This window comes from Choloepus didactylus, chromosome 1 (assembly GCF_015220235.1).
Source record: "Choloepus didactylus isolate mChoDid1 chromosome 1, mChoDid1.pri, whole genome shotgun sequence".
In the NCBI taxonomy this organism is placed as follows: Eukaryota; Metazoa; Chordata; class Mammalia; order Pilosa; family Megalonychidae; genus Choloepus; species Choloepus didactylus.
In genome coordinates this window covers 25,031,812-25,320,169 of record NC_051307.1, presented here as the reverse complement: position 1 = coordinate 25,320,169, position 288,358 = coordinate 25,031,812, and positions in this window count along the sequence as shown.

Here is a 288,358-nt window from a genome sequence, read left to right as displayed (position 1 = left end):
CCCTCTTTTGTTGCTCTCTTTTGAATAAACTGAGTATTTCCTATGATTCCATTACATGTCCACTCTTGGTTTAATAGCTCTAACATTCATTTGATGGCTCTAGGATTTAGAATTTATATCTTTAACTTAGCACAGTTTGCCTTCAAATGATATATTATAGATATTGCTGGATCCTTAAAACAGTATGCTCCCATTTTCTCCCAACCATTTTTCTACTGTTACCACACATTTTATTTCATTAAATCTTATAAACCCTGAAATATATTACAATTAATATTGATTTAGGCAGTCATTTATCTTTTAAAGATATTTCAAATTAGGGAAAGTGCTTTTGCATTTACCTATATATTTATAATTCTTGGCACTTTTCATATCTTTGTGAAGATCCAAATTATCTTCCAAGTCATTTTCCCTCTGCCTTAAAAATTTTATTCAGAATTTCTTTTAGTAGAGGTCTACTGAAAATGAATTACCTCAGCAACATTTTTGTCTGGAAAAGTTTTTAGATTGCCTTTCATTTACAGATTATACTTTTATATTGATAGTTGCTCCCCCAACTCCCAGTTTTTTAAAGATATCACTTTATTGTCTAATGTCTTGTATAATTTCTAATGAGAAGAACTCAGTTATTAATATCTTTGTTCCAATGTTTCTTTTCACCCTCTGGCTTTAAAGTTTAAAGATATAATATTTATCAGTAGGTAGAAAGCTAGGAATTGCATGGACCAGACACTGGAGAGCAATTTGACTTTGGGCATGATTCATACAACACTCATGAATGCATGGAAAAGCTGAGATCAGCAAAACCCATATGTTCTCATGGCCAGGGGACCCATGACTCTCCCTGCCAGGCTCAGTCCCATGGGAGGAGGGGCCATTGGTGCTGGGAACAAGGAGGGAGAACTGCAGTTGCAGCTCTTATTGAAAACTCAGGCAGTTGATCCAAACTCCACATAGATAGACTGAGACCAGACACTGGAGAATCCAGGAGCAGTCAGCCCAGCAGAGAGGAGATAGGGCTAGCAAAAACAGCAAAAAAAAAAAAAAAAAAAAAACCAAAAATAAAAACAGAGACTTTTTAGAGTTCTGGTGAACCTAGAATGGAGAAGGGCAGAGCTAAAACAGAGTCAGGCTCATATGCAAATCAGGAGGGCGAGTTTCCTTGTCTGAAGAGCTAGTTTCTCTGCTTTCTTGATTGTTCCTTAATGGCCCTAATCTCCTTGTCTCTTAGCATTTCAATAGTCCATTAGATCTGCAAGGAGGGCCCTTCTTTTTTTTTTTTATCTTTTTCTCTTTTCCTAAAACAAATACTCTAAGAAGCCCATTACAGAAAGCCTCAAAGACTTGTAATTTGGTCCCAGACAAGAGCAGAGCTAAGAGAGCTCTGAGACACAGAGCAATAAGTCCAGTGGCTGAGAAAATTTGCTAAACACCACAACTTCCCAAGAAAAGGGGGGTGTCCCCTTAGAGCCATCTTCCTGGTGGGCTGGGAACACTCCTGCCCAGCACCAGTGCCACAGCTCAGAGCTGCCCCAAACAACCCAGTGTGATGGGAAGTGTTTCCATCAACACATGCACACACCACAATATCAGGCATGGACAATAGCCTTTCCTGCACCCTCAGCTAACTGCCCCAGAGCTGGGAAGGTGGAGCTGTGTGAAAAGGGCGAAATTAACATTACCCATTCAGCCATCTTTTCAGCAGACTGGGAATGCCTCTACACAGCCCTGTAGCCCAGTACTTCCCTTGAGGGACAGCCCTCACCTGTGATATAGCACAGTCATCCCTCAGCAGAAGACCTGGGAGTGCACAGCTTGGAAGATGGACCCATTTGCAAGTACCAGGGACAATACGCCAATACCAAGGACTTGTAGGTCAGCATCATAGACAAACTGTGGCAAGACTGAACTGAAGGATTAGACTATTGCAACAGCTTTAAATCTCCAGGAACACCTGGGAGATTTCATTATTAAAGCCATCCACCCTCCCTAATTGCTCAGACACACACCCCATATGCATGGCAGGCAACACCAACTACACACACAAGCTTAGTGCATCAATTGAACCCCACAAGACTCACACCCCCACTCACCCCAAAGACAAAGTGGGGCAGAACTGGCTTGAGGTGAATAGGTGGCTCGTGGATGCCACCTGCTGGTTAGTTAAAGTGTACTCCACAAAGCTGTAGATCTGAAAAATTAGAGATAAGGGTTTGAACCAGTCCACATACATTAAAAGAACCCTATCAAGTTAAGCAAATGCCAAGAGGCCAACAACAACAGAAAATTTTAAAGCATATGAAAAAACCAGATGATATGGATGACCCAAGCCCAAACACCCAAATCAAATGATCAGAGGCGACACAGTACTTATAGCAATTAATCAAAGAACTAAAGATGAATAATCAGAGCATGGCAGAGGATATAAAAGACATGAAGAAGAGCATGGCACAGGTTATAAAGAAGATCCTAAAAGAGCATAAAGAATAAATTGCAAGAGTAAATAAAAAAATAGATGAACTTATGGAAATAAAAGAAAGTGTTGACCAAATTAAAAAGATTCTGGATACTCATAGTGTAAGACTAGAGGAAGCTGAACAGCAAATCAGTGACCTAGAGGACAACAGAACAGAAAATGAAAGAACAAAAGAAAAAATGGGGAAAAAATGAAAAAAAATTGAAATGGACATTAGGGATATGAAAGATAATATAAAATGTCAAAATATAAGACTCATTAGTGTTCCAGAAGGGGAAGAGAAGGGTAAAGGTCTAGGTAGAGTATTCAAAGAAATTGTTGGGGAAAATGTCCCAATTCATCTGAACACTATAAACACACAAATCATAAATGCTCAGTGAACTCCAAATAGAATAAATCCAAATAAGCCCACTCAGAGACATATTCTGATGAGACTGTCAAATACTGAATAGAAGGAGCAAGTTCTGAAAGCAGCAAGAGAAAAGCAATTCACCACATACAAAGGAAACAGCATAAGACTAAATAGTGAATACTCAGTGGCCACCATGGAGGTGAGAAGGCAGTGGCACGACATATTTTAAATTCTGAGATATAAAAATTGCCAGCCAAGAATTTTTTATCTAGCAAAGCTCTCCTTCAAATTTGAGGTAGAGCTTAAATTTTTCACAAACAAATGCTGAAAGAATTTGCTAACAAGAGACCTGCCCTATTTGAGATACTAAAGGGAGTCCTACCAACAGAGAAACAAAGAAAGGAGAGAGAGAGATGGAGAAAGGTTCAGTACTAAAGAGATTTAGTATGGGTACATTAAAGGATATTAAGAGAGAGAGGGAAAAAATATATCTGACAAACATAAACCAAAGGATAAGATGGCTGACTCAAGAAATGCTTTCACAGTAATAACATTGAATGTGAATGGATTAAACTCTCCAATCAAAAGATACAAATTGGCAGAATGGATCAAAAAAAAAATGAACCATCCATATGTTGCATAAAAGAAACTCTTCTTAGACACAAGGACACAAAGAAATTGACAGTGAAAGGATGGAAAAAAATATTTCATACAAGCTACAGCCAAAAGAAAGTGGGAGTAGCAATATTAATCTCAATTAAAGTAGACTTTAAATGCAAGGATGTTATGAGAGACAAAGAAGGCCACTATATACTAATAAAAGTGGCAATTCAACAAAAAGAAATAACAATTGTAAATGTTTATGCACCCAATCAAGGTGCCACAAAGTACATGAGACTAACACTGGCAAAATTAAAGGAAGCAATTCATGTTTCCACAATAATTGTGGGAGACTTCAACACATCACTCTCTCCTATACATAGATCAACCAGACAGAAGAACAATAAGGAAATTGAAAACCTAAACAATCTAATAAATGAATTGGATTTAACACACATATATAGAACATTACATCCCAAATCACCAGGATACACATTCTCTAGTGCTCATGGAACTTTCTCCAGAACAGATCATATGCTGGAACATAAAACAAGCCTCAATAAATTTAAAACAATTTAAATTATACAAAGCCCATTCTGTGACCACAATGGAACACAAATAGAAGTCAATAACCATCAGAGACAGAAAGTTCACAAATACCTGGAGATTAAACAACATGCTCCTAAACAATCAATGGATTAAAGAAGAAATAGCAAGAGAAATTGCTAAATATATATAGACGAATGAAAATGAGTACACAACATACCAAAGCCTATGGGATGCAGCAAAAGTGGTACTGAGGGGGAAATTTATAGCACTAAACACATACATTAAAAGGAAGAAAGAGCTGAAACAAAGAACAAATGGATCAACTGAAGAAGCTAGAAAATGAACAGCAAACCAATCCTAAACCAAGTAGAAGAAAAGGAATAACAAGGATTGAAGCAGAAATAAATGACATGGAGAACAGAAAAACAATAGAGAGAATAAATAACACCAAAAGTTGGTTCTCTGAGAAGATCAACGAGATTGACAAGCCCCTAGCTAGACTGACAAAATCAAACTGAGAAAAGTGACATGACTGTGGATCCTGAGGAAATTAAAAAAATTATAAGAGGATACCATGAACAACTGTATGCCAACAAACTGGATGATAATGTAGAGGAAATGGGCAATTTCCTGGAAACATATGAACAACCTAGACTGACCAGAGAAGAAACAGAAGACCTCAACCAACCAAAGAGTCACAAGCAAAGAGATCCAATCAGTCATCAAAAAGCTTCCCACAAATAAATGCCCAGGGCCCAGAAGGCTTCACAGTGGAATTCTACCAAACTTTCCAAAAAGAACTGACAACAATCTTACTTAAACTCTTTCAAAGCATTGAAGAAAATGGAACACTACCTAACTCATTGTATGAAGCTAACATCAATCTAATACCAAAACCAGGCAAAGATGCTACAAAACAGGAAAACTACAGGCCTATCTCCCTAATGAATATAGATGCAAAAATTCTCAACAAAATACTTGCAAATCAAATCCAAAGACACATTAAAAAAGTCATACACCATTACCAAGTGGGGTTCATTCCAGGCATGCAAGGATGGTTCAACATAAGAAAATCAATCAATGTATTACAACACATTAACAAATCAAATGATCATCTCAGTAGATGCTTAAAAACAATTTGACAAAATACAGCATCCCTTTTCAATAAAGTCACTTCAAAAGGTAGGAATTGAAGGAAACTTCCTCAATATGATAAAGAGCATATATGAAAAACTCACAACCAGCATAATATTCAATGGTGAGAGATTGAAAGCCTTCCCTCTAAGATCAGGAACAAGACAAGGATAACAGCTGTCACCATTATTCAACATTGTGCTGGAAGTGCTAGACAGGGCAATCTGGCAAGACAAAGAAATAAAAGGCATGCAAATTGGAAAGGAAGAAGTAAAACTGTCATTGTTTGCAGATGATATGATCTTATATCTGGAAAACCCTGAGAAATTGATGATATTGTTACTAGAGCTAATGAACAAATTTAGCAAAGTAGCAGGATACAAGATTCATGCACGGAAGTCAGTAATGTTTCTATATGCTAGAAATGAACAAAGTGAAGAGACACTCAAGAAAAAGATACCATTTTCAATAGCAACTGAAAAATCAAGTACCTAGGAATAAATTTAATGAAAGATGTAAAAGACCGACACAAAGAAAACTACATAACTCTACTAAAAGAAATAGAAGGGAACCTTAAAAGATGGAAAAATATTCCACGTTCATGGATAGGAAGGCTAAAAGTCATTAAGATGTCAATTCTACCCAAACTCATCTACAGACTCAATGCAATCCCAATCAAGATTCCAACAACCTACTTTGCAGACTTGGAAAAACTAGTAATCAAATTTATTTGGAAAGGGAAGATGCCTCCAACTGCTAAAAACACTCTAAAAAAGAAAAATGAAGTGGGAGGACTTACACTCCCTGACTTTGAAGTTTATTTTAAAGCCACAGTTGTCAAAACAGCATGGTACTGGCACAAAGATAGACATATTGATCAATGGAATAGAATTGAGAATTTGGAGATAGACCCCCAGATCTATGGCTGACTGATCTTTGATAAGGCCCCCAAAGCCACTGAACTGGGACATAACAGTCTTTTCAAAAAATGGGGGAGAGTTGGATATCCATATCCAAAAGAATGAACGAGAACCCCTATCTCACACCCTACACAAAAGTTAACTCAAAGTGGATCAAGGATCTCAATATAAAAGACAGTACCATAAAACTCCTAGAAGATAAAGTAGGGAAACACTTTAAGGCCTTGTATTAGGTGGCCGCCTCCTAGACTTTACACCCAAAGCACAAGCTACAAAAGAAAAAATTAGATAAATGGGAACTCCTCAAGCTTAGAAGTTTCTGTACCTCAAAGGAGTTTGTCAGAAAGGTGAAGAGGCAGCCAACTCAATGGGAAAAAAGTTTTGGAAACCATGTATCTGACAAAAAACTGATATCTTGCATATATAAAGAAATCCTACAATTCAATGGCAAGAGTACAGACAGCCCAATTATAAAATGGGCAAAAGATAGGAAAAGACAATTCTCCAAAGAAGAAATACAAATGGCCAAGAAACACATGAAAAAATGTTCAGCTTCACTGGCTATTAGAGAGATGCAAATTAAGACCACAATGAACCTTGAAGACATAATGCTAAGCAAAATAAGTCAGGCACAAAAAGAGAAATAATATATGCTATCACCAAGGTGAACATTGAAAAATACAAAACAAATGGTTTATAACGTAGAATGTAGGGGGAATTAGCGATAGAGTGCAATTAAGGAAGGGGGAGTGATAACCCAATAAGAACAGATAAGCTATCATGGGTAAATTTAACATTCTGGGAATGCCCAGGAATGACTATGGTCTGTTGATTTCTGATGAGTATGGTATGAACAAGTTCACAGAATTGTTGCTATATTAGGTTGTTTTCTTGGGGTAGAGTAGGAACATGTTGTAAGTAAAGTAGTTATCTTAGATCAGTTGACTTTTTCTTACTCTCTTGTTATGGTTTGTTTGAAATTTTTCTTTTATTGTATGTCCTTTTTTCATTTTTTTACTGATACAGTTGATTTAAAAAAAAGAGATAATTAAAAAAATCAATGAAAAAAATATTCAGAGCCCCCTTGAGGAGCTGGTGGAGAGTGCAGGGGTGTTGGGCTTCCCCTCTTCAAGAGTTGTTGGTGTGCTCACAGACATAGGGGACTGGTGGTTTGATAGGCTGAGCCCTCTATCACAGGATTTGCCCTTGAGAAGACTGTCGCTGCAAAAGAGAGGCTACGCCTCCCTATAATTGTGCCTAAGAGCCTCCTCCCGAATCCCTCTTTGTTGCTCAGATGTGGCCCTCTCTCTCTAGCTAAGCAAACTTGGTAGGTGAAATCACTGCCCTCCCCACTACGTGAGATCTGACACCCAGGGGAGTGAATCTCTCTGGCAACGTGGAATGTGTCTCTCAGGCAGGAATCTAGACCTGGCATCATGGGATGGAGAATATCTTCTTGATGAAAAGGGGGATGTGAAAGGAAATCAAATAAGCTTCAGTGGCAGAGAGATCCCAAAAGGAGCCAAGAGGTCACTGTGGGCACTCTTACGCACAATATAGACAACCCTTTTTAGCTTCTAATGGATTGGAATAGCTAGCAGTAAATACCTGAAGCTATCAAACTACAACCCAGAACCCATGAATCTTGAAGATGATTGTATAAAACTATAGCTTATGAGGGGTGACAATGGGATTGGGAAAGCCATATGGACCACATTCCCCTTTGTCTAGTTTATGGATTAAAAAAAAAATAAAAGGTGCCCAATGTTCTTTTTTACTTTAATTGTTCTTTTACACTTTAATTTTTATTCTTATATTCTTATTATTTTTGTGTGTGTGGTAATGAAAATGTCAAAAATTAATTTTGGTGATGAATGCACAACTATATAATGGTACTGTAAACAATTGAATGTATGCTTTGTTTTGTATGACTGCATGATATATGAATATATCTCAATAAAAATGAATTAAAAAAAGATATAATATTTGTTAGTGTTCCAGCAATTTTATTATATCATAATATGTAGTTATCTTCATGTTTCTTCCTTTTGGTTCTTTGATCTTTTGCATTTTTACATTGAAATTTTTCATTAAATTTGGAAAATTTTCTGCCATTATTTCTTCAAATGTTCTTCTGCCCACCTCTCTTTCTTTGACTCCAATTACAGCTTGATGCTGTCTCAAAGGTTACTATCAATGATCTGCACACATGTAGTGGCTCTGTTTAAATTTTTGTTTTGGTATTTTTTTGCTTTCTGCATTTCATTTAGTTTCTATTTGTATATACTCATATATACTCATCTTTTATTCTTTTTATTATCAGCCTAATCTGCTGATAATATCCCCCATTTTATTTTTCATTTCAGATAGTGTATTTTCATCTCTAAAAATTGAATTTTTTTATTTTCTCATATTCCATTTTACTACTCATTATGCTCTTTTTTTATCTACCAATGGAACATATAGATTATCTTTTTATAATAGCTGTTTTTATGTTCTTCATTGCTGACTCTATAGTATCTTTTATTTCTAGGTCCATTTCTATTCTTTGATATGTCTGCTGGCTATGGATCATAGTTTCCGGTTTTCTTTCATGCCTGTTAATTTTTGTTTGGAGGCTGCACATTATAAGTTTTATGTGTGTGTTTCCTGGACATTTTTTTAATCCTTTAAATATTCTTTGGCTTGATTCTTTGGTACAGTTAAGATACCTGGAATAAGTTTGACCTTTTTAAGGTTTGTTTGTAAGCTTTGTCAGGGTTGTCAAGAGAAACATTTAGTATAGGTAATTTGTCTTCATCATTAATGAAATACTTTTCTGTGGACTGTACACTATGCTCTTTGTATTAGACGCTCTCTCCACTTTGACAGGTGGAAAACAGACTTTTAATCATTTAAGAACTAAACTTAACTGCACTAAAAATATTAATAATCCATTCATTCATTTCAGTTATTCCTGAACAGTTACAATGGAATATTTAGTATTATTGCATGCAAATGTGAAAAAAAAGATTGTGAACACAGAGCAGAAAATGTTCCCAGGAGAGATGTCACTGTGCCATTGCAGGATGGCAGGATGTGCAACTTACTACATATGTAAATACAGGAAGCAATTATGGTTTTTCAACTGAAAAAAAATACTGAGTGATGTGATTTAAATCATTTAATTGCTAATGATTTAATTAGTGACTGTTAAATATTTGAGGGACTGGCAGGAATCAAATGAAATTAAATTGCCCTCTTTGGGCTTTTTTCCTTGCTGTTCCTTCTGTCTGGAAATCTTTCTCCAACATATGTCCATGACTTTCCTTATCTGGGTCACTCAATGTCACTTTCTCAGTGAAAACTTCCATGGCCACTCTATCTAAATCCCTAACTCCTGTGCACACACACACACACACACACACACACACATCTTAATCCCCTCTGCCTGTATTTTCCTACTCAGCACTTCTTTACACTTAAACTAGCATATATTCTACTCATATTTCTTATTATCTTAAATCTACTAAAAAGCAAGATTCTGAAATCAGGCATTTAATTCTACTTTGTTCACCGTTAATCACCAATGCCTAGATCAATACGTGGTAATGCTCAGTAAATATATGAAGCATGAGTGATGAATGCATGAATTCATAAATGAATGAATTAATGATGAATGATGAATTTATTCTGCTTTGTTCTACAGGGTTGAACTGTACCATGGGCATAAATTGGAGGCTGCCAGATTAAGCACATCACATAAAAGTTTAGCACCAAAATCAGTCTTTTTAGAGCAAGCAGGAGCCCAGCCATGACTGTAACATTCCTGAAATGACTGTATGATCAATTCATAGGGGGTTTTAAGGAGACTCACAGATTGGATGAGAGGTTGAGTTTTGTTTTCTTTAATACAAAGAATCTTTGATGATTCAATAATGGAAAAAATAATTCAAAGCACTGCACAGAAGCATAAATTGAAGAGTATCTTCCCATCCAATCCAGGGGGCTTGCTACTTCGTTTTTGTCATTGTATATAACTGTGAAACTTCCTTCTATGAAATTTGAAAGACAAAGATTAAGGGGGGATGGTGAGGGAGATCGGGCTCTAGGTAGCTGAAAACAATGCAGGAGGAACAGCCCATGCCATCTTTTCTGCACTATTTAGTAAGATGCATGCATTTTAGAATACAGACATCTCTGTCTTGAGAGAGAGAGAGAGAGAAAAGCCTTTTTATATGAGTCTTAATTTTCCTAACACTCTGAAATGTACTAACTCTTCTTTAATTATTCATATTGATTGAAATCTTACTGAATCAGTGAAAGAATTCAAGATAATGAAATAATTTGAGCTATACAAGGCAACTTGAATCAGCAAAGACCTGTGTGTGTCAATCTGCCGAATCCTATTGCTGCAACCGCTCTGCCAATTTACTTGAAAAATGTGTAACCCTGGACTTCCATCCTCTCTTAACAGAGAACAATTTGGATACAGTATGTAACAAATCTTCCAGACCATTAGCTGGTATAAAAATAGCACAGCAGTTATCAATTTGAAAATCTAGTTTTCATAAAAAAATAAAATATGAGTTATATGCATAACACATTCAATATTCAGGAAATAAAATGCTAATTTCATCTTTTTCTTCAAAGTGTGATATGTTAGGCTCATTTCTTCTCTGTTTATTATTTCATGGTACTACTGTGGTTTTTCAGTGATGGAAAACTAAGGTAAATATTTGCTGACTCATTATAATGGGGCAGTCCTAACACTACAGATTTTCAGGAAAGTAAACCACTTTTGGCAGTAAGACAATGTTCAGCATTACCATGAGGTCATAAACTGAGTGTGGTTTAAGTTGTGCTGAATTAAACAAAAAAGAAGAGTGTGCATAAGCCCTGAAAGCCCATTAAAACCAAAATATATACATATATATACATTCAATTTTAAGGTGACGCATTCTTTTTAATGTTTTATTTCTGACAATTAATACTCTTGGAGGACAATTTTTGATGACACACTAATGAAACATATGTAATCAGTAATGCGCTGTTACTAGACTTCTATTTTTCCCAGCAACATCCCATGCATTTTCCTAGTGACTTTGCATTTATCATTTCTAACTCTCAAAACAACCCATACAAACAGATATCATTAGCTTTCTCCTATTGGTGAGAAACTTAATTTCAAAGAGGCTAATTTATGAAGGTCACATAGCTAAAAAAGAGAAAGGGTCTACATTATGGGTTGGACTGTTTCCCTCAAAATGGTATGTTCAAGTCTGAACCCCTGGTCCCTTGAGTATCTTATCTGGATATAGGGTTTTTGAAGATGCCATTGTTTAAGATGAGTCCAAACTGGATTAGGGTGAGCCCTAAATCAGTATTATTGGTGCCCTTGCAAGAAGACGAAATTAAGATACAGAGAGAGACATCGGGGAAGAGAACCTTGTGAAGACAGAATCAGAGACTGAGGTAATAAAATGGCAAGACAAGGAACACCAAGGATTGCTGGCAAACACCAGAAGCTAGAAGAGGCAAAGCAGGATTCTCCCCTACAGATTTTGGAGGAAAAACGGCCCTGCCAACACTTTGATTTGGGACTTCTAGCCGCCAAAATTGTGAGAGAAAACATTTCTGTTATTTCAAGTCCCCTAGCTTGTGGCATTTTGTTATAGCAACCCTAAGAAACTGACAGCAAGGATTTAAAGCTGTCTTCTTGACTTTGTAAAGGAGAGTTATGAATTAACAAATGCTTACGGTTACTGAATCATTACAGAGATGTTTTTTCTTACTCTCTCATATATTGTAAAATGACCAAAGGGAAATGCCTGGGCTTGCTGAACTGTTTCCCAGCTGCCTTGATTTTTGATAGTCAAAATAACCTTTATCTTATGATTGTAAAAACCCTGTGACTGGCCCCCATTTGTATGTACCCCCAATCCTGTTTTTCAATTTTAGAGTCTTATGATCACAAAAGACAGCCCCTAATGTTTATTAATGAAGGAACTTGAGTCAGCCCAGAACTAATCAATCCCAATTCCTAAACTGTCTTGCTAGACAAAGCTAGATCTAACCAAAATTTGCCTTTCTGATGTGAGCAGTAGTTTAAATTTTAACCAATAAGAAACCTATACTCCATTATAATACTAAATATCACACCCATCATCCCAACATTTTCTTGCATATATTTGGTGACTAAGCATGTAATCAATCTGCACATGCTCAATAATTAGGTCACTTCTAATTGCTAGATCCATTATGCTTACTATCCTAAAACCTGTTCATCTTCTAACACTATAAAACTATCAGAGTTACTGCAGGTTGGGAAGACAGATTTTTAGGCAAATAGGCCATCTGATCTCCTGCTTCACGCTAAGCAACAAAGTCTTTCTCTGTTCAAAATCCTGGTGTCTCACAAATTGGTCATTTGAGAGCATTGGGCAGAAAGCCCACTACCTCTGTTTGGTGTCAACTTCAATAGCTAAAATATTTTATTAGGTATAGTTTCTGACCTTATGGCTTTATTACATTTTGAATGAAAATGACAGAAAGTAAAGAAAAAAATTATTTAAGTTCCAAAGAAATGTAAACAGATATAAATACATTTAATTAGCAATTGTGATGTAAATTAGGAAAAATATATTTGTAAATAGTCTTGAAATTAAAAAGTGTGAAGGATTTAAAAAGAAAACATGCTTCTTTTCCTTGATTATAGTCATTTACAGAGACCTAATATTTCACAACTCAAATATTTGATTTTGAATCCAATTTGGTGATGCTAACTAGATTTTTTCTTAAAGTCTAAATTAGAAATAAAGAAGCATTTAGGTTGGAGATATATTGAAATAATTTGCTAATTCAATTACTTATTTTTAAAAATGCCTACTGATAAGCAGAAATCAAAAACAATTATTAGAACTTCCATGAGAATGTTGGAACCAGTAACTCTATTACAGTTGATTTGAAAGTGAAGGAGAGTATTAGAAATAACATCTTTGAGTTATAGTTGTTATGATTAGGCTGAAACATATGGTAGGACTTCAGAAATGTAATGTTGAGAAGAGACTCATCCATGAACAATCGTTAGAGAAATGAACTCAAACATAGGGTATGCCCTTCAGGAAGCAGTATTCAAAAATTATAATGTTGAATATGGTGAGAAAAACTATCGAATCTTCCCTAGTGTGTGGGGTTGGGAGTAAGTTGGGGAGTGGATAGCAGCAGGAATCCCCAGTGGGAATGGTACTCATAATCTGACAGCTGATCTATTACTATGAAGAGAGGGAAATCTTTTAGATTCTTCAGGCAGCAGCTACAAGAGAGAGAAAATAAGGAACCACTTTTGGAAAGATTATACTGACAAGAACAAGAAGGTTCTCACAGACCTAATCAAAGACTCTGGCCTCAGGACAAATGCAATCCTAGTAGGGAATTGAACTGCAAATCAAGAGTAACGTGATGATTCACATAGAAGAACAAACATGAAGTAGGTTTCCACAGCCACCTTAGACAAAGTGAATACTGGGTTCAGAATACTTAGAAAAATTGCAGATTCACTAACTCATGTGAACTAGCTGGATTTACTAATGTTCTTTCCAAATTAATGAGGATTCCTTAAAGTAATAAGTCTGCAAAGACTGCCTGCTTATTGAAAGTCTTCAGTCCTTAAATTGAATGGACCTAGTGGCAGACTGGTCAAACATTTCCACCCATCATACTGAATGTATAAAGGTCAATGAATATCCAAAGGACTCAATAAATTCAGATATATGCTTAAAGTTATGGGGAAAGAAAATGTTATGTTATATTGCATGGTTGGTCTCAAAGCTATATTAAAGTCATATCAGTCTTCTATAATTCTCAGAGCTAGTGGAGCAATCCTTACAAGAAGCAATGTGGGATAAACATTCACTTTTGCATAATCAACATGAAGTTATGCTCATAAATGACAGAACATATGGAGACTATACTTTTCACACATCAGTTCACTCATTCAGCAAATTTTTATTGAGCATCAATTATGTACAAAGTACTGTACTAAAATCTGCAGATTAAAAAAATGAGAAAGAATACAATATAACACAGTTCACAACCTGAGACATAGTCCCAGTTAAGAAAGCCAAAAATAAATATATCTTTGTGTGTGTGTGTGTGTGTGTGTGTGTGTGTTTCTGTTTAAATCCCTTGGACAAAGCGGTTATGATTTGACTCTCAATATTTTTCTAAAACATGATTTGGTGAATATTACTCTGTTGTTTAACTTGGTTCACAAACTGCAGTTTGATTGAGCAGGAAAAGCTTTAGTTAAGGACAGTGACCCTGAAACCAGATGGCCTGGTTTCAATCCAAATTCTTCCATTTCCTAGCTGTGTGACATTGGCTGAGTTACTTAGCCTCTCTGTCCTTCATTTCCCTCATCTGTACTGTGAGTATAATAATTATATCTACATTGTTGGGTTGCTGTGAAGATTTAAGTAAGTTAAAATTTGTAAAGTACCTAAAATAGGGCTGTGCACATAGGGCAAAATATGTGTTTACTGCTGCTACTCCTGCTGTTATTATTATCACTATTGTCATTGATATTGTTGTAATCATGGTAAGTGACATATGTTGAGCCCTGTCCTTATAATCATTGGGAACATTTCTCACCATCCCATGGCATGTTAACCACTCCAAAGGTTGATTATTTAGTAGCAACTTTTATACTGAGGGCCCATCAGGGGTTTACATCTATTACCTCATAAAATCTTGCTCTGGGGACACAGGCCCGCACTGCTTTGGGATAGTCACTAACTTCTAACTAGGCACAGGATGTGAAGTTAATGTTTCAGATAGAGAGCTATTCAAATATTATGTATATGACTGCTCAATTAAATCTAACTCTGTTGGACTGCAAAATGACTGACACTGCACAGCAACTCTCCGTATTTTTCCATGCAGCATAGCATAGCTGTACTGTCAACTTTATGACAAGGATATGGCAAGAGCTATGCATCTGCATCCTCTGGAAGGTTTGCTATAACTACTTAAATTCCTTCTGCATAAAATCCTCAGGATTCCTCCAGAAGGTAAAAGCGAAATCTTTAACTATTATGCTTTCTACTCTCTGCTATATCTTCACATCTCTGTGATTCTTGATTTAGGGTAAGTGCATCATTAATCTTTAACATATCAACCCAGGAACCCAATTAAAGTCAAATAGAATAATGAGTGGCATTAAGGGAATACAGCGCAGCATGCCCAAGAATGCAAATATTCCATATGCTGCATAATTACACACACCCACCGATATGCACAGATTCAGAAATTGTAAAGATTTAACTCTTTGATATAAAGCAAGGGAAGGAAATCTTTCTGTAAAGGACCAGACAGTAAATATGTTTAGCTGTGTGGACCACATAGTCTCTGTCACAAATATTCAACTCCACCACTATGTCATGCAAGTAGTCATATGCAATGCAAAAATGAATGATTGTGGCTGTGTGCCAATAAGCCTTTATTTATAGACACAAATTTGAATTTCATATAATATTCATGTGCCATGCATAGAATTCTTACGATTTTTCTTCAACTATTTACAAATGCAAAAACAATCGTCAGCGTTCAGACCATTAAAAAAAAAATATGGCAGGCTACAGTTGACCCAGAAACTATAGTTTGCTGTCCCCTGAAGTAAGGATTCAGGCTTTGAACTTGACAAGTTAACCTATGCACCACAAGCATGACCTAAAAGGTTAGCTAGTTATATAAAATGTCTTAAGGCATGAATTCTATCATCAGTTTTATTTTTGTGATTTATTTCTTCAGGATTCTTACTCTGATATCCAAAACCATGGGTTATAATTTCACATCTACCATTTACTACTTTGATAGTCTTAAGCAAAAACATAACCTCTGGGAATCTCAGTTTCCAAAAATGTAGTACATGAGAGACAGATTATATCAGCCCTCATTGCGTACTGGAATCATCTGTGATGACATTCGTGCCCAACACTCAGTGATGTGACTTCAACAGGTGATCCCAAACTGCAGCCAGGATTGGAAGTTACTTTACTGATCTCCAGGTCTCTTCCTGCTCTGCAAGGCTAAGGGTTTACATTCTGCATACTCACATTGACACCATTATCAACAATAATATAGCATTACCTCAGAAAACATTAAATTTAAGTAATAAGAAAAACTCTTCTGCAAAAAATCAAGAACTATTTTATTTCTCCTTTTAAATAATGGCAAAAAAAAACCCAAAAATATTTCACTTCCCTTCACTTACTATTAAGAGATGAACAGAATTCAAATAAAGAAAAAATAAACAAAAGAAAACAAAGATGCAAACTATACATATATCCCAATGCATTAGCCAGACCACAGAAAATTCTAGAGGAGAAAAAAAGCAACAGCAATCTGAAAATCTATGCTTTTCTCATGTTTCTCTCAAACACTTTTCCTCCACTTTTATTAGTTAACAATTGTAGCATCATTTCTCTGCTTCCAGTGGCACTTTTCTAAAGACAGTTCACACAAATATGCAAAGGAAGTAGTCTGCAATTTGAAAATTTCATTCATTTGTTCCTTACTTTCAACACTCTTCACAGTTAATATTTTGTTTATAAACATCCATTTGATCCCATTGTCAGCTGTCATCTTCCGAAAAGCTGTCACCAGGAAAACATGATGATCAATAAAACTTAGTGTTTTAGACTTACTGTAGTAAAGGAGAAACACACTCACAAACACACCTCCATCACTTGAGCCATCATAATGTCTCAATCTGTGGAAATTTTGGAAGGGAATATTTAGGATTTTATTGCCTGGGTGGAATAATTTAAAGGTGGGTCTTTCAAAGCAGAAAACTGATTAAAATTGTCCAGAGTTACTGTATTAATAGTTTGAATTTGTGAGTACAGTGAGTAGAGAGTCCTGAAGTGAGTTTTGATAAGCAAACTGTCAGTCTTGATTAGCTATTATTACTGGCTCATGGTCTTTCTTCAATAAATAAGTATTCTTGGGAGCAAGTAGCTAAGTTATTCTTTCTTGGTTTCCTTATTGTTTGACACAGAAGTATGTAAATAGGCCTAGTGCCAAAAGTGATTAATATAATGGCAGGAAAAGTATGTCTGTACCCAGCATGGTTTAACACAGGGAGAGAATATTACATTCATATTAATTCTCAGCCATCCTTTTTTTTGTCATACTTTAGCCTAAAATGGAGGACAGGCAATTATTTTATGAGGACACAGTCTCTTTGATATACTGGGGTCACTGTAGTAAGCATAATGATAGCCTGTAAAGATATCTATTTCCTGATCTCCAGAAATTGTTACTTTGTCAGGTTATACGGCAAAGGGGAACCAAGGTTGCACATCAATTTAAAGTGGCTAATCAACAGACCTTAAGATAGGAAAATTATCCTGGATTATGCATTTGGGCCCCATGTAATCACAAGGTCCTTAAAAGTAGAAGAGGGAGGCAGAAGAGTCAGAGTCAGTAAAGGAGATGAGATGACAGAAGCAAGGGCAGAGTGATATGATGCAAAGATAACCCACCATTGATGACTTTGAAGACTGAGGAAGGGGTCCATAAGCCAAATGTAAATTTTGAGGATTTCAGAGCTGACCCCCAAAAATATGTGGCAACCGGATGATAGAAACACACAAATTATTTATTGGTGGCACCACTTTGACAGGTTTGCAAGAAAAGGGAAATCCCTCAGGAGAACTTCCAGAGACTGAAGCAAAAAGGGGCCAAAAGAAGAGGAAGAACAGCAAGTTGAAACTCCTGCAGGAGAAGGGAAGTGGAGGAAAGGGCTCATGTGTCTAGGTGATGTCACAGATTGGGTGGTCAGCACATTGGGTGGTCTAGGGACCAGGAATTTTAAGGACATGAAGCATCTTGGGGTCTTATGACCATAGAATTTTATCTATGACAAGCAGATGTTGGTTGTGGTTTCAGAGGTTATGCAAAGCAAATCAACTCTAAATGACTAAAAATTGCTTTTGTTAGACTATGTTCAAAACAACTGGATGTATAATGTGAATTTGGTGCCTGTGGGCCTCTGGGCTGCCTAAAGGACCCAGGCTGCTGTGAAATAGATAACTACGAGGTCTCTACAGGGAGGCCATCTCTGGATCATATAAACAATATCGAGGAATATTGGTGGCCTCCAGAAGCTGGAAAAGGCAAGGAAAAAGATTCACCTCTGGAGACTCCAGAATTTAAAACAGCCCTGCTGAAAAGTTATTTTAGCCCAGTGAGAGCTGTGTTGGACTTCTGACCTTCAGAATTCGTAAGATAAATTTCAGTTGTTTTAAGCAACTAAGATTGTGATAATTGATTATGGCAGCCATAGAAACCCAGTACAGATTTACTGTGATGTTCATTTTGATACAACTTTGGATAGCCTTTAATTTCCACTTATTCAATAAAACAATAAACTAGGTGTTGCTGGGAAGATATGTTGTAGATGTAATTAAAATCCATAATCAGTTGGGTTTAAGTAAGGGGGATTATCCTAGATAATCTGATTCAATCAGTTGAAAGGCCTTAAAGGCAGACCTGAGGCTTCCCTAAAGAAGAATTTGGCCAGTGGACTTCAGCTGCAGTCCATGCCCGGGAGTTCCAGCCTGCATCTAGTGGCAGCCTGCCCTACAGATTTTAGACTTGCCCAGTCAGCCCCCACCACTCCCACCCCCCAACTGGGTAAGCCAATTGCTTGCAATAAATCTCTAAACAATATCCCCCACTGGTTCTGGTTTTGTCATTAAGCCTTGATTGATACAGTCACAAATAGAGTTTTTGATGATGGCTGTGCCAACATCTCTTTGTGTCAAATATCGTTGGATGATCATTTGTTAGAGCATTTTATGGGACAGCAGTTGAACAGCATTTATGATGATGACTGTACAATAGCATTTAAGTCTCCAGTGACCACACACTTGAGTACTGAAACCCAGAAAAATACTAAGAAAGACTATGGGCAAAGTTTAAAGTCTATTTCTCAGACAGGAGCCATGAGAGCCCAAATTACAAGCAAGAAAACACACTCACCCACTTAATCTGAAGAGTCCCAGAACCAGATTTACAGGTGTTCAACAAATAACTTAGTTTCATTTCTTTGTTTCGTGAATTTTTGTTATATTGAAGCAACCAGCTAGATCTATAAGGATATATACACAACATTGTCCCTCTAAAACAAGGTATGCTCTACTCGTAAAGGCCAGTGTATGTGTGAACCCTCTCCCGTCCCAACTGCCATGAAGTTCTGTAACTGGATTTGTTCCCCCTAATGAGGGTGTGTTCTGGGGCCAATTTCGTAAAACTCTCGAGATTCAGAGGTCTAAGGCAATAGAGAAATTATCTACTTTTTCTATGCCATATACTGTGATGTTCATAATTCTCCTCACTTTTGGAGACTCTTTTAAAGCTTGAAACAAAGAAAATAAGACCAAATTCCCTTTAAATCAATATAATTTTAAAAATAAGATCAAGTTCCAAATTTTTTTCTTCTTGAATTAAATTATCTAAATATTGGTTATTTGGAAGAAGGGAGACTGAGGGACCAAAATGGACCCTGGGCGAAATCATGGACCCTGAGTGAACCCAGACAAGCATCAATGTACTCAAATGACATATCTCATGAAGATAGCACCCAACAGACCTTGTGTCTCAAATCCAGTACCATTCATTAGTGACTATCCAATGATTTTTCAGGCAAAAATACCATATATAGGGGTGTAAGATATTATTTTAATGTGTCAATGTTTTTCTGCCATTCATCAAGTGTGGTCCAACATCAAGAAATAGTGTTTGTAGTATAAAAAACTTCAAGTAGATCTAAAGCAAAATGTTGGAGTGAGGATTGTAATGTAGCTCTCTTGCAATATTTGTGATAGTAGGCCATCTTTTAAATCTGTGCCATGTGTTCCCTATTTCTTTTCCCAGCTCTATTTCTGTGAAAGTTCAGTTATAAAAGCTAGCTATATAGGTCCTCTTTCTAGGTATGATGGGATGGGGTGCTTTGGACTTTGGGTTGTCTAGTTTGTATGATGTTTGCCACCTAAAAAGTCTTTTTTGTGGTTGAGTCCACTGGGTCAAGAAACTAACTTATGTATAAAAGAATTGCTAGCAAAGTAAGTTGGTTTCCACCCAAAAGAAGCTGAGAATAAATGTGGTGGTTTGTTTGTATGATTTAATGAAATAGGCAGATTGTAACAGAACTTGTAAAAAGCAGTACCTAAGGATGCACAAAGCAATGTTAAGTGTAATTTATCTTTATCAGTTATCTTTACTAAGAGGCAACAAGTGCTATCAACAATCTAGTACCTTAAACCTTCAAAGAGGAATAAACTACCTAGGAACATAAAGAATAAGAGCATACAGTTTTAAGTTGACAATCTGTCTCCAATTATTTGGATCTTGTTCTGTGTACCTTGGATGGACAACTTCATACAGTCATCATCTTGATTCAAAGATCTTGTGCTGAAGCTGTCTCCTTCTGAAGGTTCTTTGCTTCGGGAATATTCCTAAGAATACTCAGCTTGAGGTCTCTAGAAGGAACAGTTTTTCTAATGATTAGAGGATGGCTTTTCTTTCCTTAACTATGAGAAGTATATCCAAGAAACAAGTGTAACCCTGAGGTTTTTACAGCACTTAATATTTAGGGTTCAATAACTGTCTTTGATGTCTCTTCCAGAAAGTAAGATCTCCATATTTGAGGCCATGTATGTGCTGTTTAGGAGGATTTTGAAGATAGACTGTGAATACCTGTTGATGATTAGAGGAGGTGTATTTCAGGAGTCTCTTGCAGTATTTGGTGACGTCTGCTTACATTAGGTAAAAGTTTAGAACCAGACCTGAAATTCCTAAATGTAAGGGGTAACCTGCTACAAATTCAGAAAGGAAGAGTCAGGAAATCCCTGAAAATAGCTTATTTCATTATCATTAAAAACAACAGCAACACCACTTGTATAATATCTGAAAACTCTGCTGATGTTTGTTTTACTTTTATAATCATTCTTTCTATTTACCACTCCTAAAGATTGATGGTGATATGGGCAGTGAAATTTCTGAATAAGTAGCAAATTGCTGAATGTCTTTTTAATGACTTTCAGCAAAATGGGTTTCTCTGTCTCTCGACAGATAGGTTGAAATTCTCCAGGTTGGGGAAGTGGAATTAAGTGATATTTTTGCTAAATCAGATCCAGCACTCTGGCAAAAAAAAAGTTTAAATCCAGCCCTAGAATAAAAGAAAATATGACCAAACGCATTAAAAATCTATTGAGGGGATAGTGATATGAAATTCATTTTGAAATGTGCAAAGGGGCTCTGAGGTTTAGGCTCTTATCCATGTCTCTTCTTCACAGTATTACTGAGATTATACTGGTAACTAGTGAAATACTGATTAAAGACAACATCTGAAATTTTAGTCAAACTTTTCAGTAATCTTAGTACAAAGACCAATTTGTCCTCATTATAGTGAATGATTTCATGAAACAATTTTGGAATTTTCTATTTAAGATTCTCTGATACCAAAAGTTGGCCATCCTGAAAGTAACAGATTATTCTCATGAAATCTGTAAAGATTTTTTTCTAGTATTTCTTTTCTAACTCTGTAATAAATCATGACGTCTTATAATAGCCACTTTGGATCTTTGAAAAGATTTTGTCTCTTGAGTTATCATGAGGGCTAGTATCTTAGCAAGGGCTCCCTATCTAGGAAAAATGACTAGCCATGAAGTTTCCTTTAACACCCATACTATACCTTTTTTGTGTGTTATTACCTTTATATAACAGCCACCTCAATAGAAAAGTTTAGAGGACTTTAAAGTACTTTCACCTGTTGGAGACTCTTAATTGTGTTTCTGTGTAAGATTAAGCATACTTTTTTCCAAGTGTTCCAAAGTTATGGACTACCTGATAGGCATATTTGCTTTGGCATACATATTAATTTCTTTATGTAGGTTAGTGAAAAACGAAGCCTAACACCTGGGCAGATAAGGCATCAGATACTAGGTGTGAGTTGAGATCTGAGCCATATTTTGCCTGCTGGTCTCCTGTATCAATCTTAAACTACAAAGCCATCATCAAGTAAGATTAAATCTGGAATTTTTTATAAGGGTTTCTAACAAATTTATTCAGAGCGAGGCAATTTTTAGACAGAACCTAGGCAGTTATGAGTTTTTCATTGTTCAGTTAATGGAAGAAGACTAGCAGGATTTAAAGAATTATGAATGGGAATTTATAAAGGAAAAATAATAGAATGCTATAGGATATAAGTTTATTTTCTGAGAAATAGTGTGTATTTTCAGTGAGCAAAAAAGAATGCACAACATTAAGGACTATTTAGTTTCAGAGAGACTTTAAAGTGAGCCAGCATAGGTTTTTACTAGTTTAGATGTAGCTACTATTGCACCAAGTCAAACTGAGTAAATTTTGTGACTGGGTCATAAGCAGTTGGTCACTGATGATTTCCATGAAGCAGAGTCATAACATAAAGGGCTTCTCCAGATTGTTCATGATCAAATAGAACAAACCAAGATACCAAAGTAGACTCAGAATTTGGAATTGTTGAAGTGATCATTTAAAATCACATAACCCCTAGTATTTTTTAAGTTCCCAGGGAAAAATTTTGGTTACCAAGGATGTGGCTAAGTCAAATATATGCATGGCAATTTCAGGAAAATTTAGAACTCATTCCCTACAGAGTAAGTAGGATTCAGAAATCTTTTTATTTAAGATTAGGTAACCAAAAAAGTTTGAATGGCTTGCAATCTATCAGAAGTGAAGTGAATATCTCCTTTAGCTAAATCATGTTCTAGGTAATCCTCTTTATCGTGAAAAAATTTAACTTTCCTTCGGAAACTTTAGATCCTTTATGAGCTCAAACAGTAAGTAGATAAATATAATTCGTGGGACCCAGCTCACCTAATGATTCGTGGAGCACATCTCACCTTAAGTCTTTAAGTATTTAAGGTTCTTATGGTTCTGGAAAGGAGTTGTGAAAAGAAGGACAGTGTCTCATTAATCCAGGTATTTTGTTGATGTCCCCAGGGAAAGGCAAGAAGTACTGAATATTTACCTAAAGAACATTAGAGAAGGCAAAAGAACAACTATAACATATATAGCCTACTATGGCAAAGAGGATACAATATTATTTGCGTTAAATACCAGATGGAAGTGAGGACTGACTCTCATTATAGCCCTGAAGTGCTGAATACATCAACATTCTCTCCAGATGGATTTCTGAAGGAGAACAGGATTATTACGTGGACAGGTACAAGGTATGATGAGCTCCTGCTCTATTTGGATTTCACCTATTAGTTTCAGTCCTTCTTTAGCTTCTAGTTTTAGAGATGATTGTGCAAGCTTGTGTAAAGATATGGATGCATCAATCCTTTATGGCATTAACCCAAATGATTATTCCAACATCAGTAGACATTGGGCTCCAAAACAATTCACCACTTTGTGGAGAACTTCAATGTGACCTTGACTTAGACACATGGATGTTGTTAAGTCAATGACCAAAACAGCAATAGGCTGATTCAGAATAGGTAAGTCATTAGAGTTAAAAAAAAAAAAAAAAAAAGTACATGAGTAGATCATTTATCTGACAATTCTATTTGTACAGATGTGATATTGAAATGGAGTAAAGAATATTCCTCAATTAAAAGATCCATACTTGATGGTTATAAAGGTGGGGGAAATCTGGGCCTTATGCCTACCACTTGATTACGTTTTTGACTCTGAGGAAGAACTTGTATTTGGTAAAAGGTATAAGGTATATATTTTACCCCAAATTGTGCTTGATTGAATGGTGTTCCCCCAAATCCCATGTCCACTCAGAACCTGTGAATCTGATCTTATTTGTAAAGAGGGTTTTGCAGATAAAATTAGTTAAAATGAGTTTATACTGGATTAGGGTGGGTCCTAAGTCAATATGATGGTATCCTTATAAGATGAGAGAAATTTGGGCAGAGTCACATAAAGAGACTATGACATGCACGTAGTCACAGAGAGTGAATGCCATGTGATGATAGAGGCAGCAATTGGAGTGATACATCCACAAACCAAGGAATATCAAGGATTGCTGTTAACCACCACAAGCAAGAAAGAGTCAAGAGCCCTCTGCAGAGCCTTCAAAGAGTGCATTATCCAGCCAACATCTTGAATTTGGACTTCTACTCTCCAGAAATATAAAAGAATAAATTTATGTTGCTTTAAGCCACCCAATTTGTGGTATTTTGTTATAGAGATCCTAGGAAAGTAACACACAAATCAATCATAAAGTTTTAAGTTTTTTCCTTAGCATTTAGAAAAAAAATTTCTCCTTGAGGGTATAAATATAAAATAATGTAGGCAGTTGGTTCCCCCTCAGATCATCTTCATTTATCATTCACCTGTTTTTTGTTTTGTTTTGTTTTGTTTTTTTGTTCTGTTTTGTTTTTACCTTCAGTGTCTTAGTTAGTATAAGAGAATTATTTGTCCAATGTCCTTCTTCTTATCATATCTACACTGGTCTTTATTAAATGTCTCCCTCACCCTCATGCTTAACAACTAGAAAGGGCACATACTGTAAGGCTGGTAAAATATATTCTTGATCTTTTTATGCTTCTGTTCTAGAACTATTTCAAAATATCCACAAAGGTGTTGGAGATCTGGTAATGGGGATATTTCTCATTGCAGTATTGCTTGGATACTGAATCATCTATTTCTGGCTTCAGGCTATTCACAAAAAAAAAAAAAAAAAAAAAAAAAAAAAAAAGAAGAGAGCTAAGTTCATATATGCTTCAGGACCAATTTTTGAATGCTATCTAAAGGTGTTTAAAAGCCTATTTCTGAAATCCCCAATGGACTCATTCTTTCATTGCCTCTAGTACTAAAATAGAGTCCAATCTTTTTACATAGTAAAAATATTGGAGGAGGCGGGGCAAGATGGCAGACTGGTGAGCTGTAAGTTTTAGTTACTCCTCCAGGAAAGTAGGTAAAAAGCCAGGAACTGCGTGGACTGGACACCACAGAGCAATCTGACTTTGGGCATACTTCATACAACACTCATGAAAATGTCGAACTGCTGAGATCAGCGAAATCTGTAAGTTTTTGTGGCCAGGGGACCCGCGCCCCTCCCTGCTAGGCTCAGTCCCATGGGAGGAGGGGCTGTCAGCTCCGGGAAGGAGAAGGGAGAACTGCAGTGGTAGCCCTTCTCAGAAACTCATTCTACTGATTCATACTCCAACCATAGATAGACTGAGACCAGACAACAGAGAATCTGAGAGCTGCCAGCCCAGCAGAGAGGAGACAGGCATAGAAAAAAAAAAAATAACGCGAAAAACTCCAATAAAAGCAGAGGATTTTTGGAGTTCTGGTGAACACAGAAAGGGGAAGGGAGGAGCTCAGGCCTTGAGGCACATACGCAAATCCCGAAGAAAAGCTGATCTCTCTGCCTTGTGGACCTTTCCTTAATGGCCCTGGTTGCTTTGTCTATTAGCATTTCAATAACCCATTAGATCTCTGAGGAAGGCCCTTTTTTTTTTTTTTTTAATCCTTTTTTCTTTTTCTAAAACAATTACTCTAAGAAGCCCAATACAGAAAGCTTCAAAGAACTGCAATTTGGGCACGTCAAGTCAAGAGCAGAACTAAGAGAGCTCTGAGACAAAAGGCAATAATCCAGTGGCTGAGAAAATTCACTAAACACCACAACTTCCCAAGAAAAGGGGGGTGTCTGCTCACAGCCACCATCCTGGTGGACAGGAAACACTCCTGCCCATCGCCAGCCCCATAGCCCAGAGCTGCCCCAGACAACCCAGTGTGACGGAAGTGCTTCAAATAACAGGCACACACCACAAAACTGGGCGTGGACATTAGCCTTCCCTGCAACCTCAGCTGATTGTCCCAGAGCTGGGAAGGTGGAGCAGTGTGAATTAACAAAGCCCCATTCAGCCATCATTTGAGCAGACTGGGAGCCTCCCTACACAGCCCAGAAGCCCAGAACTGCCCTGGGGGAACGGCACTCACCTGTGACATAGCACAGTCATCCCTCAACAGAGGAACCAGGGTGCACAGCCTGGAAGAGGGGCCCACTTGCAAGTCTCAAGAGCCATACGCCAATACCAAAGACTTGTGGGTCAGTGGCAGAGACAAACTGTGGCAGGACTGAACTGAAGGATTAGACTATTGCAGCAGCTTTAAAACTCTAGGATCATCAGGGAGATTTGATTGTGAGGGCCACCACCCCTCCCCGACTGCCCAGAAACACGCCCCCACATACAGGGCAGGCAACACCAACTACACACGCAAGCTTGGTACACCAATTGAGCCCCACAAGACTCACTCCCCCACTCACCAAAAAGGCTAAGCAGGGGAGAACTGGCTTGTGGAGAACAGGTGGCTCGTGGACGCCACCTGCTGGTTAGTTAGAGAAACTACTCCACGAAGCTGTAGATCTGATAAATTAGAGATAAGGACTTCAATTGGTCTACAAACCCTAAAAGAACCCTATCAAGTTCAGCAAATGCCACGAGGCCAAAAACAACAGAAAATTATAAAGCATATGAAAAAAACAAATGATATGGATAACCCAAGTCCAAGCATCCAAATCAAAAGACCACAAGAGACACAGCACCTAGAGCAGGTACTCAAAGAACTAAAGATGAACAATGAGACCATAGTACGGGATATGAAGGAAATCAAGAAGACTCTAGAAGAGCATAAAGAAGACATTGCAAGACTAAATAAAAAAATGGATGATCTTATGGAAATTAAAGAAACTGTTGACCAAATTAAAAAGATTCTGGACACTCATAGTACAAGACTAGAGGAAGTTGAACAACGAATCAGTGACCTGGAAGATGACAGAATGGAAAATGAAAGCATAAAAGAAAGAATGGGGAAAAAAATTGAAAAAATTGAAATGGACCTCAGGGATATGATAGATAATATGAAACGTCCAAATATAAGACTCATTGGTGTCTCACAAGGGGAAGAAAAGGGTAAAGGTCTAGGAAGAGTATTCAAAGAAATTGTTGGGGAAAACTTCCCAAATCTTCAAAACAACATAAATACACAAATCATAAATGCTCAGCGAACCCCAAATAGAATAAATCCAAATAAACATACTCCAAGACATATACTGATCACACTGTCAAACACAGAAGAGAAGGAGCAAGTTCTGAAAGCAGCAAGAGAAAAGCAATTCACCACATACAAAGGAAACAGCATAAGACTAAGTAGTGACTACTCAGCAGCCACCATGGAGGCGAGAAGGCAGTGGCATGATATATTTAAAATTCTGAGTGAGAAAAATTTCCAGCCAAGAATACTTTATCCAGCAAAGCTCTCCTTCAAATTTGAGGGAGAGCTTAAATTTTTCACAGACAAACAAATGCTGAGAGAATTTGCTAACAAGAGACCTGCCCTACTGGAGATACTAAAGGGAGCCCTACAGACAGAGGAACAAAGACAGGACAGAGAGACTTGGAGAAAGGTTCAGTACTAAAGAGATTCAGTATGGGTACAATAAAGGATATTAATAGAGAGAGGGGAAAAATATGGCAAACATAAACCAAAGGATAAGATGGCCGATTCAAGAAATGCCTTCACGGTTTTAACGTTGAATGTAAATGGATTAAACTCCCCAATTAAAAGATACAGATTCACTGAATGGATCAAAAAAAAAATCAACCATCAATATGTTGCATACAAGAGACTCATCTTAGACACAGGGACACAAAGAAACTGAAAGTGAAAGGATGGAAAAAAATATTTCATGCAAGCTACAGCCAAAAGAAAGCAGGTGTAGCAATATTAATCTCAGATAAAATAGACTTCAAATGCAGGGATGTTTTGAGAGACAAAGAAGGCCACTACATACTAATAAAAGGGGCAATTCAGCAAGAAAAAATAACAATCGTAAATGTCTATGCACCCAATCAAGGTTCCACAAAATACATGAGAGAAACACTGGCAAAACTAAAGGAAGCAATTGATGTTTCCACAATAATTGTGGGAGACTTCAACACATCACTCTCTCCTATAGATAGATCAACCAGACAGAAGACCAATAAGGAAATTGAAAACCTAAACAACCTGATAAATGAATTAGATTTAACAGACATATACAGGACATTACATCCCAAATCACCAGGATACACATACTTTTCTAGTGCTCATGGAACTTTCTCCAGAATAGATCATATGCTGGGACATAAAACAAGCCTCAATAAATTTAAAAAGATTGAAATTATTCAAAGCACATTCTCTGACCACAATGGAATACAATTAGAAGTCAATAACCATCAGAGACTTAGAAAATTCACAAATACCTGGAGGTTAAACAACACACTCCTAAACAATCAGTGGGTTAAAGAAGAAATAGCAAGAGAAATTGCTAAATATATAGAGACAAATGAAAATGAGAACACAACATACCAAAACCTATGGGATGCAGCAAAAGCAGTGCTAAGGGGGAAGTTTATAGCACTAAACACATATATTAAAAAGGAAGAAAGAGCCAAAATCAAAGAACTAATGGATCAACTGAAGAAGCTAGAAAACGAACAGCAAACCAATCCTAAACCAAGTAGAAGAAAAGAAATAACAAGGATTAAAGCAGAAATAAATGACATCGAGAACAAAAAAACAATAGAGAGGATAAATATCACCAAAAGTTGGTTCTTTGAGAAGATCAACAAGATTGACAAGCCCCTAGCTAGACTGACAAAATCAAAAAGAGAGAAGACCCATATAAACAAAATAATGAATGAAAAAGGTGACATAACTGCAGATCCTGAAGAAATTAAAAAAATTATAAGAGGATATTATGAACAACTGTATGCCAACAAACTGGACAATGTAGAGGAAATGGACAATTTCCTGGAAACATATGAACAACCTAGACTGACCAGAGAAGAAATAGAAGACCTCAACCAACCCATCACAAGCAAAGAGATCCAATCAGTCATCAAAAATCTTCCCACAAATAAATGCCCAGGGCCAGATGGCTTCACAGGGGAATTCTACCAAACTTTCCAGAAAGAACTGACACCAATCTTACTCAAACTCTTTCAAAACATTGAAAAAAATGGAACACTACCTAACTCATTTTATGAAGCTAACATCAATCTAATACCAAAACCAGGCAAAGATGCTACAAAAAAGGAAAACTACCGGCCAATCTCCCTAATGAATATAGATGCAAAAATCCTCAACAAAATACTTGCAAATCGAATCCAAAGACACATTAAAAAAATCATACACCATGACCAAGTGGGGTTCATTCCAGGCATGCAAGGATGGTTCAACATAAGAAAATCAATCAATGTATTACAACACATTAAAAACTCGAAAGGGAAAAATCAATTGATCATCTCAATAGATGCTGAAAAAGCATTTGACAAAATCCAACATCCGTTTCTGATAAAAACACTTGAAAAGGTAGGAATTGAAGGAAACTTCCTCAACATGATAAAGAGCATATATGAAAAACCCACAGCCAGCATAGTACTCAATGGTGAGAGACTGAAAGCCTTCCCTCTAAGATCAGGAACAAGACAAGGATGCCCGCTGTCACCACTGTTATTCAACATTGTGCTGGAAGTGCTAGCCAGGGCAATCCGGCAAGACAAAGAAATAAAAGGCATCCAAATTGGAAAAGAAGAAGTAAAACTGTCATTGTTTGCAGATGATATGATCTTATATCTAGAAAACCCTGAGAAATCAACGATACACCTACTAGAGCTAATAAACAAATTTAGCAAAGTAGCGGGATACAAGATTAATGCACATAAGTCAGTAATGTTTCTATATGCTAGAAATGAACAAACTGAAGAGACACTCAAGAAAAAGATAACATTTTCAATAGCAACTAAAAAAATTAAGTACCTAGGAATAAACTTAACCAAAGATGTAAAAGACCTATACAAAGAAAACTACATAACTCTACTAAAAGAAATAGAAGGGGACCTTAAAAGATGGAAAAATATTCCATGTTCATGGATAGGAAGACTAAATGTCATTAAGATGTCAATTCTACCCAAACTCATCTACAGATTCAATGCAATCCCAATCAAAATTCCAACAACCTACTTTGCAGACTTGGAAAAGCTAGTTATCAAATTTATTTGGAAAGGGAAGATGCCTCGAATTGCTAAAGACACTCTAAAAAAGAAAAACGAAGTGGGAGGACTTACACTCCCTGACTTTGAAGCTTATTATAAAGCCACAGTTGCCAAAACAGCATGGTACTGGCACAAAGATAGACATATAGATCAATGGAATCGAATTGAGAATTCAGAGATAGACCCTCAGATCTATGGCCGACTGATCTTTGATAAGGCCCCCAAAGTCACTGAACTGAGCCATAAAGGTCTTTTCAACAAATGGGGCTGGGAGAGTTGGATATCCATATCCAAAAGAATGAAAGAGGACCCCTACCTCACCCCCTACACAAAAATTAACTCAAAATGGACCAAAGATCTCAATATAAAAGAAAGTACCATAAAACTCCTAGAAGATAATGTAGGAAAACGTCTTCAAGGCCTTGTATTAGGCGGCCACTTCCTAGACTTTACACCCAAAGCACAAGCAACAAAAGAGAAAATAGATAAATGGGAACTCCTCAAGCTTAGAAGTTTCTGCACCTCAAAGGAATTTCTCAAAAAGGTAAAGAGGCAGCCAACTCAATGGGAAAAAATTTTTGGAAACCATGTATCTGACAAAAGACTGATATCTTGCATATACAAAGAAATCCTACAACTCAATGACAATAGTACAGACAGCCCAATTATAAAATGGGCAAAAGATATGAAAAGACAGTTCTCTGAAGAGGAAATACAAATGGCCAAGAAACACATGAAAAAATGTTCAGCTTCACTAGCTATTAGAGAGATGCAAATTAAGACCACAATGAGATACCATCTAACACCGGTTAGAATGGCTGCCATTAAACAAACAGGAAACTACAAATGCTGGAGGGGATGTGGAGAAATTGGAACTCTTATTCATTGTTGGTGGGACTGTATAATGGTTCAGCCACTCTGGAAGTCAGTCTGGCAGTTCCTTAGAAAACTAGATATAGAGCTACCATTCGATCCAGCGATTGCACTTCTCGGTATATACCCGGAAGATCGGAAAGCAGTGACACGAACAGATATCTGCACGCCAATGTTCATAGCAGCATTATTCACAATTGCCAAGAGATGGAAACAACCCAAATGTCCTTCAACAGATGAGTGGATAAATAAAATGTGGTATATACACACGATGGAATACTACGCGGCAGTAAGAAGGAACGATCTCGTGAAACATATGACAACATGGATGAACCTTGAAGACATAATGCTGAGCGAAATAAGCCAGGCACAAAAAGAGAAATATTCTATGCCACCACTAATGTGAACTTTGAAAAATGTAAAACAAATGGTTTATAATGTAGAATGTAGGGGAACTAGCAGTAGAGAGCAATTAAGGAAGGGGGAACAATAATCCAAGAAGAACAGATAAGCTATTTAACGTTCTGGGGATGCCCAGAAATGACTATGGTCTGTTAATTTCTGATGGATATAGTAGGAACAAGTTCACAGATATGTTGCTATATTATGTAACTTTCTTGGGGTAAAGTAGGAACATGTTGGAAGTTAAGCAGTTATCTTAGGTTAGTTGTCTTTTTCTTACTCCCTTGTTATGGTCTCTTTGAAATGTTCTTTTATTGTATGTTTGTTTTCTTTTTAACTTTTTTTTTTCATACAGTTGATTTAAAAAAGAAGGGAAAGTTAAAAAAAAAAAAAGAAAAGAAAAACAAGGAAAAAAAAAAAAAAGATGTAGTGCCCCCTTGAGGAGCCTGTGGAGAATGCAGGGGTATTCGCCTACTCCACCTCCATGGTTGCTAACATCACCACAGACATAGGGGACTGGTGTTTTGATGGGTTGAGCCCTCTACCATAAGTTTTACCCTTGGGAAGACGGTTGCTGCAAAGGAGAGGCTAGGCCTCCCTATATTTGTGCCTAAGAGTCTCCTCCTGAATGCCTCTTTGTTGCTCAGATGTGGCCCTCTCTCTCTGGCTAAGCCAACTTGAAAGGTGAAATCACTGCCTTCCCCCCTACGTGGGATCAGACACCCAGGGGAGTGAATCTCCCTGGCAACGTGGAATATGACTCCCGGGGAGGAATGTAGACCCGGCATCGTGGGACGGAGAACATCTTCTTGACCAAAAGGGGGATGTGAAAGAAAATGAAATAAGCTTCAGTGGCAGAGAGATTCCAAAACGAGCCAAGAGATCACTCTGGTGGGCACTCTTACGCACACTTTAGACAACCCTTTTTAGGTTCTAAAGAATTGGGGTAGCTGGTGGTGGATACCTGGAACTATCAAACTACAACCCAGAACCCATGAATCTCGAAGACAGTTGTATAAAAATGTAGCTTATGAGGGGTGACAATGGGATTGGGAAAGCCATAAGGACCAAACTCCACTTTGTCTAGTTTATGGATGGATGTGTAGAAAAGTAGGGGAAGGAAACAAACAGACAAAGGTACCCAGTGTTCTTTTTTACTTCAATTGCTCTTTTTCACTCTAATTATTATTCTTGTTATTTTTGTGTGTGTGCTAATGAAGGTATCAGGGATTGATTTAGGTGATGAATGTACAACTATGTAATGGTACTGTAAACAATCGAAAGTACGATTTGTTTTGTATGTCTGCGTGGTATGTGAATATATCTCAATAAAATGATGATTAAAAAAAATGTAAAAGTTAAAAAAAAAAACAAAAAAAAAAAAACATTTAAAATAAATTCCTTTAACATTAATAAAAAAAAAAAAAAAAAAAACATTGGAGAGAGATCCTCCAAAAGATATTATCCAACATTTATAGCTTTTCTAAACTCCTCCAACTTTTGATGTAAAATGATGAGAAGGGGCTGTCTCTCATAACATCCTCATCCTCATGGACTTCCCATGTTTTCATCCAGCTCCTTGTACCTGAGGTTTCTGCTACTTTAACAAATTGATATAGAGAAGGTGCTTTATATCCTCCTACAACTACTGAATTCTCTTGTGAATTTCTTTCTTTCATATCTGGGTTTTGGAAAAATCTTTACAAGAATGTGAGCAGGTCTTAAAATCAGTCATATGGAGCTTGCCATAATCTGAAGAAGGCAATTGAGATATGAGAGTTTCTTGTTGAGCATGGGGAAAGGAAATAGGTTAGCAGGGAGGGTTGGAACAGAGGGTAATGTAGGAGCATGACAGAAGGAAAAGGAAAAGTGGGATAAAAGCTGGTTAGTTTGAGCTGTGGTTTAAGGAGATAAAAGAGAAAGAAATATTTATGTTTTTCACATTTTTCATTTGACTTGGCTACAGAATCATTTACAGAAACAATTCTGGAATCTGAATTTCTTTCAGAAGCCCTCTTGAACTAATCAAAATGCTGAACTTCGGAAGTATGGAATTTTTGCCCTTTTTGTTTTAAAGCCCATTTCAAATGAATATTTTTTTTTTCATATCAGAAGTTACCAAAGTATGCATTGTAATTCTGAATTATCCTTGGAGACATTATGCTATTTAGAATGACAATTATGTACATTGGAATTATAATGTGATCTCATGAAAGAAGCGGAAATCTGTGAAATCAGAGAGGGCACAAACATTGACTGAGACAAACCCAGAGTCTGAGGCAACCTTGATGACTGGCAACAGTTCAAGTAAGTATCATTTTTGTGTACATGTCATGTCTTGAGCTCTTATCCCAAAGGTTAACTGTCTTTAATTGAAGACCTGACAAATGCATAGTTCTTCTGGTGTTCAGGAGGTTTCAACAGTTTGTCCCTAAACTAAACTCTCACAGACAAATTAAAACAAGGCAGTGGCAAGCTCTATAAGGTTTTGACAGATGGTCCAATGCAAATTTTCCCCGTAATAATACCTGCCTAAAAGGGCTTTCTGAATTCATCTGCTCTTGAGGCAGACATAACAGGCAGATTTATCAGGCCCTTGCCCCACCTCTTCTCTAATAACTTCCTCTTATAGCTTAGAACAGAATATGACAAGGACACACAAACACAAAAGAAAGGCACAGCAGTGTGTTGTGAGCATAAGATAGGTTTTCTTCAAGGGTAAGAATTTTAAACTTGGTCATAAAATCAAAGAATTAGAAAAAAAAAAGCTTTCCTCATGTCTAGAAGAAAAAGCTTAAAGAAAAAGTAATTGGAGCTCAGACTCAATGCAGAACTTTCCTTAATGTCGCAGTTGGTGAGATCCCTGAGAGGGAGGCTCAAGGGGCCTTCCGGGTTAAAGATTTTGACTTGTGGTAGAGAGGGGATTTCAGCCAAGTCTGTGAAATCTCTAGGATTGTCACCTGCAGAATTGCCCAAAAGACAAAAAGAAAAAAAAAAAAAAAAAAAAAAAAAGACCAGAGAAAACATATTCTAATCAAGTAAAGCTAACCTTGGAAGACGTAATGGAAATACTGCAATGTCTCAAAGAGTACAAAGAAGGGTGTACAGAGAATCTTAGGGTCTTGTATGGGTGATTTTAAGGTGGGGCTTTCAAATCAGGAAGCTGGTTGGGATTAACAGAATTTATTACTTAATAGTTTTGGATTAATGGGCACAGTGAACTGAAGATCTTGAAATGAGTTTTGATGACTAAACTGCTGGTATTGATAAGTAAATTATTTCAGTTGGTTCAGTCTTATCTTCCAAAGTATTTTTTGTAAAAAGTAGATAAGGTATTTTTGCTTGGTCTCAGTATTGTTTAACACATAATAAGAAAATGTGCAGGATTATGCATATATGTGTGTGTGTGTGTGTGTATTTTTATTGAGATTGTTCACAAACTGTACAATTATCCAAAAATCCAAAGTGTACAATCAATTGCCCATGGTACCATCTTATAGCTGTGTATCCATCAATGCAATTAATTTTTTTTCAATGTTTAGAATATTTTCATTACACCAGAAAAGAAATAAAGACAAAAAAGGAAACTCAAATACTCCCATACCCCTAACCAACCATGCTCCATTATTGATTCATAGTTTTGATATAGTGTATTTGTTACTGTTGATGAAAGAATGTTAAAATACTACTAACTGTAGTATATAGTTTGCAATAGGTATATTTTTTTTCCTGTATGTCCCTCTATTATTACCTTCTAGTTATACTGTCCTACATTTGCTCTAGTTCATGAGAGAGATTTCTAATATTTGTACAGTTAATCACAGACATTCTCCACCACAAGATTCACTGTTTTATACACTCCCATCTTTTAACCTCCAACTTTCCTTCTGGTGACATACATGACTTTGAACTTACCCTTTCCACCACATTCACAGACCATTCAGCACTATTAGTCATTCTTACAAAGTGCTACTATCACGTCTGTCCACTTCCAAACATTTAAGTTCACCCTAGTTGAACATTCTGCTCATAATAAGCAACCGCTCCCCATTTTTTGGTCCCATTCTGTATCCTGGTAACTTATATTTCATGTCTATGAGTTTATATATTATAACTAGTCCATATCAGTGAGACCCTACAATATTTGTCTTTGTGTGTCTATCTTATTTTACTCAATATAGTGCCCTCAAGATTTCTTGATCAACCCATTTTTTAAGATGGTTTTGTTCACACACTATACATGCCATCCTAAGTAAACAATCAATGGTTCCCTGTATAGTCATGTATTTATATATTTCACCATCATCACCACTATCTATATAAGGACATCTCCATTTCTTCCACAAAGAAGGAAGAAGAGTCAAAGATGGTAGAGAGACAAAAGAAAAAAAAAGAGGAAAAAAATGACAGCTAGGAAGCAACAAAAGGAAAGATAGCATTAAACCAAAGCAGAGTAAAGAGTCAGACAAATCACCAATGCCAAGAGTCCCATACCCCTCCCCTATGCCCCCATATACATTTAGCTTTGGTATATTGCCTTTGTTACATTAGAGAAAGCATATTACAATGTTTCTGTTAATTATAGTCTCTAGTTTGCATTGACTGTATTTTCCCCCAAATCCCACTCTATTTTTAACACCTTGCAATGTGGACATTCATTTGTTCTCCCTCATGTAAAAACATATTTGTACCTTTTATCACAATCGTTGAGCACCCTAGGTTTCACTGAGTTATACAATCCCAGTCTTTATCATTCCTCTTTCATTCTGGTGTCCTATATAGTCCTAACCTTCCTCTTTCAACCATACTCACAGTCATCTTTGTTCAGTGTACTTACATTGCTGTGCTACTATCTTCCAAAATTGTATTCCAAACCTCTCATTCCTGTCTTTTCCTTTCTGTCTGTGGTGCTCCCTTCAGTGTTTCCTGTAAAGCAGGTATCTTGTTCAAAAACTCTGTCACTGTCTGTTTGTCAGAGAATATTTTAAGGTCTCCCTCATATTTGAAGGACAGTTTTGCTGGATATAGGATTCCTGGCTGCTGGTTTTTCTCTTTCAGTATCTTAAGTATATCGCCCCACTTCCTTCTTGCCTCTATGGTTTCTATTGAGAAATCTGCACATAGTCTTATGAAGCTTCCTTTGTATGTGATAGATAGCTTTTCTCTTGCTGCTTTCAGGATTCTCTCTTTAGCTTTGACATTTGATAATCTGATTATTAAGCATCTTGGCGTAGGCCTACACAGACCTATTCTTTTTGGGTTATGCTGCACTTCTTGGATCTGTAATTTTTTTGTCTATAATAAGAAATGGGGAATTTTCAGTGATTATTGCTTCTGTTATTGCTTCTGTCCCTTTTCCCTTCTCTACCCCTCAGGGACACAAATGACACGTACATTCCTGCATTTCATGTTGTCATTCAATTCCCAGAGACATTGCTCATATTTTTCCTTTCTTTTCTCTATCTGTTCTTTTGTGTGTAGGCTTTCAGGTGCCTTGTTCTCCAGTATCTGAGTGTTTACTTTTGCCTCTTGAGATCTCCTGTTGTATGTCTCCATTGTGTCTTTCATCTCTTGTGTTGCGCTTTTCATTGCCATAGATTCTGCCAGTTGTTTTTTCGAACTTTCGGTTTCTACCTTTTATACGCCTAATGTTTTCATTATGCACTTCATCTCTTTTGCCATATCCATTTAGCATTAGTTACTTCAATTCCTGTATCTCAGTTGAAGTGTAAGTTTGTTCCTTTGGGCCATAACTTCATTTTTCTTAGTGTGGGTTGTAGTTTTCTGTTGTCTAGGCATCTGGCTTCCTTGGATACCCCTGTCAGGTTTTCCCAGACCAGAAGGGGCTCAGGTCACAGAAGGAGGCAATAGTATCAGGTCTTCCTGAGGGTGTGTCTTTGAAGATTGATACACACTTTGAGGCCTCAAGCCACTGTGTCTTTCTACCCAGCAGGTGATGCCTGTCAGCCTGTCACTCCAGACTGATGTAAGGATGTGTTGCCCATGGTTGTTTTCCCCCAGGCCTGTGGGTGTGGTTCTGAATAGAAGGTGTGTAGTAGAGCTTGGCACCACCTCTTTCCTCTTAGGAAAGATACACCACCTGGGGAGATATCATTTGCATTTGAATAGTCTCTCTGACTCTGCCATCTCCACCCTTGTCTGGGTCAGAGCACTGGGAACTGAAAATGGCTGAAGCCTTCTCCACTGAGCCAAAATAGGGACATAAAGCCCCCCCTTCAGGGCCAGTCCATGGCCACCCTCCATTTCACCCATCAGCCAGAGATAGCACTGGGTCCTCTGGGTTTTCTCTTCCTCCCAGAGAGGTCCTCTGGCTCTCCAAGGTCAGTTGTCACTAAAGCCTCTGTCTGCTTGTTGGGGATTCATAGCTTGTATTGAGCAGTCAACATTTGTTAATTAAAACCTCAGTTGGAGCTGGGCTGAGGTATATTCACCTGTTCAGAGAGTGCTGCTCTCTAACACAGTGAGGCTTTTCAGTTTGTGCTGCTGTGGGGGAGGGGCTCTCAGCTTGGGTCTGCAATTTTTACTTACAGATTTTATGCTGTGATCTCGGGTATTCCTCCTAATCCAGGTTGGTGTATGATGTGTGGACAGTCACATTTGTCCCCCAGCAGTTATTCCAGATTATTTATTAGTTGTTCCTGGTTGTTTATTAGTTGTTCCAGGGGGGACTAACTAGCTTCCACTCCTCTCTATGCCTCCCCAACCAATATATATATATTTATATACATATGTTTTAAACACAAGAACAGAGATTAATATCGGTTGTGTTTCTGCACATAAATCTCTATTGTTGTCAGGTTATGAAATTTATTTCTCCTTCTATTAATTTATTTTCCTCAGTTATCAATTAGCAATAGATTGTCTTTCAGTGGTTACCCATTATTACCTTCCTTCAGTCATTTACAATCATCCATCATCTCTGACTTTATGAAAACCTTATTAACAATAGAATTTAGGATTTGGTAATCAAGGTCTGTAATAAATGTAATTGATTGCTGCTTTTGGGAAATGAAGTGAATAGAAGAATAAGTGAATAGTTCTTTTTTGCTTAGCTCTCCCCTTTCAGGCCTTATTTTCTACTGTATCAGTGGAAAATACTGACTGCCATTCTCCCCTCTATTCCTATGATATCCAAAATATTTTGACTTAAAAAAATCCTATCTAAATTAAAAAATGGTCCACCCTAAGTTATGTGCATCAGTGTATTCTCTTCCCCACTCTCCACTACATCTCCAAAACCAGAAATATGTGAGATAACAGGACTGTCCATCAAATCTCCTTGAACTTTGATTGTGATTGGGTGATGACTTATAAATGTGTTCCAGAGAATCTGGGATGGAGCTCAGCATAAATCATGGGGAGTGTGAGATTGTGGAAGACGCTCTTTTGTGCAGAATGAGCAGATAGAATTTTTACAGAACTGGACCCGCATAGTCAGTGCTAACCAAATGTGTTACTAGACAAATGCTTGACTCTCTGCTCTGTGCTCACTTCAACTGTCCTCAGTGCTGTTGCAAATACAGAAGGAGACATGATTCTTCCTTTGAAAAAGCTTAAAACCTTTCCAGATTAAAAAAAAGAAAGAAAGAAAAGGGAGGGAGAAAAAAAAAAGAGACTAGCTCTTGCGAAGTTTTCTAGTGATCAATCTTATTTTCTGTTACAAAAGGAAGGGCCTTAAGGAAATAGCTACATAAAAGCAATTAAATTAGAAACAAAACCTCATTTTACATATTTGGAGACTTTATCATGTACCAAAATAATTCTCATCTTCAAAACTATCATGGTTTGTCCATTTTTGGCTCTGCCACTTTTTTTTAATTGATATATTTTCCTTCTACTGAAAACTGATAAAATTTGTTTTCATGAACACATTTGTTATGATAGAGTTCTGAAAAGAAATTAAATGACAAGTGCCAGATATTTCTTATTCAAAACTTGAGTTTAGGTGTTCCAAAAAAAATTAAGAATAGAATTTTATAGTAATGTAGAAACCTTTCGACTAATATGTAAGACAAGGCAGGATTTTAGAAAGATTATTTCTTTTGTGACCTTAGAGTTTGTATTAGTTTACATCTCCTTTAAGGGTAGCATAATCAAGTACTTTAAATATCCCCTCCTTGATTAAAAATTCCTGTGCAAAATGGTATGTGGTAAAATCTGCATTCAAAACTTTTTAAGAATATAAAATAATTGATTTTGCACATGATTTCTAAGAATTAAGCAGAAGGAGATGAATAAAACTTCCTCCTCATTGGACATTTGGCACTGATTTCATAAGCATTAATGATACAATAAAAATACATTTTCTCTATGAACTTATTAAGATAGTTATTAAACCAGATTCTTTCAGTACTAAAGTCTCTTTTCAATTTTCAACTTTCAGTTACTGTATGGCATTTTTCAATGTTGCTTTCTTTATATACCCTCATTATGTCAGAGAAAGATTATTATTTTTGCTATATGTAAATTATACCTCCAAAAAAACTGGACAAAAAAAATCTACAAAAACAAATTTAAATATACTTGTAAATGTATATATTCCACCTACTCAAAGTAGAAAACTAAAAATATTTTATGCTCCCTTCTCCTCCAGCTCCTTAAGCCAGTCTGTGGTCAGAAACAGTCATCTTCTCCTAGGGAATGACTCTTAGATATGTCCTCTTTCCTCTTCATTCCTTATAGATCCCTTCTAACTCATAACTCTGTGTCTACTTCATGTTGATTGCGCTTCATTCTCTGTCCCATCTTTACCCATTTTTAAGTCCATTTCAAGACAAATTTGTTTGAAGCACTATTTTTATCATAGATATTCATTGTTCAGAGACTTATAATTACTGCCCCTTTCCAGCAACATTATCTGAAAATCCTTTTAATCTGTGGATGGACCTTAAGCCCTGCTTCAGTAAGTAAGGTTCCCTGTACATACTTTCTTTACAACTACTTTTGTACCTTTTTGGAGCTGTACCCAGAACCTGAAATGCCCTCCTCCTATAAAATCACTAAATGTGTATATGTAACAATATGTACATATAAAGCTTATACGCTATATCTGCAATTCACATGCAGAGGTTGAGAAACAGAATCTTCAGTGAGCCTCCTTCTGTTGTCAGTGATAGGGAAGAGATGCAGCCTTTTTCTCCTGTGAAGTGCCCCTGTGTCCTCCACCAGATAGGTATCTGAAACTTAGGGGAGGCCTCATTGTTTTAATCCTATTTAAATCACTAGCTCCTTCCCTGGTCTCTATCGTTCCCAGTGAGAACTCCCGACTCTTGATTCAACTTAATTTGTAGTAGGCTGTAAAGATATTAATTTAAAATTTGCTTAGCACATTCCTAACTGCTACTTAATTGCATCTTGGCAAGTAAGGTCTAAGAATGGTAGGTTTGATTATCATTATCCTTGTGTTTACATCAGGAAGCAGATACTCAAGAGATTGTGGCTTCCTCTAGATTACAGAGTGGATAAGTACTAAAACTAGATCCCGTAAAGTCAGGTTCACAGTTTTTCCCTTAAACAAACCTGACTTCTTGCTGTGTCTCAAAGCAACAAACCTGATATCTGTTAATTGTACCTACGTTTTATTAGTCTCCTTTAGAAGGTTAAGTCAGCATCTTTGCTAGACTCTAAATAAGCCAAAAATAATTTGGTTTAAATGATTTATATGCCTATGTACGAACTCAGATTTGAGCTACTACAATTACTGTTTCATACACACAAACACACACAAAGCAAAATGATGAGCACGCTAAAACTGAATACAATTCCATTTCCTAATGGGCTGAACTAAGCATAAATATGACAAAGGGTCCATTGGAGGACAATTATCAGCCTTTCCTTTCACACAATATCAGGTTCTGCAAAGCGAATTGGAATATAAATGCAAAAGATGTTGACAAGAGCACATTTAGAGAAAAGCAGTAATAGCTATTAAAACATGCCATTATCTTTTAATAACTTTATAATAGCAAACCTAATACTGTTGAAAAATCCCAAGAACTCTAATAAAATCACGTATGTCTGATTTAGCAAAAATAAATACAACTTAAGTCAGAATAAATGTTATAGGAGTGCTAAAATGTGAATTTGTTCTATTAAAATATCTTCTAGGAATAAGTGAGCCATGTTAAAAATCAGTTCTTTCAAATTATTCAAATTGTCAAATATGAGTAATATATAATAAATAGGAAAATATTCATAACACTTATGTGTGGGTGATAAGGTCAATATTAGTTAAATTACTTTATGTTCCTTACACTGTACTGATGTTTGATTTAGATTGTTAATGTGATGTAAATTTTAAAAATATGGTTTAGATTATATTTATGTGTGTGTGAGTGTGTGTGTGTGTATTACTACCTAGGACTTTACCGTTTATATTATTTGGTATTGACTAGCGATATGCTTTATGTGCCATCAGCTAATATTTGGAATTGATGTCCTAAATGAAATGATCCAAAAAAAAAAGTATTCCAAAAAACAAAAAAAAAGGAAATGTGCTCATCTTAGGTTAGCTTTGTGCTTAGTATGTATGAGTATATTACGAGCATATAGGATCCTGTGCATATATATGATTGCTCACTTTGGAACATATTGTTCTAGAAAAGTGACTGTTGCAGATTGCAAGAATGGCCTCAATTTGCCATTCCTTCCTGTGTCCTATTTGTCATGGATTTTGCAGCATCCTGCGTGGAGTAATGAGGGGTTTGATTAACCACAGTTTTGGTCAAGTGATGTGTTTTGACCAATGGAATGTTAGCAGATTTGACACATGAGGAAGCTGTAAAGGAGCTTGCAAGATTAGGCTCGTTCATTTTTGTGCTTCTGCTGTTGACATGAGATGTGCATGCTGGTCCCAAAAAGAAAAGGACACATTGAATAGAGCCAAGTTGTCCCAGTTGACCCAGACAAGGCCAGCCAAAATGACCTAACAGTCCTAAATCCTGTGGATAGATGAGTAAGCCCAGCGGAGACCAGCCAAACCCCAAAAAAACCCTTAGCTAGAGAGTAATAATTATAAAAGATTGTGATTTCAAGCACTGAGTTTTGGAGGTAGCTTACACAGCAACAGCCAACTGACACAGCAACTATATGACCATCCAGATCAAAATTTCAACATGTAGAAATGGAGAGAACACAGAACAGCTGTCTCTAAAAGAGCTGCAATTTGAATTTCTGCCCCTCAAACGATTGCACTACAAATGACCACACAACAAATACTAAAGCTAGGTTTGTCCAGAGCTTTATAAGTTATATTGCACTTGCATATTAATTTTTTCATTTGACTATCACAAAATACATGGTAGAGGGGATAGATATCTCCATACCCTTCTTTTCTGAAATACATGCCCTCCGGTTGAGTCAAAATGAAACCCAGGGCTTCTTAGCCCTAGTCCATGCCTACTCCTTTGACTTGCATTTGTATTTTTTTCACTACTGAATTAAACTAAGGAGCAGAACAGACAGGCTAAGTGACAAAGACAAACATGAACAATGCTGTCGCATAGCTATAGGAAAAAGACAGTTATATTTCAGCAAATCAGACAAAGTGGACTCTCAAGGCCTCAGCACAGTACAGGGCAGATTTTAAGAGCCACTTGGAACTCATTTTCCAAGAAAAACACTGAGCACCATCCTGAACTCTATCCTAAACCACACTTTCCAGTCACGTGCATGTTTTATGCCCTTCTGAGTGTAAGATATATTGCAAACATCTGAAGTCCAAGTACTTGTTAGAGTCTCTGAGTTTTAATATAAAATTCCTTGTTATAGCCTTTCTGTTGTTGAGGGCAATCTCATGAATACTTTTTCAAATACTGTGGATTAAATCCAAAAACCGGTAAGTCCAGTTTACCTTCAGTGGGACATCAACACAAATGACCTTGTGAGGTTCCACCTTTTCTTTAAATTAATGAGTCTATCACGTCTGCCTGGAGACAGCAACAAGTCAGAACAATTAAAGTTAAAATAAAAGGAAACAAAATATTCACAGAAATATGTAGAAAGAATAAAACCATTAGAAATTTTTAATTCCTTGAATCGCAAATAAATATGTAAATAATTTAATCAAGAGAACAACAGTTAATCTTTAAAGTCAAGAAAAGGGAAAGAAAAAGAAAGAAAAAAAAGTAGGAAAAGAAAAGAAAAAATAATGTTTTCTCTTTTGTCAGACAATAAATTTACCAAATGTATAAATTCTGAGTTAGATGACTTGACGTAATCTCCTCAGTAAGCGTTTTCTTTGTTTGAAAACAGAATTAACTGTGTGATGGATATTTTTATTTAATATACATTTTACCTTTGAGTCTGAGCCATTTGATTATTAAAGTTAGTTATGCTTTCATATTGTACTTCTTATCATGTCATTGTCCAAATTTTTTGAAAATACAAGCTTATAATTAAAATAAATTGAATCGAAAGTCCCATCTCCTCCAATGATTTCAATTCACAAGTTACACGAATCAAAATCTATGAAATGGTTTAAGAATTTAAGCTATTTCCAAATATTCTTAAGAAAACACTGTTCATATGACATTGCAAAAATAAACTGTGAAATAAAGATAGGCAAAATTCTCTATAGGAAAATAAAATTAAATCTGTTTTTTATAATAAATTTGGTTTATTTAAGAGAAACGAAGGAAAAAAGTAGGAATAGGAACAAGTTTAATCTTAAAAGATGTTCTTTCGGGTCAATTCCATATACGCAGCTAAGGACCACTCGACACTTTTGAGTGACATGACACCCAACAGATAAGAGAAGTTTGATAATATACAATATATCCGAAATCACATTTTCTCCAATAAAGGGGAACAAATTAGAATTCACATGAGAGCAAAGTCATCTATTCCAAATACTTTTAAACATGTATGTAAAAGAATTTTAAAACTGTTTTGCACCATGAATACCTGAAGCTAGAGTTATATTTTTCTCCTCCGCCTACCCACCAATGGTGATAACATTCACGTTCATTGTATTTGAGTATGGTTATCTAGCATCCAACTATTACATAACTGCACTGTGTAATGCATGTAGCATATTTTGCTATTATGTTTAATCATGAAGATCTAAATATGAGAAGATTCTGGAAGATTCTGGATCCTACCTTAAGGATGTTGAGTCCTCACACGAAAGTCTGTTATTTTTATAGATATCATCTCATTCCATAGCCACTTCTAATGAAATCACTAAATACGTTCTGTAGATTTAAATTTACTCACCTGGCTCTTGAGATCAGCACTATCTACATATCATTCAGGTAGGGATTTTCCATTCCCAGGCATCCAGAAAAGCTTTAACAGCCCAGCCAATTAACTATTTATTCACAATGTGTGTTGCAAGATATCCCTTTATTAAAATCTGGGATGACAGCCAGGCTCTGATTTCCATACACAAAAAAAAATCACGATATAGAGAAATTTTAGCTTAATCATTTTGCAATCAGGCTCTGAGAATCGCCTCTCTACTCCTGCCCAGATCAGCTTGGGGTGGAGGGAAATAAAAACTTCTTTGTACCCTCTTCTACTACAAACCACACTGTCTGGTCCTATGGTTTGTTTTAACCAGAGCAGCACTGCTTTATACTCAAACAAAATTTCATTTGAAAAAATAATATGTGGTTGAACTAATAAAAAAGTATTGACTTAGTATGTCTTAATATTAATGTTTCAAAATTAAGCCTAAAAATCTACATTGTCTTTATAGTCTGCTAGACTTTCAACACCATAAATTATACTAGAATGTCACTGCTAATTTTTAATTTCTATATAGAAATAGCACATTATTTTACATGTTTGAAATTTTACATTTCTGATTACCAGAGTTCATTCTGATAGCATGTATTTTGTGAATTAACTTTGTCTATAATTGACAGATGTTTATATTAAATATTGCATTAAAATTTGAAAATAGGTATTTTGGATAGATATGTGTCTGCAGTGTATCATCTAATGTGATTGTAGTTACGATTAACCTTTTTGTTTACAGTAAGATTATATAACTGTCTTTCAATTGTAAATATGCATTTTTCTTAATATTCCAAGGTCTGAACTTTGCAAAGTCAAAAACTTTCTTGTGAGCTATAGTTATTCTTATTTCTGTAGAAAATGAAAGGTTTAGAAATTGTATTGTTTGCTATGACTCCTTGAAAAAAAAGCCACAATATTTGATTTGCTTCATCAAGTTTGTGTGGATTGTTAACCCATGTTATTATTCTTGCTTCTGTAACAGCTAAAGATTGGCATTTTCTTTCATGTACCAACCATGTTTGTATTTCTGATATGTTTAATCATGATGTTGAAGAAATTCACATTTTCATATAGTTTGGATGGGAAGAATGCTATTTCAGAAGCAGACTATTTCAGAAGCTTATTGTTTAATCTGTATTTACCTGATATTTTGTAACTTTAGTGAAGCAGAATAATGTCCTCCATAATTGGTTTAAAGTCATCTTCTTGTAGCAGGACAGATAGACAATTATTTGAGCTTTACAAACTATATCATTGGTGAGGGAAATGGTTTTGTGACATATATACAATTGCTATTAAAATGTAACTCTATATTCTATGACTGTAAATATTTTATGCAACAATACAAATAAAATATTTTTCAACTATTAAAAAAATTAGACCTAGAGTGGTTATAAATATATAAATATATTTTTGTCATTGAGGATTCAAGTTTAAAGAAATGACATAATTGTCCAGATGATTAAATTTGTAAAAGTCTTTGTGATGGTTGGGTTTATGTTTCAACTTGGCCAGGTGATGGTGTCCAGGTGGCTGGTCAAGCAAGCACTGGCCTAACCCTTACTGCAAGGACAGTTGCAGCTGGTTAATAAACCAGAAGGCTGGTTTATTAAATCGTTAGTCAGTTGACTGCAGCTGTGACTGATTACATCAATGACGGGCGTGTCTTCTACAATGAGAGAATTCAGTCAGCTGAATTTAAACCAATCAGTTGAAGACTTTTAAGGCAGAGAGGGAGAAGACCTTCACTTCTTCAGCTAGCCAGCAAAGTGTTTCCTGAGGAGTTCATCGAACACCTTCATTGGAGTTGCAAGTTCGCTGCCTGCCCTACAGAATTTGGAGTCGGGCATCCCCGCAGTTGCGTGAGACACTTTTATAAAATCTTATATTTACAGATATCTCTTGTAGATTCTGTTTCCATAGAGAAGCCTAACTAATACAGTCTTCTAGTTTAAATTTCCTTAATCCTCCATTTCCTTTTTTAAGCATAAATTTAATATGGATACCTGTAGAATTCAACCAATTAAAATGAAAATGAAAAAATATAGGATATTTTGTGGGCTTTTCATTTTGGTTATGCAATTATTTCAGTCAATAGTTACCATCAGAGCTCTTATCTAGAGATGATATCAGTATTATGAAATATTGAACATACTGTCCAGATGTAACATGTTTGCTAACTTTGTTATAATTAGGGCAAGACAAACAAAAATGGAAATATATAAATCCTGAAGATCAGACAAACACACTAGAGATCAACAGATAATCAGGATATTCAAGAAATAGGCATAATGGTTAAATTTTGAAAATTAAATCAAATTAAATATGTTTTTAAAGTAATGGATTTCCACATTTTTGATGAAGATCTATTCACTATGGCAGTATGGTGGTGATCTAAATGAATGCCTGGTGTGATCTTTCTAAAGTGTAATCCAGTATTGTCATTTTTCTGACTTCAGCCTTGAAGGGACTTCATGTGAATCTTAAAATCAAGACCCCTTAACCTAGTCCTGTACAGTCCATCTTTCTGACTTTATTATGTTCTTTATTTGGTTGCATATATAAATAGTGTGTTCTCTCATCAGAAATAAGCTCCCTGTAAGAAGGGTTCTTACAGTCATGGATTGTTCACCCCCAGGTTTGCAGCCTAGCTGCTAAGTGATATTTAAAATTTTGGTTCACTGTCAGGATGACTGACTGATAGAATCTTACAGCAGTGAAAAATTAATTTATAAGATGATTGATTCGTTAGGTATTTTAGTCAGAGAAAAGTAAGTTGAGAAATCCTAGGTATATTTTTGAATTCACTATTTTTTTTTGCCAAATAATTTTGAGCACATGCTTTAATCCATTCATTCTTTTTTTTTTTTTTTCCACATATACACCAAACATATACTCCCCTTCTCCTATGCCATGGTAACTGCTGAACTAATTTCTGTCTCTGTGGATTTGCTATTTCTAAATATCTCATAAATGGCATCATGCAATATTGCCCTTATGTGTCTTGCTTCTTTCCCTGAGCATGATGTTTGAAAGGTTCTTCCATGTTGCAGCATTTCTGGTAACTTCATTCTTTTTTATGGCCCAACAATATCCCATTGCATTTATGTACCACATTTTGTTTATTCGTTTATTTGTTGATGGACACTTGGGTTGCTGCTATCTTTGGCTATTGTGAATAATGCTGCTTTAAACATTGGTATACAAGTATATGTTTGAAACCCCATTTTCACTTTCTTTGGGTATTTACCTAGAATAGAATCTCTGAGTCATATAGTAAACTATCTGTTTCACTGTTTGAGAAACTGCCATACAGCTGAACCATTTAACATTCTTAGCAACCATGCACTAGAGTTCCAGTTTCTCTGCATTCTCTCCAACACATACTATTTTGTTTTTTAAACAAAAGCCACATTTGTAGGTGTGAAGTGGCATCTCCTGGTTCTCATTTGCAATCCACCAATTGTTAATGACTTTGAGCATATTTTCATATGCATATTGGCCATTTGTATACATTCTTCGGAAATATAGCTATTCAAGTCCTTTGCTCAATTTATACAGGGTTGTTTGGGTGTGTGTGTGTATGCGTGTGTGTTGTAAAAGTTCTTCACATATTTGGATATCAAGCCCTTATTTTTATGGATTGCAGCTATTTTCTCCCATTCTGTAGGTTGTCTTTTCACTTTCTTGACAATGCCCTTTAATATCCTTTAAATTATTGATTCACAAAATATGGAATGAGAATATACTATATGCCAGGAACTGTTCTCGGTGCTGATATTACAGACTTTAATCATAACACATTCTTCTCATAAAGTTCACATTTTGGGGGAACAGGGAGAGATAGTCATAAAACACATAGAGAGATAATCTAGTTTTGGATAGTGGAGTTTGCCATCAGGAAGATAAAACAGATTAATATGATAGAGATTGGATTAACTCCACCCCCACCTACCTTTGGTATAGTGGTTCCTCAAGGAAATGATATTTGAACCAAAGTGTCATAACAAGAAGGAATAGTCTATTAAAATATTTGTAAGGAAAACATTCCAAGTGGTAAAACATCTGGTGGCAAGGCTCTTCGGCAGGAACAAATATAAAATAAAGAAGAGAGAAAGGAACACTAACTGGGATTTTTGCTCTGTCACTGGAAAGAAGTTGTGAGATGAGTTTGAGAAAGAAATGAGGAATTATATGCCATGATAATAAATACCAAATTTATTCTACATGAAATAAAACACAACATAATATGAACTTCATCTTTTTTCTTTTTTTTTTAATTTTTATTGATATTGTTCACATACCATACAATTATCCAAAGATTCAAAGTATACAGTCAGTTGCCCCTGATACCCTCATACAGCTGTGCACCCATCATCACACTTAATTTTTTTCAATTTTTAGAACCTTTTCATTACTCCAGACAAGAAATAAAGTGAAAGATGAAAAAAGTAAAAAAAGAAAAAATAAATAAAAGGAAACTCGAATCCTCCCATATCTCTAACCAACCCCTCTCAATTGTTGACTTGTAGTATTGTTATAGTACCTTTGTAACTCTTTATGAAAGAACATTGAAATACTACTAACTGTAGTATATAGTTTGCAATAGGTGTATTTTTTTTTCGTATATGCCCTTCTATTATTAACTTCTAATTGTATTGTCATACATTTGTTCTGGTTCATGGAAGAGATTTCTAATATTTGTACAGCTAATCATGGACATTGCCCAGCATAGGATTCAGTTTTATGCATTCCCATCTTTTGATCTCCAGCTTTCCTTCTGGTGACATATATGACTCTGAGCTTCCCATTTCCACTTCATTCACGCACCATTCAGCACTGTTAGTTATTCTCACATCCTGCTACCAACACCTCTGTTCATTTCCAAGCATTTAAGTTCATCCTAGTTGAACATTCTGCTCATACTAAGCAAACACTCCCCATTCTTTAGCCTCGTCCTATATCTTGGTACTTTATATTTCATGTCTATGAGTTTACATATTATAATTAGTTCTTATCAGAGAGACTCTGCAATATTTGTCCTTATGTGTCTGGCTTATTTCACTCAGTATATTGCCCTCGAGATTTCTTCATCAACCTATTTTTTTTTTAGATGGTTTTGTTCACATGTCATACATTCCATCCTGAGTAAACAATTGATGGTTCTCTGTATGGTCACATATTTATGTGTTCACCACCTTCACCACTATCTATATAAGGGCATCTGCATTTCTTCCACAAGGCAGGAGGGAGAGTCAAAGAAGGTAGAGAGGCAGAAGAAAAAGAAAAAAATAAAGAGGAAAAAAAATGACAGCTGGGAAGCAGCAAAAGGAAAGATAACCTTAAATCAAACTAGAGTAAAGAGTCAGACAACACCACCAATGTTAAGTGTCTAACACGCCTCCCCTATCCCCCCCCTCTTATCTGCATTTACCTTGGTATATCGCCTTTGTTACATTAAAGGAAGCATAATATAATGATTCTGTTAGTTACAGTCTCTAGTTTTCTCTGATTGCATTCCTCCCCCAATGCCTCCCCATTTTTAACACCTTGCAAGGTTGACATTTGCTTGTTCTCCCTCATAAAAGAACATATTTGTACATTTCATCACAATTGTTGAACAGTCTAGATTTCACTGCATTACACATGCAGTCTTTATCTTTACACAGTCCCAGTCTTTATCTTTCCTCCATTCTTCTGGTGTCTCACATGCTCCCAACCTTCCTCTCTGAACCGTATTCATAGTTATCTTTGTTCAGTGTACTTGCATTGCTGTGTTCCATCTCTCAAAATTGTGTTCCAAACCACGCACTCCTGTCTTCTCCTATCACTCTGTAGTGCTCCCTTTAGTATTTCCTGTAGGGCGGGTATCTTGTTCACAAAGTGTCTCATTGTTTGTCAGAAAATATTTGAGCTCTCCCTCATATTTGAAGCACAGCTTTGCTGGATATAGGATTTGTGGTTGGCGGTTTTTCCCTTTCAATTTCTTAAATACATCACACCACTTCCTTTTGCCTCCATAGTTTTTGCTGAGACATCCATACATAGTCTTATTAAGCTTCCTTTGTATGTGAAAGATTGCTTTTCTCTTGCTGCTTTCAGGATTCTCTCTTTGTCTTTGATGTTAGATAATCTGATTATTAAGTGTCTTGGCGTAGGCCTATTCAGATCTAGTCTGTTTGGAGTACACTGTGTTTCTTGGATCTGTAATTTTATGTCTTTCATAAGAGATGGGAAATTTTCATTGATTATTTCCTCTATTATTGCTTCTGCCCCTTTTCCTTTCTCTTCTCCTTCTGGGACACCAGTGATATGTACATTCTTGTACTTTGTTTCATCCTTAATTTGCTGGAGACATTGCTCATATTTTTTCATTCTTTTCTCCATCTGCTCCTTTGTGTGTAGGCTTTCAGGTGTTTTGTTCTCCAGTTCCTGAGTGTTTTCTTCTGCCTCTTGAGATCTGCTGTTGTGTGTTTCCATTGTGTCTTTCATCTCTTCTGTTGTGCCTTTCATTTCCATAGATTCTGCTAGTTGTTTTTTTGAACTTTTGATTTCTGCCTTATGTATGCCCCGTGTTTTCTTTACAGCCTCTATCTCTTTTACCAAATCTCTAAACTTTTTGAATTGATTTAGCATTAGTTGTTTACATTCCTGTATCTCAGTTGAAGTGTATGTTTGTTCCTTTGACTGGGCCATAATTTCATTTTTCTTAGTGTAGGTTGTAGTTTTCTGTTGTCTAGGCATCTGACCTCCTAGGCCACCCCAATCAGGTTTTCCCAGACAAGAACAGGCTCAGGTCACAGAAGGAGGAAATATTCAGTATCTGGTTTCCCTGATGGTTTTTCTTAGAGGATTGATACACCTGTGCTTTTCTGCCCTGCAGATGCACTGTCAGCCTGTCACAGCTGGTGTAAGGGGTTGTGGCCCATGGCTCTCCTCCCCCAGGCTTTGGGGTCTGGTTCCAGGAGTAAGGCAGGCAGTAGAGCTGGGCCCCTCCCTTTCCTCTTGGGAAGCTATGGCCCCTCCAGAGAGGTTCTTTGTTTCTCTGACTTTGCTGGTCAAAGTGCTGCAATTTTAAAATGTGTGAGGCCTTCTCTACTGCAAAGCACTGTGGGCTGAAAATGGCTGAGGCTTTCTCCACAGAAAGAGAAAGGGACAGAAAGCTCCTAAGACAAATATGTCCCCTCACTCTCTCAGGGTCAATTGTCACCAAAAGCCTCTGTCTGCTTGTTGGGAATTCTCTGTCTGTATTGAGCAGTTAACACTAAAACCCCAGTTGGAGCTGGGCTGAGGTACACTAGCTTGTTTGGAGAGTTCTGCTCTCTGGCACCACGAGGCTTCCATGAGGGAGAGGCTCCTGGCTCTCGGCTCTCAGTGTGGGTCCACAGTTTTTACTTACAGATTTTATGCTGCGATCTTGGGCATTCCTCCCAATTCAGGTTGGTGTATGATGAGTGGACAGTCAAGTTTGTCTCCCTGTAGTCATCCCAGGTTATTTACTAGTGTTTTGGTCATTAATGAATTGTTTCAGGGAGGACTAACAGTCTTCTACTCTTCTCTATGCAGCCATCTTAGCTCCTCACACGGAACTTCATTTTTAAAGGTTGTTTTCTTGCTGTATATGCACACTAGACTGAAGGTGCAAAGTCAAAGCAGGAAGAAAAATTTAAGGTACTGTGTCATTTGCTAAACCTAAAGTGAAAATATTGGGTAATTTGCCCACAAAGAGCATGTAATCCATCTGAAATAAAAATACATCCTGTTCATTATAAAAATTCAACATTTTAAGAACTAAAATTGCCCTCTATATTTTCAGAAAACTTATCTGTGGTCATCCTTAAGCCAACCTTAGTAGATTTTTAACATTTACCTCTCTGTTTTATGAACATGCTAATAAATTCTTCAGATTTTAATACAACAAGGGTGAGAAATCTCTGCTTTAAATTTATGAAAATTTTCACATACTTATATCAACATTTACATTTTGCTGCAATACAGTTTTCCAAATTTCTCAATTCCTATATATATTATTGGTGTTTATTTCTTTTTCTTCTGGTTGATTTTTGCACTTGAATGAAACTGATTCTAAATCAATATCAGCTTCTAAATTTTTCCTGGTTCACTTTTGCATCATTTAACAGACAAATTTTTTCTGTAAGGCGCTTTGCAGTCTTCTTGCACTTAGAAGCCCTGGAGAGCACTCCAGCACTATGACTGAAGGCCATTTTAAACAGCGAAATGATGAACAAAAGTCACAGAAATGTGAAAAGCATGGCCCTAAATTTAGCACACAGAAAAAGAAGACACTTGGTTACAGTATGAGAGAGCAAACAAGGCAGAGAGTTGTCTTGTTCTACCTCAGCTGGTGTAACCGGAGCCCTGTGGATACCAGAGTTGAGCTCTGCTCCAGGTTACAGGTCTCCCTGTGAGAAAGAATTCAAGGTCAAGAAAGGCCAGTAGCAGCAAGTAGTGAAGTTTACTGAAAGGATAGTCCATGCTAGAGAAATTAGTGTGTGCGTCTAATGGTGAGGGTTTAATTTGTTTTATAGGGAGGTCCTTGCTGGCAGTAGTTACCTTTGAGCACCATGTGCTTCATCGTTGCATTGTTTCTGGATGAGGTAAACTTCAGTGTTTGTAGCTCTTTTTATTTATTTATTTTTTCATATTGTATCATCTTTCAGTTTTGTTGTTTTTGTTGTTCAATTTTATTGAGATACATTCACATGCCATACAAGCTGTAGTTTTTTTTTAAGTTTGAAGAGTTCCTTCCAGGCCTTCGGTTTTGCAAGTTTTATGGTTTTGGGCTTTAAGGGAAATTTTTGCTCTAGGGAGTTAGTAGCTGTGTATTAGGAGTCCTATTCTATCCTTCCTCACTGGGAACTTGCATGTTGGGCAACTGAAAATTTCCACAGTTCTGTGCATGTCTGTGAATAACTTGAAAATATCTACAAATATTGCTTTTCTGGTTACAAATACATTTAGCCAATAGGGGGATTTGCAAATACAGAATCCATGAATAAGGAGAATTGCCTATTTATATACATATATGTGTATGTACATATGTGTGTATATGCCTATTTATATATATGTATCTGTATATGTGTTTATTAAAACTATTGCTATTTAAGAAAAGAAAAGAAAAACAAGTGATGAACCAGATGAACAAGGCTTTTCCAACGGAGAAAAAAATTCTCTGATTTTTTTAAAGGAAATGTCTGAAGCAGTTAGTATGCTTCACACTAATACATTTCAGAGAGGCTGATGAAAACTTTAGAGAACATTTTTAATTTTATGACATCAACATGAGAAAATTATGACAATAAATAGTTCAGGAGAAATATTATCTCTTCTCTGTTAGAAGAGCTGTACAGGGACACATAAGTGGTTCAAATAATAACCTACAAAACATTTTTTTTCAATCTAGGAAATACTTTCTGGTTATTATCCTCTCATAATCAAAAGTTTTGTGTATAGAGAACTATGCAATCAAATACATAATCCACATCTAAAAGAATGGCTATATTCCCAGAAGAGCAAGAGTCAGGATAAAGTATAATATGAAAATCTAAGCCATTTCAAACAATGAAGTGAATATAGGCAAGTGTAACCAAAGCAAATCTGGAAGTCAATGGGGGGGAAGCTTATCTTTTGTCTTCAGATTAAATGCTCTATATATTTACTCTATCTGAGAAAAAAATTTAAGAACATTGTTGGAGATTGAATTATGTCCCCCACAACAAACCTGTTGAAGTCTTAATCTGCAGTCCTGTGGGTGTTGATCCATTTGCAAATAAGACTTTTGAAGATTCTATTACTAGTTAAGATGTGAAATCATTTGTGAATAGGGTCTTGGAAGACCCACTTTGATGAAACCAATTAAATCATGATGTACCTTAATCTATATGACTGGAGACATTTTAAGCAAAGAAAATTCAGACATGGTGGATCAGTAAAAGTCAGAAGTCAGGGGAAACCAGAACAGACACATCACCAATGTGATGAAGGATTATCATCACTAGAACATTACAGACTCCAGGAAATAGACTCTCCCCATCAAAACCTTGATTTTGGGCTTCTAAGTCTTTGAAAATGTGATATAATATATTCCAACCCATTATGTGCTATGGGTGCTGCTGTTAGAACAGCACTGGCAAACTAATATAAACATACACTGTCACATGAAAGCAAAAATGAAACAGAATGGTATGCGTTTGCAAAGAGGATTACATCAGTGTATGGGTTATAGAAACAGTGTTGTTCTCTTCAAGGCTGTCAAATATGTGTATTTATATTTTTATCCATGCCCTCACATACACAATCAAAATTATTTAGATAACTCATTTCACCACAGTACCTTCTTTTGATGATATTCTATACATTGAATTGAGAAAAAAGTTAACCTTAATAATTCTAAGGTTCTTTCTCTTACGAAGTTATTTTCTGCATAAGTAACAAAATGTCCTATCTTAAACACTTTATGAAGGTAAATTCATTTTTGACATCTGACAGCCCCTATCAAATATAAGTAGACAAATGAAAGAATTATTGTTAAGAAATGTGTAGATCATTTACACGCTAAGAAATAGCTCTGAAATATTTCTACTATTTTATTTTGCTCCCATGTTTGGTGAGAAATAGGTTCAAATGTTTCTAGTTAAGGCAAAAGACAATAAAGGACAAAAGTAGAAGGAAAACCTAGGAGACCTCTGAGCACTGGATGATAATATCCAGAAGCTGCAAATGGTTGAGGAAGGAAACTTTAAAGGTTTGAGCTTCTGAGACTCTGAATGCTACAACCTATTAAAATTGCCAAGATTGCTTCTTGAAACTGTTTATTCCTGAAAGTGAGCTTGGAAATCTTATGGCCAAAGGGTCACGGAACAGAACGAGTTTCCAGTGTGTCTTGAGATTTGGTGTTTGCTTTTCACATTATTTTCTCACAGTAGAAGATGAAAATACGGAGAGAAAATACAAGACTTTGTCTGAGTTCCAAAAGGGAGGAAGAGGTGACAAGTTTAGTTTGAAAGGTCAAGGTCCCACCAGAAAAGTTTTGTTTTTATGTTCACTGGAGTTGAGTTGGTTGTTTTGAAGTGTGAAAACTCTTCAACCTACAAATTGTGAGACTCTGGAGGAAAAAAAATTAGTAAAAACTGCTCCCTGTGCACAGCTCCTTGTCAAGTTAGAGTATGCCTAAGGCACATTAAGTGTCATGCTGTTTCCACACAGAAATAAAAATATAAAAAGGTGTGACTCATCTTAGCTTATTTTTAGAGGTATTTTTATTTACTATAATTTTTATTATTACTGTTGCTATTATTATTTTGGTGAGGAGAAGTTGGAGAATCAAACAAATTGTCATGCCATAGAAGTGTTTTCTTTTATTCCTTCTGTTCACCTCTTTTCAAACAATACTTCTCCAGAGCATCCTTTCTAGGGGCATCTTCTGCCAGACTCTCTCTTGTATGTAAACTTGTTATATAAGAGAGCAGTCCCATATGTGTCTGCATTCAAAACCACTGAATGGAGCATAATCCAATAGAAGAGATCATCCATGGAATTTGGAATCTGAGGTCCAGCTATTTCTCTTCGTATTCTGCAAATTATATCCTGTGGTCAATTGCCACTACAGAATGAGACAGATGAGATTGAACTTCAGAGGTAGCAGCAATGGAGCAATCACTATCTGGCAAAGATAGTGATAGGGAGGACAATTCAAAGTCACATGTTCTGTTATATAATCATAGTCACAGTGCACCATCACTTAAACTATTCATAAAACTGTAAATTATCTTCTCTCAGTTGAGTTAAAGGCAACAAGAAATTACAGAAATCTGCCATCCTTCCAGTCTTTGCCCAAAGTACAAAAAGGTGAAAAAGCATGAAATAATTTCTCCCAATTAATGTTTACCATCTTCTCTGCACCGAAAATCTATTTCTGGTATATTTGTATAATACATCTGCAATACCACATTCCCTTGAAATCCATACATGTATTTTGTTCTGCATGTGATCCTCCCTCAAGACTGAGTATTAGGTATTGTGTTCTTATTTTTCTCCTTTCCTTGATGAGGAGACCATTTCTGCCCTAATGACTCTGAAATTTATATCTCTACCTCTAAATTCTTTCTTTCTTCATCGAGATTTTTTTAGATTCTGAGTACCACTTTATCTTGCTCTCCGTTTTACAGCAGCACTAAACAGAAATAAATAAAATTGCTATTTTGTGCTCTAAACTATGACATTTCTCTGCCTTCTCCTGAAGGGGACCCTGTGGGTTTTGGGGGTGCTTGCCCAGCACAGCAGAATTGACATGTCACACTGGTTTGGTTGCAAAGGAAAGTGATTGAATAGCTGTCATGGGCAGGGATCTCACATTTTAAGATCTGCCTCCCCAAAGGACTGCAAGAACCAGGTTTATATGCATTATCTGGATCAAAGAGAATTGGGGAGGAACAAAAAAGAATATCAGGGAGATGACACTAATGGATTCCTCAGGAAATGAGAAAAGTTAGAGAGTCTAACCAAAAGTTTAAAAGGGGGCAATCTAGTTTCCTATTATGGTTTGCTAAAATGTAACTAAGATGTGTACGGGTAAACATTTGGACAGGAAACCATTGATCAAGGGCTGGAAGTCTGTTTACTGTTCATGTTAATTGATCCTCCCTTTGTCAGAAAGGTCTATGCAGCTGGGAGTGGTTTAAGATAATGGCATATTGTTATTACCTCCATAAGGAGTGGAGAACTTTTTCCGGGAGCTTTTATGAAGATTAACAGAGTGTTCCTATCATCAAAGTTCAGAACCAAGAGACCTAGTTGTAGGGGTTTTTTCACTCCCAAACTATAATGATAGCACTGTACACCTTCACCACTTTCCAAAGCTTATGGTAGAAAAGCAGGTTAGTTCTTCACTTCCAAATTTCCGGGTGGTAATATTGATATTTCAAATGTTATATCAACCTCAATCCAGGTCTACAATTTTAATACATCATAAAATCAGTGGCCCTTTCTTTCCTACTTTAAACCCTCTAACCATCATACACTGAGCACACTTATTACTACTCCCCTTTTTGAAAGGCTCTAGTTAACCTAACTCAAATCAAATGTGAACTGTGAGCTGTAAGACTCTCCAATTCACACCTAACCTATTGACTTTCATTGTCTGCTACTCCCTGACTTTCTATTTGCTTTCATTTGGAAAGTGATACTCACAATTTGCATTTTACTCCTATGTAAACTGCCTTCACTTCCCACCCACCCCCACCCCCCCACCCCAATTCTTTCAATATGCTATTTAAGACTCACATTCTTCAGGAAATCTTCCAGGAAAAAAAAAATTATTTGCTTCTGGTCACTTTAGCACCTTAGCATCTCACATCTCTTTAAAGAGAGGAAGCTGGCTAAGTATATGGCTTTGTGTTTTCTGCATAACTTATTTAGCTTTATTCTTGAAGGATAGTCTTATTGAAAGATATTCTTAAACTTTCCTAAATGTCTTGTAAGATTATTTTATGGGTACTGTTTTCAAACTAATGTTTATATCTATTTTTACTTTTAGCTCTGAATATTCAAAGATTAGAGGAAGAAAGTTTCCTATATCACCCTATTGAATCTCCATACAAAATGTAATTATTTTATTCTAATGGAGAATTTCCATCTAAACACTGGAAGTCAACATTTATTCACTATGAAACAATTCGTTTAAGTATTCAACACATATTTGTTACCCACCAAAGATAGCCAACAAGGACCATTAATCATTTTAAATGTTAAAGGCAGAGCAATGAAGAAGTCAGGCTGATAGTACAAGGGGGCAGCCAAAGGTAGATAGTAAAGAGAGAAAATAAATGACACAAGAGTGATACATACTACAACAAAAAGGAAACAAGAGTATGGGTGCCATCTGAGTTTACACATCATAGGAAAGTCTTTGAGGAGCTGACATTTAAGCTAAGATGTGAATTAAAAAATGATTTGAGAAAGTTGACATTTGAGCTGCAAACTAGGTTGCAAAATGATTTGGGGGGTAATGAACTATAAAGTGCAAAGTCCCTAAGGCAAGAAAAGCTTGGCATAGTTTGGGAATAAAAAGGCAAGGGTGAATGAAGCCAGGAACACAGGGGAAACTGGTATAAGATAAGGAAAAGACAAAGAAGGACAGTATAAGGAGTTTGGTTGGTTTTCATCATTACTCTGAGAGGAGACAATAATGGATTTTAGGTAATCCACTTAACTCAGGTTTAAACTTAAGTTAAAAAAAAAAAAAAGGTGCATGGAGAAGGTTTCCTTTCCTGAATATTTCTCAGGCATAATTTTAGTATCATCTTGTTCAAATAGTAGTAGTTATCCTTTTCAAAATACAATTTGAATTTTTATTACTTAGTGTACTATAATTCATTAAAGGAAGTCAATTTTTAAACTTCTTTTCAGAATAAGCAACATCCCCTGAAGATAGAGTTGTACTATAATTCCCATTTTGGGTTCTATTTAAATCATATTGGTTTCATATTCTAGAGTCATTATAAATCTCACAACTATTTAGATATTTGGACTATAGAATAAACATAATGGATGTTTGCAACAGAAAATTTGTTAAGTATTTGATTACAGATGCTTCTGTGTTGGTATGGTATCATAATATGGAAAACAAATTGGGAAAAGGATCTATAACAGACTGTTAATAATTTACAAATTGATTATTGTTAGTAAATTATAATAAATCTAGTCTACTAAATTTGGGAGGAAAATAGTAGCCTACAAATATAGCATCCCTAGCATGAGAACTGATCTTCTGATGAGGCTGTACTTTGACATCTGCAAGAAAGGGCTTGGCTTTGTGTTCTACATTTAACTTATCAATTATGTATATTACATGGGGTGCTTAATTTAACAACCTACTTCTCTGCTACACTACACAATATGATCAACACAAATTTAGGAAGCTAAATTTAGTTTAGGTCATATATTCCCAAAAAAAGTATTATATTTATTTAATTGTTCATTTAGATTATAGATAGTGGTCTTCACAAATACAATAATCAAGGAAGAGAATGAGGAAGATAATATAGGGAGCAGCTGAATAAATCGGTTGGTGAAATGCTATGAAAAATATAAAAAGACAGGTGTGGTGGTTTGGAGCTATGTACCCCAGAAAAAAATTTTCTTAAACTTAATCCACTCCTGTGAGTGTGAACAGTTATAAATTGGATCTTCTGATGAGGGTACTTCAGATAATGTATGGCCCAGGATGGGTCTTTATCCTTTTACTAAAGACCTTACAGGGAGAACCTAAGATGGAGGCTAGGAGAGACAGGGCAAAAACTTACCTCCATGAAACTAGATAAAAGCCAGAAAGTGACCCAGAACACCAGTTCCAGCAATGCACCAGCTGGACAAGGTCTGCTAAATTGACAGAGATCATGCACTTGGTGAAACCAGGAGTCTGCATTCTGAAATGAGTGAGTAAACCACTGAATATCTGGCAGCCACACTGCAGTGTAGGGAAATTATGGGTTGGTGTTTGGAGGCAGACTAGTTCTTTTTTAAAAAAACCCAAAAGTGGCTGCAGATATGGCAGTGAGAACAGCACAGTGAAGCATGGCAAGAATGGGCTGTGCGAACGCCTCAATATCTGGCATGGAAGATAGCCTTTCGTGCACCCGCTGCTAATTGTCTCAGAGCTAGGAAGGCAGAGGTTAGCCAAAAGAGGAAAAAAAAAACACACCCCTTGCAGCCATCTTCCCAGCGGGCTGGGAAAATTCCTGCCTGGCACCGGGGCCACAGCCCAGAGCCATGCCAAGAAACCCAATGTGATGGGAGGTGTCTCCAGCAGCACACTCCCAGGCCACAGTGTCAGGCATGGACAATAGCCTTTCGCGCACCCACAGCTAATTGTCCTGGAGCTGGGCAGGTGGAGCTGTGTGAAAAAGGGGAAATTAGCACGCTCCATACAGCCATCCTTACAGCAGGCTGGGAACACACCTACATGGCCTTGTGGCCCAGAACTTCCTTTGAGGGATAGTGCACACTTGTGACATAGCACAACTTTCCCTCAGCAGGGGCCCTAGAAGGGCATGGTTTAGAAGAGGGATCCACTCAGAAGTCCCAGTGACCATATGCCAATACCAAAAATTTGTGGGTCAGCGACAGAGACAATCTGTGGTGAGACTGAAATGAAGGTCTAGACTCTTGCAACAGCCTTAAATCTCCAAGAAAACCTGGGAGGTTTGATTATTAAAGCTGCCTTCACTCCCTAACCACTCAGACACATGCCCCACATTCAGGGTGGACAGCACCAACAACAAACCCAAACTTGGTGCACAAATTGGACCCCACAAGAATCAGACCCCCCACACACCACAAAGACAAAGTTGGGGAGAACTGACTTGAGGGGAATAGGTGAGTCACGGACACCATCTTCTGGTTAGTTAGAGAAAGTGTAAGCCACCAAGCTGTAGATCTGACAAATTAAAGATTTGTATTCAAATAATCCTACATATCCTAAAAGAACCCTATCAAGTAAAGCAAATGCCAAGAGGCCAAAAACAAAAGAAAATCTTAAAGCATATGATAAAACCAGATGATATGGATAACCCAAACCCAAACACCCAAATCAAAAGATCAGAAGAGACACAGTACTTGGAGCAATTTATCAAAGAACTAAAGACAAACAATGAAAGCATGGCACAGGTTGTAAAGGACATGAAGAAGAGCATGGCACAGGATATAAAGGACATGAGGAAGACCTTAGAAGAGCATAAAGAAGAAATTGCAATAGTAAATAAAAAAATAGACGATCTTATGGAAATAAAAGAAACTGTTGACCAAATTAAAAAGATTCTGGATACTCATGGTACAAGACTAGTGGAAGCTGAACAGTGAATCAGTGACCTCAAGGACCACAGAATGGAAAATGAAAGAACAAAAGAAATAATGGGTAAAAAATAGAAAAAAATGAAATGGTCCTCAGGGATATGATAGATAAAATAAAATGTCCAAATATAAGACTCATTAGTGTCTCAGAAGGGGAAGAGAAGGGTAAAGGTCTAGAAAGTGTATTCAAAGAAATTGGGGACTACTTCCCAAACCTTCTACACAATATAAATACACAAAGCATAAATGCCCAGTGAACTCCAAATAGAACAAATCCAAATAAACCCACTCCAAGACATATTCTGATCAGATTGTCAAATACTGAAGAGAAGAAGCAAGTTCTGAAAGCAGTAAGAGAAAAGCAATTCACCACATACAAAGGAAACAGCATAAGACTAAGTAATGACTACTCAGCAGCCACCATGGAGGTGAGAAGGCAGTGGCATGATATATTTAAAATTCTGAGAAAGAAAAATTTCCAACCAAGAATTCTTTATCCAGCAAAGCTCTCCTTCAAATTTGAAGGAGAGCTTAAATTTTTCACAAACAAATGCTGAGAGATTTTGCTAATAAAAGTCCTGCCCTACTCCAGAAACTAAAGGGAGTCCTACAGAAAAAGAAACAAAGAAAGGAGAGAGAGATATGGAGAAAGGTTCAGCACTAAAGAGTTTCAATATTGGTTCAATAAAGGACATTAAGAGAGAGAGGAGAAAAATATATCTGACAAACATAAACCAAAGGATAGGGTGGCTGATTCAAGAAATGCCTTCACGCTAATAACATTGAATGGAAATGGATTAAACTTCCCAGTTAAAAGGTATAGATTGGCAGAATGGATCAAAAAATATGAACCATCAATATGTTGCATACAAGAGGCTCATTTTAGAGACAGGGACACAAAGAAATTGAAAGCGAAAGGATGGAAAAAATATTTCAGGCAAGCTATAGCCAAAAGAAAGCAGGAGCAGCAATATTAATCTCATATAAAATAGACTTTAAATGCAAAGATGTTATGAAAGACAAAGAAGGCCACTACACACTAATAAAAGGGGAAATTCAACAAGAAGAAATAACAATCATAAATGTTTATGCACCCAATCATGGTGCCACAGAATACATGAGACAAACACTGGCAAAACTAAAGGAAGCAATGGATGTTTCCACAATAGTTGTGGGACACTGCAAAACATCACTCTCCCCTATAAATAGATCAACCAGACAGAAGACCAATAAGGAAATTGAAAACCTAAACAATCTGATAAATGAACTCGATTTAATAGACATATATAGAACATCACATTCCAAATCACCAGGATATACATTCTTCTCTAGTGATCACATAACTTCTCCAGAATAGACCATATGCTGAGACATAAAACAAGCCTCAATAAATTTTAAAAAAATTGAAATTATTCAAAGCATGTTCTCTGACCACAATGGAATACGATTAGAAGTCAACAACCATCAGAGACTTAGAAAATTCACTAACACCTGGAGGTTAAACAACACACTCCTAAAATAAATGGTTTATAATGTAGAATGTAGGGGAACTAATGATAGAGAGCAATTAATGAAGGGGGGAATGATAATCCAGTAAGAACAGGTAAGCTATTGTGTGTAAATTTAACATTCTGGGAATGCTCAGGAATGACTATGGTTTGTTAATTTCTGATGGGTATGGTAGGAACAAGTTCACAGAAATGTTACTGTATTAGGTTATTTTCTTGGGGTAGAGTAGGAAAGTGTTGGAAGTAAAGTAGTTATTTTAGGTTAGTTGTCTTTTTCTTACTCCCTTGTGGTTTGTTTGAAATGTTTTCTTAATGCATATCTTTTTAAAAAAAAAATTTGATATAGTTAATTTAAGAAGAGTTAATTAAGAGTTAATGACAATGCAGTATATGTTACTGGAGTGGATCTAAGAATGGAGGAGAAAAGCTCAAAGGGGGCATAAGGAAAAATTGGAACATAGAATTTAAGCTTTATATCCACATTAATTTTCTTGAATTAACTGCAGTTAAGTTAATGACATAAGTGAATATCCTTGTTCATAGGAAATGTACATGGAAGTATTATGAGTTCAAGGATATATGATATATTCCATCTGCTCTCAAATGTTCAGAAGATGATAAATGGGTAGATAGATAATTGATAGAAAGATAATAGATATAGTTGAAAGAAAGAGAGCAGGGAAGGAGGGAGTGAGAGAGGAAGGAAGGAAGGAAGGAAAGAAGGAAGGAAGGGAGGGAGGGAGGAAGGAAAGAGAAAGGTACTGCAAAGGTAGCAACATGTAGAATTGGTAGATATGGATATCTGGAGGTGGGGGGTGTTGGAGTTCTCTGTATGGGGTTTGTATTGTATTTGAAACTGTCCTATATGTTTGAAATTACTTCAAAATAAAAATTAAAAAAAATAATAATACAGGGGAATAGGGGGAAAATAGTATCTATTGCAGACTAGGACTATAGAAAACAGCAATCAATATTTAATATTCTTTCATCAAGAGTAACAAATGTACCATACCAATATTATGGGAAAATAATAGGGGGGATAGGGTGAAGTTAGGGGTACTGGAGGATTTTGGATTTCTTTATTTTCATTTCTTTTCTGGAGTAATTAAAATGTTTTAAAATTGATCATGTGGATGTATACACAACCATGTGTTGATACTGGGAGCCAATGATAGTATACCTCAGATGGATGGTATGATATGTGAATATATCACAATAAAACTGCATTTAAAAAATTAAAAAAAAAACATTATAGTGAAGGTCACAGAGAGAGAAAAAAGGCCACAGAGGGAGCAGGAGAAGCAGAAGCTGAAAGTCAGCAGAACCCAGAAGAAAAGAGAGGGGCCAGGAGAAGCCACTAGGTGCATTGCCATGTGACAGACAAGCCCAGGACCAAGGATGACGAGCAGTCAGTCCAAGAATGCCAGTATTTGGGAAGAAAGCATCACCATGCTGATGCCTTGATTTGGAATACTAGCCTTAAAAGTGAGAATCAATAAATACCATTATTTAAGCCAACCTATTGCATAGTATTTGCTTTAGCAACAAGGAAACTAAAACAACAGTTAAGTATAAGACCAGGCATTTTGTTTGATAATTAAGCAAGGTTAGTGACTACAAATCCCTTTAAAGTTTAAATATGTGGTAGTTTAAATGAAAATATATTCAAATACTTAGTATGTATAGTCCATAAAAACTCAGATATTAGATTTCTAAGTAATCTCTCATGCATGCCTTAAGAAGAAATATGTAGCAGAGAAAATTGGCCAAATGCTAACAAATGTCAGATTTAAAGTGACGTTATGTATTTAAAAGACTCAAGAAAGGAATCTCTCTGAAAGTGAATTACTATTGCTTTGTGTATGGACTGAATTAGATATAATAAAGTTCTACAAGCTTTTAAAATATTGAAACATCAAGATATTTTTAACATCTTTACAATATTCATAGCAAAATTTGATGAATCAGGGAACAAATGTTGACTCTGATAAATTCTTACAACAGATGCTTATAATCTAAATGTGAATCTAATCCTATTTCCATTATTAAGATAAACAAATTTAAATGCCTCACATGGCTGTGAATTGATGAATGGATATTTGCTAACACCACTGAAGGAGCATTTAAATAGTGATAAGCTGTAACTCCTTACTATAGTAAATACATTCTTCATAGAAATGCAGTCTATGTTCAGAATTCAGTAGTGTTTGTATGCATTATATATTAATTCTTATCATAATTTGGACAGCCCAAGACCTCAAGTCAGCTGTGAATATTCACAGCAATATGTTTGCTGGACTTTTCCATCCAATAATAGGTTGTTATTTATAAAAATGTATTAATATTTGCATTCATAATCATATTTATTGTGCTTAAAATTTTTCTCTGACATAGGTCTTTTATATTGAGTGGTAATTTCTCTAATTTAATTGCTTTTCAAAATGAGCAATTATAAAACTAATCAAAGCTGTCAGGTACTGAAATTCTTGGACCCAGACTCATTTTTCTCCCCAAACTAACAAGGTTCTTTGCATAATGAGAACTGCAATTTTACTGCTCATTTTGATATATGGAGGAGAAACAGGAAAGGGAGAAATTGACAGGGCCTGCCCTGCTTGTGCCAGGCACTGTGCCATTAGCTCTATATCTTCATAGAATCTTCACAGCACATTCTCAAGTAGGTTATTAGTAAACTTGGCATAACTCACAATACCAGTAAAAATTGCTGACACAAAGTCAGTAGAATGAAAACATTATTCCTAACTATACTTCTGTTTCATCCACTTAATGCTAACCTTGGTAACTCCAATGATTTCCTAACTGTTCACCCCAAATCCACCCTCTCCACATAAATAATAAAAAATCTTTACATTTAAAGAACTTAGTGTGGACCTGGGGAGTAATATTAAATGAATAATCATGCAAATAAATATCAAATTGCAATATTTCAGGATGTTTTTTCATATTCCTTTGTTTTATTTTGTCTGCAAATGTTTTTTTTTTATTATTTTTGATAAATAAAGTTAATAAAAACAAAAAAATGCAATTCTGGTGTTATGAAGGCAAAATACTTTGAACAGTTCTAACAGAGATTCAAGTAGTCATGTAAGTAAATAGAAAGTATCCTGTGATAATTGAATTCAGATCTGAAGGATAACTGGATGAGAATAGAAGTTGAAGGGGATGGGTAGTCTTTCATATAAAGGCTACATGAATGTAGAGAATCTGGTACATGTGGTGACCTGAGTGAAGAATAAAGAGTCAGACAACAACCCCAATGCCAGGAGTCCCATACCCTTCCCCTGTGCCCCCACCCCCACATGCATTTAGCTTTGATATATTGCCTATGTTATATTAAAGGAAGCATAACACAATATTTCTGTTAATTATAGTCTCTATTTTGCATTGATTGTATTTTCCACCCCATTTTTAACACCTTGCAATATTGACATTCATTTGTTCTCCCTCATGTAAAAACATATTTATACCTTTTATTACAAACATTGAGCACCCTAGGTTTCACTGAGTTATACAGTCCCAGTCTTTATCTTTCCTCTTTTATTCTGGTGTCCCACATGGTCCTAACCTTCCTCTTTCAACCATACTCACAATCATCTTTGTTCAGTGTACTTACATTGCTGTGCTACTATCTCCCAAAATTGTTTTCCAAAACTCTCACTTCTGTTTTTTCCTTTCTGTCTTCAGTGCTTTCTTTAGTGTTTCCTGTAGAGCAGATATCTTGTTCACAAACTCTGTTATTGTCTGTTTGTAAGAGAATATTTTAAGGTCTCCCTCATATTTGAAGGACAGTTTTGCTGGATATAGAATCCTCAGTTGGTGGTTTTTCTCTTTCAGTATCTAAAATATATCACCCCACTTCCTTCTTGCCTCCATGGTTTCTGTTGAGAAATCCATATAGTCTTATCAAGCTTCCTTTGTGTGTAATGAATCGCTTTTCTCTTTTTGCTTTCAGGATTCTCTCTTTATCTTTGATGTTTGATAATTTGACTATTAAGTGTATCAGTGTAGGCCTATTCAGATCTATTCTGTTTGGGGTATCCTGCACTTCTTGGATCTGTAATTTTATGTCTTTCATGAGAAATGGGAAATTTTCATTGATTATTTCCTCTATTATTGCTTCTACCCCTTTTTCCTTCTCCTCTCCTTCTGGAACCACAATGGCATATACATTCCTGTGTTTCATTTTGTCCTTAAGTACCCAGAGACATTGCTCATATTTTTCCATTCTTTTCTCTATCTGTTCTTTTGTGTGTAGGCTTTCATGTGCCTTGTTCTCCAATTCCTGAGCATTTTCTTCTGCCCCTTGAGATCTGCTGTTGTATATTTCATTATGTCTTTCATCTCTTGTGTTGTGCTTTTCATTTCCATAGATTCTGCCAGGTGTTTTTTTCAAACTTTTGATTTCTACCTTATGTACACCCAGTGCTTTCATTATACATGTCATCTCTTTTGCCATATCTTCCCTAAACTTTTTGAATTGATTTAGTATTAGTTGTTTAAATTCCTGTCTCTTAATTGAAGTGTAAGTTTGTTCCTTTGACTGGGCCATACCTTTGTTTTTCTTAGTGTAGGTTGTAGTTTTCTGTTGTCTAGACATCTAGGTTTTCCCAGAATGGGCTCAGGTCTCAGAAGGAAGCAATAGTATCACATCTCCCTGAGGGTGTGTCTTAGAAGATTTGTACACCCTATAAGGCCTCAAGTCACTGTGCTTTTCTGCCCAGAAGGTAGCACCTGTTAGCCTGTAGCTCCAGACTGGGGTAGGGAGGTGTGTCCCATGGCTCTTTTCCCCCAGGCTCTGGGGTCTGGCTCTAGATGGAATGCAGAAGATACACCACTTAGGGAGAGGTCATTTACATTTGAAAAGTCTCTCTGCCTGTGCTATCTCCACCCTTGTTTGGATCAGAGTGCTGGGAACTGAAAATGGCTGAGGCCCTCCCCACTGAGACAAAAAAGGGACAGAAAGCCCCCTTCAGGGCCAGTCCAGTCCATGGCCACCCTCTGTCTCTCCAAGGTCAGTCATCACCAAAAGTCTCTGTCTGCTTGTTGGGGAATCATATCTTGTATTGAGCAGTCCACTTTGGCAATTAAAACCTCAGTTGGAGATCAGCTGAGCTATATTTGCTTGCTGGGAGAGTGCCGCTCTATAGCACTGTAAGGCTTTGCAGATTGGGCCATGGGTGGAGAGGCCTCCTGGCTTGGACCCACAGTTTTTACTTACTGATTTTATGCTGCAATGTCAGGCCTTCCTCCCAATTCAGGTTGGTGTATGATGAGTGGACAGTCATGTTTGTCCCCCTGCAGTTAATCCAGATTATTTACTAGTTGTTCTGTTTGTTTATTAGTTGTTCCAGGGGGACAGACTAGCTTCCACTCCTCTCTATACCACCATCTTCTGGGACTCCTCTACAAATTGCTTTAATGCCATTTTGTTGAAGGTTCCTATTTCCCATTTTTCATACATTTTATGATTTATTAATGTATGTATACCAGGCTTTTATTAAAGCTTGAGCTCCCCATTATATCTAAACCATAAATAAGAAGAACAAGTAAAAGAATATTTATTGCTTATTTCAAATTTGAGAACTGAATTTTTAAGAATTCCAAAAACTAATGACTATTTAACCCATAATCTTTGTTATAACTGGAGTATACAAAATGTTTGGTTTAGGTGATTTGAAGAATAATGTCTTGAAAGAACACTTGAGTTGAAGAATAACATCTTGTTTTGAGCATCTTTTATGCATAGTGGTCAAATCAATGCTCAGTACATGATAAGAAGACCAATGATATTCTTGGAATGCCTTAAGTTAGAAACGGAAGTGCCTGGAACCTCTAACTGGCAGAGGCATCTGTTGAAAATTATTTCTTTAAATGCTTATTTCTTTAATTGCCATTAAGTGGTGAAAATATTTCTTTATTAAATTCATGTCTACTTATGAATATCTTTTCCTAACTTTCCATTTTGTGGAAGAAAAGTGTCATGCTTCTAGAATACCAGGTGACCTTAAAAACATTAATCTCATGTATTTATTTGGACTCTTTCTGAATAGGAGCTTTTACTGCCATGGTATATATGTAATGTTCTTACACAGTTTGAAAAGTATAAACAAGCAAGGACTTAGGATAGCTATAATGGTGTTTTCTTTCTTTTTTTTTTTTTTCTTTTATTGGAGAAGTTGTGAGTTTAAAGAAAAATCATGAAAAAAAATACACAGCTACCATATACCACTCTATTATTAAAATCTTGCACCATTTGTATGGTACATTTGTTGTGACTGATGAAAACATGTATTTTTCTAATTATATTATTAATCATACTCCATAGTTTACATTTGGGGCTCACTTTTGTGTTGTACAGGTCCATGGATTTTTAAAAACTTATTCTCTCTCTCTCTCTCTCTGTATATATATATGAACTAAAAATTTTAACCATGTTCAAATGTATAATTCTCTGCTGTTAATTACATTCACAATGCTGTGCTACTATCACCACCATTCTTTCCAAAAAGTTTCAATCATTCCCAAAGAGAAACTCTAAAATTTAAGCAATAGCTACCTATTCCCTACCACATTAGTTAGAATTCTCTAGGGAAACAGAACCAACAGGAGATAACTGTAAATATTATGATATTTGATAAAAGTGTCTCATGCAACTGTGGGTATGTTGAATCCAAATTCTTTAGGGCAGGAACTCTCATGAAGGTTTTCAATGAATTCCCTAGGAGAAGCTGGCTGGATGAAGTGGAGATGAAAATTCTCTCTTAACGCTGAAATCATCACTTCTCCTTTTAAAGCCTTCAACTGATTGGATGAGACATCACTCATTGCTGAAGACAATATCCTCAGTTGATTGTAGATGTGGTCAGCCACAGATGCAATCAACTTAATGATTTAAGCCCATAAAATGTCCTCACAGTAACAATTAGGTCAGTGCTTCCTTGACCAAACAACTGGGCACCATTACCTGGCCAAGTTGACACATGAACATAACTATCATATCTACCCTACCCCATTTAAAGATAACTTATAATCTAATTTCATATCAGTGAGATTTAGTATTTGTTCTTTTGTGCCTGGTTTATTTCACTCAACATGGCATCTTCAAAGTTCATCCATGCTATTACATGTATCAGAACTTCATTATTTTATACCTGAAAAATATCCCATTGTAAGTATATACCAGATTTTGTTAATCCACTCATCAGTTTATAGATAATTGGATTGCTTCCATCTTTTGGAACTTATGAATAAAATTGTTATGAATGTTGGTGTGCAAATATCTGCTTAAGTCCCTGCTTTCAATGCCAGGGACTTGACATTGAAAACATTAATCTCATGTATTTATTTGGACTCTTTCTGAATAGGAGCTTTTACTGCCATGGTATATATATAATGTTCTTACACAATTTGAAAAGTATAAAGAAGCAAGGACTTAGGATAGCTATAATGTTGTTTTCTATTTTTTTATTGGAGAAGTTATGGGTTAACAGAAAAATCATGAAAAAAAAATACAGAGCTACCATATACCATTCTGTTATTAAAATCTTGTACCATTAGTATGGATTTCCAGGTCATATGATAATTCTATACTTAACTTTGTGAGGAAATGCCAAATTGTCTTCCACAGCATCTGGACCATTTTACATTCCTACCAGAAATGAATAAATGTTCCTATTTCTCCACATCCTCTCCAACAATTGTAATTTTCTGTTTTATTTTAATAAAAGCCTGTCTAGTAGGTGCAAAATGGCATCTCATCATGGTTTTGATTTGCATTTCCATCTTGGCTAAGGGTGTTGAATATCTGTATGTGTGCTTTTGGGACATTTGTATATATTCTTTGGAGAAATATTTATTCAAGTCTTTGGCTTAGTTTTTAATTGGGTTGTTTGTCTTTTGTTTGTTGAGCTTTAGAATTTCTTTGTATATTCTGGACACTAAACCCTGATAGAATATGTGATTTCAAAATATTTTCTTCCATCATGTAGGTTGTCAATTTGCTTACATGATAAAGTCCTTTGATGTGCAATAGTTTCTAATTTTGGTGAGGTTCCATTTATTTATCTTTTTCTTTTGTTGTTTGTCCTTTTTGTATAACTTCTAAGAAACTGTTGCCTAACACAAAGTCCTGAAGATGCCTCTCTATATATTCTTCAGGGTTTTTATAGTTCTGTCTCTTATATTCTGCATTATATTCTGTCAATGATATATTCTGAGTAGACGTTTATATAGGTATGAGGTGGGGGTCCACCTCCATTATTTTGCAAGTGGAGATCCAGCTTTCCCAACATGATTTGTTGAAGAGACTATTATCTCCCAATTGAGTGGTCCCTGCCCCATTTTCAAAAATCAGTTTGCCATAATTGTGAGGGTTGATTTCTGAGATCTCAATTTGATGCCATTTGTCTATATGTCTGTCCTTGTGCCAGTACCATGCCATTTTAATTATAATGGCTTTGCAATAGTTTAAAATCAGGAAGTGTGAGTCCTCCAAATTTGTTCTACTTTTTCAAGATGACTGGCTATCTGAGGCCCCTTACCCTTCCATATAAGTTTGATGATTGGTTTTTTTCATTTCTAAAAATAATGTTGGAATTTGGATTTGGATTGCATTGAATTGTAAATTTCTTTGGGTAAAATTGACATTTGAACAATATTTAGTCTTCCTATCCATGAACATGGAATGTCCTTCCATTTATATAGGTCTTATGTGATTTCTTTTAGCAATATTTTGCAATTTTCTGTGAACAAGCAATTTACAACCTTGGATTGACATATTCCTCGATATTTAATTCTTGTAGTGATAATTGTAAATGGTAATTTTTCTCTTGATATTTATTCTGATTATTCATTACTAAGCATTGATCTTAGTAATCCTGTCACTTTGATGAATTAACTTACTAGCCCTAGGATCTTTGTTGTGTCCTTTTCAGGATTTTCTGTATATAAAATCATGTCATCATCAAAGAGGAAAAGTTTTATTTATTACTTTTCATTTTGGATGCCTTTTGTTTATTTTTCTTGCCTAATTGTTCTACCTAGAATTTCCAGCACAATTTTGAACAGCAATGGTGATAGTGTGTATCTTTGCCTCATATCTGACCTAGAAGGAAAACTGTTGGTCTTTCACCACTGAGTATGATGTTTGCTGTTGGGTTTTGATAAATGTCCTTTATCATGTTGAGGAAGTTTCCTTTTATTCCTAGTTTTCTGTTTTTATCAAGAAGCATTTCTGGATTTTGTCAAATGATTTTTCTTTGTCAGTTGAGATGATCATGTGTTGTTTTATTTTCCTTTCATTCTGTTAATATGGTGTATTACATTAACTGATTTTCTTATGTTGAACCATCCTTGCATACCAAGGATAAATCCAACTTGGTCATGATGTATAATTCTTTCCATGTGTTGTTTTGGATTCAGGTTGCTAATATTTTGTGAAGTATTTTTGCATGTGTATTCATAACGGATATTTGCCTTTAGTTTTTTTTTTTTTTTTTCTTATGGTAACTTTATCTTGCTTTGGTTTGAAGATGATGTTTTCCTTATATAATTAGAGACATTTCTGTCCTCTTCAATTTTGGGGGACAGTGTGAACAGAATTTTCATTAATACTTCTTGGACTGTTCTGTAAGAATCCCCTGTGAAGTTACCTGGTCCTGAGCTTTCCTTTGTTGGGAGGTTTTTGATTACTGATTCAAACTCTTTACAAGTTATTGGTTTGTTGAAATCTTCCATTTTTCTTGGGTCAGTGTACATAGTCTGTGTGTTTCTAGGAATATGTCCATTTCAACTTGGTTATCTAATGTGTTGACATGCAGTTGTCCACAGTGTCCTCTTATAGTTCTTTTTATTTCTGTGGGTTCTGTAATAATGTCTCACTTTTCATTTCTGATTTAATCATTTGAAAACACTTTTTTTCTTTATCAGTATAGCTACACTTTTTTTTTTTTAGTTAATCTATGCCCTACCCTTTTTTTTTTAATCTTCATTTTATTGAGATATATTCACATACCACGCAGTCACTAGCTACACTTTTGTCAATTTTATTGATCTGTCCAAAGAATCAACTTTTGGTTTTGTTGATTGGCACTATTTTTTGTTCTCTATTTAATTTATCTCTACTCTAATCTTCATTATTGCCTTCCTTCTGCTCTCTTTGGATTTAGTTTGCTCTTCTTTTTATACTTCCTCTGTTTTGAGGTAAGGTCTTTGATTTGAAATTCTTCTTCTCTTTTAATTTATTTACTTATCACTGCCTTTGCTATATCCCATAATTTTTGGCATGTTGTGTTTTAATTTTCTTCCACCTCAAGATATTTCCCTTGTGATTCCCACAATAACCTATTGTTTATTTAAGAGTAAGTAGATTAATTTCATTTATTTGTGAATTTTCCATTTCTCCCTCTGTTTTTGATTTCAAGCTTCATTCCAGTGTGCTTCGAGAAGTTATATTGTATGATATCCATATTTTTGAGTTTATAGAGACTTTTTTTGTGACCTAAGATATGATGTATCCTGATGAATGATCCGTGTGCACTAGAGAAGAATGCATATTGTGTTGCAGTTGGAGAAAGTGTTTTATATGTGTGTGTTAGGTCTAATTGGTTTAAAGTATAATTCAAGTTTTCTATTTCCTTATTGATCTTCAGTCTAGATATCTTATTCCTTATTAAAAGTGGTGAATTAAAGTCTCCTAATCTTTATGTATAACCAGCTATTTCTCCCTTCATAGCTGTCAACATTTGCTTCATATAATTTGGGGCTCTGCTGTTAGGTACATATATATTTATAATTGCTCTGTGTTCTTGTTTAATTTATTCCTTTATCATTATATAATGACCATCTTTGTCCCTTGTAACAGTTTTTTTACTTAAAGTCTATTTATCTGATATTAGGATAGCTAGCCCAGCTCTCTTTCAGTTGCTACTTGCATGATATATTTTTTCACTCTTTTCACTTTCAATGTTATTATGTCTGTAATTTCAGCAAATAGTTGGGTCATACCTTTTTATCCATTTTGCTGATCTTTGCCTTTTGACTAGAGAGTTTAGTCCATTGACACTTAAAGTCACTACTAATAATGCAGGATTATCTCCTGTCATTTTGCTATTTAGTCTTTGTAAATCTTATAGCTTTGGTCCCCTAAATACTTCTGTCACTGTCCACTTTAATATTTATTTGATTTTTTGGTATTGTACAATATTGAGTCCCTTCTCACTTCTGATATATTTTTTCCATATTTTCTGCATGGTTAACATGAGGTGAAAATTTAACATTCTAAATATATAACAATAATATTTGATTTGATAACTTTACTTCAATAACATACGTATTCACTGTTCCTACATCCCTCCACCCCCAAATTTTTTTAGTACATTCTACATGCTATACCCTTGAAAACTGTATGTCCAGAGCCATAGAGTTATCATTACATTTTGTGCATTTGCATTTTACTACCTGCAGGAAGTAATAAGTGGAGATACATACCAAAAAATACAATAAAATAGTACTGGCATTTATAATTACCCATAATGTTACCTTTATCAGAAGTTCTTTTACCTCTTTTATTCATTGTCTATGCTTCTTTCAGTTCAAAGAACTCCCTTTTTCATTGCCTGTGGGACAAATCTAGTGATAATGAACTCCCTTAGCCTTTGTTTATCTGGGAATGTCTTAATATTTCCCTCACTTGTGAAAGAAAGTCTTGTCGGGAATAAAATTATTGATTGACAGTGGTTTCATTCAGCACTTTAAGTACTCAACCCACTGCCTTCTTGCCTCCATGTTTTCTGACTAGATATCAGAACCTAGTCTAATTGGTACTTTTAAATACATCACACATTGCTTTTCTCCTGCAGCTTTCAGAACTTTCAGAAATCTCTCTTTGTCTCTTGTGTTCAACACTTTGGCCAGTATTTGAGTATATTTCTCTTCATGTTTATCTTGTTTTGTGTTCTCTGAGCTTCTTGAATGTGCATATACAGGTATTTTGCTAGGTTTTCTGTCATTGTTTCTTTGAATATTCCTTCTTCTCCTTTCATTCTTTCTTCTCTTCTGCATATATTGGTATAATTGATGGTATATCACTGATATCTTAGGCTATTTTCAATTTCTGCTCCTCATTCTGATTCATTTACTTTGTTTCTGTGTTCATGGTTTTTTTCTTATGCCAGCTCCAATCTGCTGTTAAAACTCTCCTGGCAATTTTCATCTCACTTATTGTGGTTTTCAATTCTAGTAGTTCTGTTTGATTCCTTTTTAAAATTTCTATTTCTCTATCAAAATTCTCATATTTTTCATTCATTGTTTTCCTGATATCCTTTAGTTCTTTCTCTTTTTTTCCTTCATCTCACTGAGCATGTTGAAAATCATTTTTTAAAGTCTTTTTATGGTATATCCATGGTCTGGCCTTCTTCATTGATGTTTTCTGGATTTTTATCTGCTTCCTTTGGATGGGTCAGCACCTCTGGTTTCTTGGTTTGCCTTGTAATATTTTGTTGCACAGTGCACATTTTATTGCTTTAAAATGTTAACTCTGGGATTTATTCTCTGAGATGTCTGTTTCTTGAATCTGAATCTAGCTCATGATATGACAGATTTCCTTGAGTGTCAGGGGCTGATAAAGCCAAGGAAACCTAAGTGATAGCCCCTTTCACACTCTTTGCAAATTGGCTTTGTGTTAGCTGGTGCTCTCCTATAAAGAAGGTCAGCCCAAGGCAAATGCCAAATGCAGGGATTCCTTGTTTTTTCTGAGCCTGTGTCTGTCCTGGGCTTATGACTGTTAGTGGCTTCAGGAGTTCCCCTTTTTACAGGAATTTTCCCTCTCTATCCTCAGGAAATAGACCTTCTCCTTCTCACAGGTGATCCACTGCAGGACTTAAAGCAATGGTTTTAACTCAATAGTTTCTTATTCTGCTTTCAGTATTCAAACTGCTGCTGCCTAGAGGACAAAGTCTGGGAGAGGAACACACTGAAGAGAAGTTTCCCATTTCAGCATGCTCAGCTTGAGGAAGGCCAAGGTCCTACAAAGAGAGTGCTGGCAGGCTTCAGGTTTCCAGGGAAGGGAATGAGGGTGGGACTAGGATGGCTGCCAGGACCTTCTCCCACAACTCCCAAAAGGCTGTGCTCTCTTAACTTGGCACCTGCCCAGCATATGCAACCTTTTATCTTGCTCAGAGCTCTGAGGTGCATACTGTCCTTAAGTCTCCACCACCACCTTTGTCTGAGGCTGGATGGAACAATGGCCATCCTCAGAGATGGGCCCCCAGTGATTTGAAGTATCTAATCAAAAGTGATGATCAGTGATTGTACTGTACACCTCCAGATCTTGGGAAACTGGATATTCACACCTCACTCTGGCACCTGCAAGCTATATCAGTACCTCACTACTGCCTGCCACCAGTCAGGGATTGGGCAATGGTAGCCACAGACCAAGGAGTGCAATTCACTGGTATTTAGCACAATTTACCAGCCTCTTACTTATGCTCTTCCTAGGATGCTGCACAGTGTTATACCAGAGTCCAGAGTTTCAGGATAGTTTATTCAGGCAGTTATTGCCTGTTCAATAGTTGTTCTTGTGAAGGGACTGATTCCTAGAGCTTCCGACTCCACTATCTTCCCACAGTTGTCTCTGGTGCTTTCTTTTAGCAAGCAGCAAAATGGTTGCATGCAAAGTCTAGTCCCTTGATGCAGTATGTTCTTCACATATCCTTTCTTACAACTCCCAATTAGAGAAATCCATAAGTAGAGGATTTGCTTCTTTGGTACTTTGCTGGGGTAATATGGGAGAACACAATTCTGTTACCTTACCCAACTAATACAACTATGCATTACATACATTAAGAAAAGCAAACCAAAACCTTCGGGAGAATAGGGGTAGAAAATGTGGGAAAGAAAAAAGGATCTGATTTAATTTCTTGCATATTTTCCTCTGCATTTTATTTTCTACAAGAAATGAATTCATTTTTCCTTTTACTATGAACACTTGAATTACTAGATTTCCTCTAATCCAGTTTTGGAGATGATACAATCTACAGAACTTCCCTCCCTTTCTGGAATCATCAGCATTCTATTCCTATGTAAAAGCAAGCAAGTTATTAATTTCCATCAACAGTGGGTTACACTGAGATTCAACAAGCTTCCAATATGCAATCAAAGCCAACCATCTACATCGAATACAACCTATAATCAGAAGAGAGTCACTGTGCAGAGCAGGTCAGAGATAAGTATAGCAAAAAAGTTTCAGGCTACAAAAATCTAATATTGTGAAGCATAAACTATTTTCTTTACTAAAGCCAACCCAGTTTTGGCAACAAAGACAAAACTGCTTTACCGTATAATTTAAGTTATAGCCAAGTTGTAGATCAGGGTGTACATAAAGCACTCAACCTTTTCCACAAATATCAGTGAGTCTTGAGGCTCTGCCCCGGGGTGAGGGGTGTGTCACAGCAGTAGGAATGCTATTTAAGAAATAGTTCATCCCCTTATTTTGAAGTTCTCAGCAATATAAAGTGCCTCTTGAAACTGTTACATTCTCCTCTAAAGCTTATTGCCTTTTATCTTTTCTTTCCTAAGTTTGATTTTACCTACATGGTAGATTTGATTTATACTGAAAGAGAACTACAAAATTATAGAGGAAGAAAAATGTTTGGTTTATGAACTGACTTGTAGAACTCCCTCTTGCTTATTTTGAATAATAATGGTACTTCAAGAGTCAGATGACTATTCCAACTCAGTGCCTTATTTATGTTTTGTACTTTATATACTACACCATACTATGTACTATAACACAATAAGAAATATGAAATGTATACCTCTGAAGGAGAGACCCTTTCCAAAAAAAGTTTGACAAAACAGCACTTTAACTGAATGCGGCTAACTTTGTTCTCTGTTTTTATGTTCGTATGCTGGAGCGCAAGAAGTGCCTAACAGTGAGTTTTCTCTCTGATTAAATTACTTAAGGAGATAATATTTGCCTGAATTACTCCTGTAGCATTGCTGATAATATTGGAAACTGAAATAAAACATAGTTGGAAACCCTTAAAAAAATGGCATTAGTAGTTGATGAGCTCTCCAGTATGTGCTCTCAAGCTGTTTGTGAATTCCAAATCATGGTCAAGAGCAGAAAAGAGATCAGGCAACAGATTACTCAGTTTGTCTTAATCAGGTATGCTTTAACTTCTTGGCACAAAATTTCCTCTTATCCTCAATGAACAGATTGCTTTTAAAAAAATTTCACTGCAATATTATTTCATGAAAATCCACTCTAGTTTAGTTCTTCTACCATAAAACAGTCTGTTTTCAGCAGTTCTCTCCTTCTTCTCATCTATTCCGCCCATGAAAAGCATATAAATATGGACTGGGTGTATTTTGCTAGTTAGATACATTATCTTACTTGCTTTATTCCTATTCTGATTTTGCAGATCTTAAAATATTGCTATTCTTATTCTCTTGAATGTTATACAAATTTAACCTCACATGTACCTTTTATTTCCTTTTTGAAATGTTCAGTTCCAAATTATGATTATTGTTCCACACATGAATATATATATATATTCCACACAGGAATATATGATTCCAGTAGGGTTTTGAAAGATAGCATTCAACAACGATTACTAAAATATTCTGAAGAACTCAGCAGGTGATAGGAGAAGCAGGATCCAAATCTATAATTTTCTGGTATTTTCAGTGGAAAAAGTGGATTTTATGAAGTAGAAAATTTCAATTTTAATTTTCCTAGGATACTCCCTCTATTACTAACCCCTGATTTCATTAAACCCCACTGCAATACTTATCCTGCAATAAAGCCTTTGAGAAGTACAATTCTATTTCTATCTAAAATAAAACACAATTCTTCACAATTTTTGTTAAGACTAGCCCATGAACTGCCTTCTGACTTATTCCTATGTTATGAGTATGAATCTCATCTTCCCTCCTCATGACATGCACCCTCCATTATGTGTGAGGCAAGAAATCAGACTTGCAATTTGCTGGACATTGAGAAGGGAATTTCTTTTTATCAAGAGCCAAAAAACTTAAGTATTATTTACATAAGTTTGAAATATGCTAGGTCACCTGTAGATAAGGTTATAAAGATTTTTTTATTGTGACTGCAGTTATTTATAAATAAATTTGTACAAAAAAGTGGGATAAGAACAATGATGGCTAGAACATTCCAAAGCAAAATTGAGAAATAAGGAATATATTCCTGTTAAGTACTTTCAGAATAAGAATTGGGTTGGTAAAACATTCATACTATTAGTTAGTTCAGCAAGTAAAAAGAGACCTAATTTCCAAAATAAATCTATCAAGGGCTCATTTAATGTTTTATTTTAGATAGAAAGTATTCTTAGACTTTTAAAATATTGTGATTCCATTTTTGTGAACCACTTGTCCACAGTTTATCTAAAATGATTCAAAGACAAAGTCTCCCTAAGTCGAGGTCAAGGCAAGGTCATATGTCCTGGTGACCCCATTAAAAGGGCCATTTTCTTCCATGTACCCTATTGGGTTTGGTTTGTTTTCAGAGGCAACTTTTGTGGCTACTCTAACATCCACCTTCTCTGGCTACTCTCCATCTTGGTTGGCACTCCACTCAGCTCACAGAACCCTGGGCTTCTTGACTCTGGATACTGCAGACTGTGAGAGCCCCTGCCCTTTGACATGTGTCCTCTCCACAGGGTCCCCACCTGGGATGCTCTGCAAGCTCTGGCTCTACTCAGTCCCGAATTCCTCCAGCCTCTTGATGTGGTTGCATTTGCTACCTGCAGAACCACTTTCCTATCCATGTACCTTTCACTTCCAAACACTGAATAGATTACTCTTCCCACCATTATTTTCCCCCTCTGACCATTAAAAGTCCGTTGTTGCTTCCTCTTGTCAAATATTCTCCTATAATGGCTGAATTTAAATTCTTTAGGTTGCTCTGCCTGAACTCACTGAAGTTGGAAATCAGGTCTCTAAAACCAACCTCTACCTAATTTTCCAGCCTCATGTCTCACTACTTCCCACCATCACTCTATTCTCCAGCCCATCTGAGGCCCCTTCCAGTTCCTCCCATTTTATGGGCTTTCTCTCCCTTCTGATCGTCCACAAAGGATGTTTTTCTGCCCCTGCCTGCACAGGATAACTCCTGCTCTTTCTTCAGCACTAGCTTCTTCCAAAAGAGCCTTCAGGAACCCTGAGAACTGGCTGGACACCCATACCATGTAATTCAAAGAACTTTATCCTTCCAATATTATAAAATTCCTTTCACTAAAATGTTTAATTACCTGTGTATTTATGTCATACTATAAATTCTGTGAGGACTGAGACAATTCTTTTCTTTATTGTACCTTGATACTTTAGTGCAGGTATGCAATATGCCCGCAATGTACATTTGTCTAATGAACTGAAAATGACAAGATTTTATTTATGTACCATACTGCAAGAATTCAGCTATGGTGCAAAGTCAGACACCTAGTGTGTGCCTTTGTTATTGTAGTATTAGTTGCCACGATTCTCATTAACATCCCATGATCATTCTTGGCAGATTTCTGCTGAGATATTTTATAATGAATTTACCAACACTTATTTCTCCTCTGCCAAAACACCATGCAATGAGCTATCAAAATTACAAGTATTTAAAAAAATGAAGTGTGGCTGACATGGAGCCAAAAACTCCATAACCCCAGTGTCAGTCAGGATTCAACGTGGGAAGCAGAAACAATAACTGGGACAAGTCTGCGAAGTGAAGGTTCAAAAGGGGGAGCTGGGAAATCTGAGGAATCAACAACAAGTCAAACTGAGAAGTCAAGCACAACCGCTGCTGAAATGGAACATGAGGGTGAGTAAATCAGAAATCTAAGAAGTCTGTGGCCTGCAGCCAAGCTGCTGAGATGGGCCTGGAGTCACTGCTAGTCAGCAGGATCAGTCACCACCCCAACCTTTAGAGAGAACCTTGCTTCATTATTGGCTCCCAGATCTCACACAAGTACTTCTTTGGGTCAACCCAGTCAATACCACAAGAGAAGTTTATTCTGAGAAACATAGTTCTACTTAATCAAGTTGGAAGTACAAGTATCCAATATATCCTCTTTTATTATAGGTGAATCTCCAAGTACAATTATTTAAAAAAAAAAGGAGTGGGTTGATAATCCTAAATGAATCAAACTTATAAACATTGGGAAAACGTGCTTATTTTAAGGTAAAAGCTAACATATAAGCTTCAATTTAAAAAAAAATTGCAAAAGTAGACAAAATATTTCAAAGAGTTTATTAAACAGCTTCTGTTACCCATTGCTGCATCACCACCTCAAACTCAGTTACTTAAAACAATGACAGTCATTTATTTGCTCACAATTTTGCAATACAGGTAAGGCTTGGTAGGGATGTTCCAAGTTGTATCACCTGGGGAAGCTCAAGTGGAGCTGAAGAATCCATTTCCAGGATGGCTCATTTACCATGCTCTCAGGTGGAGCTCAGCTGTGACTGTTAGCAGGTGCCTCAATTTCCTTACTTCTTGGGCTTTCTCCTAGCATGGTTGCTGGATTTCAAAAGGGAGAATAAGAACAATTAAAAGTTTAGGCCCAGAACTGGGCAGTCACAGGCCCAGCTCAAATTCAATGAAATGGAGAAATAAACTTCATCTCTGGTCAGGAGAGGACAAAGATTTGCAGCCATCGTTAATCTGCCATAATCTATAAATAATTCTGTTTCATTGTGTTTTGAAAATCATAAAATATAGTTAATTTTACGGGAAGGATTGGACACATATACTTTTTGGTAGATAGTAGTTAGTATTTTGCTCTCAATAATTGCTAGAAAAATGCATTTATACACTGGCTTTATATGCAGTTTTTAATTACTTCTTTCTTATTTTTGTCATATTGAGAGGTGGAATGGTAAAAAGGTTAAGAGACGGACTCTGGAACAAAGCATCCAAGATATGAAATCCAGCTGTGTCACCTTGAACAAGTTATATAACCTCTCTGTGCCTCAGTTTCTTCTTTGTAAAATGTGCCAATAATAGTGCCTAACTTGTAGTCCTGTTATCGCGATTAAATAAGTTATTACATGTTAATCATTAATAAGAATATTTAACACAGTCATCAGTATTTAAGTGTTTGCTCTTATTTCTGCTTCTTTTTAGAAATCTTACTTGAATTTGTGATGTATATGCCTATGACCTGGATTATTAGTGAAATACAAAGAGAAATGAGAATTCTTGTAAAAATTCAAATTAAATATCTATTGCTACTTAGAGAAATAAAAACCCACAAGGATGAGTTTTCTTTTCGGAGTAGAAGCTCAAATGATATGAATATAAATGTACAGATGTCTACATATGCATATATAGAAAAAGATAAATCTAGTCTATATATGCATTTATAGTTAGAGATAAATCGAGATCTATATATTTAGAAATAGAGCAGTCACATTTTCTCAACAGAGAAAAGTCAAAGTAGTGGCAAAGCAATATGAAGATGTTTTCACTATTTTTAGAAATTCTTGTTAAGTTTTCATGGGTAGGCAGTGTGTCACTTTAAATGCACTGAGTCTAGTAACAGACTGCCCTGGTTGGATCACAGCTGTAACATAACCCCACTTCTTGACTTTGACCATAGGCCTGTGCTTCAATTTCCTCACCTGTATAGTAGGGAAAATAGTATTATCTATTTTACAAGTTGTTAAGAAAATGAAACGATTTAATAAATAGCAAACACTAGAACAGAGTCTATCAAATAGTAACCATCCCAAAACTGCTGTTTCATTATCATTCCTACCACTACCGTTATCTTTAGCAGTATTTGTTTCGTGAGAACCTGATACAGTTGTCAGTATTAAGATTTTTACAACAATCATGTAAAATGTGCTTTCATATAAAATTTCTATTCTACTTTATATTCTTTCTTTCCCCCACCACCCACTCACCTTATGATGAGAAATATTTCAGTACTATCTCTTACTTTGAAAGGTTGAGAGCTTTGGATGAAAAAGGAATAATTTTGAAAATTTCAAAATATACGAGCAGTGTCAATATTCTGCTATTTCTTGCCACATTTTCACAATGCTATTTTGAAATAACATAGTCACCTTAAAAATAAACATTTCAAGAGGTATGTGGCTCACCGATTCACTAAGGAAGTGAGGAATGTTCCTGGTTGGCGGAGCTTTCTGGTTGGCAGTACAGTGATTTAGCAAATCAGGTACAGTTTCCAACTTGTTGTTCCTGCAAAAGCTTGAAAAACACCACTTTCTATATAGATAGAGTTGAAATACAAAGTGCTTCTGAATTGTAAACCTTAGGAAATCTGAACCCTAGAGGAAAAAATAATAGTGGAATTGCTAATTAAGTTGGGAAATATTTTCTGCAATTACTAGAAGTGACTTTAATAAAATCAACATCAGTCAGAGTGATACAAAAAATTTCAACAACAGCTTGTAAAATCACAATTTATTCAAAATATGCAAAAGGAGGAGGAAATATTCTACATGACTGGTGAGAATATGGGAGGACATTATACTTGCATAATAAATAAGCCATTTAACTGCCCTCAATTTCATTTTTCTATTTTTTTGTTCTTGTTCCTAAAATTAAATGTGTGCTTTAAATGTCTCCCTTGACTTGACTCTAAATTTCTCTCTCCAAATCTGAGAAGCATTTGTTCCTTCTCCTTTCCTTAATGTCACCCACAGAAGCACTATATAAATAAATTGCCATGGATTCCCAAGCTAACAAAAAAAAAAAAAAAATCCCTTTTATTTTTAATGAGGCATTAACTTAGCCTTAGTATATTGTTTTGCTTTCTTCTTGACTGAAAATAATCAGTAGTATGTCAAATTTCTTACAATGACCACAATATTCCAGAAATAGACAAGCAGTTATTATGCTGTCCATTTGCTAACAACTTCAAAAATACTTTTAATATACATTTTTCACGTATAATCTCATTTAGGGCAAGGAAGGAATAGGTAATACACACTGCCTATCACAAATTTTTGCTTTCCATCACCAATAGGGATTTAATTTGAAAATATCCAGAGTATTTGCCAATTGATATAAACTGATAAAGGACAAGCAGAACTTCAATAAATAGACCTTTACTTGGGGAGGCTTAAATAATAAAAATAACAGGGATTCAAAAGAAATAAAACATTACAAGGAAATAAGTAGTAAAGAAGGAAAAAAGGAAGGGAAGGAGGGAAGGAGGAAGAAAAAGAAAGAAAGGAAGAAAAGAGCAGTAATTTTGATCTACAGTGTCCCCAGCACATTTGACAGAACACAATATAACTAATATAAGAATAAAAAAAATTGCTGGATATAAGACTTCTGAAGTTGAAAAATGTAACCTAAACTCTTTAAAGCCTTTTTTTTTTAAATTAATTAGTTGTGTTACTCTTTAATTTTGTGATTTTCATAATTTTTATCACACCAATAACCAAAAAACAATTTTACTTTTAATTCACTTACTCTAAAATTCAATTATTGTTTAATGCAGTTGACTAAACTCCCTTATAAAAAAGATAACAAAAACCTGATAATGAGCAAAGCTGAATCTGTTAAAACTTGCAAGAGCAAAAGAACCCCATCTTACAAAATGTCAATAGTGTCACAAAATGGGGAAATTTAGAAAAAGATATTTATAGTGGGGGGAAGGCTGGCGTTTGGTAATTTAAGGCATGTTTTTCAAGGTTAGGAACTGGATGGTTTAGGAAAGTTCACAACATGCTAATTTAGGATTAGAGAACATTGTGAGTCTAGGGCTTGAGTGAGTTTTGATGAGCTACCTGTTATCCTAAAATGAGACTTCTGTTTCCAGATGAGCAAATTGTTTACTTGACTAATTTGATTTATAAGAACTGCCTGAATCAGTGACACTATTCATTGGTTTGCAGTCTGATGTTCCAGAAAGGAATTTTCTGGAGCAAATTGTTGTTATGTTGACATAGGTGGTCCTAGTTCTAGATCACCAACTAGATTCAATATTTGAGAAGACTCATTTGAAAATGATTCTCTTTCTGCTTCCCTACAAACCTCAGCTATCCTTTCATTCATGATAATTTGTCCAATTCTCAGAGTTTTCTAATTACCCAAGTCAGCTTTCCCATGGGCCTTTACATATTTCTTTTTGATAAACACTTCAGAAGAACACATTTTGTGCTCTGGGAAAGTGACACAAATTCCTTTCTTACAAATAATGCTTTGAGATTTTTTTAAATGGTTTCACAATTCATTTCTTTATGATATTGTCATGAAAAGCCCACAGTGAACATTATTTCACATAAAAAGAGGCTTCTGGTACTCACAGACACCCAACATGCACACACCTATTTTGTTTTTATTGAAATGTTATGTTTTCTAACTTATTTCCCAGAGATAATTGTATAGCCCCATAAGATGAAATTCTGTAATTGACTATTTGATTTGTTTGACTGAATTTATATAGTCAAAAATGTACCAGTGGATAACTCATGAGAAAGTCCACATGCTTTGTAATTTCCAACAGAGGAGAAATAAATCAAATACAATTATCTGTCTTATCATATGTTGTTTCAGAAAGAATACCAAATATATCTTCTTCAATTAAACCTTAAAAAAGGTGAGTAAAAACAAGAACATATCTGATGATGGCATTATATGCTGCAAGCTACCAATTTGGAGAGAACTGAGTGAAATCTAATTTTAAAATATAAAATTAGAGCCAAGAAAAGCAAAATTATTTCATCTCTACATACTCAGAAAGTTCTTGATTATAACTTCACAATATACTTAATGCATCAACCTGACTATTTACCATAGAATATTTTGAGAGCAGAGACATCATCTCAAATTATAAGGCCTCAAGTAAGTTATGTGAAAGAAACTTTTGAGTTCCTTATGAGCATGAAGCAAAGATGCACCATGGATAGTCCATGAATGCATGATGCATCTTTGCGTCATTCAAGAATAGCCTTGTATAAGCTATTCTCAAACTCTAAGCATATAATGTCTAATTATAATGCTTTAAGACTTATTCATAACACATAAGTTACTCAGTGATTAAAATATAAAATATTTTGCATTGTAAAACTTTGTGAAGTCTTCTGATTAAATTCACTGCCATGCAACCAGTCTTTTACTTTAGATTATTTTAACACTGATACATTTGGGCCAACCCTCCTATCATATACATACTACTGAATTGTCTAAAACTTAATTTCCCATATTTTCATATTTGTCTGTTGTCTTTGTCTAATTAGGGTGAACACTACTTCTCAAGAGCTGGAATCACGTATTCTGCTGCTCATTTTTCCTCCACACTGAATGCTATATACCCATTTTATAAGTCATTCTGAAGGAACTAACCTATCCCCTAAACAGCCTGAAAGAGTGGGTTCATAAATTGGAATTGCATACTTTTCAAGAATATGTTAAATTTACCACAGCATTGTTATAGGATAATTCTAGAGGTTCCTGCCACAGAAAATTATCCAAAGCCAACATTGCAAATGCAGGTGTCTACCAAAATTATTATGTATTTTGGCGAATGGAGAAAAATAAGGAAAAAGTACTAAGTTTTCATAGAACTAAGGCATGAAATGTAAAAGACCATGCTTTATTCTATGACTATGCTCATCAAGGGCTGATCTTATTTGGCACTCACCAGTATAGCTTAGTGTCTAATACCTGTTCTGATGTTCAATTAGTGCAGACATCATATTGGGAATAAATTATATTTTTGTACCTTAAAAGTCTTTTCTTTTAGGAAATGGTGAAAACATTAGAGTTCAGTTATTTTCTCTTTAAATACAACCCCACATCAGTCCTCTCTCAGAAATACAAACATAATTTTATAGGCCCATGAAGTCCAAATATCTGGGAACCATATGAAGCTTCTTATTTTACCTTTATAAGACACCCCTTTTGAAAAAAAAAGAAGTAATTTTCTATTACCCCCAAAATGTTATCACATGGTTTAATTTTCATGCTTGCATTTGTATCTCAGAATGGGAAAAACATTTTCTAGGTCAGCTTCTCTGCATGTCCTAAAATATGAGATCAGAATAATGTCATAGACCAAGATGAAAAAAAAGCACAGCAACTAAATATATACTCTATCCACAACTTCAAACTTCATGCATATTATATGGACACTTTTAAATCTGATATCAAAATTTCAAAATAGTGATATATGTTTAGTTTAAGTGCATGTTAAATTCTGCCTTTAGGTATTTATAAGAATGACTACACTGGAGTATGTTAAGACAATATATTTTGGTACAAGAAAATATAAATTTTAGAATCATAAAATGTGAAAGTGATATAAGACCTTACAGCCCTCTAGCCTAGACCTATCAAGCTTAGCCATGGCTCCTGTCTTTACTTCCCTGCCAATATTATTTCTGCTTAAACACACATAATACTAAAAACCTTACCACCTCACAGGACTGCTTATTGCTGCTATGAAGAGCACCTAAGTATTCTAAAAGTATACCTAAATTTCAACCTGTCTTCCTCCATCAATGATATCATGATCTCCAGTTTAAATATTTTTATGACTAAACAGACCATACAATTCTTTCCCATTCTAGTTCAAATACATAGAATTTTATCAGGTCTCTCATAAAAGTTAAGGTCTTCCAGGAAACCCTTCTCCAAGAATCATAATCCCTATGCCAATGTTTGTTTTATTTGTTTCCTAAGTCCCAAACTGTGCTCTCTTGGCGTTGTTCAAACTGTCTGATTTCTTTGTTAAACTTAGAATCACAGACTTGCTTATACTTAGGCCATATGCTTCTGAGAACTGATATTGGAAGAGTTGCCTTACCTCACACGTCACATTGTTGTTTTCTTGTTCTTTTTAACTCATGACCAACTCAAGGGCCTGTAACACATAAAACCTCTGCTAACTGCCAGAAGATATAACAGGCTCACTGACAAGATGCTTCAGTACTCCTTAGGTGTTCAATTCAAAGTTAGAGATCTATCCTCTCCTCTACTCTCCCTAATGGAATTTCTCTCACTTTTGATACTGTGATAATGAGAGGCAAATAGTTATATCGTCCCAACTACATAATTTCTATCTAAGTACATCTCTTTTTAACAGAAGTTCTTCTTTGCTGACAGCACTTACCCACTTCTCTAATAGAGTATTATTAGGTTTCTTAGGTATGGCACCTGTGCCAGTTTGAATGTATTATGTCCCCCAAACGCCATTATCTTTGATGTAATCTTGTGTGGCAGACATTATCAGTATTGATTAGATTTCTTTGAGTGTTTCTTTGGAGATGTGCCCCACCCAACTGTGGGTGATGACTGTGATTAGATATTTCCATGGAGGCATGGCCCCACCCATTCAGGATGGGCCTTGATCAGTGGATCTATATAAATGAGCTGATGGGCAGATGGAACTCAGTGCAGCTATGAGTGATGTTTTGAAGAGGAGCTACAGCCAAGAGGGACATTTTGAAAAAAGCACAGGAACTGCAGATGAGAGACAGTTTGAAGACGGCTGTTGAAAGCAGACTCTTGCTCCAGAGAAGCTGAGAGAAGACAAATATCCCAAGTGCAATTAAGAGTGACATTTTTGAGGAACCACAGCCTAGAGAGGAACATCCTGGGAGAAAGCCATTTTGAAACCAGAACTTTGGAGCAGACGCCAGCCACGTGACTTCCCAGCTAACAGAGGTTTTCCGGATGCCATTGGCCATCCTCCAATGAAGGTACCCGATTGCTGATGTCTTACCTCAGACACCTTATGGCCTTAAGACTGTAACTGTGTAACCAAATAAACCCCTTTTATAAAAGCTAATCCATCTCTGGTATTTTGCATTCTGGCAGCATTAGCAAACTAGAACAGCATCTAACCCACACATAACCAAAGGGAAAAAAAATAGATAAATTGAATACTAAAAAATTTAAAAACTTTTGTGCTTCAAAGAACACTATCAAGAAAGTGAAAAGAGAACCCACACAATGGAAGAAAATATTTGCAAATTATATTTCAGTTACAGGACTTTGACTATGTAAACAATTCTTGCAACTCAATAATCACAAGACAAATAGCCAAATTAAAACATAGAAAAAGGATTTGAGTAGACATCTTTCCAGAGAAGACGTACAAATCTCCGATAAGCACATGAAAATATACGCAACATCATTAGTCATTAGACAAAAGCTGATGCCACTTCTTGTTCAGTACGAGCTGTCGGTAACAGCCAATAACAAGTATGGTGAGAATATGAAGAAACTGAAAACTTTATATTGATGCTGGTGGGAATGTAAAATTGTGCAGCTACTTTGGAAAATAGATTGGCAGTTCCACAAAATGTTACAAATAGAGTTAACATATGACGCACGCATCACACTGCTAGTTATATGCCTAAGAGAACCGAAAAAACATTATATACATACTTACACACAAATGTTCATTGAAATATTATTTACAGTAGCCAAAAAATGGAAACAACTCAGGTATCCATCAGCTGATAAGTGAATAAACAAAATGTGCTATATCCATACAATGGAATATTAATCAGCCAAAAAAGGAATGAAGTATTGAAACATGCTACAACATGGATGAATCCTGAAAACATCATGCTAAGAGAAAAAAAAGACAAAAGACAGAAACAGAGACAGATACATATCATATGGCTGTATTTATATGAATTATTCAGACTTAGAAAATCCATAGAAACAGAAGTAGATTAGTTGTTGATAGGATCTGAATAAGGAAGAACAGGGAGTGAACGCTAATGGATTCAGGGTTCTTTTTATGGTGGTGAAAATATTCTAGAATTAGTACTGATGGCTGAACAAACTTGTGAATATACTAAAACTACCAAATTGTATAGCTAAAAGGGTTAATTATACAGTATGTGATTATGTCTCAATTACATTAAAAATAAATTTTAAAAAATAAACACTATACCTCAGCTTCATATCGCTTGTCAGAATTGGATTTTTACATTTGAGTTATAACTATTTGAAAAATATCTTCTCCCTCACTATAGTATAAGCTCTGGAAGGCAGAGACTATGCTGTTTTTGATTATTCATTTATACCTAATGTCTAGTACAGTGCTTAACTCATAGTGAGTTCTATGAGTAGTATTTATAAATACTAGTTTTATAAATGGATATATCCGTTCATAGTCAATAGAGTCGACATTGCCCTGAGTGGTTCCTGGAAGATTGAGCAAAGGCAAGAGGAATATAGATTCAAGCTCTGGTTCATAAAACTACCAATAAGTAAAATATTTTCCCATAGCTTCACCCTTTGGTAAGTTGAATGACTAAATGTCAACAATCCACTTACAACTACAATGTTCAAGACGCTTTCTCTAACCTCTTTTGTTGCTCAGATGTGGCCTCTCCCTCTAAGCCAACTCTGCAGGTAAACTTACTGCCCTCCCCCTACATGGGGCATGACTCCCAGGGGTGTAAATCTCCCTGGCAACATGGTACATGACTTCTGGGGATGAGCCTGGATATAGCATTGTAGGATTGAGAAAGCCTTTTTGATCAAAAGGAGGAAGAAAAATGAAACAAAATAAAGTTTCCATGGCTGAGAGATCTCAAATGGAGTCAAGATGTCATTTTGGAAGTTATTCTTATGCATTATATACATATTCCTTTTTAGTTTTTAGTATATTGCAATAGCTAGAAGGAAATACCTGAAACTGCTGAACTGCAATGCAGTATCCTTGATTTTTGAAGACAGCTGCATAACTATGTATCTTACATGGTGTGGCTGTGCAATTATGAAAACCTTGTGGCTCACACTCCCTTTACCCAGTGTATGGACAGATGAGAAAAATAGGAACAAAAATTAAATGAATAATAGGAGGGGTGGTGGGATGGGATGTTTTGGATATTCTTCTTTACTTGTATTTTTATTCTTGTTTTTATTTTATTTTTGGGGGGGAGTAATGAAAATGTTCAAAAATTTATTTTGGTTATAAATGCACAATTATATAATGGCACTGTGAACAATTGTTTGTACACAGTAGTTGACTGTAGGGTTTGTGAATATATCTCAATAAAACTGAATTTTTTTTAAAAAAGATACTTTCTCTAAACCATATAGAATTATGACTATACTTCTAGACTTTTGAAATGGATAATTGATTCAAGAAGAAAATAATAAACTATAGAGTCTAAGAGATTTTAATAAACAATGTAAAAGTATATAGAATGAGTATAATAAGTTCAAAAGAAGCAAATTATATCATCTCTTATAGTGGAAGTAAGAGAATTTCTGCAAATGAAAAGATATTACAAAAAATGTAAATGGAAATACAGGCATAGGTAGATGTCCCATTTAATAAATATTTAATGAGAATTTGTAAGGTGGACTTGTATACTACTAGCATTTTTAGAATAAACAAATATAATATGTATATTGTCATATTTTGTTAAATGGGAGGCTTATCCATTCTATTTATTTAAAAGATCTTTATAAGGTCAGAAAAATCATGCCACAATTTGAATTTTCTGAAGATTAACTGGGAAGAGAGTCATCCAAGAATGTAGGAGTGTGATTCTACCCACACCAAGCTATGAACTAAGGGAAGCTGTCTGGGCTACAATCAAGAGAAGAGAGAGATATCAAGAAAGCAACCAAGCTTTCCCTCTTCCCCTTCTACATTTTTTCCTTTCTCTGAAGTCTCTAAGAACATTCTGCATGTACAGAACTTCAGGAAATGGAGACCAGCACAGAGATAAATACAGACTGAGAACAAAAAATATGATGGTTGTTCAAGAAGGAACAGACATACTGTGGCTCCAAGAGATTTCTATTAAAGGATTCTGAGCATTGGAAGATGCACCAAAACTCAGCTGATTATAAATAAGATATTTCCTCATATCCTCAGACATTCAATTAGGCAAGGATACTCAAAATTCAAGGCACCCTCCCTCACACATGGACATAAAGGCAACCGTGGGACAAGGGCTTGTTCCACCCCTTTTTTCAGGGTTGATGTGGACTCTTTCCTGAGGATATGATGAGAAAAGGTTCTGGGTTCTAGGAATTGAGAGGAGTAGGGCTGAGTAGCTGGGTTGTCAGACATTTGGGTCACATGCTTTTGTGATTTTTAAAAAATTTAAAATAACAAAAAAAGTTTAGAGAGCACTACAGCAACAACTGCAACAAGAAAAGACGTTTGGTGTCATGAAAAACATGCTTTGTCAGTTTCATATAATATGAACAAACTTCTGTTGTGATATAAAACTTTTGATTTTTAGTCAGCTTTTCATAACTCTGTCAAAAAAGGAAAATAATGCACCCTGGTTCTGTTTCATTGATATATTACATGCCAAAAATGTTGGGATATTCATACCCTAAAAATATGAATCAAGAAATCTCTAGCAGTGATAGAATGTGGTTATTATGCCCAGTGAAGAATAAGACAGTTTCTGTCCTCAGAGAGTTTATAATGTAGTTGTGGACATAGAACACATACATCTAAAAAAATGGTACTGACATCATCATTGATAAGTCATGTTGACAGTATGTACCCTTGATATGAAGTAATGAAAACAGCATTCTGTCTTTATGGAGTTCCCCCCCAAAATGCCATAACCTCAGTCAAGTCATTAAAAAAAAAAGCAAAAAACAAGTCAAATCCCAATTGAGGGACATTCTACAAAATGCTTTATCAGTACTCTTCAGAACTATCAAGGTCAACAAAAACAACAAATGAGAAATTGTCACAGCAAGAATAGTTTAAGGACACTTGACAACTAAATGTAGTGCAGTATCCTGGGTGAGATCCTAGAACAACAACAAAAAAAATAGGGAAAAATGGAGGAAATCTGAATAAAGCATGAGCTTTAGTTAATATAATAATGTATCAATATCAATGTCAATTCATTAGTTATAGCAAAGGCATCAACTAATAAGAAATTAACAATCAAGGAAGTTGGATATGAAGTATTTGGTAACTCTGTACTATCTTCAAACTTTTCTGTAAATCTAAAAGTAATTTAGAATTTATTAAAAGTATATTTTAAAAAAATAAGGCATGAAGAGGATTGTAGGAAGATGGCAGAGTAGGAGGCTCCAGAAATCAACTACTGATCTGGCAGGAACTGTCTAATCAACTATTTTGAAACACCATAGTCTGGTGGAAATGCCATACAGAATCCAAGGAATATCTGAAGGAAAAGGCTGGTAAGTGGTGATAATTACTGGTGAATTTAACCCTCCCTGTCATTGCTACCCTCCCCCACCCCCAGTCTTTTAGCAAATAGGAGTAGGGACTGCAGCCAAGGCTCCTGGTGCAGTTTTATGTTGCCAGTGTGGGATATAAAGTCCTCCAAACTCCAGGTGTGTTTGGTCTGATCAGTGATCACTGCTTTGATCAGTCACTTCATATCACTGGGTACTGGTTCTGAGGGCAGCATTGTTCCAGTCCCCCTCAGGCAAAAGTGGTGGAGGAATCTTAGACAGTGATCTTCCTCAAAACTACAAAAACCAGTTAGATGGATGCAGGAACAGTAAGAGTGCCAAATTTTTTTAAATGCAACTTCAAAAGCCATAGAAGCTCCTGGTGTTCTTATTGACACTTCTCTCATCCTTCCCCAGTGTGGGGTGGAGCCAGCCTGCACTCCCATTATAGGTCCCTGACCCTGTTCCCGAGGGAGCAGAGTAACCTCTATGCACAAACGGAGGAGACTGTATGATAGTGCCAATCTATCAGGTGGAAGTTTGAAAGACTGACTCAGGATATTTTTCCAGAATCTGTCCTGAAGGTTGAGAAGCAGCTTACAGACAGTGAAAACAGTGTAAGAAACTATTAAATTAAATCAGTCTGGGACAAAGGACTAACTGCATTAAGTCATACAATAGAGCACCCAGGAGAGAGTGGAAGTCTCTTTCAAAGGGAGTAAAGGGGACATTCTACTCCTGTAATCTGTAAATTGGAGAATTTTCTTATCAAGCACAAACCCAAGAAAAAGAATAAAACAGGTCCTTTGGCTCCATGCAGGTTCAGATAAGACAGAGAGGATCCTACACTTTGCATTCATCTTGGGCTGACCTTCTTGATAAGAGAGCTAAGCTCTGAAAAAAAACTACAAGCCAAAGTAGAGCCAATTTGCAGACTGTGAAAAAGTGCTTTACACTTTGGTTTGTTTTGGTTACTTCCCAGCACTTAGGGAAAGCTCTGCCATGTCATTAGTTGGATATAAACTTAAGTAACAGATGACTCAGGGACAAAATCCAAGAGCAACACTAAAATATCAAAATGTGCAGTGTGCCACAAAGATTAAAGGGAAAATAGAGATGGAAATGATTGCCCAAAAAAAGGGGCAAGATAAAAATCCAGAAACTATCAACAAGGAGAAACAGACTTTGGACATACCAGACAAAGATTTTAAAATATGATTCTCAATATACTCAAGTATACAAAGGAAAACATGGAGAAAGAACTAAAAGATATGAGAAAAACAATGAGTGAACAATCTGGGAATCTCTTTAAAACTCAAAATAGGGACTAAGCAGACAATACTGGAGTTGAAGACCACAATATTTGAAAGGAAAAACACCCTTAAGGGTTTCAACAGCAGATGGGACTTGGCAGATGAAACAATAAATGTTCTGAAATACAAGACAATTGAAAAGATGAAAGGTGAGGAGAAAAGAGAAAAAAGATTTAAAAGAGTGAACAAAGACTAACAGACCCATCAGATACCACCAAGCATTCCAATATACACATTATGGGGGCTCCAAAAGAAGAGAGAGAAGGCAGCAGAAGGAATATTCAAAGAAATGATGGCAGAAAACTTCCCAAAATTAACAAAATACACAATTATGCACATTCAAGAAGCTCATGAACCCCAAACAGGATAAACCCAAAGAGAAGCATGCCCAGACACATAGTAATCAACCTGTCTAATGCCAAGGACAAGAAGAAATTTCTGGAAGCTGCAAGAGAAAAGCAATGAGTTATATACAAAGGAATCTGATTTCTCATCAGAAGCCATGGAGGAAAGAAGGCAGTGGTAAAAAATATTTAAAGTGCTGATAGAAAACAATTGACAACCAAGAACTTTATTTCAAAACTTTCTTTCAAAAATTTCAAGACTTTATTTCTAATATAAGGGAGAGACTAAGACACTCCCAGATAAACAAAAGCTGAAGGAATTCATCAGCTCTTGACTGTTCTACAAGCAATGCTAAAAGGAGTCTTTCAGACTGAATGGAAAAGACATTAGACAGTGAATTGAAGCAGAATAAAGAAATAAAGACTCCAGTTAAGGAACCATATGAGTAGTTACAAATGACAGTGAAATTGTATTAGATATTTTTATATATGACTCATCTTCCTACTTCTTACAGGTTCTAAAATGCAAACACATAAAAAGTAATGAAAAATCTATGGTTTTAGACATACTATATACAAAATTATAATTTGTGACAGATACAAAAAATGTAGGGAGACAGAAAGGTATACTGCAGAAGTTAAGTATACTAACTATACTATAGTTATAAGTATACTAGCCATAGTATAATATGGAAGTAAGTATTTCTAATCAAACCAAATATGATTGGAATAGATTAAGGATATTAAATTTTTACCCTATGGTAACCACAGAGAAAACATACAAAAAAAATTCAGAAAGAACTGAGAGGGAACTCAAAATGGGTACAATAAAAAAAAATCAAACAATAGGAAATCAGGCATTAATGGAAGAATTGAGGAACAAAAAATATTACTTACATAGAAAAAAATGGGAAAATGACAGAAGAAACTGCTATGTTATAAAGAGTTACTTTAAATGACAATGGACTAAAATTTCCAGTAAAAGACAGGGATTGGCAAAAAAGGATAAAAACACTGGCCCAATTATATGCTGTTTATAAGAGACTAACCCTATATTAAAACATATAGTAGGTTGAAGATGAAAGGATGGGAAAAAAAAAAACCACACAAATAGTAACCAAAGAGAGCTAGGGTGTTTCTAATACAATATCAGAAAAAAATAGAATTCTATTCAAAAATTGTGATGAGACAAAAATGATCATTATATATTCATAAAGGAGTCAATTCCACAAAAAGACATCACAACTAGAAATATATATGTGCCTAATGGCAAAGCCCCAAAATATATGAAACAAAAATTGACATACGTCAAGGGAGAAATCACAGTTCTACATTAATAGTAGGAGAATTCAATACACCACTATCAATAATGGATAATACATCTAGACAAAATTTGAATAAGTAAATACAAGACTTGAACCATCTCATAAACCAGCTAGACCTATTAGATATAAAGAGAATGTTTCACAAAACAGTAGCAAATGTCCATTATTCTCTAGTGGACATGGATTATTTTCTAGAATAGACTACATGTTAGATCACACAACTAGTATCAATAAATTAAAAAATACTGAAATCATAAAATGTACCTCTTCTGGCCACAATAGAATAAAAATAGAAATCAATAAGAGAGGGAGAAAAAGAAAATTCAAAAATATGTGAATATTGATCAAAGTATTCTTAAGCAATGGGTCAAAGAAAAAATTACAAGGGAATTTAGGAAATAACTTAAAGTGAATGAAAATGAAAACATACCAAAACTTATGGGATGCTGCAAAGGCAGTGAGGAAAGGCAAATATATTGCTCTAAATGCTTACATTAATGTAATGGCCAAAGAGGGCTTCTGTAGCCAAAGGACTAATCAAAGCACTGGACACATTCTGAGATATGAGCTTGTATTATAGGGCATGCGTACAGGGTGGGGAAGTTGAGCCATGTTGCCCTGAAATCAGGAGCTTCTCTGGATGGATTCGGGAGCTGCTCTGAATGGTGGCCAGTTCAGAGCACAATTTGGGGGGTTGAATAAGCTGGTTATAAGGGCTCAAAATTCCAATGGGTATGAGAGCATAAGACATGGAGCGGGGTCCTGCAATGTAGGGAGGGGTTGATTGTAATCAACAGGGAGGAGGAAAGGATTATAGAGATAACAGCATCTCAGTAAGTCTCAGGGAGGAGGTAGTTTTGAGTATAGATTACAGTTAGCATCTAATATTACAGGAGAATAGGTCCTATGTCAAGCAAACTGCTGTGTGCAGTTTTCAAGACACTTGGGGGCCAGGGGCTCCCACAATTAAGAAAGGTAGAGATCTCAAATCAGAGACCTAACCTCACAATGGAAGATCTAAATTAAACCCAAAGGGGGTGGAGTAAGATGGCAGCATAGAGAGGTGTGGAATTTAGTTAGTCCTGTAGAACAACAGTAAATAACCAGGAACTAGTAAATAATCTGGAACAAATGTTGGGAGACATCTGTGAATTGACACACATTGTACATCTGCCTGGAATGGGTGGAGTGGCTGAGATTGTAGCACAGAATCATAAGTAGAGCTCTACAAACCAGAGATGAAGCTCCTCCCCCATTGGACAGGGCAGGCAGAGCTGAAACACTGCCATGTGAAGAAAAGAAACAGGTTACAGGGAAAGTAACTCAACCAAGCTCCAATTGCAGTTTTTAAAGAACACATTTGGACTACTGAATACAAGCTACAAGCACAGAGCAGGAAGAGAAGCAGATTCCTTCCAGCAGGGAGAAGGCAGGGCTGACAGGAAAAAAAAATACATAAATAAATAAAAACAGAGACTTCTGGAGATGGCTGAACTCAGAATACTGGAAGATGGCTCTGTTCCCAGAAAACTAAGGGGCTGGAGACTGGCTTTGAAAAGGGTTTTTGCTCTTTTTCTGTTTTTCTTTTTCCCTCTCATTCTAAGCAGCCCATTAGAAAAAGCCTCAGGCGTCTTCAATTCTGTGCTGATCCAGGCAAGGGTGGAGGTAACAGAGCAGGAAAGACAAAGGAGGAATTCAAATGGATAAGATAACCCCCTTGGGGGTGTATCTTCCCTAAGAATAGGGGGGTGGGTCAAGTTCAAGTGGCTGCCCTCCCTCAGAGAATGCAGACCCCAGGGCCTAGGGGAAAACAAACAAACAAACCTGTAACAACCTAAGCTTGTCTTCTGACACACTCTGACCCTCCCCAGGTCAGGGTCCACTGTGAATTAAAGAGACCACAACTATTCATGCTGATTGGAAGCTGCAGGCTGACAAGCTCCACCAGCTAGGCTGGACAGGGAAAGCACAGAGTCTAGAGACCTCACAGAAAAGTCTGTCAATCTTCTAGGACCCACCCTCAGGGAAACCTGATACTGAATTCATGGCCTCCTCCTGAGACCTGAGTCCCTCTAGTCTAGGAAAATCTGATTGAGGTATTCAAGGAAACCAGATGCGTAGACAACAGAAAATGAAAAATCACACTAGGAAAAATGAAGATATGGCCCAGTCAAAGGAACAAATTTATACTTCAACTGAGATACAGGAATTGAAACAACTAATTAATAATCAAATAAGTCTCCTAAATCAATTAAAAATCAATCCAAAAATCAATTCAATGAGTTGAGGGCAGATATGGCAAAAGAGATAAAGGATATAAAGAAGACATTGGGCAATCACAAGGAAGAAATTGAAAGTTTGAAAAATCAATTGGCAGAACTTATGGGAATGGAAAGCACAACACAAGAGATGAAGGACACAATAGTGACATACAGCAGCATATTTCAAGAGGCAGAAGAAAAGACTCATGAACTGGAGAAGAGGATATCTGAAACCCTCACACAAAAGAATAGATACGGAAAAGAATGGAGAGATATGAGCAATGTTGCAGGGAACTGAGTGACAACATGAAGCACAAGAATATATATGTCATGGGTGTCCCAGAAGGGGAAGAGATGGGAAAAGGGGCAGAGGCAATAATGGAGGAAATAGTCACTGAAAATTTACCATCTTTTTGAAAGACACAAAGTTACAAATACAAGAAGCACAGCATACTGCAAACAGAATAGATCAAACAGACTTACCCCAAGACACTTAATAATCAGATTATCAAATGTCAAAAACAAAGAGAGAATTCTGGAAACAGCAAGAGAAAAGTGATCCATCATATATAAGGGAAGATCAATAAGACAACATGCAGATTTCTCAGTAGAAACCATGGAGGTCAGAAAGAAGTGGTATGATATACTTAAGATACTGAAAGAGAAAAACCACCCACAAAGAATCTTGTATATGGGAAAACTGTCCTTCAAATATGAGGGAGAGATTAAAATATTCTCAAACAGACAATGAAAGAGTTTGTGAGCAAGATACCTGCTCCACAGGAAATACTAAAGGGAGCACTACAGACAGATAGGAAAAGACAGGAGAGAGAAGTTTGGAGCACAATGTTGGGAGATGGTAGCACAATGATGTAAATACACTGAACAAAGATGACTGTAAATATGGTTGAAAGAAAAAGGTTAGGGGCCTGTAGGACACCAGAAGGAAAGACAGAAGATAAAGACTGGGACTGTGTGGCTTAGTGAAACCTAGAGCAGTCAATGATTGTGATAAAATTGCAAATATGTTTTTGTATGAGGGAGAACAAATGAATGTCAACTTTGCAAGGTGTTAAAAAGGGGGTGGTATTGGGGAAAAACACAATCAATGAAAAGTAGAGCCTATAGTTAACAGTAACATTGCATTCCTTTTGGAAAAAAGAAGCAGGCTTATAGGAGCAAGGGAAAGTAACTCAACAAACTCTAATAGCAGTTTTAATTAACAAATTTGGATTACTGAATACAAGCTATGAGCACAGATAAACCTGGAGCAAGAAGGAAAGGAACCTGGAGTTTTCTCCCAGCAGAGAGGAGACAGGGCTGAAAGAAAAAAAAGCATAAATAAATAAAACAGAGGCTTTTGGAGTCAACTGAGCTAAGAACACTGGAAAATGGCTGTGTCCCAAGAAAAGGGGCAAACAGAACTGGATATCAACCCCAGTTCCTGACTGGTCAACTGGAGAGCTGGGGACTGGCTCTAAAAAGAGGACTTCTTTGTTTTTCCCTTTTTTTTTTTTCTTATACTAAGTAGCTCATTAGAGAAATCCTCAGGCATTTTCAATTTTCATCACTGACCAAGGCAAGGGTGGAGTTAAGATAGAGAGTCAAAAGAAAAATTCAAGTGTGAAAGAAAACTCTCTAAAGGGCTTATCTTCCATAAGTAAAGGGGGTGTGGGGCACAGCTCAAGTGGCTGCTCTCCTTCAGAGAGCTCAAATCCTGAGACCTGGGGAATAAAAAACAGAAACAGCTTCAGCTTGGCTTCTGACACCCTCAACCCCTGGCCAGGACAGTGTCCACTGAGAATTTTTATTATAGTGGGGAGCTGCAGGCTAAGTGACACCTGCTGGGCAGGAGATGGAAAGCACAGAGTCTAGAGGCCACAAAAGAAAGTCTGACAACCTTCTGGTTCTCACCTTCAGGGAAACCTGATACTGATTACAACCTCTTACAGAGTCTTGGGCCCATCTGGTTTGGAAAATCTGATGAGAATCAAGGAAACCAGATGCCTAGACAAAAAAATAATTATGAATCATGCTAGGAAAAATGAAAATATGGCCCAGTCACCAAGAAACAAACTTACACTTCAAATGAGATACAGGAGTTGAAGCAACTAATTAATAAGATCTTCAAACAAATATGCTAAATCAATTTAAAAATCAAACAAATGAATTGAGGAAAGATATGGCAAAAGAGATGAAGGATAGAAAGAAGATATTGGGAGAACATGAAGAACTCAAGAGTTTGATAAAAATAATTGGCAGAACTTATGGGAATGAAAGGCACAATAGAAGAGATGACAAAACAATGGAGATATACAACAGCAGATTTGAAGAGGCAGAAGAAAAAATTCATAAATTAGAGAACAATGTCTGAAATGATACAAAGGAACAGATAGGGAAAAGAATGGAAATACATGAGCAGGGTCTCAGGGAATTGTGTGACAACATGAAGCACATGAAAGCACATGTCATGGGTGTCTCAGAAGGAGAAGAGAAGGGGAAAGGGGCAGTAACAATAATGGAGAAAATAGTCACTGAAAATTTACCATCTCTTATGAGAGATATAAAATTACAGATCCAAGAAGTGCAGCATATCTCAAACAGAATAGATTCAAGTAGATGGACTCCAAGGCAGTTAATAATCAGATTATCAACTGTCAAAGACAGAGATAATTCTGAAAACAGCAAGAGAAAAGCAATCCATCACATGAAAAGAAACCTCAATAAGATGATGTATGGATATCTCAGTAGAAACCATGGGGGCAGGAAGGGAGTGGTATGAGATATTTAAGATACTGAAAGAGAAAATCTGCCAACCAAGAGTTCTATATCTGACAAAAATGTCCTTCAAAAATGAAGGAAATCTTAAAATATTTTCAGGCAAACAGAGAGAGAGTTTGTGAACAAAATACCTGCTCTACAAGAAATACTAAAGGGAGAACTACAGGCAGATAGGAAAAGACAGGAGAGAGAGATTTGGAGATGAGTGTAGTATGAAGACTATCAGTAAGGATAAAAAGAGAGAGGGGGGAAGTAAAAATAAAGTGAGATATGACATATCAAATCCAAAAGACAAAAATGGTAAACAGTAGCAATACATTGAGTGAAATTAGCCAGAAACAAAAGGACAGATACTGTATGGTCTCACTAATATGAACTAACATTGATGAGTGAAATTTGAGAGTTGATAACACAGGTTTTCAGGAGATAGAAAGAGGTTAGAGATTGGACATTTGATGCTGAAGGAGAGAAGGTTCAACTGGATTGATTGTACAGATCAGAAATGAAATGGTTAGCATAATACATGTGATGGTAGCACAATATTATAAGTACTCTGAACACAGATGAGTGTTGAGTATGGTTGAAAGAGGAAGGCTAGGAGCATCTAAGACACCAGAAGGAAAGACAGAAGATAAAGACAGATTGTATAACTTAGCAAAATGTAGAGTGGTCAATGACAGTGATTAAATGTACAAATATAAAAATGTTTTTAAATGAGGGAGAACAAATGAATGTCACCATTGCAAAATGTTGAAAATTAGATGGTATAGGGGAAAAATACAATCAATGCAAACCAGCATCTATAGTTAACTGTAACATTGTAAGATGTTTCCATTAATTGTAACAAAGGCAATATACCAAAGCTAAGTGTCTATAAGGGGGGGATATAAACTAGTGGTTTGGGATTCTTGCTGGTGGTGTTATCTGACCTTTTCATTGTATTTCATTTTATTTTTATTTTTCTTCTATCTTTTATATTTTTATTCTTTTTTCCTTCTTTTCCTCTTTCTTTATGGAAGAAATGGAAATGTCCTCATATAGATTGTGGTTTTAAATACATAACTATGTGATTATACAAGGAGTCATTGTTTACTTGGGGTGGATTGTATGGTGTGTGAATAAAACTGCTTAAAAAAAAACAGAAGGATAAAGTGCTGGAGAAAATGTAGAGAGAGGATGTACCTATTCCCTGTTGGTAGGGAAGTAGATGGGCAAGGTGGTGGTTCCACAGGAAGCTAACTATCGGGTTGCCATATGGTTGTGCAACCCCATTATTGGATATATACATGGAAGAATTGAGAGCAGGGACATGAGTGGACATTGCACACTGGTGCTTATGGAAGCAGTATTCACAATTTGCAATAGATAGAGGTATATTGACTGATAAATGAATGGTGATCTGTGGTGCATACATAAATGGAATACCAAGTGGTGGCAAGAAGAAATGCAGTTGTAAGGAATGCAACTGAGAGAATGGACCTTGAGGACAGTATGTTAAGTGAAATAAGCTAGAACTGAAAATACAAACATTATAATACCTCACTAGTGTGGACTAAATATAGTGTGCAAACTCTAAGAATTGAATCTGAGAACATAGGTTATCAGGGGAAGGCTTATAAAGGTTTCTAGATTGTAAGCTCTTATAGCAATCACATCCATTCATGAGTTGTAATGGTTATCTCTACATTCTGTAGAGAGAGCAGTTTATATATAACCTGATTTGTCCCTGGAACTTTGGGTATCTGTGTGACACCTGAGACTCAGAGCTAGAATTCAGTAGCTATGAATAACAGCATTACCACATATAGCAAATGTCAAAAAAGCTGAAAAAGAGATCAGGCTTCAATTAGGAATATGAATGGAATGGACTTGATTAGGACTAAAGTAAACCAAACTAAAGGGAAAAGGATGATACTGACTGTGTTTTAAAACCTCAACTTCTGTGTGACACCAAAGGAAGAGATGTTTATTTTGGTGCAAAATCTGTATTTTCTATAGCATGCAATATAATTTAACCTGTATGGTCAGTTTATTCAATCACCATAATTACATAGAACCTTGAATAGGGCTTGAGATCTGGTTGGTTTGCACAGGTGAGAATGAAACCCTGATACATCCCAGAGTAATTTGGGTAGAGAATAAAAAGTATTTGCAAAGCCCCCTTGAAGGCCTGGATAAAAATGTGGAAATGTTAAACTTCCCCATCTGAGGAATTCCTGATATTCTTGCAAGCATTGGGGACTACCATTTTAATAGGCCAAGTCCTTGATTTGGGGGCTTGCCCTTTTGAAGCTTGTTACTGAAAAGGAGAAACTAAGTATATTTATAATTGTGCCTAAGAGTTACCCCCAGAGAACCTCTTTTGTTGCTCAGATGCGGTCTCTCTCTCTCTAAGCCCACTCGGCAGGTAAACTCACTGCCCCCCCTACATTGGACATGACTCCCAGGGGTGTAAATATCCCTGGCAATTTGGGAAATGACTCCTGGGAACAAGACTAGACTGACATCATGGGATTGAGAAAGTCTTGACCAAAAGAGGGAAGAGAAATGAAACAAAATAAAATTTCAATGGCTGAGAAATTTCAAATGGAGTTGAGAAGTCATTCTGGAGGTTATTCTTATACATTATACAAATATCCCTTTTTAGTTTTTATTGTATTAGAAGTGCTAGAAGAAAATACCTGAAACTGTTGAATTGCAATCCAATATCTTTGATTCTTGAAGACAATTGAATGACTATATAGCTTATATGGTGTGACTGTGTGACTGAAAACCTTGTGGCTAACAGTCTCTTTATGCAGTGTATGAACAGATGAGTAGAAAAAAGGGGGACAAAAAAGTAAATGAATAATGGGGGGTATATGATGTTTTGGGTATTTTTTTATTTTTATTTTTATTTTTATTCTTATTTTTATTGTGATTTTTTGGCATAATGAAAATATTCAAAAATTGTTTATGGTGATGAATGCACAACTATATGTTGATATTGTGAATAATTGATTGTACACTTTGGATGATTGTATGGTATGTGAATATATCACAATAAAATTGCATTTAAAAAATGTATATGGAAGGTTTAGTGGCCTCATACAGCCAAAGCCATCTGGAAAAAGAACAAAGTTGAAGGACTAACACTTCCCAACCTTAAATCTTATTACATAGTCATGGTGATCAAAACAGCATGGTCCTGGCTCAAGGACCAACAGAATTGAACTGAGAGCTCAGAAATCAACCCTGACATTTAATGCTAACTGATTATTGACAAGGGTGCCAAGTCCACTCAGTTGGGAAATAATTGTCTCTTCAACATATGATGTGAATACGCATATGCAAAAAAATGATTGTGTACCCCTACTTCACCCCATATACAAAAATCAACTCAAAATGTATTTAAAACCTATATAAGAAATATAAAACTATAAAATTCCTTGAAGTAAACATAGGGAGGCAGCTTCAGGACTTTGTGTTAAGCAATGCTTTCTTAGACTTTTCACCCAAAGCACAAGCAACAAAAGAAGCAAAAAGATAAGTTGCATCTCATCAAAATTAAAAGCTTTTGCACACCAAAGGACTTTATCATGAAAGTAAAATTACAACTTATACAATGGGAGAAAGTATTTAGAAACCACATATGCTTACGGGTTTAATATCCAGGTATATAAAATCCTGCAACTCAACAACAAAAAGACAACCCAATTTAGAAAGTGGGGAAAGACTTGAAGAGACATTTTCCCAAAGAAAGATATGCACATGGCCACAAAGCATATGAAAAGATGCTCAACATCATTACTTATTAGGGAAATGGAAATAAAACCACAGTAAGATACAATTTCACACCCACTGTTATGGCTACTCTTAAAAAGACAGAAAATTACAAGTTTTGGAGAGGATGTGAAGAAAAAGAATCACTCATTCATTGTTTTGGGGAATTAAAATGTTGCCACTGCAGTGAAAGACAGTTTGGCTGTTCCTCAGAAAGTAAAGAATACCTTATGATCCAGCAATCCCACTTCTAGGTATATACCAAAAAGAGCTGAAAGCAGGAACTCAGATATTTGCACACTGTGGTTCTAGTGGCATTATTCACGATTGCCAATAGACAGAAGCAAACCAAATGTCCTTCAGGATATGAATAGCAAAAGAATATGTGACATATACATACACTGGAATATTATGGATCTGTAACAATGAATGAGGTTCTGATACATGCAACAACATTGTTGAACCTTGAAGATGTCAGGTTGAGTGACATAAACAGGACACAAGATAAATAAAAAAGAGCAAGCATTTTGTGAACTCACTGATAAGAACTAATTAGAATAGGCAAATTCATAGAGTCAGAACAGATAATATAGTTTACTGAGGGCTGAGGTCATATAGGGAATGGAGAGTTGATGCTTAAATTGTACAGAGGTTCTATCTGAGGTGATGGAAAAGTGTCATGTATGATAGCACAACATAATGAACATAATTAACAGCACTTAACTATACATTTGCATGTGGATAAAAGGGGCAATTTTAGGTTGTATATATTTTACTAGAACAAAATTTAAAAAATAAAACATAAGTAACTATACAACACAGTGAACCTTAAGTTAAACCATGGTCTACAGTCAATTGTATAATTATAATAATTTTCTTCCATCAATTCCAACAAATGTACCACACTAACTCAAGGTGTTAATAATTGAAGGGATATATGGGAATTCTATTTTCTGCATAATTTTTCTGTAAACCTACAACTTCTTAATAAAATAAAAATAAAATAATTATAATTACAGTTAGGTGGGGATGGGAAGCATGTAAAGGAATAAATAAAGCAGTAATGGCAGGGTGATGATCATTGTTTAAGCCAGATGACAGTATAAGGGAATGCATTCTAATAGTCTGCTAACTTGATGTATGTTTGAAACTTATAATAAAAAAATGGTTACTAAAAAAAGGCATAGTGATATCAGTGAAAATCATGGAGTAGGTATGGAGTAGGTAGTTTCAAAAGCCTGTCCTTTCACAGAAACACCAAAAAACTCAAGAAAAAAACTGTCAGAATCAACCTTATAAGCTCTGGAAAATAAAAGTAGTTACAGCAACAAAGTGAAAACTGAATCTAAAAAAAAGGTAACACAAAAACAGCACAAAACAATGCACAAAAATTCATTCAAAATGGATCAACGAACTAAATATAAGTACTAAATGTATAAAATGTCAAGAAAATGGAGTAAATTTTCATGATCGTGGATTTGGCAAAGGATTCTTAGATATGACACCAAAAATATGAGTAATAAAAGAATAATAAAAATTTGGACCATATCAAAATTAAAATAGTTTATGTATCAAAGACATTACAAAGAAATTGAAAAGATAAATCTACAGAATGGGAGAAAATAGTTGCTAGTCATATATCTGATAAGAGTTTAGTATCCAAAATATATAAAGAACACTTATAACTCAACCACAAAAAAAGCAAACAATCCAATTTAAAAAATGAGCAAAAGACTTGATTAGACATTTCTCCAAAGAAGGTATACAAATGATCAACAAGCATATGAAAAGATGTTCACCATCATACATTATTAGGGAAATGCAAATCAAACCAACAGTGAGATACCATGTCACACTTTCTAGAATGGAGATAATAATAATAATAATAGAAACAATAATAATAATACAGAAAATAACCAAGTGTTGGCAAGGATGTGGAGAAATTGGAACCCTCAAACACTTCACACAGGAATGTAAAATGGTGCGGCCACTGTTGAAAACAGCTTATAGGTTCCTCAAAAAGTCAAACATAAAACTACCATATGACCCAGCAATTCCACTTCTAGGTATGTATTCAAAAGCATTGAAACAGTTACTCAAACAAATACTTGTACATAATTGTTCAGAGCAGCATTATTCATAATAGTCATAATGTGGACACAACTCAAATATCCATCAACTGATGTATGGATAAACAAAATATATGATTCAGCTATGAAAAGGAATGAAGTACTGATACCTGCTACAACATGAGTAAAACTCAAAAGCATGCTAAATGAAAGAAACCAGGCAAAAAACAATCACATATTGTATGATTCTATGTGTATGAAATATCCAGAATAGGTAAATTCATAGAGACAGAAAGCAGATTCATGGTTGCCAGAGGCTGACAAGAAGGGTGGGGGCGGGGGGAGATGGGGAGTGGCTGCTTAATCAGTGCAGGATTTTCTCCAGGGTATTTAAAATACATTAAAATTTTATATAGATTGTGGTCACACAATATACTAAATGTCACTGGATTGTGCATTTTAAAATAGTTAACTTTACATGAAATTCACCTTGTTTTAGCTTCTTGGTTGCTATAACAAATACCACACAATAGGTTGTCTTAACAACAGGAGGTTATTGGCTCACAGTTTCAGAAGCTACAACACTTGCTTCCTCCTGGGGTCTGTAGCATTCTGGTTGACCAGAAATTCTTGGGTTCCTTGGCTTTCCCATGACTGTGGTAATTTCCTCTCCTTTCTCTTGTAATTTCCTGCTGACTTCCAGCTTCTAGGTGCTCCCCATTGCTTTCTTTTCATAGAACTCCAGTAATAGGAATAAGGCCCATCCTGATTCAGTAGTCCACACATTAACTAAAAAGAACATCTTCTAAAGGTCCTATTTACAAAGAGTTTCCACCCACCAGAATATTCATTAAGTTTAAGACCATGTTTTTTCTGGAAAAATACAAAACTCAATCTGCCACATACCTCAATTAAAAATAACAGAGGGGAAAAACATAAGACAAATATATAAATCCTGTAAGAAAAATTCAAACCTTTAAATTAATGTTAGGACATAGCTTCTGATCTAGACTTTTCAAAAGCTAGATATTAGCTGGGGTTACCTTTCCTTGGAATTTGTCTTTAAAATTGGCTCTATTAACCTGAATCACTTACTATGAGTAAGAAGCACAGAAGGCACATGAAATGATCTCTTCATGTTCTCTATACACAGAATATCATCAAAACTTCAAGTCAACAAATCAGTATAAAATAAATTTCAATTTTACTTTTAAAGATTTTTAAATTAACATGAGGACCAGACCAAACATGATCTCAGTCACTATTCAATAACTCCTTTCTCATCTCCCCTCTAAACCTTTATTAGTTAGATTAGTGGCTGTAGATAAGTATTCTCTCAGAGATGTGTAACTGAAAAGACTTTAATAAAGATGTATTACAGAAGTTTGTGAACCAAAAATGAAGGAAGCAACACTGGGGACTAGCAACAAAGGGAAACCATCCTACCCCTGGACCAGAAGTGGCAAAGGAAAGAAGTAGTGACATCAGAGCCTGTTAATAGCTGCAATTATGGAGGCAACATCACACTATGGAGGGCTGGAGAAAAAGATAGCAGCAGCCAATTTTAGAATCCTCTGCTGAAGTGCAGGAGCAGGGGAAGACATACTGCTCCGTCTTTTCTTCCATCACCCACTATGTGCAACGAGCTCCCATTAGCCAAGGCCAGTTGGAAACCAGAAAGAAAGGAATCCCAGTGACAGAATCTCCATGAATTATTCTATGGAGTACAAAGCAGGGAGGGAAAGAACAAAGAATGCAAAAGAGCTAGAATATCACCCTGAATAGGAACTATAAACTATAACAACAGCATCTGGGCACATCAAGCTTTATTAAAGTTTGCCTTTGCCCAGTGCCTCTCCCTTAAATGACCATATATCTCTTTTCTTTCCACCCATCCAACTTATTCCCTCTTACTTTATTATTCATAGAAGTTTAGCTTCCTACTCCCTGCTTGCCTCCTAGCCTCTGTTTCTTTCTTCACCAACAAAGGTTGATCATTGTGTTCTGCTGAAACAATGGGCCAACTCTGTAGGCCCTTTCTTCTGCTATAAAGAAATCACTGTAATTGAGGGATTTCTAATTTGCCTTTCCACTGCTCTTAAGACTCTGGGACAGCAATAAAACAGGAAAGAAATATCATGCCATGCACTCTCCTCTCCTTGGAAGGTCGAAATGGCTACTATAAAATTTGGTTTAAATAATTTTTTCATCCATTGCACTTGGTTAATGGAAGAAATGGAGCAAAAACATAAAGAGGATGGGAACAGATATTTGTGCAAAGGTACTCAAACATTGGTAGTCAATGGACCATTATTTGACATTATTAATTTAAGAAAACAAGCATTGATAAAAAGTGAACATCAACTATGTAGAATTAGTGATGAACTCAATGAGCAAAACATCCTGATTATCTCCACAAAAGACACTTAGTATTGGATATCTGTGTTTCAGTCTGGAGTGTTCTAAAGAATGGTAGGAAATCATATGCTACAGGGTGATCACTAGCTCATTATTTTTTATGAGAGTATTAGTTTGGATAATGCTAATTACTAGAAAAAGACATTTATTTCTCACTCACCTAATGCTTCCTGGACTGTGGATGTATTCCTTTACAGGGAGATTAAGAGACCCAGACTCTTGCCAACTGTGGCTTGTCATCCTGTGGGCCTCTCTGTCATCTACATCTAGTCAGTAGAAAGGAAAATGGATGTTTTAGGGTCAGGAGCACACCCTTTTCCCAGAAGTCTTGGCACACAAATGGCACATATCACTTCCATGCACACACTGTTGGCTAGAACTCAGTTGATAATCACATCTAATTTCAAGGAAAATCAGGAAATATAGGCTTACTGTATTCCTAATGTTTCAGTTTGCTAAGGCTGCCAGAATGCAATATACCAGAAATGGGTTGGCTTATACAATGGGGATCTATTAACTTAAAATTTACAGTTCTAAGGCCATGAAAATGTCCCAATTAAGTCATCAACAGGATGATGGCTGGGCTCTGAAGATAGGCTGCTGGCATCTGGAGTTCTTATGTCAGATGGCAAGGCAGATGGCTGGTGTCTGCTCATCCTTCTTTCCTGGGTTTCATTATTCTCAGCTTCTGGTTCCAGTGGCTTCCACTTTCAGCTTCTGTGGGTCCTCTCTTAGCATCTCCAGGGCTTTTCTTTCTAAGCTCACTGGGCTTTTACTGTCCTTTATCCTCTCATAAAAGACTCCAGTAAAAGGATTAAGACCCACCTCTAATTGGGTGGGTCACATCTCAATTGAAACAACCTAATAAAAATGTCCCACCCATACCAGGTCTGTACCCACAGCAATAGATTAAAAGAACATGACCTGTTCTGGAGTACATAACAGCTTCAAACAAGCACAAACACACTCAAGAAGAGACAAAGCATGTTGGTGAATAGCTCTACTATATGGAGGGTGTGGTGGTTTGGAGCAATGTACCCCAGAAAAATATATTCTTAAAGTTAATCCATTCTTGTGGCTATGAACTCTTGTAAATAGGACCTTTTGATGATGTTATCCAGTAAAGATGTGGCCCAACTGACTCAGCATGTTTCTTAATCCTATTACTTATGGCTTTATAGGGAAGGAAACAGAGAGAGAGAGAGAAAGCCAAAGGAAGCAGCCAGAAGCTGAAAGTTAACGGAACCCAGAAGAGAAGGGGAAAGCCAAGAAAGTACACCAAGTGCATTGCCATGTGACAGAAAAGCCAAGGACAAAGGAGAGCTGGCAGTCAGCCCTAGAATGCCACAGCCTTCTGGAAGAAAGCATTGCCTTTCTTTGATTTTGGACTTTTCCTAGCTTCAAAACACTGAGCCAATAAATTCCCATTGTTTAAGTCACCCCACTGCATGGTATTTGACTTGGCAGCTAGAAAATTAAAACAGGGGGTTATGAGAATGAATGTTTAAATGTTTAACAATTTCTAAATAACCATTTAAATTTTTATGTTTAAAATTAATGTTGCTGCAAGTTAATTACAAGATAGAGTGAGTCCTTCATTTATATGTATGTTAATTTAAAAGGTTCATATTTAATTAAATAGACTGAACACAAAGAATGTGTCTTCATTTTAAATTTTAGGAAACCAGCAGGGGCAAAAATTTCTACCAAACTTTATTTTTCAATTTAAATTCCTCAAAAAAAAAAAGGTAGGCTAACAAGTAATATCAACAATTAAAATAAAAAAAATTAAAAAGAATAATACTTTTATTTCTACCTGTCTAGAAAAAAAAAATGTCTATTTCCTTGGTACTTCTGAAAACTTATAAAAATTTCCCATTAATAATAATGAAATAGCATCAGTATTTTATGTGGGAATAATTATATTTCTCTCATAAGGAAACAGAAAGATCAAAATAGCCAAGTGGACTAACATTCAAGGTTAATAATTTACATTATTTTGTATGCTTGATTCGGTTCTTATTTAAGTAAGAATCATTTGTAACACACAATTGAATTAAGTTGTGGTTCCTTTAAGTCATTAAATCAATTTCTACACAGCTTCAGCTTCTCTAGGTTAAACATTGTGCTATTTGGTGATGATAGAGAGTTATTAACAAGACAACCAAAGATTTACTGTCTACTATCAGTTAGCAAACTCTTCCGATGTTCTCATTCAATCCACAATCATAAAGAACAGGTGTTACTTTTACCATTTTACAGGAAAAAAAAAAACAAAAAACTGTTAAGCTCAGAAACAGGTTAAGTAATTTGTCCAAAACCTTATGGTTTGTAAGAAGAGAGATGGAACCCAAATCCCAAGTCCATTGTTTTAAGCCTCCACTGTGTGCAGCTAGAATAGCGCTCCATTTGAAGTGGGCTTTTCCTGAAAATTCAGTGGTCTGTAAGACTGTTTTCCACTGTTTAGTTTAACATGTTTCATTTTAAATTTACATTTCCTGTGGTAATATTCAAAAACTATGCTTTATTTTATGTAGTCTCATTTCCAGCTTTCAATAATACTGTGTATTCCTAGCAGGGTAGCATTGTTTTCTTTAAAGTGGACTGAGCCTTTGCTAACTTTTAAATAATGAGTAAACACTGCCATCTTCTGTCTATGTTCTAATCAGCAGTTGGAAATAAAGCCTTGAAAAACTGGATTAGTGAAGATCAGTGATGAGAAACAAGGAATCAGGAGAGTTTACTACATGTTTGAACACTTGCAAAAAGGCTCATTGTTTGAAAGGGTTGTCAGGACAGAGACATATTTAAAAACAGTTCTGTGTAATTAATTGCCTGAAATCTTTGAATATCTAGTCAAACAATGGAAGGAAGAGGAAGAAGACAGAAAGGAGTCAAGTGACAGTAACAGGTGGCAAGCTGTTGTAATGATTCGGGTTTAACATTGTTGAAGGAATAAAATGAGTAGTTCTCCCACTTGTTCTACCATTGGTTTACATATTCCCCTCAATCTTTACCTTTACAGAAACATGCTTGATTTTGGCAAACATACTGACTGTTGTTTTTTGTTTTTTGTTTTTGTCAAAAAAGGAAAAAAGAACAAGATGGAAATGAAATAAAGCATTAATACCTTAAGTTTCAATACCAGAAAAAATATTTTTCACTTTCCGTGTGAAGCATGCAGCCTCAAAACTGAAGCATGTGAGATAACACATAAATGCAAAAATCTGAAAGGATTGAGCATTAAGTCAAGAAAATGCATTTTCTTTTTACAAATCTATGTTATTTTGGAAAATGTTTGTTTAGTCCCACCATACTTTTCCAGCAGCCTACAAAAGAAATGATAAAAGAAAAAAACTCAGAAAGTTAAATTCCTACAAAGATTTAAATGAGTTAATTTGAGTATCCATCTCACAAAGCCCGGCTTTCATTTATTTAGACTGTTTAAGCTTTATGAGTATTAATGAGAATAAGTAATATTTCAGAAGTATTTATGCTGTTAATCAATTTAACAGCCCAGAATGCATTTGATCTTCAGTTGAATGTGAAGAAACATCAGGAACTCCAAATAGAAGTAACAAATGGAATTGAATTTCTCTTAGCCAGGAAAACTCCAAACCAAGAGTATGGAAGAGAGCAGCTTCTTCTATCCATGCCTTGAAATGTGTGACTTTCATGAGGCCCTGCTATCTATAATCATTTTGCATACTCAAAGACAAAGCAGGGCCTTTAACCACATATAGGTGAAATATCATGTGTAGTTGGAAATTTTCTCACATATCACCAAGGGAAAACTTTTGCTTGACTTTGGGCTGAATTATTTACAATCCATTTCTTTGATCCCACCTACTTTTTCAGCCTTCTACTAACATGATATGAAGTTAGTTTTCTTGTTGGGAAATTTTCATTCTAACAAAGAATTGACTCCGGTGACTTCCTAAAAGCCCAAATACATTTCAATTCATTTGAATTATGTATTTGACAAGATGTGGTTGTGCTGGACAGAGGTGGTTGGATTTGGGGTTTTGCGAAATCAACCAGACAATTTATTAACATATCTCCCAGAAGGCTGGGTATCTGAAGTCTGAGAGGTTACCATGAAGCAAATCTTCCAGCCCTTTCTGAGAGCTCCATGTGATGTTCTCTACAACTGTTCCCTAATATCCCACTCTATTCCACATTAGAAGTGCTGTCATAGTTTGATTTTATAACAACAAACACCCCTTAGAAAACTCAGAATTTATTATTAACTAGTTATGGTTCTCCAGAGAAACAGAACCAACAGGATAGATACATATATTTTTAAGAATTGGCTCATGATATTGTGGGGTCTGTCCAAATTCTGTGGGAAGCCCAGAGGCTACAAATTCTGGAGAGTGTTTTTGAGGATTTTTGTCTGAGTCTGTAGGGGAATCCAGGAAGTAGTGTAGGGTGTTAATGCTGCGGTAGAAATCCTTCTGAGTCTTGAAACCCTCATTTCTCTCACTTTTAAGTCCTCCAACTGACTGGATGAGGCACATCCACATTATGGGGGTAATCTCCTTTATTTGAATTCAACTGCATATAGCTACTAATCCCCACTAGGCCAGTGTTTGACCAAACAATTGTAAACCCTAAACTAGCCAAAATGACACATGAAATTAACCATCACAGTCAATCAAGACATGAAACTTTTGTATGAATTAATATTAACTTCCTGGATTAGCATATCAGTTTACAAGGGTTCATTAACATCAATGACATTTCTTTATTTCCAATTGCAGGGTAGTCATCACATGATTCCATGGGTATGATGTGGTGAACATGAAGTGATTACCCTGATCCACAAATGTGTAGGCATAAATACAGTTTTTCCAATTTTTTGAGGTGGTAACTGCTAAATGAAGTCATCTCCTATGGTCAAACAATGCAAATCATTATGGGGATATTAACTCTCCATTGTTTCCCTGTGGCTGTAGGTCAGCACAACTCTCCTGGGCACCTCTACTGGGGTAAAAACAGGGAGACCATGGTAAGCCACAGAGAGCTGACACTGCTGCAATGTTCCAAATCTCTTTAACCATGTCCCAGAAGAATGAGATTCTGCCATTTATACTCCAACATTCCTCCCAGGCTTTGTTGCTGAAGGATGAAAAAGTTCAGGTGTACATGTAACAAAAGGATTGATCAATTGCACCAACTTTAGTCCAAGTCACTGGGAGAAAGGTTTGACTTGAGCTTTACAGACTCTCTCTCAAGCATGAAGTAACCTTTCTATATACGAATTCTTTCATGAACTCTCTTCTTCATGGCACAGGCCCCTCCTCAGGATTTTCTCCAAATATTTTTTCATTAGGATTCTCTCATTAGACCACTTGTGGCAGCCCCTCTAAACACCATTTATTCTATTTGGAAGCAGTGTCAGCACAGCTTCAGCCTTTGGTGGCACCTTAGTGTTACTGTGGTAACTCCCCTTGTGTTCTTTACCAATTTTTCTCCTGTGGTCAAAAGTACACACAGTTTTCTACAATTCTATGTGCATTTCCCATTCATTCTCTCTCTCCCCCTCCCTTCCCCCTCCCTCCTTCCCTTCCATTCTCCCACCCTCCCTTTCTTTCTCTTCTCTTTTTCTTCACCTCTCTCTCCCTCTTGTTCCACCTCTTTCTCTTCTTTAAACCTATAACTGATATAATTTCTCCTAAATTTACTAATTAACTAGCCTCATTCTATTTCTGTTCACTAACCCTGATAATTGTCTTTCCTCCTATAAGATCAAACTCACCCTCTGATAAATACAGCCCACTTAAATGTTGACTCTTTCAGTTAAAGGGTTATGAATTTGTGAGCTCCCAAAATATTCTTCCTCACTGAAATTTGAGAAAATTATAGGGCAATAATATAAGCACACAAAAAAGTTGCTAATACCTGATTAGAAACAGTTGACTACACAAGTATGTCAAAAAAGATAAGTGAATGGTATGTCATAAGCACAGGAAATCCACAGTTAGATAATAATTAATTGTCTTATATAGTCTTAAACCCTTTTAATTGCTCTTCATTAACTCACTCTGGTTATGTATTTAGGCACATAGTTACTCTCATCTTAAGCCTGGAATCTTTCCCAGGAAAACCACCATTGATTTCTCTCAACCCATTTACTCAATTTTTAAACCAGATCATGATAGCTCTATTTACTTATTGCTTGTATATGCTAGAAACTCTAATAGGTGGTAATACATACATGTAATTCTCTCATTAGACCATGAAATATTAAGAGCTTTCTTTATGTGTGAATACCAAGACAGTTCAATTTATTATAGGCCAAGCAGAGAGGTCAAGCTACTTTCCCAATGCTTCACAAAGAGAATGTGGCATAGCTGGAATTCAAGACCAGGTTGGCTAGCTTTGACTTCCATTTTCTTTTTGTGAATTAAAATGATTCACAGACAAGGTATTAATTCTCCTTTTCAATGGCCCTTTTCTATAAACCACTTTTCTTTTTCAATAAAGGTAACTAATTAAGGGCACTTGCAATCCTTCTACAGAAATCAGTGCTTATATTTTCCATTAATCCCTGCATTGACTGGGGTTTTAAAAGTAATGAACACAGAATATATTTGAATTACATAGTTTCAATAGAAGTACTAGTAAAAGAATCCCAGTGGCTGACACAGTAAAATAATGACCAGGTTTAACACATGCCTCTCTCTGATTTATCCTAAAATGTTTATATCCAATCAGGTTTAAACAAATTGAATTATTATCTTATGTTTATATTGTTTTATAGATAAGTCATTATTCTGTATGATTGGAAAATTATAGCACAGAATGAATTTCTACATATATAGGAAAAGATGTTGCTGCAGCCTTGAAAGAGTTCAAACAAGGAGATTTTTACCTTAAAAAGTTGGTAAAGCTTCGAATAGAAAAACAGATGACTTTTTTATTTTCTCACAGCAGGAAACACTTTGAGTACATGAGTAACATAAGTGGGATATGGGAAACACTGATTCTACAGAAAGGAACCAAAACTTTGCTGAAGCCAGGAAGGCTGGAAGATCATTAAATAGGCATTTGCAATTATATATGCATCAGATAATAAACTTAATAGCTTGAAGTTTTAGTCACAGAGAAATAATCATTAGATTTATAAAAATACTTGAGTGACATTTGGTAGATTAAAGAAATACAGTCAAAATGAAAAAGAGAATGTTTGTTAGAACTAAGAGAAGTGACTTCAAAAGAAAAAAGATTGAAACTAAGTCAAAGTTGAACAACAACAAAAAAATAAACCTATTAAGACATCAGCACTGTCTCACTAGAATATTTAAGAATCTGATGCCCCAAAGCAGAGTTGTGGCTCTGTCAGGGCTATGATGACTTGAAGACTTTCACACTAATTAAAAATTTGTAACATTTCAAATATTCATGAAAGTTTCCCAAGTCTAGAAAGAAAAATGTTGGTACCTCAGGAGAGATATACATTTAAATATATGTATAAAATTAAAGTAGATGACTGAAAAGAGTGTTATTGTTTGGAAGATGACAAATTCTTCAAGTGCAAAACCATTTAGAAAGTTTTTGGCTTCTACATAAAAGTTTTTAAAAATTAGTGTGGGAGATGGTGGCGGGCAAGATGGTGGCATAAGGAGGTATGGAATTTAATTAGTCTCCCAGAGCAGCTAGTAAACAGCCAGGAACTGTTTGGAACAACTGTTTGGGGGACATACGTGACTGGATCACATTGCACACCAGACTGGAATGGGTGGAGGAGCCAAGATCACAGTATACAGCTGTAAGTAAAGCCCTCAAATTTCAGAGCTGGTGCTATTCCACCAGTGGCATGACAGGATGAGTTGGAATACTCCCCTGTGGGAAAAAGAGGCAGTCTCTACTAGGAGCAAGGGAAGTATCTCAAGGAGCAAGGGAAGTATCTCAACCAAGCACCAATTGTGGTTTTAATTAACAAATTTGGACTACTAAATACAAGCTACAAGTACAGATAAACCCAGAGCAGGTAGGGAAGGAACCCTGAGGTCTATCCTGGAGAGAGGAGGCAGAGCTGACGGAAAATATTAAATAAGTAAATAGATAGATAGATAGATAGATAGATAGATAGATAGATAGATAGATACATACATACATACATACATACATACATACATACATACATACAGAGGCTTTTGGAGTAGACAAGCTCAGAATACTGGAAAAGGGCTGTGCCCCAAGAAAGGGGCACATAGAGCCAGGTACCAACTCTAGCTCTTGACTGGCAATTCTTGAGGACTGTGGCGTGGCTCTGAAAAGGGGATTTTTTCTTTCTTCCTTTCTTTTTCTCCTTTTAAACTATTCTAAGTAGCTCATTAGTAGAGTACTTAGTATTCTAAGTAGCTCAGGCATTTTCAATTGCCAGCCCTGACCCAGACAAGGGTGGAGTTATGATAGTTCTGAGAGACAAAGGAGTAAGTGAAGGAGATAATTCCCTAAAGGGAGTATTTTCCCCAAGAAAAGGGGGCGCAGAGCCCAGTTCAAGTGGCAGTCTACCTTCAGAGAATTCAGACCCCAAGGGCTGAAATAAATGTTTAAGTTCACCTTCTATTTCTCAACCACTCCCCTAGCAGGGAAAGAGTCTGCTGAGAATTAAAAGCACCACACCTCTTTATGCCAGTGGAGAGCTGCAAACTGACAAGTGCCATCTACTGGGCAGGATGGGAAAAGCACAAAGTCTAGAGTCCTCACAGGAAAGTCTGTCAACCTGCTGGGTCTCATCTTCAGGGAAACTTGATACTAATTACAACCTCTTCTGAGACCTGGGCCTGTCTAGTCTGGGAAAATCTCATTAGGGCTGATAATATCTGTGCAGTCCCTCCTCAAAAAAAAAAGGGTCCATAGAGGCAAGGCAAGAACCAGAATAGCAAGAGCTGAAAAATTCTGATTAGTTAAACAGAAGCTCTGCTAGAGGTCTAGAATAAATTGAATTGAATGCCAAAGAACACTTCAAGAGCAAAGCCAGCCAACAAGAAAACTCTAAGTAAAAGAGTAAAAATGACCTCTAGAATAAACTAGTCAAGGAAATCAGATGCCTAGACACCAAGGAAAAATTATGAGTCACACTAGGAGACATGAAGATATGACCCAGTCAAAGGAACAAACACAATTCAGTGAGATACAGGATTTGACACAACTAATTAAAGATTTTTAAACAAATATGATAAATAAACTCAAAAATCAAATCAATGAGTTGAGGGAAGATATGGCAAAAGAAATGAAGGATATAAAGAAAACACTGGGCAAACATGAGGAAGAAGTCAAAAGTTTGAAAAAACATTTGGCAGAACTTAAGGAAATGAAAGGCACAATAGAAGAGATGACAAGCACAATTGAGACAACAGCAGATTTGAAGAGGCAGAAGAAAGGATTAGTGAACTAGAGGACAAGATATCTGAAATCTTACAACACAAAAGAGCAGATTGGGGGAAATGGGAAAATATGAGCAGGGTCTCGGGGAATTGAGTGACAGCATAACACATGAATATATGTGTCATGGGTGTCCCAGAAGGAGAAGAGAAGGGAAAGGGGTCAGAAAGAATAATGGAGGAAATAATTACTGAAAATTTCTCATCTCTTATGAAAGACATAAAATTACAGATTCAAGAAGTACAGGGTGCCCCAAACAGAATGGATCTAAATAGAGCTACTCCAAGACACTTACTAATCTGACTGTCAAATGTCAAAGACAAAAAGAGAATTCTGAAAGCAGAAAGAGTAAAGCAATCCATCATATACAAAGAAAGCTCAATAAGACTATGTGGGGATTGATCAGCAGAAACCATGGAGGTAAGAAGGCAATGGTATGATATATGTAAGATACTGAAAGCAAAACTGCCAGCCAAGAATTCTATATCCAGCAAAACTGTCCTTTAAAAATGAGGGAGAATCTAAGATATTTTCAGACAAACAGACACTGAGAAAGTTTGTGAACAAGAGACTTGCTCTACCAGAAATATTAAAGAGAGTGCTATAGGCAGATAGAAAAAGACAGAAGAGAGAGGTTTGAAGAAGAGTGTAGAAATGAATACTATCAGTAAGGGGAGAGAGTGAGAAAGAGGGAGATGTAAGATATGACATATAAAATCCAAAGGGCCAAATGGTAGATGAAAGTGCAATCTTTACAGTAATAACATTAGAGCCAAGGACAAAAATAGGTTGAAAGTGAAAGGTTGGAAAAGACATTTCACACAAACAATAATCAGAAAACAGCAAGAGTAGCCATACTAATATCAGACAAATTAGACTTCATACATAAAACAATTAAAAGAGACAAGGAAGGACACTCTGTATTGAAGGAGTAAAGAATGTTCATGAATAACTTAGGGCAGTCACTGCCTAGACATCTCTGAAGACCAGGAAAGTGATTAAACTAGAGGAAGGGGTAGCAACAGACAAGATGGAATTTAACAAAGGATTATGAATACTGAATCTTTATGTAATTTTCCTTTTCTTAGTTGCTGGGATATTAGAATAGCTAGAAGGAAAGAACTAAAATGGTGAAACCATAACACATAGCATTCTTCAAAAATTGTTCCATAGCTATTTGGTAACTTGTAATTTGAAAGCTATCATATTTTGTATATATATTATATTTCACAATAAGGAAATAACTGAAACCATGGTATTAAAACACATAACAAATTTGGAGGTTTCCTATATAACTACTTGTTAAAGCAAACTTTGAAAGATATTACCTTTTATCTATATATGTTCTATTTCACAATAAGGAAATAACTGAAAACTGTGGAACTGTAACCTATAATATTCTTTAAAATTTGTTCTATAGTGTTAAATTTCACTTGGAAAGTTATCACTTCTATGTATATGTTTTATATTCTACAATAAAAAATGAGTTAAAAATGTCCAACAGGATTGATTGGAAAGATCCAGAAATGGATAGCACAATACTACCTGATCATATCATAATATTGTAAGTACACTGAACAAAGCTGAGTGTGAGTATAGTTGATAGAGAAAGGCTAGTGGCATGTATGATGCCAGAAGGAAAGATAGAAGATAAGGAATGGAACTGTGTAACTGTATAACTGTATAACTCAGCAAAACCTAGATCAGATAATGAGGGTAATTAAATCTACAAATATAAGAAATATAAATAAATATGAAGGGCAACAAATGAGTGCCAACATTGTGAGGTGTTGAAAATGGGATGGTATATGAAAAAATACAAACAATGCAAATTAGAGCCTCTAGTTAAATATTGTAATATACATCCATGAAATGTAACAAAGGCAATATACAAAAAGCTAATGTCAACAAGAGTTGTATATAAGGGAGGGGTATGGGATTATTGATGTCGTTGTTGTTTCTCATTTTATAACTTTATTTTTTATTTTTTTATTTTTTATTCTTCATTTTTTTCTCTTTCTTTGTGGAAGAAAAGGAAATGTTCTCATATAGATTGTGGTGTGTATACATAACTATGTGATTATACAGGGAACCATTGATTGTCTAGTTAAAATGGATTGTATGGTGAATAAAAATGTTTAAAAAAGAAACAGAAAGATATAAATGCTGGATAAAATGTGGGAACAGGGATGTACCTATTCACTGTTGGTAGGGAAGTAGAATGGTGCAGCCCATCTGGAGGGGAGTGTGGTGATTCCACAAGAGACTAAGTACAGAGTTACCATATGATCTTCCAATCCCATAATTAGGTATGTACTTGGAAGAACTGAAAAGAGAGACATGAATGGATATTTCCACACTGTGTTTATGACAGCAATATTCACAATTTTCAATGGATGAAGGTAGCCTAAGGGTACACTGACTGATGAATGGAAGGGTAAACTGTGGTGTATACAACAATGGAATATTGAGTCACTGCAAGAAGGAATGAAGTTGTGAGGCATGCAACTAAGTGAATGAAATTTGAATACAGTATAAGTGAAATAATCCAGAAACAAAAAGACAAATATTATAATGAATGATATAAATAAATAAAAAATATAATGAATTAGTCCATGAATATGGACTAAATGCAATGTGCAAACTCTGATAACTGAATTAAAGAGCACAGATTATCAGGGGAATGCTTATTGTAAAGGTTCCTATAAGTAAACATGTAGAGTAGTCACAGCTATTCTTGGGTTGTTATGGTAATTTCTAAATTGTGAGTTTTTGAGCTCTTTGTGTAAAACCTGTTCATTCCCTGGAACTTAAGTTATCTGTGTGAAACCTGAGACTTAAAGCTAGAATTCTGCAGCTATGAAAGTCAGCATTACCCCATATAGCAACTGAAAAAGAGACCAGATTTCAATTAGAGATGTGAATGAAGCTGATCTGGTTAGGACTAAGGCAAATCAGACTAAAGGGTAAAGTATGATATTGACTGTGCCAGTTTGAATGTATTGTGTCCCCAAAACATGATTATCTTTGATGCAAACTCGTGTGGGCAGATGGATTAGTATTGATTAGATTGTAATTCTTTGAGTTTTTCCATGGAGATGGGACCCACCCAAATGTAGGTGATAAGTCTGATTAGATAATTTCCATGGAAGTGTGGCCCTGCCCATTCAGCATGGGCTTTTATTAGTTTACTAGAGCACTACATAAATTCAGACAGAAGGAGAGAGCTTGCTACATCCAAGAGGGACACTTTAAAGAATGCACAGGAGCTGAGAGAGGAGCAGCAGCTTAGAGAGACATTTTGGAGATGGCCTTTGAAAGCAGTCTTTTGCTCCTGAGAAGCTAAGAGAAGAAAAATGCCCCAAGAGCAACTGAGAGTTACATTTTGAAGAGGAGCTGCAGCCTAGAGAGGAACATCCTGGAAGAAAGCCATTTTGAATCCAGAACTCTGGAGCAGACACCAGCCATGTGCCTTCCCAGCTAACAGAGGTTTTCTGGATGCCATTGGCCATCCTCCAGTGAAGGTACCTGATTGTTGGTACATTACCTTGGACATGTCATGGCCTTAAGACTGTAACTGTGTAACTGAATAAAACCCCCTTTATAAAAGCCAATCCATTTCTGATATATTGCATAATGGCAGCATTAGCAAACTGGATCATTGACCATGTTTTAAAACTTCAACTTCTGTGTGAGACCAAAGGAAGAGATGTTAACTTGGTGAAAAATTTGTATTTTCTGTAGCACACTATCTAATTTAACTCTTATGGTCAGTTTATTCAAACACCAAATTACATGGAAACTTGAATAGGGAGTGAGAACTTGTTGGTTAGTTCAGGTTAGTGTGATGCCCCAATACATCCCAGAGTAATTTGGGCAGTGAATAAAAAAGTATTTTCAAAGACCCCTTGAAGGACTGGGGGGAAATGTATAAATATTAAATTTCCCTACCTGAGGAATTCCTGATATTCTCACAAGCATTGGTGACTACCAATTTAATAGGCCAAGACCTCAGTCTTGGGGATTGCCCTCATGATATTTATTCCTGCAAAGGAGAAACTAAGCCTACTTATGCTTATACCTGAGTCACCGCCAGAGAACCTCTTTTGTTGCTCAGATGTGGCCTCTCTCTCTAAGCCAACTCTTCAGGTAAACTTACTGCCCTCTCCTCTACATGGGGCATGACTCCCAGGGGTGTAAATCCCCAATGCAACATGGGATATGACTCCTGGGTATGAGCCTGGCCCTGGCATAGTGGTTTTGAGAAAGCCTTCTTTGATCAAAAGGGGTAAGAGAACTGAAACAAAATGAAGTTTCAGTGGCTGAGAAATATCAAATAAAGTCAAGAAGTCATTCTGGAAGTCATTCTTATGCATCATATCGATATCCCTTTTGTAGTTTTTATTGTATTGGAATAGCCAGAAGGAAATACCTGAAACTATGTAACTGTAATCCAGTAGCCTTGATTCTTGAAGATGATTATATAACTATATAGCTTTTATGGTGTGACTGTGTAATTGTGAAAACCTTGTGACTGACACTCCCTTTATCCAGTGTATGGACAGATGAGTAAGAAAATAAAGACAATAAATACATAAATAATGGCTGAGAGATAAGATGTATGGGATGTTTCAGGTGTCATTTTTTATTTTTATTTTCATTCTTATGTTTATTTTGGGAGGGAGTAATGAAAATGTTCAAAAATTCCTTGTGGTGTTGAATGCACAACTATATGATGATATCATGAACCATTGATTCTACACTTTGAAAGATTATCTGGTATATGAATATATCTCAATAAAATTACATAAAATCTAATGCAGTACTTTTAAATATCTGATGGCTCACCTATAAAGACTTTGCTAAAAAGATTTTGTGTCATAGGACAGACATGTTAGGGGCAAGGAGTATGTATTTTCCTATTCGGGGAAAGATTAATGTGAGGGCATGCTAAGAATGATATGTGTGTTTATATTTGCATGTGACTGTGTGTTCATATTTGGGTGGCTTCTTTAAATTTAAGAGTAATGCTAACAAAAACAGAGGGGGTTTACCCAATTGAGAAAAGAAGTCACCTAGTTATTACAGCTTTATCTGATGCAAATACCGTTTGGGAGGTAGGCATAGATCTGACGTCAGCAAAGAGCATTTGGAATAGTAAGAGCAATTCACAAATAATGACATAAAGAGGGACACTACATTGCAAAATTCAAAGGTGGGGGAATTGTAGTGAGAACTAAAAACTGTCAATATCACAGGGATTTGAGTGGTCTTTTAGAACTATAAAATGTAAGTTAAAGTTTTATGCTGCAGAAGCCCGAGCATGGTTAGTTTATCAACCTGGGGGCTTGATTGGATCTAGCTGCAGTCTTAGAAAATAACTCCTGTGCCAGAAACAGATGGAGGGGATACTTGTTGCCATAAGCTCTGCTATAGTGCAGTGAAGAGTTTATGAGCATCTCAATTGAAAATCAGAGTCAATGAGTGCGAGAGAAGGATATACCTGACCCAATAGAGTAGTGCCATGGTTATGAATGATACTACAAAATGTGGTACAGGGAAGAGTTAGAGACAGTTTTGCAGTTTCTGGAATGTTCAAACAGGCACTGATGTTGTTAATCTAGGAAAGTGGGGAAAAGAACACAAAATAAAGAGCAAGTTGTATTTCAGGGGTTGAAGGCTGGGGAACAGAGAGAGAGTGTGGAATGTAAGTAAAGATTTGAACATAGTGAGTCTAAAGTTCTCAGTTAAATCCAGTTGGAAAAGTAAGAAATAGCAAGAAAATGAATATTTTCAGTATTATCATTTTCTTTTACACTTCAAATAGACTCATTTTCAGCAGTTTCTACACATTTCTTTTCTAATCTTGCTGGCTAGACTCATTGATAACCCTCTCTGTACTAACCACTTGCTTTTCTTCTCTACCTTGAGTCATGTCTCTCTCTCCTAAGACAAAGTTGATATATATCCTCTTGCTCTGGGTACTACAGCTTTGAGTTAGATGTGCTTCTGACTTTGGCTTGGACCTTTATAGTATGGAATGTTTGTTCTGCCCTTTCTCTCTGTTCCAGATCACAGGAGATTCACACACTACAGGAAAGCCTTCAGTTTTAAGTTAGTCTTTGGTATTTCCTGCATATATAGTTGAAACCAAAGGAAGGCATAGGATCTGAGATTTCCTTAGGAAAAGAAAGAGGAAGGGAAGGGAAAGAATGTATATTTTAAAAAGAGAAAAGAAAGGATAAAAAGAAAGGGTGAGGGCTAAGGAAAGATCTTGGATGGATATCAAAATTTAAGGGGCCAAAAAATGAAAGAATGCAGATATAAAATCATACCATCTTAAAAGCTTTTTTTATTAAGTTTACAAAAAATTGCTTACAAAATATACTGATCTATGAACATCAATGTGCAAATATTTGTTTGAGTGTCTGATTTCAATTATTTGGAGTATATACCTAGTCGTACTATTGCTGGGTCAAATGGTAGTTTATATTAACTTTCTGAGGAACCACCAAACTTATCTTCCACAGTGGTTGCACCATTTTACACTGCCACCAGCAATGAATGAGTATTACTGTTTATCCGCATCCTCTCCAACGCTCGTAATTTTCCATTTTTTAATAACAGCCAATCCAATGGGTGTAAAATATAATCTCCCTGTGGTTTTGCTTTGCATTTCCCTGATGGCTAATAATGCTGAATATCTTTTCACATGCTTTCTGGCCATTTGTATATTTTCTTTGGAGAGATGTCTATTGAAGTCATTTGCCCAATTTTAATTGGATTGTTTGTGGTTTTGTGGTTAAGTTGAAGTACTTTATATATTCTGGATGTTAAATCTTTAGTGGATACTGAAATCACAAATATTTTCTCTGATGGTAGCAGTTGTCATTTTACTTTCATAATAAAGTCCTTTGAGGCACAAAAGTTTTACATTTTGATGAGGCCCCATTTAACTATTTTTTTCTTATGCTTTAGGTGCAAAGTTCTTTAAAAACCATTTCCTTATACAAAGTCCTAAATATGCTTCTCTGCTTTTGTCTAGGAGTTTGATACTTCTGGCTTTTATATTTAGGATGCTAATCCATTTTGTGCTGTTTTTGTTTAAGGTGCGAGGTAGGAGTCCTCCTTTTTTTTTTTTTTTTTTTTGCAAACAGAGATCCAGTTTTTCCAGCAACATTTGTTGAAGAGACTATTCCTTCTCAATTTAGTGGTCCTTGCCCCTTTGTCAAAAAACAGTTAGCCATAAATGTTGATTTCTGAGTTCTCAATTCAGTTTCATTGGTCTATGTGTCTATCCTTGTGCCAGTACCATGCTGCTTTGATTATTTTGGCTGCTATTAAAAAAACAGAAAATGCCAAGTATTGGAGAGGACGTAGAGAAATAGGAATACTCATTCATCATTGGTGGCAATATAAATTGGTGGTTCCTCAGAAAGTTATAGAATTACCATATGATCCAGCAATCCCACTACTAGGTATATATGAAAATGCATTGAAAGCAGGGACTTGAACAGATATTTACACACAAATATTCACAGTGACATTATTCACAATGGCCAATAGATGGAAGTAACCCAAGTTACTTCCCATAAATGCCCATAAATGGATGAGTGGATAAACAAAATGTGGTATATACATACAATGGAATATTATTCAGCCATAAAAAAGATTGGAGTCCTGATTCATGCAGAAACATGGATGAATCTTGAAGACATCATGTTAAGTGAAATAAGCCAGACACAAAAGGACAAATATTGTATGATCTCACTGATATGAAAGAATTTAGACTAAGAAAACAAATAGATTCAGAATCTAGAATTTAGGTTACCAGGGGATGGGGTGGGGATATGGAATTGGAAGTTAAGGCTTAAAATGTACATGGTTCCTATTTGGAATGATGGAAATGTTTTGGTATTAGATGGTGGTGATGATAGCACAAAATTGTGAATATGACTAACAGTACTGAAATATATATCTGAATGTGGTTAGAAGGGGGTATGTTAGAATGTATATATGGTAACAGAATAATTTTTTAAAAATCCATGGAACTACACTACACAATGAAATCTATGTTAAACCACTGATTATATACAATAATACAATTATAAAAATGTGCTATCTCCAATCAAAACAAATATTACACACCAATGCATCTTGTTAATAATAGTGTGGCATATGGGAATCCTGTATTTTATGCATGATTATTTTGTAAACCCACAACTTCTCTGAAAAAGAAAAAAAAATACTGATCTAAAACTGAAAAAAGAAACTGACCAAAACGTTTTAAAAATCTGCTAATACAATAAAATATTGATGTCTTATCTATTGTAAAGTACAGTGTTTCAGTTTGCTAAAGCTGCCATAATGCAATATACCAGAAATGGACTGGCTTTTAACAATGGGGATTTATTAACTTAAAATTTACAGTCCATAGGCCATGAAAATGTCCAACTCAAGGCAACAATAAGATGAAACCTGGACTCTGAAGACAGGTTTCTGGCATCTGGGACACCTCTGTCACATGGCCAGTGTCTGCTGGTCCTTCACTCCCAGGTTTTATTGCTTTCAGCTTTTAGTTCCAGTGGTTTCTTCTCTGAGCTTCTATGGGTCCTCTCTTAGCTTCTCCAGGGCTTTTCTCTACAAGCTTCTCTCAATTTCATCTCTTAGTTTCTTTGGGGCTTCTCTGAACTCTCTGACTCTTTTATCCTCCTCCTATAGAGGGCTCTAAGGGGATTAAGACAAACTTGAATAGGGCAGATCACATCTCAACTGAAATAACCTAATCAAAAGATCCCACCTCTAACAAGTCTGCACCCACAGGAATGGATTAAAAGAACATGGCCTTTTCTGGGGTACGTAACTAACGCATATGAGTATTATGTTTTCAGAACTATTGTGTTCAAAGGGGATTATCTAGAGAGAATTTTCCTGGGCTAATTAGGCAGAGCATAATAATTTATTTTGAGGAGATTGCTAAATACATTTTTTTTTTTTTTTTTGCAAATTGCTAAGGGTTTCTTGGAAGAGCATCCCACATGAAGGCAAAATTTGGAGCTTGAAAAGAAGGAATTTTGGATGTTGTGAGAAAAACAAAGACAACCAAATGAACTGAGACCACTTTTTTATTCCCTAGGACAGTAGCTCATTAAGATTTGTTTCAGCTTGGTAAAGCTGATAAAATGCAATATACTAGAAATAGGTTGGTTTGTACAATGGGGATTTATTAACTTACAAGTCTACAATTCTTAGGCCATGAAAATGTCCAACTTAAGGCATCAGCAAGTGATGCTTTTTCCCTGAAAACAAGTTACCAGTGAACTTGGGCTCTCCGGTCAGACAGCAAGGCACATGGCACTGCTGGTCCTTCTCTCCCGGGTTTCCTTGCTTTCAGCTTCTGGTTTCAGTGGAATTTCTCAGCTTCTCTGGGGCTTTTTCCTGTGTTTTATTCCCTTAGAAAGGACTACAGTAATAGAATTAAATGAGGTGGGTCACATCTCAATTGAAATAACCTGAGCAAAAGGCCCCACCTACAATAAGTCTACACTCACAGGAATGGATTAAAAGAACATGATATTTTCTGGGGTACATACAGCATCAAACCATCACAAGACATAAGGTCATTTTTTTGAGAATTGACACCACCCTTTTCTTGCCTCCAAGAGAGTCTGTGTCAAAGTCAGGCTAAGTAAAAATGTTAATTGTGTAGTAAGTATTTTCTACACAAATTCTGAGGAAAATTCAAGCACAAGGAATTCTGTTACAGATAGATAATTATAGATGGCAGATTTCCAGCATTTTTTACATTAGGATAACAAACTGGAGGTAAAAAATGATAATTACAAAATTCACATAAACTTTTAGGTGAGGAAATGACTGTTAAATTATATTAATGAATTTGGCTTTCATTTTTCCTTTGAAAAATACTTTTATAAATGCTCTGGATTTGAGTTTTTGATCATAATAATGGATTTAATTATCAATGTAGAAGTAGATTATGATTAATTTATTCCATATTTCTTAAACTAGGAAAGGAGGAAAAAAACAGTGACAATAATATGGCAAGTTGTAGGATATTAGTGTCCTTTTGAAATAAAATGAAAACTTAGATTTTCTTCCTACCTAACAAAACACTTTTATGTCAAAGGAGAATAGCTCTGTAGCCTGGGAAGCTTAACTATTGAATGTCATTTTAGAAAGAAAAGGGAATGGGGTGGCTTCAGTCAGGGATAGTGACATAAGAGGAGATGATTAAAAAGAGAGTTCTGATTATGTAGGACCCATAAACGTGTCCACACTCCCAACATGCTTCTTGATAAATCGTGTCCCACTCCCTCTAGGGCTGTTCAATATTAAACAGTGGATCTTTGGGAACAAGGAGGTTTTACTCAAGCAGAAACCCTGGGATTTTTCTGGGACTGTGAGAAAGGAGCCATCATCTAAGAAGGCATGCAAAGTCTGGCAAAAGTGCCCAGTGGAATCTGAAGAGAAGATTAACTCATTTAACATATCTATGAAAAGAAAATTTACAGAATCTTGGAGGAGGAAAATTATCTTGTTTAAATGGCTTTTAATTAATTGAAAGTGTTCATGATACCTTTTTCTGGAGTGGAGTTGAAAGGGGCTATTTGAGCAGCAGAGGTAATTTGCTGTACATGGCAGCCTCCTTGGGAGGCTTCTTTGCCCTTCTGATAGAGTTCTCTGTCCAGGATTAAGGAGAATCTTTCAAATTCCCAGGGGGATGTTTTTCTCATTCACTGAGAAGAGATACTAGTTAGAGTTACAGCAACTGACTTTATACTGTTTTTGTGGAGTCAAATATGTTTAAATATATGCATTTGATGCTCTGTGAAGTATGACTTGAAGCTTCAGGGGTTTCTGCTTTATGTTTGAAATGTATTTTGAATGTAGGAAAGAGACAAAATAGGACCAGTATTCTTGCACCATTATATATTATTCAGTAGTCCCTAAACATGATTAACTTGCTGTCAAACACTATTGGCACAAAGAAAATCACACAAAGAAAATCTGACAGATGGGATGAACAACTATATATCTTTGAATTATTTCTAGTAAAGAAAAACACTAGTGAGTTTGTTGGTATTTGTATGAAAAAGGAAATTTTTCTTCTATCTTTACTTCAGTCAGTCACTACCCTATCAATCAAAAAGTTTAAAGCTTTTGCAGCAAGCTTCAGTGACATGTTGATTTTCAGCTCATCTTACTAGGATGCATAACAATTTTTGTTTAGAAAATTGACTTTCTCATAATATAAACCCATGAAAGAAAAGTAAGAAAAAAATTAAGGAAATTCTCAGGAAAATCAACAGAACATTTGGGGCTGTAGCCTTCTTTGTGAAATTCATCACTTATGATGCTGAAAAGTGTGGCTGAGTACTACTAATTTATGACAAGAATAACATTCCTTTTTACGAAGTGATATTTTTATATGAATTACATTTAAAATACTATGGATTTATAATTTATAAATTTACAATTTTTTCTTGCTCCTTTATTTTAAAAATGCTATAAATTACCAAAATGCATAGCATGCACATCTTTAATAAGTGCTTTGAAATACTGGCATCAAGGTAGAAGAAATTTCTGCAGGCATGGTAAGTGTTGCCATTTCCATAAAGTTTTAAAACAAACATAACTCTCGGTTTCTTAGGAAGTATGTATTTCCTAAAGTACCTTGTAGCAGATTAGACTAGGTATTAGGTATGAAAAGTAGGAAAAACCTCTCTGATTAGAGTTGACGCTGTAAGACTAAAGGACAAAAATCATAAAGTAAATGGCTCTGAGTTATTATAAATGTATGACTCTAGAAGCTCAATTAATTGGACAAGGAACTTTATTTTGACATATTGTCATATTAAAATCATATTAAAAATATTTAGTTGGCACCCATTCTAGACCATGTTCTAGATGTATGTTTCCCACTTTTTAAAAATTTACCCTTTTTTTAATTCTTGATCCTCATCCAGCTACCATCCTTTATCTCTAACAAGTCAGTGTCCTTGACAGTTGTCCAAATGTTGTGCCTATTCCCTGGTTTTCCAGTCACTCTTAAAACTGATTGCTACCCACTTCATACCACCAGTATTGGTCAGGAATCTCTAAGGAAACAGAACTGATAGGACATATCTGTGAATGTTATGTAATTTTTATAAAAATTGTCTCACACAATTGTGGGGATGCACAAGTCCAAATCTGTAGGGCAGGCTGAAGGTTTTCAATAAATTCCCCAGGAAAACTGACCAGCTGAAGTAGAGATGGAAATTCTTCCTTATGACTGGTGAAATCAACACTTATCCTTTCAAAGCCTTCAACTGATTATATGAGATGTCTCTCATTGTTGAAGGCAGTCTCCTCAGTTGATTGTAGATGTAATCAGCCATGGGTGCAATTAACTTACTGATGATTTAAGTCCATGAAATGCCCTTATGGTAGCAGGCCAGTGCTTGCTTGATCAAACAACTGGACACCATCACCTGGCCAAGATAACACATGGAACTAAACATCACCAAACTGAGTTCCAATTTTAACTAAGTTCCAATGTCCCCCATGCTGCACATTCCAATGGATCCTTTCAGTTCTTGACTTCCATCCTCAGCAGCATTTAACACAAATGATCTTTCTTGAAAAAATATTTTATTTTGCATTTTATGAGAATATGCCCTCTGGTTTTGCTCCCACCAGAAGACTTTAACGTTACCTATGAGGACTTGCATGATTTTGCTTCTATCATATCTCCAGGCTCACCTGGCATCCAGAATCCTCCTTTCTCATCATAGTCCAGTCAAACTTGCTTCTTTCTGGTCCTTGAATTCACCAAGGTCTTTCCCAACTTACGTTATTCATATGTACATACTTTGCCTGGAATTCTATTCACCGCATTGTTCACCTGGAGAATTCTCTATTGGCTTCATGAATCATCTAAACAGAAAGGAACAGAAGACCTTTCCTGATTCTCAAATCAAAATTAAGTTCTATCTTATTATTATACCTACCCACAGATTTTCTTGGTAGCACAGGGATATGGAGCTTCATTCATTCCTTTATAGCACCTAGCCCAGCTCTTATTATATCGTAGGTAATCAGTAAACATTTATGGCATGAGTTAGAATCTTTGATTCCAAATAATTTTTTAATCTAATGATGGATACAAACAATAAAAGACTAAATTAAAATATATTAAATTAAATGTTCAATTAGGAAATATATAGGATGCATTCAGACCCATACTGAGAGTAAAATCCAAATTGGAGCTTAAAGGATGAATATGAATTAGCCAAGCAAGGAATGTAGGTGTAAAAAGTGTATCAGGTAGATGCACAAAAGGCCAATGAGGAAGCAAACGAACATTATAACTAAGGCTTGGGAGCATCACTGCCCTCTCCGTGATAAGGGCTGTTACTGAAAACTCTGCCCATCTCTATCATTCTCAGTTATGGAGTACCCTCAACAAGTCTTATTCCTATGGAGAAAGACTCATGAAACAGAGTAAGCAACCACCACATATGCTTACAATGGCCACTTCATGTCAGTGACTAAGAGAAAAATAGTATATATTGCTTTATTGAGTGCTTGAGTATCATTTACTGTGATAGTTTGGAGGTTTTATAGATCCCCAGAAAAGTGTATTCTCAAATTTAATCCATTCCCATGGGTATGGACCTATAATAAGTATCTTTTGGTGAATAGGACCTTAAGTTAAGATGCATCCTGCCTCATTCAGGCTGGGTCTTAATCCTCTTATTGAAGACCTTTATAAGAAAATGAAATTCAGGAAAACAGAGAATGACTCAGAAGCTGAAGGAGAAAGCCACAGAAACAGAGAGGAAGCCACAGAAGGAAGACGCTGGAAACAATGAAATTTGGAAGAAAAGGAAGAGACCAACAGATGCTGCCATGTCTTTGTGAAGTAACAGAGGAGTCCAGATCACCAGCAGCCTGTCTTCAGGAAGAAGGTATCATCTTGATGATGCCTTGATTAGGACATTTTCACCAAGTGTGTGGTATTTGTCATAGCAGCTTAGGAAAACTAGTAAAACCCAAACCCCAGTCTAATCATGTAGTTCAGCACTGGACTCAGAGAGCAGAGGGACCTGGTAAGGTCATCAGTCTTAGAAATAACAGTTTCTCCCTAACTTGCCATGACCCCCATTCATCCAAATTAATGGGTCCCAAGTATCAAGTCAGTTATTCTACAACCACACTGGAGTTCCTTCTGTTACTTTAATATTCCAATTCCATCCACCTCTTTACATTTGCCATTTTCTCCATCTAGAACATTTTTGGCCCATTATAAAATTCATGACTCAGATTCAATGTAAGCTTCCCAGGGAGATCATACTTAACCCTGAAATAAAAAATCATCCCCAGACTTTTTTTCCATTTTTGGCAAAGTATTTTATGTATTTCCAACACATCACAGCCATCTTATTGATTTCTTTTCTTTACTCATTTATTGTTTGCTTCCCTGTCTCCCTCTAACACTCCACGACCATGGGACCTTGATTGCTTTCTTCACTGCTCTGTCACCAGTACCAGAAAAAGGCCTGGCCCTTAATAAACATTTGCAAATGAATGAATAAAAGTACACAAGGAATTGATCTCCATTTCACTGAAAGGAACAGAAAGAGCTAATTCTTCTTTGTGGAAGGAAAGAAAGAAAGTAAGCACAAGAAATAATAAAATAACCTTACAAAAATTCACTGAGTGAAAAGTTATCTGGGGACAGAATGTGGAGTTTTTTTCCTTTTCTAGGTTTCTACTAAATCATAAGGATTCATTTCAGAATTGTGTAGCAGCTCTAATTAGTAGGCAGACATTGCAATTTATAATGTGATGTAATTTTGCAAGAGACATATTCACACAGCTTTTTAAAGGATTTAACAATTCTTCTGCATGTACTTCGCTACCTCTTTGATTTTCCACTAAACCAGAGGACTATCCATTTAAATGAAGGAAACAAGCTTGAAGCATAAAATGAATCATACTATTTATAATCTCAAAATGTTGTTTTATTATTTTGCCTTTTCTATTTTACCTCCTTTTCTACTGATTTCTAAGATATATTTTAGTCAGAAAGCTATTGAATAAAAAGCATTGCTGGCTAAAATTTTGGTATAAAGTATTATAATTTGATTTTGTTGCTTAGTATTTTTTTAACTAAAATAAATTTTTGATGTGTTATGAGTAATCTGTTGAACTGCAATGTTTTTTACAAACATACCTAAAATATTATTTATTAACATAACTAAATGTAGTTTCTGCACAGCAGAAATAGAAACACGAAGCTCCCCACTGTTGTTTGGAGATTTGGCATTTCTTAAAAAGTAGACATGAAACTTCTCTTAACATACTATGACAGATAAAAATAGCTTTAGGAAACACTTTATAAACAAGTCAAATCACATTAGAACAAAGATCTCTGACTGTCCTTTCAAGGTCTAACTAATAACTCCTTTTTTCCAATAGAATGAAATTTTGCTTTAATACAATAATATGAATCGCCCCAATAATTTGCCCAGTCTCTTGGACCTTTTGTAATTGGGTTGTAAATCCCTTCTACTGGAATTTGCCCTTTGCACATCTTGAACCAGCTCCTTCCTGAGCTGGCTTCTCTTTCAGTACGTATATATTAGCAACAGGATTTTAGAGACTTGAAAGATTATGTGGCCTCTAGAGACTGGGTTCTGTATAGGGTAAATTAACTCAATTTCATACCTCAGAATGTCAGGCTTTATTTCACCTTTAAATCTTCCTATATATATTGGAAGTAGGTGATGAAAATTTGTATTAGAGAAGGAGGAAAATGTTTGCATTATGGCAAGAGTAAAATCCTTCAATGTTTTGCAAAGATATGCTTGGCTATGAAAATGTACAAAAATGATAAAGTACAAGCCCAGAACCTTAGTATTAGCTAAGTTACCACAGTAATTCAAGAGCCACACTCCACCCATTGTAGAAAAAATAGGGATCTTACCTTAGAATGTAGAGGTACAGCAGTAAGGACTGTTGACAGAATCCATCTTTGCAAGGAAAAAAAATCAGTGTTGTTTGTAAAAATGCCAGTGAAATCATTGGTACATAATTGCCTAAGAGAAATTTTGCAGGACAAAGTGATGGTTTATAAGATGAGTTTCCTATATAACAGATCTGAGTACAAATAGTGGCTCTTTCAATTTTGCTGATATATGTTCTAAGATAAGCATCTTAATACCCTTGATTTCTAGTTTTCTCATTTGTAAAACTGAAAAAATTTTATCCCTAAATTACCCCAATAATAATAAATTAAATGGGATAATAAATGTGTGTGCAAGTCATTGTAACTGTGATGAAGGCAATGATCTTGAAGTTCACATGGAGTGCAAGTCAACTTATCTATTTAGGGTTTTCAATTTGCAACTATTAAATCCTGTACCTATTCCCTATTATGCTATTTACTTGAAAATTGTTAGCATTTATCATATAAGGACTCTAATTTAGTTACATAAAGTGATATAAACATTAATTAAAAACTATAGTATACCTTTAGCCCATTAGTGTTCCCCAGCTGTGGTCACAATTATTCAACCCATTAAAATGAAGTCAAAATGAATTACTTCAATTGGCCTTGGAAGAATAAAAAATAAAGACAGATCACAAGATGTCTAATATTTTGGTTTTATCTGATTTTTTGCACATACACCATTTGCAAAGACAATCAATAGTTGCTTGTTTGCCTTTACAAACAACTTAACTTGCTCAGGATGATTAACTTGCTCAGGATGATAATTGATTAACTTGCTCAGGATGATAATTGGTTCAATGAGATTAAAATAAATCAAGCATTTGTATTAGGCAAATGCTTCTAAGGGCTGAGGGCATGTCCTGTAGCTTACCCACAAGAAAATCTACAGAAACAGGCTTTGGAGTCATCCTGGTGATGTTAGAAAGGGAGATGTGCAGACTTTTGTTAAGAAAGATGATACATGGTGCACAGAGAGAGAGAAAAATGACCAGGAAGTGGAGGGTCAAAATGGCTGGCTATTTGGAAGGAAGAGCATGATTAATAACAGAAAATATGGGCTACTGGAGGAATTATTTTATTCAGTTATTCATTTGTTCATTCATTGATCTAACAATTCATTCCACATTAATCTCACTAAAATATTTTTATATATTTTTACTTCTGTTTATATTCTTTCTTGGATTTGACCATTGATGCACATACCTTGCTTTCCCTTTGTGGAATACATGAGGGTGTTTCTGAACATTAAACACTACCTCAAAATCAAAAAAGCAAGCACAAATCCTAGAATCTAAGAAAAATTCAATTTATGATGAAGTTTATTTTTTTCATTTGGCTAGTGTAACTTTGCTCTGTGGGCTGATTTAATTCCAAATTCCACTAATTAATCAGCAAATGTATTGGTAAATAGCTATATTTATCTTTGTTCTAACTTTTGCTCTTACTTTGCAATTACGTATAAAATGTGTGACTGCAGTCTTAGTGGTATCTATAAGATTTTCAATTCCCGCTAAGTTAATGAGCACATGAAGAAGGAAATGCTTTTGTAAAATTATTGTAATTAAGTTGCTTTAGAAAAGCACATTTTGAGAACTCAAGGAAATGAATAGTTAGTGCCCTTAAGAGATGAAAGAGCATACTGTACAGAGCAAAATGTACTTTAAGATTTATTATAATTTCTTGCTTAGATCACTCTAACTTTTCTGATTGGAGTTAAATCCACCTTGAAATGTACAACACTGATGGAAAAGTCACTAAACCATGTTGGCAAGTTAGGAAACAAGATATAACAGTTTTTCAAAAAAAAGTCAGCTTTAACTCTATGCTTTAGAAAAGACTAGATTATCCTGTCATTTTGAAAAAGTTGTGTCTCATTATTTCTATTATTTTATGTTTCAAGACGGCGCTACAAAACTTGAGCTTTTACACGTTCCATTCCTTTTAAAGAGCTCTTTAAAAATGAAAACTAAGTAACATTTTAGAATATGCATAGAAAAAAGGACAGTGATAAGATATCGGAGATAGTTATATATCCACATCTTCTTTATTTTCCTTCTTTGTTTTTAATCCTTACAACATAGGATTAAAAGTTGTGAGGAATATATCAGTTGCTCTGCAGAGATGTGACTGCTGGGATTGGGAACACTAGATTGAGTTAAGAAAAACTGAGGTTTAGAGTCTGCCAAATGAATAAATATATTTCAGGAAAACCATCAAGACATCACTTGTTGCCAAAATTGGGAGCACGATTTCAGTATAGACACTACTTTCTGCTTTCCTGTACCTTCTGAACTCAGTCCATTTTCTTCCTTGGACTTGCAGTGCTTCATATTGACCTTTGACTGTAAAAATTAACCAGAACCTGCTCTATCCAATCCACATTTCCCATTTTTGTCTTCTAATTCCAAAATTGTTAGTTTCAGACTCTGGCATTTATTTGGCTATTTTCAGCAATCCAAACTATAGTTCAGACAAGTATGGAGGCTATGGATTCTTCTCCCTTCTTTATTCGGACTTTCGGGATATTTCCCACCTGTGATCTTGTTGAGATGTCAATCTCCATTTTGTTTTCTGTGGCAACAGGGTTGGGCATGAGATCCAGGCAAGAACAATAACCACATCTCTCTGGGAAGGGTGATTGCTTAAAAATGGGTATGAGTACCCATGTAGGCCAATTAAAATCTCCCTGTGTATTTTTCTTCTAGAAATCATAGGCAATAAAATTCATCTTCATTTTAGGTCAGTTGCTAGGAGGATGGAATTTGGATATTTCTGGAAGTTATTTTTCCTGGTGGTGGCAAAAGCCTATCTGAAGCAGAAATGCATGACACTCACATGAAAGGAGAAGCAGATATGACGAGCTGAGCAATAGACAAAACCATAGCAGCATTGTTTGAGCCCCTTTCTCTATCTCTGTCTTAAAGAAAACTCGCTCTTGAACTTCTTAGCAATATGAATTGAAAAAACCCCTTAGTATAAGCTGGTTTGAGTTGCACTTCAGTCACTGAAATTGAAAAATTTCTATAAAATTCATAAAAGGTAAATGAGCATTCCCCCAAACCAAATAGCTATATTGTTAATTAAAGTGGTAGAATTACTTGGAAGTGATTTTTGTTGCTAATAAAAATAAGCATAGACTATCTGTAATAATGTATAATAAATTAATGTCATTGAAACAGTGCTTTACAGCTTTCAAAAATAGTGTACATTCATTATCTCATTGAATTCTTACAATAACACTTTGAGTTAGAAATATATAAGCATTTTTGCTGTTTATACATAGAGATAATTAGTACATTTTCTTAAGGAAAATGTTTATTTATACAGTAAATAAATAGTTGAGCTGAGATTAGAACTCAAGAATTTTGATGTTAATTTCAGGTTTGTTTGTTTTTTTTGCCACATATCAAACAACTTCTGTCTTCTGTGCTTCCTGTCCATTCTGGTTTCTTCCACACTCACTATCTCTTTCCAATCTGCTGGGAGTTTGGCACTGCAGCCCTACTTCATCCTTCCACCATCCCTAACTTCTCCCTTTCCAACTTCTCAAACATTCACATATTTCCAAGCGAAGCCATGTCTTAGGTAGAGAGTGTTAATTGACAGAAGGAATAGTGGAAATTCAGAACAATGAATCAAAACTGGGAAACTGAATAATGCTTTCTGTACAGACAATTTGCCAATAATTGCTTTGCTGATACCCCATAGATGTGAAGGAGGAGAATACTCTCTTCAGAGAATTTTCCTCATGCCAGTCCCTCGCTGACCACTTGTGGAAGTTGTAGCCCTGTGTTTATCAATACAGTGCAATGAGATACAATTGACCTAAAGCTGCAATTCTCAAATTTTAGCAGACCTCAGAACACCTGAAGGACTTGTTGAAATTAGACTGCTGGGTCCCCCTTCCAGAGGTTCTGGTACTGAACAGCTGGGTGAGGCCCGAGAATTTGCATTTCTAACAAGTGCCAGGTATTACTGATGCTCCTGGTCCCAGGGCCACACTCTGAGAACAACTTACCTAAAGAATAACTTCTCCTAAGCACTTGTAGGTAGTTCAAAGATTACTGGCTTCCCCAAGAATCTAACTTTTCCTTCTTTCTTCCTACCTGTCCAAAACCAGATAAAAAATCTTTGGACACTCCACTCTTGCTTCCAGGGAAGTGGTAGACTTTTTGTATCAATTATTGATACTTGCAACATATATATGCAAAAGAGTCATGACAAACAGTGTGAAGTGGTGGTTAAGGGTATAAAACTGTCCTGAGCCCAAATCCTGACTCACTCTTACAACTCTAATTTGAGCAAGTTCTCTCTTATGCTCCATAGAATGGGGATGATGGCATTATCTATCACTCTGTGTTGTGGTGAGCATTAAGTAAGATAATTAATAGAATCCAAACTCAGGGCCTACTACAGTCTGCAATAGATATATGAATATGATAGTTATAATAATTTATAATACAATATCATTCCAATGGTACTTACATAGTCAAAATGTGATTAGTGGCAGTATGTGTTGGTATATCCAAACTAACTTACGAAGGAATTTTGAATCACTGCTTGCTCATAATTTGCTAAGGCAAATGCTTTAGTCTGCTAGGCTGCCAAAATGCAATATACCAGAAATGGGCTGAGTTTTAACAACGGGAAGCTAAACATGAGTTCATGCTCATTCCTCAGATCCTAATCCAGCACCACCAGGATCACTCTAGATCCCCCCTTGTTTACCTGCAATCTCCCTTTCCAACAGGGAGAAATCCAGTTTCCATTAATGTCACCTGCTTACTTTTATGTTCTATCCCAGTATTCATGTACGACACTTTATGAATTGTTAACCTGTATCTCTGAGAGACACAATTTTGCCAACCAGAGTAGAGTATTTGTATACAGTTTTTTTGTCTTTTATCACATAATTTCTAGTCAAAATCCCATGTTTCAATGTTGCATGTTCCCCAGCCCCTTCAGTGAAGCTCTGTCATACATGTGCGAGGTAGTTAATTCTTGCGTCACACACACAGTCTGCATTTCTATGTGGAATCCCTGATTATTGCTTATTATTACCATTATTATCAATTATTTAGTACTATGGTTTGCACGTATTAGCTTTACTCTCTCTGCTGTAAGTTCTATGGGTTCTGGCAATTATTTAGCGCCGTATATCCACCACTAGAATACCATACAGAATAGTTTGGGCAGTCTAAAAAAATCCCCTTTGCTTCCCTCAGTCAAACACTATGTCCTCATCTATTCAAGGTATTTGACTTGAGAAACTGGGTGAATTATAGTACTCTATTTGAAATGGGAAAGGCTATGGGATTGTTCAGTTTAGATTTACTGAGTTTGCAGGACTTTTATGACATTTAGGATCAGGAAGCTTTCATTGTACTATATTCCAGTTTTAGCCAGTTTACTCTCTGAAGATGTGCCCCTGGAAGTTTGCAAAGGGGAGAAATGGAGGAAAAAAAAAATCATTGAGAGAAAATACAGACAATGAAATGAAATGAGATATATTACTTCTTTCAATTCAGCGAATATATTAAAATCAAAAACACTAATGTTCAAAGTCTGTGAAAGGGTAGCAGAAAATTTATATGTGAAATAAGTTAAGCACTAACTAAAAAATTCACTGGTTTTGGAGTCACAAGAGTTAGGTGCAAATCAAGCCTGTGTAACCTTAATTGTCACGCCTGAACTCTGAGCAAATGTCTTCTCCTATAAAAAGGATGCATTCTTTCAGAACTACACAGCTCAGGAAGTTTGTTGTGAGGATTAAGATATAAAACTTGGGGACACACTTTAACTTAAAAAAAAAAAACTATATGAATGTAGGTTATAACTTTTATTATAAATCTTTTTAAGAAACAGGAATTCAAGATGTCATAATAACTTGCAACTATGGATTTCAAAATATTTTATTTATTTTCCAACGCGAAAATGGTATGGAAAACAGTCTATTCAGTATAAACAATGGACGTAATGTTTCAAGCTGATTCTTAAAGAAGAAATATTATCAATGGCATTTCCTAATGGAATTCCCTTAGAAACTAATTTTCAAAAAATATGTTTTGGAAAGGATATAGTGTCAATAGGTTAGTTAACAAAATGACTGATTCTCAATTTCACCATATGCAATTTAAGTCTTAAAATTAATGTGATTTAGAGAGAAGAAAGGAATACATACAATCTACCTTCACACTTTTCAAGGAGAAATATTACTCTCGATTTAATCTCCAAAACCTGTCTAATGCCATTGACGATATTAAGCAGTGAGAATAAAAACTCTTGTGCTGTATGCACACAATTTTGCTTCCAGCCTGAAAAATAGGGGCAAATAAATGCAATGCAAGCAAAAAAGTGGACTGGTTGTGACTGCAATGTCAGGCCAGAGCCCAAAATTGTCCCACGTTACTCCCTGGGGCATGACAGCAATGAGGTCATTGCAATAAGCCCCTTTGTAATAGCCCAATTTACATAGAGTACACATCCCAGAGAGTGGGAAAAAAACTTAAGGGTATTCCTAGCTAAAATCCAATGAATTAGCAATGCCCCACTTCATTAATAAAATATCTGCAAATAATTCTAGGACATCCTCTGCAAAACTCTTAGGCAAGATCAGAAGAATATATAGAATTGATGTTTGAAAACATTACTTTCTCTCCCCCTTCAGAACCTGAAAGTTTCAGTAATGATTTCAGTTATAAAAATAATTCTTATGGTGATTAGTATGAAAAATTAGTAAACAACTATTAGAAACCATCAATATTCTAAGTTTGTGTAAGATTCTTTAATTTCTAATAAATAGTGACATACATGCAGCTTGAAAACCGAAAGTATTTTTTCACAAACTTTTCTGCATCACACTACATACTGCTGTAAATGTAAAACAATCTCTGGAAAGTGCTGCATAAACAAGTTAGCATTAAAAGAGCCTCTAAATATAAAGGGGGGAAAGTTGTGAATTTAGGATAATGGCAGTAGTGCAATATACTTGCCAAATTCTAAAGCAGCCTCCTGTTCTAAGTTTAGGAAGGCCTGCAGTGGATCAAAAGCTGGATGCTGAGTTAAGAAAACTGTCGCTTCAGTCACGTATATGTGCCAGGGTTGTGTTGACAAGAGGAGCCTCGAAACTAGACTATAATAAAGAGAGAGGGGGAAAAGCATCCTGATCATTTGTCCCAGTAAAGATTATATGCTACTAACGAGTAAACCCAAAGAAATATTTTTTTATCATCTCCAGTCTTGATTTCTCAACAAGTGTGGCCTTGGAAGACACTCTGTTACCCACCCACCCCCACGCACCCCATGGAGTGGAATTTGTACCCCTCCTCTGTGGACAGCCTTTTCCATTCGGTTAGTTTCCTTGGATGCAGAACCAGGAGGACATTCTCCCATCAACCCTAACATTGGGATGGACAATAAAATCAGTCTCTCCACACAATAATTCCAGGGTTACAATGTGACACACTGGAGAATGGCTGTATCAGCTTGGCATTTTTCCTTCCAGTTCTATTAGTTCCTTGGATTACCGATACATCCTAAATAATATGAAAAATACTTTATTTCTTACCCAATTTGGCCCTTTAGAAATGTGTATTGCATTGACTTTGATGAAAGAATATGCATCAGTGTGCACTAGCTGCTCCCACTGCAGGTGTTTTCTAAAAGCACAAGGCAAGGATGCAGTTTTTTGTAGCACAAGAGATGTCTTAGGAACAGATCCAAGATCATGTCTAACTAAACATGCCATAATAAATCATTTTAGTTAGGGAGAAAGTGATAGATTATTTTCATAGTTTATTCCAGAAAGAGTGATGGAGCAATTGCTTAACTCTCAAGAGACTTAATATTACAGCTATTCCGGGAGAGCTCCGGAATCAGACTGCCACAACTTAAGTTGTAGCTTTGTGACCTACTAGCTCAGTGACATTTGGAAGCTAATTTAAATTTGTTCTGTCTCAGTTAGCTTATGTTTTAAATGAGTAAATCAATACCACCTGCTATAGAGATTGAAAGGGTTTAAGAACAACATAAACACAAACTGGTTACTTAGAAAAGTACTTGACCATAATAAATGTCCAATAAATGTTAGATATTATCATTATTACAAATATTAGATTGCTGCCTCACCAAATGGATTTGTGTTAACTGGGAAAATTTAAGACAATATAATAAAATAATAAAATTTTTATCACAGGGCAAGAAAGATGTTTCAAAGTACGGCATAAAAGTCTGAAAACATAAAGTAAGAGATAAACTTTATGCATAATGTTTTAAAATTTCCTGTATTTAAAAGATCAAATTTAAGAGGCAACTAGCAAACTGGAAATTATTTGCTATATAAAACTCAAATTAAGGCAGCATGTTTCAATAAACAAATAATGAAAACTCAAATATAAAAATAGAACAATATCTTGAAAATAGGAAGGGTTTAGGGAAATGGACAGTTACATACGCTCCTGGTTGGAGCATAAATTGGCACAAACTTTCTGAAGGATGTGTTGGTGCTAGGATTTAAAAATCATCAAAACTTTTCTCTTTAGTATTTCTATAGTCATTCCTACTCTGGAAAAATTACATAAGAAATCATAGATAAGCCCCAATAATGAGGTATAATGTCATTAAGTATATTACTTATAATAGTAAAAGTTTATTAAATACTAAATATCCAATACTAGAGGATTGTTTGAATAAATTATGATGGAATGTACTAGCAAAATTTTAGTTGTTAGCATTTTTTCAAAACAAGTTCTGGAGCCATGAATAATCTATAATAAGGGATTCGTGGTCAACAGTTTGGGGAATACACTCTAATAACACCAGTCATGATATGTGAGCCTGTTAATGGCTCTAAAAAGTTACGCAGTGGAGAGACCCAACAATCCCCAAGTATATTTGACTGGGGATCATTTATAACAGCCATTAACATCCAAAGTACTAGTGCTCCAGAAGTCACCATGTTAAATGAGGGATATAAGAAGGGAAGTTAAAAATATATTGCAAGTAGATTTTCATATAGCAACTTGGACAGATCTCAAACACAGATTAATGAAGTTAAAAGGTAAGAAAGAGAATAGGAGTTTCAGGTCAATAAGATTTATAAGACTTTAAACACATAATATTTATATATTGCTTAAACTCTTTGTGCCTCAGTTTCCTTCGTTGTAAAGTGGAAGAGTTATTAAGTTACTAGAAGGATTAAATGAGTTGAAAACTATAAATACTTAAACAGTCCCTTGCAAAATATATTATAAGATAGAGAGTGATAGATTAGATAGATAGACAGACAGATAGATAGATAGATAGACAGACAGATGGACAATTAGATAAACAGAGGATCAGATGGACCCAAAGAGACAGAGATAAAGTGAGGGATAAAGTAAAACTAACAGTGCCCTCTTAGATTTCTTGGAATGATTAAAAAAATAATGCAGATAAAGCTTTTAGTAGATTGTGCAGGGTAGGATGCACACAGTTTTAGCTTAAAATATATAATTTGTGAGAACTGGGTTGGAGGATGAGATACAAAGAAGATAACAAGAAAAATGAATTAAAACCAAAGTAGAGTCCTTTACAACCCAATAATAATAGCATTTCATCCTGGGGACTATAAGATTGCACATTTGGGGTCCTAAGAATCAAAACACAAATTATAAGAGTCCATGAAGTATGGTCCCAAATGATAAAATTACATTTCTGCACATGCACATGTGTGTGCTTGTATGTATGTGTGTACCCACAGGGAGGGGGAGACCTTAGAATATATGGGAAATATTATTAATAATTTTCTGTAAGTATAATTATGGGTATCTTTTATTTTTTTATATATTTCCTCTAATTTTCTACTGTGAATATATATTCAGAAAAAAAATATTTTAATGTCAAAGGACAAATCTCTTTCTTAAAAAAAATGAAGAAATATAACTTAACCAAGGAAAAATACTAAAATATTTCTTATACTTCAAATAAACTTGTCACCCAGTTGTAAGCCTGTCATGGTTTCATAGCTGCAGGAGGTTTCTAGGTCAGAGCAAAAGAGTTTATTACTCGCAACAGTAGCAAGAGGCCAGAGGAACATCTCACCCTTGTTTTCCGAGCCTCAGCTCCCACAGGGGAACATGATGAGGGTCAAATGTTTCCTGCCCACTAAGTTAGATGAATTACAGGAGAAAAACACTGATATTACCACTTCTGATCTTACGGCGTTCTGCTGGCAAACCAGCCCAACCTCCCCTCCAGAGAGGGCCTCCCTGCTCATGGAGGGGAACGTCTCCACCAGTGGGCGTTACTTGCATATACAAACATCCTTGAAAAGACAATCCAGACCAAATTGTCTTGACTCAGAAGATGGAATGAGAACTGGGACATGTGAGAGATAAAGGAAGAACTATCTCCCAACAAAACCATCTCACTAATTCATGACACATAAAGTGGCTCTATTCAGAGGCACAAATTCAGTAAAGCAAGCAGTTTATTTTTGGAGGTTGCTAGCTTGTCCTGAAAACTATCAACCAAACTCCTCGTTAGCTTGTACTTGAATGCCTGGTATTGTATTTCTCTGTTTAATTTCCTTTGGATCTACTCTTCCCCAAAATTCATTTGCTCATAATAAATCTGCAAAACAATTGAGTTTGTAGTCTGGGTTTGAAGTCACATCTTTATTATGACTGAATAATTTGAATAAATTCTTGATTTTTTAATGTGAAAGAAAAATATAGCAGTATACAGTCAGTGGGAATTAATACAAACAACAAAGATAGAGATGTTGGTTAGCTTTGTTAAAAACCCTAAATGCGTTTATCAGATTTTTTATTTTATTGTTCACTTATATGTGTTGCTCCACAGGTATTTCATAAAACTTGACCTACACAAAACAGGGAAGACAGCAACAAAAATGATGCTGAAGTGGATAAGGCCAAAGGTAAGGGAGAGGTCAGAAAATAAAACCTCTGATGCATTGTGAGGAGTTGGAAAGACTGGCTTCATTTGTTTTGCTGTTTTTCACTTCAAAAGTGCACACTCCAAGATAATTTTAGGTGAAAATGGATATGGATAAGAAACAAAAGTACAAAGTTAGCTTGAACTTTATGCCTTTGATTTTTCTGTCTTTCAAAAATAAGTATATGCTTGACCTCTGCATGCTGGAAGTCCAGGAATTGTACATTCACTTATAATTTTTAGCCATAAGAGCTGAATAACTGCAGAGAGCACATTCTCCCTGATGCTGTAGGGATGTATTGTAGACTATAAACCATGGTGAAGCTAAGAAGTTCACTCACTAAGCAGGAAGTATGAGCTAAGTTTTATGAACACAAGCAGGTTTCCTGATACTGAAGTAGGGAAAGGGAGAGAAATAGTGGCAATACTACAAGAAAGGAATGCCAGAAGCTGATTTTAGAGTAATTGAGACAGCACAGCATGAAACTCAGAGGGATTGAATGCACAGCATTTATCTGAGAACCTGGAAGGTCAGAAAGCCATATGAGTTGATATGTCTCTCCCGGAAGCAGAGAGAGCAGAAGGGGCTTGGTGTTGCCATTTAAGCTAATAAGAAGACTTCTTATTTCTCCATGAACTATAAGCCATGAAGGTAGATATTTAAAAGAATGAGTTTTAGGCAAGATTCTCAGTTCCCACATGAATCCGCACCTTATGTTCTTTTTTCTTGTTTCCTACACCCTCAAAGTGAGAGCTCCTACAGGGAGAAGCATTAGAATCTGCAGTGTGTATTTTCTTAGATATTATGACTACAGATAAAACCAAGTCAAGTGCATCCCAATCACCTATTGGCACATCAACAAAGCAATATCTTTAGTCACTAAAATAGTCACTATTACAGAGTCTTTAAAATAGTGACTCAGTCTGTTTCCCTCCCTCCTTGGTGATACAGATTTTCTTTCAATGTTTCTCTCCCTCTTCTTCTACCCTGCATCAGTCTTCCTTTAAAAAAAAAATTAAAGATTCATTAGGTACATTAGGTAAAAAAGAGTGAGAGTATTGTTGTTCAGGAAAGACTAGGATTTAAGCATTTATAAAATTTAAGTATCTTATAAATTGAAGGAACATAATTTTTGAAACCTTACCTTTGATATTTCTAGGCAGACATGGCCTTAAAATTGTGAAAAGGGGGCAACATCTACTTACTTACCTTTTCACTTCAATGCTTCTTTAATCTCTTTCTTCCCCTTCAGTTCTCTTTGGTATACCTGTTCCCGGAAACCATGTGCAGCTCCTGTTACCTCACTAGTAAATTCACTCAAACATGGTGCAAACAAGGGAGACATACCAGAATCATCCACCCACTTGCAGAAATTCACCTTGATTATTTTGCATACCTTCTATCTCTCTGTCTTACCATTTTCCTGTGATTTCTCCTTCTAGCCTGTCCTAACTTCCTCACTCCCCTACATCATCCCAGGACTATGTAAATTCCTGAATGCAGTTTTGGTTATTGGTTTTGGATGTGTCCAATGTTTAAGCTAATTCATTCTGTCTTAAATTTCCTTTAATTCAGCCTCTGGATTTGGCCAGCGACTATGTTCCTCTAATTTTTACTTAACCCATTTAGGTTTTTCAGTTCTGTGGTTGCCTAGGCCCTTTTACTGGGAAGCTATTTGTCCAGACACTATCTGGTGTGCACCCTGACTTTCTCATCCATCTCTCAAGTCAATGAAATGAACTTGGCTCTTTCTTATCTTTCTCCCCACAGAACACATGGTCCCAGATATTTTTTTTTTTTCTCTCTCTATGAGCAAAACAAATTCATCCACAGTCCTATTGACTAAGAGTCAGGTCTCAATTATTTCTAGGAAACGGAATTTGGTGCTAAGGTGCAACTGACTCACTAGAGAATCATGGCATTTTAGGGTATTAATTAACCTTAAAGATCACCAAGTTCAATCCTTTCTTCCGTCATTGAGGAAACAGAGATCCAGCGGTGTAAAAAGAAGTTTTAGTGCCAAAGCTAGATCTTAAAGACAGGGTCCTTTCCTCAATCTAATAGTATTTTTCTAAAACTGCTGTTTTGGAGTAATCTATCACATTGACAGTCACCTTAAATTCCCAAAATGGTGGCTATTAAATTCAGGTACCTAAGAAATACTGTTGGCACAGGCTTTCCTCTACTTTTCAAACCGTGTGAGTAGACAGCCGTCTACTTCGTCTGCATACCTGCTGCTTGTTTTTTCAGTTCGGATACCTGTGGCAAAGCTATGCCATGCAGCTAGCACTGAACAAAGCTGCAAAGGCAAGAGGGTTCATTTGTGGTGACCCCCCAATGTGATGCTGAGAAACCTCTTGTTCTCTGCTTTCTCTATTATTAAAACTATTCATTATTTCAGAAATGCATCTGCCCTTAATCATATGCCCTTTTAGTCAACTTCAAATATATTCCTCAAATAACTTCAACTTCAAGTAACCTCTATAGTCAGCAACAAATATTATCTGCTAGAATAATTTGCATCAAAAAATAATGATAATTTTGCAAAACCATTTTTCTTTTTCACACTGAGTGAAAAATTTCAGTTGCTAGAGAAGAGACATTATTTCAATGTCCATAAAATCAATCATCATCATTGTGTTATCTTGCCCCACCAAGAAATTAGCTTAGTGTCTTATTAGATGAGGATGCTGTCCATTTTTTTATGTAGACTGTGCCTAGAACAGAGTAGATTTTCTTAAACATCTGCTATAATGGTCATTGACTGATTTATTCAACTAAAAATTGATTATCTATTATGCACAAGACCTTATACAAAGCATTGTCATACTATTGTGTATAAATATTTAGCTATAAAATTAGGAGAAACTGAATATCAACTAAGAAATTATTGAATATATTAAGAAATGCCAAATACATGGATAAAGTAACACACCAAGGAAAAATTCAAAGTACACTTTTTTCCACTTATTTGTACAAAAATAAGTGCATTATTTTTAGAGATCTTTATCTCTGTATAAATCTGTAGAGTTGAAATTCTCTAATAACTAATTCATCTCATTTTATTAGCTTATTTCAAGACAGTGGTTATTGATTTGTTAATTCCTTTTGTTGTCACTCTTAAACCCAAAGTGATTTAACATCTCTCAATCATACTTTCATTTCATCCTATTTAGTGGCTTCAAAATTATTGTGCAGGTTCTGTTCTGGTTTGCTAAAGATGCCAATATGCAAATACCAGAGATGGATTGGCTTTTATAAAGGGTGTTTATTAGGTTGTAAATTTACAGTTCTAAGGCCATAAAAGTGTTCAAACCAAAGCATCAACAAGAGGGTAACTTCAATGAAGGATGGTGTCTGGAACACCTCTGTCAGCCTGGAAGGTACATGGCTTATGTCTGCTCTTTGTTCCTGGACTCAGGTTTCAAAATGGCTTTCTCCAAAATGTTTCTAGGCTTCTGTCTCTCTAAGCTTCTCTCAGCTCTCTGCTGGTTCAGCTCTTTGGTTCTCCTGGTGTGTTTCTCTCTAGGTGTCTCAGAGTCCTCTTTTAGCTTCCCCAGGGCAAACTCTGGGCTTCATTTTCTAGCTTAGCATCTCCAAATGTCCTTCTGTCTGCATCTCCCAGTATCTCCAAGTTTCTGGGTCTTTATGGGGTTTCAGCTCTCTTGAGGACTCTAATGATCTAATCAAGACCACCCTGAATGGGTGGGGTCACATCTCCATGAAAATGATCTAATCTAAAGGTCTCACCTACAGTTGGGTGGGTCACATCTCCATGGAAACAATCTAATCAAAACATCCCACCCTAAGGAAACAATCTAATCAAAATGTCCCACCCTAATTGAAAGACTAATAAGTCTGTCCCCACAAGATTGCATTAAAGAACATGGCTTTTGTAGGGGATATAATAGATTCAAACCAGCACAGGGTCTTAAACTTCATGACATAAATCATCAAAAATAAATGGATAAAGAAGCCACAGATGCCAACAATAGGCAAGTAGACAAGAAAAACTTGTGACAGGGATTTTATCATTTACCTAATATTTCTAAATGTATCAGCAGAGTTTGCATAAGAATCTCATTATCCTGTCACTGATATTTTTCTATGGAAAATGAGTAAATAGTCAGAAATGTAGTTTTTATTTATTTGTACTATTATAGCAAAGTGAACTCTTGTAGTCTCTGGTCTCTATACTAAAAGAACATTAATTATACACACACATACACATACACTGGTCAGGGAAGGGGAGCATTAAAAGAGATGAAAATAGGGAATGAAAGATAGGAACACATATTTATTGATCTCTGACAATACATCAGTCATTATGTCAGATATTTCATTCAGTCCTCAAAAATATAGCTGTCAAGTGGATATTATTATCCCCATTTTACAGTTGAGATGATTAAGGACCAGATATGGTAGTAAACACAGTCAAGGTACAAACTCAGATTATCTAACTCCAGCAAATAAATTCTTTCTTCAACCAACTGAAATCTTCTATGGGAGAATATTATCTACATCTGGGCTTCATCTTCCCACTTTCACTTACTGACCTCCTAAAGGAAATAAAGTTAGGGTCTGGTAACTCCAGTGACTCAAATCTATCAAATCCATCTTTTTAGTTGTAGCCTGTTCATAGACATATTTCAAAGCTGTTTACTGGAAGCTCTCTCTTCTTTTCTTAATACTATCCCTTGAAAATTACATCACCACCATGGAAATAGTGTGCTAATCTATATATTCTTATTATCAAAAATAATTGAGAAAATTATCTCTCACTTATCTTGCCCATCTCTAGTTCAGTGTGTCCAAAACAAAACTCATCTACACTCCTCCAAATCAGTTCCTCTCCTTCACTTTTTTGTTTCTGTTAATGGCATTGCCATTTTTGACAGATGAAGAATGGAGGATGGAAACTAGCTGTCTTGGACCTTCTGAACTTTCCTCTCTCCTTACCACCCCCCTCTGCCTCCTTCTCTCTCCACAATCTGTTCCTACAAACACACAAACACACTAAAACATGCATTCAAAATATCATTTAAATCTGTCCTCCTTTTTCCATTCTGAAGTGAATATATTGCAAAATTGTCCCAAAGTCCTCATGCTTCTCTGTGTACATTTTTATATTTTCTTGTGGTTTTGAGAGGCCCTATCTCTCTGACTCTGAGCTTGGTCAGAGGTTGGGTCAGTGCAAGGTTAACAGGTGTAACACAAACAGAAGCTCCTAAGAAGTGCTTGTGCTTTTCTACTTTGCTCTTGTCCCTCTGCCATTGGCATGAAAAATGCCAAAACTAGCCTGCTAAAGATGAGAGATTTCTGAAGCTCAGTCAAGTTGCAAGATTCATGTCAGTGAAGGCCATCCTAGAGCAGCCATCAGTCAGATGATTCTGCAACATGAGTGATCCCAGGCAAGATCAAGAGCACTAGCTCACCACCCAAGTGATAAAATGAACACTTAAGTTGTATGCCAGAGATTTTGTGATTAGTTGTGACACTTAATAATTGATAAACTTTCCTCCTACCATTATTTGTTGTAGGGCTTTGTTATATTTACCTAGGCTACCATTGCATTAAAATGCTAACTAACCTTGCTCTAATCACTCTTCATCTAATTCAACCTTCCTAACACTGACAAGTCATCTTTCTTTTTAGATAATAGCAATACAATGTCCCTGTTCAAAAACTTCTAGTAATCCTCTGTGGTTTATCAAATCAATCTATGTTCCCTACCCTGAGATTAAAGGCCCTTTGATATCAGATCTCCATGTATCCTTATTTTGGACATTTCTTCCACCCAGAGTTCCCACCCTTCTACACCACCACATCTACAAATGTTCTTCATCTTCCAGATGGAACTGAAATTCCACATCCTGCTTGGCTATGCAGCCAAGAATAATTTCTTTCTTTTCTTATCTCACCTAGCATTTTGTTACTATGTCTTATGACTTTATTACATCTGATTTATAAAATAGTTCTTATGTACATAAGTTTTATCTCACCAAATACCCTGTTTTATAAATAAGGACTGAGATATGCATTATCCTCTACTTTTCTTCAGCGACCCTTCTTGGATGTTCTTCCTATATCTGGTCATAAGCATTACTGCACATCCCCTATGATTTCAGTTTCAAGTTTCCCTGTCTTGGTCCACAAACACTTGTCTTTCTGGTTCATTCCCTATAGTCCCAGGTCTCAACAGTTCCTCCATCTCATCAGAAACTTCAATTCTATAGGCCTACACATTTTCACTACCCAACTCCATCACTTTCTTACTCACTCTGGATTACATGATCATTTATCATGTTTTCTGGCACATTACCCTCCCTTGGCTTTCACTCCCTTTGCCTTAATCATCTGGTTAAAATCCCAGTTCAGGGTAAATCAAAGTCCCTGCCTATTCTGCACATGCACCTTTGCAACTGAGCAAGGCTTGCGAAAATTATACAACCGTGATGATTCATCTCATGACCAATAATTGTAATTTAGCCCCTTGTACAACATAATAAGCTATTTCCCATGTCAATTCACTCAATTTTAGGTGGCCAAATAACACCTCCCACTCTTAAATCTCTCCAACATCATTTTCCCCACCCTCATTATCAACTATTTATCTTGCTTCTTATTTACTGGAAAAATAGAGGCAATCATAAATAAATCTCTTATGTTCTTGCCTCTATTCTACCAATGTATTTGTATTTTGCCTACTCTTTATACTACTTTCTAAAGAAATACTCTCTCCCTATGCAGTATATGGGATGCCTTCTCTCCTACTCAACTCAATTCTGTAAGCAATTTTTATATTTTCTGAACTATCAGGTTTTCCTATTCTACCAGATTAATGCCACCAGCATACAATGCTTCAGTATCTCCCATCTTAAGAAAAAAATTTATTTTACTACTCTTTTCTCTTCAACCAATTCTTTTCAGTTCTGTTCACAGATAAATTTCTCTTCTCTAACACTTACTAATTATATTATCTAAGAGCAGTATTTTTTTTCATTCTCTCTGCCTTAATTTCTCTATATGAAAAATGTTCATAATAATAGCATATATCTCTAAGAAATTTTGTGAGAATCAAATGAAAAAATCCAAGTATATCACTTAGAAGAGCATTGATAAAGAGTATATTAAATATTAGATATTTTATCAATGAACTTTTTATAACAAAATTATATAAGAAAATTTGTGACTGAAATATCATTGCCTCTTCTGTTTCAACACTCTCTGCAATCCATTCTTATTGATGGGAATTTTTTGTGTGATTGTGTAAGACAGACCTAGTCCAGATCAATTAAAAAAATACAGAAAACATGCTAGAAGTTCCAAAAAGAACAGATTTAATCCAATAAATGGTGTTTATGGGTTGTAGTGTGTTCCCCCAAAAAATATGTTCAAGTTCTAATCCTTGATACCATAAATGTGACCTTATTTGGAAATAGAGTCTTTGAAAATATGATTAGTTTAGTTGAAGTCAAAGGATTGTGGTAGACCCTAATACAATATTAGTGGTATCCTTACAAGGAGAGAACATTTAGACACAAAAGACAGAGAAGAAGGTCATGTGAAGATGGAAGCAGATATATCTTTTGCCCAATGTTTGCTGATTGCCAGCAAAAACTGAAGCTAGAAGATGCAAGGAAGGATTCTCCCCTGTAGGTTTCAGATGGACCATGGCCTTGCTGGAAACTTGATTTAGGGCTCCTAGCCTCCATAACTCTGAAACAACAAATTTCTGTTGTTTTAAGTCATCCCATTTGTGATATTTTGGTACAGAAGCCTTGGGAATCTAAGATAACTGGTAATACAGATGTTGGAAGGCTGGAAGACAAAAATGAGGCAGGGAAGGGGCAAGATGATAGCATAGAGAGGTGTGGATTTAGTTAGTTCCCTGGAGCAACTTACTAGGAACAACTAGTAAATAATCTGGAACAAATGCTGGGGGACAACCACCATGGCCCACACATTGTACACCAGCCTGGAATGGGTGGAATTGCTGAGACTGCAGAATAAAATCTGTAAGTTAAAGCTGCCAAACTGCACCAGGAGCCCCCCAGACCATGGCAGACTGGGCTGCAAGACCTCGCTGTGGGAGAAAGCAGCATTCCCGGAGCAAGCGAATATAGCTCAGCCTAGCCCCAACTGTGGTTTTAATTAACAAATATGGACTGCTGAATACAAGCCACAAACATAGACAAAACCCTAAACAGCAGCAAAGTACCCTGAGGCTCCCCCCAGTGGAGAGGAGGTAGGGCTGATGGAAAAAAAATTAAATTTAAAAAAATACAGAGGCTTTTAGAGACAGCTGAATTTAGAGAGCCAGAAAACTCCTGTGTCCCATGAAAGGGAGCCTAGAAGACCAGGTGCTATCTCTGGCCAATAGGCAAACCTTGGGGCCATGAACTGGCTCTTTAAAAGGGCTTTCTTTACCTTTTTCTCTCTCTCAGTCTGAGTGGCTCAGTGGAGAAAGACCCAGCCATTTTTAGTTCACAGTGCTCCGACACAGACTTTGGAGTTAAAAAAGCCAGAGAGACAAAGGAGTAATTCAAGTGCAGAAGATAACTCCCTAGGGGGCATATCTTTCCTAAGAGCAAGGAGATGGGGCTCAGCTCTAGTGCCTACCATCCCTTCAGAACTCAGACCCCAGGGCCTGGAGGAAAACAGTCAAAAGAGAAACAACTTAAGCTGTGAATTAAGGGGGCCATACCTCTTTACACCAGTGAGGAGCAACAGGTTGAAAGGCGCCACCTGCTGGGCAGGTTAGGAAAAGCAGAGTGGCTGGAGTTCACACAGGAAAGTCTGTCAATCTTCTAAGACACACCCTCAGGGAAACCTGATACTGAAAATAGGCACCTTCTGAGACCTGAACCTTTTCTGGTCTGGGAAAATGTGATTGGAGTAATCAAGGAAACCAGATGCTTAGAAAACAGAAAACTACAAATCACATTAGGAAAAATGAATATATGGCCCAGTCAAAGGAACAAACTTACACTTCAATCAAGATACAGTTGAGACATTTTTTCACTTTAATGAAACAATCTATTAAAGATTTTCAAAGAAATATGCTAAATAAAATAAAAAACCAAATCAATCAGTTCAGGGAAGATATAACAAAAGAGACAAAGGCTATAAAGAAACCACTGGGAGAACATAAGGTAGAAATCTAAAGTTTAAAAAAACAACTGGCAGAATCTATGGAAATGAAAGGCACAAAATGAGACAAAAAACACAATGGAGACATACAACAGCAGATTTCAAGAGGCAGAAGAAAACATTCAGGAACTTGAGAACAAGACACCTGAAAGACTATGCCCAAAAGAACAGATAGGGAAAAGAATGAAAAAATATGAGCAACATCTCAGGGAACTGAATGACAACACAAAGTGCATAAATGTACATGTCATGGGTGTCCCAGAAGGAGAAGAGAAGGGAAAATGGGCAGAAGCAATAAGAGGAAATAATCACTGAAAATGTCCCATCTCTTATGAAAGATGTAAAATTACAGATCCAAGAAGCACACTGTACCCCAAACAGAACAGATCTGAATAGACCTCCCCCAACACACTTAATAAGCAGATTATCAAATATCAAAGACAAAAAGAGAATTCTGAAAGCAGCAAGAGAAAAGTGATCCATCACATACAAGGGAAGCTTGATAAGACTATGTGCAGATAAGACTATGTGCAGAAACCATGGAGGCAAGAAGGAAGTAGGGTGATATATTTAAGATACTGAAAGAGAAAAGCTGCCAACCAAGAATCCTATATCTGGCAAAACTTTCAAATATGAGAGAGAATTTAAAATATTCTTTGACAAACAGACAGTGAGAGAGTTTGTGAACAAGATACCTGCTCTACAGGAAATACTAAGGAAGCACTACTGACAGATATGAAAAGACAGGACTGAGAGTTTTGGAACACAATTTTGGGTGATGGCAGCACAACAATGTAAGTACACTGAACAAAGATGACTGTGAGCATATTGAAAGAGGAAGTTCAGGGGCATGTGGAACATCAGAAGGAAAGAGAGAAAATAAAGACTGGGACTGTATAACTTAGTGAAAACTAGAGTGCTCAACAATTGTGATAAAATGCACAAATATGTTTTTACATGAGAGAGAACAAATGAATGTCAACCTTGCAAGGTGTTAAAAATGGGTTGGTATTGGGAAAAACATGCAATCAATGCAAACTAGAGACTATAGCTGGCAGAAACATTGCGTTATGCTTCCTTTGATGTGGCAGGGGCAATGTACCAAAGCTGGATGCCTGTGAGGGGGATATAAAGGAGGGGTGTGGGATTCTTGGCATTTGTGATGTTGTCTGACTCTTTACTTATACTTCATTTTTTTAATTTAATTAATTTTATTTTGAAATAAATTCAGTCTTACAGGAAGAGTTGCAAAAACAGTACAAACCTCATACATAGAACTCCAGCATACCCCCAACTCCCCTCCCCCAATACCCCAATCCACCACATTTAACATCCTGTCATACCACCATTTCTTCCTTTCCCTCCTTCTCTCCCTCCCTTCCTATCTATCATCCATCATCTATTGCTCTGTCCTCTGAACATATGAGAGCAAGCTGCACATATCTTTGAACAAACAGTATAATTCACACATACCTTTCCCATGGACAAGAACATTCTTTTATGCAATCTCATTAAGTGCAGCTAAGAAGTTCAAGAAATTCAACATTGATACAAAGCTTACATTCTATATTTCCTTCTTTGTGTGTGTGTGTGTCCCATCTGTGTCCCTTTGAGCCTCCTCTCCTCCAACCTCAGATCCCATCCAGGATCATCCTTGGCATTTAATTGTCATCTATTTAGACTGTCTTTTTTTTTTTTCAATTGTGGAAATATATATATATATATATATATATACATATATATATATGGTCTAAATCTTCCCATTACACCCCCTCCCTAGTCTTCCATTAGTGGGATTAATCACATTTAGAATGTTGCAATGCTATCACTTTCCCAACATCCATTTCTAGAAGTTTCCCTTCATCCCAAACAGAAACTCTACTCTCATTTCTTAACTCCCCATTGCCCCTTCCCCCACTTCTTGGAACCCCTACTCTACTTTTCATCTCTGTGGTCATATTCTCTGATACTTTCCTTGTGTTTACCATGGGGCTTAAATTTAACATCTTAAATCTATAACAATCTTGTTTTTCTTTGATACCAACTTAACTTCAATATGACACATAAACTATGTTCTTATACTCCATCATTCCCCCACCTTTATGTAGTTCTTGTCAAAAATTACACATTTTACATTGAGTCCAAAGCCACTGATTTATCATTACAGTTTATGTATTTTAGATCCTGTAGGGAGTAAATAGGGAAGTTATAAATCAAAAATACAGTAGTATTGGTATTTATATTTACCATGTGATCTTTACTGGAAATCTTTATTTCTTCATGTAGTTTCAGTCAATTGTTTGGTGTCCCTTCTTTTCAGGCTGCTCCACTCCCTTTAGCATTTCTTATAGGACTGATTACTGGTGATGAAGTCCCTCAGCTTTTGATTATCTGGGAATGATTTTATCTCTCCCTCATTTTTATCTTCCAGGTGTTTGTGAATTCTCCAAGTCTCTGATGGTTATTGACTTCTATTTGTATTACATTGTGGTCAGAGAATGTGCTTTGAATAAATTCCTTTTTTTTTTTTTTTATTTTATTGAGGCTTGTTTTTATGTCCCAGCATACGGTCCATTCTGGAGAAAGATCTATGATCACTAGAGAAGAATGTGTGTCCCAGTGACCTGTGATGTAATAGTCTATATATGTCTGTTAAAATTTTCTATATCTCTCTCTCCTTCTTTTGTTTCTATATCAGTAGGGCTCCTTTAATATCTGAAGTAGGGCAGGTCTTTTATTAGCAAAATCTCTCAGCATTTGTTTGTCTGTGAAAAATTTAAGCTCTCCCTCAAATTTGAAGGAGAGTTTTGCTGGATAAAGTATTCTTGGTTGGAAATTTTTCTCTCTCAGAATTTTAAATATGTCATGCCACTGCCTTTTCACTTCTATGGTGGTCACTGAGTAGTCACAACTTAGTCTTATGTTGTTTCCTTTGTATGTGGTGAATTGCTTTTCTCTTGCTGTTTTCAGAACTTGCTCCTTCTCTTCAGTATTTGACAGTCTGATCAGAATATGTCTTGGAGTGGGTTTATTTGGATTTATTCTATTTGGAGTTTGCTGGGCATTTATGCTTTGTGTATTAATATTGTGCAGAAGGTTTGGGAAGTTTTCCCCAACAATTTCTTTGAATACTCTTTCTAGACCTTTACCTTTCTCTTCCCTTCCTGGGACACCAATGAGTCTTAAATTTGGACATTTTATTTTATCTATCATATCCCTGAGATCCATTTTGATTTTTTCAATTTTTTCCCCATTCTTTCTTTCGTTCTTTCATTTTCTGTTCTGTGGTCCTCAAGGAGGCTGAGTTGTTGTTCAGTTTCCTCTAATCTTGTATTATGAGTATCCAGAGTCTTTTTAATTTGGCCTACAATTTCTTTAATTTCCAAAAGATCTTCTATTTTTTTATTTACTCTTGCAATTTCTTCTTTATGCTCTTCTAGGGTCTTCTTTATGTCTTTTATATCCTGTGCCATACTCTTCTTCACGTCCTTTATATCCTGTGTCATGCTCTCATTGCCTGTCTTCAGTTCTTTGATTAATTGCTCCAAGTACTGTGTGTCTTCTGATCTTTTGATTTGGGTGTTTGGATTTGAGTTCTCCATATCGTCTGGTTTTATCATATGCTTTAAGATTTTCTGTTGTTTTTGGCCTCTTGGCATTTGCTTTACTTGATCTCTAATCTGCCAGAACTGCAGCTTGGTGGCATACACTTTCTCTAACTAACCAGCAGATGGCATCTGTGAGTCACCTATTCCTCTCAAGTCAGTTCTCCCCAACTTTGTCTTTGTGGTGTGTGGGGATCTGACTCTTGTGGGGTCCAATTGGTGCACGTAATTTGGGTATGTTATCGGTGCTGTCCGCCCTGAATGAGGGGTGTGTGTCTGAATGGTTAGGGAGGAAGGGCAGCTTTAGTAATCAAACCTCCCAGGTGTTCCCAGAGATTTAAGGTGGTTCTCTGCCACTGACCCTCAAGTCCTTGGTATTAGCGTAGGTTCCCTGGGATTTCTGAGTGGTTCCCCCTTCCCTGCTGTGCTCTTCCAGGACCTCTGTTGAGGGAGGGCTCTGCCTTGTCACAAGTGTGCACTGGCCTCCAGGAAAGCCCTGGGATACAAGGCTGTGCAGGGGTGTTCCCAGCCCGCTTCAAAGATGGTTGAATGGGACGCGTTAACTTCCCCCTTTCCACACAGCACTGCCCTCCCTGCTCCGGGACAATCCGCCGTGGGTGTATTAAAGGTCGCTGTCCACAACCGACACTGTGGCATGTGCACAGTGCAGTTGGAAAGACTCCCCATCACACTGGGCTTCCCAGCGCGGCTCTGGGCTGCTGGTCTGGCCCTGGGCAGGAGCATCCCTCACCCACCAGGGAGATGGCTGAAGTCATGCGGTTCTTTCTCCCTTTGGCTCCCCTTTGCTCCCCTGGGCCTGAGACAATCAGCAGTGGGAGTGGAAGGGGTATCCTCCATGCCAGACACTGAGGCATTAGCCCAGCCTGCTCCCACCATGCTTCACTGCAGGGCTCTCCCCGTCATATCTGCAGCTGCTCCTGGGCTTTTGTTTGTTTGTTTGTTTTGTTTTTTAAAGAACTATTCCATCTCCAAACACCAAACCACCATTTCCCCACACTGCAGCATGGCCAAGGGACTTTCAGCCTACTCACTCACTCGTTTCAGAATGCAGGCTCCTGGTTTCACCAAATGCACAGTCCCTGTAGATTTAACAGACCTTGTCTGGCTTGTGCTACTCTGGAGCTGGTGTTCTGGGTCCCTTTCTGGTTTTTATCTAGTATTTTTCACAGAGGTATTTTTTTGCCCTGTCTCACCTAGCCACCATCTTAGGTTCTCTCCTTATACTTCATTTTAATTTTATCTTTCCTTTTGTTGCCTTTTAGCTGTCATCTCTTTCTGCCTTTCTTTTTCTTTATCTTTTGTCTCTCCACCTTCTTTGACTCTTTTTCTTTGTGGAAAAAATGGAAATGTACTTATATAGATAGTGGTGATGGTGGTGAATGCATAAATGTGTGATTATGCAGGGAACCATCAATTGTTTACTTAGGACAGAATTTATGGTGTATGAACAAAACCATCTAAAAAATGGGTTGATGAAGAAAGCTTGAGGACATTATATTGAGTGAAATAAGTCAGACACAAAGGGACAAATATTGTATGGTCTCACTCCTATGAACTAATTATAATATGTAAACTCATAGACATGAAATATAGGTTACCAGGATACAGAATGAGGCTAAAGAATGGGGAGTGGTTGCTTATTATGAGCAGAATGTTTAACTAGGTTGAAAGTCAGTGTTTGGAAATGGACAGAGGTTACAGTAGTACATTATTGTGAGAATAACTAACAGTGCTGAATGATGTGTGAGTTTGGTGGAAAGGGGAAGCTCAGAGTCACATATGTCACCAGAAGGAAAGTTAGAGGTTGAGAGATGGGAATGTAAAAACAGTGACTCTTGTGGTGGACAATGTCTGTGATTAACTGTACAAATATTAGAAATCTCTTTCATGAACTAGAACAAATGTGTGACACTATAACTAATAATAGAGGGGCATATAAGGAAAAATATACTTATTGCAAACTATGTACTACAATTAGTAGTGTTCTGACATTCTTTTATCAGCAGTAACAAATGTACTATACCAATACTATGAAATCAGTAATGGTGGGGGGTGGTTAGGAGTATAGGAAGATGAGTTTTCTTTTTTCTTTTTATTTCTTTTCTGGAGTAATGAAAAAGTTCTAAAAATTGAAAAAAAATTAATTGTGGTGATGAATGCACAACTATGTAATGGTACCGTGAACAATTGATTGTACGCTTTGGCTGATTATATGGTATTTAAACAATCTCAATAAAATTGACTTTAAAAAGAAATAGTTGGCTGTAAAGGTGAGGGTTGATTTCTGAGCTCTGAATTTGATTCCATTGGTCTATATATTGTCCTTGTGCCAGCACCATGCTGATTTGATTACTTTGGCTTTGTAATAAGTTTTTTTTTTTTTTGAAATAAATTCAAAGTTATATGAACAGTTGCAAAAACAATACTAGCCCCATACACAGAATTCCATCATACCCTGACCCCCCTCCCCCGGTAGCTCAATCCACCAACTTTAACTTGCTGTCACATTGCTATTTCTTTCCCTCCCTCCCTATCATCCATCATCTATTGCTCTGTCATCTGAACATATGAGAGTTAGCTGCACACATCCTTGAGCATTCACTATAATTCACATATACACTTCCCATGAACAAGAACATTCTTTCATGCAATCCCATTAAGCGCAGCTAAGAAGTACAATAAATTCAACAATGATAAAAAGCTTACATTCTATATTTCCTTTTCCTTATGTCTCAACTGTGTCCCTTTGAGCCACCTGTCCTCTATCCTCCTGTCCCATACAAGTTCATCCTTAGTATTCAATTGTCATCTAGTTAGACTGACTTTTTTTTTTCAGTTGTGGAAACATATATACAGCCTATATCTTCCCATTCCACTCCCTTCCTAGCCTTTCATTAGTGGGATTAATCACGTTTAGAATGTTGTAATGCTCTTTCCCACCATCCATTACTAGAAATTTCCCTTCACCTCAAATAGCAACCCTACACTCATTTCTTAACTTCCTATTGCCCCTTCCCCCATTTCTCTTAACCCAAACTCTACTTTTCATCTCTATGGTTATATTCTCTGATAATTTGTTTGTGTTTACTGTGGGGCTTAAAATTAACCTGTTAAATCCACATCAATCTTGTTTTTCTTTGATACCACCTTCACTTCAATAGGACACATAAACTATGTTCCTATACTCCTTCATTCCCTCACCTTTATATAGTTGTCTAAAATTACATATTTTACATTGAGTTCAAAACCACTGATTTGTCCTTAGAGTTTGTGTATTTTATATCATGTAGGAAGTAACTAGTGAAATTACAGTTCAAAAATTATTGACTTCTATTTGTATTCCATTGTGGTTGGAGAATGTGCTTTGAGTATATTCAATGCTTTTTTTTAAAAAAAAATTTCTTGAGGCTTGTTTTATGACCCAGCTTACGGTCTCTTCTCGAGAAAGATCCATGATCACTAGAGAAAAGTGAGTGTCCTGGTGATTTGGGATGTAAGGTACTGTATATGTCTGTTAAAATTCTCTATATCTCTTTCTGCTTTCCCTGTCTCTCCTCCAGCAGGGCTCCCCTCAGAATCTGAAGTAGGGCAGGTCTTTCATTGGCAAAGTCTCTCAGCATTTGTTTGTCTCTGAAAAATATAAGCTCTCCCTCAAATTTGAAGGACAGTTTTGCTGGATAAAGTATTCTTGGTTGGAAATTTTTCTCTCTCAGAGTTTTAAATATGTCATGCCACTGCCTTCTCGCCTCCATGGTTGCTGCTGAGTAGTCACTACTTAATCTTATGTTGTTTCCTTTGTATGTGGTGAATTGCTTTTCTCTTGCTGCTTTCAGAACTTGCTCCTTCTCTTCAGTATTTGACAGTCTGATCAGAATATGTCTTGGAGTGAATTTACTTGGATTTATTCTATATAGAGTTCACTGGGCATTTATGCTTTGTGTATTTATATTGTGTAGAAGGTTGGGGAAGTTTTCCCCAACAATTTCTTTGCATACTCTTTTTAGACCTTTACCTTTCTCTTCCCCTTCTGGGACACCAATGAGTCTTTAGTTTGGACGTTTTATTTTATCTATCATATCCCTGAGATCCATTTTGATTTTTTTGATTTTTTTCCCCATTCTTTCTTTTGTTCTTTCATTTTCTGTTCTGTGGGCTTCTAGGACACTGAGATGTTGTTCAGCTTCCTCTAGTCTTGTATTGTGAATATCCAGAATCTTTTTAATTTGGCTAACAGTTTCTTTTATTTCCATAAGATCTCCTATTTTTTTAATTTACTCTTGCTATGTCTTCTTTATGCTCTTCTAGGGTCTTCTTTATGTAGCTTATATCCTGGTCCATGGTCTTCTTGATGTCCTTTAAATCCTTTGCCATGTTTTTGTTCCTCGATTGTAGATCTTTGATTAACTTTGCGAGGTATACTGTATCTTCTGATATTTTGGTTTGTGTGTTTGGAGTTGGATTCTCCATATCTTCTGGTTTTATTATATGCATTAAGATTTTCTGTTGTTTTTGGCCTTTTGGCATTTGTTTTGCTTGATAGGGCTCTTTCAAGTTGTAAAGGAAAAGGGATATCGATCTAATTTTTCAGGAGCACAGTTTGGTGACATATACTTTCTCTAACTAACCAGCAGATGGCGTCTGTGAGTCACCTATATCCCTTGAGTCAGTTGTCAACCTTTTTTCCACTTTGTGTGGGGAAATGATTCTTGTGGGTTCAGTTGGAGAACTCAGTTTGGGTGTGTTGCTGGAGCTGTCCGCCCTGAATGTGGGGTGTGTGTACGGGTAGCCAGGGAGGAAGGGCAGTTCTAATGTTCAAATCCCCCAGGATCCCAGAGATTCAAGGCCGCTGCACAAGTCTAAGCCTTCATTTCAGTTCAGCCCCAGCCTCTCACTGTCACTGATCCATAAACCACCGGACTTGGCGTAGCGTCCCTGGGTTCTCCGAGCAGATCCCTCCTCCCAGCCACACTCCTCCAGTAGCTCAGCCAAGGGAAGGCTGTGCTACCTCATCAGTGCACGCCGTCCCACAAGGGAAGCCCCGGGCCACCGGGCCCTGCGGCGGCGCACTCCCAGCCTGAAGCAAAAATGGCCGAGTGGGGCGTCTCAGCCCCCTCCTCCTCGCACCGTTCCTCCTTCCCACCTCCAGGACAACTGGCGGGGCTTTGGGCTGTGGGCACGGCCCCAGGTAGGAGTTTATCCAGCCCTCCGGGGGCTAGCTGCTAGCCGCGGGGTTTCTTTCTGCTTCCGGCTCTCCCCTCCATTCCCCCGAACCCAAGGGTATCTGCTGCGGGCTATCTTCCCGGCCAGACAGCAAGAGGCCAGCCCAGCCCCCTCTTGCTGTGTTTTTCTACGTGGTTCCCACAATTGCTACTGGAGCCGCTCCTTTTTTTTTTTTTTAAACAGCCAGCTGGTCTCCATACGCTGAACCCTGGCTTCCCCAGCCCGCTGCGCAGCTGCGGGTCTTCCAGCCAGCTTACTCATTTCACCAAGTATACGGCCCCTCTGGAGCTAGGAGCCCTCATCCAGTTGGTGCATAGCTGTAACCAGTATTCTAGATCACTTTCTAGTTTTTAGCTAGTGTTTTTCATGGAGGTGTTTTTTTCACCCTGTCTCAGCTAGCCGCCATCTTAGTTCTCTCTGTAATAAGTTTTAAGATCAAGAAGTGTGAGTCCTACAACTTCATTCTTCTTTTTCAAGACAGCTTTAGCTATTCAGCGTCCCTTTCCCTTCCATGTAAATTTGATGATTGACTTTTCCCTTTCTGCAAAGAAGGCTGTTGGAAAGTTGATTGAAATGCAATAAATTCATATGTTTGCAAAAAAAAAAGGGGGGGGGGAGGGGGGTAAAAGGAGAAAGCTACCCAGAGGTGAGAAACTGCAGTGAGTAGTTACCATGCCCAGAACTAGAAGAACTTAAGGGAGGAATGGTGTTATAGGAATAAGGTACTAGGGAAAGAGCTATTACCCCAGAAGCTGGGGAGTTGAAAGAAACAGAATCTCAGGAGACACTGCCCAAAATTGAAGAGAGTAAAAGCCTGTTAAAATTAAATTGTGTTCCCTGAGAAGACATGCTCAAGTCCTAACCCCTGGTATTCTGAATGTGAACTTATTAGTAAACAGAATCTTTGAAGGTGTTATTAGTTGAGATGAAGTCAAAATAGATTAACATTGTCCCTAATCCAATATGACTGGTGTCCTTATAAGGAGAGGAAATCTGGACACAGACAGGGAGAGAGAGAGGCAGTCATGAGACGGTGGCACAGATTGAGTTATTCCACCACAAACCAGAAGCCAGCGGAGAGGCATGGGGTAGATTCTCTCCTCTAAGTGGAAGAATGGCTCTGCTGACAACTTGAATATAGAGTTCTAGTCTTCAGAACCATGAGACAATAAATTTCTGATATTTAAGCCAACTAGTCTGCAGTAGTTTGTTAGAGTAGTCCTGGAAAACTAAGACAAAGCCATTTATGAAGAACTCTTAAGTTCTCTCTCCTTTTGATTTCTGATTTCCCATTAGTACCTCTAATAGGAGAAACCCAACAAAGAGTTGACTGGAAATTCAGTTTCCACACTCCTGGTTCCTGAATCACCTAGCAGAGTATGCAAGAGTGGATTTGTAGCTAAGAGACATTAGGTAAATTTCCAGAAAGGTGCATTTTTCTAATTAGTGACTACACAAAGAAATACGATTTTGTCCTAATCCTAGAAAAGTTAACCATGGAAATAGAAACACAACAGGTACTCTAGTCTAAATATCTGATTGAATATTCCATCATTCTCTGTGATGTCTACACCAAACAATATACTTTTTTCTTTCCAATATCATGTTCAAATCATGTAACTAAAACATCTTGGGAGCCTTATTGTGAGTATTAGATGGACTGTAGAAGAGGACTTATCCCTTTCACACCTACCATATGCTTCTTACAAGAGAAATGCTGGGTCCTAAAAGAGATTATATTTTAGTTCCCTGTTTATAACTTACAAGTGTCAAGGGGCTATATAATGCAACCAGTCATTTCTTTACTGCCAAGATCAATGACTAGTGTGTAAATTGCCTGAAGATCACAAGTCATCAGAAACTATTACATATGACAGGACCCACTGGCCAAACTATAGCAAAGAAATAAAAAGTGCACATATTTCACAAGTTAAAATTTATCAAATCATAGTAAAATGGGTATAGTTTGCTTCTAAGATAATACTATTTGCATATACCAAATAATATGCAAGTGTGTCATACATATATATTTTTTCCAAGAGCTACCTAATTATCAGGAAAAAACAATTGAATAAAATTACCTTCACACAACCCTGATCCTCATCACCTTCCCAGTTTATCTCCCCTAAGGTACTCAGATATTGAATACTGCCTACAATGATAAATGATTTAGTCTAGTCCTGTCCTTGCAGAAATCTAAATGTGACAATATCCAATAGACATAAAATAGACATTCGACCTTTCTACTGTTGCCAAAATGTTTTGTGGATATGTGCATGTTTTTCCTTCTTTCTTTGTTTTTTAAATTACATCTAATAAAATAAATTCATCTTAAGTGTTTGATCTTTACCTTTGACAATTGTATATACAAATGACCTGGGTAACAGCCATGCAAAACAAGATCTAGCACATTTCTGTCACCCCAGAAAAGTCTCTTTGTGCCCCTTTTCAGTCAATTTTCCTTCCAGAGGCAGCCACTTTGAGACTTCTATCACTAGTAGTGGGTTCCCTTTATTACTTTATCAAGCTCCATGATATCGGTTTACCACAATATGTTCATCTGTTCTTTGGTCAGTGAGCATTTGGTTTCTTTCCAGATAGGTCTATTACGATTAAAGTTGCTATGAGTACCTTTCATAGCTCTTGGTATGGACATATGTTTCCATTCTCTTGAATAAATATCTACAAGTGGAATGGCTAGATCAAAGAGTGGGTATATGTGTAACTTTGTAAGAAACTTCCAAGTATTTTTCCTAAATGTTTGTATCATTTTACAATGCTGATAGAAAAATATTACAATTCTGATTACTCTGCATTCTCACTGTTTAGAGTTGCCAATCTTTGTTTAATTTTATATAGTCTAGTGTGTGTGTATATGGTATCTAGTGGTTTTAAGGTGCATTTTTTGATGCCTAATGATTTCCATACGCTTCTGGACCATTCATAAATCTTCTCTGTGAAATAACTGTTCACATATTTTTCTCAGTTTATGATACTGTTTGTTTTTTATTCATTTGTAGTGATTTGTGTGTATGCATGTATGTGTATGTGTATATATAAATACACCTCCATTGTAAGACACAGTCTACCAGTTGGTAAACTATAAATAAGCAATTCATTTCCATAATGATGTTTTCATCAGCAGAAATTGTACATTTTAATCACATCTAATCTACCAAATGTTTTTCCATTAAGAATAGTTTTTTTTGTGTCATATCTAAGAAATGTTTGCTTATCCCCCAGGTTACAAAGATATTCTTTTATGGTTTTTTCTACAAATTTTACAGCTCTAGCTTTTCTGCTTAGTTCTGTGATCCAGCATGGAATAAATTTTGCATAGTGAATGAGGTAGAGGTTGAAAAAAAGATGTTTATTTTTTCCAATTCCATTTGGAAAAATGGAATTTGTTCCAAATTCCATTTAATTTGGTGCCTGCAACAAAGTCTTAATGAGATTTGCACAGGCTAAAAGTCTTGAGAGCTTGATGCCCTTCATTTAAATAGGTTAGTTTAGAAAATAAGTTTTCTTATTTTAAGACAGATTAAAGGGCATTATATTATATTTATTTTTGGGCAATACTTACTTAAAGGCATTAAGCTAAACTAATATGATATGACATGATAAGATGTGATATTAACATAACATAACATAACATAACATATAATATATTATGAAAGGTGTTAGCCAGAAACAAATATCCTGAATATAGGGATAGAGACAGGTGGCCCTTGGGAAAAAATGTTCGTTAGATTCAAGGTCAAACTTTTTCCCTTTTTGATACGCCATAGAATGGCCTTTAGTTGCAATTAGAACTTGAACAGCTAATAAAGGGAACTCAATACTGAGACACGCAACTATATACATTTCTCTTTAAGAAAGAGTATTTGTCACCCACCATATTGCTTTTCTGCCCAAACATTTATGTTCTTCCTTGCACTCTGCCCCCGGTTTTCTGTTCCCATGCCCAATAGACACTTACACCCAAATCTTCCTGAAATTTTGTTTCTGGAAGTACAAGTTTCAAAAGAGAATTTCTCATCAAGTCTCAGCCAATAGGTTAGCTTAAACCAAAGAAAATAGTCTCTATGTTTCAAAACATTCTCCCATTTTTTCCTCATTCATGGTGGAATAAAGAAATGAGGAGATAACGATCAACTCAGAATTTCTGACAATTTCAGCCTCTCTCTTCCTACAAAGGAAAAAAAAAAAAAAAAGAGCTCTCCTTAGCATTTCTGGCATGGGAGATGCAAATGAATGTGAGGTGAAGGAAAAGAAGAGAAACATAAAAATGTCAGTTTGAATTCTGTGCATGTCAAGCCTAATTTTTTTAAAAGTTACTGTTTCCCTGTTGAATACAAATGACTAGGAAAAAAAATGTAGTGTAACTTAAGATCCTTTCCCTGAAATGTCCATTATCCTCAGTAGTTTAATACGTTCCATAAAAGAAGTCAAAGAATGAATTTAAACTTTCAACTTAAGCCTTAACTAGTGTGTCTTATATATATTTTATTTTATCATAAAATACCTTATTTTATTTCCTAGCAGAATATTACAAGGCCTCTGCAGGCTCTTTAACATGAAGACACTTGAAAAACTAATTTTGGATGAAATGAATATAAACAAAACGGGGATGTAAAGTGTCAATTTAATTAGATATGAATTTTTAAATTAAAAGCTCTGGAATACTCAGAAGAGGCATAAAATTAAGTTTATTACTTAATGTTTATGACTGCACAGTTGTTATGTGAGGTATATCTGTAGTAGTCACAGACTTTTAGCCATAGCAGCTCATGAAAAAATTTAGCACTATTTTGATGACATCTCCTTTTGCATAGCTTTAAGAAGTTTTTTTTTTAATCCCCAAACCACACCAAAGAAGTACTATATAGCAGTGATGTTTTGACATTATGATCTCAGGAAAAAGAGATTACTTTATGCAAATGGTTTCAGTCAGAGAATAGTTTATGAAACAAGCTTAAATTGTACATCCAGTTTGAATGAGTCCAAAACCCCCTTTGTTTTGTGTACTTACATAGAGTAGAATGGTGAGAAGGTAGCATATGCTATGACTCATTGGTCTATTGTGTGCATGCGGTATTTCCATGATTTTTCAGGCTTCAATGTGTAACATTTATTTTGCCCTAAAGGTGTTTGTGCTAAAATATTACTTTAAAATGCATGCCACATTTCTTTGCATTCATTGCATTGCTTTGCCTCTCATTCATTCTCCAAAATTCCATGCAATCTTATTTCTCCAAAACTCCATGGAAATGGCTCATTCCTGTTAAGCTCTTCCTTGAGCTCTTCTAAGACGCCACTCTTACATTCTTTTTCTCCTGCTTCTCTGGCTACTCATCTTCCTCTGTTCCTCCCTTAAAATCTCAGGGATCTGATCTTGGTTTCTCTTCTTGTTCTCTATTGGCAATATCATCCATTCCTATAGCTTCAGTTACCACTCAGACCTGCACACCCAGCCCGTATATCTTTCTATAGAGCTCACAAATTTTGTGACCTACTGCCTACTTGATCTCCACTTGGATTTTCACAAGCACCTTAAAATAAAGATGTCACATTTCTTCTCAAATAAATTGAATGGAATGGAGTAGAATAGAATAGAATAGAATAGAATAGAATAGAATGCATTTGTATGCAAAATAATCATGAGACCCCAAAAGGCTGAAAATCTGTGAAGAAGATGCGTGGGAAGGAAAATGGAATCAGTATATTAAACTTCACTACATTTAATTTTACATACAAACTGTATTTCTTTGGTTTTGAATTATTTATAGTTTATATAAACTTATTTTCAATATTCACTTGACATATGCTTCCACCTGTGGACAAAAATGTTTGGGTATTTTGGCTTAGGATGTAAAGATTCATATTTTCCCACTAAAATTAAAAGGAAAAAGTTTTTTCATGTAATGCATTTTCATGTAAGGGCAATGTGGTAGGTTGAATTAGTCACCCTAGAAAAACATGTTATTAATCTTAATTCCATTCCTGTGGGCAGAAACCCATTGTAAATAGGACCTTTTGAAGATATTATTTTTAGTTAGGGTGTGGCCAAATGAATCAGATGGGTCTTAATCCTATTCCTAGAGGCCTAATAGAGAAGGCCACAGGGAGAAAGTCACTATGGAGGAGTAAAAACTGAAAGTCAATGGATCCCAGGAGAGAAAGGGGAAGGCTCCACCAGGTGCATTGCCATGTGTCAGAAAAGCAAAGGAACCAGGAATCCACAGAAGCCAGCCCTCAGAACACCTTAGTCTTTGGGGAGAAAGTATCACATTGCTGATGCCTGATTTTGGACTTCTCCTAGGCTCAAAACTGTGAGCCAATAAATTCCTGTTGTTTAAGCCAACCCATTTGTTTTAGCCACTGGGAAACTAAGGTAAGCAGGGTTTTCAGGAATGAATTAAAGTCATTACACTATAGATAGTGGTATTTAGCCATTTTAAAAAGTGATTCTGTTTTTAATATACCTCATGCATGGGGATAGAATAATACAAGACTATCTTTCCTAAACAGTAGAATCCAAAGCACTAGTGTGAATATAAAACATTTGAGCTGCTACTTTTTCTCCAAATTATCATACACAATTGGTGTTGGGAGCATTATGTGATTTCTAGTGAAGCAGAACCCAGCATTTGAACATGGCAATTACTTGTAAAATGATCCCTGAATCAAATCTAAACACTGAGGCTGTGTTTTATTGTTCTACATATTGTTGTAAGATTCCAACAAAGGGTTACTAGGGGTTTGGATTGCCCAGAATCCTTGAAGATGATATAGTAGCACAAAAAAAGTGGCTCCCACTCAGCAAAAATATAACCATTTTTTTTTTTTTGCCTCTTTAGTTCTCTTTATGTATGTATATCTCAATTTTTAACCTTCCACATAGCATATCGGAGTAACTGCTTTTATAACATTTGGTTAGTGCAAAACTTCATAGGACATTATCTCATCCAAAGGAGCAAATAATATAACATGAGTTTACCTAAAATGCTTTTTGTTAAAGAGGTTTAAATTTAGGCCTCTGGATTTTCCAATTCTATAAACAGAACAATTTCCAAAATGGTACATATTCAACTTCCTTATTTGATACTAACTTTCAACTTAACAGTAACTAAGGTTTACATTAATTTATTATTTAAAGAAGACTTGTTACCTCTTTGTATATCATGAGATTTTACTGTTGAGAAAGAATTCTGTAAGTATCACTCAGGAAAATTTCAGTATTAGAATCTGAGGAAATATTACCACAAATTCTTAACATTCAGATTTCTATTGATTCTTCAAAAACCATGAAAGAAATAGTCCAATATTATTACTTTTTTATATACTTCAAAACCTATCTATACATATTTATATATACATTTATATACATTATATTATATATATTATAACTAATTTTTATTATAATAATTATTATAACAAGTACTAAAATCAATTTGAATTCATAAGGTTATAGAAATGAAATAAGGAAAGCTATAATTCTATACATTTAAATTCTTTTTGATAAACAGAAGAAAGCTAGTATTAGTTAATTTTACGATAACTACGACATGAAATTTTCTTAACCAGAACATAAATATTTGTTTAACTCTTCATTCTGAACTATAGGAGAAAAAGACCAATTCTGATGAGGGGATTAACGAATATTTTAAGATGTGATATTTTGCTATAACAGGAACAGTGAGTTAGTCAAGTTTGAAGGTCATTCCTTCCACATCACTCAGCTTGAGTGCCATCAGGTCATGTTTTTCTAATCAACAGAAACTTTCTTCAGACTTTTTGATTTATTTCCTGATAATGATAAATATCTGGCCTGTAGGTTGGCTGCATACCTACATACCTATTATATAGTTCATTCAGGTTTGCTATGAAAATATTAGGATAGAAAGAGAATATCAAAACATGTCAAAGAAAGGACAATATATCAACATATGCATATGTAGTTACACTGAGCATTAAATTTAGCTCTTGGCATTCTGGCAAGATAAAAGCAGAAACATGATAGGTTATATAATCATCACGATTGGAATTTAAAAAACAGCAACAATATATATCAATTTTTCAAGTGAGATCATCTTTTTTCCTAGCATTAAATCACCCAGCCAAAGTATAAATTTAACAGACAAAATAATATTAAATACATTTTTAAGACATATCATGATGGTTTATTTAGGTGAAATATCAATGCAGAAAAGAATCTCTGGAATCAAGGTCCTACTAAAGTGGGTTTGTTGCAAATAACACAGCCTACCACAGGATGAAAGAAAGCCATTTGGTTTAAGAAAACTCATTTTGAAAGTAGTTATTTAAATGAAAGTAAACACATTCAGTATTGGAAATAAAACTTGAGATTCAATGTATAAAGTAGCTTTTTTCAAGTGTTCAATCTAGTCCTTACAATAACATTCGCCCTTTCATAATTGTATTCTTTCTAGGAAAAGATTTCAATCTGCATTCTGCTGGACCTTCCTCACTTGTATATAATTTGTTTTAACACACATTCATGAAGAAACACCTACATTTGTCATGCACTTTGTTTGGAACAGTAGAGATTGTAGACAATTCATTTTTCTTGGTTATGAAGCTAGAGTTGGATTTCCCTGTGTGTTGACACTCTCACTGCAATGACTGTCATCTGCCAAAAGCACAGTTTCAGTGCTAAACTCACTGGGGCAGCATACCAGCTGAGTGGAACTTCAATGTCTTTCATTTTCCAAAGGAATTTGTAGACCCCTTCTAGGAGACAGTGCCTAGTGCACATTTCTAGTTCTTTTTATTTTATTTCTGAATAGAAAGTATATTTGTGAAAATGCCAATTTGGCATTCCAAATGTGCCATTTACTACAGACTTCACATAGCTCTTCTCTTTCCTATATGATTCAAATATATATACAACCCATCAGAATGGCCATATCTAAACTCCAAGCACACTTTCATCAGTATTTTCTCTGTTTGAGTGCACAGCCAGACAAATCTGTTATTTCTCTTTCTCAAGAATTACTTGGTCTAAACTAGTTGCTTCAATGTATCAGCATCAGTCATCCTTAATCCTCCAGAGATAACATTGGGAAGAATGAAATAAAAAGGAGATTCTAATCCCTTTTTCTTTCATATCATTCTTTTTGAGAATAGTAAGATCAGCAATAATAGTGGATTACTGGATGCCACATGTTCTCATTGAAACATCACAGATTGGATTCAGCACAAAAATACATTTTTCTGATCTGTAAACAGTGCCAGCTGAATCTACATTTCTCATTAATTTCCTGTGACATCATTGCTCTCTTCATCTTGTAACCAGTTTATTATAATTCCCTTTTAGCACTGCTTCCAAGAACTTGCATCTGTCACTTTGGAACTGAGTATCAGGAAGGTTCACCACTATTTGGTGCAGTTGGAACCAGGTGGCATTGCTGCATTTACTGACTTAGATGGCAATGAAATATCTTTAAGTGGCTTTAATCTATTTGGCTTCAGTTTTCTTAAAGGTACTACTATCAGTTATCTTTTGAGAACTTACCTTAAGCTTTAAACCAGCAGCTTAAACACAAGTGTTTGGAGGAGGTAATGCACTTGGTCTCTAGGGTTGGATTTTTACAATATTCCACCATCAGTCATGGGTTAATGCCACCAATTTAATTAAATTGTATGTATTTTCAGTGGGAAGAATTGCCTCCCAAAAGAGAATATCTTACTGATACCTAGAGAAGAAAAATCCACTTAGCATTGTTAGTTTAGTATAATCAAGCCCACTTGAATTCAAACATATCCAAATGTTTGGCCAGATATCCTTGAGAGAGTTTTCCATCATTTCAGAATCTTAAAAAACAAACAAAACCAAGGCCTTTATTTGCTTATTCATTTGCTCATTAATTTGAAAATGGTTATTAAGCATGTTAAGAAAAAGTGATCAAAGATGTGATCTGAAAGACTACTCAGTATTTCATCAGTCTAAATGGCTTTAGAGTTGCAGGTAACCACAGAGGTTTCAGTGTTGCAATTCAAAGCCAGACACTGTGCTAGTTTTCTGTTATGTGTTCACAGATGAATCAAACGCACTTGCCACTCTCCAGAGATTCCTAGTTTAGTGGAGGAGTCAGGTCTGTGTGGACTCACAGCAATGGAATAAGTCCTAGAACAGAAATACAAATGAGGGGCTCTTGGCATACACAACAGGAAGTGCTTCCCCTGCCCTGATATTCCTAGAAGAGGTGACATGAGCTGAGTCATTCAATTATTCATTTATTTTCAAAATGTTTATATGATGGATAATATAATACTGCCCCCCCCCCCAAGCAAATCAAAATAATGTGGAGAGTGAGGAAAGGAGATTCCTTGTTGTTTATATTGTGGTTAGAGGGCAGAGCCAGGGTTGGGTGTTCTCGCAAGGTCAGGCTTGTGTGATTTGAATCTCCTACCAGTGCCAAAGGACAGGACACCTAGACTTCCTTGTCAGCTTGCCTGATGTTAGCAGAAGGGGAAGATGGAGAGCTGAGGCTTGGAATCTGTTTGCAAACATCAAAAATGGAACTAGACTCTTCATTACATCATCTGAGTACATGATCCATCTGGTTCTGCAATACTATATAAGGTGTGATTGAGAACTAAGTTCCTGAAGATGAACATTTTAACCTCTGATAAGCATTGCTTTCTCTGTTCTTTTTGTGAATTATTATTTATTGGATCATTTGATGGGAAAAACGACTGTACAATAGTATTTAAGTCTGTAGTCATTACAAATTTGAGAATTGCAGCACAGACAAATGCTAAGAAAGCAATTATGATTAGAGTTTATAATCCTTCACTTCTAAATCAGGAGCCAAAAGAACCCAAATTAAACCAAGAGAACAAATTCTGTCCCTTGTCTAAAGAGCCATCAGAAACAACTAATGATCGTATTACCAAAATTTCTTCATTTTATATGTTATTTACTTGTTTCTGGGAACTTCTTTGGAATATTAAGTTTCTAGAGAGTTCCATAACAATAATACCATTCCCTAAAAAAAGCTCATGTTCCATTTGTGTAGACCAGTAATGATCTAAAGCTGGTAAATTTGAAACATTATCTCTAATTTAATGAACCTCCCAGGCAAGAAGTCATATGTCCCTAGTGACATTGTCAGGCCTTCACACCATTCTGTAAACCAGGTGTCAGAAATATATGGCTCACAAACCAAGTCCAGTACACCACCTGTTTTTGTACAATATGTGAGTGAAGTGATTTTTTTACTTCTTAAGAAATTGAAAAAATACACTGGAAATTTATTTTCTCTTTTTATATGCCTAAATAATGTACTTGATTTTGTCTTTTAGCAATTCCTGCTCTAAAGTTTAATACATAAGATTCTCCTCACTTTTCAGTCTTCTTGAACAAACAAGATATGAAGTGACTTTGAGGAGAAGAAAGCAGTCCTGAAAAGCAATTTGTTGGTTAATATTTTTCAACTCAAATGAATTCCCAGTTATTGTCCTTCTTGAATTAAATAAACTAAAGATATCTTTAGAAGTGGACAAAAATTAATTGGCCTAATTAACTCTAAGTGGCATCAGGAACTGTCTTAAAAGTTGCATTGTTGGTCAACCAAGATAGTGGTATAAGATCCTTCAGGGTGCTGAACCCCCAGTAAAATCTGAGCAACTTGAAAAAGCTGGCAGAGCCATCTTCCTCAAAACTCTGCAAAACACTGAAATGCCAAATTAAAAAAAAAACACAGCACTAAAAACAGTAGGAAAAGGTCATGGCACCATTACTGGCCACTCCTCAAACCTCCCTCCAGCCTAGTATGGAACCAGCCTGCACTACCATGGTGGGCCACTGACCCTGTTCTTCAGGATGCAGAATAAGCCCTATGTGATACTGGGGTGCCTCTGTGTGAATGTCAGTCAATCAGGTGGCAGCCTGAAAAACTGAACAAAGAAACTTATCCTTTGCTCACCCTCCCAGAACTTTTCCTCCAGGCAGAAGCAACTTGAGGACAGCTAAAGTAGTGTAAGAAACAATGAAGTCAGAGCAGCCTGGAGCAAAGAATTATCTCTTCAATAGAGCACCCTAGAGGGAGAGAAAGTCTATTTCATAAAAAGAGGAGACAATATTCAAATAACTATAAATGGGGGAATTCCTAAAGCCACAAGCAAACACAAGCCCAGTACGAGATGTGGGCTTGGAAAAGACAGAGAGGACCATGCACTTCACATTTGCCTTGAACTGATCTACTTGATAGGAGGGCTAAACTCAAAAAGAAAGCACCAGCTAATGCAGAGCCAATTTTCAAAGGTGTTTCTAGCATTGGTTTGTTTACTCTTGGTACTCAAGAAAATCTCTATTATATGACTAGCTGGGTACAAACTTAAAGAACAGATATCTCAGGGACTGAATCCCAGGGTTAACACTTTAAAATATTAAAATCTACAGTGTGCAACAAAAGATTACAAGACAAAGAAACAGAAGATTATGGTCCATCCAAAGAAAGATGATAAAAATCCAGAAAAAAACCAATGAAGAAGACAAGATTTTGTACATAACACATGAAGACTTTTAAAGAAAAGATCCTTAATATACTCAAGGAGATAAATGAAAACACGCAAAAATGAAAACATATCAGGAAAACAATGAATGAAAAATATGAGAATCTCAATGAAGAGAGAGAAATTTTTAAAAATAACCAACAGAAATACTTGAATTGAAGACCACATTAACTGAAATTAAAAATTCCCTGGGGAGTTTCAGTAGCATATTGGACTAGTAGAAGGAAAAAACAGTGAACTCTAAGACAATACAATTGAAATGATTCAGGCTGAAAATCAAAATGAAAAAAAGAATGAAAAAGTGTGAAAGATCCTAAGAAACCTGTGGAACACCTTCAAGCCTACCAATGTATACATTATAGAAGTGTACAAAAGAGAGGAAAGAGAGAGGGGCAGAAGGAATATTCAAAGAAATAATGACAGAAAACTTCCCAAATTTAAATAAAGACATGAATATGCACATTCAAAAAATCCAATGAATTCCAAACAGGATAAACTTGAAGAGAACAATGCCCAGACACATAGTAGTCAAATTGTTGAATGCCAAAGACAAGGAAAGAGTTCTGAAAGCTGCAAGAGAAAAGCAAACTGTTATGTCATATTCATCTGAAACATTGTAAGCAGGAAGGCAGTGGGAATAAATATTTAACATGCTAAAGAAAGCAACTGCCAAGAAAGAATTTTATATCTGGTGAGACTATCTTTCAAAAATGAGGACAATATTGGCCCAGTCAGAGGAACAAACTAACACTTCAACTGAGATATAGGAATTTAAACAACCAATACTAAATCAATTCACAATGTTTAGGGAAGATATCACAAAAGAGATGAATCATATAATGAAAAACACTGGGCATACATAAGGTAGAAATTGAAAGTTCAAAAAACAACTGGCAGAATCTATCAAAATGAAAGGCACAACACAAGAGATGAAAGACACAATGGAAACATACAGCAGATCTCAAAAGGCAGAAGAAAACACTGAGGAACTGGAGAACAAGGCAACTGAAAGCCTACACACAAACAAAAAGATAGAGAAAAGAATGGAAAAATATGAGCAATGTCTCTGGGAACTTAAGGACAAAATGAAATGCAGGAATGTATGTGTCATTGGTGTCCTAGAAGGAGAAGAGAAGGGAAAAGAGACAGAAGCAATAATGTAGGAAACAATCAATGAAAATTTCCCATCTCTTATGAAAGATATAAAATTAAGGACCCATGCAGCACAGCATACCCCAAACAGAATAGATTTGAATAGGTCTATGCCGAGACACTTAATAATCAGATTATCAAATGTCAAAGATAAAGAGAATCCTGAAAGCAGCAAGAGAAAAGCAATCCATCACATACAAAGGAAGCTTGATAAGACTGTATGGATTTCTCAGTAGAAACCATGGAGGCAAGAAGGAAGTGGGTTGATATATTTAACATACTGAAAGAGAAAAACCACCAACCAAGAATCCTATATCTGGCAAAACTGTCCTTGAAATATGAGGAAGAGCTTAAAATATTCTCTGACAAACAGACAATGACAGAGTTTGTGAACAAGATACCTGCTCTACAAGAAACACTAAAGGAAGCACTGAAGACAAAAAGGGAAAGACAGGAGTGAGAGGTTTGGAAAACAATTTTGGAAGATAGTAGCACAGCAGTGTAAGTATAATGAACAAAGATGACTGTGAACATGGTCAAAAAACAAAGGTTAGGACCATGTGGGACACCAAAAGGAAAGACAAAAGATAAAGACTGGGACTGTATAACTCAGTAAAACCTAGGGTGCTCAACAATTGTAATAAAAGGTACAAATATGTTTTTACATTAGGTAGAACAAATGAATGTCAACATTGCAAGGTGTTAAAAATAGGGTGGGATTGGGGGGGAAACACAATCAATGCAAACTAGAGACTATAATTAATGGGAACATTGTATTATGCTTCCTTTAATATAACAAAGGGAATATACCAAAGCTAAATGCATATGGGGGAGGGCATAGGGGAAGGGTAGGGGATTCCTGCTTCCTTTTGTTCCTTTCTAGCTGTCATGGTTTTTTGTTTTTCTCTCTCTTTCTTTTTCCTTTTTCTTTTTCTTTCTTCTCCCTCTACCTTCTTTGACTCTTCCTCCCTATTTGTGGAAGAAACGGAGATGTCCTTATGTAGATAGTGGTGATGGTGCTGAATACATGAATACATGACTATACAGGGAACCACTGGTTGTTTACTTAGGACAGGATGTATGATGTGTGAACAACCACCTTTTAAAAAATGGGTTGATGAAGAAACCTTGAGGGCACTATATTGAGTGAAATAAGACAGACACATAAGGACAAATATTGCAGGGTCTCACTGATATGAACTAATTATAATATGTAAACTGATAGACATGAAATATAAGTTACCAGGATATAGAACAAGGCTAAAGAATAAGGAGCAGTTGTTTATTATGAGCAGAATATTCAGCTAGGGTGAACTTAAAAGGCTTGGAAATGGACAGAGGTGATGGTAGCACATTGTGAGAATAACTAATGGTGCTGAATGGTGTGTGAAGGTGGTGGAAAGGGTAAGCTCAGAGTCATGTATGTTACCAGAAGGAAAGTTGGAGGTTAAAAGATGGGAACGTATAAAACTGAACCTTGTGGTGGACAATGTCCGTGATTAACTGTAAAAATATTAGAAATCTCTCTCGTGAACTAGAACAAATGTGTGACACTATAACTAGAAGTTAATAATAGAGGGGCATATAGGAAAAAATATATACCTATTGCAAACTATATATTACAGTTAGTAGTATTTTAACATTCTTTTATCAACAGTAACAAATGTACTATACCAAAACTATGAATCAATAATGGAGGGGGGTGGTTAGGGGTATGGGAGGATTTGAGTTTCCTTGTTTGCCTTTATTTCTTTTCTGGAGTAAGGAAAATGTTCTAAAATTGAAAACAAATTAATTGTGGTGGTGGATGCACAGCTGTATGATGGTACCATGGGCAATTAATTGTACACTTTGAATCTTTAGATAATTGTATGGTATATGAACAATTTCAATAAAAAATGAAATATTAAAAAAGAAGCACTTCTTTTGGAAGCATTTTGCACTACTGCAATATTGCAAAGATGCCAAGACACAGCTTCAGTGAAATCCACACTTATTTAGGTAAATTCAACAATTAATGCGTCGTTGGCTAAATAATAAAATATGTATTCAGCCATTCTGCATACAAAAATTGTTAGATTTTATACTGGCAGATTTTCTTCTGACTCCTTTTAAAATGAATGTGAAGGTTAGATGCCTCTGTTATTAGAAATAATTTAAAATACAATGATCTCTCTGAGCTTAAAGATGTATAGTGCTCTAAGTCCTTAGACCGACATTCATCTGGAAAGCACGCATAATATTTTAGAAATACAGGTAATTGCTCTTCTGAAGCCAACTGCCTTTGTCTTAAGGATGAATACTATTATTTTCTTGGGCATTTTATTTAGTAATAGGCTAATGGCATCCTTTGTAAAGAGCGCAAGTTCATTCTGGAGCTCAGTCTTATATCTTTAATAAAGAAAATTCCTTTAGATCCTTTGTAAAAAATTCTAAAAGGACCTAACTTTTATTATAAATTCTTAATAATTTTTGTTTTCTCCATTTTTTTATTATGAGCATTTTCAAGTACCATAGAATCTGGAAGGAAAATACAGTGAACACTCATATTACTCATCTACCAATCATCTAGATTCAACAATTGTTAACATTTTTTCATATAAGCTTATGTTTTTGTGTGTGTTGTGTGTGTTTGCACTGAACCTATTTCAAAATAAGTTGCAGATTTCATGGTATTCTCCTCTAAATATTTCAGCTGCATCTCCTAAAAGCAGAGCATTCTACTACAAAATCACAATAGTATTAACATGCTTGAGAAAATTAACAATAATTCTATATTATCTAATGTCCAGATCATATTTAAATTTCCTCATTTGTCCCCAAAATATATTTCAGAGTTGTTTTTTTTTAAATAAAGTTCTGTTTATTGCATTTTGTCTTAAAAAAAAATGAGAACAAGATTAAGGCATTGCCAGATTTAAACAAAATCTCAAGAATTTTGTCACTGTGATGGTTAGATTTATGTGTCAGCTTGGCCAGGTGATGGTGCCCAGTTGTCTGACCAAGCAAGCACTGGCCTAACCATTACTGCAAGGATGTTTGTGGCTGGTTAATAAACCAGAAGGCCGGTTTATTAAATCATTAGTCAGTTGATTGCATCTATGGCTGATTACATCAATGAAGGGTGAGTCTTCTGCAATAAGAGAATTCTTACAGCTGGATTTAATCCAATCAGTTGAAGATTTTTTAAAGGATAAGAGAGAGAACTTTCACTTTTTCTTCAGCCAACCAGCCTTTCCTGGGGAGTTCATCAAAGTCCTTCATCGGAGTTGCCAGCTTGCTGCTTGCCCTTCGGAATTTGGACTTGTGCATCCCCACAGTTGTGTGAATCACTTTTATAAAATCTCATATTTAAAGATATCTCCTGTTGGTTCTGTTTCCCTAAAGATCCTTAATACAATCACCATTGCCCCTAAAAGCAATATTAAAAGGTGTTCTTGCAACTGAAAGGAGAAGACACTAGAGAGTGGATCAAGGAAGCATAAAGAAATAAATACTTCAGACAACTGTAACTGTAGGGGTAATTATGAATGCCAGTACTATTTTATATTTTGGTATGTAACTCCATTTTTTACTTATTACAGTTTCTAAAATGAAAATGATAAAAAAGTAATGATAAATCTATAGTTTTGTATATATAATTTGTACCAAGTACAACAAGACAGAGAAGTACAGTGTACTTCTGTACACTGCACAGAGGTACAGTGTGTGTATGCTATTGCAGTTAAGTTACTGTCAAATCAAATATAATTGTTATAGATTTAGGATGTAAATTTTAGATCCATGTTAACCATAAAGAAAATATATGAAAATATAAACACAAATAAATGAGAAGAGATGCAAAATGTTACAATACAAAAAATGAAATAAATATGAAAGTAGACATTAACAGAAGAATTGAAGGACAAACAAGTACACAACTTACAAAATCTAAATAGAAAAAATGCAGAAAGTCCTGCTTTATTAAGTAATGACTTTAAATGTAAATGAACTGTCTAGTAAACAAGCAGATATTGGCAGAATGGATAAAAAACATAACCCAACTACATGTTGTATGCAAGAGATCCACCTTGACTTCAAAGACACAAGTAAGTTGTAAGTGAAAGGATGAAAAAACTATACCGTGCAAATAATAAACAAAAGAGAGCTTGTGTAGCTAAACTAATAATAGATTAAAATTAAACTAATACAAACTCCAACCCAGCAGTCTGGACTCCTGAAGACAATTATATAATAATGTAGATTACAAAGGGTGACAGTATGATTGTGAAGACCTTGTGGATCACACCCCCTTTATCTAGTGTATGGATGAGTAGAAAAATGGGAATAAAAATTAAAGGACAAATGGGGTGGGATGGGGGGGGATGATTTGGGTGTTCTTTTTTCACTTTTATTTTTTATTCTTGTTCTGGTTCTTTCTGATGTAAGAAAAATGTTCAGAGATAGATTGTGGTGATGAACGCATAACTATGTTATCATACTATGGACAGTGGATTGTATACCATGGATGATTGTATGGTGTGTGAATGTATTCAATAAAACTGAATTTAATAAAAAAAAAGTTAACAACAACAACAACAACAGACAATGAGCTACTACTTCACAGCCACTAGCATGGCTAAAATAAAAAAGACTGACAATACCAAGTGGTATCAAGGATGTGCAGCAATCAGATCGGTCACATATTGCTAGTGGGAATGTAAAACGGTACGAGTGCTTTGGAAAACTGCTTGAAAGTCACTCCTAGATATTTACCAAAGAGAGATGAAATCATGAATTCACAAAAAGACTTGCTTTGTAATGCTTATAGCCGCTTTTGTCATAATAGTCCCAGACTGGTAACAACCCAAATGTCTAATAACAGGTGAATGGATAAACAAATTTGGCATACAAGGAAATACTACTCAGCAATAAGAAAGAACACACTTGATATGCACAAAGACATGGATGAACCTCAAAAACATCAAGCTGAATTAAGGAAGACAGACATAAAAGATTGTATGATTCCATTTATATGAAATTCTAAACAGGCAAAACTAATCTGTAGTGACAGATGGCAGATAAGCAGTTGTCTATGACTGGGTGTTGGGGGAGGTGATTAACTGCAAAGGGGTAAGAGGGAGGTTTTGGGGGTGATGGAAATGTTCTATACCTTGATTGTGGGAGTGGGTATAAACATTTGTCAAAATCATCAAACTGTACCCCGATAACATGTTCATTTCATTTTACATAAATCATAACTATGTAAAGTTGATTTAAAAAAATTAAACTAATATTATTGTTTAAGTCAATAACTGATAACAGGGAAAAAGAAGGTCACTATATACTGTTAATGGGGTCAATCTAAAAAGAAGGGTTATATTACAAGTATTAATACATATGTACCTAATGGCAGAGCCCCAAAATATATGAAGCAAATATTGATAGATTTGAAGGGAGAAATACATAGCTCTAGATAAATAGTAGGGGACTTCAACACATGACTTTCAATAATAGATAGAACATCTAGATAGAAGCTCAGTAAGGAAATAGAACACCTGTAAGATATTTAAACCAACCGAATTTAACAGACATGTATAGAACACATCACACAATAGCAGAAGAATAAACATTCTTCTCTGATGCACATGGATCATTCTCTAGGACACACCATATGTTAGATCACAAAACCGTCTTAATGCATTCAAAAATATTGAAATCACACAATATATATTCTTCAACTGCACTGTAATGAAGCCAAACTCTAATCAATGACAGAGGTAGAACTGGAAAATTCACAAGCATGTGAAATTAAACAACAAACTCTTAAATAACTAATGGGTCAATGAAAAAAATCAAAATTATGAAATATTTCAGAGCAAAATGAAAATGAAAACATAACATACCAAAACTTATGAGTTATAGCAAAGGCACTGCAGAAAGGAAAATTTATATTTCTAAATGTTTACATTAAAAAGGAGAAAAGATCTCAAATCAGAGACGTAAACTTCGAACACAAGCATCTTGAAAAAGAAGAGCAAACTAAAGCCAAAGTGAACATAGGAAGAAAATAATAAAGACTATAGTGGATATAAGTGGAATAGAGTATTAAAAAATAGAGAGAATCAATGAATCCAAAAATTGTTTCTTTGGTAAGATCAATAAAATTGACAAACTTTCAGCTAGAATAACAAAGAAAAAAAGAGAGAAAACTCAAATAATTAAAATCAGACATGAAAGGGGGGACATTATTACCAACCCCACAGACATAAAATGTATTATAATAGGATACAATGAACAAATGTATGACAACAAATTAGATAAACTAGATGAAACAAATTCTTAGAAACACACAAACTACCTACACTGTCTCAAAGAGAAATAGAAGATCTCAACAGAAGAATAACAACTTAAAAGATTGAGTCAGTAATCTAACCAAACCCCCCAACAAAGAAAAGCTCAAGAACTGATGGTTTTGCCATTATACCAAACATCCAAGAAGAATTATACCAAACATCCAAGAAGAATTAATACTAAGAATTAATACTAATCCTGCTCAAACTCTTCCAAAAAATTGAAGAGGAGGGAACATTTCCTAAATTCATTCTATGAGGTCAACATCACCCTCATACCAAAGCCACTTGAAGATACCACAAGAAATGTACAGACCAATAATGCTAATGAATATAGATGCAAAAATCCTCAACAAAACACTAGCAAACTGAATCCAGCAGCACAGTAAAAGAATTTTACACCATGATCAAGTGGGATTTAACCAGGATATGCAAGGGCAATTCAACATAAGGAAATCAACTAATGCAATACACCACATTTAACAAAATTAAGGGAAATAAAAACAAATGATCATCTCAATTGACAAAGAAAATGTATTTGACAAAATCCAGCACCCCTGCATGATAAAAATATTTAGAAAACTAGGATTAGAAGGAAACTTTCTCAACATGTTAAAGGGCATATATGAAAAACCCACAGTTAACATCATCCTCAACAGTGAAAGACTAAACACTTTCCCTCTGATATCATGAATGACACAAGCATGTCCACTGTCACCACTGCTATTCAACATTGCAATGGAAGTTCTTGCCAGAGCAATTAGGTAAGAAAAAGAAATAAAAGCTATCCAAATAAGAAAGGAAATAGTAAAATTTTCCTTATTTCCAGATGACTTGATCCTATATACAGAAAATCCTGAAAAATCCATGACAAAGCTGCTAGAGTTAATAAATTAACTCACCAAAGTGGCGGAGTACAAGATAAACACCCCAAAATGAGTAATGTTTCTATACAAAAGCAATGAACGTCAGAAGAAGAAATCAAGAAACAAATCCCATTCATGATAGCAACTAAAAATGATCAAATATCTAGGAATAAATTTACCATGGATGCAAATGACTTGTACATGGAAAACTACAAAACATTGCTAAAAGAAGTCAAAGAAGACCTAAATAAATGGAAGAACATTCCATGTTCATGGATTGGAAGACTAAACATTGTTAAGCTTTCAATTTTACCCAAATCAATTTACATATGCAACACAATTTCAATGAAAATTTCAACAACCTTCTTAGTAAAAATGGAAAAGCCATCATCAAATTTGTATGGAAGGCTCAGGGGCCCCTAATAGACAAAACCATCTTGAAAAAGAAGAATAAAGTTGGAAAATGCACACTTCTCAATTTTAAAGCTTTATTACAAATCAACAGTAACCAATTGATCTCTGCCAAGGTTGTCAAGTTCATTCAATGGGGAAAAAATGTCTCTTCAACAAATTGTGCTAGCAGAACTGGATAGCCAAGTGCAAAAGAATGAAAGTAGACCCCTACCTCATGCTCTATACAAAAATTAACTCAAAGTGGATCAAAGTCCTAAATATAAGAAATAAATCTGGAAAACTCCTAGGACAAAACATATGGAAGTATCTTCAGAAATTTGTGCTAGGCAATATTTTCTTAGACTTTACACCAAAAGCACAGGCAATAAAGAAAAAATAAATAAACTGGACCTCATCAGAACTAAAATCTTTTGTGCATCAAAAGACTTCATTATGAAAGTAAAAAAAGACAACCTACAGAGTGGGAGAAAACCATACATCTGATAAGGGTTTAATACCCAGAAAAGAAGTCCTACAATTCAACAATAAAAAGTCATCAAAAGACTTGAATAGACAATTCTCCAAAGAGGATATATAAATGGCCAATAAGCACATGAAAAGATGCTCAACATCATTAGCCTTAAGGGAAATGCAAATCAAACCCACAAGGAGATACCATTTCACATCAAATAGAATTGCTACTTAAAAAAAAAAAAGGATAATAACAGGTGTAGGAGAGGATGTGGAGAAACAGCAACACTCATTCATTGTTTGTGGGGATGTAAAATGATGCAGTTGCTATGAAAAACACTTTGGAATTTTCCGAGAAAGTTAAGTATAGAATTGCCATATTACTCAGTTTCCAGTTTGCTGAAGCTGCCATTACGCAAAACACCAGTAATAGATTGGCTTTTTCTAAAATTCAGTTTTACTGAGATATATTCACATATCATACAATTATCCACATTGTACAATCAACTGTTCACAGTACCAGCATATAGCTGTACATTCATCATCCCAATCCATTTTTTGAGCATTTTCCTTATACCAGAAAAAGTAAAAATAAGGATAAAAAGTAAAAGTTAAAATGAACACCCAAATAATCTGCCCCTTCTGCCTTAATTTTCATTTAGTTTTTGTCCCCATTTTTCTACTTATCCTTCCATACACTGGATAAAGGGAGTGTGATCCACAAGGCTTTCACAATCACACTGTCACCCCTTGTAAGCTACATTGTTATACAATAGTCAAGGCTACTGGGTTGCAGTTTGATAGTTTCAGGTATTTCCTTCTACCTATTCCAATACATTAAAATCTAAAAAGGATTATCTATATAGTTTGTAAGAGTGCCCACCAGAGTGACCTCTTGACTCCATTTGGAATCTCTCAGCCACTGAAACTGTATTTTGTTTCATTTCACATCACCCTTTTGGTCAAGATGTTCTCAATACCATGATGTCAGATCCAGATTCATCTTTGGGAGTCATATCTGGTATTGCCAGGGAGATTTCCACCCCTAGGAGTCAAGTCCCACGTAGCAGGGAGGGCAGTGAGTTCACCCGCCAGGTTTGTCTAGCTGGAGAGAGAGGGCCACATCTGAGCAACAAAGAGGTACTCAGAGGGAGACTCTTAGACACAACTGTAAGCAGGTTTATCTTCTCCTTTGCAGTAATAACTTCATAAGGGCAAGCCCAAAGATAGAGGACTCCGCATACCAAACTATCAGTCCTCAAAATATAATCAAAGCAAACTGAAGTCTATGGTCAATAGTAAAATGGTAATATGGATTGGCTTTTGTAAAGGGGATTTATTAGATTAGAAATTTACAGTTCTAAGGCCAAAAAAGTGTCCAAACTAAAGTAATCAACAAGAGGATACTTTCACTGAAAGAAAAGCCAATGGCATCCTGAACACTTCTGGCAGCTGGGAAGGTATGTGGCTGGAGTCTACTGGTCCTTTGCTCCTGGGTTCTGGTTTCAAAATGGCTTTCTTCAAAATGTCTCTTCACTTCTGTCTCTCTTCACTTCTCTCTCTCAGCTCCTGTGCACCCTTGCTTGTTCTCCCAGGATGTTTATCTATAAGTGTCTGGAGGACCTCTATTAGATTCTTAGGGGCAAACTCTGGGTTTCATCTCTCAGCTTAGCATCTCCAAATATTTTTCTGTCTGCCTCTCCAAGCTGTCTCCAAGCATCTGGGTCTGTGTCAGCTCTTAGCTCCTCCCAGTAGCAAACTGTATTACATATCTTAGCTTCTCTTCAAAATGTTTCTCTCAGCTTCTCTGAGCTCCTTCTCTCCATGAGCTTTCTTAAAGGACTCCAGTGATCTAATTAATACCCTCCCTGAATAGGCAGGAAATAACCTAATCAAAAGGTCTCACATCTCCATGACCTGATGGGTCACATCTCCATGACCTGATAAAATGATTCTACCCATAGTAAGTCTGCCCCAAGATCGCATTAAAGAACATAGTCTTTCCTGGGTTACATAACAGTTTCAAACCAGCACACCCAGTAATCCCGCTTCATTGTAAATAACCAAAAGAATTGAAAGCAGGGACTCAAAGAGAAATTTCACACTGATGTTCATAGTCACATTATTCACAATTGCAAAAGATGAAAGCAACACAACTCCTCATTGAGAGATGAATGGGTACATAAAATGTGGTATATACATACAATGGAATTTTATTCAGCCATAAAAAGGAATGATGTTCTGATACATGCAACAACATGGATGAACCATTGAAGACATCATGTTGAGTGAAATAAGCAAGACACTAAAGAATAAATACTGTATGATCTCACTGATATGAAATAATTATAAGCAAATTCATAGAGTCAGAAACTAGGGTACAGGTTACTATGGACTGGGTTCAGGATAGGGAATGGGAAGTTAGTGCATATTTGTTAAAAATTTTCTCGTGGGTATGTTGGAAAATTTTGGTAATCAATGGTAGTGCAACATTGTAAATATAATTAAGAACATTGAATTATACATTTGATGGGATTAAAAGGCAAAATTTAGGTTGTGTATGTTATAAGAATAAATGTTTTTTTAAAAGCATAGGGCTGTACAACACAAACAGTGAACCCTACTGCAAACTACAGACTGTAGTTATAGTACAATTTTAGTAATATTCTTTCATCAATTGTAACAGTTACAGTCATGTAAAGTGTTAATAAAAGGGAAGTTATACTGGAACTATGTGTTTTCTGCATGATTTTTCTGCACCTACAAGTTCTTGAATAAAAAAAATTTTTAAAGTAGGTATCAGTATGCTGATATATCAGATCAATGTCCAGTTTCTGGATATTAGCCAACAGGCTTTGTGCCAAAAATACAGTAGCTGTCTCCAAGGGCCTTCCAATGATCCATTTTCATCCTAAATATGACTATGGTGCTGTTAAATAGCATTATCACATTGTTTATGCACAACTCATCAAGAATGGTCCAGCACTAGGGATGAAATTTGTAGCAACAGGATTATTAGGTACATCTAGAAAGAGTTTGAGATTGAGTATAGGTATACATCTCTCTTGTAAGTTCTTTAAAAATTCAACAGCCTTTGAATATACATCATCTGTCCCTTAGTTTTTTCCCAATCTCTAGTTTTGTAAAAGTTTGATTAAAATAACTAACCAACAGGAACTTTCATGTGCATTGTTTTAATTCAGACACAAAACTTCCACTGTAATACGTCATGATAACAGGATTTATATTTTTGGTTATCTTGCCTATTTTGCTGTTTGTTACCCAAAATGTCACTTAGGAAACCAATATATTTATTACAAGGAACAGGTACCAAAGAAAACTGAGTGGCATCCAAATAAAGAGTACAAACACAAGAGTCTGTTTCATTACATGTTTTAGTCAAATCCTGAGCAAATTATGGCCCCACATTAGTCTCATACCAAGCAATTACTGCAGATGCAAAACGCAACATTAAGGATAGGGATCTTATCATTGTTCAGATGTATTAGTGTTTGTTAACAAACACAAAAGCACTCAGATTCAAGCATAACAACCTGTAACTCTCCTTATCTCATTTGATGGAACTTTGACAGAAGTGGTCTATGACCAGCTGTCATCAGCTTGGTCTGACTGTATTAAATAGAAGCTATCTCCTTCCCACAGTCATCTGCTTCTCGAAGATTCCAAGTAAATCCTCAGCTTGAGTTTTCTGACTGGAACAGACGCAGTAATTTGAAAAATGCTTATGTCTATTTAGTTTAGAGATATGAATCCAAGAATCAACACCCTATCATTTTAATTCTGTGTTAATGTTTAAGAGTGCCTAGTAATAGCTGTTCCATCAAGGCTCAGGAATGGACTTTCCTGGATACCTTTTCCAGTTTGTAAGTTGTTAAGAGGTTGTTTGACAGGATGTTGCAAAAAAAGTTTCTAGTACCTTTTGTTGATATGCCAGAGTGTATCACATGAGGCTTTTGAAATATTTAGCTATATTAATCTATTTAAGGCAGCCTCTGGAATTGGGAGTGGTATTTACAGAGTTCAAGAGTTTTGAAAATTCCCTTTGTCCTTTCTAACTTAGCTGAAGGCTGGGAATGTCATGAGCAGCAGAGTTTTTTAATTAAACATATCTGCAAAGCTTCTCAATGACAGTTCCAGTTACGTGAGTGCTCTATTGGAAAGATTCTCTAGGATTCCTTAGGTAGGAAGTAAAGCATCACTTACATAGATTCCTACTATAGAGAGCAAAGAAGTAAAATCTTATCCAGATGAGACAAAGTCAAGCAAATTTTTCTGTCCCTGATAAAGTTGTGGCTTTTATCCATTCTGACCAGACATATAGTAACCAAAATATATTCATATCCCATTGCTAAGCAATTGTATTAAACTCAGTTGGAGGTGCTTGAAGGAAACCTCAATTGTTTGGTTTCAGTTTCTCTCACACCTTTGCCAAGATTAAGTTGCAGGCAAGTAGAGCCTGTACCATAGCCATTCTTGACTATGCATTTAAAGTTTCCTCAGCCATATTACTTTAACAATCAGTTTATGTCTAATATGACAATAATACTGAAGAGCCATGTCAATTTAGTATGCTAGCAAATAGTATAAGAATGGAAGCAAGTGGAAATGTCTTTTAAAATCTAAGAAAATTAATTCATGTGGATATACTCAATGATTACCCTAAGAGTAAGAACATGTTACAGATTTTGAGGACACTGAAAAATAGTCAGGGTCTTTTATTTATACCATAAAGTATACTATGAGTGTTCCTTATCAATAAATCATTGAAACCTAGAGAAAAGTATTATGTAGGCAGCCATTGTACCAATACTCCAAAAGTACTGAGAGTATGAGTATTTTGGATGATGAAATTGGAAAGATCTGAAGACAATTTTTCTCAACTTTATTGATTTGGGATTGAGTATGTAAAACTACCTGGATAAGTTTTGTTATTAACTGATGCTTATAGTCAATCCAATTTAATTATTTTGATTACTAAAATAGCAACTGCTTGAAATGGCACCTGATTATTTAGGCAATCTCAATAACAAATTGGTTTAATCAATAAGTGAAATGATAAAAATTCTTTACCAGTCAATTTATTTTTTGCCAAATAATAACTAATCAACTAGATATAGTTAAATGCTAAATAAGAGACATTGCAAAAAAAAAAGGAGAAGAAATATTGCAGCACATAACAGTTAAAGAGTTTGAGTTTCAAAGAGAAAAGTTTTCCTCCCTTCATTTTTTGATGCAGCAAATTTTATGTTAAGGTAGTTTTCTCTCACTTTGTGTATTGCTTTAAGCCGTGCTTTAAGTGGACTAGCATCAATTACGTAGATTCCCACTATAGAGAGCAAAGAAGTAAAATATTTTCCAGACGATGAACTTAAAGTGTGGTAACATATTAAATGATATCAACCATTTAAGAGATCCCTGAAGTGGAATCAACAAGGAGTTGGTCTCTGACCAGCTTCTCCTATGCCTTTTCTGTTCTATCAGTGCTCCAACATGAGTAAATTGGCTAGGACTATATAAGATCTAGTGGGCATTCAAAGTCACTAGCTCAACACCCTCCTTTAATGAATCTGCAAAGAAATTTAACAATTATGTATTTGTTCATTGAGAAAACATTCTTTAAGTCCTTATTTGTGCCTGTACTTTCTTAGGTGTTGGTGGGAGAGATGAAGGATACAACACTCCTTTCCTTTAAATACTCCACAATCTACTTTTCAAACATGTGAACAATTGGGGTATAATGTGATCGAAGTGTAGCACAGGTGGGCAGAGTATGGGGGATGATAGGGAGTGTGGGGGGTGATAGGGAGTGTGAGGGGTGATAGGGAGTGTTGGGGGGGGTGATAGGGAGTGTAGGGGTTGATAGAAATTAGAGCCAGTGAAGATTGTGAAATGGCTCCTAGAAGGAGTGATATGAACTGAGTCTTGAAGTGTAGGAACTGGAGAAGGGAGATCCCATCAAGAAGAATCTGAAAACTCACACAGACATAGGAGATGATTGGCTTATTACTGAATTTTAGAGAACTGTGTTCAAGCTAATTAAGTTTTTCTTAATTTTTGTTAAGTTTTAGGGACTGAAATGTAAAAGTAGTAGAAGGCAAATGACAGAGCTGTGAGGAAAGCAGTGATGTAGATGCTGGAAACCAGATGGGGTCTGAATTTTTCACTACTTCTGGAAGACTGATCATCTGCAATTTTTAACATAATTATTGGTATTCCAGATCACTCTTCTAAAATGACACAAATTATCAGGTAGCTAAAATTTTATCTAAAGTATTTCAAACTGAAAAGAACAGGAAATAAAGGTGACACAGTTTCTACCTGAACATGTCATGCTGCCCTGAACAAAATTTCATTTTTCAAGTACTAGGGATGTATTTGCTTTTCAACATTTAGGTTTGCAAAATGAAATGCAGAAAATACGAAGGTAGGACAATAAAGTCATGTTGAACTTACAAACAATTATTTTGTGGTGTTCAAAGCAATTACTTTTGCTGTCAGTGAGAATAAAATTTACAAAAATAATCAAATGTATTCAAGGGAATTACAACATAAGCTGTATTCAAATAACCCATAAGTCCAAAGGCCCGTCTTCCTTATTTGATACTGTTGATGCATCAGTTTTAATTTGTTGTGTGTGTGGCTTTTTTTTTTTTTTCCAATTTCCTTGAAGTTGAAGCAATATCTGCTTTATCAGCTTCAATGTAAAATAATTGTGTTAATACTTATGGTATTGGGGGAAATATAATAATGCACTTAAAAATATTTCCTTCTAAGAATGAAAACATTGCTATAAAAATTAAAGTGAATTTTGCAACTAATAGCATTTTTAAGACTAATATTCATATGCACCCTTTGGTGTTGTGATAATTTAATTGCCTCACAAAAGGGACATGCGGATTTTCCAACAAAGTCTGTGGACCCTAAAGACCTCTTATTTGTGTATGCAAATATGATATAATCTTTCTATAATGATCTGCTTGGCTCTTGCCACTGCATTTCTGTCCTAACTCTAGCTGTAAATAATAGCTATATATAATAATACATGTATGTAGTTTAATAATTGTTTAATGGTTTAATTAATTATACATACATGCATGTAGTTTTAAAATATCTATATACCCTATAATACTAAAACACCAAAGTCCTCTGTGAGGTTGTAGAGAAAATGTTTTTATATTCCTTCATAGTTAAAGCTTTCCGAGCAAAATTTACTGAAACTTGACACCTGGGATAAAAGATAAAATTTTGGACGGTATTTTTTCACTGATTTAGATAGTGAGACAATTCCAGAGAGATTTCTCTCCTAGAATCGTGTGTTTACATTTCAAGGTGGGGCTGAGATCCAGGACTACAGAGCTATTACTGGGTTGTAAAGCTAGAGACAATGGTCTTATTTTCCCCCTGGAGATTAGAGTGAGAGCATCCTTTCCAAGGAGCAAAGTTGTCTCCCATCTTTCTGGAGGAAGGCAATAGCACCCAGATTCATTTTTTATGGGTTCCTCGCCTATAAGACAAACAAGTATGTAGAATAATACATTGCCCCCAGGAGGAAAAAATGGGGCATAGAGAAACTATATGCTTATTTGCTGTGAAAATACTAATCTTCTTTGCCCTGGAAACTTTATTGCACATTCAGGAGAATAATAATAAATATGGACATTAAACTCTATCTTACCCCTCCCCTTTAACACTTTTAGCTGTTTCTTCCCTTATTGACCTCTTCATTTCAAATACAAATTTTATACTGCTTAAGTCCAAATTCAGTTAAGAAAACAGAAGCCAGTCTCCATCTTGCAATTATTTTGATGTTTTTAATCTGAGGTGAGTTCAAGGATTTCAGGATTGATCAAAAACAAGTTGACCACAAGACGGCACTAGCACACAACAAGCTTTATTTGGGCAGTGCTTGCACAAGTCCCCGGGAGAGAGGAAGTCCCACTCAGCCAGGGAACCTTCCAGAGTCAGCAGTTTGAGGCCACTCCCATAAGTAGAGCAGAAAAAGGGAACCCCATGGGGAACGTGGAATCAGAGATAGAGCTCACATGTCTATGTGGTGTCTCTCAGCAACATGACAGGGAGTCTCCGGGACAGAGTTCGGAAGGTCAGCAGTAGTTCCGGGTCTTTTATAACCCCAAGGTTTATCTCTTCTATGACTAGGAGATGTTGGGTGCAGTTTTGCAGGGTATTAAAAGCAGGCAGGCTCTAAATGGCTAAAAACATGCTTATTTGGGCTATACTGGAAACATGGAAGAGTAAGAATTTGAGTTTGATGTCAGTGGGCTTTTGGACTAACGGTTCTAGCTGCTGTGAAGAAGTAAACAACATAAGGGCAACACACAGAAGCCATCCCTGACTTATTTATGTAACATAATGTAAGAAATTAAAGGTTTATGTGACTGTTGGAAAGGCTGGGAAAAACAAGTCAAGAAAGTAGTCATTGAAGATCTTGGCTTGAAGCACACAAACAAGTGAGTCTTGTAAGCTCATCTGAAAGTTCTTGAAATCTCACATCTGTCAACCACCTGCCTCCAATTGCCTCCTGATGAAAACGGCCTGTCCTTTTCCTCTCCCTTTCAAAGCTCACTCAAGTGCTAATCATTGGAACCCTGTGTGGAAGGGTATTCTGGAAAATTTAGTTCCCAGCTTCTCCTCTGAAAAGAAGACCTTAGAAGGAGGTGACTGTGATGCCTGCCACGTGAACAACAGACAATCAGCTCACTGCTATTACCTGGTACATAAATTTTAGCTGTGATCTATTGTATATTATGATACATTTTTGTTTTAATGCCCTTAAACTTCTCCTTCTTCCTATCTCCCATCCTGTCATTAAAGTTAAATTATCATTTTTATTAAATCAATATTCACTGTTTACAATAATGTAGTCATGTAAATTTATCTACTATTGAGGAAAGTAGTGTATTTACGGGTTTGGTTCCATTCTTTTAAAACATTTTCTTTTCTTGGAGTTAATGATTGCAGCATTGTTTCATCTTCTTAGTGTTTTATTTCTGTTGTTGACTATTTCTAAGCCCACGTTTAGAGTTCTTAAACAACTTTGAGTATTAGTTTCCACAGGGTCAAATGACAGATAATCTCTCAATTCCATTCTTCCCTGTATCTCCACTCCATGGCATTCCTTCTAGAAGTCTCCTGCTCCAATCTGAAATAGTTGCTCTTACTGCACAGATTTTGATCTAGGATTTCTCCTTCATGTTGAATTCTCCTATGTTGAATTAACTGTTTCTTTCTAGGTTTCTTCCACAGTCCTCTTTCTTGTTCACTTTTTCACTTTGATAAAGCACATTCTCTAGTAGCTTTCTGAGCAAGAGTATAGAGGTTAGCTTTTTTCAGTCTTGTGTTTTAACATTGCCTTCCCTATCATTCACATATTTGATTTGTACATCTAATAGGTGTTCACAATTCTAGTAAGATTCAGAAGCTTTATCTCTCCTACTCCTCAGTTTATTTTTCTGCTATCCTATTTTTTAATATTCAAAGTTATTTTCAATATTCTGTTTTCTATCACCCTGCTCCTGTTTCACGAATACAATATCATCTCTTTTTAATATCAATTATATTTTGACAATTTCTTCTGCTTCCTGCATTATCACTTTTTTCTCCTATATGTTTCACCTATTTGTAATTCTGGTTTCTCTTGTTTATCAAATATTTTATCAAATATCTGGGGTGACAGGCTGTCCATGTTTAAGAATTAGGTACTATAGAGAATAAGGTGCTAGAGAGAATGAGTTATTCTAAAGCACACTGTGCTTTATGGATAAAAACTTCCAACTAGTGGGTTTCATTGAAGGACAATCTTGTGGCAAATAGGCTTCATTGGAGGATCCCCAGATCCAGGATCCTGTACATATTTTCCCTGCAAACAGTTTTTGTGCAGAATATACTAATTTCCTAGTAAGAGGTGAGTTTGGGTGAGGGTAATCATATCTGGCTTTGTGAGTTCTGGGATCAGATGGAGATGAGGGTTGCAGTTTTCACAGGCAGATTCTCCCTGAATTTATTTATTTTCAGCCATCTCACTCATCTTTGACTTCCATGGCATCTGGTGTTCCTGAGTTGCGGTCCTTCCTGGATAAATTTCCTCAGAAGATAGAATTCTGGTCAGAGATGGGGGAAGGGTGAGGAGAAAAAGGGAAAAGAAGTTGCCTGCCTATGTGGGTTGAAGGAAGACCCAGGGGTCTACTGTTCTCTATATAGATTTCTACCATCCTCCAAATCTAAGCCCCACAGCTCACCTTCCTTCTTTTTCCTTCCATGATATGACTTGCACCAAATCCTGAGCCTGTCCTTTGCTCTGCAGGGTGAATGAAATCATTTTTATTAGTTTCCCTTTCTGTAGTCTCAGCTGGCTAACAGTTGCAATTCCCATTCTGCTCAATCTGCAGCAGTGAACATGGATTGAGAGTATCATTCAAATTCACAAGGCACAGAAGCCTTCACCTAGCACTAAGTACTTTTCTACAATACTTTTGAGAAAGAATAAAGGAGAGGCCTCATGGCATGGACAACAACAGCACAGTCATGGTCTCATACTCTAAACTGTAGCCAGAGAAATGATGCTGAGTGGGGGTGGACCCCTTCAGCTCCAGGAAGCCATCAACGATGGGGTCGCTTCAGCTTTTCTATATTGCTAGTTATCTAGACTCAGGCACTCTCCCTAGTGTAGCAAAATTCATTATTTGTAAGTTATTTATCAATTAGAGGTTACTGATCAATTAGAGGATACCCAATAAATAATCTCTACAATGAGGTACAGAGGCTTGATTCAGTCCATAGCAACCTCAGGAGTACTCTCATTTTTTCTAGGATATGGTACATGCCTAAACATTCCTTGAATCTGTGTTACTAATTTAGGCATCAGATCCTCAAACATCCCAGAGGCCAGAGGAAAGTATCAGACCACTTGTTAACCTTATCATCCATTCATCTATTTTCCATATCCAAAAATTGTTCACATCCTCTGTTCCTTCATTCCCAGTTCTCTCATCTCCTATCCTTTGTTCTTCTAGTTTTATATTTTATTTCTCTTCTCATCATTTTAGTGGAGTTCATTAAGAAAGTGGAAATATGGTAAATGTTCATGTGTTTAAACTACTAAATGCAACCAGAAATACCCACCATTCAGTTCCAACCACTTGTGAGTCAAATTAATAGAAAAGATTTTTTTCTAATATAATGTTCTATAATAAGAGAAAAAAATTAGAAGTTAGGATAATTATGACTTACCTGCTAAACTGTAATAAATAAATGATTGTTTTTCTTGAAAGTCTAAGCCTGATAGGCACGAACAGCAGAACAATGTTACCACAGGAATGTTAAAGGCTATTATAAACACAGCAAAAGTCTCAGCACTGTAACTCACCATGAAGAGAGTCAAGTTAACCTCTGAATTTGTGATTCTTGGTATGAATTATTCTATGATCATCTCCTGAAAGATGTGGCAGAGATAATGAATCATTAATCAGATTCCTGGCTAAAGATAAATGATAATCAAAGAAAATGCTTCATCTGTTATGACTTAATTCAGGAAAATACAGTAATACTTTCCTTACACATTTTCTAGCAATAATTGATACATCTCCATTCTCAGAGGGCAGCATTAGGGAAATTCCAAAGTTATCATCTGCTGAGACTTTTTCAAAATACTTGCACTTTTAAAAATAAAAGCACAAGAATTGAAAAATTATTTCCTCTTACATTTGTGATCCGAAGCTTTTTGTTTAATCAAAAATTGCTTATCCAAACACTTGACCTAGTAAATTTATGAATATATGACCATTTAGAATACAAATTATAAAGTTTTCATTCTTTGAATGAAATTTTGAAAGTCAATCCGTAGTTCTTGCTTCAAAGCCTAAACCATCCCCACAAAGGCTTATATTGGAGAATAAGAAAAGTGAATAAGAAAAACATTTAAATATCCCAAATGATAAAGCAAATCATTAACTCTGAGAAAACTCCAAGCCTAGTGATTTCAAATGTGTTAGGGTAATTTAGCAAAACACACCAGAAATCTATTAAGTAGAAAATTTTATTGGGCCAACATTTTATTGGTTTAACAGATCTATTTATTTAAGAAGACCCTGCAGCCTTATAAAAGACATTTCATTTTGAATACTGCAGCTGACTGCCATTACATAAGTATTATGTTGCCATTTTTCTCCATTATACATTTGATCTGATAATCATGAGTTACAGTAATAGGTGGACAGGTATAATTGAATTTGCTATATGGGCTGTTTAATCTCTTCATTGTCACAAGAAAGAGTGAGTAACCAGAAGTCATCTTTAGTGTAACTGTAAAGTTTTTAAAAAAACACTGACAGTTCTTATTTCAATATGTGAGCATATTCACAGACTACTTTTACGCTTATGAAATACATGCTGTCTAGAAGGCATGATGCAACCTTTAACAACATAGTAAGAATCAGACATTCTATCAAAAAGAATTTGGTTAACTTAAAAAGGCTTAATTCTAAAATTGGATTAACTGAAAAAGAACCAAATTAATGCAGTAAAAGAAACAAAAAACATAAGGTATAATATCAAAGTCCTTATTGTAATCCCTGAGAGACTATAGAGAAATGAAATATGTGTTTTTACCATTGCTAGTCTTATTATAACTAAGGTTATGTACTGTACATATTAAAGCATTCTAATGACATTTCTTTCTGTTCTCTTTTCTAAATAAGAAAAATAAATTGGAATATTTTAAGGGTGAAAAAGAAGAAAAGAGAAGTTGGGAGCAAGTGCAGGAAAAAAATTGTTAAATAGTTCTTGGTGTCTGTCATACATAATGAATTTTACATCTGTTTTATTTGATATTAGGCAGACCGAGTTTGAATTCCAATCCTGTCCTGGGGCAAGATAAGTAACCCTGCCATGTGTCCATTTCCTCATCTGTCCATTGAGGACAGTAGTAGGGCCTACCCACAGAATTATGGTGAAGAATGAATGAGAATAAATGTATATGGTGTTAGGGCAGCACATGCAAATTAGTCAGTGACATATTTGTGTTTAGTGATATTTAACCCTTACAATCTTGCAATGTTATGGGGAATATAAAATCAAGCAGTATAAGAACCTGGAATTCTAACATACTGGCATTTAAATAAGAAGAATCAACTCATGGAAATCATCAGGAGTGACTCATTGAGAATATCTTGTTTTCTGAATCAGAAATACAATGTTGGCATGCATTTCTGCATATATAATATATATGTTTATATAAATAAATATTCATATATATGTATATATAAATCATATACTCATATGTGTATGTATATTTGAAGAGAGATGACCTGTCCATAATAAACTATGACAAATCAGCCATTCCAATGGAAAAAACAAACCATCAAAAAAAAAAGACTCATGGATAAAAAAGCTATTGAAAAACATCAGAATGAAAAATTTTGGATTGAGTGTCTAAATGAATTACATTAATACCATGTAAAAATCTACCTTTATTCTTTGTGCAGTCATTGCTATGTATATTGTATTAGTCAGGGTTCTCTAGGGAGACAGAATTAACAGGAGACAAATGTAAATATGAGATTTTTATAAGAATTGTCTCACACAATTGTAAGGATGGGTAAGTCAGTAGGGCAGGCCACAAGCTGGGAACTCCGATGAAGGTTTTCAATGAATTCCCCAGGAGAAGTTGGCTGGCTCAAGTAGAGATGGATATTTTCTCTTCTGACCACCAGAATTGTGCCTTATTTTAAAGTCTTCAACTGATTGGATGAGGCTTTTCTCATTGTTGAAGGCAATCTCCCCAGTTGATTGTAAATGTCATCAGCCGTTGGTGAAATCAACTTACTAATGATGTAAGTCCATGAAATATCATTACAGTAACAGTCAAGCCAATGCTTACTTGACCAACCAACTGGACTCCATAACCTTGCCAAGCTGATGCATGAACTTAACCATATAAATATATATCCTAGCCATCCATAGCATAGTATCCTTTTAATCATCTTTTCTACTATTGAAAGGTGTACTGAGGATCACAAACTATTTTGAGCCCATGTAAATTGGACTGCCTTTTTGTTTTGAAGTAATATCCAGAAAGCAACTATCAGATTAAATAGCTGATATCCAAGAATATAAAATACTTAGATAGGTATGAAGAAGATTGGAAAAAATAGTTTCATAAATAAAATGATTGTTACTCCTAAAGAAGAATATTTAAATATTTCTTCAATATAATGTTCTCAGAAGAATATATCATGTATATTTTCTTTATCCAGAACAACTTAACCTTACCACCTTTAAAAGCATTTTTTCTTACTCTTATTTGAGAGACAGAAGTCTAGAGAATTAAGGATTTGCATTGGTAGAGCTTATGTACAACTTTCTCAACAAGACTGAACTTTAACCTTATTTGTTGTAAATCATAAATATTTCTGCTATCTTTTCCAATCTGAAAAAAATACATTTAAGATTATGATAGTTTTTTTAAAGCTAAGTGTCTAAGCCCATATTTACAAGTAGAAAATTATCACCAGATTTTCTCTCTGCAAAAGAATATTTTTCTCTTTTCTTTTTTCACTCTACAAAAAGATATCCTTATTTACATACCTTTTTCTTCTCTCTATTAAAAGATGCATTTCTGAAATATTTCCTGTAATGATAGTGTTGATTCTTTTCTATCTGTGGTACTTTTGATGTATTTGCAATGAATTTCCTGAATATTTCAACCACTACTTGTATTTCCTATTTCTCATCCTTCTTTTATGTAGACAAACAAGAATGGCTATCACAGGAAGTAGAATAGTCTAATGACAGGTGTTTTAGTTTTCTTGACTGCTCAAGCAAATACTATGCAATAGGCTGGCTTAAACAATGGGAATTCAATGGCTCAAGGTTTTGAGGTTAGGAAAAAAGACCAAATTTTGGTATCATCAAGGCAAAGCTTACTCCGTGAAGACTATGGCATTCTGGGGCTGGTTGCTGGTGATCCTTGGTACTTAGCTTGGCACATGGCAATGTACACGGCAGCATCTCCTGGTCTCTCCCTTATCTCCTGGGTTCTGTTTTTGCTCACCTTCTGCTTGCTCCTTCTGTGGCTTTCTCTTTGTCTCTCTCTGTCTGAATTTCATTCTGCTTATGAAGGGTTCCAGGATTAGGAATAAGACCCATCCTGACTGAGGTGGACTACACCTTAACTGAAGTAAGCTCATCAAAATGTCCTATTGCAATGGGTTTATACCCACAGGAATGGGTTAAGTTTAAGAGCATGTTTTTCTGGGGTTCATACAGCTCCAAACCAATTATATGGGGATCATAACTATATAATGATTTCTTTATAGAATATTTTCTTTGGAAATTGCTCATTTTCTATTTCAGGACTTGACTGGACCTTTGTGTAATATAAACCACTTTACAACAAATTCAAAAGCAACAAAAAGAAAAAAATACTTAAATCAAATTAGGGTATCTTCCAAACAAGCCTACAAAACAAATATACCAGACTTGTCAAGATGGTCCAGCATTAAGAAATAGAACTAGTGCTTAGTATTGTTGCTTCAGACTTTTTATGTCTTTGAATAATGCATTTTGACAGATATGATTTAGGATAAGTCACAAATGAATTTCTGAAACTCTATATTCTCTGGTGTAAGGTGAGAAGTGTTGAGAATATTCTTATTCCTTAAAGAATTAGCAGAATTGGCAGCAGCTGGGAGCATTCTAAAAATAAAGAATCTTGTGTCACCCTAGAGTCAGGAATCAGAAGTTTTAAGATCTTCCAGTGGTCCATATGCACAATAAAGTTTAAAAATAACTGAACTACATGTCCTAATATGGTATAATTTTATGATTCTCTGAATTCCTGGAATGGGAAGTAGAGTAGAAGAAAAAAATCTACTTCCAAGTTGAGTCTGAAGAAAGATGGACTGATAAAGTTTTGCAACAAATAAATATATCCATATTGTACCTGAAACCTTGGATGCAAGCATTTTAGCAAAAACTGTGCAAGCACATCCACATTATTTCAAGGGCAAGGCAGCCTTTCATGATGGGGGAGTGGTCATTTATAAAGCAGAATCACTGAGAACTTTACTTCACTCTCTCCCCATGTTCATAAGTCATGGAGTCTAGTGTAGTCAACTAGAGTACTTAAATCTAACAAAACTGTTACCCTCACCATCCATTCTTTGTGCAAAGAACTGAGAAACTTCATGCCAAGCAAGGTCACATCTACAAATCACTCCCACTCACAATTCAATCAAGTCACAAAATTGAAGACTTGACTATAGAAAATCACATCTGAGATCTGCTTACCTGTAACAGAAGCCTCTGGAGCTAGAAACTGGTAGGAACATTTAAATGGCAATTTTGAAGAATTGCCAAAGGGCGAGTCTGGTCTAGCAGGAAAGTGAGAAACTTCTGGGAGCTGTTGTAGGGAATCCGACACTTTAATAGGTCTTTACTTCCGTGAGCCTCACCAGGTTCTCAGGGTGAAGATCCAAGGAAAAAAAAAAAAAATCCCCTCATGGCTGTGGTAAGGAGAGGGAAAAAGTAACCATTTTGAAATACATCCAGAGGTTCTTCATAACAAAGACCTACTATTCTAGGGAAAAAACTTCATCAGAGCCCTTAACCACATAGTGGGTAAGCGCATTCTCTCAACTTCAGCAGCCTCTTGACTTCTTTTCTTACCTCTGTGGGAAAAAATGCTGAGAAACTCTTGTGAAGGTCACAGCCCATGGACAGTGGCCCACCAGAAGTCTGAAATTTAATCATAAGCTTATAGAACACTTCTACTCTTCCACCACATCAACAGAGTTCCAATATATTAACATGTATAATAGCTAAAGGAGATGCAAGGCATAGACAATTTAAGAAGAAGTTCTTGGGGAGAGTCAAAGACAATAGGCAAGACAAAAACAAGGCCACTAGAGAAATTTGCAGCCTCTGACACATATAGATACAGAAACATTAAACACACTCAAACCCCTAGCCAGATTAACACAAAAACTCATACTATAAGCCTTTACCTCAGTTCCTACTACCTGATATATTATCTCCAACTTTCAAGAAAAATTTACAAGGCAAGATAAAACTCGGTCTGAAAAGCCAAAGCAAGATCAGGATCAAATCCACATATGAGACAGATTTTGGAATTATAAAACAGAGAATTAAAAATGCATATGCAGGATCATGTGTAAGTTTATGATTGATATATCAAAAGAAAGTACACCTAAAATTGAATTAACATGTAAATTCAGTAGGTTGAAAAAATATGAAGCTAATCCAAAAAGTAAGACGAGTAAAAGATTTACGTGAGAATAAACAAAATGTACCGAGGGGATGATGAAAGAGAAATCAACAGCAGTACAGAGATGCAAAAGCTGTTAATAGCAAGAAGACAGAGATTAAGCTGTCTCCCATCAGGAATAGGTACAAATAGGAAAACTGTAAAAGCTTTTCATCTTTCAGTCCTCACAACTAAGTGCCTGCCTCTGAAAGAATCAATTGTAAACTCCTAATTTTAATCTCGTTACCTCGTTATTAGCTTCTGAAGTGTTAAATTCTGCCTTGTGATGACAAGAGTCAATTGCATAGATACATGAAAATAAAGCCAGCTGTTTAAACAAAGAAAGTGTTGCTGAATTATAACCCACAATACTGCAAAGAAAAACAACTGATTTAATTTATCACAATATTTTCAGCTTGCATTATTTCATTCAGTGTTATTACAGTTTGCTGCCACCTTCAGTAATTCAGAAAGCAATGGCAGTGATGTGCTCAGTTCAATGAATCATATTCCTTTGTTTTCTTCTGCACATGACATATCCTTTGAACCTCTACTAAGGATGCTGAGAATTGAAAACAGGAAAAACACTTAGCGCAATTTCTGGGAATCATGAATTCATGAGAAGTAGAAGTTGCTGCCTCGGGTGAGTCATCTTGTTATGGTACTGAACAACAAAAAAACAAACAAACAAACAAACAAAAAAACTATACTTTCTCTACAAATTTATTGGATTCCCTAAGAGATAAATAACAACTCTTAATAGGAATAAGAACAGAAAAAAAGGGTAACAGATAAAAAAGGGGGTTCAGTGCATTATACAAATTGTTCAAGGAAAGAAGAGAGGGAGAGAGGGACAGAAAGAGAGGGAGGAAATAAAGGAGAGTAATAAACGGTCTGATGCCATTTTTTGATGTTCAGTGGGACAGCTAGAAAATCTCATTGCTCCTTCTTTCCTTCTGCCCCACATCTGGGAAAGCTGTTAAGAAAGCCTGGTTGCTTCCTCCTTTGTCACCAGTGGGACTTCAAACCACACAAGCCCTTGCACGTGCTGAGAACCCTCGCACCAGCCCCGCTCCCCAACCACCATTTAAAAGCCTTTCCCTGCTGTCTTAAGCCAGCTTAGGACCAACCTGGGAATCCCAGCCTGCTCTCCAGAGAAAGCATGCTTATGTCTTTTCTTACCTTCTTGGTGTACGTGTGTGGTGTCATCAGTCAACATTAAACAAGTCCATCCTGTTCCTGAGGGTGTCTACTCCCATGACACCAAGGAAGGAAGAAGAAGAGAGAAGAAATAAATTATGAGATACATAGAGAAGAAAGTCTAAAGTTGCTGCTTTTTAATGAATTTCTCCTCCCAAACAGGAGGGGACACAACAATCTTCTTTCCCCCATATAAGGATCAGTCTCAGCTTTAAGAAGTGAGAAACATAAGTAACAACACAAAAGATAAATTTAAATAATAAGATTAATGGGTGCATTTGGGTTAAAGAAATCAAGCTGGGTCAAAAAGTAAACAAATCTTCCTTATAATTTTTTGCCAAATGCCTAACTGAGAGGAACTTGGTGGCCTAAAGGAAACTTAGTTTATGTATTTATAAAAGGATTCCAGATGTTAGAATTAATTGGATAGGTTTTACATAACTATTTAAAAAATAGTGGGCTACACACACTTTGTTTGGGGTTATTTTTGGGTAAACTTTTCTGGAAAACAAAAATTCCCCATTTAAGAATCCTGTCAGTGTGTTGGATATGTTCAACGTTATGTATATTTGGGTGACACAGAATCAATAACTGGATGGAGATATGCAAAATTGCTTGTAATGTTACCATAATCATTTTCTTTGCAGATAGATAAATCTATCTCCACAGTACCTAGCATGGTGCTTTGCAAGTGTTTAGTTTTAAGTTCATAATTGTTGAAAGGACCATTCATTCCCTTCTGCATTCTAAGTTCTGTTTGTCAAATATGATGCCTGAAATGCCACATACCTTGACTTCACTGGTCTAGACCAACCCTTCATTCAACAGAACAAATCCCATGTTAAATTTTATTTTGGTTTTAGTATGTTCTTAGTTGTCATCATATATCATATGAAACAGTCATAAGAACAACTGATGGATCAACAAATAAGCCGTTACAAATAACTTTACTATTTTATCCAATCTCCAACTTACAAGGATTTATGAAATATATTCATTTATATTTTCCTCCATTTAATGAGTATTACTTGAGCATCTATAATGTGCTTTGCCATATTCCAGTTGCTAGGAATAAAAAATGAACTAAAAAGTAGAAATGGTCTTTGTCTTCTTAGATCCTGCAACAGATGGGGTAACAAACAATACAAAGTATGTTTTTATACACTATTAAAGTGTAATGAAAGAAATGTAAGAAAGTAGGTACCACCAGGTAAAGGGAAGTGGTGTATACAGGGTCAAGTAAAGATCATTCCAGGTGGGAGGGTCATCTTGTAGGAGACTCAGGCCAGGGAAGCTTGACTTATTGGGGAACTGAAGAGAAGCCAATGAAACAGTGAAATTTCAATAAGTCATCATATTTTCTTTTACATGTGAGTGTATGTGTGAGTGTGTGCCTGCCAGAAAGCTCCAATTTAAATATAATATTGGATACAATAATTACATGATCCTAGGTTTTTGGTTAATGTATTATCCCTTTCATTCCTATGAGTTTTTTAGTCCAAATTTCTCTGTATTCATTGTGGGTTTTATAATAAATCACCTCTATTCTCACTTGCAATAGATAAGGGAGGGAGAAAGTGGAGTTGAGTGTGGGAGAAAGGGAAGGTGAAAGGAAGAAATGAAAGAAATATAAAAAACTTATTTTAGTTGGGAGGAACAGAAAAGTAGTTATAATAGTAATAAGGTAGTGTTCCGGTTTACTAATACAGCCTTATGCAAAACATCAGAAATGTATTGGCTTTTATAAAAGGGGGTTTATTTGGTTACTGAATTAGAGTCTTAAGGCCATAAAGTGTCCAAGGTAAGGCATCAACAAAGGGTACCTTCACTGGAGAAAGGCCGTTGGCATCTAGAAAACCTCTGTTAGCTGGGAAGGCACATGGCTGGCATCTGCTTCCTCCCAGGTTGTGTTTCAAAATGGTGTTCTCCAAAATGTTAGTGTCAGCTTCCAAAGGCCATCTTCAAAATCTGTCTCTGAGCTGCAGCTACTCTCTTAGCTCTTGTGCGTTCTTCAAAGTGTCCCTCTTGGCTGTGTCAAGCTCACTCCTTCTATCTGAGCTTATATAGTGCTCTAAGTAAACTAATCAAGGCCCACACTGAATGTGCAGCACCACACCTCCATGGAAATTATCCAATCAGAGTTATCACCTACAGTTGGGTGGGTGACATCTCCATGGAAACACTCAAAGAATTTCAATCTAATCAACACTAATACATCTGCCCACACAAGACTGCATCAAAAATAGTGGCGTTTTGGGGGACACAATACATTCAAACTGGCACAGGTAGTTATAATAACTGATTGTAGCATAAACTTAAAATATGAATAATACATATCTGTTACCTAAATTTGTCTATAATTATACTCTAGTATAAAGTAAAACAGCATATTGAACCAGATTGTTCAGATAAAGAGAATAAATGTGGGCTGAATGAGTTAATAAAACTCTAGAGTGCTAAATCTACTCATGAGTTCTGGCTTAAGAATTGAAAATTAATTTCAGGGTAGAAATAGGTTATACCATCGACTCAAACATCTATAGGGTGCCTCAAAGTACCAAATTTAGATCCTTAGACTTCTTCCAAGGGAAAAGATCAAAAACACTTAGAAAATTAAAATTTCTTATAATTTAGTAACCTTAGTTCAATGGGCAATTTAACACTATAAATAACAGGTAAGCTTTAATTTACTGTCTCAATATGCGTTGTTTAAAATTAAATTATTTTTGAAGTCCATATTTGCTGACAAAATTTATTATTTGCAATAAACTAACCTTTAGAAATTTCCATTTTTAATTTCTTCCTTTCAACATATCTAGAAAATGCCAAGTTAACAGGTATTAGCATATAATCAACTACATTAGTGTAGAAGCTAAGGAAAGCATTAGTGACACAGTTAAGTCCTAAGTTAATTAAAGAGTTGTCATCTCATCACATTGTTCACTTGAAAATATGTGGAGAAATATTTTATATCATTGCTAAGTGACAACAAAATCATAAGATGCTATTTTGTATACACTAATTAAAGTAACCTATTTAATCTGTACTGTTAACTTGGATATAGTATTTTATAACATACTATGCTTCATAGCATAACAAAACCTAAATATGAAAATCTGATTTGTTCTAATTCAGTTGTAAAGCATAGATATTTTGTCATCCAATTTCAAAAGCAGGCGTTCTACAGATTTTAAAAATCTTCAATGATATTTTGGAAATTAATTTCATATCTCTCTCCACTCTTGATATGAGAAGTAAGAGAGAATTAGAGATTATGTTCTCCCACCTGAAAATATTGTTTCATAGGTCCCCACTTAATACAAATGCATAATTTATGCCATTCCTCCGATTTTGTGGCTATAAAGTCAAAAAGATTTTTTTTTCTTTTCAATAATAAGATAACATGGAAAATTTAATACAACAACAAAACCATCTGTTTTTCTCTAGAATGTATCAGCTCTGCTAACTGCTATATCTAGTCATTGCAATTCACAGAAAGAAAAGCAGTGGTAGCAGGTGGCATTATGAATTTAAATAGATCCAATATGTAGAAGGACAGCAGGGGGTCTTCTATATCAGCTTCCCAAATGCGTGCTCATGACACAAACAATATTGCATGTTTTCCAAACTAGTCAGGCCATTAGCGTTCTACAAACAGTATTTTTCCATTTCAATAGAGTGCTTTATTTCTCTCAAAACATTCGTTTGTTCACTCATTGGGCTCTTTTACCCTGACTTAAGAAATCTAGATATTGTTGCTGAAGATGCAAAATGAAACAAAGCAAAACAGATGCCTTTTAGGTCAGTTTGTGGATGGTGAGCCATATTATGAGACCTCCTTAGTTAAATACTCATGTCCACACATGTACACACACATGAGGGAAATAATCTATACTACCCACACATCATGCTGTTTGCCAACAATATTAAATAAATAATTTACTTAAAATTGTATTAGGTGGAAACTTTATATAACTTTTTTTTAAAAGCTTACTTTTGATAGATTAGACCTACCTTTTTTATTATTTTTTTTTATTGAGGTTATATTCATATAAGGTAAAAGTGAACATTTTAAAGTGAACAATTCTTTGGTATTCAATGCATTCACAATGTCATGCAACAACTAATGTTATTTAGGGCCAAAACGTTTTCATCACCCCCAAAAGAAACCCCTTAACGCATTAGGAGTCACAACCTTTCCCTTCCCTCCAGCCCCAGGCAACACCAATCTGTATTTTGTCTCTATGGATTTGTCTACTCTGGACATTTCATAAAAATGGAATCATACCATTTGCAGCATTTTGTGTCTGGCTTCTTTCCCTTAGCATAATGTTTTTAAGGTTTATCCACATTGGAGCATGTATCAGCACTCCATTCCTTTTAACAGTGGATAATATTCCATTGTTGTACATTATTCCATTTCTTTATGCAGACCTGGATCTGTGGAAGTTGAGGACCTCTGAAACAGGACAGCTCAGATTCAGCTGGTGTTGAGACTATTTCTTTAAGTGACAGATATTGATGCGGGGTCCACTCTTTTTTAAAACAAAATTTTGTATTACTAACATGTATACACTCTTTAACCACATTCAGATCCATAATTCAGTGGTGTTAATTAAATTCATAATGTGCTACATCACATTTTTCCATTGCCAAAGCTTTTCCATCACCCCCAACAGAAATTCTGTGCCAATCAAGCTTTAACTCCCCATTCCCTACCTCCTCCCCAGGCCCTGATAATCCATATTCTAGTTTCTGACTCTGTGAATTTGCTTATTCTAATTATTTCATATAAGTGAGATTGTACAGTATATGTCTTTTTATGTATCACTTATTTCATTCAACATGATGTCTGCCAGGTTCATCTATATTGTTGCATGCATTGGAACTTCATTCCTTTTCACGGTGGCATAAGAGTACATTATATGTATATACCACATTTTGCTTATCCATTCATCTGCTGATAGACACTTGTATTGCTTCCATCTTTAGGCAACTGTGAATAAAGCTGCTATGAATATCAGTGTGAAAATATCCATTTGAGTCCCTGCTTTCAATTCTTTTGAGTATATACCTAGAATTGGGACTGCTAGGTCATATGGTAATACTCTATTTTACTTGATGAGGAACCACAAAAATGTGGTCCCAGCAGCAGTGAGTGTTCCTGTTTCTCCACATCCTCTCCAACATTTATTATTTTTCTATCTTTTTTTTTTTGGTAGCAGCCATGATAGTAGTTATAAAGTGGCATCTCATAGTGGTTTTGATTTGCATTTCCCTAGTGGCTAATGATGTTGATTAACAGTTCATGTGTGTTTTTGACCATTTGTGTATCTTCTTTGGAGAAATGCCTATTCAACTCTTTTGTCACTTTTTGATTAGGTTCTGTTTTATTGTTGTTGAGTTGTAGGATTACTTTATAAATTCTGGATATTAAACTATTACTTGATATGTGGTTTCCAAATATTTTCTCCCATTCTGTAGATTCTTTTTACTTTAATGATGAAATCCTTTAGATGCAAATTTTTAAATTTTGATGGGGTTCCCTTTATCTGTTTTTGTTGTTCTTATTGCCCATACTTTTGGCATAAGTTCTAAGAAACCAATTCCTAACACAATGTCCTCAAGATACTTCCCTACATTTTCTTCTAGGAGTTTTATAATCCTAGTTCTTATACTTAGGTCTGTGATCCGTTTTGTGTTAATTTTTGTATATAATGTGAGATAGGAGTCCCTGTTCATTCTTTTGCATATGGATATACAGTTTTTCTGGTAACATTTGTTGAAGAGACTATTCTTTCCCAATTGAGTAGACTTAGTGTGGTGGTTTGAAGCCCTATAAAATGCTATGTTCTTTTAATGTATTCCTGTTGGTACAGACATATTGTAAGTGGACTTTTTGATTAGGTTATTTCAATTGAGGCACTGCCCCAAGGTGGGTCTTAATCATTTTACTGGAGTCCTTTAAAAGCCCAGAGAGCTCAGAGAAGCTCACAGAGAAACACCCAGAGAAGTTTAGAGAAAAGGCCACAGACAGAGAACCCAGAAGCTGAAGCAAGGAAACCTGGGAGAGTAGAACCAGCAGACATTGCCATGGGCCTTGCTCTCTGACAGAGGAGTCACCAGTAACCAGTCTTCAGAGAAGATATCATCCTGCTGATGCCTTAATTTTGACATTTTCACAGTCTTAAAACTGTAAATTTGTAAGCTAAAAATCCCCATCATAAAAGCCAAACCCATTTCTGGTATATTGCATTCTGGCAGCTTTACCAAACCAAAACACTAGGCATCCTTGTCAAAAATCCATTGGTCATAGATGTGGGTCTTTTCTTAACTCTCAAGTCAATTCAAATGGTCCACATACCCGTCCTTGTGCCAGTACCATGTAGTGTTGACCACTGTAGCTTTGTGATCAGTTTTGAAATTGGGAAGCATGAGTCATCTGACTTCACTCTTCTTTTAGAAGATGGGTTTGAATATTTGAGGCCCTTACCCTCCCAAATAAATTTGATAATGGGCTTTTCTGTTTCTGCAAAGAAGTCTGTTGGGGTTTTGATTGAGATTGTGTTGAATCTGGAAAACACTTTGGGTAGACATCTTGGCAATTTTAGTCTTCCAATACAGGAGCATAATATGTCTTTCCATTTATTTAGGCCTTTGATTTCTTTTAGCAGTGTTTTATAGTTTTCCATGTACAATACATCTTTGCTTAAATTTATTCCTGTTTCATTATTTTAGCTTCCATTGTAAAATTTTCTTTTCAGATTGTTTATTACTAGTGTATAGGAACTCTACTGATTTTTGCATGTGGCTTTTGTACCCTGCCACTTTGTTGAGTTTGTTTTTAGCTTTGATAGCTCTGTTGTAGTTTCTTGGAACTTTCTGTATATAGGATTATGTTGTCTGAAAATAGTGGAAGTTTTACTTCTTCCTTTAAATTTGCATGCTTTTAATTTCTTTTTCTTGCCTAATTGCTCTGCTAGAAATTCCAGTAAACTGTTGAATAACTGTGGTGACAATATACATCCTTGTCTTATTTCAGATCTTAGAGGGAAAATTTTATTTCACTATTAAGTATGATAATTAGTTTTAGGTTTTCATATACACCATATATCATGTTGAGGAAGTTTCCTTCCTCATTTTCTAAGGGTTTTTTTTAATCCAGAAGGGAATCTGGATTTTGTAAAATGCCCTTTCTGCATCAATTGAAATGATCATATGATTTTTTTCCTTTGTTCTTCTAATGTGGTGTATTACATTATTTCCTTATGTTGAACCATCCTTGCATACCAGTGATAAATTCCACTAGATCATGGCATGTAAGTTTTTCAAGATGCTATTGGATTTCATTTGCTAATATTTTGTTGAGGATTTGTGTATCTATATTCATACCAGACATTGGTCTGTAATTTTCTATTCTTGTGAATCTTTATTTGCCTATGGAATTAGGGTAATATTGACCTCATAGGATGAGTTAGGACCTCCTATTCAATTTTTTGGAAGACTTTGAGAAGGATTAATGTTTATTCTTCTTGGAATGTTAGGTGGTATTCACCTCTGAAGCCATCTGGTCCTGGTTTTTCTTTGTTGAGAGGTTTCTGATGACTCAATCTTTTTGTTTTCAATTGGTCTATTGGGATCTTTTATTTCTTCTACTGTCAGGGTAGTTTGTGTATTTCTAGGAACTTGTCCATGTTATCCAGCTTGTCTAATTTGTTGGCACATAGTTGTTCATAGTATCCTCTTATGATCCTTTATATTTCTGTAGAATCAGTAGTAAGGTCCCCCTTTCATTTCTGATTTTAATTATTTGCATCCTCTCTCTTTTTTTCTTTGCAAGTCTGGATAAAGATTTGTAAATTTTTTGATCTTTTCAAACATGGAACTTTTGTTTTTTAATACTATTTTTTACTCTCTATTCAATTTATTTCTTCACTAATCTTTGTTTTTTCCCTCATTCTGCTCACTTTGGGTTTGGTTTGCTTTTCTTTTTTTAATTCATCCAGGTGTGCTGTTAGGTCTCTGATTTGAGATCTTTCTTCTTTTTTAACATAAGCATGTAGGTCTAGGAATTTTCGTCTGAGCAATGCCTTCACCGTGTCCTGTAAGTTATGATGTTGTGTTCTCATTTTCAATTGTCTCAAGATATTTCCTGATTTCCCCTGTGATTTCCTCTTTGACCCACTGTTTACTTAAGAGTATGTTTGACTTCCATATATTTTGGATTTTCCAGTTTTTATCTGTTATATGATTTCTAGCTTCATTCCACCATGGTCAGAGAAGATGCTTTGCATAATTTCAATCTCTAAAAATTTGTTCTGTGACCCAACATGTGGTCTATCCTGAAGAAGGATCAATGTGCACTTGAGAAGAATGTGTATCCTGCTATTTTGGGGTACTGTGTTCTATATATGTCAGTTAGGTCTAGTTCCTGTATCATATTGTTCAATTCTCTGTTTCCTTATTGATCTTCTGTCTAGATGTTCTATCCATTGATGAAAGTAGTGTATTGAAATCTCCAACTAGTTTTGTAGAAGTCTAATTCTCCCTTCAGTTTTGCTGGCATTTGCTTCATGTAGTTTGAGGTGTTTGTGATTGCTATTTCTTCTTTATTGAAACTTTTAGTAATATATAGTGTCCTACTTTGTCTCTTATAACAGGTTTTGACTTAAAGTCTATATTGTCTGATATTAGTATAGCTACCCCAGCTGTCTTTTGGTTACTATTTGCAAGGGTTACCTTTTCCATCCTTTCATTTTCAACTTATTTGTATCTTTGAATCTAAGGTGAATCTCTTATAAACTGCATATAGTTGGATCACACTTTTTATCTACTCTGATTTATCTCTGATTGGGGGATTTAAGCCATTAAAATTCTGTGTTATTACTGATAAGGCAGGACTTTTTCAGCTATTTTGTCATTTTTTATATGTCTTTTTTTCTTTTCTGTCTCTCTTTTCCTTTATTGCAGGCTCTTTTGTGTATAGTTGATCTTTTGTAATGTAATTGATCCCTTTCTCATTTGCACTCCTGTATTTTTAAAAACCACTTTCTTTGTATTTACCCTGGGGTTTGCATTTAAACAACCTAAGTCTATAAACAACTAGTTGAAAAGATATCAACTTAACTTCAATAGCATACACATTCTCTGCTCCCATATCCCTCCATTTGCTCTCTTTATATTGTTTTGTCTTTGTCACACATTACCTCTTTATACTTTGCATGTCCATTATGAGGAAATATGATTATTTCTTATTCAAGTGTATTCTAACTCTTAAAGAAAATAAAGAGAAGAGAGCTGGGGTAGCTATTTAATATTTCTTGTTAAAATTTCCAATTATTTTTTGTTCACACATTGTTGTTTTAATATCCTCTAGCTCTGTATTGATATTTAGTTTATTTCTAACCATATTGTCCTTCAACTCCTTGAATTGATTTATGAGATTTGTTTGAACTTCTTTCATTGGTTGCTCCAAGTTCTATGTCTCCTCTAAAGTTTTAATTTGTTCCCTTGAATGAGCCATATCTTCTTGTTTCTGAGTATGACTTGTGATTTTTTTTCCTAATGTCTGGACATCTAATTATTTTGATGTACTAACTCTGAGAGCCAATTTCTCACTCTTGCCTAGGATTTTATTATAGATTGACTGTGTGTTAAGCCTTTTCTTCAATGCTTGTTCCAACTTACATTGCACCTATAGAGAAGACTGTTCAGATTTTCTCAGACCTTTTGCACCTGTTTCTTGTCCTGGATATGCAGTGCAACTTTTAAGATTTCCCTTTTATGTGCCAATGTTTCACCTCCAGAAGATTTCCTTTCCTCTGTTTCTTCTCTTGGAATCCTTGTCTGTTCAATTTGTTTTTGTGCAGATTTTCCTCCCAGTGGCTATGATTTGCCCCACTGCTTTCCCACACTGAATGTCCCCTTTTATTACAATTTTCAGTCCTGGGTCCCACCTTTCCTTAGAGCAGTTCAGTTTTCACTTTTTCTCATGAAGTTTTCTGCCTCCAGTAATTTCCATTTTGGAGTATCCCACCCTAGGGAGCCAGAAGGGTTTTTTTTTCATTTAAACCCATTTTTTTTTGTTTGTTTAGGCACTAAAATAATTAGAGACAAGTTTATGTATGTGCTCCACTTGCCAACAGTTCCTCCATGGGTCTCTGTTATATTCTGGAGACCCTTTTGCATGCACATGCTCACCAACCAATTGGGCTCCCCCATGGGTCTTGTGGTCTTGGGTACTCTGCCTGAATTTGTGTAGGGTTATACCAACTTCTCTGAGTCACTCTGTTGTCCCAGACCATGACAGGAGGTTGCTGGGCCAAAGCCCTACCGCTGTGTGACTCTCAAGCTGTGCAGAACTAAGTGAAGCAGAAGGGTCTAGATTGGCAGATCTGAGTCATAGCTCTCCTACCTTCTTTCTGGTGCTTATTTATTTTTTTTTTTTTATCTCATTCAGCATTTGTGGAGTCTTTCTTCAGTCTTTATCATCTTCCAGAGTTCCAGTCAAGTGGGATTTGCTCTTTTATTAGTTGTTCCTGAGGGAAACTTTTTTGGGGATTCTTTATATTGCAATCTTGATGACATCATTTCCATTTCAGATTAGACTTAGCTTTTTTATATCATGATTCATAAAATTTAAGGAGACTACCATTATTTAAGGGAACAGAATTCAATATCTTCTCATCCCTTATTTCCAATCACAAGAATTGCTACCACCAACTATCTAGATATATGAACCTGAGACTCATCAGTCACCATTCATATCCATGTGATTTTAGATTTTACCTCCTAAAATTCTCTCAAATCCTCCCACTTATCTCCATTTCCATCAAGTCCACCTTGCTCAAAACCATCATGTCCTGTGACCAGGATTACTGGATTATTGCAGTGCAATCCACAGCTCAAGTGTGGAATTTAAATTTATCAACAGTTAAATTGTTTCTCACTTTCACAGAAATATCTTTAAAGTGGTATTTTCATTCTGATGTTTTAGATTATAATTAAGTGAAAGAAATTAATTAAATCACATGCTACTTACATCAAAAGACAGTTTAACAGATTATTAATCTAACATGCCAAAGCTGCCTTTTCTCCAGTCAATTTATAGGCCATTATTTCACAAAATACACATTATATAGATAAAAAGAATAATTATTTTATCATAAAATTATTGCTTTTTCATTAGCATGTTTTTAATCAGATAACTTTCATTTACCTAATTTTACAGTATATATACAGTATAGGAAAATGACAGAAATTGATAAAACATACTTTCCAATATGAATAAACAGGATTTATCTCTGCTTTCCTCACTGATTTCTTTTCCTCAATGCCTTGTTTCATTTGACAAAGTAAGACAAATACAAGAACTTTTTGATTAACTGACTTTATTGAATACCTAAGAATGACCTGAGACAGAATAACACAGAAAGCCAAAATCATTGCTAATATCAGATTACACTTAAGTTCCAGACATAACCTTCACAGGAATCCCTTACTCAGGTTCTCCTCCCTCTGGCACTCACTTCCCATCACACTGTAGGGGTTCATCACCTCTTCTGCAATCTCCTTAGTTCTCAAGGCCCAGATACTCTTCTAACTCAGGCCTTTGCAGCAGCAAAGAGAAATTGAACATTTTTTCACAATAAAAAGTCTCCATTCAAGGATGACTTCTTTTAACTTGTTATGCAGAGCAATTTGCCACTCCATTGCCTTGAACATCCAATTTTCTTTGAATCAAGGTGCAAGTTTTTACCATCACATAATGAAAGGGTCCACTAAAGCACTTTCTTACATAAAACAACTGTGACCCTTCAGCCACTCTCTTTCAATGCAGAAACAAATGCAGTTATTTTTAAATATTATACTTTTTGTTTTCTGCAACTTCAGCATTAAAATGAAAACTTTCTAATGGGTGTGAAATGGTATCTCATTGTGGGCATTGATTTGCTTTTCCCTGATAGCTAATGATGTTGGATCATCTTTTCATGTTTTTTTCTGGCCTTTTGTATATCTTCTTTGGAGAGTTGTCAATTCAGGTAACTCAAGTCTTTTCCTGTTTGTTTGTTTGTTTTTAATTAGGGTGTTTGTCTCTTTGTTGCTAAGTTGAAGGATTTCTTTACATATTCTGGAGTCTTACACCTTTATTAGATATGTGGTTTCCAAATATTATCGCCCATTGTGTAAGTTGTCATTTCACTTTTTTTATATCCCAAAGGATGAAGTCCTTTGGGGCACCAAAGTTTTTTATTTTGATAACTATTTGCATAAAATATTATTCTTAAGTAATAAATATATAACACAAATAAAATAAACATATAGCACAAACACATAGATGAATAATTAACCAAGGCATTAAAATGGCCCTGGTTTTAAAACTTTGGGAAGGAAAAATATTATTTCCAGTAATAATTTGTCCCTTGGTTTGAAGATATTTTGTGAAAATAGCAAGTAAATCTACATCCCTAGTAAGAACATAAACGATAAAGTTAACATATTCATATGAAAGGCACTCACATTTTTCCTTAAAACACACACACACACACACACACACACACACACACACACAGGAATGAATAGGAAGGAACGAATAAGACCTGGATTCAAAACCATACAGAATCAGGCTATTGACAATAAATGAGCAAATATGATGCTATTTAGTTAATTTGTTAGAATTCTTTGCAATGTCAGATATACTCATATATACTTACCAAAATAATGCATCAGGTGTTAAAGTTATTACATACAGATATGTACAACTATCTAAAGTAGTATCAGGACACCCAGATGTTAGAAATTTTTATTCTTTAAACATAGGATGTCTTCATGTGTGTATTAATTATTTCCTACTTATTTATTCTTGAATTTACTTAGCTCATATGACAGAGATGATTTGCAGTATTTTTCTTGTCACTAAATTAAATCTGCCAGCTGAGAAGAATCAGCTAGAAAAGCTACAGCTAATGAATAGCTAATGCTGTTTACCATGCAATTATCTTGCCTGAAATAACAGGATTATGTACAGCAGTTGATAGGATAATTTGTGGAATAGTATCCCTCTTTTTACAGATTTTATCTTAAATCATGCTAAATATGTTTTGACAGCATCTTTAAGTTTCTAATTAACTTACAAAGAATTTTTGAAGTCATTTCTCACATTTCACTTTTCTATATTTTCTTCCAATTGCTATTTGCCTTTTTCTAGTAAAAGCACAGAGGTAGTATCTTCTAATTTTTGTGAAAATGACTTGTGTAAGGAGACTTGAGGCATGGTGAAATAAGATTTCACATGGTTCATTCAATCCTTGGATACTCAGGTGACTCAACCAAGACATTATCCATTAATAATAATGATGAAAATACATTCATTGTTACATTTATGGAGTACTTACTATAGGCCAGACTCTGTTCCAAACACTTTACATGTATTAAGTAACTACCAATCAATTACCATGCAATAAATCAGATTTGAGAAAGATTGATCGAATCTACTTAAACACTAAATACTGCCATTAAGATGAGATAAAATTGATAATCTCACAGCAGTTTTTGATACTTAAGCACAATTTATATCCCTTTAAAGAAAGATTGAGTCCCTATGGCACCAATCCATGTCTTCACGGAGGTAAAAGGTCCGCATATTGTCCCTTGAGTCCCAAGAATTTGTTTCCATATTAATGCCGCAGTGTCATTTTAGGTCAGACCCAAAAATAACATTGTAGGATCTTCAATGATTCTAATTAGATTGTGCAAAATGTGATTTCTCTCTCCTTTTTGGTAGATTTTATTTATTTCCCATGTGGACAAAATAATATGCATCCAAAATGGGCTTAGAATGCAGGGGCTTATTCTGAACAATATGATACAGGTTTGCTTACCCAGCATACTTTCTCATTGCTTTTGATTCCAGCAGTTAAGATTTTCTTAATGCCTTAAGCCAAATCAGGTTTTCATCCCTGTTCTCATACAGGCAGAGGACAATAGAGGGAGAAGACAGTTAACATCAGCAAATCATTTACATTCAAAAGTACTATTTGTTTTTGTATCTTGCACAAATAATAGCTCAGTGCTCCAAAGAGAACTACTCAGAAGCAAACTGAATGCTTTGATTTCTTTAAACCTCCAAGGAATTGGAATATTTTCTTTTATATTTAAAATAAGTAATGACTCATGAAATATTTTAAAAATCCAGCAAATAGTTTTCTCTCATTTTTTCTAAAATTATGGCCATTACTTTATTCCTGAACTAGAAAAGATTTAAAAATATTTCACTGATAAAGCCTAATATATTGTTCCAGAATTCAGGCTAAAATTCAAAGTAATTATAACCTTCACTATAAATGGCACATGTATGTCCAATAAAGTTTACAGGATATCTTCACTATTTTAATAATACATTGGTCCATTTATTTCCACAAGCATCCATGTCATAATTTCCCACCTTTTTGAAAGTCTACTTTTGAAATTTCAATTTTCCTTCACAGTTGATAGTCTTTCTTCTCAAAAAGAGAAATGATTTGGGAAATGATGTGGAATAGGATTCCCCTGCTGATTTCAATCCAGAAGATGCTATGAGATGAAACCTTCCTGAGGGGGATGGGGTGAGGGGGCCCTGCTAATTTTTAGTGTTCCATCAGCATTGCCAAAATGTTGCTCCAAACTGGCAGCTTTGTCTATTTCTTTCCCCATGTAGGAAATACAATTACTGTCCCTGGGTGAGATTTTCATAGAATAATGACTGTACCCTAAGACCTCTGAAGATCATGATGAGGGAATTTATTCATTCATTCATTCATTCATTCATTCTTATATTCACACATATGCACAAGTATAAATGCATTTATCATGCACTATACTAAGATGTTAAAATGTTAAGTTTTAAGACCTATGTTAAAAGTCTATTACGCCTTTTTTTATGTTTGAGGAGACTAGTCACTTTTAGTATGCACCAAAAAAATGTGATTTTAGCGAATGTGACTGGAGTAGTTATGCTAAAATTGGAATGGAGATGAATATAACATGTGCATAAAAGACCCACATGAAACTCATCACTTTCAACTTAAATTTCACTTATCTTGTTTTCCATATTTTAATATCTGAGAGTAATGCAACCTTTAGAACACTTCTTTCTCTGTTAATTGATAGCACTTTTCAACATAATTTAAAAGCCTGTAGTATAAGAATTGCATGTGCACATAGATACTAAACGGTGCTGAGAAATTAACTTTTAACTTTCAATAATTTCATCAGGCATATAGAAAAGTGAGGACAGTATTCTTGAGCTCTACTTCCCTCTACTTTCTCCTGCACCTACCTTTGAGCTCTATCTACTGTTGGACCCCACTTATCACTGAATTCCCCAATAGAGTTTGAAAAATATCTCATACATTCATTCAAATTTTGTTATTAATGCCAATGGATTTTTTTCTTACAAAAGTGTTTCCATTTTTTAACAAATTTACAGAAACACACGGTAGATTAGAGGTCATCAGGGGATGACGGGAAAGGGGAGTTTTTGCTTGGTGGATATGAAGTGTTTCTAAAAATAAAAATTCTAATTAAAAAAGGCAACGTGGAAAATCAAAAAAGTTTTTGCATTTTAAAAAGAGATTCCTAATGAGAGACCGTCAAGTTCCTTAGTACATTGAGAAGGATGATATTTTAGTGAAGGCACAACTTTCAAAATAAGCTAATAAGAAACTGCCACTCCCATCCATATCAAGGCTAGCCTTGAGACTAATGTAGGTGAGACTTTGCATAAAAGCAAAAGATCCCATAAAAAGATGATTGAATGCATGTGAGCCATGTTTCTCAAAGACAATATTCAATCTAAATCAATTTGGCCCCAACTGACTTTTGCAGCTTTATTATTTTAGAGGCAACATGAGGTAGTAAAAAATAATGGCCCAAGGGTTAAGTGTAATTTTGCCTTTGTTCTCTAGTGACTGTTTAGCCACAAACAATAAAATTAAGCTTTCTGAGCCTCAGGCTTCTAGAACATAATCAGGCAACTATAGTCCATAGCCCAAATCCAACTCACCACCTGTTATGTTATATAAAATTTTGTTGAAACACAGCCACACTCATTTATTTATGTATTCTCTATGACCTTGTACCCTACAATGACAGAGCTGAGTAGTTACAACAGAGGCTATATGGTCTTCAAGGCCTAAAATATTTATTATCTGGTACTTCCCAGCAAAAGTTTATTGAATCCTGCTCTAGAAGTTGCCAAATCCATGGAGAAGGAGTCCCTGCAGCACACTGCATTATGACCATTACCTCCTTTCTGTTCCTTTGGTTCTTTGATTCTACTCCCTCCTGTATACTTTCTATCTCTCTTGAGAGTTTCCTTAAATTCTCTCTCTCTTGTCCTTAAATTTTGATGGTCCCCAATGTTTCGTCCCTAGGTCTTCTAATTTCAATGTCATGCTCTCTTACAAAATCTCATCCTTCATCCCTTAATGCTAAAACAATCCCTGATATGCTAACACATTCCATTCCTCTGTTGCAATACTTCAGGCATTCTGAAAAAATGATTGTGAGTTTTTTGAGCTTTTGCCATTTGGCCATACCCCTAGTACCTGATCAGCAACCAGGAGTACTTATTAAATATTTGTGGAACAAGTAGAGTAGATCTGGATTTCCACTCACAGTGTCCCTTTTGAAATTAAACTGGAGAGTGGACTTCTCTTCCTATTGTGAGTTCTCAGGCTAATGCACCAAATGACAAATAAAAAATGTCCTAAATGAATTGATTTACCAAGACATTGGAACTAGGATGATTGTTTTTGTTCTCTCTCATGAGTTAATAAGAGAAATATAACAATTATACACATACATCCTATTAAAGTGGAGTTAAAATGTCCTTAAAGAAAAGACATGAAAATGGAAAAGTTATCATGGAGGTAGCTTAAGAAAACAAAATAATATATATTGTGGATAATAAAGAGGAAGAAACAGTAACAAAAACAACTAAGACCTCAGTCATTCCAATTAAACAAGGAAAATAACAAAGCTCTCCTAATGCTAGTTGACACTCCCTATAGAAATAAACTATTCAGTGAATAGAAATTAGCTCAGTTTTTCACTCTTATGCAATATATACATGAACACAGGTCTATATACCTACTTTCTGTAGAAGTTTCTACTACCTTAAAACATAACTCATAAAAAGAATTTGTGTCTTGTGATACATAAAACAATATCCAGCTGAAAACCTGCAAGAACGATTGCCAAATGCATAAAAATCTTCTTGGCAATTGTAAAGGGGCTAAATCTTAAACCAAGACTGAGATGTGGTTCAAAGACTGCAGCTGGTATTTGAAATAAATTTGCCTCTTTCTTCACCCTGTTTTCTGAACAAATTTACATCGCCTGGTTATGAGCGATATGTCTGTCTTTGAAACACCAGCCAACTTGGAATTATAGTTTGCAGTGCTGGATTTGCTTGCAAAAAAAAAAAAAAAAAATACAAGCAAAGAGAAAAACAGAAACATATTATGGAAGACACTAGAATGTGGAGAAGAGACTAAGCCTTATTAAAACATCATTCCTGGACACTAACAGCAGTTCTATAATTAATAACATAACAGTTGACTGCTCTAAGTGCCATAACAAAATTAAATTTTCATTTATGATCAAGAATAATGAGGTAACATAAAAGGAATGGCTTGGGCTTTTCTGCTGCTGAAGATTAATAATTGCCTAAAGTCTACACTCAGAATTAAGAAACAATTTGGTTGTAAAGAAAGATAATTTATCAGGTGTTCAAACACTCTTTAACCTTGGACTGTAATCATGACATGAAATGGATGCAATTTCCATTTCACCATCACTGGACTTAAGCTATTCCCACTAATGCCTATCTCATTATGATGGTTAAGGAAGTTAAAGTTCCTTTTCAAAAAAAATGCTATATAAATGGGCAAAAACATACACAGGATATTTTATAAAAAGGATCCCTTGGCAATACAAATATTTAATACAGTATTCTCATGACAGCTGATGCAAGTTTAACATCTATAAGGAGATTTTAGTTTCCATGAAAAAAAAATGACAGCAGAGTATTAGAAACTATTTTAAGACTGCTGTAGTGTTTTATCCTGATTTTATTTCCCATGGATTTTCAAATTTATTTTAAAGTGTTTAAATTCTTTATATGTGTGGTGGATTGAATTGTGTACCACACTTTGGACATGTTCTTGGTCTTGGTCTACATTCTGGTGGATTCAGAACCACTGTAAATAGGATCTCTTTAAGCTGTTACTTCTGAGGTGTGGCCTCACTGAATCAGGTTGGGCTTTAATCCATATTACTGGAGTGCTTTATAAGCAGAGTGAAAGTCAAATGGAGAGAGAAATCATGGAGAGCAGCCAGAAGCCAGAGGACATCAGAACCCAGAAGAGAAAGGAGAAGATGCTACCATGTAAGTTGCCATATGACAGAAAAGCCAAGAACCAAGAATTACTGGCAGCCAGCCCCAGAACACCAGTCTGCTATTATTACAAATACCTGAAAATGTGGAAACAGCTTGGGAATTTGATAATGGGTAGAGAATGGGAAAATCATGAAGTACTTGATACAAACTGCCTCAATTGCATTAAAGAAATTGTTAGCAAAGATAAGAACACGAAAGGTACTTCTGATGAACCTAAGAAGGAAAGGATGAGTATCTTATTGGAAACTGGAATAAAGGTTATCCTTGTTATAAAGTGGCAGAGAACTTGGAGAAATTATGTTCTGATATTGGATGGAAGGCAGAACTTGCAAGTGGTGAACTTGGATATTTAGCTGAGATGATTTCCAAACTAAGTGTAAAAGGTGCAGTCTTATTTCTCTTTGCAGTTTATAATAAAATGTGGGAGGAAAGGGACAGGATGAGAATTAAACTCTTAAACACACAAAAAAAAGAAAATGACGATTGTGAAAATTCTCAGCCTATTCAGGTAGCATGCTCTGAGCCTCGGGCCAGAAGCAGCTCTATCAGGATACACCCCGAGCTTTTGGGAAGTGAGTCCACAGAGGACAGGACTCCATGTGAGGGTTTAACTGAAAAATGCTTTGCTAAAGAGGGTGTGGCTGAATATGGATCCAGTCAGCCACTTCAATGGAAGTCAGGATTAGAACTGCAGTTCTTTTGGAAGGATCTGTGGAAAGTTGTATTTTATGGTTTGGACCTGTTTGAATAGCATACAAAACCAAAAAAAAACATGTTTGCAAAATTTATATGAGCAGAAACACTGCTAGCTTGGACTGAAAAGGACAATATGGGGACAAATTGAAGATGACTTCACTAGCAGAATTATGGAAACAAATGTCTGGACCAAAAGATCTCCTTGGGCCACGAGAGCAGGTTGGAAAGGGCAGATTCACCCCTGTGTTTGGAGGGGGAAGGCCATCTTCACAGCACTTGGAGGGGATGAGTCTTGAGCCCCATTGTTCAGTCTTGCCACCATCCCAAAGCTCAGAGCTGATGGGGCCTAAACCCCAGTGTGCAGAGAGAGTATGGCTCCTGCAGGAGTGCTTGGAAGATTCAGGACCAGAGGACAAGGCATCAAGCAACAGATAGCTCTCAGACCTTGAGATGTCATGGAGTTTACCCTGCTGGGTTTTGTACTTGTTTGGGACTCTGAACCCAGTTTTCTTTCCAATTTCCCCTTTACAGAATGGAAATGTCTGTCCTATTCTGCCCTTCTATTGTATTTTGGAAGCAGATAACTTGTTTCTAGGCTTCTCAGAGTCCTTCAGGTGGATGGAATTTGCCCCAGGATGGATGTACATACCCTTAACTTATTTTGATGAGACTTTGTAGCCTAAGTTCTAAAATGTTTTAAAATGACCTAAAGCTTTTGGTACGTTGTGATGGAATTAATGCATTTTGCATGTATGAAGAATATGTCTGAAGCACACATACTTTTGGGGTCCAGAGGGTGGACTGTGGTAGATTAAATTGTATACCCCACTTTGGACATGTTCTTAGTCTTGGTCTGCATTCTGGTGGATGCGAACCCATTGTAAATAGGAAACTGAAGATATTACTTCAGTTAAGGTGTGGCCCGATGAAATAAAGTTGGGCTTTAATCCAGATTACTGGAGTCCTAGAGTCCTTCATAAGCAAAATGAAATTCACAGACAGAGAGAGAGAGTAAGCCATGGGAAGAGGCCAACAGTCAATGGAACCCAGAGGAGAAAGGAGGAGATTTTGCCATGTGCATTGCCATTGTACAGAAAAGCCAAGGACCAAGGATCACTGACAGCAAGTACTGGAATGCCTGTCTTGGTAGAGAAAGTATTGCATTGCTGATGACTTACTTTTCAACTTCTCCTCTACACACACACACACACACACACACACACCCTCCCTGACCCTGGATTACTAGAAAATATATAGCAAAAGGTTTTGTTGTAGTGGTTATTATTGTTTAGCATTTTGAGAGGTTTGATGCAGGTAAGAAAGTGATAGTGTACCTCTAGCTCTCCTCATTTCCAGACTCTGATTTATAAAAAGACTTTTCCAGGTATTTGAAATCATTGTGTACTAAGCCTGCACTAAAGACTCTTAGGAATGGGATATGATATTGGAGAAGGGGATACTGGAATTTAACTGATTTTTTTTTTTAGTTTCAACTAATTCCCATTTTTCTGTCCTATCCCTCATCTTATCCTTTTTGAGGTACCTGGTACATCCAGTTTCTGAGTTCTGCCAGTTCTTTCAGATGACGGTTCCCACCAGCACTCCCTCTGAAGATACTTAGTTTCCATTTTATACACAATAAGTCCAAGCTCACCAATCATTAATCCAACATCCATCTTCAAAAATATTTTGACTACTCTTTACTGCTATTCTTCTTTGTCCTTGTATTTTTATACATTTTTAAAAATCCCCCTACTTTCATTTTAATAAGTTCTGTAAAGGAAATAGAAAAATGCATGTATTTAAGCCATCATGCTTGACCCTCCTCATTGCACTCTTCACCTAATTCATTTTAACTTTTGCCCACTGAGACTCTACTTGTCAATTGAGACTACCAACAAATACCATGTTGCTAGCTCTAATGTACATATTTTTGTCCTCCTCTTATGTGCCTTCTCATTCAGTACTATTGATGACTGTCTTTTCCTTGAAACACACACCTCCTTGAGCTTTAATGGCACCACTCAATCTAGATTCTCATTTACCATCTCTGGCTGCTCTTTCTCACTCTCCTTGCTATCTTTACTATAAAAGAAACATCAGTAGGCACAATAAGTAAGTGCTTCAGATAACTGAAAAATTTGATATTTAGTTGTGTTTTAAATAATCAAATATATAAGAGAAGTAAATAAAAATACAAGAAAAGAACAAAAAAATATATTAATAAAACTGGCAAATTTGATAAAAACCAGGAGATGCTTGTTTACAACTATCCAATTGTTTACTGATTCTTTCACTGATCATTGTTTCCTATATTTTACTCACTCCTTCTGAAGTATATTCCTTAGTTCTTCCACTAGAGTAATTTAGTTAAAAATTCTCAGATCTTGTTCACCTTAAAATGTCCACATTTACTCAAAGTGATGGTTTAGCTAGAAATGAAATTAGTTGGCAGCTATTTTTTCACAGAATTTTAAAAATCCACTGACTTCTATTGTTACATTTAAGAAATCAAATGTCAGTTTTAAATTTTTCTTTCCTAAGCAATATGCCTTCTTTTTCTGATGGCTTTAAAGTATTCCCCTTATCTTTGGTGACAGAAAAGGGAAAAATCTGAATAAAATGTTACAGTCCATATAAAGTTTGAAAACATGGAAAACAATGCTTTATGTTGTTTGTGAATGATTCATGACTGGATCCCTTCCATTCATTCATCACATGGTGGTGCACCAGCTTCTAAGCTGCGAACGATAAAGTAAAGTAAGCAATGGAATTGTGATCTGACTGGTCAGTCTATTCAGATCAGGACTTCAGCATGATTAAAATTAACAAAGACTACCCTCATGAGGAAAGAATTTGCAAGGGTTAGAAACAATGTCAGAATCCCACTCAAGGAAGCTACAATTCAAAGTAAAGTTACACCACAGATATACTGCCAAAAAAAGTTTTACAGATGTATGTTTAATAATATGCCAATGAAGAAGTCTTGGTTCAAAATTATATGTTGAATTCTTACTGTCTGCCAAGCATTCTCCTAGAACCATGGGTGCACTAGTGAAAACAATAATGCCCATACCCCTGTAAAGCTTCTGTTCCCCAATATGGAAGTGAGGGCAACAATAAACAAAGCCATATAAATATGCAATAAATCACAAAGTTGTAAGTTAGTGCTATGGAGGAAATTACAACCAGATAAGAGGTAGAGCTGGACAGTATGGTAATGGCGAGACCAGGAATTCTTTAGCAGAGAGCAATCAGGGAAGAGTTCTTTGATGAGGTCTTATTTTAACACAGACGTGAAAGTAGCAAGGAAGCAAGCCATGTGGATATCTGAGGGAAAATGCACTCAGCAGAAAGACTGACAAATGCAAAGCCCATGTGGGGGCTATTTGCTTCTCATGTTTGAGGAGCAGCCTGGCGGCCAGAGAGATTGTAGCAGAAAGGGAGGGGGGAAGTGTGAGGAGAAGATATCAGAGAGTTGTGGGTGTGGGGAAGGAGGATAGTGGCAGTGCAGACCATGTAGGGCTTTTAGTTCAGAGTTAGGACATCAGCTTAGATTCAAAATGAAGGCATGGGTGAATTTTGAAGAAGTAGGAGTTATATAATCAGATTTGTTGTCAAAGGATAACTCTGGCTTTTGTGGGTAGAATAGAAAATGAGTGTAATAATGGAGACAGAGAAACAAAAGGAGAACTGTGAGGCAATGAATCTAAGGTCAGTCAAGGCAGCTTACCATAGAAACCCAAATTCCGTCTACCATCCGTTACCCTAAATAAACTTCCTTGACCTTTATTGCCAAGGTTAGATTTAATACAACAGTTAAATAAAGCAAGGACTGTGAGAGGAGGACTGACAACTACATCGGATCAGAACTAGAAAGCATCTGAGCACAAAAATTCTGGAAGTAATCATAGAATGAATGACAAACAAGGTTGGCCTTATCCTGGTTAGATAAGGTTTTCACCAAGTGTGATTTCAAGCAAAGAATATGTTCTCCTAGCATTTTGCTCCTGGATGTTCCAAAGCAAGCAACGAGTATGTAGAGGAACTGAAACTCTCATACACTGCTGTTGAAAATGTAAAATAGTACATCAACTTTGGAAAACAAATCAGCATTTTCTTAAAATGATAAATATATACTTAACATATGATCCAGCCATTCCACTCCTAAGTATTTACCCAAGAGAAAGAAAAGCATATGTTCATAGGAGCTATATTAGGGTTCTCCAGGGAAACAGAAATGACAGGATATATATTATGAGATTTATTATAAGAATTGACTCACCTGAACATTTCCATAGGGCAGGCCACAAGTAGGGAACTCTATAGAGCAGGCCACAAGTTGGGAAGTTTCAGTGAATTCCCCAGTAGAAGCTGGCTGGCTGAAGTAGGGGTAGAAATTCGTTCTGTCTGCTGAAATCATCAGTTCTTCCTTTAAGGCCCTCAACTGATTAGACGAGACTTCTCTCATTGCTGAAGGCATTGTTGATTGTAGATGTAACCAGTCATAGAAACAATCACCTGGCTAATGATTGCAGTCCACGAAACATCCCAGCAGTAATAATCAGGCCAGTGCTTGCTTGACCCAACAACTGGACACCATACCTAGCAAAGTTGACACATGAATTTAACCATCGCAGTAGCTTTAATTGTACTAACTAAAAATCATAAACAACCCAATCTTACATCCACAAATGAATGGATTAAAAAATTTTGGTTTGTCATTACAATGGAATACTGTACAGTAATGAAAATAAATGAGCTCACAGAAGGCCACATATTGCATGTTTCCCCTTATATCAAATGTCCAGAAGAGGCAAATCCATAGAGACATAAAATAGGTTATTGGTTACCAGGGTCTGGATGTGGGGGGAGGAGATGAGGAACAGTAAATAACTGCTAATGGGTTTGAATTTTATTTGGAGAGGGGATGATGAAAATGTTCTAAAATTAGATACTGGTGATGGTTATATAACTCTGTGAATTCACTAAAAAACACTGATTTGTACAATGTAAAAGAGTGAATCTTAAGGTATGTAAATTATCTCAATAAAATCATTATTAAAAATAAATAAAATGTTGATGCCTACTAAAAAGTGAATGAGTCATGATATGATTTTGCTAGGAAAACAAGTCAGATCGTCCTCTCAAAAAAGAGTATAGGAGAGGCGGGGCAAGATGGCAGACTGGTGAGCTGTATGTTTTAGTTACTCCTCCAGGAAAGTAGGTAAAAAGCCAGGAACTGCGTGGACTGGACACCACAGAGCAATCTGTCTTTGGGCATACTTCATACAACACTCATGAAAACGTGGAACTGCTGAGATCAGCGAAATCTGTAAGTTTTTGCGGCCAGGGGACCCGCGCCCCTCCCTGCCAGGCTCAGTCCCGGGGGAGGAGGGGCCGTCAGCTCCAGGAAGGAGAAGGGAGAATTGCAGTGGCTGCTCTTATCGGAAACTCATTCTACTGATTCAAACTCCAACCATAGATAGACTGAGGCCAGACACCAGAGACTCTGAGAACAGCCAGCCCAGCAGAGAGGAGACGGGCATAGAAGGAAAACAACACGAGAAGCTCCAAAGTAAAAGCAGAGGATTTTTGGAGTTCTGGTGAACACAGAAAGGGGAAGGGCAGAGATCAGGCCTTGAGGCGCATATGAAAATCCCGAAGCAAGGCTGATCTCTCTGCCCTGTGCACCTTTCCTTAATGGCCCTGGTTGCTTTGTCTATTAGCATTTCAATAACCCATTAGATCTCTGAGGAGGGCCGTTTTTTTTTTTTTTTGTTTTTTTTTAAATCCTTTTTGCTTTTTCTAAAACAATTACTCTAAGAAGCTCAATACAGAAAGCTTCAAAGAATTGAAATTTGGGCACGTCAAGTCAAGAGCAGAACTAAGAGAGCTCTGAGACAAAAGGCAATAATCCAGTGGCTGAGAAAATTCACTAAACACCACAACTTCCCAAGAAAAGGGGGGTGTCTGCTCACAGCCACCATCCTGGTGGACAGGAAACACTCCTGCCCATCGCCAGCCCCATAGCCCAGAGCTGCCCCAGACAACCCAGTGTGACGGAAGTGCTTCAAATAACAGGCACACACCACAAAACTGGGCGTGGACATTAGCCTTCCCTGCAACCTCAGCTGAATGTCCCAGAGCTGGGAAGGGGGAGCAGTGTGAATTAACAGAGCCCCATTCAGCCATCATTTCAGCAGACTGGGAGCCTCCCAACACAGCCCAGCAGCCCAGAACTGCCCTGGGGGGACGGCACTCACCTGCGACATAGCACAGTCATCCCTCAACAGAGGACCCGGGGTGCACAGCCTGGAAGAGGGGCCCACTTGCAAGTCTCAGGAGCCATACGCCAATACCAAAGACTTGTGGGTCAGTGGCAGAGACAAACTGTGGCAGGACTGAACTGAAGGATTAGACTATTGCAGTAGCTTTAAAACTCTAGGATCATCAGGGAGATTTGATTGTTAGGGCCACCCCCCCTCCCCGACTGCCCAGAAACACGCCCCACATACAGGGCAGGCAACACCAACTACACACGCAAGCTTGGGACACCAATTGGGCCCCACAAGACTCACTCCCCCACTCACCAAAAAGGCTAAGCAGGGGAGATCTGGCTTGTGGAGAACAGGTGGCTCGTGGACGCCACCTGCTGGTTAGTTAGAGAAAGTGTACTCCACGAAGCTGTAGATCTGATAAATTAGAGATAAGGACTTCAACTGGTCTACAAACCCTAAAATAACCCTATCAAGGTCAGCAAATGCCACGAGGCCAAAAACAACAGAAAATTATAAAGCATATGAAAAAACCAGACGATATGGATAACCCAAGCCCAAGCACCCAAATCAAAAGACCAGAAGAGACACACCTAGAGCAGCTACTCAAAGAACTAAAGATGAACAATGAGACCATAGTACGGGATATGAAGGAAATCAAGAAGACCCTAGAAGAGCATAAAGAAGACATTGCAAGACTAAATAAAAAAATGGATGATCTTATGGAAATTAAAGAAACTGTGGACCAAATTAAAAAGATTCTGGACACTCATAGTACAAGACTAGAGGAAGTTGAGCAACGAATCAGTGACCTGGAAGATGACAGAATGGAAAATGAAAGCATAAAAGAAAGAATGGGGAAAAAAATTGAAAAACTCGAAATGGACCTCAGGGATATGATAGATAATATGAAACGTCCGAATATAAGACTCATTGGTGTCCCAGAAGGGGAAGAAAAGGGTAAAGGTCTAGGAAGAGTATTCAAAGAAATTGTTGGGGAAAACTTCCCAAATCTTCTAAACAACATAAATACACAAATCATAAATGCTCAGCGAACTCCAAATAGAATAAATCCAAAAAAACCCACTCCGAGACATATACTGATCACACTGTCAAACATAGAAGAGAAGGAGCAAGTTCTGAAAGCAGCAAGAGAAAAGCAATTCACCACATACAAAGGAAACAGCATAAGACTAAGTAGGGACTACTCAGCAGCCACCATGGAGGCGAGAAGGCAGTGGCACGATATATTTAAAATTCTGAGTGAGAGGAATTTCCAGCCAAGAATACTTTATCCAGCAAAGCTCTCCTTCAAATTTGAGGGAGAGCTTAAATTTTTCACAGACAAAGAAATGCTGAGAGAATTTGCTAACAAGAGACCTGCCCTACTGGAGATACTAAAGGGAGCCCTACAGACAGAGAAACAAAGACAGGACAGAGAGACTTGGAGAAAGGTTCAGTACTAAAGAGATTCGGTATGGGTACAATAAAGGATATTAATAGAGAGAGGGAAAAATATGGCAAACATAATCCAAAGGATAAGATGGCCGATTCAAGAAATGCCTTCACGGTTTTAACGTTGAATGTAAATGGATTAAACTCCCCAATTAAAAGATATAGATTCGCAGAATGGATCAAAAAAAATGAACCATCAATATGTTGCATACAAGAGACTCATCTTAGACACAGGGACACAAAGAAACTGAAAGTGAAAGGATGGAAAAAAATATTTCATGCAAGCTACAGCCAAAAGAAAGCAGGTGTAGCAATATTAATCTCAGATAAAATAGACTTCAAATGCAGGGATGTTTTGAGAGACAAAGAAGGCCACTACATACTAATAAAAGGGGCAATTCAGCAAGAAGAAATAACAATCGTAAATGTCTATGCACCCAATCAAGGTGCCACAAAATACATGAGAGAAACATTGGCAAAACTAAAGGAAGCAATTGATGTTTCCACAATAATTGTGGGAGACTTCAACACATCACTCTCTCCTATAGATAGATCAACCAGACAGAAGACCAATAAGGAAATTGAAAACCTAAACAATCTGATAAATGAATTAGATTTAACAGACATCTATAGGACATTACATCCCAAATCACCAGGATACACATACTTTTCTAGTGCTCACGGAACTTTCTCCAGAATAGATCATATGCTGGGACATAAAACAAGCCTCAATAAATTTAAAAAGATTGAAATTATTCAAAGCACATTCTCTGATCACAATGGAATACAATTAGAAGTCAATAACCATCAGAGACTTAGAAAATTCACAAATACCTGGAGGTTAAACAACACACTCCTAAACAATCAGTGGGTTAAAGAAGAAATAGCAAGAGAAATTGCTAAATATATAGAGACGAATGAAAATGAGAACACAACATACCAAAACCTATGGGATGCAGCAAAAGCAGTGCTAAGGGGGAAATTTATAGCACTAAACGCATATATTAAAAAGGAAGAAAGAGCCAAAATCAAAGAACTAATGGATCAACTGAAGAAGCTAGAAAATGAACAGCAAACCAATCCTAAACCAAGTACAAGAAAAGAAATAACAAGGATTAAAGCAGAAATAAATGGCATAGAGAACAAAAAAACAATAGAAAGGATAAATATCACCAAAAGTTGGTTCTTTGAGAAGATCAACAAGATTGACAAGCCCCTAGCTAGACTGACAAAATCAAAAAGAGAGAAGACCCATATAAACAAAATAATGAATGAAAAAGGTGACATAAATGCAGATCCTGAAGAAATTAAAAAAATTATAAGAGGATATTATGAACAACTGTATGGCAACAAACTGGATAATGTAGAAGAAATGGACAATTTCCTGGAAAGATATGAACAACCTAGACTGACCAGAGAAGAAATAGAAGACCTCAACCAACCCATCACAAGCAAAGAGATCCAATCAGTCATCAAAAATCTTCCCACAAATAAATGCCCAGAGCCAGATGGCTTCACAGGGGAATTCTACCAAACTTTCCAGAAAGAACTGACACCAATCTTACTCAAACTCTTTCAAAACATTGAAAAAAATGGAACACTACCTAACTCATTTTATGAAGCTAACATCAATCTAATACCAAAACCAGGCAAAGATGCTACAAAAAAGGAAAACTACCGGCCAATCTCCCTAATGAATATAGATGCAAAAATCCTCAACAAAATACTTGCAAATCGAATCCAAAGACACATTAAAAATATCATACACCATGACCAAGTGGGGTTCATTCCAGGCATGCAAGGATGGTTCAACATAAGAAAAACAATCAATGTATTACAACACATTAAAAACTCGAAAGGGAAAAATCAATTGATCATCTCAATAGATGCTGAAAAAGCATTTGACAAAATCCAACATCCGTTTTTGATAAAAACACTTCAAAAGGTAGGAATTGAAGGAAACTTCCTCAACATGATAAAGAGCATATATGAAAAACCCACAGCCAGCATAGTACTCAATGGTGAGAGACTGAAAGCCTTCCCTCTAAGATCAGGAACAAGACAAGGATGCCCGCTGTCACCACTGTTATTCAACATTTTGCTGGAAGTGCTAGCCAGGGCAATCCGGCAAGACAAAGAAATAAAAGGCATCCAAATTGGAAAAGAAGAAGTAAAACTGTCATTGTTTGCAGATGATATGATCTTATATCTAGAGAACCCTGAGAAATCGACGATACAGCTACTAGAGCTAATAAACAAATTTAGCAAAGTAGCGGGATACAAGATTAATGCACATAAGTCAGTAATGTTTCTATATGCTAGAAATGAACAAACTGAAGAGACACTCAAGAAAAAGATACCATTTTCAATAGCAACTAAAAAAATCAAGTACCTAGGAATAAACTTAACCAAAGATGTCAAAGACCTATACAAAGAAAACTACATAACTCTACTAAAAGAAATAGAAGGGGACCTTAAAAGATGGAAAAATATTCCATGTTCATGGATAGGAAGGCTAAATGTCATTAAGATGTCAATTCTACCCAAACTCATCTACAGATTCAATGCAATCCCAATCAAAATTCCAACAACCTACTTTGCAGACGTGGAAAAGCTAGTTATCAAATTTATTTGGAAAGGGAAGATGCCTCGAATTGCTAAAGACACTCTAAAAAAGAAAAACGAAGTGGGAGGACTTACACTCCCTGACTTTGAAGCTTATTATAAAGCCACAGTTGCCAAAACAGCATGGTACTGGCACAAAGATAGACATATAGATCAATGGAATCGAATTGAGAATTCAGAGATAGACCCTCAGATCTATGGCCGACTGATCTTTGATAAGGCCCCCAAAGTCACCGAACTGAGCCATAATGGTCTTTTCAACAAATGGGGCTGGGAGAGTTGGATATCCATATCCAAAAGAATGAAAGAGGACCCCTACCTCACCCCCTACACAAAAATTAACTCAAAATGGACCAAAGATCTCAATATAAAAGAAAGTACCATAAAACTCCTAGAAGATAATGTAGGGAAACATCTTCAAGACCTTGTATTAGGAGGCCACTTCCTAGACTTTACACCCAAAGCACAAGCAACAAAAGAGAAAATAGATAAATGGGAACTCCTCAAGCTTAGAAGTTTCTGCACCTCAAAGGAATTTCTCAAAAAGGTAAAGAGGCAGCCAACTCAATGGGAAAAAATTTTTGGAAACCATGTATCTGACAAAAGACTGATATCTTGCATATACAAAGAAATCCTACAACTCAATGACAATAGTACAGACAGCCCAATTATAAAATGGGCAAAAGATATGAAAAGACAGTTCTCTGAAGAGGAAATACAAATGGCCAAGAAACACATGAAAAAATGTTCAGCTTCACTAGCTATTAGAGAGATGCAAATTAAGACCACAATGAGATACCATCTAACACCGGTTAGAATGGCTGCCATTAAACAAACAGGAAACTACAAATGCTGGAGGGGATGTGGAGAAATTGGAACTCTTATTCATTGTTGGTGGGACTGTATAATGGTTCAGCCACTCTGGAAGTCAGTCTGGCAGTTCCTTAGAAAACTAGATATAGAGCTACCATTCGATCCAGCGATTGCACTTCTCGGTATATACCCGGAAGATCGGAAAGCAGTGACACGAACAGATATCTGCACGCCAATGTTCATAGCAGCATTATTCACAATTGCCAAGAGATGGAAACAACCCAAAGGTCCTTCAACAGATGAGTGGATAAATAAAATGTTGTATATACACACGATGGAATACTACGCGGCAGTAAGAAGGAACGATCTGGTGAAACATATGACAACATGGATAAACCTTGAAGACATAATGCTGAGCGAAATAAGCCAGGCACAAAAAGAGAAATATTATATGCTACCACTAATGTGAACTTTGAAAAATGTAAAACAAATGGTTTATAATGTAGAATGTAGGGGAACTAGCAGTAGAGAGCAATTAAGGAAGGGGGAACAATAATCCAAGAAGAACAGATAAGCTATTTAACGTTCTGGGGATGCCCAGAAATGACTATGGTCTGTTAATTTCTGATGGATGTAGTAGGAACAAGTTCACTGAAATGTTGCTATATTATGTAACTTTCTTGGGGTAAAGTAGGAACATGTTGGAAGTTAAGCAGTTATCTTAGGTTAGTTGTCTTTTTCTTACTCCCTTGCTATGGTCTCTTTGAAATGTTCTTTTATTGTATGTTTGTTTTCTTTTTAACTTTTTTTTTTCATACAGTAGATTTGAAAAATGAAGGGAAAGTTAAAAAAAAAAAAAAAAAAAAAGATGTAGTGCCCCCTTGAGGAGCCTGTGGAGAATGCAGGGGTATTCGCCTACCCCACCTCCATGGTTGCTAACATGACCACAGACATAGGGGACTGGTGGTTTGATGGGTTGAGCCCTCTACCATAAGTTTTACCCTTGGGAAGACAGTTGCTGCAAAGGAGAGGCTAGGCCTCCCTGTATTTGTGCCTAAGAGTCTCCTCCTGAATGCCTCTTTGTTGCTCAGATGTGGCCCTCTCTCTCTGGCTAAGCCAACTTGAAAGGTGAAATCACTGCCCTCCCCCCTACGTGGGATCAGACACCCAGGGAAGTGAATCTCCCTGGCAACGTGGAATATGACTCCCGGGGAGGAATGTAGACCCGGCATCGTGGGACGGAGAACATCTTCTTGACCAAAAGGGGGATGTGAAAGGAAATGAAATAAGCTTCAGTGGCAGAGAGATTCCAAAACGAGCCGAGAGATCACTCTGGTGGGCACTCTTACGCACACTTTAGACAACCTTTTTTAGGTTCTAAAGAATTGGGGTAGCTGGTGGTGGATACCTGAAACTATTAAACTACAACCCAGAACCCATGAATCTCGAAGACAGTTGTATAAAAATGTAGCTTATGAGGGGTGACAGTGGGATTGGGAATGCCATAAGGACCAAACTCCACTTTGTCTAGTTTATGGATGGATGTGTAGAAAAGTAGGGGAAGCAAACAAACAGACAAAGGTACATAGTGTTCTTTTTTACTTCAATTGCTCTTTTTCACTCTAATTATTATTCTTGTTATTTTTGTGTGTGTGCTAATGAAGGTGTCAGGGATTGATTTAGGTGATGAATGTACAACTATGTAATGGTACTGTAAACAATCGAAAGTACAATTTGTTTTGTATGACTGCGTGGTATGTGAATATATCTCAATAAAATGATGATTAAAAAAAAAAAAAAGGAAAAAAAAAAAAAAAGAGTATATATTGTATGAATCCATTCATATAACATTATAAAAAGTACAAAGTAATCTGTATTTCACAGAAAGCATATCAGTCCTTGCTTGTAGAAGGTGGGAAGGGTGAACAGGGGAAGGAGGTAGAGATTAGCAAGTGGCATGAGGAAACTTATGGGTGTGATGGAGCTGTTCATCACCTTGATTACAGTAATAGAGGCATGGGTACACCCATAAGTCAAACTTATCAAATAATACACTTTAAATTGGTGCATTTTATAGTATGCCAAATATACCTCAATAAATATGTCTAAAAAATTGAAGGGACAAGGAGTCAAATTCAAACTTTGACAAATTCAACTTTACCAAATACTGGCCAGAAAAACAGTGAAAAAGTTAGGCCCATCACTAGTCAAGTGAAAGAATTTTATCTATAAATCTGTCCTGGAGCAATAAATTGTCAGCAGTTTGTTGGGAAAATCTCTATATGAAAAGAAGAAAGTATTTTTGACAAAGTTTTACCAAAGAATAAGAATCCAGGATGTTTACTGATAACTTACTACATGCCATGCTCTATTTTAAGCAACTTACATGTATTTGTTCATTTAATCTTCCAACAAACCAATGGGGAAGGAGGTGCCATTATTCTGGTTTTATATATGCAGAAACTGTAAGAATCTTAGACAAGGTTACTCAGTAAGGGAGATAAGCCAGAGTCATATCTAAGCAGTCTCATTCCAGTCTATTGTCCAATATAATCTATTTTCTACCCATCACTATAGTAGCCACTAGCCACATGTGACTACTGAGCACTTAAAAAGCAACTAATGAAACTACCAAGGAACTACATTTTTAACTCAATTATTTTAATTAATTTTAATTGAAATTTAAAAATTGATACTCACAAACAAAACCACATACACAATCATGAAAAAAGTTGGATATGTGAAATTTTTTCAACTATAAATTTTATGAATTCCAAAGTGAGATGTGCTAAAACAGTAATTTATATGCCATATTTCAAAGGCTCTGTTTGAAAAAGAATGTAAAGTATGTCATTAAATTTTTTTTATGTCAAAATGACAATATTTTGGGTATTTTTTTAAAATACGTTTTCTTACTAAAATTAATTTCACCTTATTCTTTTTTACTTTTTAGTATGGTTACAAGACAACTTAAACTTGGGGGTTTACAAAATAGTTTCAAAGTTCTGATCACACACAACTCCTTATACCCAAATATTTGGCATGGGAAATATAAGAGGACAAAATAAAGGTCTATAGCTGCTTTCACTGAAATTCACCGTCTTAATTCCCAATGCTGTTACTTGACTGCTATCATTTGCATTTATTTCTACTTCAAAATTTAAAAGTAGCAACGATGTTCTCTTCTTATGATTAGCAAGAACCACTGCATTTATGAAGATGCCGTCCTTTTGTTGAGGAAGGATATAAAACTCTTTATTAGCTTACTACTTAATCAGGACAAGTGTGGGGCAAGGAACAATGTAAGAAGTTTTATTTGGTCATAGCCTTAAGACAAACTTCATGGAATCATTGAGCGAATTGCTACATGGTGCAAAGAGGAAGCACAGACATTGAAATTTTCAACAAATGACGGCTTTATTACTTATACCAGCACAAAGTGACCAAAAGAGCCCGGAAGAGATCCTACCATGGCTGGACAGGGAGGTGAACTGCTTATCAGAGTCTTTGTATGGCAGTCCCTCCTATCCCCCATCATGTGAGGGAGAAGAGAAAAACTGGGTATTTATACCACCAAGGATGGGGTATTTATACCACCCAGGGGAGCTCCCACCTGATAAGCAGCTGAACTGCGTTTTTCCCGGTTTGGGGTTTAAGGTATGATCAGGCCACTCCGTTAGCCATAAGTATCCCCAGGCCTGAGCAATTGAACAATATTGAAGCATCTGCACAGAATAGAAAAGCTGACTGGGAGATGGCTGCTAGGCCAGTCTGAGACTTCCCCAGAAAACACATTGATGTAACAAGTGTGGATATGGAGTAAATAATCATTGGGGAAAGTGAGACCTTTGATATAGTTTATACTTTTTTTATAATTCAATATTTTTCTAAAAGCCAAGAGGCTTTGAATATTTTGGCTATGATTGCATTATGATGTCAAGAATGGGAATTCATAAAGTTTTTTTCTAACTTCCTTGCACTATAGGAAAGTATACTTACATTATTAACTTGTGAGGTTTAGTTTACATGTTTCCATAAATTAAATACATTTGTCAAACATATAATTTGCTTCCTAATAGAATCAAATCTAATCCCCATTGTTTAAATTTTAAGATTTGCCTTGGTTTTTTTTAACTAGTTTTGCTTTCATTATTATTCACATTGACACTTTGCTGTTTCTCCACCCCATGTAATAAATTTCTGACCTTTAAAAGGGAGACCATACACATTTGCAGATTCATGATCCAGTCTTTTGAGAAGTGTATTTCACCAGTCCTTCATAATTACTCAATTGAAACTGGAAAACAGATTACAATTAACCATTTCCCAGTCTGTCCAACCATGTACATGCTTGTTGTTCTTGTTTATTATATGAAGCAGACTGTTTATTGTTTTGGCACAGGATACAGAGGCTATAAACTAAACACTAGAATGGAAGAGTGGGTTATAAAATTTTCCTGTTAAGTCAAACTCCATGCTGCCCTGACAATATATGTATACTGTAGATTAGAAATACTTTTGAAAACTGTATACTCATTTCAATAAATTTGATTTCTTTTAACAAAAAATATGACAGATGTACTGAACTCAACATGCAGCTGACAGAGATTCAAGATCAGAGTTCATTCAAAGTATCCTGGGGGTCAGTTTGTATCATGGAGGCAAATACATTCAGCAATGTAAAGTGAACCTTAATGAAAATGACACTTTCTAATCTTTGATGAAGAAATATTCACTGGATTTTTCAGGAATTTGTCACGTAAGGAGAATAGTACTAACAAGATCAGCAATAATCACGGAAATTTGATTCAGGTGGATAGTAAAATTAGGTAGGACAGGATGAAAAAAACTCTAATTTGGTACTTTATTATTTAGTTTAGATTACAATATTGTAAGGAGACTTTGTCAACTGTCATTCAGTCATTAGTGTTGAAACACTAGGTTCATTGTTTCTATGGACAAAACAAGGGAAAATTATTTGGAGGTTAAATTTTCTAGTGTAGAAAATTAATCTTGATAATTTGCATAATTTCCAATTTTCCCATTCTACTCTGATTTGTGTTGAACAAGGCTAAATTACTCTCAGTTGCTTCATTTTGGGATAGCAGGAAAATTAATTTAAAAGCAGTGGTCATAGCCATGCCAATGTTCCAAAGGTCATTCAGAATGTTGTGGACCACTTTTGTTTAAGGAAAAAAACAAAAAAACAAAAAAACTAATACATACTGTCTTATGTGAATAAACCACGTAAACATGTAACTCTTTGTAAGTGACAGTTTTATTAGCAGAGCACATAGGGAAAGTATATGAGCATTAGACAATATGAGGCAGAATACATTTTCTTTCTAATCGTGAATTCGTTGTCATAACACTTTTGAAAATGTGATTCTTTGTACTCAAGCAGATGCCCTTTGCCTACGTCAACAATTGAACATATATTTCAGTTTGCTTTTGCCATAGGAACAGCAGATTTGTATTAATTCTAAACTAAACCCCCTAGTAAGGGTATAGAGAGGCAGCTAATTGCTGCAGAGTACAAAACCTAAGGTTCTAAGCACCCAAGCTACCTAGGAAATTGGCTAAACTGTGAAGAGGTAAGAACCACGGTTCCTAAACACATCACTTCTTCCTGATACATCCCACCAATTCAACAGTACTTTCAATGAAAGTGATTACCTCTATTGGTTCCAATTCCACAAAATGACAAGCACTTCAAAGTATTATCAGCAATCCATCTATAATTAGAATCACAGTTTCCCCACATAGGAGATTTGCTCTGGAAAAAAAGAGTTTAAAAAATATATATCATGTCTCCTTTACACATCTAGAGATGATCGTCAATGAAAGGATGTTCTTTGGTGTAGTGGAACATTGTAACTAGCCACCAATATTTAAGAATGGAGTGCCTTTAGAGCTTGATGGAAAATGGGAAAAAGAGGAGAAAATTCTATTATCTTAACACTAGAGATATAGGGATATCTGGGAATTAGTAGTTATATTTATCAAAAAACTAATCACATTCCTTAGTATGCAATTAAATCATGCTATTAATGCTTTTTCCTTATAAGACAGGGGTGTGTGTGTGTGTGTGTGTGTGTGTGTGTTTCATACGTGTGTTCTGAGACTTATTTACTAGAAATTTTCCAGGAGAAAGACAAGCCACATCTGCCCTGGAAAACTGGTCCAGAGCTGAACAAATTTCAGTTTAAATGGGCTATAGATGCACTTGATGGTTTGATCGTCAACTGAATAGTCTTTCTCTCTGAAATGTGATTTTTGTGGGCTATTTTGTTTTTTTGGATTGCCACCATGTCCAGAAGGAATGAATCATAATGTAAAATCACTTCCTATAGAAAATGGACATGATTTTTAAAAAGGAGTTTGGAACTTTGCCCAGGAATGAGAAGAATGAGTCTCTCAGAAAGGGAGGCAGGGAGGACCAATACTGAAGCCAGCAAGACTTGAGAAAGAGTAGATGTTCATGTGTGCTTTTCCCTTGGAATATCAAAACAGTTATGTTTTTTGTCTGGTTCCAAACTTTATCATCCCATGTCAAAATCCCTTTGTCATCCATAACCCTACAGACAAGTGTATCATGCAGTCATAATCCTGTGTTAATGGTCATCTGAACAATCACGAGACAGGGTTGTGAAAGGGAGTTTTAAAGCAAGTATTCTATTATCAGCTTCATGACAAGTGGACATAGTCTAAGAGCCATAGGTAGACATCAGCTAAAGGTAAAGACAGTTCAAAGCAGAACTAAGAGCAGCAAGAAACAGGTAGCCACCAAAAGACAACCCAGGGCTTTATGTGAGACAGATGGCTCTCAGAATGAGGATATGGAGGCTTGTTCACTGATAGACAGTAATCTTCAGGAAGACATAGTGGTTACAAATTGGATATAAACAACAGTGCATAGAGGAGAGTGCAAGTATTTTGTATGGATGCTTTCTGATCTTATTCTTGCCTACTGATTTCATCTTTGGTGCTGACTCCACTCTGTTTTGTGCTATCCTCATATGTAATCTGGTATTTACATATCCTCATATGTAAATACCATCAGGGAGAAATATTGGGAAACATGATTATAGGTAGCACTTGACAATGTTCTTTTGTTTCACATCTCCTCAACTTCCTTAACAGTGTCCAGAGATTAGCCACATCAAAGCACTTTCTTTGTGAAATTAAATTGCTGTCTCTTTTTTATGCTCTTTTGCTTTTTTTTTTTTTTCCTGCTTACCAGATAATGTGTTACCAAGATGCTGCAATAATGAAATAGCGATATTCAGTTATGATTATCACTGAGATGCCCTTAATGAACACAAGAGCACAGTGATTTGTATATAGCATGCTTATTGCCTAATCAGACTCATAAATACATGTGAATATTTAATCAATTAGGTTTATTTGATTTATAAGCCATTTAAAAGTCTGTATCAAGATATAATATGTAGAATAAATGATAATTCATAGATTAGAATTTTTTCAAATAAATCTCACTGGCTAAGTTTGTTGCACAAAGAACATGGAGTTAATGAAAAGCAATAGAGTAGTGAGCCACATTCTGTCTCTAAAAGCAAATTATATCTTATATTTTGAATTACACAATGTAAAAAAGATAATTAACTACACTACTTTTAGTGAAGATATTTGCATTTTGTCATTTTTGTCCTGTAGAAAGGTGGCAATTGCCACTGAATTTTCTAACTAATGTACTATACATACATTAAATTAAAATGCAATGAGTGCAAGGAGTCTATGAAACATTTATGTGACTGATCTAATTTGCCACTTGTGTACCAATTAAATTCAGCTTAATACTTCTGGAATAATCACCGCAAATACAGCTTTCAATACATTTCTGGGTTTAGTGAAAGTAACAAATCCTTCGAAGGAAAAAATCAACAACAAACTGCATCACTGAAAGCAGAATAGGATGTTCCAAGAAGAAAAGAAAGAATCAGATCAGGAACAGATGAATGGATTCTGACTAACGGATTAAACCATAGGCCCCGAAAATGTTTAGATGCTGAGATATTTGCAATAGACCAACACCACTGAAAGGAACTAAACAGATCCCAGGAGGGCAGCAGCCTTCCGGCTCCAGCAGATGCAAATACAGATGTTCAGTGGATGGATGGAAGCAGATGCAATTTTGGCCCTCAGAATTGCCCTCATTTTATATATACACAAATATACATACTATTTATAATAGTATATAAAATATAAGTATATTAACTATAAACATGTATGTAAATAAAAAGTAATCAACCCACAGGGAAGTATAACACAATGAGTAAGAATCAGTAGGAAAAAAAAGAAAAATACAAACTTACACTTCCAGGCCATCAGGTTTTGGAAATACCAGCAACAGCTAACAGCAGCAGAATGTAAAATAATTGTGTATAAAATACACAATATAAAAGATTGAATAAAAACTGAGCAAATAGCAAGAGACTATCAATATTGGCCAGGCAGAGCAAAACAAACAAAGTAACAAATATGAAAAGCAGAATTTTAGAAATGGAAAATATACTCGCTGAAACTAAAAGCCCAATGGGTAGGATAACCAGCAGACACCACTGAAGATAAAAATGGTGGAAAGGAAATAGATTTGAAGAAATCATGCAAAATTCACACACAGAATAGTAGGGAGCCCCTTAATCTAATATAAATAATCTACCAAAAACCTACAGAAATCATCATGATTGATTGTGAAAGGTTAAAAGTATTCTTTCTAAGATTGGGAACAAGGTAAGGATACTAATTATCACTGATTCATACATCATTGAATAGGATATTCTCCAGTGATATGAGAAAAAATAAAAAATAAGTGGAACTAAAAAGAATAGCTGTAGAAGATGATTTGCTCAAAAAAATCAAAAACAGAAACTGTACATATCTATAGACTAATTATTATATTTAATATGAAAGTTTAGCAAGCTAACTACATAAAAGAACAATTTATAAAAACAATTTCACTTGATATGCCAGAAAGGAACATTTATAAGATATTATTTTAAAATGATACCATTTGCAACAGGATAGAAAATAACAGAACAGAACTAACTTTTTTTGAGGAAATACTCTATTCATGGAGGAAAAATACTCACCTTAAAGCTGTGAATGACTCCTGTATTAGTTAGGGTTCTCTAGGGAAATAGAATCACTGAGAGATATCTATAAATATAAGATTTATAAAAGTGTCTCATGCAACTGTGGGTGTGCACGATCCCAAATTCCATAGGGCAGTCAGCAAACTGGCAACTCCAATGAAGGTGTTCAAAGAACTCCTCAGGCTGTGGACTAGCAACTTCGACAAACTCCTCAGGAAACATTTTGCTGGTCAGCTGAAGAAGTGAAGTTCCTCTATCTGTCTCGCTCGAAAGTCTTCAACTGATTGGATTAAATCCAGCTGACTGCATTCTCTCATTGTGGAAGACATGCCCTTTGTTGACGTCATCAGTCACAGCTGATTGACTGATGATTTAACAAACCAGCCTTCTGGTTTATTAAGCAGGCACAAATGTCCTTGCAGGCCAGTGCTCGCTTGACCAGATACCCAGGTACCATCATTTGGCCAAGTTGACATATGAACCTAACCATCACAACTCCCATACTGTATTCATATTAATTTATACAGTGCAATTCCAATAAAATTCCAAATGGTGTTTTTCAAGATTAGCATGCTGAATATAAAACTGATATGGAAGAGAACAGTTCAGGAATAGCTAAGGTAATTAGGAAGAAGAAGAACTCTCTAATGGGTTTACCATAGCATATTAATTTTATTATTAATCTATAATATGTAATGAAGGATAATTTTGGTGAAGGGATCTTAAAAATATAGAGCAATGGAATAAATCTGGAACTAGAAACAGATATAAGAATACATGGGGGCTTTTATTCCATGTATTTGCCCTTGCTGTTTCCACCATTTGAAAAGTTTCTTTTCCTACTTCCTTGTGGTCTTTACTTAAATGTCACTTCCTGGGAAGCATTCTGCCCTGGAAACCCTATCAAACCATTCTTCCCCATGTATGTATATGCAATGCTTATAGGAAACATAAAATATTCAGGTTCTTTTAGGTTCGCGTTTCCATAACCAATGAAAACTTAAGCAATTTATTTGAAGCATACCATGATATTTATACAATGAAGGCAAAGCTGAATAAACAGGCCCCCGAAACAATAGTTTGTAAACGTTCCCTTTAGGGTAATTATTAATGTACCTTAATACATCATTCTCAGTTTCTATTTAATTCTGTCTCCCCATGTCTTCCCAGCTTCCATTTAGTTGCAATTATCATTCTCAATTCCAAGCCTGTGTATAAATTTTAATCTCTCTTCACAAGTAAAATTTGCTTCCCTTTTCCCCTCAACTGATTCCAACCCCAATGTCTCCATCTAAGCACTGGCTTCAGAGGCCACCCCTGTCTTCTCCAGCCCTTGATGGTATCCCACGACCACACCAAATCCGGGCCTGCCTGTAATGGCTTTTTCCCCAGCCTCACTCCAGGTCTTTGGGGCTATATGGCACTATATTCATTTGAAACCACTGATTGGTTCTGTTCCACTTAATTTCTGCCTTCTGGACATGTATATGACTCTACCTTCTACAATGTATAGATTTTAGAATGCTAGTCTTCCTACCTGTTTCATCTACCCTCTTCCCTGATCACCATTTCTCTGGATCCCCAACCCCAACCCCTCAAATTCTAGCACTTTGCTTATTCATTGTTATTTAACTAAAAAAGGCATGCATAAATGGCAGAAAATAGGCACTCAATTTCCTGTTGAATGAATGAATGAGTGAATATTCTGCCTTCCAAATTTATACGCTGGAGGTCAGTACACAAGCCCTCCCATAAGATCCACTAGTGCACCACTAACTCCACCGGCCAACAGGAGGCTCACTTCCTCGGACAGTTGCTCCCGGTGAACACTGAGTGCCTCTGGAAGGAAAGCTGGACCTCCCCCTCCTCACTTTCCTTTCTGTTTCAAAACTAAACTCCAGAGTGGAAAGGCCCAGGAATCTGGAGCTGCTCCTGGCAGCTGACCACAGGATCACGGAGCTCCCAGAACTGACCTGACCGTGACCAGGAAACTGTCAGAACTATATGTGTTGTCCAGATTGTGATGGTGCTTTGTGATGGAGGTGAGGGGAAAAGAGTTGAGACTACATGACAATGAGAACAAGCAGGAAGAGTTTTCCTTGTTTGTCATTTGCCGGCTTTGAGTATGTCTACAAGCACTGTACCTTCACAGGGTTCTGCTACAGAGAGGCACTCAAGAGTTCTTGTTGAGTGGATGAAAATATTACATGAGAGAGAATTTCGAGTAAGAAAAACATGCATATAGCATTTGGTAGGAAAGAGAATAATCAAACAATTAGCACCCCCTATACATCCAGTACTGCCGGGCAGTAGTTGAGTGTGTATAATACCTCCACTGAACAACAGAAAGAAAACAGTTTCTATTTTGGCATAAACTTCATATTACTTTCTGGTTGGTTAGTCAAATGCCCACATCTCTTTTCTTAACATCTTCTTGAACACATTGTATTTTTCAGATTTAATAGTGTCAAGACTTTTCACAGTAGGGCTTGCATTTGACTTTGGCACACAATAGACAATTCCTAAGGCAACCTATAATTCCAATCCATTAGGCTAATGGATTATAGCTGCTGTGAACAGTCGGCATGTCATCTTTTGATAATGAAGTCTAGTAAGACGTAAAATATATAAGTAAACAAACAAAAAAAATGACTGTATCTAGCTGACATAGTTATTTTCTTTTGTTCCTTATAAAAGCCTAGTAAGGCATGGCCAGCAGAACTTTTAGAAATACATATGAGTGAGTATACATGAATAATTGCACTGTAAAATATTGAAAAGTTGCAAGAGTGATAGATTTTGTTTTAGAAGTATTAGTTAATCAATATTCTTTATTTTCTTTCAATTTCTATTTTAAAACTCATGGTTATTTCATGACTGCTTATTTATTACACCACTTGTCACTGAAGATTTTTTTGAAGTGGATATTATTAGACTCTATTCTTAAGGAGTTCTTAGTATAGGAACCTGCTCCTGGGAGAATGAACCTGCCCTGGGAGCCTGCTGAGCATTACAAACGGAGGTGGTATTTTTAATTTCTCTGACTCACTCCTCTGAATTGCACACAAGTGAATATATTACCTTAAATCAATTTCACAGAATTAAAAAAGGAAATACTATGTTCTTTTAACACAACTGGCTTCTCTGCTCAGAGCACCAAAATTCTACCCTTTGGGAGGAAATTGAAGAGGAAATACAGAATGCAAAATTCACCTGGCCTTACCAACTAATGAGCTATTCTATTAACAACTAAAGATCTTGCTTTGTTTATGTTATCTGCATTAGAACCTGAACTCTTTAAAAGAAAGACTCCTCGTTTTTCTGTAAAACATAGTGCTGTTAGATATATTGCATACCACTAATATCTGGAAGTCTCTACATACTTAATAAATGTAAAAGATGGTTTATAATGTTCAGTCTGAAAAGTTTCACTCTGAAAGTAATTTTCTTTATTCCTCTTCAATGTCAGCATACCTTTTGCTTTGTTTATGAAACAGAAATGGAAATGGAAAGTTATAAAGAGAGTTGAAGGAGGAAGGTAAAGGAAGGAAAGGGGGAAAGGGTGGAAAAGAGGGGAGGGATGGGGAAGAGAGTACAGGAGCAGAAGGGAGGAGAGTAGAGATTGTTCTACAAAGGAAGGAGATCTTAGTCTGACTTATTTGCATAGATACTCCAGGACTCTGAAGCAGTGAAGAAAGATGTGAGAAAAATTTAATAATGCCTTACGAATAAAGCCTTAGAGGCTTGTATCCTCAGTTAAAGATAGAGGGTGTGTCTTCATTTAAGGACCATGTGAGTGGATATTTTGTCTTGTTTTGTCTTGTTTATAGTGAACATGTTTCCATGTGATACACCATGAGTTTATGTTCCCTCTCCCACCAGCTTAGGGATGTATATTTTGGTGAGAAACTTACTCCAATCCAGGCTCATGAGGTGAAAGCTTTGATCATGTGTGCTAAAGAGGGTAACAAGAAATGTCTCCGCCATCACTACTGGAGTGAGGGATGCTGAGGGAACTGTGAGAGAACCTTGGAAAAGAGCTTCACTGACCTTGAAGTGGCTTGGCACCGTTGGATCAGCACATTTGTTGTGGGTCCCGCTAGTTCACAGAAAGAGAGGATACACAGCTTTCTGTGACACCAAGTTATACGGTGGCCAGCAGTGGATTGGCCAGGGTGACAGTGGCGGGCCAGGCAGGGAGCTTCGTTAGCACCAGCGTGGCCTCTGTCTGGCCAGAGAGCACAGGTGAGACCCACCTGGAGATCTTTTGCCTGCAACAGCTCTTCCGTGTGGATGATGCTGGCGGGTCTCTCTCCCTTGTCAGGAGATTAGAAATGCACTGATGATTGGACGTTAGTTTCTAGGAAGAGAGTACAAGAAGGAAGGTGCTTCTGCATATTTCTCCAGGTGCTACACACCAGGGAAAAAAGTCAACTGGGGGTTGAGCCGAAAGGACCACAGTGCGCCTCCAACTTCATCCAAGGGCAAGTGGCTGGAAGGCACCAGTGAAATGATGGACACTTGAGAGGATTTAAGGCCAGAGTTTGGCTGAATCTCTGTTTGGCCCTCTTCACTCTGAAGTGCTTGTGCAGTTACTCTGTGCAGGTGCGCAGTCTGCCTGTTGAAGCAGAAACCTATGCACTGCCCAAGTCCAGGAGCAGCTTCTGCGTGGAGCAGTGTGCTCCGAGATGGTGCGGGGCAGGGAAGTGCATCCTTCAACCAATAGCGTTGCTTGACCCCGCAACTTATAACCACGGTTCTATTAGAATAACAGTGTGTTTCTTGGAGTGTGTAGGGAACTTAAAATAGCACACATCAGGAACACGAAGCTTTCTCTCAGTAAACCAGTTCAGACGGCGCCAGGGCTGTCGAAGCAGATCAAATCGCTAGAAAATGGACTGCATCTTTCACTCTTTTATCTAAATGTTTGGACAACATAGAGACATATTTATTGTCAATCATCAAATCTTCCTTTACATTTCTTCTCAATATTTCAAATAAAAGATGATTTCCATTCAGTAGGCTTAAAGGAAAAGCTAATTCCCCCACTAAAAAAAAGGGCCAGCATTTCTATCAATCAGCTTTAACTAAAATCTCTTTATTCTAACATAGCTAATATTTATTACTTTCTACATAATCCCTAAAAATATCTTAAGCTTTTCAATGAGAGTTGTATTTTCAGCACCCAACTTGATCCAATTATATTTTAATGTGAGAATAAGAGAGAAATAGCACAAAAGTGAAATTGCAATAGTAGTTGGCACTGAACTGGATGAAATTAAAAGTCTTTGATAAATGGACTTTTAGGTTTTAATAAAGATTCTTCAAGGATATGTTTATTAAAATCATAATAGAAATCCTCCCATACATGTATAATTATGGGATATTATTTAGTTAAATTACTTTGAAATGTATTTGTTGAAAATATTGTTTTACTCATTAAGATTTTCAATGATCAAATAATAAAGTCACTTTCATATGCACATTAACTCCATTTATAATCTTTTAATGATGTTATCATCAAGGTCTTTTAATGATAACGAGTTCAATATAAAAAGATTTTATCTATAGTTCAATATAGATGTACATGTAACATGGAGAAGTATGAATTTTTAAAATAAATTATTTTTAGATAATAACAAATCTTAGGAGGCTAATGATTTTTCAGAAACAATGAGACTAAATTTAAAAAGATTTTTCTAACCAACATGAATTTATACTATGAACTGAAGCTTCTGTGAAGTTTTCTGCAGTTAATCAAACTTAAAAATCATCTTACAGTATTATGTGATTGACATGAAAATCTTTTAACAATTTAAAGTACTGTCTTTGAAAAGTGTTCTAAAATCATCTCCACTGAGAGATACTGATCAGAAGAGGAAATCCTTCCCTATGAATAACAATATTATAGAAATTCACTCTGTAAATATTCAGCTTTCTCTTAAATCCTCTGGTCTTTTAAAATAGGAAATGTGAATTACATTTGTATCATGCTATATGGTGTTTTTTTGTGTAGATAGAAGACATGAACTATAATGATAGCAAATGTATCACACAATGAATCATTCATCTCTAATAAGCTTAGAAGAAGACCTTCATGTGAATGCAAATCATATAAATCTAAATTTTAATGTACACCATTTCAACTGTTTCAACTGGTTTTAAGGAAGTTTAGTTTCCACCTCTGACATTTTCTTCATCTTTGCAGTTTCCCCCCCTCCCTCTAGTCTCTTTCCAGTTAACATGTTGTGTGTAAATTCAGGGGTTCAGGAATTGATGCATAATATAAAATGAACAGGTTAATTTAACATTAAATTTCACTTTTGGATCATTAGTCATGGGCACACCAAATCTATTCAAATTATAATAGGCCATCTTTAGAGAATGCCTGTAAACTCTAGGGGTATACGTCAAAAGCCACATGAATCTCAGGTTTAATTGCAAAACAAGTGCATGAGAAAAGACCTAGAAGTTTAAAAAGAGTATAGATTTCTATACTCCTTTCTACAATTTGGGAGGCAAACAGAAGTAAGATTTTTCAATGTAACATATTTTTTTGTGTCTGCAAAAGTGTTTCATTTGGCACAGAAATTAATTGCAATCAAAAGATATCTAAATTCAAATAAGCACTTTAAAAATTTATTTTCTTCATGACCTGTGGCTGTAACAATTTATATTGAACTATTAGAACACTCTAGTCCTCTCCAAACATACCTGTCCATTTTTTTGAGGAGGACAGCACCTTCCAGTGGAATCTATAAATAAATGTATTTCTTAGACTTGTAGCTGAGATGATGTCGCATTTCAAAATATCTTTGTCACCAGATACCCTGCCAATGGGATGTTCCCTGCTGTTTAAAGTTATCATGCTTCCCCACCTCCTTTCATAACTTATCAGGCAGACTTGGCATGAAGGTGACAACTTAAGCCAAAAATCTGTCAAAACAAAAAATAGCTAACAGGCGTCTCTGAGACTGATGTTAAAACAGAATATGTGCCAACCAGAATGAAATGCATGCTTTCTAGATGCTTGTTCTGCAAATAGGTACGTCTGTGTTCACTTATTAAACACATATTTCTATGCAATCATTTATTTGCCAAAAGTGCTTTGGATCCATAGGTGAAGACACAGTCCCTGACCCCATGGATGTAAAGGTAGGAACAGCTAACAATATGATGCTCCCTTCATGCTAGCCACTCTTCCAAATGTTTTTTGTGTATTAACTGATATTAATTTAATTAATTCTCACAAAAACACTATATACTATATATGTAGGTGAATTATTATATGCATTTTATAGATGAGGAAACTGAGGTAGAAAACATCAAAGGAACTTACTCCATGCCATGCAGATACTAAGTGGTGGCACCAGTTTCAACCCAATGCAGCCCAATCCAGAGTCTCCATTCTTGTCTACCACCCTGTGCCAGTTTGAATGTATTATGTCCCCCGGAAAAAGCCATATTCTTTGATGCAATCTTGTGGGGCAGACATATTAGTGGAGATTAAGTTGGAAGGTTTGGATTAGGTTGTTTGCATGGAAATGCACCCCACCCAACTGTAGGTGATAACTCTGATGAGATATTTCCATGGAAGTGTGGCCCCACCCATTCAGGGTGGGCCTTGATCAGTGGAGCCATATAAATGAGCTGAAGGGCAGAGGGAACTCAGTGCAGCTGTGAGTGATGTTTTGAAGAGGAGCTACACCCAAGAGGGACACTTTGAAGAACGCACTGGAACTGAGAGAGGAGCTTCAGCTTACAGAGACATTTTGGAGACAGTCTTTGAAAGCTGACTTTTGCTCCGGAGAAGCTAAGAGAGGACAAACACCCCAAGAGCAAATTTGAGTAACATTTTGGAGAGAAGCTGAAGCCTAGAGAGGAACGTCCTAGGGGAAAGCCATTTTGAAACCGGAACTCTGGAGCAGATGCCAGCCACGTGCCTTCCTGGCTAACAGAGGTTTTCTGGACACTATTGGCCATCCTCCAGTGAAGGTACCCAATTGTTGATGTGTTACCTTGGACACTTTATGGCCTTAAGACTGTAACTGTGTAACCAAATAAACCCCCTTTTATAAAAGCCAATCCATTTCTGGTGTTTTGCATTCCGGCAGCATTAGCAAACTAGAACACACCCCATGGAGTTTCTTTTTCAATGTAGTTAAGGAGACACACAGGTAAATGCACAATTCCAATAGTCCAATAGGGTGATACATGTATTAACGGTATGAAGAATATTTGCAGTTGTGGCGCAGGTGGGGTGAACTTGGTGGGGAGTGCATCAAAGAAGGATTCTCATAGATGAAGATGCTTGCACAAAGCCGTGACTTAACTGGAAGCATTGGCCAGGTGGAACAGGAAAGCAAGGCCATCCCAGGAAAAAAGAAGAGTATCTGCAAAGGTGCTGAATATTTTGCAAATGAAAACACACTCTAATTTAACCCAATTCTAGATTTCATTAATTTTAGGAAAAGTAGTGTTCTGGTCAGCTAAAGCTGCCATTGTGCAAAATACCAGAAATGGATTGGCTTTTATAAAGGGAGTTTATTAGGTTACAAATTTACAATTCTCAGGCCATAAAAGTGTCCAAACTAAGGCATCAACAAGAGGATACCTTCACTGAAGAAAGGCCGATGGCATCTGGGACACCCCTGTCAGGTGAGAAGGCATGTTGCTGGCATTGCCCACCATAGGATTCAGTTTTATACATTCCCATCTTTTGACCTCCAACTTCCCTTCTGGTGACATATATGACTCTAAGCTTCCCCTTTCCACTTCATTCATGCACCATTCAGCACTGTTAGTTATTCTCACATCTTGCTACCGACACCTTTGTTCGTTTCCAAACATTTAAGTTCATACTAGTTGAACATTCTGCTCATACTAAGCAACCGCTCACCATTCTTTAGCCTCATCCTATATCTTGGTACCTTATATTTCATGTCTGTGAGTTTACATATTGTAATTAATTCATATCAGTGAGACCCTGCAATATTTGTCCTTATGGGTCTGGCTTATTTCACTCAGTATATTGCCCTCAAGGTTTCATCATCAACCCATTTTTTTTTAAGATGGTTTTGTTCACATGCCATACATTCCATCCTGAGTAAACAATCGATGGTTCCCTGTATAGTCACATATTTATGTGTTCACCACCCCACCACTATCTATATAAGAGCATCTATATTTCTTCCACAATGCAGGAGGAAGAGTCAAAGAAGATAGAGAGGCAAAAGAAAAAGAAAAAAGCAAGAGGAAAAGAAAAAAAAAAATGACAGCTAGGAAGTAGCAAAGGAAAGATAAACTTAAAGTAGAATAAAGAGTCAGACAACACCACCAATGTCAAATGTCTCACACTCCTCCCCTATCCCCCTCTCTTATCTGCATTTACCTTGGTATATGACCTTTGTTACATTAAAGGAAGCTTAATACAATGATTTTGTTAGTTACAGTCTCTAGTTTACATTGATTTCATCCCTCCCCCAATGCCTCCCCATTTTTGACACCTTGAAAGGTTGACATTTGCTTGTTCTCCCTTGCGAAAGAACATATTTGTACATTTTATCACAATTGTTGAACACTCTAGATTTCACCAAGTTACACAGTCCCAGTCTTTATCTTTCCTCCTTTCTTCTGGTGTCCCACATGTTCCCAACCTTCTCTCTCAACCATATTCATATTTAGCTTTGTTCAGTGTACTTACATTGCTGTGCTACTATCTCCCAAAATTGTGTACCAAACCTCTCACTCTTGGCTTCTCCTATCACTCTGTAATGCTTTCTTTAGTATTTCCGGTAGGGCAGGTGTCTTGTTCACAAAGTCTCTCATTGTCTGTTTTTGGGAAATATTTGAATGACAGTTTTGCTGGATATAAGATTCTTGGTTGGTGGTTTTTCTCTTTCAGTATCATAAATATAACACACCACTTCCTTCTTGCCTCCATGGTTTCTGCTGAGAGAGCCATACATAGTCTTATTAAGCTTCCTTTGTATGTGATGGATTGCTTTTCTCTTGCTGCTTTCAGGATTCTCTCTTTGTCTTTGATGTTTGATAATCTGATTATTAATGTCTTGGTGTAGGCCTATTCAGATCTATTCTGTTTGGAGTACGCTGCACTTCTTGGATCTGTAATTTTATGTCTTTCATAAGAGATGGGAAATTTTCATTGACTATTTATTATTGCTTCAGCCCCTTTTCCCTTCTCTTCTCCTTCTGGGACACCAATGATACATATATTCTTGTATTTCATTTTGCTCTTAAGTTCCCGGAGACATTGCTCATATTTTTTCATTCTTTTCTCCATCTGCTCCTTTGCGTGTAGGCTTTCAGGTGTTTTGTTCTCCAGTTCCTGGGTGTTTTCTTCTGCTTCTTGAGATCTGCTGTTGTATGTTTCCATTATGTCTTTCATCTCTTGTGTTGTGCCTTTCATTTCCATAGATTCTGCTGTTTGTTTTTTTGAACTTTTGATTTCTGCCTTATGTATGCCTAGTGTTTTCATAAACACTGCCTTTATCTCTTTTGCCATATCTTCTCTAAACTTTTTGAATTGATTTAGCATTAGTTGTTTAAATTCCTGTATCTCAGTTGAAGTGTAAGTTTGTTCCCTTGACTGGGCCATAACTTCATTTTTCTTAGTGTAGGTTGTAGTTTTCTGTTGTCTAGGCATCTGACCTCCTAGGCCACCCCAATCAGGTTTTCCCAGATGAGAACACACTGAGTTCACAGAAGGAGGAAATATTCAGTATCTGATTTCCCTGATGGTATGTCTTAGAGGATTGACATACCCTGTGCTTTTCTGCTCAGCAGGTGCGCCTGTCAGCCTGTCATGGGCTGGTGTAAGGGGGTGTGGCCTGCAGCTCTCCTCCCCCAGGCTCTGCGTTCTGATTCCAAATGTAAAGTAGGTGGTAGAAGAGCTGGGCCCCTCCCTTTCCTCTTGGGAAGCTATGCCCCCTCCAGAGAGGTTATTTGCATATCAGTAAGTTCTTTGTTTCTCTGACTGCTGGTCAGAGTGCTGCAATTTTAAAATGGCTGAGGCTTTCTGAATTGCAAAGTACTGAGGGATGAAAATGGCTGAGGCTTTCTCCACTGAGCCACCCAGGTTGACAGAGAGAAAAAGGGACAGAAAGCTCCCAGATTCACCCTTCAACCAGAGATTTCATCTGATCCTCTGGGCTCCCCATCCTGAGACAGATATGTCTCCTGATTCTCCCAAGGTCAATCGTCACCAAAAGCCTCTGTATGCTTGTTGGGGATTTGCTGTTTATATTGAGCAGTTAACATTAAAACCCCAGTTGGAGCTGGGCTGAGGTACACTCACTTGTTCAGAGAGTGCTGCTCTCTAGCACCACGAGGCTTCCATGAGGGAGAGGCTCTCGGCTCTCATCTCTCGGCATGAGTCCACAGTTTTTACTTACAGATTTTATGCTGCAATCTCAGGCATTCCTCCCAATTCAGGTTGGTGTGTGATGAGTGGACAGTCACGTTTGTCTCCCTGCAGTTATTCCAGGTTATTTACTAGTTTTTTGGTCATTTATGAATTGTTCCAGGGGGACTAACAGTCTTCCACTCCTCTCTATGCTGCCATCTTAGCTCCTCCTTGATTGCTCTTTTTAATCTTCCTAGTTATTACTCTTAGCCATAGCTGACCATTGATTTTCATAAGCCAACCTTTTTTGAATCTTTTAGGATGACTTCCCCATGTGCTTGCTGCCTAACAGATTTCCCTCACTCTAGAATTTTGAATCCCTTTACATTAGTCAGGATTCTCCAGAGAAATACAATCAACAAGACACAAGATATATCTATAGATCTACCTGTCTATCTATACATAGGTTTATCTCTCTATCAATCTATAGATAGATAAAATTATAGATAGAGATATAGGTGTAAGTATTAAGAGATGTAGTGTAAGAATTGGCTCATAAAACCATGGGGATTGGCAAGTTCACATTCCATAGGACAGGCTTCAAGCTGGAAACTCTGACGAAGGTAGAGCTGAATTCCCCAGGAGAAGCTGGCTGGCTAAATTAGAAGTAGGAATTATGCTTCCTACCTTCTGAAATCCTCAGTTCTGTTTTTAAGACCTCTAACTGATTGGATGATGAGACACTGTCTTCATTGTTAAGAGCAATCACCTTTGTTGATTGTAGATACAATCAGCCATAGATGCAATAAACTGATTATAGATGCAAATCCATCTGAAATACCCTGACAGTAACAATCTGGCCAGTGCTTACTTGACCAAACAACTAGATACCATAACTTAGCCAAGTTGACACATGAAATTAAGTATCAAACTCTTTTTTTAATTTTGTAATTAAACAATATGGTGAAAAGGCTCTGGCTCAGTAGTCATGGTTTAATTCTGGGTGGCAAAATCTACAGATTCCAGGAATAGTGCACTTGTATTGTTGGTGACTTAAAGTGTAGGGAATAAAGGAAGAAAAAAAAGAATAAAAAAAAAGAACAGACCTATCATTTAGCCTCATCAAATCAAAACACATTTTGATTTGGGCAGAGTTAGCTTTGGACAGCCCAACATAGTTACATAGGTATCTTTACCCAAATACATATTAGTATCAATTCATAGAATACTATATCAATAACTTAATTTACATTCTAGGAAATAAATTCCATCAACATCAGTGTTTAGTAGATTTGTCTAAATTGTCTCCAAGAATTAGTACTTCTATAATTTCAATTGACTTCCAAAACAATTTCATGCAATAAGAAAGAGAGGTATTACTATTGCTTCATCCACTTTATATTAGAGAAAACCAATGCATATAAAAAGTAAATGACTTTGCAGCATGCATATACCTAATAGGCAAACCCATGGATTAAGTTTGCGACTGATGATCTTTCCACTTGTAGTGGAGAGAGTGGTGTGTTATATTTCAAAGGGTGAGTAGCATTAACAGCAGTAGCTTCAGTTATTGTTGCAGGACTGTTATAAATTTTTTGTAAGCATGACTATAAAGCAAATGTTACTAATTTTCTATTTTAAAACACTCTCCAGCTCTTCTGTGCCACATAGAAATAATGTAGTGGAGAGCAAGCAATCACCTTGACATTTTCATTGGTGGCTTTCTCCAGTGAGTATCACTTAGATAAGGCATTTATTTTGACCACGGTATCAGTTAATGTATTATTTTGTGGCTAGAAAACCAGACAGATGAAAGGGGATTTCAAAATGAAAACTGTGACATGTACTGAGAGAGCAATGGTCCTACATGGAAAGCAGGGGTGGCCGTTTATCAATCAGACAAATGGAAGACCTACCATGAAGTTATTTTATTAATTTTTTTGTCATCTTTAAAACAAACACACACACACACACACACACACACACACACACACACACAGCTGAAATAATTCGTGGCCTTCTTCCAGCCTGATCTGTGCTTTGTATACAATTAAGTATCAAAAGACAATTTTTCTACTGGGTAAAATTCAGCACTGTGTGTATTGATTTCCTTTGAAGTAGCTGCAATTGTTTAAGCCATTTCAAGTTTTATAACACTATAATACCTATTTTAAATGACCAAATGAGAATATAGATCCTAGGAAAATATAATTATAAAGGTTTACAACAATAATATAGTAAACTTTTGCTTTAGGATAATTCTCTAAAATTGCCTTTCTATATTTACTACAGGCAGCATGAGTGGTATAACAATGACATTAATTTCCCTTGGGCATTCAGCCTATTTGCCTAGAATTTTATTGTTGACCATTGTGCTAAATATTCAGTTGGAGGACTCTTACATGATATACCCCAAAGTTACTGTTTTTAGTGGTCCATTACCACCTATTTTGTTAGCTTTTGCCAGTATAGCCTGCAATTATAGTCTGACAAAAAAAAAAAAAAACATAAATTAAAGCAATATATAGCCATGGTTCGTATATTTTAATTATTTGAATTGTAGGTTACAGCTGCCCATACAAATTGATAGAAACAGACAATCTCAGTACTGTGAAAGAACTCCAAATACATCTCAAGAGGAATTCAAAGGTTATACCTTCACTAATTTCACAATGGTCAGGTCTCTGTTGACTTCCCACCTTCTAACAACTAGTTATTACTGTATTTTCCTGACTCTTTATAGCCTGGGCAAAGGCCATGGTAGTAAATGTCCTGGCAGGAGGTTGGCATGTGGTGGGAAATGGCCTGTGTGGGTCATCAAAAGTCCCAGCTCATCTGGGATGAACAGAAGGGGATGCATGGACACTGTGGCCAAATGTTCTTTTAAGGGGTCAGAATCATCTTAGAGTATATTGAGTTTTTCTTGCTTAACCAAGAAGAAACTTAGATTTCTAGAATTACTAGAAGGCATTTGCTTTTCTATATTTCTTAACATTGCCTTCTCCTTTTCTTTCCCTTCTGAGGTTCTAATGTCTAGCTACAGTTGTTTGATTAAGAAACCCAAGCATTTCTGTTTGTAATATCTCCTTGGGGAATCTCAAAGTCCTATTATATATATATATATAAAATGTAGCAAGCACGAAAAAGCATAATTCAGATTGAGGATTCTCTTCTGTATCGTTTTTACCTTTTACCTATCTCTTTAACAGTTTATCCACCTGTGAGAGAGCTATGATCTGATTTACCCTGATGGAACAGCTGTTATCCCCACTATCATCAGAGTTTACTCAAATTCAAATTTGAATCTTCAAATCAGGATATCCTCAGCCACATTTTAAATACTGAAAAAATACCTTTTATAGTGCTTTAATTTATTTTATAAAATGGGCAATAGACTCTGGCCTTTTCTATCTTATTCTTTTGTTTATTAAATTCATGTTGGGGGGATGAAAGAAAACAAAGTGTCTCTTAGGTTCTTTTAGTTGTCCTGATTTAGCTTATTACTAAATGTATCTTGCTTTACCTATTCAGAGGCTAACATATTTCTCTTTCAAGGAGGTTCACAATGAAATTCTAAAACAAGATCCAGATTAGTTATGAGGTTGCAGTTGAGATTCAAAAAAAATGTTGCCTTGGGGAAATTTTTTGTCTTCCTTTCTAAAATGGAGCTGTGCTTCTTTGAAAAAATACCCATCAAAGCTTTTCTAGCAAAATATTTTCCCCTGCTGTGTCTTTATGGATCCTTTCAAGCTTCACATCCATGTTGGATATGTTTGTAGGTATTAATGAGAAGGAACATTCAGTTCAAAAGACTTAAATATTTTTAAGAAAACTTTAGCTAATCAACTCACCAGACTGAAAAATGTTATATTCTTAAAATGGCTGTATATGAAATAAGACATTTTAGATACAGTATTAAGATATGCACATATGCAAAAGTCTGAGGTATGTTTTAAAAAGAAGTTTAGTACATGAAATACACTTTTGTTAATTAAAAAATGAAATAAAAATTTCTTAGTACAAGACAATATGTGACATGAAATTAAGAAGCTTAGGTCAAGAGAATTTAAATCAATTATTATGACCATTCATGGGGGAGGAAATGTAACATTTAACCATTGATACAAGTTTCAAGTTAGAGAACAAAATGAAACGAATACTTTGTGTATCTCCTCTTTGGACAATTTCATTTAGAATTTCATCAAAAACTGTGTGTTCTATATACACATGAATATGGTGGGATAAAAATAAAGGCAACAGGTAGCATATCAATAAAAGAACATTTTTTTTAATTAGTTAATTCTTAGCAGAAATAATCAGTAAGAATTTTCAAACCTCGATATCAACCTGTAGCAACTTTAGGGTGTGAACAGAAGGCTGAGAATCCAGCTTTCACACCCCAGAGGGCTACTGTGAGGAAACAGAAAATCAACAGAGGGTTTGGTAGAAACATGGGGATTCTCAGACATGTATCTTCCCCTAAGGAAATTTACTAAATTATAAAAAAAAAAATTCTAAGTAGATGCCTCCAGGGTAACCAATAAAGAATAGTGATAGAATTCACTATCAATATAATAGAGAGAAAAGATGGAAACATGAAATGAAAAAAAAAGTGCAAATTTTCTCTGTAAATGTATTGCTATAACGAATTGATCATTCATTCAAAACCAAAAGTAAAATCACATCCATCCACACATTATAGCTGTAGATACACCACATGGATTACACATTTACATATCAACATAAAATGTTAAATGTAAAAGAAGAAGATATGTTGACAAATATTTGTATGATACGAAAGAGGTTCTGAATAGGATGGAAAAGCTGTGTAGATTTTGATTTAAATAAAATCTTTAATCTTCTTCGTACAAAGTGATTTTTAAATTGTTTACAATGCCAAGGAGAAATTTTCAAATTACCATCTATTCTTACCTACAAGGGGAAGAAAACAAAACGGACTACACAAAAATGTATTAAAAACATTTTTAGGAAGCTAACTAGGACATAAATACACATGGATAATAAGGTTGTGATTTTTTTATTCTAAAAATAGAAATTAGAACTTTGGACAATGATTGGTATACAGCCAATTAGCAAATATGATGAACTGATAATATAATAATAAAAATACCTTTTTTGTTTACAAGGAAGTAGAGAGAAACACATTCATAAAACTATTGGAAGGAGTATAAACAAGCACAAACTTCTTAGAAACTAATTTATTATATGTCAGAAACTAACAGTTCCACCTGAGACTTGTCTTCAGGAAACAATCAGACATGTAACCAAAGATGATGCTGATAACAGTGAAAAATCACTTAAAATAATGAAAATTAGGAACTTGAATGCCTACTATCAGAATATTTTGTACCCTAATTATGGCATATTCGCATGATGAAAACTATGTTGGGATTGGTGGTGCAACTATTTCAACCCAGAAAGAAAATGTATTTACAGTGCAAAAACCCAGCTATTAGCAATTCTTAAGCATAAGTCTATTTTGTAACCATTTACCTAATGGCATATGTATACAATATACACATATAAATAAACTGTGAAGTTACAAAGCACATGCTAACAGTGGAAATATATGGTTAGTGGAATTTTTCTCATACTTTTAAATTTTACTTATATACTCTTAATTTTTTCTCAACAAATGTGTATTACTTGCATAATAAAAAATGAAAGTGATACTTCCTATCAGCAAGCAGTTGCAGAAATTCAGTTTACCTCTCCAAGGTACTTCCCTTTCTGGAGTCTTGGCCCTTACAGATGTGCAGAGTCTTCAACACTTGGTATCAGTGTTTTAGCTAGCTGTTCTAGTATCTTTTGGGAGGAGGAAGTCTGCTCTGTTGTCATCTGTGCTATCTCATCTAGAAGCAGAAACCTGAAAACTTTATTGAAGAGTTTGTTTTTGTGTATGACAGTAAAATATGCTGAAAATGCAAACTTTTGATAATATTGCTAATTTAACTTATGCTTGAATCAATGTGCAACTGCAGTGACCACAGTGTTAATTTTGTTCCAGCTTCTAATCAATCTTCTTTAGGGAATTGGTGGAAACCAGAGATGTTGCCAAGGGAAATAACTTTCTACTGATTCCTGTTAAATGTCCTTTCTGTGTCAGTGTCAAGATTCTTCACTCCACAGAGAATCTCTTCAATATGTCACATTTTTGTCTGTACTGAACTCCTCACTTCCTAGTACCTTACTTACAACAAAGTGTAACCATTTATCAAATGCATACAATGTAACAGGCTCTTTGATACTAAATATCTCGAATTCTTCCAACAACCATAATTAAGAGATAAGGAAACTGCGATGCTGGGAGGTTGAGATTTACCCTGTGTTGCAAAGATAATAAATCGACTGAGCCAGGATTAAAATCCATGTCTGCCTAACTCCAGAATAAATGCTTCCTTACAATTTTATAACACTTTTAGGGGTGCTTTGGCAAATAACCCAAGTTATGACTGTACAGAATTGTTGTATACTGCATTTTTATATCTCTAGCTACTTCACAGACTCGTGCAATGTTGGCATTGTGAAGGTGTTTTTCCTTCCCTAATATTCTCTGTGAGATGTCTCTCTGGCTCCGCATCACCACGAGAATGCTTTGCATTGCAAATGCCTTCATCCTGAGTTCCTCTGAGCAGCATTCTATCTCCCTGATCTGCTCAGTGGGCATGTTTGTATAGTCCTTGGCTTTTGCTCAGAGAAAACAGCTTTCAATTCAAGAACAACATCCTTGGAATTCTCTCTCATTGCAATAAAATCCTTATCTGTATACTTCCTTCTGGCCCAAACATTCCCTCCAGCTGCCATGCACATGATGTTTAGACTGCAAACACAAGGGAATTTTGCAAGACAGATTCATGATAAGTCTACCTTTAGAGATTCAATGATTTTTAGGATTTATACATTTTTAATGAATTTATCTTAAAGAACTATTTTAATCATTTGAACAAATGGAGGGAAATTGAGATGTTTTCATGCAAAGAGTTAAGAAACCTAAACATTACTTCTATCTGGTTTGCAAATGCACATTATAAAATTTTTACATTTCCTCACAGAATATATAACTTCCCCAACATGTTTAACTGATATCAGCATTGAAACTATCACCATTATTAGCTACAGAAGGTGACTTAGACATTTATGGGATAATGAGAAAGGGCCTGTCAGAAGTTGAAGTCTTTATGAATACTCTATAGGTAACTAGTAATCTTGTGAACATGCCTAATTGCCATCACATGACTCAAAGTTTACTTCCCAACAAAAGTTGATTGACTTTTTAATTGGAAAAACATTCGTTAGTATTGCATAGTTAATATTATATTTTAATGGGTTTAATTATATGTTAAAGAGTTATAAATATAAACATGTTCAAGTTATTTGTATATAATAATTCTGCTAAATAAAAGTTTAATTTTTATTAAAAATTTGAGAATAAAAACTATTCAAAGACTTGAAACTTTGGAGAAATATAGTTAAGTATGAACATCATGTTCATGCTCTGTGATCAGATGACCAAAGTGTGACTTTATAGACTCTGAGAATGGAAAGGGACCTGCAAGGGCATCTGGTGCTCCCACCATCTAATGTTAAATTCCTTCTCTAGCACCTTTTAACACTCACACTGATGTGGACATTTTTACATCCCAAGGTCCTGCAAAGGCAGAGGGAGTCAGAAGCATGTTTCAACAACGTGGTCAGTAGAAAAACCTTCCTTTACGTTAATCTAAAATCATTCTCCTGCCAGTGTCCTCTCTTTTTTCATTCCAGTCTGAAACTGCAAGGCCACAAGGAACAAATCAAATGTCTCTGGCATGCAAAAAGTTCTCAGTTCATTTAGGAGGAGCCCTCAGATTCCCCAGGAGTCTTTTCTTCTACAGATTTCAATGTTGCAATTCCTTCAAGGAGACTTCCTCGGTTATGCTATCAATTCCTTTTGCAATTCTGGTCCCCTCATCTCTGAGCATCAACCAGTTTGTCAATATCTCTTCTCAAAGCCTGACTCTTCAGACTTGAACAAAATGCTCCTACTGCAATGCAAACAAATGAGAGGAAAACAGAATCATTTCTACCCTCAGCAATATATTGATCAAAAGAGTCAAGATCAAATTAACTTTTCTTGGCAGTGTGAATCACTACGACTCATATTGGTGACATTATTTGCTAAGTACATGTTAACTATAATTCAGGGAAAATAAAAGAAAAAAAAGGACTGTACATAATTTATATTAATCTTTTATTTAGATGCAAAACAAAGGCTTTCCATGCCATCTGGATAGAGTGAATTTTTGAGAAGTATTCCTGTACCATCTTTAAAATTCCTATCTTTACTCACTTATGAGGTCTTCTTTCAATGCAAAAAGGAAAAGAGAAGCTCTAAGATCCACCAAGTGTGCAATACAAACACCTGTTCCAGAGAAGGGAGTTGGCACTAAAATTAGCCATGAAGGTATACTTCTTTATTGTTTCTTTAAGAGGTCTAGTGCATCAGGATCAGTGTCTTCAAAGGTGACATAAAAGGGTTTTTCTCTAAGCTATTCACAACTCAATTTTATGAGCCAGATATTCATAGAAAATAGCGTTTGTTTTGGTATTCTGCAACCATACCTCTATGTTGTTTGAAAAACAGGAAATAAAAAGATGAAAGACAAGTATTAAAAATAGCAGCACTGAATAGAACTTTTAAGATTATGATTTTGATGGAATACCTTTAATTTCAACTAAATTTCTTGATTGTTCAATACAGGTACATGAGTAGTTAATTCAGAAATGAATAGAATTGTTGAGATTCATTTTTATTTTGCTATTAATATGCTTGCATACTTGTATATGTGTGTGAAAAAATAAAGGTATTATCAAGGCTAAGCTTGTCACCTGATGGTATTTTTTTTATTCTAAGCAAAGTCGCCACAGTAATAGTACTTGGCGAGTGTCTTATCCTTTCTCTATCATATTAAGACCTTGATCCTCAAATCTTGAAATCAGGCTAGTGTTCATGCAAACAGTCATTTTCTTTTGAATGTCACTTACAACAATAATGAATATATCCATTGTTTGACTAAAGCTACTGTGAGCAAATATTTTAGGATACATATTCCCTTTTGTGTTCAAGAGAATCTTATCAATCTACTTTCAAGGGCACAAAGTAAAGGAGAGACTCTGTTTACTTCAATCCTATTGCTTTACAAATGCTGGCCACTTAAGTATTTCTTGAATGTCTGTGTCAAAAGACAAATCAGAATCATGTTGCAGTTTATAACATTTTATTCAGGACACAAAGGTGATCACTTGCAAAAATGAAAGCAACTTCAGGCTGTGGTCATTTTTATAAACAGAAGAAAAGGGAATTGGCTAAGTTCTATTGATTGAAGAAAGTACCTGTTCCTTTCTTATGAGAGTGGGTTAAGTGTAAGCGGGGCTTTAATTTTAATTGAGCTGGATGTTCTTAACTAGAGTCTTAATTGGCTTTTGGGGACTGAGCATCTCAGTAAGGACTTTCAGTAGAGAGTGTTGTAGCATAATTCTATGCTACTTTGGTGAATGTAATGTTTGTATTGGTTTTGAGAAAACCCAGGAGCTATTTTTTAGTGTATTGATCAATGCCTACTTTTTGGCCATACCCTCAACTACAAGGGCTTGACCAAAGATATTGCTAGTCTCTAGTTCACCACTAGGTTGTTTCCTGTGTCTGGTGAATAACCCATAGCCCAGTAGCTTTGTTCCCCAAGGCTCTGCAGGCTATTCTAATACTGTTTTTCCCAAAGTCTCAGTTGTATCATTTGCCAGCTTAGTGCTGCATAGTGCATTTAAGAGTTGAGCAGCAGATAATGAAGAAAGGATATTGTTTAGCTTCCTTCCTGCTAAGCCAAATACCATGCAATGTGTTAAATAACAGGAATATATTGGCTCACAGTTTTGAGGTAGGAGAAGTCTAAATCAAAGTGTCATCAAGGCTATACTTTCTCCTAGAAGACTGCAGCATTCTGGGACTGGTTGTCTGTGATCCTTGGTCCTTGGCTTTTCTGCCACATGGTAATGCACATGGAGGCCTCTCCTCTACTCCAATAACAGGATTAAGATCTATTCTGATTCATGGACCACAGTTTAACCAAAGTATCCTCATCAAAAGCCCTAATTACAATGGGTTCACATCCATAGGAATTAATTAAGATTAAGTGCATGTTTCTCTAGGGTACATAACTCCAAGCCACAACAGATATTATGAGAATTATGACTAAAAACACAACAAGGACCCCTATTAGAATGTTGCTCAGCCAAGATCTCCGGGAACCCAAATCAATATCTGCGGTCGTTGTTGACTCTTCTGGGGGGGGTGGCGGCCGGTTGCTAAATCCTATGCTCTCGGGATTGCTCGGAGGGTACCGGCGGCGGGGGCTCTTTCCCGGAGGCGAGGGCGAGGCGGGGGACTGGGCCCGGTCCCCGGCGGTGGCGTGCAAGGTGTGGAGGGCGGCGAGGGAGAAACAGGCGGGACACGTTTCTTTTAGGGTGAGGAAGCCAAGAGAGATTTATTAGGGGAGAGTACAAGCTTATATCGGGCGGTTTAGAGGGCGGGGTAGCTGTAGGGGTTGAAGGCTTGGATTGGTTCTGAGAGGGCGCGGAGGTTGTTTGAAAAGGGGCGGGAGTTGCTCCGGTAACGAAGAGGGTGGAGGGTGCGGGTAAGGCACAGGGGGGGGGTTTCTCCGGCAAGCCCTCCCCAACGGTTGTACTTTGGGGTGAGGAAATGGGGCCTGCATTCGGCTCCACTTTCTCAGGCCCGGGGGGCCGTGGAGGGCGCTACCACCCGTGCCCCACTACCTTTCCTAGGGGCTGATCAGTTCCCCTGGCCCAGGCCCGCCAAGTCGGAACTCGATAACAGTGTCCTGCATTTCCCCCTTCTTTTCTAATTAGGGGAAGAAGCTTACCGGAGAGATCCGCCAAGGGATGAGGGAAAGGGGAGGTGGGGGAAAGGATAGGGGTAGATGGTAGTCAGAGAGGCTGGAGCTCGACGTTGGTGTGGCGCCCGGGCGTTCGAGAGGGGCCTCGCTGCTTGCGGGATGGACGAGGGTGGCGACGCTGCGGAGGGTCAGCTTCTTCAGTGGAGGCAAGTTGTTGATACTGGACTTGCACAAATGATGAAAAGACAGCATTGGCTTGGTTCTTAGCAAGCTGGACAATTCTGCGGATAATGCAGGGCCCTAGGGTGAGAGCTAGAATAATCATTAATAGGGGGCCGATGAGAGGGAGGAGGTATGGGAGGAGGGGGGTAAAGATGTGGGACCAATAGTTGGTGGCTTCACGGTTTCTTTTGCGTTGTTCTAGTCCCTCTCAGACCTTCTTTAGGCTGTCTTCGGCGAGACCTGTGGAATTGGCATATACACAGCACTCTTCTCCTAAGGCGGCGCAAAGGCCTCCTTCTTTGAGGAGGAGAAGGTCGAGACCTCGGCGGTTTTGGAGCACGACTTCAGAGAGGGAATTGACAGAATTTTTAAGATGGGAAATAGCGTCTTGTAGGTGACGAATGTCCTCGTCAACAGCCGCCCGGAGGTGAGTTAGGGCGGAGCCTTGACTGGCTAATGCAGCGATTCTGGTGCCAGCGCCTGCAAGACCTAGGAGGGAGGCAATTGTGAGGGCGGTGATGGGTTCTCGCTTTAGCAGAGTGGCAGGAGCTGCAGTTCTTTCCAGGCGGAGGAAGAAGTCTTCCTCGCTGTGGTATAGGACCCTAGGGATAAGGACAATTAGGAGGCAAGTTTCATTAGTTGTATTGAGGGTTTGCACATTAAGGCAGGGGGTAAGTCCTGTAGAGGAGCAGAGCCATTGGGAGGAGTTGTGGGGAATAAGAAACTTGGCAGAGCTGCTGGGAGATGAGTAGTTGGCACAAGCTGTGAGGTTGGGAGAGTTACTTGAGCGAGGGCGGATGCACTTTCCTGTAAAGGAGAATGAATGAAAGGTTAGGGGGACGGCAGAGGTATTCCAATTGCATTCCGAGGGGCTGTCCTCTGCATTTTCTGAAAAGGAGAGGTTGGAGGCGACGGGCTCATACAGTGAGGAAGAGGTGGAGAGGCAAAGCCAACAAGAGGAGGTAAGATTGGAGTAGGAGACATTTAGTGAGGTGAAGGTCGCTTGGATAAGGCTGAGGAGAGGAGAGGAGTAACGAGAGGGGGGCAGAAAAGGTTGGGGTGGTGGGGTTGGCGATGCGTTGTTTGCAGCTGAGGTGCGGCTGGTTGGAGCTGAGGTGCGGCTGGAGGGCTGTGGAAAAAGGGGGTTAATGACTTTATTGGGACCAATGGCAGAGGGGTTTTTTAGTACAGCCTCCTTTTTTATTAAAATAAGGGAACCTGGGTCGCCTCCTTCCAAATAGATTCTGAAGCCCCAGGTTCGACCGAGTAGCCAAGAGGGATCAGTAGGGAGCTGTACGGTGAGATTTAGTTTTTGACAATTATATTTATCGTAATAAGGATTGATGGAATGGTCACGGGGCTTGCAACCAAAAGGGGCCCAATTTAAAGTTAGGTAATGATCAGGGGCGTAAGGCTTCCAAGTAGTGGTTAATGTTTCACACCCCCAGTATGCACAGTAGTATTGGTTGGGAGCATTGCAGTACTGTTTCCCGGGGTTTGAGGATGGGCACATGTAATATTGGGCTTGGTTAAGGCAAGGTGTGCCCTCTGGGAACAGGATTAGGTCGCAGGGGTAAATGACGAAGGAAGGGCGTCCTGTGGTAACGTGGGTTTGCACAATCTTGGAATCTTCCCATCGTGCCAAGGTCCATTTCCAAGGCTGGTGGGGGTTGGCCTGGGTAGAAGAGGCGAGGGTTAACATGGCTATTAGAAGAGAAGCTATGCTTGGGTGAGGGTTGAGAAGGTGTAGGGGGCTGGCTTTTGCCTGTCTGTAAAGGCGCATGATTTGGACGATTTCTTGTCTTTCCTCTTGCGAGTTTTCAGGCCTCTCCGGGGGTGCTCTCGGACGGCCTTCCTGGTCCAGTTGCAAGGTTGTCATCTGGTATGTTAGGCTGCGGAGACGGCGGCGTTCTCGTCTTGTCGGCCTTTTGGCTGCTGGTGGCGGGTCGGATTGCTTTTCCCGGGAACCAGATTGGTTGTGATGCATCATCTGGGAAAATACAAGCAAACCCGCGCCCCTGGGCGAGGAGTGGGGAGGGACCCTTCCAGGCATTATTTTCTGGGTCCTTCCAGTAGACCATCGGGGCCTGGGTGGGCCTATACGAGGGCCCCCAATGTTTATGTAGGGGCGAAAGCCCTTCCTTATTGAATGTGAGTAGATTAAGGTGAATAAGGGCTGCTATGATAAGGTCCCCTGGAGTTGCCTGGGGGAGCATTGCCCTTTCTTTTTCAATTTGTGTTTTTAAGCGGCGATGGACTGCTTCCACAATGGCTTGTCCCTGTGGATTATAGGGGATGCCGAAATGATGGGTGATGTTATATAACTGAAGAAAGGCCGCAAAGGAGGCACTGCGATAGGCAGGCCCATTGTCCGTTTTTATGTCCCAGGGGACTCCCATGAAGAGAATTCCCTGTCTTAGGGCTTTGATACAGTGTTTGGCCGTTTCCCCGGCGAGGGGGACTGCATAACACATGGCTGAGAAGGTGTCAATCATTACATGTACATACTTGAGGCGCCCAAAGGACGGAACGTGAGTTACATCCATTTGCCATCTAGAATTGGGTTTTAGGCCTCGTGGGTTGACTCCCTGAGGTTGCAAGGGGCCAAGCGGCGCAAAGGGCGCACAAGTTGCACAATTGCGGACAAGATGTTTACAGGTATCTAGGGGGAGGCCACATAAATGATGTAACGACGTAGCCGAAAAGTGAAACCTGGAATGCAATAACCTGGCCTGGTTAACAGCATCCCCCGGAGGGGCTGCCGTGTGGGTTAGCATAGCTTGGGTATTCTGAGCTGAGACCGCTTGGTCTACTATACTATTGCCATTAGCCAGGGGCCCCGGAAGGCCTGAGTGACTACGAATGTGGCTAATGAACCAAGGATCCTGTCGATGCTCCAGGATGCTCCTGAGGTCAGAAAGTGCTTTATCAATGGACGAGTTTCCCGGGAAAAAGGTGGAAAACGCGAGGACTCGGCAGACCTGATACGTGTAAAGGCTGTCAGTGAAAATGTTAACTGGGTGGTTACAGTGGGTGTTTAGCGCGTATGACACTGCCAGAATTTCCCCCACTTGGACTGAATGAAGGTTGACATAACTGAATAGGCGGGGTTCCGGGTGGTCCTGGGAATAAGAGAGGAAGGCGAAACGGGTTTTGGAGGCGTCAGTAAAGACGGTAGTGGCACCCGGGATGGGTGCGGAGGAGGGGAAAGGGTGGAAGGGGCTGCGGAAGGGAAGCTTGGCGAGCCCCTGTAACAGTCGATGGCTAGGATAGTGGCAGCTGAATTCCCCCTGAAATCCTTCTAAAAGGATTTGCATGTCCGGGTTATTACGTATAAGCAGGCGGGTTTGGCCTGCGTCCAGAGGCCAAACAATTTTTTCCGGCGGCTCTCCAAATACATGAACAGCCAGGGTGACTAGATCTGAAGCTAGGTTGATCCAGAGCCGCACTGCGGGGCAGATTTTCCTAAGCCGACTTTTAGCGGGGTGCGCCCAGAGTAGAGGGCCATTTTGCCACAGGCAGCCCATGGGTGTTCCGGGCGTAGGAAGGATGAGTGCTATAAGATTGCCCTCTCTAGTGCTGAACCTGTTGAGACAGCAGGCGGCGAGCGCCTTGTTAATGGCGGCAATGGCCTCCTTTGCCTCCTGGGTGAGCTTAATGCGCCGGGAGACTGCTAGCAGCGGGGCTTCTGGAACACTTAGCAGCGTAAAGAGTGGTTGGAGCTGCGCAGTGGTGATTGGTAATGCAGAGCGGAGCCAATTAATTTGACCGCAGAGCTGTTGGAGCTCAGTGATAGTGACCCGATCTGGTATGTCCAGCTGGGGAGCGGATGGGGCAATGGTTTTATCAATACTAAACCCTAAGAAGGCTAATGGAGGCACAATTTGAACCTTTTCGGGCTGAACCGCAAGGCCGAGTTCAGCTAAATTAGTGGTGAGGTCTTTAAGGATTAGAGGAAGCGCCTCGGCGTCCTCAGAGGCCACCAAGATGTCATCCATGTAATGGATGAGCATGGCCCGCTTTCGCAGGGGGGCCACTGCGTGATTAACATACATTTGGCAGATGGCCGGACTGTTACGCATTCCCTGAGGGAGGACTTTCCATTGGTACCTGCTAGCCACGCCCGCGTGATTGGGGACGGGAACTGTAAAGGCAAAGCGTGGGCGGTCTCGCTTATGTAGTGGGATGGAAAAGAAACAGTCTTTGATGTCAATGGTGGCTACATGATAGTGGGCTGGGATAGCCACCGGATGGAGGAGACCAGGCTGCGGGGAGCCCATGGGAAGAATATGCTTATTGATCTCCTGCAGATCATTGAGGAGCCTAAATTTCCCTGTGGCTTTTTTATGAATAACAAACACTGGCGAATTATAGGGACTAGTAGAAGGTTCTATGTGGCTAGCGTCCAATTGTTCTTGGACAAGGGCTTGAAGTGCCACTAATTTATGCGTGGGAAGGGGCCACTGCTCCACCCATATAGGTTCCTCAGTATCCCACTGCAGAGGAACGGGTGCTGGAGGTGTTAAACGAGCAGTGGCGCACATTATTGGGGGGGCTGCGTGGTAAGCACTGCCCCAGAGGCGGCGAGGATATCACGGCCCCATAAAATTTGGTCTATGGTGTGTAGGAATAACGGGCGGAAGGTGCCTGAGTGGCCCTCTTCATCCTCCCACTTAATGGGCCCTATGGCCTGAAGAGAGGTGGAGGTACCAGTGGCTCCCACTACTGAGGGACCATCGAGAACCATGCACATGGTGGCATACTGAGCGGGCATGCAAGAGACTTCTGCCCCTGAATCGAGCGTGCCCATGTACCATTGCCCCCCTATTTTTAATTTACGGATAGGCTTTTCCGGAGTGATAGGGACTGTCCAGAGAAGCGTTTTATTGCCGGTGAGGTGATTAGTTTTATTAGAACCGGCCGGCACGCTGCCTCTTAGGGGCGGGGCTGAGGCTTGCTCTGCTTGGAGTTTAAAGCTTGCTCAGCGTTTTGGCTCTGATTAACACCAGGGCAGCGGCAGAGGGTTTTGGGGTTATTTTTGCAATCGCGCGCCCAGTGATAGCCGCGCTGGCAGCGTGGGCAAGGAGTGGGAGGGGGGCGCCCATTGCGCTGCATGAAAGGTGGGCGGTTGACTTCTGCATTGGGGCACTCCCGGGCAAAATGACCGCTCTGCCCGCACTTAAAGCAACTGGTGGTGGCGGCTAAGGCGGCAGTGACAGCGCCAGAGACAGCCTGGGCTAGGGACGCGGCAGCTGGGTCAAAGGCGCTGCAGGCGAGTACCCAATCGTATAGGCTTTTCTCCCGCAAGGGAAGAATAGCCTGCTTGCAAGGGGGATTGGCTCCCTCGAGAATGAGTTCTCGAGCGAGAGCCAGTTGGGCCTGGGGATCATTAACCTTTCAAGCGCAGGTTTCTTCAACCCTAGAGACAAAGGTGGCAAAAGGCTCATTTGGCTCTTGGAGGAGCTTGGTGAATTTAGTAGGCCGACAGGCGGAACAGTTGGCAAAAGCTCGCAAGGCGATTCCCCGAAGGATAGGCCAAAAGGTGGCAGGCGCATTAATATAGGCGGATGCATTTATAAATGCTCCCATGCCCAAGTAGGCTTCGGGGTGATGATAGACTCCAGTGGCTGCGTCTTGCTCGCTTTGCTTAGCTGCTTCCGCCTGGAAGTGAGCACGCCAATCAACAAACTGGCCGGGGTTAAGAATGGTACGGGCAAGCGAGGCCCAGTCTTGGGGGAGGCAAAAGTCCATGGCAATATCCTGTAGTAATTGGGAAGCGTATGGGCTACCTAACCCGTCTTCCTTGACGGCCCTGCGAAGCTGCTTAATAGTATTAGAGTCAATGGGATACCAGTCATACGGTTTCTGCGGTGTGGGGGTAAGGTTAAGAGGAAAGCAGCGAAAAGCACGAGAGAAAGGAGGACGCGCTTGCAGAGGGCCTGGCACGGGAGTGGGGGTAGGGGGAGCGTTGTCCCAAGGGTTGCCTTGAGGTGTAGAAGGCAGCCAGGGGTTGTTAGTCGGCAGGGTGGGAGGAGCGGCGGCAGTTGCCGGTAGTGGCTCCGAGGGGGAGCTCGCCGAAGGGGGAGGCGGAAGTGGGAGGCCCCAAGCGTCGCAAGATGGCGGCGCGGTGGGAGTGGCTAAGGCATAAGATGGCGGACTAGCCCCGTCCTGTGAAAGGGCGGGGCCTAAGGCATAAGATGGCGGACTAACTCCTCCCTGTGAAAGGGCGGGGTAAAGCGCATGCGGTTTCCGGCCCGGCTTAGGGCTGACGTCATCACTAGAGCACTTCTTCCCCTCAGTGGAAGAAGAAGGAGGAAGTTCGCCATTTTGGAGAGGCTTAGTATTGCTTTGTTTTTGGGGGGCGACTTCGAGCGCGCTGTTAATTTGCTCGACTAAGGATTCTGTGTCCGAATCGTGGTCCACATTAGTATCGCTGTCTGAATCTGTTAACTGGGTTGATAGGGCCTCCTTGGATTTAATGGGGCCTCGATCAGGGGGGAGGGAGCCTTGAAGGCAGGAGCGGACGGTTATTAAGGTGGGGAGCAAGCCGGGAGGGAAGCGCTTGCTCTCATGTTCCATGGCGTTGGTGACCCGATCAATAAGGCGATTATAAGTAACAGGGTCCCAAAGATGGCAAGTGGTGAGCCATGGGTTAAAGGGCAGCAGGAGGTCCCAGTATACTTGCAGCTGTCGGACAGACACCTTACAGCGATGTGTGTCTAGGAGACCCGCTAGAGCGCGAACTTGAGGTGCTTGGCATGCAGATAGACGATTACCCATAGCGGAGGGAGAAAAAAAGGGGGGGTTGTATATTGAGTAAAGAAAATGAGGTAAACCGTGGCCGCGAGGCCGAAGGAGACGGCGAGAATAGAAAGCAGGACCCTCTGGTAGCGAGAGCAGTTTGAGGGGGGGGCGGTTGCAAAGAGGCACACGGCGCCAAACAAAGAAACAAAGACACAAAGGACCACAGCAAAGTAATGGAGGGGAAGAGGGAAAGCTACTGGAGGAAGAGTGTTAGGAGGAATGGGGGGACATAGGAAGAGAAGACGAGAGGTAGTCGGGGGCAAAAGCCAGGTTAATGCGGGAAAGGAAGAGCGGCCCGGGCGCGGAGCGGCGTGGGAGAGGCGGCCCTTACCTTGCAGGCGAGGAGAAGGGGAGTTGGAGAGGCGTCCGGGCGAGCGGGTGGTTTTACTGGACCGCTGCGTGGAGAGGACCTGCCCCACGTTGGGCGCCAGTTGCGGTCGTTGTTGACTCTTCTGGGGGGGGGTGGCGGCCGGTTGCTAAATCCTATGCTCTCGGGATTGCTCGGAGGGTACCGGCGGCGGGGGCTCTTTCCCGGAGGCGAGGGCGAGGCGGGGGACTGGGCCTGGTCCCCAGCGGTGGCGTGCAAGGTGTGGAGGGCGGCGAGGGAGAAACAGGCGGGACACGTTTCTTTTAGGGTGAGGAAGCCAAGAGAGATTTATTAGGGGAGAGTACAAGCTTATATTGGGCGGTTTAGAGGGCGGGGTAGCTGTAGGGGTTGAAGGCTTGGATTGGTTCTGAGAGGGCGCGGAGGTTGTTTGAAAAGGGGCGGGAGTTGCTCTGGTAACGAAGAGGGTGGAGGGTGCGGGTAAGGCACGGGGAGGGGGGGTTTTCTCCGGCAAGCCCTCCCCAACGGTTGTACTTTGGGGTGAGGTAATGGGGCCTGCATTCGGCTCCACTTTCTCAGGCCCGGGGGGCCGTGGAGGGCGCTACCACCCATGCCCCACTACCTTTCCTAGGGGCTGATCAGTTCCCCTGGCCAAGGCCCGCCAAGTCGGAACTCGATAACAGTGTCCCGCAAATATCCAAAAAATAAGGCCTCTGTGCCTGAGAACCTACATGGGTAAGCTGAATAGCCATTTTCTTAAGCTGATGATAGTCTGTTCAGTGTTCTGTACAGTGTTCACTGTTTCATCTATCCAGGTACAACAGGAAGTATTAGCAATGGTATAGATGTCACCATGACTAGCTAGTAAAAAATGCAGTGCAATGTGGTTATCCATTATTACTAAGGCCGACGAGCTAAGACAAATTGTATTCCATCTTGGTGGAGGTAGTATCATTAATAACCTCTTCCTGGGTTAGTAATAGGTTTCTTACAGTCATCTCTATCTGAATGACTCCCACTGTTTTGAAAACAACCCTGATTGTTTACATTGATAATGAATCAATTACCCAGGTAATATGCCAGAATAACCAAAAATGGCCTCATTTTGAAGTCCATGTCAATGTCTATGCCAACCTTGATAATTTATAGATCTAGGATATCTATGCATAGATAAATCTTGGAATACTGTACATCAGAATTTAGTTTGAGGCAGGCAGGACTGCACTTCTTGTTCGCAAAGGAAGTAGTATCCAGTAGGGGCATACGGAGATCCTGGAAAGAAGGAATTATTTAATACACAAGGTCAGAACCAAGGTTTTGTGTTGGTTGAGTTATATATCTGGATATCTATTAGTCTTTTCCAAGTGGCAAGCATTTGGCCTGGATTTTAAAAGTAAAGTCAGAGCTGCCTAGGGTCTGATTAATTGCAATAAGCTGATTTTTTTTCTAGGAAAAAGGAACACTAGTCAAAAATTGTTGTTTGTTTGTTTGTTTTAATATTAGTTATTCATGGAAGCCATAACTAACTATGGTCTCATTCGAGGAGACTGGAATTGCCTAGAGTTTTTGTCATGTGAGTCTGGTGGTGGGTGGCATATCCAACAGTCAATAAGATTTATGACAGTGGCCACCATCTGAGATAATCCAAGGATGGTATTAAAATGAGAAGGTGCACCCATTGTCAGGAGGATCAGGTAAGATGAAGGGAGAAAAACAGAAGGGAATGGAGTCATTTTAAATAGGGCCTATAATCAAAGGATCCTGAGAGGGTGATAAAAGATTAGGAGGAGAATGATTATAAAGAAGCACAAGAGAAAGGAAAGAGGGGTAAGAAAAGGATCTGTTCTTGTTATAGAGGTGGAGGGTTATGTGCTTGTTCTGCTGGTTTTGGGTTAGCTGTTCACATCATATGCCATCCACTTCTCAGATTCTCATGCCAACTTTAGTGTGAGGTCTGAGATGGGAGTGAACTACCAAAAGTGTGGAGCACACTTGAGTTGTGACATGTGGAGCCAGATTTCAATTTCTTGTAGATTTATAGCCATGGTGGTGATCAGTAAGACTTGATAAGGTCCTTTCCATCTAGGTTCTAAAATAGTCATTTGTTGATGTCTCTTCTAGTATACCAAGTCTCCAAATTAAAGGTCATGTATGGTCTGTTGTAGAAGAATCTCAAGAAAAGCAGCCTAGATCTGTGAATAGTGAGACTGGGTATATTTGATTCGTCCTTTATAATAATTAACAATTTCAAATTGTAATGGACTAGAGTTTGGTTTAGTTGGAGAAGTAATGAGTCTCATAGTTCTTCCCATTATGATTTCATAGGGAGATAGTTGGTGTTTTCCTGATGACTAGATCTATTGGCCATCAAGACCAAGAGAAGAATCCTATGCCAAGGTAGAGAGAGGGATTCAGATAATATAGCTGATTTATGTTTCAAAATACTACTTGTTCTTTCTACCTTTCCTGATGATTAAGGATGGTAGGGGAAGTGAAACTTCCAGTTAATGGGAAAGAACTTGCAAAGTTTTTGGTTACAGTTCCAGTAAAATTGGTGCCTTTACCCTGACAGAATAGTGGATATTCCTCTAGTGGAGAAAACAAAATCTACCAGCTTTTTAGTTACTGTGAGGGCAGTAGACTTGCGACAAGGCAAAGCTTCTATTCATCCAGAAAATAAACATAAAATGAAAAAGAAATATTCATATCAAATAAGAGGGTAAGTTTATAAAATCCACTTGAAGATGTTCAAAAGGCTCTGTTGGTTAAGTTATATGGTTATCTTCTCCCCTTTACAGTTTTACAAGAGCTATGCAATTTACGGGTGGAACAGAATTCATGCACTCACCATACTTCTCACTTAAAGTCTCCCCTTCAGAATTTTTAGAGTTGAAAGAAAGATTCTGGACCATGGTGGGTGTATTCAAGGAAGGTTTTATCTGTGTTCCACTTTAAGGACTCAGGTGGTACCAGTCAGCCGTCATGGGTTCACCAGAGCCCATCAGAGTGGAGGGCATATCCAGCTCTGAGCCATTTTTGTTTATCAGTTTGGAAAACTGATTGTTGGATCACAATCAGAAATCCTTGAAGATGCTCCTTTACCTCGTCCATGGATTTTAAAATCATAAGTTTTTGACCAGGCATAAATGTTCAAGCAGCCTTTTTAGCATAAAAATTGATCAAGTCATTTCCTTTATGTCCCTTGGTGTCTCTTCTTGAGTGAGCTTCTACTTTGAAAATAGCTATTATCAAAACTTTTATCAAAGCTTTTATCAAAGGTATTTTAGAGGCCTAAGGAGGTCATTAACTAGAAAGTCATCTCTTATGGGGAATGCCACAGAAGTCATGAATCCTCTTTGCTTCCAGAGCATGCCAAAGTCATGGAATGCACCAAAGGCATATCTACTATCTGGAAATGTTTACCCTCTGATATTTGGTTAATTTATAAGTCATAGTTAAAGCTATTAGTTCAGCTATTTGGGCTGATTCAACTGTAGGTAAAGGGTTGCATCCAAGAGGTTCATGATAAGTAGTTATTGCATAGACCCTTAATACTTACCATTTTCAGTTTTAAGGTAAGGTCCATCTACAGAAAGAATTATGTCAGGATTTTGGAGAGGGGTGTCTTTGAAGTCCATCCTAAGGGTGGAAATTTCATAGATGATGGACAATCAGTTATGGGGCTCACCTTACTCAAGGAGAGGAAGCAGCATGGATGGCTTAAGGAAATTACATTGATAGATAATTATGTGGGAAGGGTTTAATAGAAGGATTTCACATGAGGTTAATTTGCTTCCAGAAAAATGTTGGGTGTTTGCATTTAGGAGTGTCTGCACTGCACACAGGATCATTAGATGTAGGATATAGCTTATAAGCATGTCAGCTGAGCCCTTGACCAATTTGGAAGCAGCAGCAGCAGCCCTGTGACAAGGCAGATAGGTTCTGGTGACTGACTAAAGGGTTAAGATAAATAAGCAATAGGTCTCTGTTTATCTGCATGCTTCTGGGTTAGGACTCCCAAGGCATGTCCACTCTTTTCATGTATAAATAGAAAGACATCCTTATCATAATTTGGAAGTCCCAGAGAAGTACCTTAATCAAACTCTTTTCAGTTGGACAAATGCCTTTTCTTTATCATCACTCCAGGGAAGGGGTACTGGAATACTAGTTTTAGTAGGATCATAGAGTGGGGTTGTGATAGCTGAGAATTTGGCTATCCATTGCCAACAATAGCTAGCTAACCCCAAGAATCCCCTGAATTGTTCTTTGTCATTGGTCTAAGGAAGTTTAGAATGGCAGTGAGCCTATCAGAAGTTAATCTTTTCCCTCCTTGAGATAACTTATGATCTAAATAATGTACAGTCCTTTGGTAAAATTGCAGTTTATTCTTGGATACTCTAATAGTCAGGGTTCTCTAGGGAAACAGAACCAATAGGAGATATCTATAAATACTGTGATATTTTTATAAAAATTGTGACACATGAGTCATGTGGGATGTTCAAGTCCAGATTCTGTAGATCATGTTGCAAGCTGGGAACTCTGATGAAGGTTTTGATGAATTCCCCAGGAGAAGCTGGCTGTTTGAAGTAGAGGCAGAAATTCTCTCTTCCGATTGTGGAATCATCACTTCTCCTTTTAAAGCCTTCAACTGATTGCCTTCTCTCATTGTTGAAAGTACTCTCCTAAATTGATGTAGATATAATCAGCCATAGATGCAATCAACTGACTGATTATTTAAGTCCATGAAACATCCTCACTGTAACAATCAGCCCAGTACTTACTTAAACAACTAGACACCATCACCTGGGTCAAGTTGGCACAGGAACCTAACCATCACACATACCTTGTGTCCCTTTATGACCAGTGCCTCTACTAAATAAAGGGCATCTACCTCACAAGTCTCCTTAGTTTTAGAACAGAGTAATAGGTCATCCACATATTTGGTTAGAGTAGACCCTTGCAGGAAATTTAAGTCTCACTGTTCCCGACTGAGTAACTCAGAGAGAGAGGAGGGAGCCTCTGCAAATCCTTGAGGCATGACAGTCCAGGTATATTGTTGTCTGTTTCAGGTAAAAGCAAATAGACACTGACTTTCAGGATCACTATGTACACTAAATATTGCTGAGCATAAATCTATTACAGTACAATAAAATAAATGTAACCAAAAGGGACAGAGGATAAGATGGTGTTTGGATTAGAAACTACCAGAAAACTTGGGGTTATTATTTTGTTTGAAGCTCTGAAATCTTAAACAAACCAGTAACCACATCCTCCTTGTTTCTTAGCTGGAAGCATGGAAGTGTTACATGGGCTGGTGCATGGCACAGGGAGTCCTTTTTGATGAAAATTTCTACTGTCAGCCTTAATCTTTCTTTAACTTCTGGTTGAAGGGGATATTGAGGCAGCTTTCACAAGGCCTTAGTTGAATCTATCTAAACCTTTACAGGATAAGCCCCAGTATTTTACCTTTATTGATCGAATCTTTGCCCTGTAAGGTCTCTGGTGCTAATTGTAAAATCTTAGGGAGGATTTGTGTCAGGAATTGAAGAACTGAATTGAGGAAGTCAAGAACAGCTGTTAACTGATTGTGAATCAGAGTCCTTGCAGATCTCCAGGAATAGTCCCTCAGCTATACATTCTATTTTGCAATGTAACTTATTTAAGAAATCTCTGCCTAAGAGTTTAATTGGTGTGCTCTCACAGAGGAGAAATGCATATGTATTTTGTAAGGGTCTTATAGTTAACATTTTAATGGTTGTTACAAAGGGCTAATCTGTGAGTTGTTTGAGATTCTTAGTATGCTAACAGTTTGGTTACTCCAAAGTAGTACTTCTTTGGTTACTCTAAAGAAGGGATGATGGAAATATAGTAGGACTAACAGTTGAGAGTGTGGGCCCCATATCAAATAAGAAATTCTGCTTTGTCCCATTAATTATAATTTGATTTTCTTCTTTTTTGTCTAATTGCATCAAAGAGAATAACCTTATTCTTCCTCAGAGCTTCTTTAGAGTTGGTGTTTTGGGAAATGCGCTTGAGGTTGTTCCCTTTTTTTCTGTAGGGTAGGACAGATCCTTTTCCAATATCCTCCTGTTTGTTGTACCTGCATGTTTCTCTACGTTAATTATTGGCCAGATGGGGCAGAGGAGATTTAGTTCCTCAGTTTTTAAGGCTATGTTTAAGTTTCCTTGGCTGCTCAAGCAAATACCATGCAAGGAGTTGGCTTAAACAATGGGAGTTTATTGGCTTGGAGTTTGAGGCCGGGTAAAAGTCCAAATCAAGGCATCATCAAAGCAATGCTTTCTTCCCAAGATCCATCCTGATTGAGTCGGGCAACACTTTGAAGTTACCTCATCAAAAGGTCCTACTTACAATGGGTTCACATTCACAGGAATAGATTACGTTTAAGAACATATTTTTTGAAGGGTACACAGCTCCAAACCACTACAGGCCATAAATTTGAGCTAGTCTTTGTTTGAATGCCTTTTCAAAGCGTTCTGCCAAGTGCTGTAGTTCAAAAAGGAGAAGTATTTCTCACTTGAGCCTTTGTTTTCTTATCCAATCCCTGATCTTTCATTTAACTCCATTAACAAAGTGAGAGGAAAATACAGTGATTTTATCTGCACTTTCCTTAAGTCCAGAGTGTTCTTGGAAGGTATTTTCTAATCTGTCTCAGTAATTTGAGATAGTTTCCGTCCTTTTGTGTTTACAGGCCTGGATAATGGCCCAATCAGTTTTAGCAGGAAATATTTTAGGTATAACTTGAATAAGGATTGATCTATTTTTCTACGTGTTTTTATACCATCTGGCTTAACATGATGAGCCAGGTCTTGTAAATCACACTCAGGAACATCCCAACCAGCTTTTCCATCCATTGCTTAGCATCTCCAGGACCCACTAGCATATGGATCAATTGGTGTAAAGCAGATGAGCCAGTATCATAGGTTCTCAGTAAAATTCTAAATTCATTTATGGGTTGATTTTGTATTTCTTTTGGCTTAGGAAAATCCTTCATGATGGCTTTAAATTCTGCTTGAGTCCAAGGTTCAAATTCTGTACCAGCAGACACACCACGTTTGGTGGAAGGCTTAATCTTTAGGGGAACCTGGACTAGATCATTTTTTCCCAGGGGGTTAGGAGGAAAAGGAAGGGGCTAAAAAGTGTCAGAAGGAGTGATGGGTTTGGAGGAATACGGAGGGCTGTTGTGTAAGTTTGGATGTATTATGTCCCCCAAAATGCCATGTTCTTTGATGCAGTCTTGTGGGAGAAGACATATTAGTATTGATTAGCTTGGAATCTTTGGATTAGGCTATTTCCATGGAGATGTGATCTACCCAACTGTGGGTGATAACTTTGATTGAATTATTTCCATGGGGGCATGGCCCCACCCATTCAGCATGGGTCTTGATTAATTTACTAGAGCCCAATAAAGGCTCAGACAGAAGGAACTCAGTACTACTGCAGCCAAGAGAGACATTTTGAAGATGGCCATTGAAAGCTGATGCTGACATTTTGGAGAACACCATTTTGAAAAGCAGCCTGGGAGCAAGTAGACACCAGCCATGTGCCTTCTCAGCTAAAAGAGGTTTTCCAGATGCCAATGTCCTTTCTCCAGTGAAGTTACCCAATTGTTGATACCTTACCTTAAGACTGTAACTTTTTAACCAAATAACCCCCCTTTATAAAAGCGAATCCAATTCTGGTATTTTGCATAATGACAGCATTTACAAACCGGAAGAACTGGGAAAAGGAAAATTGAGGGCACAGTAGTTTTGAGTTGGGGTTCATTTTCCTTTTAGTCAGTTTTTTAATTTTTACTTTTCTAATGAATCTGTAAGTGAAGCTATTGTGGAGAAAGATTGTCATTTAGATGCCTCCTTTATGAATTAAAGAATGCTCCCTATTGTTTCTGGGAGGTTATGGTTCCTTTTTTTCCTAAGAAACTTCTCAAGTGAATAATTTTGTTCATAGCAAAGGTTCCCCAAAGAGTCCAATGAAAAGACAAATTGTCCTTTGTCAGATCCATCCACGAACAGAGAAAGACACAGATGTCAGGTCCATAGTGCAAATATGTATAAGGAGAAGGAGTGTTAGCAGAGAAAGGAGAGGAAGATTAAAAGCAAAAAGAGCCCATTATGCTGTGATCAAACAAAATGTACCTTGTGCACTGCATGACTCAGGGCCCTGGGCCTTTCAACTCAGCCACTTCAAAACCATTCTGAATTCAACAGAATCTCTTAGAGAGAAGGAACAGACATTGTCAGAACTGATCAAAAAGCAGCTTTATGGGCAGAAAAGGAGGCTCATTCCAATTTTAAGGATGGGAGTCTTGAGGACATAAGCCTATTGACACTGGAGTGAGAAAATTGGCAAATTGTCTGCTATGTGAAGCTGGATGAAGGTTGGTTTATCAGGCTTTGCAGATTCCCTGGCCCTGTGGCCTCCAAAAATGGAAGGGAAGATCAGGAGTGTCAGAGAGATGAAACCTAATGGAGGATCTGAGGATAGAATCAAAGAAGCAAAATCATAAAACTGAAACCAAAGACACCTAAACCAAAACCTTTTAACAAAAGGGTATTGAACTCAACACAAGCAGTGGAGTTCAGATGTAGGAAGAGCTTACCTTAGGGATGCAGAGTCATAGCGGTTGAGTAGACACTGGTCTGTTGTGAGCCTGCAACCCCAGAGGAGCACCTTCCACAGCTCAGTGGAAATTTCAAACTTGAAAGACAAATCAGAGTTGAGTTGCAGTTCACAGAATTTTATTCAGACCACCAGGCTTTCTGCAGCAAGGAAGCTGATCACTTGCAAAAATGAAAGCAGGTTGAAGTCTGGGGAATTTGCAGGCAGTTTTATAAACAAAAAGAAGGAAATTGGCTAGGTTCTGTTGATTAGAGCAGGGACCTGTTACTCTTATGAGGGAGGGTTAAATCTAAGTGGGGCTTTATTTTTAATCAGGCTAGATGTACTTACTAGAGGCTTAATTGGCTTTTCAGGTGGAGCTTCTCTGTAGGGACTTTCTGAAAAGAATGTTTGTCACATAATTCCATCCTAGTTCAGAGAATGTAATTTTTGTATTGGTTCTGAGAAAACCCATAAGCTACTTTTTATTGTATTTATCAAAATGAGCTCACTATCATTTTTATACAATGACATTCCTGGTTATGTCACATTTAAAGTAGCATCTTCCATGGACCTGCTGGGTGAGCGCCAAAGAATTGTAGTAGTAATTACATCAAGGCCACACTCTTTTTCATAGACTATTAATGTAATACTTTTTTCAAGCTTTAGAATATTGGAAATATTCTCCTTAATACATGAACTCATATTAGTTACTATTAATCTAACATTTCTTTATGACCAAAGAGTCAGTGATCTTAACTAGAAAACTAGGTTAGAGATCATCTAATCCAATTCCCTTTCTGTCTGGATAGGAAACCAAACCCCAGACAGATTTGTCAGGTAGTCATATAACCCAAAAACGTGTACTAGGCCCCCTGATTTCTGCTTATTTTGTACTACAGCATGCTACCACCACTTATAAAGTACATGGATACTTTGACTAATAATTAAAGAGGCAAATAACGTTTACTAAGCATTGAAGTATTTACTCAGTTGTGTCTTGTTTCCACCTGCTTAATCTGCCTAGAGCTTTCTTTGCTGTCCTCCTTTACCTAAATGATGCCTAATTGCCTTTCAGAACTCAGGTCAAATATCGTTTCCTTAAAACAGTCTTCTCCCCCACCCCAGGTTGGATATTCCTACTATATACTTTCCTGACCCCACGTCCTTTTCACTCTTAGTGTTCACTTCACTGGTAATTGTACATTCTGCTGTGGATGAGCGATTTGTATCTGCTGCACCTGCTAGACTCCAAATTCCACGCAATCAAGGACAGCATCTCTGAACTTGCCAACCATTGTATGCCAGCTCTTAGGCCCAGGTTCTGGCACCCAGTGAGTACTCAGCAAGTATGGTGGAATGCATGAGTCAACCCCTCAAGCAGATCTGTGTCATTTGGGGATGACTCACAAAGTTTAGAAGATCACTGGAGACACAGGTTATTTCTGTGCCCCATTTAGAAAATGTTTAAAAGGTTTTCTAGTGAATCACAACCAAAATAAAGTCACAGTAATTGAAATGAGGACTCAGAAATACCCAAAATGTGTCTCAAAAATAAAAATGAGGAAAAGAAAACTTAAAGGTTGTAAGAATATATTGCTTCCTCATTTACACTTCATTTGCACTTTCCCTTCATCTTGCTGCCAAGTACCAAAAACAATGTGTAAACACATCAGTATTTCAAAACACACTTCAGACAGCAAGCACATTTAATGATATTTTTTCTTTATTTGGTTAGTTAGAAGATAATGAATCATCATATAAGTTTTTTTCTGATTTGTCTAAACCAAGCAGTGTCTTTATCTCCTTGTTCTAATTTCTTTTTACTCCTTTGTATCCTAGTTCTGTTTTCTTCCACATCTTCATAAGCTTCATGTGTGCTTCCAAATCTTTCTCCTTTCCTCTCCTAGAATTTATTTATGATAATTTTCTTAATACCTTTCTTGTCTCATGTTTCTACCTTAATAAAAACAAAAATTTCTCAAGGGCCTACAACTTTGTGTTCAATATTTTTATATTGCTGACATACAAAACTTATTTGCTTTTTTTTACAATTTACACATTTTCTTATTTCTTCTAGTATTTTTAAGTTCTACCTAAACATTTTTAAATCAATAAATCCCAAATTTTAAATTACAAAATAATGACGTCATTTAATTCATAAAAACTGAGAGAGTTATATTATAGACACCTGAAGCCTGATTAAAAAATTTTACACTATTTTGTAAATCCTCTCTGCTGTACACAAATGCCCTTTTGTTAGAATTTCAGTTATCTTTCCATCTCTCCTTCCATATGTGCACAATCTCTTTGAAATGTTTTCCTTTTCCTTCCCTTTTCCACATTTCCTAGTCAAGGTCATATGTCAAAGAAATGTTCTTGCTGTGTCACTGAGTGAAAATTCTAGGAGTCAGGCTTCTGGATGTAGAATTTATTAAAATCATACCCATAATTCACTACTTCTCTCTTTTGTCTTATAACTTATACTCTCCTCTTCTAATTAGATGGAAATATTTTCAGACCCTGAACATTTTCACAGTTGTCACTAAGGTAGGCTAGCTCCTGAAAATTTCCTCCCTTCCAACTCTATTTTTCATTTTATATTCCTTTCCTCTTTAACCTTTAGAGCTATGATTCTCTCAAAGTCTTGATCTTTTTCAAAGTCATTCAAAGGGCTTGTACTCTGTTCATCCCATTGTTGTTCTAATTCCAATTTAATAAAACTATATGCTAATTTCTCCTTTTCAAAACTCAAATAATGGTAATATTTTCCTTTTCAAAATATTTGAAAATTTATTTTAGTCTTTCTTTTTTAATACTTCCTCTCTGGTATTACCTTAAAATTTATACCTTGTAAGTTAAAATAAGAAATACATTGTTAACATATTCCACACTCTGACACACATACTTACCCAAACTCTAGTCCTATACTTTCAATTATATATTTCCTATGCATCCCAAGGGTTATCAGGTCACCTTTGGTTAACAGACAAAAATGAACAAGAAAGTAAATCTAAGAAACTGGTGTTAAAATAGAAATAGTAGAATTCATGACCGATATTCATATCTTCTACATGAATTACAGTTAACATCTAAAAGTGCCCATTCAAATACTATAATACCCTAATGGCTAAGAGCAAAAGGTATGGGGTCTAGAGATGTGGGTCTGGGTATTGAAATGTATTCTTCTTAAATACATAAAGGTCTAAAATTTTTTATACTAAAGACTAAATTTCTCTCTTGATGTATTTCACTCAGACTTTTCCTACATTTTTTAAGGTAGGATGGTTTAGAATTACCAAACATTAATACAATATCATTCCCCTGTCAATTTATTCTCAACATATTGAGTTAGAATACCTTCCACAAGGACTGGGTCTCTTTTTTCTTAAAAGAGTTATAGCCCCTCTCCCTGAATATGAGGATACAGATGGAAAAGTTTATTTAAAAACATCATGGCTTCCATTATTTTGCAAAAATCTAGGAAGTTTATGTTTGGTTGTTTGTTAAATGTTTGGCTTGAGGGTGCTTAAGTGTCTTCCCGTGGACTATCAGTGGATAAAGCCATGGGACAAAATAGTTTCAAAGTTGTCCCAGGACAAAATGGAAATGTTATACATTTTTATGATAAAATCTCTCCACCCTTACTACTTCCCTCATCAAATGGAGAGCTAGGGTGTTATGATAAGAGGAAGATGGGAATGGGACACGAGCCATTACTATATATTGGGGGCTTTTATCATCTTTGTGAATGCCTCATTTATGAAGTAACACTTGGTCTAGGATTTTATTTGACTCCCATAGCATATGGAAACACTTGTTCCCAATAAAATCTAAGATCTGATATCAAACAGTCCTATAAATTTTCATTTTTAAATTATACCAGGATCCCCCAAAATGTCACAAATTATAAGGGGAAGAATTTTAATAATCTTAAATTCTTCCTTTCTAAGTTATTCTAAGGATCAAGTAAGAAAATGCTAAAATAATTGTTTGTTGTTGTATCTTTCTTTTTCCATTTTTTTTTCTTAAGTAGAGGGTATCCTTTGTTTGTTCCATTATCAATTGCTATAATAAAAATTCACAAAATGGTGGCCACAAAACAGTGACAAATCAAAAGAAGCATTTATTTTTGCTCACAAGTGTACAAGTTGGCTGGATGATGTTCCTGATCTCAGTTGGGCTCTCTCATGCTTCTGCAGTAAATTGGTGAGTTGGTTGGGACACATTGATCCAGGTTGGCCTCAACTGAAATGACTCAATTCTTCTCCATGTAGTCCCTCATCATTCAGCAGGGTAGCTCAGAGCTTCTTCTCATTGTGGTGGCAGAGGTTCAAAAGAGAGAGTAGAAGTATATAAAACCTCTTAAGAATTTGGGTTAGAACTGGCACCCATCACTTTTGTCACATTCTATTGTCCAAAGTAAATCACTAAGCCAGTCAAGGCTCAAGGGGTGGGGAATTTAATACCAACTCCTGGTGGAAGGAGTTTCAAAGTCACATTTTAAAGGGCAAGGATATAGGGAGGTCTAGAGAATTGGGAAGATTGTTATAATAAATCTACCTCTTCTAGAAAACACACACACGCACATACACACCCAAGATAAACAAAAAACATTCAAAGATTCCAGATTGTTTGGTATGTGGTAATGATAAAATGTTCATATCTTGTTTATACAGACAGCAGAAGGGTCTAATTCTATGCTAATACAAAATGGACCCATAACATCAACTAAATTTCATATCAGTTTGAAGTGACAATACTGTATGAGGTCAGGGATTTTATCCACCAGCTTTCAGAAATCAGGACACACACACACACAAAAAAAGAAAAAAAAAACAAAAAAAAAAACTAAACAAGAGGGAAGATAGTAAAATCAATTCATAGTTTGGGGTTTGTTATAACAGAGAGTTCAATCAGACAAAAAAGGCAAAGATTGAACGCATGCAAAAAGCAGTTGAAATTGTTTGACATAAAGAAAAGTTGACATACATTAATGAAATGGAAGAAGCTGAGGAGCTGGCAATCAGAATGTCATTGAAACATATGTATGGAGGCAGGCCGTGCTTTAATACTTGTGAGGTATAGAGCACAAGTACAAGTGAAGACCCACATACCATATAGCTAAATATTTTTAAATTATAAGTAAATCTAGCAATTTTTTAAGTAAAATATGTTACCACCTTATCTCTTGACTAATCTACTTATTTATCGCATACCAGAAGGACAAGAGTACCAGACCAGAATGGGCAACAGAAAGCCAATCCTAGCTCTCAGCCTACCATCTTCTCTCCTAACCTTGGCTTCACCCCATACCAAGATGGTTTTACCAATAGTCATGTAGACATAAAATCTCACATGTCCAATTTCCATTCACATCCCCACAAACAGCTACCCTTTGACTAGACCATGGGTCTATAGATGCAACATCATGATGTGGGTCACCCTCAAGAGGACTGACCTGGGGAAGGGGCCTGTATAGGCCCTGTGGGCAATATCAGGGCCATTAGGGCAGGGAATTCAAGCATCCTATAACTCAGCACATAATCTGGGAAGAAGGGGCAGGAGTTCCAGGTGGGCACTTAACACTTGGCCCTGGGTATGTTTCACCCCTTCAGGAAGGAGGTAGCCTGCCCCATTTTGGAGACCCTATTGCCTGGGAGTAATGGTTAGTAATGGCATAAGAATAAGGATTTGGAGAATAGATGTCTGTGGGGCTTAAAATTTCATCTCTAGGTAATTAAAGGTACCTAAAAACTATGTGCAAGGGCCTGAATTGCTGAAGTACCAAAAGGATAAAATTAAGAATGAAGCAGTTCAAAACACTGAATGAGTCTAGCCTCTCATGAATCAATTTTTAGACACTGAAGTGCCCAGGGTGAGAGCCAGAGTTGAGATGGAGGGGAATTTGGCAAGTCAGGGGCTGAGACTTTGATGAATGAGGAGAAATGATGTTCAGTAGAGGGTGTCAATATAAAGAAAAAGTGTGCGTGTGGTGGGGAAGGGAGGTTGCACAAATACATTCCCATGGCAGACTTCAGTGCAGGAGAGATTTGAGTGAGTATGGCCATAGAATCACTTGGAAGACACAGTAAGGAACCAGTAAAAGAATGCTGACATCACCTCCTGTCCTATCAAGAACAAAACATGGGAAAACAAACATCATTTAAACTCTACCAGAAGAGCCAAGCTTCAGTTAGGAAAGAAAGAAAAGGAAGACCAAAGAATGAAACAATAGGAAAGGAGCGGCTTTCTCATGCCCTGTGGTGGCAGAGCCATAATACGTTACTCTTGATTGTACTACCGAGGCAAAGTATAGTGTCGAACACAGTGGAAGTACCTAATAACAAATGCTGAATTTATATATTAGATTTTATATAAGACAAAACTTTCTAACAGTCATCTTTTTCCAATGATTTTCTCAAGATGTTGTGGGAAATGTAGAACATTCAGAAAGGAGACAATATACAGCATTAGATGGTCTTTCACTTATGTTTCAAAACTGAGTCTACCATGCGTAGTAAATTAGCTTTGCAATGCTCTAATATGCATGACATATATATGAGAGTGTCAAATGTGAATTGTGCATAAGACTCACACACCCATATACAGATT